Genomic DNA, 228,156 nt, shown 5'->3' on the forward strand with positions numbered 1-228,156 from the left:
GTGGAAAACAGTCCGTTCCTCAAAAAAGAAAACAATAGAATTACTATATGATCCAGCAATTCTACTCCTAAGTATATACTTAAAAGAATTGAAAGCAGGAATGCCAACAGATACTTGGATATCGATGTTCACAATAGCCAAAAGGTGGAAACAGCCAAAATGCCCATCAAGAGAGGAATGGATAAACAAAATGTGGTACCTCCATACAATGGAATATTACTCAGCCAAGAAGAGAAATGAAGTCCTGATGCATGCTTTAATATGGATGAACCTTGAAAACATTTATGCTGGGTGAAATAAGTCAGTCACAAAAGGACAGATATTATGGGATCCCACTTATAAGAAATATCCAGAATAGGTAAGAGTACAGATATCAAAGTTTATTAGTGGCTACAAGGGGCAGGAGGGAGGCAGGGGGAAAGGAGATTTAGTGCTTAGAGGGCACTGAGCTTCTGTTAAGAGTGACGAAAAAAATTGGAAACAGATAATGGTGATGGTTGGTGGACATGATAAACATAACTAATATCACTAAACTGTACATGTGATGAATGTTGAAATGGCAAATGCTTTGTTATATACAAATATTTACCAGATTTTTTTTTTTTAAAGGAGAAACTGAAAACAAAAAAATAGCCTAGGGTAAGAGGATAGAAACAAACAATAGAGGTAGGTGAAATTAGGACAGGAATTGGGGTGTCTTGAGGCAGCAATGGCAGGCTACTGGGACACAGTGGCTCTGTGGTCTTTGTCCCTCATGCGTTTGGGAGACGAAGCACTGGTGCCCCTCTACTCTGATATTTTCCAGTCTCCCAGAGGAATTTTCAACCTTTTTCCACATAGGGGAAATCCTGAGTAGGGGCTCAGTAAATATCTTCCTGGATCAATGCATAGGGAGTCTTACGTTGATTCGTTAGTTCAACACGTTTTATTCAATAAGCCCAGTGATAATTTTTAAATGTCTACAAATTCTTTGATAGTCCTCTCTTCAAAAGGTGGAGTCTAATTTCCCTCCCCTTAAGTATGACCTGTATCTAGTGGCTTGTTTTTCTAAAGAATACAATGTGTCCAATGTGCCTGAAAATATGATCCACCTGAGATCAGAGCATTAAAGGGATAGCAGTTTCCTCCTTGCTCTTTCTCTTGAGTCACCCTTTCTTGGGGAGGAATAAGCTGCCGTGTTGTAAGGACACTCACGTAGACATATGCAGAGGACCACGTGGCAGGGGCACTGTGGTTCAGTGGTAGAATTCTCACCTTCCATGCCAGAGACCCAGGCTCGATTCCCCACCCCTGAGAGTATCTCCCTGAGATACCCTTTGAACTTGGAACTGAAACCACTCCTGGTGGTCACATTTCATCCAAATACTAGATTGACTTATAAAATAAACAATATCACCCATGAGCACTGTGCTCCCTTAAATAATCAACTGTGTGAGACCAAAGGTCAACATTTACCCTAAAACAAAGAAGAGAAACTAAGGAGGGGCAGGGAAGCTAGATTAATGGAAACAGAATGGAAATAATGAAAATGTTGACACATTGTAGAAAATGTCACAGAAGAATTTGTATAAAAATTGGCAGCCCTGCATTTGTGAAGGTGCTTGGGAACTGGCCTGCCTGAGTTTGAAATCAGTTAAGAATCCTGCCCTCATTACCTAATGTACCCAAGTCTCCATTCCCGCCTCTATGAAATAAGGATGATGATAGAACTCAACACAAAAGGCTGCATGAGGCTAAAATGAAATTATTTAGCACAGTGCAAGAGCTCGAGGAAATGTTTTTTGTTATTATTAATAGTAACACCCTACTATGAATATTATGCCAACAACCACCTGTCAGTTAGTCCTACTGTGGTTGCTTGCATGTTGCTATATACTAGAAGCTATGCCACGAATATTTCAAATACCAGCAGGGTCATCCAGGGTGGACAAGTTTCACTGGAGGTTCCAGACTAAGATAGACTAGGAAGAAAGGCCCGGTGACCTACTTCCAAAAAATTAGTCAATTAAAACCTAATGGGTCACAACAAAATATTGTCTAATTCACATGCTTTGGACATGTCATCAGGAGGGATCAATCTCTAGGAGAGGACATCACATTTGGTGAAGTAGAGGGCCAGAGAGGGTAAGGGAGACCTTCAGTGGGATGGACTGGCACAACAGACACAATGATGGACTCAAACATGCTGGTGATCATGAGGATGATGTAGGGCAGGGCAATGTTTTGTTCTGTTGTAGAGTTGCCATGAGCAGTAATCAGCTCGATGGCAGCTATCTATCTACGAGTATCGTGAAGAATATTACTACTAGTTCCAGATATCATCAGAAATCTTTCTGTTTTCATTGCTGATTTATGTGTATATGGATCTTTCTTAACCTTCCCCATCACCACCTGCACCTCTACCACCCCTGCCCTGCCCACGACACAGTTCTTCGAGAGCAGGAACTAAGTCTCATTATTCACATTGCACACCCAGTGTCCAATGCAGTACCTGGCACATGGCAGTAAGTAAATAATGCTTGTGGAGTAAGTTAATAAATTCCAAGGGCAATTACCAAAATGTGCTTCTTAAAAAAAAAAATTTTTTTTTTCCTTCTTAGGGCAGAGAAATGTTGCTTGCAGGAATGGAGAAGGTCATCTGTTAGGGGCCACGGGAAGGTTGGTAAGTTTGAAGAGGAAGAGACTTGAGGCTTGCCCTGTGTTCAAGGCTGAGAGGTATGGGGACCCACTCTTAGATGAAGTCCTGCCAGATCATGAGCAAAGCAGCAGAGCAACCTGCCTGCACGGCGAGAAGCGATAAGCCCAGAGTGGGGTTCTGTTGTTTTTTTGCCCTTGCAGGAGAGCTCCCTTTACTGCTTGCAGAATGAGGCGGCAGTTGAAGACTAAGGCATATCTCTTGGTAAATGCTGAGGGCTACAAATTTCTATCACATCACTGAGCAGGAGGCAGAACTGGCTTCCTGATCCTGGTTCTGGTGACTGGTGATGATCTGGGGACACCAAAAACAAACCGGCCCCAAGCATAATATAGCAAAACCCAACAAATTACATGACATTTCAGACCCAGCAGGAGACAAAACACAGACCCTCAAAGAGGAAGTGATGTATTCGGCCTAGCCAAACAATGAAGTCAACACTTTGAAGGTGGAGAGAAAATCAAGTACAAAGGGACAGCTTAAATTCCTTCAGGGACCACGCAGGTTTGGTCTTCACAGGCTGCAGCCAGCAGCCTCCCCTGCCTTCCCTCTCAGACCTCTGACCCCCGTGGCAGACATGTACACGCTGCCCAGTAGCTGGGCTCAGGAATGGGCAAGGGAAATGAAATTCTCCTCCACTGGAAACAAAACCTGGTGCAAATGACATAACTTGATGTCCCTGTGGAAAAGCATAAAAGGAGAGGAGAGAGGATGTCACGAAGTGGCTAGTGGAAAGATGACCCCTGAGACCTTGAATGTCATTTATTCAGCTGGTGCTTCAGTGCTTCACCTGGAGTTGACTATAAAGATATAATCTTCCTGGTAATGATGCTTTGCAATGGACCTCTTAATCCCAGTTATCTCAAAGATACATAAACATTAATTAGGTGTTCCTAAAGCCTCTAGGGGAATTCCATTGCCATCCTTCATTTAACCGAGAAACTGAGGTACAAAGAACTGAAGGAAATTGTCTAAGGGATTACAGGGTTAGTCAGCGACCCCACCAGGAAGCCCAGGCTCCCCACTTCCTGGTTTCCTCGATAAATGTTAGAGTGCATTCCCTTCCTCCTGGAGAGGCTCTGTCCCCGAAATCCTCCAGGAGGAGAGAAGACTCAGAGACGTAGGTCATTCTGGGGTGGGGCCAGGTACCTGACAGCACGCACGCTGGTCAGTAGAGACCCTGAAGTTGCTTCCAAATGGGGGTTTCCCCGTGTTTCACCAGCCTTACTCAGCCTGGAAAATCACCGTATCCTCACGCCCAGTCTTCCTGCCCGTTAAATGAATGCCCTCCCCGCTCGCACATTCTTTATAAAGCAGCAGGCGCACAAATTAGCAGCGCGCTTTGTCCCGGAACTCCAGAACTGCGCGCCCGTGTGTGCCCTGCATTGTAAAATGCTGGCACGTGCTGCCGAAAAGAACTTGCCCCTGCTTAACGGTCACGAGAAAGTTTGTTTGGCGATCTGTCCCTCCAGAGGAAAAAAGGAGAAGAAAGAAAAGAAAAGGCTGTGAGCCGTTTTACTGCTTCCAAAGCCGAGTGGAAGTTTCACCAGCTTCAAGGAAAGCACACACAAACCAAACCCCCAACTGTTTGAGGACTTTACAGTTTTTGATGCATGGAGCAAAGGGCAACGGCGATTATTCTGGAGGTTATGTCATAGATGGTGTAACATTGCATACTGGCCACTGGGAGCTTATCAGCCATGCGCGCCTGTACTATTTTGAGACCCATCTGAGCTTGCTACCTGGGACATGTGTAGTGTTAACAAATCAACGCACAGCAGCAGAAGTTTAACCCAGTCAGGAACAACCAGCCAGAGCAAACTGTCTCTCCGCAGCTGAGTTCCTGATGGGAAGTCCTGCTTTTTCTTTAACGTGAAATTCAGAAGCACCCTGTAGACTCTGCCACGATAACCCAAATAAACCAACTAGGGAAAACACACCCATACCTTTTTACTTGGCTTTCTTTGTTATTCAGACAAGAGGACAAACAGTATTAAAAAGCGGAGCTCTTTGGAAAAGGCAAGGCTGAGAGCCGGCATCCCTAGCGGGCCCTGCGGGCCTCAGACATGCAAAGGCACCGTTGTCCTAGTCTTACCGGGACCCTGGTTTCTCTCTCCCAACATTGGCCGGCAGGCAATTCTCAGGGCCCAACTTCATGTTGTAGTTTTTAGCTACTTCCACAAAGTACGCAGCCTCTCTGACACAGTGCGGCTCAGCTGATCCAAGAGGCAGGACTCTGGTGTTCCTACTGCCCCCGCTTCAAACCAGCCTTCGGAGAGAAATGCATCTCCCTCAAGCCTTGCCCAGAGGCCAGCTGGAGGGTTTGCTACCAAGCACATCATCATATTTCCCTGCGGGGACTGCCACCCAACTTCCTCAGACCCCAAAACCACTGTTTCTGGCTTTGCTGAGACACCGCCCCTTCCTCCCAACTCCCGAATATATGTGGTTTCTTCTTATTTCTGTACCAAGCGAGTGGTGACGATTTACGCAGTGCATGGGAGATATTATGCAATATCAGACTAGCCCACAACCTACATTTGGTTTTTATTTTCCTAAAAAGAGAGGGAAGGGTTTATTTTTGGCAGAGGATCCTATTGGCTTTAAAGTATGGACGATTAGAAAGGCTTAATCTCCATCCATCTCGGAATGAGAGGTATAATTAGGACAATGAGCAGTCAAAGTCTTCAACTGATCTTAAAATTGTTTGGGGCCCTGCAAAGGGTATGAGAGGTGAGGGGGACTTCAGCAAGAAAGTACTCCAGAGGGACTGAGAAGTCAAACCAAGAAGATGCCCCCCCCCTTTATTTTTAAATTGTGCTTTAGGTGAAAGTTTACAGCTCATGTTAACTTCTCATACAAAAATTTATACACATATTGTTATGTGACCCTAGTTGCAATCCCTGTAATGTGACAGCACACTCACCCTTTCCACCCTGGGTTTCCCACGACCGTCCAACCAGCTCCTGTCCCTTTCTGCCTTCCTATTCTGCCTCTGGACAGCAGCCACCCATTTGGTATCACGTATCTGCTTGAACTAAGAAGCGCACTCTTCATGAGTATTATTTTGTTTTATAGTCCAGTCTAACCTTTATCTGAAGAGTGGGCTTCGCAAATGGTTTTGGTTCTGGGTTAACAAAGCATCCAGGGGCCATGCCTTCGAAGGTTCCTCCAGTCTCGGTCAGACCATTAAGTCTAGTCTTCTTATGTGACTTTGAATTCTGCACCCCACTTTTCTACTGCTCCATCAGGGACTCTCTGTTGTGTTCCCTGTCAGGGCAGTCACTGGTGGTAGCTGGGCACCATCTAGTTCTTCTGGTCTCAGGCTGATGGAGTCTCTGCTTTATGTGGCCCTTTCTGTCTCTTGGGCTCGTATTTTCCTTGTGTCTTTGGTGGTCTTCATTTTCCTTTGCTCCAGGTGGGTTGGGACCAATTGATGCATCTCACCTGGCCACTTTGCAAACTTTTAAGACCTCAGATGACACTCACCAAAGTGGGATGCAGAACATTTTCTTAATAAACTTTGTTACGCCAATTGACCTAGATGTCACCTGAAACTGTGGTCCCCAAACCCTAGGCCCTGTTACTCTGTCCCTCAAAGTGTTTGGTTATATTCAGGAAACTTCTTAGCTTTTGGTTTAGTCCAGTTGTGCTGACTTCCCCTGTATTGTGTGTTGTCCTTCCCTTCACCTAATTCTTGTTTTTTTTATCTAGTTAGCGAATTCCCCTCTCCCTCTCTCCTCACCCTCACAACCATCAAAGAATTTTTTTTCTGTGTTTAAACCTTTTCTTGAGTTCTTATAATAGTGGTCTCATACAATATTTGTCCTTTTGTGATTGACTAATTTCACTCAGCATAATGCCTTCTAGGCTCATCCATGTTATGACATGTTTCAAGGATTCATCATTGTTCTTTATTGTTGTGTAGTATTCCATTGTGTGAATATACTATAATTTGTTTATCCATTCATCTATTGATGGGCACCTTGGTTGTTTCTATCTTTTTGCTATTTTGAAGAGTGCTGGAAAGAACATGGATGTGCAAATATCTATTCATGTGAGGGCTCCAAAGAGTGGGATTGCTGGATCGTATGGTAGTTGTATTTCTAGCTTTTTAAGGAAGCATCAAATCAATTTCCAAAGTGGTTGTACCATTTTCCATTCCCACCAGCAGTGCATGAGTGTTCCAGTCTCTCTACAATCTCTCCAACACTTATTATTTTGTGTTTTTTGGATTAATGCTAGCCTTGTTGGGATGAGGTGGTATTTCATGGTAGTTTTGATTTGCATTCCTCAAATGGCTAATGATCGTAAGCATTTCTTCATTTTTTAACTGCCTGAATGTCTTCTTTGGTGAAGTACCTGTTCAGATCCTTTGCCCATTTTTAACTGGGTTATTGGTCTTTTTGTTGTTCAGGTTATGCAGTATCTTATAGATTTTAGAGGTTAGACCATGATTGCATATGTCATAGCCAAAAATTTTTTCCCAGTCTGTAGGTTGTGTTTTTACTCTTTTGGTGAAGTATTTTGATGAGCATAAGCGTTCGATTTTTAGGAGCTCCCAGTTATCTAGTTTCTCCTCTGGTATTTCTACATTGTTAGTTACGGTTTGTATTCTGTTTATGCTATGTATTAGGGCTCCTAGCATTGTCTCTATTTTTTCTTCCATGATCTTTATTGTTTTAGATTTTATATTTAGGTCTTTGATCCATTTTGAGTTAGTTTTTCTACATGGTGTGAGGTATGGGTCTTGTTTCATTTTTTTGCAAATGGATATCCAGTTATGCCAGCATCATTTGTTAAAAGGACTGTCATTTCCCCATTTAACAGACTTTGGATGCCCCATTTTTTGAGCCACCATCTGTGTCGAATCACAGGGTCTTTCAGTTTCCACATGTCATTTATTGGCTTACTAACTATTGTGTGCAATATCCTCTTAATTAACTTCTACTCAATTAATAAATAAATAATCCTCTTGTGTTCTACAGCAAAGTTAGGAACACATTTATCTCAAATATGATTTTCCTCTTCTTTGAGGTAGACCTAAGTATTTCCAAGTCACCCGCTTTTTGAGGACTATTTCTAGAAGTGAAAGCTAGAGAGGCCAGAATAATTAGGTTAAGTCACAACTAGCCCAGTGCCATCTGTGCATAGAATATGTGGATGATGGCTAAGCCACTTACTAACCTACTATTGTCTTGGAAGCGATGAAGGAAGAGTGACTAACGATGGATGTCCCAAGGAAACAGCTGCCATTATTTTGGTTTATAGCACTTTTTTCTTTTCCAATGACGAAAATAGGCTGGTGCCAAAAGCATAGACCTAAGAGCTAAGAGGAGACCCCACATAAGTGCAAACTCCTCTCTGAGCAGGCATGAGTCGTCTGCACTGGTTAAAGGCTTTAGAGTCACAGACCTGGGTTCAAATCCCAATTCTATCACTTATTGGCTGTATGACATTAGATAAGCTACTTAACCTCTTTAGGTTTCAAAATCCTCATCTGTAAAATGGAATAATAATGGTATTTGTCTCATTGGGTTGTTGTAAAGATTAACATAACCTGCCAAGCACAGAGTAAGTGACAAATGAAGGTTTGTTAATAAACAAGAATTCCACAAACTAATCCCACCTCCAATTAGGACCTGGAAGCTCAGCCCAGTTCAGCAATGATGCCATCTGCTTGCTTGTTTGCTGTAATAATCCAAGACTAAAGTCCCTAAGAGAAAAAAAAAAAAAAGATACCCTGCTCATGGGAAAAGGTATAATGAGCAAGTGGAGAGGTTTAGACAATAAAAATCCACTCTGTGATAACAGCATTCTGAGACATTCTCAATAACATTTGGGTTTCCGACAAGGACCACCCAATTTATAAGTTTCCATTACTGTAAAAAGCTTCAACAGAGATCTATACTGTGGGTAATTCAGGTCTGATAGTATGTCTAGATTGTGAAAACTTTTCTTGGCTTGAGGCACTAAAGTGGGTATATTAGGTAAGTATAGAGACGTGGCAAAGAAGGTATGCCTAGAACTTCCAGCTCTGACAGCCAAATAATAAAACAAATCTGATGAATGTGTAGAGTTATCCCTGGTACCATTTAATCTTTTATGTCATATATCAAACAGTAAGACCAAAAATATTATGACATGTAATACAGAATGAGGCTATACATAAAGAGAGGTTTACCAAATTGATGAAGAAAAGCCTCACCTGAAGTGTTGGTTCCCCTTTGCTTGCCCTCCCGCCCATTTACAACAGTACTTTCAGTACTCATTGATTTACATAATACATAAGAAGAAAGTGAAAATTTAAATTTAAAAAGGCGTTTAAATAAATTTGTGGTTTATTAATTAATGCCAAGCATACATTTGGACAGAGTACATTTATATGCCAATCACGTTATTATACAGTTTGCACAAAGTGCTTGACGCACATAAAGCATCACCGAGCCTTTGCAGTCCCTGAAGAGAACACTGACTTAGAGCAGAAACGTGATGCAAAACATGAAGGATGCTTAAAGCATCCTTAAAGTGTTTTCTGTAATTGAAATACGGTGAGATAAAATGTTGTTGTTGTTCAGTGTTGTCAAGTAGACCCCAACTCATGGATACCCCATGCACCAAAGAACAAAACCCCCATGAATGGCTGCAGATCAGACTGTTGTGATCCACAGAGTTTTCACTGGCTGATTTTTGGAAGTAGATAGCTAGGCTTTTCTTCCTAGCACATCTTAGTCTGGAAGCCCCGCTGAAACCTGTTCAGTATCACAGTACCAGACAAGCCTCCACTGACAGATGAGTGGGAGCTGTCCATGAGATACATTGGCAGTAAATCAAACCCAGGTCTCCTGCATGGAAAGCGAGAGTTCTACCACTGAACCACCACTGCCCCGTGAGATAAAAATACTTTCCATTAAACATCTGAGCACATGAAGTTAGTCTCATCTTGAAATTAATTTCATTTCTATGTGCTTGGAAATCTCACCATGTTACACTTTTTCAGCTCACCACAAAACAATAAGTATTGTCATTATAATGTCAGTGATCTTGGGTATAACCTCAGTGTTGTCTATGCCTTTAATTAACCACATTCATTGTGTTGTCTTGGTGACATTGTGATGGTTTCCAGATGCAGGTATATTTTATATGAATACTGTAGAAAGGGGGAAAAACCCAAAGTCACTCAAAATAGAATCAGAACCATAGCTACCACATGTGTTTTAAATATATTACACATACAATTAAGAATACAGTATTGTAAACCGGTTCTATATAAAAACAGTAACACGCCAATTCTTTTTAGCCACAAAGTGGCCCTAATAATACTATAGATTCTGTGATGATGTGGCTTTGGGATTGACTTAATACTCCATAGGAAGAATTTTAGCTGGCTGAATAAATAAAAGCACTCCCTTTCTATGTAACTAACATGAAGAGAAAAAAAATCCTCTTGTAAGGGAGAAGCAGCTCAGCATGGGCCTGGCCTTCAATATTCCTGGAAATTCTGTGGACTTTTACTACCATATATAAGTGCTAAGGAAATTTAATTCTCAAACAGGGCTTCAAGCATTATTCTGCAGGGAACACAACTGAAATCCTGTGCCTTCAACTCCAGACCTAAACTAATTAGGAGAGTGGGGAAAGATCTGTGTTGATGTGAATACAGTTATGTAAACTACAAGACGCTTGTTGTTGATAGTTGCCTTCAAGTTCGCTCTGACTCAAGGCAACCCCTTGTACAACAGAATGAAACACTGCCTGGTCCTGTGTCACCCTCAGGATTGCTGGTATGTTCGAGTCCATTGTTGCAATTATTGTGTCAATCCGTCTCACTGAGGGTCTTTCGTTTTCACTGACCCTCTATTTTACCAAACATGATGTCCTTTTCTAGTGATTATTCTCTCCTGGTGACGTGCCCAAAGTAAGCAAGTGAAAGTCTTGCCATCTTCTAAGGAACATTCTGAATGAAAATTAAAAAATTTCTAGAATCAAATGAGAAAGAAAACACAACAAAAGCAGTGCTCAGAAATCAATTCATAGCAACAAACGCACACATCAAAAGAGAAGAGCTAAAATCAATACCTTCGCCCTACAAATCTAACAAACAGAAAAGAACAGCAAAACAAGTCCATAGTCACCAGAAGAAAGGAAATAATAAATATCAGAACAGAAATAAATGAAACAGAAAAACAGTAGAAAGAATCAACAAGATTAGAAGTTGGTTCTTTAAAAGAATCAATAAAATCAACAAACCACTAGCCAAATTGACAAAGGAAAAGAGAAGATACAAATAACACAAATAAGAAATGCGATGTGTGCTATTATAACAGAATCAACTGTAATTAAAAGGATCATAACAATACTATGAAGAACTGTACTTTGACAAATTTGAAAACCTAGAAGAAATTGACAAATGTCTAGAAACACATTACCTACCTAAACTAACACAAACTGAAGTGGAAAATTTGAACAGACCCGTAAGAAAAGAAGAAATTAAAGAGGTCATAAACAAATTCCCAGCAACAACAAAAAAAAGCCCAGGCCCAGACGACTTCCCTGGAGAACGCTACCAAACATTCAGAGAAGAGCTGACACCAGTTCTACTTAAACAATTCCGTAACGTAGAAAATGATGGAATACTCCTGAATTTATTCTATGAACCCAGCATAACCCTGATACCAAAACCAGGCAAAGACAGCACTAAAAAACAAAATTATAGACCAATATCCCTTATGAATTAAGAAGCAAAAATTCTCAAGAAAATCCTAGCCAACAGAATCTAACAGCATATCAAAAAAATAATATACCACGAACAAGTGGGATTCACGCCAGGTAAGCAAGGATGGTTCAACATTAGAAAATCAATCAAAGTAATTCACCACATAAATAAAACAAAGGAAAAGAACCACATGATAATATCAATTGACATAGAAAAGGCATTTGATAAAGTCCAACACCCATTCCTGATAAAAGCTCTCAACAAAATTGGAATAGAAGGGAAATTCCTCAACATAATTAAGGGCATATGTATAAAACCAACAGCCAACATTATTCTCAATGGACAGAGACTAAAAGCATTCCCCTTGAGAATGGGAACGAGACAAGGATGCCCTTTATCACCACGCTTATTTAATATTGCACTAGAAGTTCTAGCTAGAGCAATAAGGCAGGAAAAGGAAATAAAAGGCATCCAAATTGGTAAGGAAGAAATAAAATTATCCCTATTTGCAGATGCTATTGATCCTATACATAGGAAATCCCAGAGATTCTTTAAGAAAGCCACTAGAACTAATAAAAGGATTCAGAAAAGTGGCAAGGTACAAGATAATATACAAAAATCAGTTGGGTTCCTCTACACTAACAATGAGAACTCCAAAAAGGAAATCAAGAAAACAATACTATTTACAAGCCCCCCCCAAAATAAAATACTTAGGAATAAATCTAACCAGGGATGTAAAAGATTTATACATGGAAAACTAGAAAACACTACTGCAAGAAACCAAAAGAGACCTACATAAATGGAAAAACACACCATGTTCATGGATTGGAAGAATTAACATTATAAAAATGTCAATACTACCAAAGCAATCTACAGATACAATGCAATCCTGATCTAAATCCCAATAATATTCTTAAATGAGATGGAAAACTAATCACCAACTTTATATGGATAGGAATGAGGCCCTGGATAAGCAAACCATTGCTGAAAAAGAACAACAAAGTAGGAGACCTCCCACTTCCCAATTTTAAAATCTACTATTCAGCCACGATAGTCAAAACAGCCTGGTACTGGTACAACAGACACCTAGACCAATGGAACAGAATTGAGAACCCAGAAATAAATCCATCCATTTACGGACGGTTGATCTTCGATTAAAGATCAAAACCCATTAAACGAGGAAGAGATACTCTCTTTAACAAATGGTGCTGGCAAAACTAAGTAACCATTTGCAGAAAAACGAAACAGGATCTCTACCTCGCACCATACACAAAAACTAACTCAAGACATATCAACAATCTAAATGTAAAATCTAAGACTATACAAGATAATGGAAGAAAAAATAGAGGTAAACCTAGTGGCACTACTTTAGAGCATAAATAGACTATCAAATGTAACTAAAAATGCAGATAGAAGACGATAAACTAGACAAGTGGCAGCTCCTAAAAACTGAATACTTATGTGCATCGAAAGACTTTGCCAATAGAGTAAAAAGAGAACCCGAAGACTGGGAAAAATTTTTTGCAATGACATATCTGATAAAGGACTAATCTCTAAAGTTATGGAAAACTTCAACAACTCAACAACAAAAAGACAAACAATCCAATTTTAAAAAAAATTGGCAAAGGACATGAACAGACACTTCACCAAAAAAGACATTTAGGTGGCCAAACAAATACATGAAGAGATGCTTGTGATCATTAGCCATTAAAACCATTAAAAAAAAAAAAAAAAAATTAGAGAGGTGCAAATCAAAACTACAATGAGATACCATCTTACCCTGGTAATAACAGCAATGATTTAAAACAGAAAACAAATGCTGGTGAAGTTGTGGGGAAATCAGAACTCGTACACTGCTGGTGGGACTATAAAATGGTACAACCACTGTGGAAAATGGTATGGTGCTTCCCTAAAAAGCTAGAAATACCATATGGTCCAGCAATCCCACTCCTAGGTATATATCCTAGAGAAATAAGAGTCATGATACAAATAGACATGTGCACACCCATGTTCACTACAGCACTGCTCACAAGTGCAGAAAGACAGAAACAACCTAAGTGCCCATCAGTGGATGAATGGATGAACAAACTGTGGTACACGCACACAATGGACTACTACACAACATTAAAGAATAACAATGGATCCACAAAACATCTCACGACGTGGGTGAACCTGGAGGTCATTATGCTGAGTGAAATAAGTCAATCGCAAAAGGGCAAATATTGCAGAAGACTACTATTATAAAAAGGCAGGGATGGGGATGGGCGGGGGGGGAGGGGAAACAAACAAACAAAAATCCACTGCTGTGGAGTGGATTCTGATTCATAACAACCCTACAGGACAGAGTAGAACTGCCCCATACAGTTTCCAAGGAGCGCCTGGTGGATTCGAACTGCCGACCTTTTGGTTAGCAGCCATTGCTCTTAACCACTATGCCACTGAGGAAAAGAAAATCACTAACTAGAGAGTAGAATTTCATGGTAACTACAAAGAAAGTTAACAAATCTATTCACCAAAATAAAGACGAAAATCATAAAGACTCAGTTAACACAAAATCAACAGCAATGAAAGAAATGAAAAGAAAATCCATAAACAATAAGAACTCAGCACAGAAAAGTACACACAACAAAGAAACCATCAACACAACAACCAAAAAAAGCACAACAAAATGACAGCAGTAAATTCATATCTATTGATAATCACACTGAATGTAAGTGGATTAAATGCACCAGTCAAGAGACAGAAGGTCGCAGAATGGAGGAAAAAACATGATCCGTTAATATGCTGCCTACAAGAGACACACCTTAAACACACAGGTAAAAATAAACTAAAAAGCAAAGAATGGAAAAAATGTCTCATGCAGACAATAATCAAAAAAGAAGTTAATAATCAAAAAAAGAGCAGCCATGGCAATATTAATCTCTGATAAAATAGATTCTAAGGCAAAACCAGCATAAGAGACAAGGAAGAGCATTATATAACAATTAAGCGGTCACTCCACCACGAGGACGTAACTATAATAAATATCTAAGCACCCAATGACAGAGCACCAAAATACATAAAACAAACTCTAACGGAATTGAAGAGAGAAGTAGACAACTCCACAAGACTAGTAGGACCCTTTAACACTCCACTTTCAATGAATGACGAAACAACTAGAAACTCAACAAAGATACAGAAGATCTAAACAACACAATCAACCAACTTGATCTCACAGACATATACAGAACATTCCACCCAACAACAGCACGATACACATCCTTTTCCAGCGCACATGGATCATTCTCCAGAATAGATCATACACTAGGCCACAAAGCGAGCCTCAATAAATGCAAGAACATCGAAATAATACAAAGCATCTCCTCTGATGACAAAGCTATAAAATTAAAAATCAATAACAGGGAGAACAAGGGGAAAAAATCAAATACACGAAAACTATCGAATAAGGCCCTGCATAAAAACCAGCGCATCAATTCTTCTTCTGTCTTCCTTTGTCACTGTTCAGCATTTGTATGCATATGAAGTGACAGAAGAGACCATGGCTTGGAACAGTTGTACCTTAGTCATCAAAGTGGTATTTTTGCCTTTTAAAACTGTAGTCTTATGCAGCAGATTTGCGAATGCAATGGAAGATGCTAGTCCATGCGAATGTCAGTAATTAATACCACTGGTATGCCCCTTCTTGGAAACCTTGGTGGCGCAGTGGTTTAGTGCTACGGCTGCTAACCAAAGGGCTGGCAGTTCAAATCTGCCAGGCGCTCCTTGGAAACTCTATGGGGCAGTTCTACTCTCTCCTATCGGAAACCCTGGTGGTGCAGTGGTTAGGTGCTACGGCTGCTAACCAAAGGGTCAGTAGTTTGAATCCATCAGGTGCTCCTTGGAAACTCTATGGGGCAGTTCTACTCTGTCCTATACGGTTGCTATGAGTCGGAACCGAATTGACGGCACTGGGTATGAGTCGGAATCAACTCGCCGGCACGGGGTTTGGTTTGGTTTTTTTTTGGTATGCCCCTTCTCAACCTCACCTCAACTGTTAGGGATAATAACTTTGATATTTCTGATATTTCAACATTATGACAGCATTTTCTTTTTGTGGGTAGGGGTGAGCAGCAGTAATAAAATTTTTATAGAAAAAAACTTAAATATGGAAATTTGCAAAGATACACAAAAGTAGAGATAATAGTATAATGAACTCTCCGGTACCTCTCACCCTTTTGTAGCATGTGGCCCATCGTATTTCATTTGTATTCTTCTATTCCTCAACCCACCCCCCCCCCAAAAAGCTTGCATATTTTAAGTAAACACCAGACATCATACCATTTCATGCAAATATTTCATATGTCTAAGACATGAGGTCTCCTTTTAAAAAAAACACAGTCACAATATCACTCATACTTAAACCAGTAATCATTCCTTAATATTCCTTCATATGTAGGCAATGTTCAAATTTCCCCAAATGTCCCACATTTATCTTTTATCAAATATGGCTTTAACTTTTAAGGATAGTAGCTATTTTTTGAGGAACTCACATAGCTTACAGTTCCTCTTTGAAATATTTCTTTAAATAAGTGCTTAGTCATAGGCATTTTATCTCTAGTCAACAATCACTCTAGGCTTTTATTGAGATGGACCTGCACCCTGTAAAACAGCAAAACAGTTTATTGAGGCTTTTTCTCACTATCTCTTAGACCACGTCAGTGCCTTATAGTGCAAAGAGCTGAAAGTCAGGACACCTGAGTCTAGTCTTAATTCCATCATTATATCACTATAAAACCTTGAGCAAATCCATTTTCATCTCTGTGTCTGTTTCTAGGCCTGTGGATTAGCCTGTGTAATCTCTAAGTTTCTTCCTGGCTCTTAAGGTTCAATGTGTTTGATTTTATTTTTAGTTAACTTCAAATAGTACACCTGCATGATGTTATTTGCAAAGATGAGAACACTTACTCCAGGAACAGAGCAGAATATCTGAAGTCACAGGGTCAGTGAAATCCTGACTCTGGTTCCCTTGGGTAAGTCACTAACCTTTCTAAGCCTCCAGGTCACCCTGTATGAAATTATTTATTTTACAGATCGATTTCTCCCACCAGACACAAACTTTTAGACAACCAGGATTTTCTCATATTCATCTCTTATCAGCCTAGTATAGTGTCCGGAGCCTATGGGTGAAATGAGCAAATGTATGTAAATGTGCATTAAATACTATTAAATAATGCAAACTATAATTATTTGTATTTGAAACATTCCAAGTAGAATATTTTATTCACTTTTAAAATCCTACTTTCCTCTAACCTAACCTATGATAACGGATGAATAATGGGCACTTTTTTCTTTCCTATGCCAAATTTTACCTCTTGGCAACATTTTGTAGGTCCTTTTCTTGCTTTTTCTGTTTTATTTTTCATTAGAAGTACACTTCCACGAACCCACCACTGCTCTTTAATATTCCATAACTATCTTTGGGGGAAATTTTTTGAAGTAACTTGGTTATGCAGGAGGCAGGGTAACAGCAACTGTATGGCTCAGATACATGAATTTTCTTATATAATAATAAATGTTCACTGGAGCCAGTCCCCTAAAGAAGATCCTGACTCAGTTTCCACCACAGCAGAATGTGAACCATGCTGCCTTTGAATATTTCCTGAAATAGTCATTCTCTCTTTTTAATGACATCTAAACTGTTCCACTGAATGATTCCCAACCACACTCGGATACCATTTCGAAGGGGGAACATTTCCCTTAACTGTGTTCAAATCTGGCATAACCCTAAAGCAGCATTTCCCAAAAGGAATACTAGTCCAAAACAATAATCCTCACAAACCCCAGTGGCTGAACAAGCACATTTAGGAACGTCTACGTATTATAACCTCTTCCTGGAGATTCACAAACACATGGAAGACGCTGAAAGGCCTTGCTGTAAATAATTTGTATATACAAGTTATTTGTTGTATAACACACAAATAGATTTGATTTAACTTGTTTAACTCAGCATTTCTCAAACTTCCTTATTTTATGAACCACTAAGAAAGAAAAACATTGCCAATTAAACTATGACTCAATGCTAAGGTCGCCATCAAATAAATACAAGGCATCAGAGACAGTAAAATTAAAAAATATGTGCGGCTTGGAATTGATGAAATGTGGAATATGGCCACAGAAACCTTTTTTAGAGTAACATCTACACCCTGAAGTCCTAATGCTCTTTAGAACAACACTCCCTGGAAAGCTTTGCTCTAGCCTGGATCTTTCACAATTGTCTCAGAGAAAGAGGGTGGAAGGTTATTTTTTCCTAGTAAGTAATAAAACCAATACTTTTTTAAATAATAATAATAATAAAAGGACCCATCACCCTTTTTTGGTGTGAAATATATTGGCCTTGTCCAATTAAAAGCTAATTTCCAGGTACACCTCAGAACATAACTGCCCAGCTATCCTCAACGGGCATGTGGTGCTCTTTAAATTAACACGGCATGTAATTAAACCATTAGACGGCTGACAGGCTTCTCTTGCAGGTAATTTGCTTTCTCTTGAAATAACCCCTTTGCATCTTAAGATTCCACACCCTGGAGTGACTCAACTTCATAACACCACCGTTTAAGTCTCCAGCACTTTACGGGCAATATACTTGGGTGTATAGGCTCTGTAACTCTAGTGAGTCAGATGCAGTGAGCTTTGGGGGAAGCTTGGAGGATTAGTAGATCTGCTTCCAGGGAACCCGCAAGGTTAATGGCGTGGGCTCTTCAAGCTCTTTGTGCATGAGTCCACGGGCCTAGCACCCGATTCCATCCTTCTTCCACCTTGCCGATCCGACTCCCCAGGATGTGAGAATGACTTTGGGGACATAGAGTCCAGCCAGGTTCTCCTGCCGGCGCACCCTCATAAAATTAGGCCTGGGTTTATTCTCTTAACATTTCTGAAAATCGGAACTAGACGGATCCATCTTCCTGGATGTTATCTCGGGGTTTTTCCAGGCTCTCCAGGCTGGTGGGACCGGCCAGGGCCTCGTGCAGTCCACTGGGCCAGGAAATGCCCGATGACCCGCGAGGCCGGGGTCACCCCTACAGTCGCTTCTGCCCCACACTCGGAACCATCTCCGCCCTCCAGCGGGGGTAGGTCTTACACAACTGGCCTCCTCCCCGGCCAGGTCCGGCCCCTCTCGCAGCCTCGGGGCCGGGAAGGAGTCCCCCGAGGGCAGCCGCGTGCAGGAGGGCGGGGAGGCCGTCGGAGCCCTCTTCCCGGCCCGGGTTGTGGGGCGGGAGGGGTGCAGCCGCCGGTGGCTCGGACAGAACAACTTGTGCGAACGCAGCCGCGCTTCCCTAGGGCGACGCATCCGCCCAGAGATGCTGGCAGCCTGGGAACGGCCCCGCGCGCGGCCCTCTCCTTATTTATCCACAGCAGTTTCCATGGCTCCGCCGCCATCCTCCCCGCCCCTTTCCTCGCGCTCAGCCCGGCTAGGGGGCCGCGAGGGGCGGGCAGGGCGCCCTGCCACACCCGAGCGCGTGGGGGCGCGCCCCCGCGCCTCTCCAGGCCTCCGGGCCCCCTCCCCGCGGCCGCAGGCGCCGGTCCTCCCCCAGCGCCGCCGAGCGCAGCCCCAGGCCCGGCCGGGATGGCGCGGGGGAGGGGCGGCGCCGCAAAGTTGCTGAGTTGCTCTGCACGTTCCGAAGTTGCAGCTGCGACGGCCGCCTCCCTCCCCCTTCCTGGACCCGGAGGCCCTGCACACACCCCCGCCGTCCGCGCCCCGCTACCTGCCCTCGCCCCTGAGCCCCGGCCCGCTGGTCGGCCCCGATTCAGCAGCATCCTACCCGGCGCCCCAGCCCGCGCGTCGCGGGCGAGCAGGACGAGCCCAGGTTTCCAGAGGCGCCGACTGGGGAGGGGGGCGGCGGGGTCCCTCCACCTAGTCGCCACCAGTCCCCCCGCCCCTCCCCGAGAAAAGCGGGGTGTGCAGGACTTGGCCGGGTCGCGGGTTGCATCCCCTCGCGGGGGGTGGGGGCTTCGCTGATGGGCGACTGAGGGGACTGAGGGCGCCAACAGGTGCTCACGAGTCCATGTGACGCGGAGGGGCCGCGCAGGACAGCTCCGGGGCGGGCGGGCCCGCCGCCCGTGCGCCCCGCCCGCCGCGGAGAAGGGGGTGCTGGCCCTCGCCGCAGGCCGGGAGGAGGAGGAGGAAGAGCAGGGGGAGGAGGGATGCGAAAGTGGGTCAGGAATGTAACTGGACGCTGCGCACCCCCCACACACGCCCCACACCCACTGTCTCCGGGCCAAGCGGCCAGCTCCAGCCTTGGAAAGCGAGTGGTTTTCTGTTGTGGTTCGCCGGCATTATCGGTGGACGGTTACCAGGGCATCCCGAGGGATGTGTTTCCCTGTGACCCTCTGGGAAGAAAAACTTAGTTGCCTCAGTAACCGAGTTTAGCTTGGATGCAGTGATGCGGCGAATGTTCTAGGTGAGCTTGGCCGCGGAGGAGGTCGCAGTTGTGCTAGGAGGTGGATTAACTTTTCTCATCACTGAATCCACACGTGAAAGGAAAGATAAGGTGGATTTTCCCTCTGGTTGCGTTTGTGTTTTACCATTTCAGAGAATATAAACATTTTGCTTTAGGGTTTGAGTCTTCCAAACGCAGGCCTGGGCTGCTATGAATTTACCAAAGTTCTTAACAAACGCTGACTTAGTTGGTACAAAGGTTTGAAGTTGATATCCTAGAGTTGGAAGGAGCAGGGGACAGTGACAGTTTTGTATTTGGGGAATGCCTGGACAGCAGGCATGAAAAGGCTTTTATTAAGAAGAAGAAGTCAGCCTTCCTCAAAGCAAAAGGGAGACTGGCTCAGTTCCCTCCTGAGTACAGTGGCACCGCACACCCTAAGCACGTGATTAGGAAAGGGCGGATTCGGGATTGAAAAGTGATGGGACTTGTGTTTGAATGCTGGTGAGACGAAGTAAAAACAAACAGAAGATGTGCCTGCAAAGGAAAAGCTTAGGCTTGTTGAGTTTGTAGCCAAAACTCTTGTTGAGCACCCTTCTTGGCTTTTGTCCTTTTTTCCTTCTGCCAGGGTTTCCACCAGGAAACCCTGGTGGTACAGTGGTTAGGAGCTATGGCTGCTAACCAAATGGTCAGCAGTTTGAATCCACCAGGCGCTCCTTGGAAACTATGGGGCAGTTCTACTCTGTCCTATAGGGTCACTATGAGTCGGAATCCACTTGATGGGAACGGGTGTGTGTGTGTTTCTTCGGCCTGGTTCTGGGCAGTGGAACCTGGTCCCAGGGTGCTGGGCAGGGCGGTCAAAACAAGGCTCCAAGAGCAGTGAAGCCACAAACTCAGGAGAAATGAACAACGGTTGTGGTTGTATTCAGAAGCAAAAATAAGTTTGCTGTCCTTAAAGACATCTTAAGGTTGTCTGAAAAACTGCTGTGGGAATTAAGGTAAATTTCTGTTTCCAAGGCACCCTGGATAAAGAAACCTAAATTAAGATGGCGTTTTCCTTTAAAAGTATATATTCCTAGGAGGTAAAAACTGATAAAGTGCAGTTTTATTAATTGAATCACGTTCCAAATATATAAAAGAGGTTATTTTGTTGTGAAAACTTCTTAAAGACCTAATCATCCCTTGGAGCCCTCGTGGTGCACCAGTTAAGAGCTCAGCTGCTAACCAAAAGGTCAGCAGTTTGAATCCACCAGGCACTCCCTGGAAGCCCTGTGAGGCAGTTCTCCTCTGTCCTAGAGGGTTGCTGTGAGTCTACTGGAAAGCAACAGATACAGACATTCCCAGTTCACGTTTTTTTGGCAACAATAGGCGGGCTCTGCAGAGTTGTCTCATTCATAAAATGGGAATAACAGTAATGCTTACTCTTCTGGGATAGTAGACAGGACCTTTTGACCTTACCTTCTAGATCCAGGATCCTCACTACAACTGTCAAGAGTCCCACTCCCTCCTCCGGCCCCTCCCCCTGTATCTCTCCCCCCCATTTTATGCCATTTGCATAAACTGTAATACAGCTATAGTTGGGAGTTGACAAACTCCTTGAGTTGAAGAGTGTTGCATTCTGAATGAAAATGGCAGAGTTATACACAAGTTTTCTGGAAACTTGAAAAAAAAATTAACACATTCATGGTCTTAGATTTTGTCACATTGCTGAGGAACATAGATTCCTTTTTTGTGAGATAATTTGACTTTAAAATTTTGGTTCAGACACAATCATTGCTGTGTAAATTAATTGAAATTTTAAGTAAAATGAAGTAGCAAACTTCCTTTTCTTTCCACAGCTTCTCCCCTCCCCTAAATCTCATCTCAGGATTAAATATTTAACTATAGAGTGATCTGCACTGTAGAGATAAATCAGGTTTATAAAGCAAATTAAGGAATGGATATCCATTTAGAAAGGATTAATAAAGTTTAAGTTCTTAAACTTGTCAAGTGTTTTTGTATATTTAAAATGTTTGACATGTAAAAATTTTTCAGCACTTTTCAAGAAACCATGTATGCGTAGCGAGTTTTCACATAGTTTGTTTTAGACAGTGCATTTGTAGCCATTTACTGGCACCCTGAAAATGTTTTTTGAATGAACGTGTGTTTTAAACATCGTAGCCACGTACTCTGTGTGCAGAGCCTTGCTGGAGCAGTGGTTAAGAGCTCAGCTGCTAACCAAAAGGTCAGCGGTTCAAATCCACCAGGCACTCCTTGGAAACCCTATGGGACAGTTCTTCTCTCCCTATAGGGTTGCTATGAGTTAGACTCAACTCTGTAGCAGTGGGTACTCTGTGTGCAGAAATGTGTTAAGCACTGTGGAAATTACAGTCAAATCTAATATGGTCTCTTTGAGGGGAGAACTAGATGAAAAGTGTAAGAAGTTTAATTGTTCAGGAGTTAAATAAAAACACAAGTAAAAATACGTGCTATATGCGTAAGAAAAGATGATGGATTTGTGTATAAGAGTTACAATGAGATAAGGAATGGAATAATGAGTTTTTTTTTTTTTTTTGGCTTTAATAAGGAGAAATTTATTTTCTCACAGTCTAGTAGGCTGGAAGTCCAAATTCAGGGTGTCAGCTCCAGGGGAAGGCTTTCTGTCTCTGTCAGCTCTGGAGGAAGGTCCTTGTCCTCAATCTTGCCCTGGACTAGGAGCTTCTCCACAAAGGAACCCCAGGTCCAAAGGATGCTCTCTGGTCAGAGCACTGTTTTCTTGGTGGTATGAGGTCTCTACTCTGTGCTTGCTTCCCTTTCCTTTTATCTCTTGAAAGATAAAAGGTGATGCAGGCCACACTCCAGGGAAACTTCCTTTACATTCTATCAGGAGTGTGACCTTAGTAAGGTGTTACAATCCCACCCTAATCCTCTTTAACATAAAATTAAAATCACAAAATGGACAACCATACAAAACTGGGAATCATGGCCTAACCAAGTTGATGTGTATTTTGGGAGGACACAATTAAATCCACGACAGTCATGCTGGAGGCTTTTCCTGATACGCATAGTTGCAGGGGCTGGTGAATCCAAGATCAGGAGGTCAGACAGCAGGGCTCTTGTTCATAGGCTGCAAAGACTGACAGATCCCAAGATTGGCAGGCAAGATGGCAGGTAAGAGATTTTTTAAAACATTTTTCCTTTTGCTTCTATTTATTCTCCAAAATATTAGCAACAAGCCTGTGTTGCTTCTATATAAGAATAAAAGGTGTGCTTTTTTTAGGGAGCTGTAGCCAGGCAGCCAACGTATGACTGACCATCAAGGACATTAAGTGTCCCAGGAACTCACAGGAGTGGTGAAGAGCAAAGGAGGCTGGGCCTCAAGGGCTCTCTGGAGTGTCAGGAACTGAGGTCAGCTCTGCAAGGGGTGAGAAAAGAAGGTGTGAGAAAAGGTGAAGGGGAAGGTTGTTGTAAGTTCTGGGAGGGTGGCTGTCAGGTGGCAGCCATCAGGAAGTGCCACAGAGGGAGTGAGTAGGATGCGAACTTAGGTCATCAGGGGTGTCCAGGGTTATTGTAGCTGGAGAGTGCACTGCATTCCTGGTGGTTGAAGTAATATAAGCGAAGAGGCAGGAATTATAGGGCACATTTGGGGACGTTGAGTAGGTGAGCTTTGGATCAAAATTGGTTATTTGAATGATGGGTTAGGGTCAGACCCATCAGGGACCATGAATGTCTGCAAAGATGTTAGGACGTTATCTGTAGGTAATGGGGAACAATGAAAGGGTTTCGAGCAGGGGAAAATGACTTGCCAAAGTTGAATTTGGGGAGGCACCTCAGAAGAAAGGCCTGGCAACCTACTTCTAAAAAATCAGCCATTGAAAACCCTAGAGAGCACAGTTCTACACTGACACACATGGGGTCGCCACGAGTCAGAGTTGACTTAATAGCAACTGGCTTAATGTTATAGATGAGATTGAAATAGTAATTTAGGGACCATGAGTGGCTATTGCAGAGACCCAAGAGGGTCTGGATCAGGGTCATATCAATGGGAGTTTGTTGGAAGGTAACGTTTTGTGAATTGTTTAAAAGAAAAATTGACAATATTTTATAGCGTTTATACAAGGAAAGCACGGACTTGAAGATCTAAGATGCCTGAGGTTTGAAGTCTAAATGATTTGTGAGGTCGGACTATTAAAAGATGGAACCTTGGTGGCACAGTGGTTTAAGTGCTTGGCTGCTAACTGAGAGGTCGCAGTTCGAACCCACGCTCCTCGGGAGAAAGATGTGGCAGTCTGCTTCTGTAAAGATTACAGCTTTGGAAACCCTATTGGGCAGTTCTACTCAGTCCTATTGGGTTGCTATGAGTCGAAATCGACTTGATGCCAATGGGTCTATTAAAAGAAAGGAGCCCTGCTAGCACAGTGCTTGGCTGCTAACCGAAAGGTTGGCAGTTCGAATCCCACCAGCCGTACCACAGGAGAAAGATGTGGCAGTCTGCTTCCGTAAAGATTACATCCTCGGAAACCCTATGGGACAGTTCTGTGTCCTGTATGGTCCCTGCAATTTGGAATTGACTCGAAGGCACACAGCAACAAGAGCAGCACTATTAACAGAAATCGGAACAGGCAGCCAGTCTTCAAGGAATGTTGAAAAGTTGATTTGAAAAACAGAATTTGAAGCTGTGATGGGCAGCTAGCTGTCCTTAGGTAGTGTGGGGAGATGGATGGGTTGGGGCTGGAGGCAGAGATGTGAACCATCTACACAGAGGTGATCTTTGGTCAGAGGTGGGAGCGAGTGCCTCATTTTGAACTTGGTGGCAAAGTAGTTGTAAGGAGCATTCACAATTAGAATTTGTCTTAAAATGTCATTTTCAAAATTCTTCCCCTTCTTCATAGAGCATAGACTAGTCATTCCTGGTGTTTTAGTTGGGGCAGAGTTGCTGAGTCAGCCCAGTTCTCACAAAAGTGCCTTAACCCAGTGGCTCCCTAACCTGGCTCATCAGATTAGGGGGCCCCACCCCATAGGCACTGAATCAGAATTTCCTGGGCTGGCAGTCCATATTTTTAATAAACTCTACAGTTTACTTTGGTATGGAGTCACTTTGGGGAACCAGTACCTTAGCCAATTTGTTGGGTACTCTAAGCCCTCTCTCCGAGGCCTCCCATATTTCGCATAGGGAGAGTGATAGAATTCTTCCTTTGCATATCAGGTTAAATTCAACCTGGCTTTTTTTTTTTTTCTTTAACTTTTGTATCTGATGGACAGTCGTGGATAGGCAGTGCTTGAAGTTGTTTTTATCCAAATGACTGCTGCTTTCCAAATTTAGCATTGGTTAGGAAGAGTGCCTGGATGTGTCAGGAGTCATCTGCCCTGCTAGGTGGGAAGGAGACTGGGGTTTAAAGAGCAGAGCGTGGTGCTAAGTGACTCAAACTCTGTATGCCAGAGCATATTGAGGGTGATGCAATTGCCTGGGCTCTGGGCAGACCACTTCCTGTACCTTTGGATACTCAGGCCCAGGGTGTGGTACTTGGCTGTGTTCTCGAGGGCAGACTATTTGTCCAATCCTCTTCAAAGGAGCTGAGTAGGTAAGGCAAGGCAAAGTCAGGTCCAACAACACACTCTTCTAGTTTGGAGAAAAGGGGATGGCCAGAAACTTGGGGTTGGATTTCTGAAAGGTGACAACTGTTAGCACCTTTTTCAAGGAGTAGCTTATCTATATATTTATGCCCCCTTCATCAGAACACACTGGCCTGTCCTGTTGAGTGGCAGCCATTCATTTTGTCACAGCCAACTTTTGATTAGCCTCCTGCCAATTATCTGGCTACAAATGATCATTTGCTCTTCTTTTCCCCTTCTTGTTTATAAACTTTAAAAAGACGAATTCACATGTCCGTATTATTACATGTCTCGTGGGCTAGAAGGCAGAAACTAATGTTTAAAATTGATGGTGGAGGCTGTGGCAGCAGCTTCTCCGCTCCCCTCTACACACCCATAATGAACCTAAACTGTCTATTTTTCTAGGTCTCTAACACTTGAAGGCAGGGGTAGGTTATTTTGTCATTGAGTCTCCCCCCGCCCTCCACCAAATAGTGGAAGGTGATAGAAGCTAGGATTCTCTGTTCATTTAGAATATAAGGGAATATTCTCAAAATGTCCGAAAATGAAACCCAGGCTATACGAAAAACTGTAAATTAAAGACAATGGTATTAAGTGCAAACACCTACAGCATTCATATTTTCTCCTGAGGGAAAGCAGACAGCTCTCTGTAGGACGGGCTTCCTGAGTATATGCTTTCATGATAGTTAATAGTGAAGTTAATCAGTCCAGAGGAGAAAGGCCATTTTTTGCTTGAAGTTTCTTTAACAGGCCAGAGAATCTTAAAGTTTTCTCGAAGCTGTGAGTATAAAATGCACTCGATCGAGTGTGAATTTACAGAATTTAATTTGCGCAATTTCCTAGAGTTTCTGGAGTTTGTTTTCCTGTGCTATATGAAAAAATTATTTTGATGCACACTGAGGGGTAGGGAATGTTCACTGCTGTTATCCTAGTTTTCCTAGTAAAACACATTATTATTTATGAAAATAATGTGTATCAACAGTCAAAAATTGTAAATTCCTTTTTTTTTTTTTTTTATCATGTAAACGATCCCCAAATCTATTCACAGTTCACTTTTTTTTTTTTGGTACATTAGAAAACTTATTTTCACAATCATTTTCTGTTTGCACTCAGTCATTCATAATACCCACAGAACAGGTTTGGAGGTAGTCAGTCCAACAGGATGTCAGCTACACTCCCATAGGGGTTGTGGGTTCCTGTTTGACCAAAGGAGAGGTTCCTTCACTTACCTGTCCTGGCTTTGGAATTCCATAGCTGACTTAACAACCTTCCATTAATAGTGCTGCTGAATTTGAGAAAACTTAAAGAGTAGTTCTGCCTTTATCTTATTTAAAACTGCCTTAGTAAACTTTCGCTTATCAGTCTTGAAAAGATGTGTTAAAACCTGTCTGGCAACTTTTATATCCACCACCACCCATTGCCCATCAAGTTGATTTCAACTCATAGTGACCCTATAGGACAGAGTAGAACTGCCCCATAGGGTTTCCAAGGCTGTAATCTTTATGGAAGCAGACTGCCCCATCCTTCTCCTGAGGAACCGTTGCAGGGTTCAAACCACTGACCTGTTGTTTAGCAGCCGAGTGCTTTAACCACTGTACCGCCAGGGCTCCTATATATATGTGGGTAATGTTCAGGGCCTTGAGAAAAGAGTTTTGAAAGAGTGTCAGTGTTGGAACTAAAATGAATGCTTTTAAGCAGGAATATCCATAGTACACATTTCTGTGTGTTTGGTAGGCTTCATTGTTTAAAGTCAGGATCTCATTATAGGACTTAATTGCGAATGGAAGCTTTCCCACCATGGAGCCACACCAGGCACAGGCCGTTCAGAGTTTCTCAAAGAACTCGGGGAGGGCGGTTGGATAGTTTATCCTGTGTGAATATTTGCAATCCTGCCCTTGCTCACCACCGCCCCCTCCCCCAATATTGTTTCCTGGTTTCTGTTGAGAAGCAGACTTTATGTAGATTTTGCGTGCTTTGTATCGTCATAATGTTGAAATACAGTATTTCAGATGAGCGCTCTCTCTGAAGGATTAATTTGGGAGTCAAAGAGTTATTTTGAGTAAGATACAGTCCCTGTAGTGATTTGAAGGGTGTGAATCCTCTCTTTTATGTTGCAGTTCCAGAATATGTCTGTCCTTCCCAGTGTAGGATAGTTGTGAGCTTTGACTGGATGGCCAATGAAATGGGCAGGTGAGTCATATTCCTTCACCACAATGATGGAAAATACAGGCAGCAGTGGTCCTGGAAGTCTCACATACCTTAACTTGAGCTTTAATTTTAAAGTTCTGCTCTTACATGTTACTAGAAAAATATACTAGCTTTTAAGATCCAACAATCTGGCAGTCCACACGAGCCTATTTTTTTGGTGAACCTCTGTGATAATGAAATTAGGGAACTTCGGTATGGCATGTTAGTACAGAAATACATTGTGCTCTAGCTGTGCCCCTTTGCTTTGTAATTCCTGCATTTAACAGGACCTTTTGCCTCCTGAAATGTCAGCTTAGCCCTCGAACTCATGTGTGTTTTACTTTGATTACCTTGGGGCTCAGCCAGCCTCCCATTTGACACTCTCGGCAGAGGCAGCCGAGGTGCTCCTTGATGTGGAGCTGTTAATCTTTTTATGATTTCCTGTCACTTTTCCCTAGAATTGATGCTCTTGAGCCTGGGGGCGGTGGGGGGGTTGTGACGAAAACAACTTTGAAAACAGCTTTGAAAAGGAGTATTTTAAGTTGGACTTGTGTTTTACCTGAGGCCATAAAACGAATGAAAACACAGTCTGTTTGTTAAGGCACCACACAAAGGCTCTGGCAACCACTGACCGAACGAGCAGGTTGTAGAGAACGCCTGTGTTCAGGTGGTTCAGCTCTCCAGCTCTGCGTGTGTGAGACAGGGCCAGAACGGAACAGGTGATGGGTATTTAGCATTTTGGGAAAGCAGTAGAAAGGGCTCCTCTTTCCTTTGGAATTAAAAATAAACATTCTTTTGAGTTGTAGGCATGACCAAAACTAAGGCCCTGCTACCACCTCAATACTCCTCCCCCACATCCACTTCACCGTTCCTGGTCTGGCTCCTGCATGCCTGAGGCCTCAGAAGCCAGAGAAGGAAGGAGAAGGGAGCGAGGTGCATTCAGCCATGGCAGCCTTCAGGGCAATCCACGGGAACGTGGGGAGAAAATAATAGAACCTCTGTTTGTATTTTTACTTTGTCCTTTGGCGTTGTCTATTTTTGCATATATTTTATAATGCAAAGTTGTTGTTTGTTGTTGTTGGGTGCTGTGGAGTCAATTCTGACTCACTCTGGCCCCATGTGACAGAGTAGAACTGCCCCATAGGGTTTTCTTGGCTGTAATCTTTATGGAAGCAGATTGCCAGGTCTTTCTCCTGCGGAGCTACTGGGTGGATTCCAGTGGTTAGCCTTTCAGTTACCAGGCAGGCACTTAACCGTTGCACCACCAGGGCTCCTTATAATGTATAGTAAACCTGTTGCCATCAAGTTGATTCTGACTCTTAGTGACCCTATAGGACAGAGTAGAACTGCCCCGTAGGGTTTCCAGGGAGCTCCTGGTGAATTCGAACTGCCGACCTTTTGGTTAGCAGCTCCTGACCACTACACCACCAGGGTTTCCATGATGTATAATAGTATTGTATAATTTATAAATAAAAATGTGCATAATCTTGGGTATATACCCAATGTTTTTTAAAGATGGGGTGATGCTCTTTTAAAAAGTTTGGAGACCTTTACTGTGACTCGTTACTATGAGCCATTTTATTCTCTAGAGCCTAACGTTAAAAAAAAAAAGCAGGAAACTATTGATGAAGATTCTTAAACTTTACCCAAGGGAACCTGATTTGGTCAAATACCGTGTGTTTACTGGAGCCTCCATATGAAGCTAACCACAGAGTCCCAAGGTTATCTTTTATGAAGTTTCCTTTTGGTAATTAAGAAAGTAAGTCTTCTTAGATGGATTTCTAGTTAGATTTGCCTTATGCTGACTCCAATTTTATGGTTAATAGTGTTATCTTAGTAAGATTTAGAAATAGTTTTTCATGCCGTTGTCACCTGTGCGAAGCTAGAAGGCATGGAATAAGTCTAAGGGGAGAGGCTTGGCTCTAAAGTAAATTATTATTATTACTATAAGAATGTCATTTATGAAACTTGTTTGATTATATAATTAGCTTTGGGAGAATAGAACTGACCTGTTTAATGAGCCCATAAGAGCATTTTATTTATTCTCAGTAAGGAGTCCCTGGGTGTCACAAATGTTTAAGAGCTTAACTACTAACTGAAAGTTTGGTAGTCCGAACTCATCAGAGGTGCCTTAGAAGAAAGGGGATCTGCATCCAAAAGATCATACCTTTGAAAACGTTATGGAGTACAGTTCCACCTGACATATGTGGGCTAACCACGAGGAAGAATTGACTTGATGGCAACAGGTTTTTCAGTTTTTGTAAAGAGCATTGTAGGCCTTGGGGGGTTGATTTTTTTCACGGTTTTGTTTTCCCGTTGTTCTGTTCTCTGAAAGTAAACTTCACGAAGTTACCCTAAAATGCCAGCTCCCATCAAGGGTGTGACATCACCTCCCTAGTACACCCTGGTATGTTTCTTGGAAAGTGTCCACACTGGCAGGCGTTTTCCAAATAAAACATTTGTTTCAGTAAACAAGTGTTTTATCCAGCAGCCCAAGCGGAGAATTTTAAAACCAGTATTTGTTTTGCCAGCAAACATTTTGTTTCAATCCTTGCAGCTAAACAAGTGGGTGAGATTTAAGTGGCTTCCTAGTAAAAACAAATGCAGAACCATTTTCAGAAACCTCCAGCAGGGCAGAAATCTATCTGCTGTCAGAGAGCGTGAGTTTACACATTTGGGGAAACAATTTGTAGTTTCTGTTTTAGTCCTATACTCAGGTACAGTCAGAGTAGAAAGTCTCAGGTTTGGGTAAGGACCCTTCATTCTTTTTTTAAGGCAAAATATGAAGAAATCTAAAATAACTATTAAATATAAAGTATTATTGTATATACTATCTTTACATTTTACAGCCTATTTTTAAAGTACAACTAAAAGATGATCATGGATGTATTTTCTCTGTTCTGAATTTCTTATTTCTCTCCGAATTTTTTTATGGTAATTCTTCTGATGTACAGTGTACCCCAAAAGTATGTCTTCTTTTAATTACCAGCCTTCATCTTTTAACTTTTATAAAAGGTGATAGTAAAGTCCAGTTTTGGTAAGCAGTTGTTGCTTTTATTTGGACTCCTTGTCGTAATTGATGCAGTGGGTTTTGGGTTTTGTCATAATTGAACAGATTCTTGTTGTCTTTGATGGGTTAGCTTCTGAAACATGTCTTTGAATTTGTAAATTTGAAAATTTGATTGTGCCGTGCTTTCCTTTTTGAACACTGAGCTTTGAACTGTACATGCAAAGATTGTTGAAATGGCAAATATTTTATTACCAATATATTTACCACAATAAAAAATACATACATGTTTTTAAAAAGTAGGCCTCTTTCCTATTTAGGACAACGGCATTGTAGTTTCTTAAAAGAGTAATCAGAGATTATGGATTAAAGCATACTTACAGAAGAGTATATAAAATAGATATATACAGTTTCAAGAATAATGAGCAAATGGACCCTCATGTAACCTCCACCCAGAGTAAGAAGTAAAGCGTTACCCTAGAACCTTCGAGAGCACCCCCGGCCTGCCCCTTTTCTTTCTATAGTGAGTTCAGGTATGTGTCCTTAAATGATATCATTTTGTTTTGCAAGCATTTGAACTGTATAAACAGAACTGTATCTATTATTATTGTTTCTTTTTTCAACAGTGTGATTGTGAGACTCAGCCATGTTGCTGCCTGTGGTGATGTTCTGTTCGTTTTGTTGTTGTTGTTGTTGTTTAGTATTCCTATGTATGGATGTACTACAAGTCTCCTGGTATATATGTGCAAAAGCTTCTCTAGGGTGTATCTGGGAAGTGGATTGTTGGGTCATAGGGTTTGTCTATGTTTAACTTTACGCTATAATTCCTAACTGCTTTCCAAAGTGGCTGTACCAGTTTGTACTCCCTCTAACGGTCTGTGAGGGCCCTGATTGTTCCCCATCTCACCAAAACTTGACACTGTCAGACTTTTTAATTTTTGCCAGTCTGAATATGAAATGATGTTTCGTTTAGGTTTTAATTTGCTATTCCCCAATTACTAGTAAGGTTTATTAGTCATTTGGATATCCTTTTGTTACGTGTTTATTCAGTGTTTCCCCAGTTTTCTATTGGATTTCTCACTGATTTGTTACTGATTGCCAGGAGGCCTTTATATGCTCTCCTGTGAGTATTTCGTGGATTATACGTGTTGCAAATATCTTCTCTCAATTTGTGATTTGTCTTTCTACTCTGTTTAGGTTTTTAACTGTAATATTGTCGAAATTATCAATCTTTTTGTTTAATACTTTTGTATCTTGTTTAAGACATTCCTCCCTGCCCCAGGTTCATGAAAATATTCTGTGTTCTTCTGTAGAAGCTTTCTAGTTTTGCCTTTTGTATTTTGGTCTTTTATTCTCCTGGAACTGATATTTGTGAAGGGTGTAAGGCAGGGATTATTTCATTTTTTGTTTAAATAGATATCTGGTTTTCCAGGCACTCGTTGAAATGGCTGTCTTTCCCATATAATCTGGACCCATCCCTGTGTCACAGATCAAGTGTCCATGTGTCCTCTGTCTGTTTCTCAGCTCTCTGTTCTGTTCCATTGCTCTGCTTGCCAATCCCTGCTACAACTGTTGTTGTTGTTGTTAGTTGCCAAGAAGTCTATTCTGATTCATGGCGACTCCACGTGTTCAGAGTAGAACTGCTCCATAGAATTTTCAAGGCTGTGACCTTTTGGAAGCAGATCACCAGGCCTGTCTTCTAAGGCACCGCTGGGCAGGTTCGAACTGCCAACCTTTCAGTTAGTAGTCAAGCGCTTAACCATTCCTGTCACCCAGGGACTCCAATCCAACCCTACACTGTAATTATTACAGCTTTAAAGTAAGTAGGGCATATTCATCCACCTGGTTCTTCAAGAATGTCTTGATGGTCTTGGATTTTTATCTTTCTTTTTTTCTTTTTGTCCTGGTGGCCTAGGGGGTAAGAGCTTGACCACTCATCAAAAGATTAGCAGTTCGAATCCACCAGCTGCTTCTTGGAAACCCCATCGGGTTGCTGTGAGTTGGAATTGTCTTGACAGCAGCAAGTATTTTTTTTTTAAATATATATTTGTGAGGAGCCCCAGTGGCGCAGTGATTAAGCACTCGGCTGGTATATATATATATTACCTCCCTTAGAACCTCAAAACTTGATGCTATCGTTAATTTTTTTTTAATTGTGGTACAAACGTATATAACAAAACCTTTGCCGATACCGTGATTTCTCTGTGTATAACTCAGTGACACTGATTACATTCTTCATGTTGTCCAGCCATGATCACTCTCCTTTTCCAGATGATTCCACCACCATTAACCTAAACTCTGTGCCCTCAACAGTAACCCCCCTTCCCCTCCCTCCCATCTCCAGTGATCACTGACAAGCTTGGTTTCTGTGTATTTGTTTATTTCATAGGAGTGGATCATACAGCATTTGTCCTTCTGTGTCTGCCTTATTTCACTCAACTTGATGTTTTCAAGGTTCATCCATGTGGTAGGATGTATCAGGACTTCATTTCTCTTTATGGTTGAATAATACTCCGTTGTGCAGTGTGCATTTTGTTGATCCATTCCTCTGTTAATGGACATTTCAGTTGTTTCCATCTTGTAAAAATGGCATGGGGCTGGCATATGACCTCTAATTTCATAATGGGGAAGGAGAATCAAAATCAACAGTCCAAGGCTGATTCCTAGGAAGTGAGGGTCAGGCATGCCTTCTCTCTCTGCCATCTTTATCAGTTCTGACACCAACCGTCCCTCCCATGGCCCTCTCTACTACTCTGCTGGGCTGGATAATTCGTTGCAATGGCCACATAGAACTCGCAGACCATACTCATGATTATGGGGTTTATCAGGGAAGTAACAGGTTACAGTTCATGCTCTGGAACACTCAAGGATACAGTTCTTCCATCAGGACAGCCTCTTCCCAGCTGTGCTCACAGGCATGCCTCTCCCTGGCGCTAGGCCTCTGCTAAGAGGCACTCAGCTTTCTCTCTCTGTGGGCCGGGAACCCCACAGTGCTGTCTTCTGCTGTTGGGTGTCTGCTGCCACTACTTCTTACTGTTTTCAGGGTTACAGCTCACTCTCTCATTCGCCTGCTTCCAGGAACTTCTCAACAAAGGGATCTCAGATCCAAAGAATCTGCTGGCTCCTGGCTGTTCTTCGTTGGTAGTAGGCTTTTGCCACCTCTGAGTTGGCTCATTTCAGGCCCAGCAAGATGGCAAAACTGACACATCCCTTTGGTGGGCCACAATTACCCTATCACTTGATGGGCAGTTACAAAACCACGGCTAGAAAGACCACACAAAAGTGATCCATCACAGTGCACACCTATTGGCTGCTGTGAAAAGTGCTGCCATAAAGATTGCTGTACAGGTTTTTGTTTGAGTTGCTGCTTTCAAGTCTTTCGGGCATGTATCTAGGATTTATAGATGCTATTTTTAAAGTACTTTTTGGGGGTGTGCAATGTCATTGTGTTTTTATTTAGTATGACTTGTGAGCTGGTTATGCTAATCCCAATTAACACTTATTAAGTAGTTGTGTTGCATTAGATACTGCTCAGAACAGGCAGGAAATATGGACATGTCTACCTGGGTGGTTGTCCATCGTGATCATGGCTCTGCTCTCAGGGTGTTAAACACTTTACCCATTTTGCATGGTTTCAAACCCATCCCCCAGAATAAGGTTTGTACCCCATTGACTTCCTGAGAGTTTTGACAGCATGGTTCATTTTATCGTGTGTATCAGGCTGCCTCAGCTCATTCTATCTTTTTAATTTATATGGCATAGTGGTTAAGAGCTTGGCTGCCAACCCAAAGATTGGCAGTTCAAATCCACCAGATGCTCCTTGGAAACCCTATGGGGCAGTTCTACTCTGTACCGTACGGTTGCTATGAGTCAGAATTGACTCAGTGGCAGTGAGTTTGGTTTTAGGTTTGGTATTAGGCTACCTCAGCTCGTTATTTCTTTTTAATTTATGAGATCATTGTACTTTAAGATTTACTACCCACAGTGTGCATGAGCCCCTTTGAAGTTTCATTTCAGGTTTCTTATTTTCCCTAAGTTCTGGACTGAAGGTGCTGGGCCCTTTGAGTTCCGTTATGACCACGTGTGGTAGGCGAGCTCTCTCTAGGTGAACATCTGCCTTGTACTTTTTCTACTTGTCACGTGTTTCACACGTCTCTCTGGAGTGAGGATTCTTTCCAAAAAGAAGGAAAGGAAAATTGTGTTCTCTGTGGGTTTGCCCTTCCTCGTCTCTCCCTCGGTTTCGGTTCTTCAGCTCTCACGTTGTCAGGGGCGCTCCTCCTCACATGGGCAGCGAAGACTAAAGCTGCGAGGCTCTTGATGGTTTTGCTTTGTATTGCAGGAGACAGAAACTCAAACTGAAACCAATGAAAAAACCAAAGTGTTCTTAATGGTTTTTACCCAAACCATAAATCCCTCTCTTGGAGGGAGAGGGGAATCACCCAGAACATGGCCCATGTCTTCAACGTGCAGCTCAGTAACAGCCTGCACCAGACTCACTCAGAAGTGCAGTTAGAATGCAGGTTCCTGGGCCCGACCTAGACACAGGTACCCTGGTGATACGACAGTCAGACAGGACTTGCTGACAGTGCAGGAGGTGATGGAGACTGGATTTTCGCTGATCACTACATGTCCCTTAATGGAACATTTCACGAGGGGTTTAAAATAATACAGCTGAACACTGTCGTATATCAGGTACGGCTGTAAGCACTTCACATGTAAACCAATGAGTAGGCTTCTGTTATTTGTTCCATTTTACAGGAGAGGAAACTGGGGCACAAAGAGGTTAAATAACTTGCCCAGAGTCAGCCGACTTGTACAGAATTGTCCTTTTCTTTGTCTCAAAGTAAAATCTGCCAAACGCTTTCTTGATGTTTGTTAATTATAAAATAAATGACTCTCCGGCAGAAATGGGCTCCATGGATCTACTTGGTTCTACTTGGATCAAAGCCATGCTTTATATTGTGCTGTGGCCTTATAAATTATTCATTCCTTTACCAGGTCCTTCCTGAACATCGGAGTCCCCATGGCTTGGAAATCCACAAAAGGGAGACATATGGTCCCTTCCCTGTAGGAAATTATAGTCCCTCAGACAAACTAGAAACTTCTTAGTGGATGCCTCTGCAGAGATGAGAGAGCTTCAGGGTGGGAAAACTACCGTCCATTGAGCTGTTACCTTGTACCAGGTTCTGTGCTAAGTGTTTTAAATACTTTTTTCCCATTTATTCCTCACAAGAATGCTCGTTGTTGTATTAATAATCCACTGAACAGGAAACTAAGGCTTCTTCGTGTGGTTGTGGTGCAAAGCTAATGCGAGCCTCTCTGTAGGACCTAGCTTCTATCCACCGTATTTTCTACTTTTGACTATGCAATCAAATGGAATTTTCTGTTTTCTAGAGGAGAGTTGCTTTCTCTCCATCTGATAGTGATCCACACAGCCTTGTTGCAAAGATCGCTCTGGGGTTTATAGATCTTGTCAATGGCTTACAAAGTCAGTCATCATTTTCTTGGCCTGCACGTTTTGACCCTGTTCCTGGTGCCCCAGGCCAGGTAAGGATCCTTCAGAGCTAACGTTATCATGGTCACGTTCATGGCCTGTAACGAGCTTGACAGTTGTGTGGGGGCTGGAGGTGGCCTGAACTGTTTTCTGAAGGAAGGCGTTCTATGTCTGGTATGGTGCCATAGTCGGGTGAGAATTCAATATAATACTTTTTGAACCACTTCCAAGTTGTAGGGTGTCAGGTTGTGAAGAAACTTTAGATATCGTCTAGCTCCATTTCTTTGTTTTACTGAAAAGGGAAGGAAAACCTACATGCATTGAATGACGTGTTCAAAATAACACAGCACGTTAGTGGAAGGACTAGAACCCAGCTCCTGGCACCCAGAGCAGTATCTCCCTTTCATCTGATTTCATGCTGCCACTGCATGAAGCTGATCAAGCTGAATCACGTCATGGATACGCCATAAGCCATTTCTCACTTCAAAATGATTCATACGGCAAGGCTGTCTTTTTTGAGGTCAACTTACCTTCCTAATGATGTATCGTTTAGGCTATTGATAATATTATTTTGCACTTCCCAGTATGGCATGATAAATGAAAGATATGCTCTCTTAAAATATTATCAAGCCTGCGTGAGAGCTTTAATGATCATCAAAGTAGAAGATCCGCTTCTGGATATTCCATTTGCTTATCCATGTTTTTCATGGAGAAAAAGAAAACCAAACAAAAATACGATAAAGCAAGAAGTATTACATATTGTTTTTATTATCATTTCAAAATCTGCTCTGGGCCTCCTCCTGTATTGTTGAGGCCTCAGCCACACAGGCATGAGACACAACGGTGACTTAGGCTATTCCTGTGGTCGAACGTCCTCGGAGAATGGGTGTGGAAGTGGGAGAGACCTAATATAGGATCCAGCCATTACATTTACTGTTTCACCCATTCATTACAAATAATCCTGTCAGTGTTGAATAGCTAAGGCAGCAATATCAGGGCCCATGCCTATAACGCATTACTCTGTCCCCATATTACTAATTTTTACACATTGATTTCAAACTGATATAGAAGAGCCCCATGGGTTTGGATTTTTTTTTATTCTAGTATAATATTCACATAGAAAAATGCACATAAATTCACAGCTCCTTGAATTTTCACAAAACGAACACACTCCCATGAGCTTTGGGGTCCCACAGACCTGGTTTTAAATTCTGACATTGCTATTTACCAGCTGTGTGACCTTGGACAAATGATGTAACCTTTTTGAGCCTCAGTTTCCTCATCTGCCAAATGGGGAAGAAATAATGGCCTACATGTCGTAAGTATTTGTGAGGAGGAAAAGGTGCTACATATCATTTACCTGGTATTTTTTTCTCTTTTCCTCTAATCCCAGGAGAGCTTCTGCAAATGAACATCCTTAAATTGTATTAAATGTGTGGTAGCTGTAATGTTTGCAATGTTAACAGCTCACATGTATCTAGAAATGGAGTTAATAGTATGGATTGTGGAAAATAAATGGCCAAAGAGTCCCCTACTTCTTACTTTTGCCACATTCACCTCAGAGGCTCTTCTGAGAAAGTTGAAGTAGGTTAAAGATTCTCCCCACTTTGTTGTTGTCCTGAGGTGCCCTCCAATTGGTTCCGACTTATAGCGACACTATGTACAACAGAACAAAACACTGTCTGGTCCCTGCGCCGTCTTCATAATCGCTGTTATGCGTAAGCCCACTGTTGCAGCCACTGTGTCAGTCCATCTCTTTGAGGGTCTTCCTCTTTGTCGCTGACCTTTTATTTTATCAAGCATGACGACCTTCTCCAGCGACTGATACCTCCTGATAACATGTCCAAAGTTATCACTTACTTATTCACAGACACCTTGCCTCATCTCCAAAAGAGATTGCAGAAATGCATATATTACAACAATATTTAAAATAAGTTTAAGTGGGAAAATTGGGACTAAAGTAGAAATGTAAATCTTGGGGTAAAGTTAGTACACAAAATAACCAATAACCAAAACCAAACCAGTCGCCATAGAGTCGTTTCTGGCTCATGGCGAGCCCCATGTGTGTCAGAGTAGCACTGTGCTCCATAGGGTTTTCAGTGGCTGATTTTTCACCAAGTAGATCACCAGGCCTTTAAAATGGGTGTTGTAAACTCCAGCTCATCTGCTAGATGTGGCTTTGAGTTTCCTAGCTCTCAAAGCAAAAGGGCAAACAATTAGTAATGAGATTCACAAGGCCCTCATAATATAAAAAAACAGACAAGGAGAAACTTTTTTTTTTTTTCTTGCACCAAGATGTCCTTTCCAGGGGATATCACAAAGAACATTAATGTAAAACAGTGAATTAAAATATCCCACTCATAAATAAAATGATCTGATTTTCAGTGCTGTATCTTGCTGTGAGACAGGTGACACACAGCCTTAAGTAAATGCAGTTCTGTAAATCACCATAAAATAGATTAAATTGTTCTCTCATTTATTAAGTGATACAAGGGAAATTAATAAGGCTAGTTATGTGAGCCAGAGTTGACAGCAGCTGGTACTGGTACTGCTTATGTGTAGCCTGCAGTAAATTTATTTATTAAGTTCTAAACCTACCAAGCAGTGGAGTGGTAAACAGGAATTCTATATTTGGGCTGGGGGGAAGAAAAGAATTTTTACTACCCTTCTGAAGAAGACTCCAAGGACAAAGTATGATTTTTAGGAGTGCTTGGGAAAAAGAGGCTACGGGACTCTGAGGAGGAGGGGCCTTTCAAGGTGTAAACTACAGTCTCAGAGATGTTGCAGACCTGTGCCATGAGGGACCCAAGGCTTTACTCTGGGGAAGGGAAAATATACCCTATTAAAAATTTAACAGATGATAGTTAGTACCTTCACAGGTATGGAAGTAGGACAAGGAGCTCCATTTTAGATGTGAGGGGTTTGAATTCCCCCCTGCATGGGAAGTTCTATTATCTATATGTGATACAGTGATCCTGGAAGTTAGTCACCATCTGGCTGGTTCCAGCCGAATGGGGGCATTCGCATAGAGGCAAATGATTGGAAATAAGAGTCAGTTTTGAATTTGAAGTTCAGATGTTTGTAAAATAAAACCAACCTTAGTTTTAACAGCAAATAGGCTTTTCACTGCCATCATTGGTAAAGCAGTGATTCTAAAGGTCTGGTTCCAGGACCCTTGGGAATCTCTGGTCCCCTTTCAAGGGGTCCATGAGGTCAAAACTATTTTCATAAAAATAGTAAGATATTATTTGCTTTTTTTACTCTCTTTCTCTCCGGACTTTGTCAGAGGACAGATGATGTATGACACTGTGACAGACTGAATGCAGGAGCAGATGCAAGAATCTGGTCCTCTTAGGCCAGATGTGGAAAGAGATTTACAGAGATGTAAAGCAGTGCCACCCTTCTCATTAAAATTTGTTCTGGAAAACATCTTCCATAAAAATACACTATTTATGTTAACACGTGCTAGGTTTGGAAACCCTGGTGGCACAGTGGTTAAGCGCTGCGTCTGCTAGCCAAGAGGTCGCCATTTCAAATCCGTCAAGCGCTCCTTGGAAACTCTGCCAGGCAGTTCTACTCTGTCCTATAGGGTCGACTGTGAGTCGGAGTCGACTTGACAGAAGTGGGTTTGGTTTTTTGGTTTTGGTGCTAGGTTTATTTTTGTTATTTTTAAATGAGGTAATACATTAAAAAAAAAACTTTTAAATTTAGTTTTAATTTCTAACATGGTGAATATCAGTAGATAGAACCTACATGAACAAGAGCTTATTGGGGTTGTCAGTAATTTTAAGCATAAAAAGGAGTTCTGAAACCAAAAAGTTTGAGAACCCCTGAGTTACAAGTGTTTTGGTACCTTACACTACTTGTGATACATAAAACAACTGTGGTTCCTAAGAAATGCTGATATATATCACTGATCTAAAACAGTGGACACATACGTACAAATACATATAATTGTTCAAAATAGTGTTAATATCTTTGTTTATTCATGTTTTCATACAACAAATAGTTATTTAGCACTGAGATTATGGCAGTTAATAAAACAGAGAAGGTCTCTGTCCCCATGGCACTTATATTCTTATAAAAGTGCATCTAGAAATCAGAGTTTTTAAGCATGTACAGTATATAAAAGATGAACAGATACAGTTGGTATTAGTGAACCTGGAACTGATGGAAAGCGACCCTCTGAGAGTGCTGAGCGCTCATTATTTAATTTGTTCAGCAATCCTATAGAAAACAGAATATTTTTATATAATTTATAGGTAAAGAAATAGAAACTCAGAGTTACATAATTTGTCCAAGTTGTTGGTTAATAAGCAGTACCAGCATGTGCGTGTTTTTATGGCATCCTTGCTTTAAAGCCAGATGCCATGGCATGAACTCCAACTTATGACAGCCCTATGTGTGTCAGAGTAGAACTGCATTTCCTAGGGTTTTCAATGGCTAATTTTTTGGAAGTAGATCACCAGGCCTTTCTTCTGAGATACCTCTGGCTGGACTCAATCCGCCAACCTTTTGAGTGCTTAACTGTTTGCACTACCCAGGGGGCTCCATCTTTGCTTCAGGTAGTCTACGTTTTAAAGGAAACAATAGACTGTGCCTTTAAGAATCCCCATATCCATTTTAGAGAAGGGGAAAGGCTATGCCATTCTCATCTACGGCAATGTCTCTTTTGGGTTATGTTCTTGAACGGGGCAGAGAGCACTGGGGAGGAAGCCTTCAAATCCAGGTTGGGACTCTTCCACCACAAAAGCACCAGTTGAATCTGACTGACATTATCTACAAAGGAAATTGCCTAAACTCTGAACACATGCAAGAGCGGGATGGAGATGGTGAGGAGCCTGATTCCCCAGGAGCAGCCTTCTACAGGGTCAGTAATGTGGTAGTAGACTCCAGTGCTATTTGCGGTTGAGTTGGCTTTGCCTCGTGGTGACCCTGTGTATAACAGAACTGAATGTCGTGCGTGGTTCTGTGCCGTCTTCGTGATTGTTGATATGTCTGAGTCCGTTTCTGGACCTGTAGCTGGTTTTAATTTGGTCTTGGAGCACCTTTGTATTCAATGTCAGTGAGTTTCAGCTGCTTGGGTCCCCTAGGAGCCACTTCTGAGCTGCCTAATGTACCACGGCTCAACCTCCTTTTGCCTTCTCAGAGAACTTTCTTCATCCTCCGCCAGAAAGACATTGGGATCTGTAGTCATGGCTGAGCGTGGTAACTGCCTACTGAATTGACCCCACCAGAAAATAGTCTAAAATCTGGGAACCTGCCCCTTCCAATCTTTTGGAAGTCTAAGGAACGGGAAATAAGTCTCTTTTAAATGGAGAGCTCACACATATACACACCTAAAAACAATCTTCGTTTCAGGATGGATAAGGGCCTCTGCTTGCCAGATTTTTGAATTATCCATTGACTCATACTATTCTGTGTTTTGAAACACCCATGATAAAAACCAAAAACCAAACTCGCCATTGAGTCGATTCCGACTCATAGCGACCCTGTGATAAGTAGCAAATGATGCATAAAGAGGTAGCTGTTAGTGGTAGAACACGCAGAAGAGAATGACGGTTTATCATGTATCTGAGTTCCAAAAGCTCCGTTTTACCGGTTTCCTCTGGATGGTTTCTCCTGTTGAAAAATGACTTCATATGCTCAGCTTGCCCACTAAGCCCTCTCACCATACGTATAGTGTTCTTCCCACATTCCTTTCCTTTCCTAGGGCGTCTCTTCATAGCTTTTAAATAGCCACAGCTGCCTCAGCTGCAGTATCTTGCCCAACTTATCAGCCCTCCTTAACCTTTGTCCTGTTAGCTCTGTGAAGCTTTGTCCCTTCAGCAGGGCAGGCAGAAAACAATCCGTCCAAGCTGGAGAACGGTTTTCCCCCTTTTGCCCCACAGTTATCCTTACCACTTGTGACTCTTTCGACCACGGTTTAAATAAGAACTTTTTTCCACCTCTTTCAAAGCTGTCGTCTTGGTTTGCACTTGGGGAAAAGAGGAATTGCAGTCTCAGTCAGGTATTTACAGCTCAGTCCGTTTTCAGCTGGCAGGGGGTAGTCGTGCCTTTGGTCTCCTTTTTCCATCTCTGAAGTTCTGTTGCGGCATCTCCCTTCAGCCTGGTATTGGGCAGCCCGTCTCCCTCCCCTCCTGGACGCACGCTGACAGGGAGGATGGCAGTCAGCAGACTGGGGCAGTTCGGAGTTGTCTGAACAAGGCTCCTGTCCACAAGACAAAGCAAGTTAGAGTTGTTTGTTTTAACCACAGCCCCTTTTAAGGGAGTCCGAATCATTATTTTAAATAGGGGCCAGGTCTGTGTGAGGGCTCCGTCATTGGTGTGATTTCTGAACTCTGGTAAACAGTACTGCAGTCACTTCACAGCCCTCGGCAGTGGTGGTAAAGCTCAGGGACTTTGGAGTGAGGCAGGACTTACTCTGAGTTTGGACCATTTACTTAACCTCTCTTCTGCAAAATGGGGATCATACCCCGAGCCTTGAAGGGTCCATTGCGAGGATTAAATTAGATAATACAGGCAAAGCACTTGGCTCAGAATTGAGTCAGGGCTCAGCAGCTATAACTTTTATTTTTATCCAACTTCATGACCCAAATTTGTTTATAGTGAAGTTTTTTGTTGCTCTAAAACCGAGTTTTATCAGTTACTGACATGTGTGTCAGAGAAGATCACCAGGCCTTTCTTCCAAGGCGCCTCTAGGTAGACTTGAACCTCCAACCTTTGGGTTAGCAGCAGAGCACCCATTAACCGTTTACACCACCCAGAGACTCCTACAGTTAGCATTACAGTATTTTAACACAAATAACATACCCCTTCTGTGTTTGTTTGCCAGCCGTGCCCTCCCCCCGTGAGGTACTTTCGTGAGAGCCATTATACCAATTTTTTTTTAACATGTTGCTGTAAAAAAAAAATTATAACGTGATTCTTGGGGGAGGGCGTGATTGGCAAAGGTGTGCCTTGTTTGCATAAAAATACAGTAATAAAGCCAACGAGACCATCTCTATATGCACCCTTAGCTGAAAGTCAAAGGGAAAGAGAGCAAGTGGTTCAGACAACTTGAGGTAAATTGGGAGCTCCTGGAGAGGAAGGCCAGAGGCAGGTGAAAGACAAGCTGGGGAGGCTGCTGGGGCGTTTGACAGCCTTGTGTGCTGGCTTTTAGGGCGTGTTCCCCTCTGTCCCTGACTTCTTTTACCACTGAACAGCCTGGAACTGGAGAGTTTGGGAGGATTACCAGAGGCTGTAACCACGCCCACCTCCTGATGACAGGGCTGGCACTGGAGATGTTAGTACCCAGCCGATTCTCACAGATGCTAGCACCCAGGGAACATTGTCAGATTTCAGGTCACGGAGGGACGCCTTAACTCTGGCAGTCAGGAGGCCTGAGTTCAAGTCCTAGCTTTGCCACTTTGAGTAGCTTTGAACCCTCACCAGATTGTCACCTCTCTGAATCCCAGTCTCCTCATCTGTAAAAGGAGACTCTTGGACCCTGAGATCCTTTGCAGGTTGACATTTATGGATTTGAGATCATCCCTCCAGGACGTCTCCTTAGAGGCAGTACCTGAGGTAAAAAAAAAAAAAAAAAAAAATTTTTTTTTTTTTTAATTACCAGCACCTCTCAAACCCTGACCATTTTTCCATATTTGTAGTTTTTGGCCTCTGTGATTCACAACTATGACCAAAGTTGCTCTAGCAACTTGGTTCCAGTTTCCATCCTGCTTGGCAGGCCGGGTGCACTCTGTGAGCCTGGCTCAGGCAGCTCTGCTCAGCCTTACCTCGGAACCTGGTGCCCTAACGCTGCACGCTGGTTTGAGAGCTTGAAACTCATTCTCGATGAATCTTTCACTTTCGGTGTGTTCTTCCTGAATGAGTCGTAACTTCCACTCTTCTCACTTGGCTCTGTGGTCTCAAGGGCCACATCTAACAGAACCGTCATGCTTTAGAAGAGAGGTGTTTCTTCAACATCTCTTTCACTATTAATCAAAAGGACTTTGGTTGAAATTAAATGCCTTACACATGACTCATTTAGGAGACTAGAGCTGTTTGTCAGAAAATGAAAGTGGCCGATAATCTTTTTTTTGTACGTTCAGATGTTGGCAACTCATTTAAACCTTCCTCCTTTTTTTCCACCCCAACCCCCCGTAACTTAGAAAAAATAAGCAAAGGCACCTGAATTTTGTCACCTTTTGTTTTTCCCTCCATTTGCCCAGAATAAAGATGTCATGTAACTTTTATGTTCCACCAGAACCAAAAAAACCAGACCTATTGCCATGGAGACAATTCAGACTCATAGGGACCCTATAGGACAAGGTAGAACTGGCCCATAGGGTTTCCAAATCTGTAAATCTTTACAGAAGCGGACTGCCACAGCATCCTCCTGCTGTGGAGCAGCTCTTGGGTTAGAACAGCAGACCCTCTCAGTTGGCAGTCGAGCGCTTTAACCACTGCGCCACCAGGGCTCCCTTTATGTTCCACACCTGTGCTGAACTCTAGGTAGGAGAAATAATTAGCTTCTTCCTTGAGAGGAGGGTAGTAACAGACTGCCTCTGACTATTCTCTTACAAATCCCACGGGTACTAAATAATAAAGCCTGTCTAGCTTCCTATCCACACCTCTTCTGACGTTCCTGTGAACAAGGGCTGCAAGTTGCTCGTTTTCTGCCCAGCTCGGGCGCTGACAGCTCCGGTAGGTGGCCAGAGAGACTTTAGAAGACTAGAGGCAGCTTCCCAGTGCTATTAGACCTGGTTTTAAAAGAAAAGGGTGCTTGTATCTTTGTAAGCAGACAGTGCTGGGAGTGGGGGGTTGAAACTTCAGGACCCCAACTTAGGGGCTAGTGACTTGTTTAGGCAAGTTACAGATGGACGTTTTTTACTATTGGTAAATTAAGTCCTCAAAATATTCCCTGACAGAGGAGCTCAGATGGTTGAAGCAACTACTCAGACTGGATCCCCGATTTGTGACAAACAAAGCATCATACTTGGTGACTGCACAGCAGAGCCCCTCAAGAGTTCTCTAAGGCACCGTGTAAGCCAGTCCCTAGGAGCTTCAGGGCTGAGTACTTGGCCCTTTGTAAATTACTTTTGTGAAAACTCCTAAACTGAGGAGGTGGTGATAAGGAAATGGCTGTGAGCTGCTTTATGACTCCAGGATTCTGTTTCCTGCCTTGTCCTGTGTTTGATTCCTGTCATAAGAAGCCTGAGAAGCAAATATGACCCTGATGTCAGATATTGCTGTAGCAAGTTGCCATCGAGTCTGCTCTGACTTGTGGCGACCCCTGTGTGCAGAGTAGAACTCCTCCATAGAGTTTTCAGGGCTGTGACCTTTTGAAACCAAATTGTTAGGCCTCTGCGTGGGTTCAAACCGCCAACCTTTCAGCTAGTAGTCGAGCGCTTAACAAGTGTTTGCACTACCCACAGATTCAATCACCTGGCACTGGCTACGGCTGAGCATACATCCCATTTACCCAACCACAGGTGTGGGCTGTCACTGGGATGTACTGGGTAGCATTTGGCATCTTCAAATAGAATATTCATCGGGTGGGACTGGAGCTTTCAGTGTCCATATGACCATGGGCTCTTTAACGTTGGTGTTTTGTGGCATGTGGTGCCAGGCTTCCCGGTGTGTTCATGGGTGGTGGAATAAGGAACCAGGAGAGGGGTCCTTAACTTTTATTGCTGCCTGGATAAAGCCCAGAGATCTACGGACGCACCCTGGTCTGCTCTAGCTAAGCTCCAAGACTCTTTTGGTAACTACAGATAGGAGACAGGAGCTCAAGATTTGCTCTTAGCTCCATCCTGGAGAAAAGAGGTCATAGCAGTGGGTTGGAATCTCTTAAGAAAGATCCTTCTCCCAAGTCCATGGGCAGGGTCAGGGACGCTTTATTTTGACAAGTACGAGTTCATTGGGAAGCTAACTCACTACTGACAAGTTTTGTTTTGTTTTGTTTTTTTAGTTTTTTCCATACCAGAAGAAAATTTTTTAAACTGCTTCTTAAGAACCACCCACATGCCACAAAAGCATTATTTATCCAGGGCAAATGGGAAAATGCAAGACCTATTTAACACATTTTTATGTTTTAAGTATGATTGCTTTTTAGATGATTTTGAAAGTTGTGCTACTCCCAGATTTCCAGTTTTATAAAATGCATTGGAATTCTGTAATACAAGCAGATAACATATAAACTTCAATATGTGTAAGAATAAGACATTCTTGGTAAAATAGAGGGAGAGTGAAAAAGAGGAAGACCCTCAGTGAGATGGACTGACACGGTGGCTGCAACAATGGGCTCAAATATAGGAACAATTGTGAGGATGGTGCAGGACCAGGCAGTGTTTCGTTCTGTTGTACACAGGGCTGCTATGAGTCAGAACTGACTGGACGGCACCTAACAACAGGAACAAGATTAGTAATATAATAAATTAATGTAATTACATAAAATTTGGAAAGCAGAAAAAATATGATACTTTCTCATCATCACTTTGATATTATTTCTCATTTTGGTAAATTTCCAGTTCTTTTTAAAAATATACATGTAATTGTAATAATATATATATATATAAAGTTCATATATAAAACTTGTGCTTTACTCAGTATCATAATACATCCTTTTGTGTTTCTGTATTCTCCATACACATCATTTTTAATTGCATAATGTGCATCTAATTCGCTCGTGTTTTTAGTGATGCTACTGTGGATGTGTTAATAAATAATCACCTTTTCTATCTGTAGAATTATTTTCCTAGGAGCCAAGAAGTGAAATTACTGGGTCAAAGTTTAGGAAAATTTTAAATCAGATAAATATTTACTTATTTTTCTTCTGTTTCTCTTATAATTTCATATTTTGCATTTAATTCTTTAGTCTGTCTGAAATATGTTTTAGTGTTTGGTGAACACTTGGTGAGAAGTTGTCATTTGGTATCAATTTTTTTGTTTCTCAAATTGTTCCAACTGTTTTACTAATCTCTCCTTTCTTCCCACTAATTTGAAATTCCATCTTTTTCACATACCAAATACTGCGGGTTTTCTGTTTGATTCCCCTGACCCATCTATTACTGCATTGGCACTATACGGTGGTACACAGCATATGTACAGTGTTTTTAATTGTTCCAGCTATATTACATGTTTAATGTCTGGAAGCACTTTTTCCCTGTTCTCCACACCCCCTTTTTTCAAAACTGCAGGTTTGTTTCTGTGTCTAACTAAAGTCTTGGATTACAACCTGATCAAGATTTAAAATTTTCTGACATTCCATACAGTGCAGTAGAAGGAACGTGGCTCAGGACTCAGAAAGACTTGGATTCATGATCCTGATTCCACCGCTTACTAGCTGTGTGACTTGGATGAATTACTTACTTTTGGTGGGCCTCAGGCTGGCTTTTGAAATAACCATATGAACATCCGTACTTGTTCCAAATTCGTTTGCAGTAATGGACCAGTGACTGATCATAGTGTCACTTAACACAGGTCTGTATCTTTCTATAAAATAAGGCCATTGCTTTAATGACTGTAGGAAACTTGTAACTCAGTATATTAGTAGGCTTCTCCAGAGAAAGAAAACCAAAAGGATATGTATTTATTATGTATACATAGAGAGAGATTGATTTTAAGGAATTGGCTCATGGGATTGTTGGGGCTGGCAACTCCAAAACCCATGGGCTAGGCAGCAGGCTGAGAGGCAGTATGTCTGTGTTACAGTCTGGAGGCAGAATTCCTTCTCTGAAGCCTCAGTTTTTCCTTATAATGCCTTCAACTGATTGGATAAGGCCCACCCACATTATCGAAGGTATCTGCTTTACTTAGAGTGGATTGATTGTAAATGTTAATCACATCTACAAAATGCCTTCACAGCAACTTCTGGACTAGTGTTTGACCAAACAGCTGGGCCCCATAGCCTAACCAAGTGGACATATAAAATTAACCATCACATTCAGTATTTTGGTTATAACTGTTTTATCTTATTGTCACCATAACCTAATTAATAACCTTAAGAAAGATTACGAGCAACATTATAAGTACCTTATACACGTAGACACATATATAAATCCACCTCTATAAACATACCCATAAATTAATAATTACCATGTAATTTTTTTTTTTTATGTAGCAGTTATGCAATAATGTCCTTGATGTGGCACTATTCTGTTTTATTTTTTAATGTAAGATTACCTGGGGATTTTGATGTATCCTTAATACTTTTTTGGATTAAGATATGTGTTGACTGAAAAATGCAAACATTAAACATCTCATTTTTAAGATATAAGAATTAAAGTTTATTGAGCAGCCACCGAAGGCCAGATGCCTTTTTTGAATGCTTGATGTGTGTAGCCTCTTTTACTCAGGACAGTGCCGCAGGTGGTCATTGCTTCTGTTTATAGGAACTGAAGTCTACAGGCATTACACATCTGGTATTAGTGATACAGCGGTAAGTGGCATCACCGGGACTAGACCCCAGGGCTGTCTCAGTTCCCAGCTGATGATCTTGCCACTGTCATCTGCCACTTCCAGGTGTATTTACAGTGCCCACTTTGATATAATTCAATTCCTGAGAAATTGGAGAAGAAAGAACTCTTCTTTTAGCTGAGACCTGAAACTTTGATTTCAGTTTAGGAATAAGACATGACATGATATATGAGGAAATACGAAGAAAAGAACTGATGCAGTTATAGTGTAAAGATAAGTCACAGAAAAGGGTGGACTTGCTCTGGAGAGAACCACGGGTTTTAAAAATGTGAATTACCTGTATGTCTGTGTGCCTAGCACATCCTCTAGGTAATTGCTTCAGGTATCCTTAACTTTGACAGAGATATTTATGACTTTGAAGATGGTCGCTTGATTTTTGTCCATATAAAAAACTATTACATGTTTATTCTAGAAAAATCAGAAAATACTGATAATGAGAAAGAAGATAAAATTCCTTATAACCCCACTGCTTGGAAATAACCACTCTTTAACATTGTGGTGTCTTTGTTTTCTGTCTTTTTATACTCATATGCAAGTATAGCTGTTTTTGTTTGTTTATGAAAATGGTATTATGCGTTTTCAGTCAGCTTTTTTCACTTAATTATATCATGAATGTTTTAAATGAAATTAAGTGTTCTTCTGTGGGATCATTTTAATAAATATAAAGTATTCATTTGATGGATGTTGATAGTAGCTAATTTCAGATTCTTGAACAACTAGGTTGCTTCTAATTGACTTTACTTTTTGGATGATCACAAATTATTTATCTGTTTTACCATCATATCACATAATACTGACTTATTCCTTAAGGACTTCTCATACCATTGCATCTCAGGTAAATACCTACACGTAGGAGCTTACATCCCTAAGCCCGAAGTCCTAGTTTATGGTTTTGATGAAATTGTTCTAGTTTACAGAATATTCCCTATACTTGGGCAAATAAACTTTAGGCTTCAAGGCATACACTGGTTTCGTTTTAAAAGGTTCAGCTGAGAAGGCAACTTGTAGTGTAGCTTTTAAAGCTTTTGTGACGTTTATTGTTCCAAACATGTAACACATCACTAGCCTGTGAGAGCCACTGCAGCAGGGGTCTTGTCTGCCTTGTTCACTGTGGTAGATAGAGCCTAGAACATCATCTTTGCTTATCAGTTCCTGGCTGAATGAATGAACGACAAACGCCAAGTTTCCTTAGTAACACAAAGACTTGTTTTTAATGTCTTAGTTTCTTAGTGCTGCTATTACAGAAATACAAGTAGGTGGCTTTAATGGAGGCTAGAAGTCTGAATTCAGGGTGCTGGCTCCAGGGGAAGGCTGTCTCTCTCTGCTCTTGGGGAAAATCCTTGTCTCAGCTTCTAGTAGCTGGCAACCCTTGGAGTTCCCTGGGTGGTAGACTGCTCTGCCTCTGTAGTCTTCAGATAGTGCTGGTCTGTCCCTTAGGTGTGTCTTCTGTGCCTCAGCTGATTTTTTACATCTCAGAAGTTACTGGTTTAAGACACACCCTACACCAATAATGGCCTCATTAGCATAACAAAGAAAAGTCAATTCCCAAATGGGATTACGTTCCTAGGAATAAAAAACAAACAAAAAAACCCAAACCCACTGCCCTGTAGTCAATTCTGATTCATACCAACCCTATATTCGTAGGAATAAAAAAAAAAAAAAAACCCAGTGCCGTGGGGGTTAGGATTTATAACACATATTTGGGGGGACACACTTCAATCCATAACAGTGCCCTTCTATAAACTTTAAAACATCTTATGGACACATACCACCATTAGTTACATTGCATCCTGAGGTGTACGTATTTCAGGCATAAATTGCCTGAAATTGTTAAGCCTGTTGCCTCAGAAGCCAGGAGCATTGGGTAAAATCATCCCAGTGCCCTGTTTTTCAATGTGAAATGACACACAGGCACTAGATATGACTTTATTTCTTGCCGAGAGAGAGTTTTCTGTCCAGTAAAATACACACATTTTTATTTTCAGTGTTTGCAAATAGTTTTTCCTGGGTAGCTGCTCACGTGATGTACCGCAACTTCTTCAGCCTGTTTAGAGTTGAAAACTCTGGTCTGATCCTTTGACCTGGGGACATGGGGACCTGTTGTGTGAGCAGGATGACTGGCAGGCAGCCAGGCAGTGTGGGTGGAGCCACTGGGAACCTGAGAGCACTGTTAGTGGCCCCCATGAGCGAGGTCCCTTTGGTCTTCTGAAACTGCAGACGTTTAACTTGGGTCTGTGCGTTTCTCAGCACAGTACACAGACGCACTACTGACACAAGTATTAATTTCACTTATTTGTACCCTGGTTCATGAATAAGGAGCCTCGTCCTACAGAGAAACAAATACTCAATTATAAGTCTCATCCAATGAGTAGAGGGATTTTTTTCCCTGATTTCTGTTGTCTTGTATGAACACAGAGGAGGAATACAGAGCCTCTCACTGTCTCCCAATGTTATACAATTTTAAAATCCTGTCAAGAAATAAACATGTCATGGAGACAAGGCTGGCATAGAGGTGTTAACCCCCCCTCCCCCCGAGGATTCTGAATATTTCTATCTTTGAAACAACTTTTATAGTTTAGAAGCATGGGAACAACTCATTAATCAAAAACCCAGCTGAGAATCAAGAAATAAGCCAAAGAGCAAGCAGAGATGCCAGTTGGTCCTCAGGCTTGTTTTAGTCACGTTTCTAACCATCTTGATTATCCAGTTTCCTAACCACTGCCTACTAGAAATGACCAATTAGAAAGGGAAGGGGAGGTTGCTATTGGCAGGCATGCCAAGTTTAGAAAGAAGTGGCAGAGGACAGCCAGATAGTGAGAGAGGAGAAAGAAAGAAAGCAGAGACAAAAACACAAGTTGGAAATGACCGGGAAGCCACATGGTGTGTCCACAGGTAGCTACTACACACTTCAAGGATGAGTAGTTTCTTGAAGACATGACCATTTTATAGCTCATTATAAATATTGTTCATAAAAAGTCATTGTATGATAGTCCAATATAATACTTGAAGTTTATGATAGTACCATTTTGTTCATATATTAACTTTCTGATTTTCAGAGAAGGAGAAAAAAGGGAGGCAGTGCATAATACATTTTAAAACAAATTTTTATCCGAAGCATCGACCATTTAAAGGGAAAAGCCCATTGTCACCAGAAGTAACGAACGCATCCCTTAAGTTATCAGGATAACTGAGGAAATAATGTATTTAGAGTAACAGAGCTTGTGTTAGGTGTGCTAGGAAGCCCGTCCCTACAACTTTCTACTTCCTCTGTGAGAGGGAGAGTTTAATTGGCAGCATTACTAAGAGGATTTTGAAATTCCAAATGACATCTCACAGTCTGCCTCCCAGCCTCTGCCGCCTCTAGGCAGACCCCTTCCTCCAGCCACTTCCTCTTTGCCCCAACCTTTCCAGTTCCTTCCCACTCCTCCTCCCCACCAGTTCCACCTCTGCACACTTCAAAACAGCCTTTCTAAGTAAGAACCTGTACTTCATAGTGCTGGGACACAGAAGTCATTAGCCCAGACAAATCCCTACCTTCAAGAGATTTCTCATCTAGTAAACCTCTTCCATTGAGGCTGTGGGACCCATAAACGCGTTGCCCTTGAGTTGATTCTGACTCATAGAGACCCTATAGGACAGAGTAGAACTGACCCATATGGTTTCCAAGGAGCGCCTGGTGGATTTGAACTGGCAGCCTTTTGATTAGTAGCTGTAGCTCTTAACCACTGCGGCACCAGTGTTTCAGTGGGACCCGTAGTTCTAAGAAACTCTAATCCTCAGCTTTTCTGGCAGCACTTCCTCTGCTTTTGAACCCTGTTGAACACCTGATTTCTCCTTAGAGAGAGCGCTTGCCTCAAAAGTCTTTGCTAAAGAAGACCAGGTCACCCAGGTCACAGGTGAGGAGATGGAGTCTGTGAGCATGTCCCTTCCATGCCTTGGGTCACTGTCCTCCCTCTGGTCCTTGTGTCTCTGATGTGAGTGCCATTTGTTTATGCCTGGTCTTCTACTTGTACCCCGGTCATTGCCTCACCTTCGCAATGGCCTAAACAACATCTTCCTTCACGTTTTCCCTCCCCACCCTACCCCTTCCTCATTTTTGGTAACAGTACCATCCATGCATAAGACCAGTCTCTGGTCTTCATCTTTTTTTCCATTTCCTCAACCCAGTGATTAGATTTCTGCTCCATTTCACAGGAATCGTTGGGTCTTTCTCCTCAGAGGTCTCTAGCCCTGCGCCTCTCTCCCTCAGCCCTCCTTTTCTCCCTCCCACTGTGCCTGACCCTCCCAGCACTGAACCTACTTTTTCTCCTCCTCTTCAGGTCCCTTGACCTCAGTTGCAGCCCCTGGGGTCCGTTTGAACCTAGTTACCTATTTCACTTCTGCCCCCACCACCTCCCAATGAAGCTGGACCCTGCTATTTCTGTGTCTGCCTTGCTCCTTTATATTTCCAACTGTCCACGATCCCACTGTATGTTTTCCCTCCTCTGTGGCTCTGTGGCACTTGGCAGGAAGGTAAAATGGAGCCGAATTTCTCCACCACCAGTTCCCCATGTCTTCTCCCTCTGAGCCTCAGCCTCACACTGCGCCCTGTGCTCCTGCCCTACCTTGTCCAAGGCCGTCAGATATCGACTCCCACAACTTGCGTTTTCCCACTAATACTTCCCAGTACAGTATGCTCCTCCTATGCTTTTTCCCTCCTCCCATCTTAGAATGCGAATTAGCCCTCCTGTTTCCCTGTCATGTGCACGCGGACGCACACACACACACATAGCCCTTCCTTCAAAAGTTATGTTCTCCTTCCTATATCTGTATCCTCTCCTTCCCTAGATCTACATTCCTTTCCTGTTGACCTAAACGTCCGGGTAGTTTAGCCATTCCAAGCCCCCTTCTTGGCTGGACTCATATTCCAAGAGATCATTTTTGAGACACTGCAGAGCAAGGTTTCTCAGTCTTGGCATTGTTGACACGGGACTGGATAACCCTTTGTTGTAGGGGGATGTCCAGTGCCTCGTAGGATCTTTAGCAGCATCCCTGGCTTCTACCTGAAAAATGTCAGTAGTACCCTCTTCCCCAACTTGTGACAACCCAAAAATATCTCTAGACATTGCCAAATGTCCCCTTGGAGGGGGGGAGGTGAGAATCACTCCAGTTTAGAGGTTGAGTGTGGGCCTGCTAACTCTTCTCTAAACTCTGTGCACTAGGCACTTTGGAATCCATAAAATATCCAGCTACAGCTTCAGAATTTATTCTGCACATGTGGAAAGTAATACTTGGAGAACAAAAAGAGGCTTGAGCCTTCTGTTTATGTGAAGGATGGGGTAATTAGCAATACTTAAAAAGTAAAAAGTGCATTCACTTATCTTTCCAATCAAGTCCTTGTTGAACAACACAGACAATAGCGGCCCTTCTGCAAAACACTGGTCAAGAGCCTCTTAACTGAGGTTAGTTAAGACAATCAAGTAGGCATTTTTTGAGTAAATGATTTAACTCTTAATGTGCTACCAGCGATGACGATGACACAGTAAGAGTATGGACTCTGAGGTCAGGCCACCTGGTTTATATCCCAGCTCCACCACTTACTGGCTATGTGCTGTTGCACTTGACTTAACCTCTGTGCTTCAGTTTCATCAGCTGTAAAATAGAGACGACTAAAAAAAAAAAAAAACGAAAAAAATAAAACCAGTTACTGTTGAGTCAGTTCTGACTCGTGGCAACCCCATGTTTCAGAGTAGGGTTTTCAGTGGCTGTGACCTTTTGGAAGTAGATCTCCAGGCCTTTCTTCCAAGGTACCTCTGTGTGGATTCAAACTGCCAACCTTTGGGTCAGTAGTGGAGCACTTAACTGTCTACGCCACCCAGGAACAATAGACCTGCCTAATCTGGAGTGTGGAGAGAATTAAATGAGATAATACGTGGAAGGTACTTAGAACAGTGCCTGGCACGTACTAAGTGCTCAGTAAATGCTAGCTGCTGCAATTGTTGCTGCTCTTGTTTTCTTTTCTTCCTTTTATCACCAGACTTCTCAACAGAGCAATGGCCTTCACTTCCATGTCTTCCAGACACTCTTTTAACCCCTTGGTACCTGGCCTCTGCCTTCCACACTCAAATCAGTTCATTTTCTCCGCTCTTACCCTCTTTTCAGCTCCTTGACTTAACTTCTCTGTATTTGACACTAGTGATCACCTTTTCCCTTGGAGCATCTACTTCCTCGGCTCCTTGGATGTTTTGCTTCTTCAGAAGAGCACTTGCTACTCTCTTGTTTTCATCCACCTCGTTTCAGGCATTTCCCTGGGCTCAGCCTTTAGCCTTTTGCTGTCCATTTTCTCTCTCTCTTAGATGTCTCTCTCCAGACCTTTTTCCTGGGTCCAAGCTTCTCTCATCTTCTCTGTGTCCCTCCACCCCCATGGCTCATAGCACTGTGAATAGGGCTGTTGTTCATCTAGTTACCTGGGTTTGTTTCCTAGGGCTGTCCTCACAAAGTGCCACACACTGGCTATCTTATAAGAAATTTATTATCTCACAGTTCTGGAGGTTAGTAGTCTGAATGAAATCAGGGTGTCAGCCATGTTGACTCCTCTTGAGGGCTCTAAGGGAGAATCTGCCCCACGTCTCTCTTCTGGCTTCTGGTGACAGCTGGCTGTCTATCACTCCAGCCTCTCCTCTGTCTTCACCTGGCTGTCTTCTTCCTGTATCTGTGTCTCTTCTCTTTTTATAGGGGCACCACTCAGATGGCATCAGGACCCACCCTACTCTAGTGTGAAAAAAAAAAAAACACCCCGTGTTAATTTAACCGATCACATCTTAAGAGACACTGTTTCCAAACCAGGTCACCTTCACAGGTACTGGGGTTAGAACTTCAATATATCTTTCCGAGGGACACAATTTAATCTGTGACATTTTCCAAGCCAAAAATCTGGGAATTATCCCTCTTTAACTCCCCCTCCTTCTCACCCCACAACCAGCTGGACCACATCCATTTCTTACATCTGGTCCCTCCTATCTAGCCTACTGCTTTTGCTTGAATTCTCACGCTGTCCCCGTCCCTGTTCCACTGCTGCAGTGGTTTCCCTGCCTTCTGTGTCACCACCCTGCCCCTTAGTCAGTGCTCCAGAGGGACTTTTTTCTTTCTCCCATATTCAGTTTGTCAGGTTCTGTGGATTCTGTGCTAATATGTCTCAAGTCAGTCCCCTCCACCTTGACTGCCAGTGCCCTACCAGTTCTTATTTCTTAGATGAACTATTCCATTCACTCCTAACTGGCCTCCCTGCCTCATGTCTTGTCTTCCAGACCACTCTCCACAGTACCACGGAGGTGACTCTTCTGTCTGCCCTCCTCAAGCCCTTCCATCACCTCACCACTTGGATAAAGGCCAAGTCATCTGTGAGGTACACAGGGCTCTTCACAGTCTGGCCCAGCAGCTGGCTCTCCTGGCCCGTCTCTGGCTACCTCCCCTCCTCCCTCAGCTCAAGCCACAGAGTGAGGTATTTGCAGTTCAGGAAGCTGGCCTTGTGGTTTTACGCCTCTGTACCCTTGTGCTCACGGCTCCCTCCATCTGGAATGCCCTGCCCCCTCCTATCTGCCCGGGGACACCTACACATCTTTGGGCTTCAGTGGAGTGTATCCTCATCCAGGCTACCACTTCATGTCCACATCCTTCTTCTGTGTGATTCCCCACAGGCCATAGCTATGTGTTCTGTTTCTTTCTACCTCAAGCTCGGGATCACCCACTGTGTCACCTTCCACTCAAATGGGCTGCCCACCTTGGCTTCTCGTTGTCATTATTCTCCCAGCCGCCCTAATACACGGACATCATCTTGGCCTTTACTCCTTCCCTGTCGATTCTCCACCCCCACCAGCAGCTATCCCATCTGTTCTTCCTGTGACATGGTCCCTGATCTTCTTCATTTCCTTTGCCCCCATCCTAGTTCAGGCCTTCAGAATTCTTTGTGCCCTAGCCTCAGCTTCTTTAACTTTGAGCCTCATTACCTGTATATTAGAGTATACATTATAATCCAGCCGCACTAGAATCCATACTGACCTCTGAACAGGTGGCATGATCTGCTATGATTATGCCTTTGTGTCTGACATTTTTATCCCAATTAATAAATTTCTAGCCATTCTTTTTGGCTCAACTCCAGTGCTTTCTTTTCCGTGGAGTGTTCACTGATTACTCTTATTAGAAGCGATTACTCTTCTTAAAACACCTAAATTCTGTACCTATTTTATGGTTATTATTATATGTTGATTTGCATGATTACTTGTGGATGCAGAGATTAGATTACAAACATTTATAAGGTGGGGATTATAAAGTACCCGCTTTCTGTCACATCTCCACTGTAGAACCTAGCATGTTACCATAAAACCCATAAACCCGTTGCCATCGAGTCGGAATATGTATGTATATACCTATGTGTGTAGGTCGGCTTTATTGAGATATAATTCACATACCACACCATTCACCCATTTAAAGTACATAATTCAGTGGTCTTTAGTATATTTAGAGTTGCACAACCATCACCACAATCAATTTTAGAACACGTTTTACACGCCAAAAAGGAACCCCATATCTGTTAGCAGTCAATCCCATTTTCCTCTATACCTTTAGCCCTAGGCAACCACAAATCTTCCTGTCTATGTTTATGTATTCTGGACATTTCATATAAATGGAATCATACAATACTGGCCTTTCATGACTGGCTTCTTTCACATAGTATAAAGTTTTCAAGGTTCATCCATATTGTAGCATGTTATACTTTATTCCTTTTTATAGCCAAATAATATTCCATTGTATGGATATACCACATTTTGTTGAGCCATTCATCAGTCAATGGACATTTGGGTTATTTCCATTTTTGGCTAGAATGAATAATGCAGCAGTGAACATTCATGTCTAAGGTTTTGTGTGGACATATGTTTTCATGGAATTGTTGGGTCGTAAGGTAACTCTGTTTAACATCTTGAGGACTATCAGACTGTTTTCCAAAGCGGATGCACCATTTACATTCCCACCAGCAGAGTATAAGAGTTCCACTTTCTCCACACCTTGCCAACATTTGCTATTATCTATCTTTTTGATTGTAGACATCCTAATGGATATGAAGTGGAATCTCATTGTGTGTGTGTGTTTTTAATTGTGGTAAAATATATGTAACAAAATATTTGCCACTTCAGCCATTTTCATGTATTGACATTAATTATGCCCACTGTGTTGTGTAACCATTACCACTGTTTCCAAATTTTACCATCACTCTTAACAGAAACTTCATTGTGGTTTTGATAGTACAACTCTTATTAACTATTAGATGTTCAATAATTTTTTGTGTTTGTGCTTTACGTGAAAGTTTACAGCTCAAGTTAGTTCCTAATTTAAAAATTTATACATATTGTTTTATGACATTGGTTGCATCCCCACAATATGACAGCACTCTCCCCTTTTCCACCCTGGGTTCTGTGTCTATTCGTCCAGTTTTCCTGTCCTTTCCTGCTTTCTTGTCTTGCTTTTGGGCAGGAGTTGCCCATTTGGTCTCATGTATTTGATTGAACTAAGAAGCACGTTCCTCATGTGTGCTATCATTTGTTTTGTAGGCCTGTCTAATCTTTGTCTGAAAAGTGAGCTTCAGGAGTGGTTTCAGTTCTGAGTTAGCGGAGTGTCCAGGGGCCATAGTCTCAGGGATTCCTCCAGTCTTTGTCAGACCAGTAAGTCTGGTCTTTTTTTGTGAATTTGAATTTTGTTCTACATTTTTCTCCCGCTCTGTCAGGGACTCTCTGTTGTGCTCCCTGTTAGAGCAGCAGGTGGTGGTAGCTGGGCACTATCTAGTTCCTTTAGTCCTTTTGATTAATATTTTCCTTGTGTCTTTGGTTTTCTTCATTCCCCTTTGCTCCAGATGGGATGGGACCAATAGATGTATCTTAAATGCTCGCTCACAGGCTTTTAAGATCCCTGACGCCACTCATTGAAGCAGGATGCAGAACATTTTTATGAACTGTGTTATGCCTAGATGTATCCTGAGACTATAGCCCCAGCCTAGTCCCCCAAGGTGTTTGGATGTGTCTAGGAAATTTCTATGCCTTTGCCGTGGTGAAGTTGTGCTGTCTTCCTATAATACGTCCTTCCTTTCACCCAAGTTGATTCTTGTCTACTGTCTAGTTAGTGAATTCCCCTTCCTGTCCCTCCGTACCCTCGTAATCATCAAAGAATGTTTTTTTCTGTGTGTAAACCTTTTTTTTAGTTATTATAATAGTGGTCTCATACGATATTTGTCCTTTTGTGATTGACTTATTTCACTCAGCATAATGCCTTCCAGATTCATCCATGTTGTGAGATGTTTTGAGGATTCATCGTTGTTCTTTATCATTGTGTAGTGTTCCATTGTATATACCAAAATTTGTTCATCCATTTATCTGTTGATGGGCACTTATGTTGTTTCCATCTTTTTGCTATTGTGAATAGTGCTGCAGTGAAGATACATGTGCGTATGTCTATTCGTGTGGTGGATCTTATTTCTCTAGGATGTATTCCTAGGACTGGGATTGCGGGATCATATGGTATTTCTATTTCTAGTTTAAGGAAGTACCATAGTTTTCCAAAGTGGTTGTACTATTTTACATTCCCACCAGCAATGAATAAAGAGTTCTAATCTCCCCGCAACCTCTCCAACATTTGTTATTTTCATTTTTTTGTTAGTGCCAGTATTGTCAGGTTGAGATGCTGTCTTATTGTAGTTTTGATTTGTCAATAATTATTTTCTGGATAAATGATGTTTATATGCAATATAAACAAGCAAGTCATTTGAACAGGTTTGGTTGACATCTAAGTGTATTCATTAGCTAGATATGAGGAAGACATGATTCAGTATCATTAGAATCCAATTTTTAAAGGTAACCTTGTCCCTAAGCTTTGGCACCAAAAAAAGTAACTTAATAAAACCACATTCTGTTTTTAGTTGACAATATTATCTAGGTGGCATAATAAAAAGGTGGTGATTTGTCATGAAATTCATGTAGCTTTGCATTTTTTAATGTATTTCATAGTATAAACTAAATTACAAGCAAAATTCCAGCTTTGATGTTGTTCCTACTCAAAATCTATCACCAAAAGGCTAACTAATGAAGCAGAGGTAGATCAAGGAAATAAAGTAACATTCCCCCACCAAGCCCTCCCATTGCCCCCTCACTGGTACAGTGACAACTTGGGCACGCAAGACACCAATTTCTATGGTGACTGTGTGTGAGACCTTCCCATTTCCTCCATGACAGGCCTGTCTTCAAAAAAGCATTTGATAATACACGAGGGAGGAAGGGCGGCTTAGAAAAATGTAACTGCTAAAGTTTGTCTGGGTAGAGTTTTCGTCAGCAAATAGTAGACCCTGGGAAACATAACAGGTTCTGAAAACTTAATTTTCGTGACTCTGGAAGTCAGAGAAACAGCCAGCTGAATCAGTCCCTCTTGGGCAGTGGCTTAGCCTACTTATCTCAAGTCTGAGGTAATGGTGGAACTGATTTTGATTGGTTCTAGAGAGTTCTATCTTGGTGAACATCCATACATTTAGTCCATCTTTGGACAGACACTTCTTTCTGCAGCCCTTAAAACCAGAGTCCTATTGAAGGCCCTTAATTAAAGGCCTACGATTTGGCTTACCACTTTGTATGGTGTGCAAGTGACCAGGAAAGCTCACATGGTGGAGCCAGAGTCAAAGTTCACGGTCAAAGGTCATGATGGAGAGTAGCCAGAGGCTTTGTTCATCTTACCTGACTAGTTTCAAACGCATAATTCTATAGTAGTATTACCTGCCGAGCCCTGACAATGGGCTTGGTTTTTTTTGTTCATTATCTGCAGCTACTTAAGAGGTACTTTTGTCCTTGGAATTGGGGGGCGGTATTTTTAACAACCATAATCCTTGTCTTAAGATGTTTCCAAAGGCCGAGAACAGGCCCCTTGCAAAGCCTCAGTGGACCAGTCCTAATAGTGGAAAACATGGAGGAAGCACTGCGAGGCCTGGTTTCTCTGGGCCCCGTGATAACTTCTGCAGTACAGCTCGGGTGAATCGTGGTGAACATGGAGTACTGCTCCGAGGGCCCCTGCTTTTCACAGCGTTGAAACAGGAGCCCTCTGAGAGAAGGAGATATTGCGTGTGGCTTCCCGATGCTTCGGAGGGCGACAGGGATGACACAGCATCAGCCGTTCCACCACGGGGTGGGGACATAAGGGCGGTCGGGCCTCCGCCATCCTCGGGGCGCAGGCAGCCCCCGCTCAGCATCATTTGTGGGGTGTGGGGAAGGTAGGGCGACCAACAAGTGTAGGACAGGGAGCTCAATGGGGCAGGAGCCCCCAGCGAAAGGGGCGAGGCCGGGGGAGGGAAGCCGCCTGAGTTGGGGGCGGAGTAAAGCTTGTTCTCTAATCTCCGGGCCCATCACCGACTCGCCCCACCTGGATGCGGAGAGCGAGGACCGCGTGGAGAGGCACGCGCGGGAGGGGCTCCCCCTCTCCAAATGTCTCCGACACTGAGAAGGGGTCGCAGAGCAGGGCACCCCGACTCTCACTTCGCCCCCCTTGTGCCTCCGGTGGCCTCGCCGCCTCTTCCCGTCTTCCGTTAAAATAATGAAACAAACCGTGGGCTGAAGTGATGAAAAGCCGGGGCGGGAGGCCCTCAGTGAGGGGTCGGGGAGGAAGGGGCGCGGTGGCGGGCTGAGGTGGCCGGCTAGCGAGCGCCGGGCTGATTGCGATCGCGCTCAGATGCGGTCGCCGCGACCCTTCCCCTCGGGCGGGTCCTCCCCTGGCCCGGGGCCCTCCCGGAGGAAGTGGGGCCACCCTGGGGCTGTGGTGGGGGTGGGGGGCGCCACCTCTTTCGGTTCTGGGATGCAAAGTACGACCACTCGGCCAAAATCGGGGTGGGGGAGGCGGGGGCCCGGCGGGTACCGCTCCCCCCCCCGCCCGGGCCGCCGCCGCCGCCGCTCAGTAACACGTCCCCAGGAGACTAGCAGGAGCAACACGTGATGTGTCTACTTATCAGGGTGAGCAAGGGAGAGCGAGGAGGCGAGCGTGCGGCAGGAGAGGGCCGGGGGCCGAGGCGGGGGGCCGGACCGCGGCTCGGGGCGCCGGGGGTCGCCAGCTGCGAGCCCACCTCCCTCCTGCGGGGAGCAGAGGAGGAGGGGAAGTGACTGCGGAGTTGATGAACTTTGCACATCCAGAAACGCCATTTTGATTCCTTTTCCGGAACAAGTTTGCATCTCTTCTCTCTCTCTCGCCCCGCAGCCCCCGGACGCCCCTCCATCATGCTCCGGAGCACACCGCCCTGGGCGGCCGTAAGTACGCGCTCCGGGTTTGGCTCGCTTTCGTCGGATCGCCGTGGAATGTCCGGGTCTGAGCGGGAGCGCCCTTTTCAAGAACTTTTGGGATGGGCAGGGTGCACTCTGCACAGCCGGTTGCACTTTTTAAACTCTGCCTTCCACGGGGCAAGGGGGCCCACGCGCGCTCCCCGCCGCGTCGCTTGCGCCTCGGGGCTGGCGGGGATGAGCGGGCCGCCTCTCCCCTCGGGCTGCCCGAGGGGCCGGCCGCCGCTCCTCCTCCTCCTCCCTCCCCTTCCTCTGCTCCTTTCCCCTTCCCGAGCTGCTGACTCGACCCGTCCGCTCCCGCGAGCGCCCGCCGCTGCTCGCAGGACCTGATGTGCATCCACACTTGCGCGTCGCAGCGCTGGGCCCCGGCCGGCTCCCAGCCGTCCCCGGCAGCAGCAAAGTTTATTTTTAACTAGCGCCGGCCAGAACTCGGATGGTGCGCGGACCGCGGGCCAGAGACATCTTCCCAGCGCCGCGCTCCATCTTCCGCCCTCCTCCCCCGACATCCCTCCCCCCCCTGTGGGAGGGGAAACTCTGCTCCTGCATACTTTCGAGTCACTCCCGGGGCCGCGAGCGCGGGGATGACGGCACCCGCTGCAAGGTAGCCGGGGCCGCGGGGCTCGTGGCGGACCGGCTGGGCTGCCCAGCAGCTCGGCTGGAGCATCGCCTGCGCATTCTCTCGGACTTAGTCTCGGCGCTCGGCGGGTACTCCGGCCCGCTGGCGGGGATGAGGTTTGGCCCCAGCTCCGGGGTGACTTGGGGGGGTGTCGGCCAGAGCCACATCGGGACGTATTGTTCGGTTGTCCTTGCCGCTGGCGTGGCGCGTACGTGTCTCGCCGGGAGCCCGGGGATGGGTGCGCGGCGGGGCGCTAGGGGTACCGCGGCGCCCGCGGCCGTCCCAGCCCGGGAGGGGCCGGAGCATCCGAGCGGGGCCGCGGGCCGCTGCGGGAGCTTGTGCAGAACTTTTGTCCGGCGCCCGCTGGACCAGTTCTCCGCGACTTCTGGCCTCAGGTCCTCCTCCATCCCGGCTGCGACGCGGGGCGGGGGCGGGCGGCAGGCGGCGGGCGGGGCCCAGACCCCCAGGCTCGGGCCGCCCCCAGCCTCCGCCCCGCTCGCGGTCTCTTAGGAAACTGCGACCTTAATGGTTGCTAAGGAGCAGGGGAGGTCCTTCCCCGGGCCGGCCCCCTCCCTGGGCAGCAGCGTTTTCCTGGATGGGGCTGGAGAGTCGCGTCGAGGATGTGGTGACTCGGCTCCCGGGCGCGGCGCGTGAGTACCGGGCGCGGGGCCGCGGGCCGGGTCACTCTGGACCGAGTGACTTTTTTCTCTAAGCGGGGGTGCGGCGCGCAGGGGCTCCGGGCGAGCGCCGGGCTGCGGCGGGTCGCGGGGCGTCGCCGAGAGCCCACTTTGTCGCCGGGCAGAGGAGGGTGGTGAGGGGCGCCGATGCCCCACGATCAGCGGCACTCGGGCCGCAGGAGGGGTGGTTGACAGGCGCCGCGTGCAGTTTCCTCCAGCGACTGGACACTGCGCGATGCATCCGTGATGGATTATAAAAGAGGAGGAAAGTAGTTTTCCTTGCTCAGCAGATTTGCCTTCCCTCGCTCCTTACTGGTTAGGAGATAGAACGTGAGCCCAGATCCGGACGAGCAGTTCACATTCCATTACGAAATTCTACACGGCTTCAGAGCCAGCCCAGCAAACATTCGGGCACTTTGGAGGGTTTTTTTTTTTTTTTTTTGATGTTGTTATTTTACTTTATTAGGGGTAGTAGTGGAGAGATAGAAGGGTGAATTATAAACATAAGTTTTAGGTATGCTGAAAAACCTGTCCGGGAATTTTCATAAATAGAGAAATTAACCTTCGTTGTTGCTCTAGAGTTCGGGTTTACGTTTAGCCCTTTATAAGCTAAGGGAAATAAAAGTTTGCCTCTTGGATAGGGATACTAGAAATAGCGTGATATTTCTGTCCTGAAGAGGAGACTCGAAATGGTTTCTGTAAAGGGTTAGTTGCTACTGTGCATCACTGTGTTTCTGAGATCTCTTTCTTTTAGCCAGGCAGTGGCCTGCGCCTGTGCAGCGAGTTTAATCTGGGAAAATTTTAACTGAAGTGAAAGGTGGAGAAAAGGGAACTGCAAATAATTATTTTTTTCACACCCGTTAAAAGCATCCTTTAGACTTGGTGCTTTTATAAGTAGTACTCAGGTATGGTTCTAAGACATGATTGGATCCGGAAGTCTAAAACTTCCTTTTTAAAACGTTGAGTTCTATGTTTTTTTCAAGAGTTCCACAGAACTTTTCAAGGGATGGGTTTGAGATTACTCTTCAAATAACTTATGCAAAGGTGGGCCACTAATTTTAGTTTAGTTTTTTTTTTTTTTAACCCCAACTCTTTGGAGGGAGCCTTCTGGGTACCCTCTGATGGGTCCTGCTTTGATGTGTTTTTGAGCTTTGGTCACACTGAAGAATTAAACATTTGAATGACTTTAATCAAGTTTTAAATGTGTGAAAAAAAAAAAAAAACCTTCCCCCTCTTTTACAAAAGAAAGGGAGAGACTCCTTTGATTATTTGTTTAGCTTTTGCTCCATTTTAGGTTGTTAATTGAACTTGTACTTTGTACTGTCTTATCATTCTTAAAATACTGCTAAACTGGTGGCATTTTAGGATGTTTTGCTTTAAAAGAGGATTTGCTGGAAAATGTGATAGTGTTAGGAAATGCTGCTAATGTTTGGTCTTGTATGGCATATCACCCCCTGGATTTTTCTAGATAGCATTTTATTTTTCATCAGAAATACAGAGCAGAAGCCCTTTGGCAGACAAGTGTTAGTTGTGTGATGGGGAATATGAGGCTGACTCAGCTGGCACAGGTGATACATTCATTCCTAACTATTTACATCACCCAGTGAGTGACCTTTTGATCGAAGGGTCTTTTATGTTAGATATCTTCAGGCTCACTCCTGAGACCTGATTTGCATCCAGTCCAGGTACAGACTGTTGAAGGAGGAAAATAAACCTAACCTTATCTGTCCTGCATTTATTTGATCCACAGCTGTTTATCAAACGTTACAAAAAAAAAAAAAAATTTTTTTTTTTACCTGCTGTACCCAGGCACTAGTTTAGAAGTCTTTTGCTTGCCATCATATGCTCACTTGTCAACATTATTTATTACTTTTCAATTAGGGAGATTTCCCAGTTACTGAAGTAAAAATTTTTGCATGGCATAGTTAGTATAGACTTAACTCCTACAAAAATTGGTGAAATGTGCTCTCTACAAACAAGTGAATCCTTTTGATGTTTCTATTCATTATCCTTCTGAAAAGTAGGTGGTGCTTCGAAGGTCATAGGATAAGGGTTGCTAAGCAGCTAAACAGAAGGATGCTAAAATTAACCAGAGCATTTTTGAAAGGGAGTCCTCGTCTGTTTTACATTATTTACTAGGTTTAATTAATTTTTGAATCCTCTGTGTCCTTTGACCTAAACAGGTAGGACATTAAGTTTGTTTTGTATGGGTTTTTTGTTACTATACTTAAATAATCACTTTTTTTTTTTGGTAAATGTCTTTAATTGAAGTTCAGTGCTGTCTGACCAGCAAATGGTGTCAAACGGCAGGTCTGGGCAGAGGTCTTACCAGTGTGTTTAGGTTGAACCTTTCCCAGGATGTGTATGTGTCACATCACCTTATTTCATGTATTAGTAACAGACTTTTTTGGGTCTGTTTTGGAAATTCTACATAGTCGTTAAAGGAATGTCTTACTTTTTTTCTTTTATTAAATAAGATTTGCATTGAAAAGGTAGAAAATGCAATGTAGTATACATAGGAAGTATGCAATACAGTCTGTCCTGATAAGGTGACAGTAGTTTTCGTCCCGGTTACTGAGTTTATCATTCCTTAGATGAGGTCTTGACAGGACTCCTCAGTTAATTCAGCCCGGCTCTTAGATATCCTTTCAAATTAATTATATTAGGTTTGGAGTATCTTTGGAAACACTGACCAAATGTTAGAGAAAAAAAAATGGTGATTTGTATTGTAATTCAGCTATAACTATGTTTAAAGGCATTGAAGTTTTTGGTGAGGTAAAATGGTTGAAATTTGAGTGGAGGCTAGGTTGGTAGCCCTGGTGTCTTGGTTGAAAGCAGGCCTACTGTTAGGTCAGATGTTGCCCTGCCTCAAGGTTATTTGTGTATATCTGACCTACTGAACAGGTAAAATTGAGTAATACCTTTTACATCCAAATATGATTAAGAAATTGGGTGGGCTCTTTTTTTCCAGGGGGAAGGTAGATATGTTTTCTTTTTTAAACATCTATTAAAGAGATTTTTTTCAGTAGAAATAGCTGTGACCCTCTTCCAAAAGCAGGGGTCAGATTTTGATTTCCAGGCTCTGGGGGGCCTCCCCATAAATCAGAGGTAAAAGTTGTACCATATGAAACACGGAGGGAGGCATGCGATGTGCTTTCTGAAATGCATCACTTATTTTTAATTTCCCCCACTCCCATGGAAGGCAGAATACAGAAAGGAGAGGCGTCTGTTTTCATTCTTAACTGAGGTAGGGGAATCAGGAGGGTGGGGAGTGAGGGAGACAGCCTTTTTTTCCGTCTATGTTGGCAGTCTGTCATCGACTGTGGCCTTGTCATTTTCTCTTGTCACTTAAGGAGAAAACCTGGAGTCACGTTCCTGGAGTAGTTGATGCTGATATGAGGTGAAGCAGAGTTAGCCTGCGATGGCTCTGGATGTTGGCGGAAGAAGGGGTGGAGTAAAGGGGGGGGGCAAGGGATCTGGAAGCAGCAACTGGCGCATCTTGTTTTTGATGGTACTTCAGGGTACAGGTTAGCCAGTCTGCCCATCATTAAAGGTGGCTGGCTGAATAGGTGCTTCAGACAAAAGAAGTGGGAGAGGGTGGAGACTGTTTGTTCAGTGTGATTCAAACAAGTAATGCTAAGAGAATTTGAAAGCCTGTGTAAAGTCACCAGGCTGGGTAGCTGAATGCTTCTACCTGGATTCACCCGAGGACCTTCAGACTCTGAGGGTGGGTGGTACTGACAGCGTGGAAAAAGCAGAATGAACCCCCCCCCGCCCCCGCCACCCGGCATTGTCCGAGGTGGAGAAAAAGTCTTGGAGGGGTAATGAGAAAAAGCTTTTCAGTGGCTCTGTTTGTTTTCCCTATAGGGTCACTATGTTGTGAGTTGACTTGATGGCATTGGCTTGATTTTTTGTCTGGTTTTGCTTGGTATTTCATCAGTTTTGCCCCCTTTTCAGAGACCGTGGGGGTAGGACTGTTATAAGAAAAAGTTTGTTACTTGGAGGCTGTAATTACGTCTAAAATTTTTTTTCTAAAGATGTACTTTGGATAAAGTTATTTTTGCACTGCTTCGGGGAAGACCTTTCACAAAGATTTTTATCTTCAGAGCAACACTCTGAGGGTTCGGTGAGTCTGTTAGCCCATTTTACAGATGTGCCAGGATCTACCCGGTGGTTGCTAATGAATCAAGCCTATGACCCAGAACTCCTGACTCCAGCCTAGCTCAGTAGATACTTGCGCTTTAAAGTGTCCGTGTGGCCTCAGAGGACTTAGCATCAAATACACAGCGTGTGTGTTTGAATGAGACCAGATCCTTTTCAAAATAATTCTGTGGTTGAATTTGAAGATGTCAGGTAATTAAAAAAAAAAATTTTTTTTTAAATTAAAAAAGAAATATTAGCCTGTGCCAGCATTTCTGTTGATGAATGCGATTATACATGTGTTTTTAGTAGGTTCTCTACCTCATGGGTTGTCGTAAGGATAAAATAAATGTTCCAGAAAGGAAAAAATCTATATATGGAAGAAAGTGGTATATTTTGAGCACAGGAAGCTTTGTGGGTATCCACTCTGGATTTCCTTCCCAGCGTTTTGCACAACTCCATTACCTTAGGCAGAATTTGCCTGGGAGGAGCTTATGTTCAAATTGGGGAAATGCGGCACTTTCTTGTTGCTCTCAGTGCTGGGAGGCAAAGAGAACTGGCAGATTCTTTTTAAGGAGGTTCACTTAGGTATGTAATTTAAGGACAGGCAGGTCACAAGCCTCAGACTTACCCTTTAAAGCAGTGGTTCTCCACCAGGTGACTTTGTCTCCCTGGGACATTTAGCAATGCCGGAAGGCACATTTTGCCTGTCACACCTGGGGGAGGGGTGCTACAGGCATCTGGTGGGTAGAGGCTAGGGATGCTAAACATCCTACAGAGCGCAGCACAGCTTCTCCCCGCAATGAAGGATTGTATGGTCCAAAATGTCAGTGGTACTAGGGCTGAGAAACCCTGCTTACAAGTACAGAAGACCTTTGTGGGTACAGGTAGCCTGGTGTGCTCCTTGTCTTGGATGTGATGCACGTGGAGATCTGGCATTTCATAAAGTAAGCTGTCCTTGCATGCCTGTCAGGGGCCGAGGCTGGCAAGGCCAGGGCTCCACAGACAATTTGGGGTTGGGAAAAACATCAGGTGGCATTAAACATATTTAAAAACCCAGCAGTAAAATGAAAGTCGTGGAACCCCTCTACATCTAAAATAAACTAGGTTGACTGGTGTTGTGAGGTTGAGTTGGTGGGATGGCTCAGCCTTCTGAACAACTTTAGGATGTAGGAAACTTGCTGTGGGTGCTGTCATGTGCCAGTTCACCCTCCTGGTTTAAGTTCTGTGGAGTTTACCTTTTTTTTTTTTTAAGTGTTTGAACTAGCCCTTACTTGCTTGACAGTTAATGTTTTGCACTTGTAGTTTCCCTTATTTTGTTTTCTCAAGTTTTTCAAAGTTCTTACTTAACTATTTGCCCTTTTTAAAAGGCAGTGTTTTGAGTCTGGTCTTCTGTCCCTATATGTCCTATTGGGGGTAGATGGCATACAGCTGGGTGGACCCTGCACCGTAGTTAGGAGTTTAGAAGGGGTAGAGAGAGAATGATGGGAAGGAGACAGTGATTACAATGGTCTTGAGATTCTTGAACTGCCAATATATGAAAAGGTGGTTGATTAAAAAAAAAAAAGATATGTAAACTTAAAACCCAGTTTCCTCAGACCAGAAGTGTCTCGTGTAGTGACAAGAGAGATCTTGACTGAAACCCTTGTCCTGGGTCTCTGACAGAGGTAGGAGGCAAAGAGTAAATCATGGAGCAGGAGAAGGAGACAGGAAGAGAGGGCAGTGGGAGGTCAAGAAAAGGAAGGGCAGTATGTAGGGAGAGGTAGTTGCCTCAAAATGGCACCTTCATGGATGAGCTCCAAGGACTGGGTGCTCCCACTTAGTGTAGAAAGGTGAAGGTTGCTTTTTTACATCGTAACACAGTGGACAACTGTAAGCTTCCTGCTCACATCCATACTGACCTCACTCAGAAGGCACATTTGCAGTCCCATACCTGGTCGTTAAGAGCCGAGTTCCTGCATCCCTGTGGAGTCAGGTACTTTTGCGCCCTCTACTATGACCTGTGGAAATGCTGGTGGCATAGTGGTTAAGTGCTACAGCTGCTAACCAAAAGGTCGGCAGTTCGAATCCACCAGGCGCTCCTTGAAAACCCTCTGGAGCAGCTCTACTCTGTCCTATAGGGCTGCTGTGAATCTGAATCGACTCAACAACGATGGGTACTATGACCTGTAAACCCACAACTCCCAGCTCTCTTTCTCTGTTGATAACTTCTCCTAAGCTCCAGCCTTTTGCCGTGAGGATCACCCTGCAAGTACCCGAAAGTTCACTTGTAAAAATGAAAGTCATCTCCCAGGCTTCTGAAAGTTGATCCGAAATGCCACCATCCATCCAGTCTTCGAAGCCAGAAACCTTGTTGCCACCCTTGACTTCGTGTTTCTCTCTCGGCCCTCAGGTTCAGTCAGTCTCCAAACCCTCCCAGAACCTCTCCCCACATCAGCTCCGACATTGAACCTTGCCGTCTCCCCGCCTTGCTATCACCCCTGACCCTAAGGCCCTCATATCACAAAAGCCTCCTCCATTAATTTCCTGTCACCAGTCTCTCCCTACTCCAGTTCATCCTTCGCTTTGCTGCCTCAGAAACTGAAGCTGCTCATGCTGTTTACTTGCTTAAAAACATCTCGACTCCCTGTTGTCTACGGGAGAAATCCTGGGCATACAACGACCTTTGTCCCTGCTTCTAAACTGTCTAGTCTCAGCTCTGGCCACTTTCTCTCTACACCACTGCCACAGTGAAAACTTTCTGACTGCCCTGCTTTTGCGTGGATTGTTGATTTTAGTTGTGTCTCTCGTTCCCTTCCCCCAGCAAACAACAGTTCTTACTGTTTGTTCAAGACCCATCTCCAGTACCAATCCTTCAAGGGAGGATTTGGAATAACTCACCCCATCCGTCCTGTCTGTCATCCTTTCATCTGTGTTCTGTCTTTCCACCTCCCCTGGAATAGAGCCTCTCATCCATATTTTTCATCTCCTGTATCTAGCACAACGCCGGCATAGCTGGTGCTCACGCCATCACGTCTGTTGATTGAATCAATTTTCTAATGCAAAAATGAGTGGCTTTGAGAAGGCACAGGTTATTTTTGGAGTGGAGCCATGTGTGATTTGGAAGCAGAGGCCTAAATCAAAAGAAATAAGAGAAGAAAACAGAAGTCAACACACGTTTATGCGCACCCATTATGCAGAGTTTTGGGGCTAGGTGCACACTGTTGGCGGAGAGGTGTTGAATTACAGAAATTTTAAAATACGACATTTGCTCAGCTTAATTTACTCAAAAATTACTGAGAAAAATCCCTGTTAATGCCTGGTTGCTCTGAAAGCCGTCACACCAGGACCTTTCCTAATTATAACCACTTTTCTTGGCTCTTGGTTTGAAGTTTACATTAAATAAGAGAGATGGGCACGCAGATCAAAGACCAAAACCATTTCAGAGCTCCAGTGTGTGGGCCCATTTTCTCTGCTTAGTTAAATTTTTATTTCATTAGTGGCATGAGTTAATAGGAGTGTTGGTCTGTGTATAATTTGACTTCTCTTTTTTTCCCGCTTTACTCCTTGGATTTAAAACAAAATACCAAACTCAAAACCTACAGGTTTAGAGCTTGCTTTATTTGTATACGTGGGCAACATAGGTACTTGACAAAAGTTGATCATAGATCATGTTTGTAAAAAGAATCATTTGCACTGTTTTCGGGGAGCTTCCTTTATGCTGAGACTTTATCTAACAAACAAGATCATCTTAAAATTTTTTTTTCACTTCCTTTTGATAGAGGTACGTGTATATGTAGCAATAGGGGTACTGGGAAGGGACTTGGGTAGCTGGAGGATGAAGTTTTGGGAGGATTTTCACATAGACCCATATGTACCTTCACGTTTTCAACCCTGTGAGTGCGTTTCCTTTTCAGACTAGTTTCCTTTTAAATTAACAACAACAACAAACTGGATGGTGGGAGGTCTTGGCACACTTTAACATGAAATGCTAGCTGAGGAAAAGTAACGTCACTAGCTTGAAATATTCTTTAATAAATGCTTACTTGTTATCTAGTGCATAGGTTCAAACCTGCCGGATATGTTTATATGATATTCTAACTTAGTTGTATTTCTAAGTACCTTATATATTTCCCCCCCGATGTGGAAAACCGATTTTTTAAAAGCCGTTTTCTCTTCTGCTTTAGTACTTTTAATTGTTGTTTTGGGGGGTAGTTATATAACTGATTAGTGAACATCTCAAATGGATTTCCCAATCTATATGTGTTTGATTAAGCTGTTCTACGTCAGATCTTAAACCAAGTATAATTTAAAGGAGACTTAATTTGCATGTTTCTGAATTTAATCTGTATTTCAATCATGAAAATAAGGTTTCTGAGAACTGTTTAAGAGTTTAGTAGGCTTCGTAACCCTCCTTTCTCTAAAATATTATATCAAGTGTGATTTGTTATCGATTCCGTCTCTAGTTTTCCACCACCAAATTTGCCCATCCCTGTGGTTTATTTTTTTTACCTTTACAGATATTTATTTATTGATTTTTACTTATTCAATGAACATATGAGTATCTCCTATGTGAGGGCACTGTGATAAGCACCAAAGGTGCTGATAATGGCCAAGATAAACAGTGCTAGTCCATAGAGTATATATTGCATTGGAAAAAACATGGTAAACAACCAGCTGGTTAGTTGTGTGTAGCTCAACTGTGGTAGCGCTACAAGTGAAGAGTGACGAGAACGTGTGAAATGAGGTTTGGCCTCTGTGTGTGAGGGGAGTGGAGGATGCTGGGAGTTAGGTCAAGGAAGGCATCTCCTATGGAAGTAACATTTGAGCTGATGTCTGAAGGATGGTGAAAGGAAGGAAGGAGAGCTTCAGAGAATAGCACGTACAAAGGTCCTGGGGTTGGAGGGGAGGGGTGTAGCTAAGGAAGCAGCGTGCATGAAGGTAGAGAAAGATGGAAGAAGTGAATGACACATGGTGAGATAGGTAGGGACGAGATCATGCTTCTTAAAAAAAAAAAACCCGCTGCTGTCGAGTTGATTCTGAGTCACAGCGACCTTATAGGACAGAACAGAACTTGCCTATAGAGTTTCCAGGGAGCATCTGGGGAATTCGGACTGCCGACCTTTTGGTTAGCAGCCTTAGCTCTTAACAACTACACCACCAGAGTTTCCAAGGTATTTGAAACTTTGTCTTATAACTCTGGGAAGCTGTGAAGTGTTTTAGGCCAAGGGGTAGCATGATGAGATTTTCATTTTTAAAGATTACTCCTGCTCAGAGTATAGACTAGGCTAGAAGGAGGCAGCTGTTACACGTTCTATTTGCAAGAAGTTAAAAGGCTATTTTTTGAAAACCAGAGGTGGCTTGGAGTATGGTGCCAGTAGAGATGGGGAGCCTGGATGGATTTGATAGAGACTTATGAGGTAAGAAGGACTTAGGGGAAGAGAGGGAGGCATAGGGATGACTCCTGGATCTCTGGCTTTTGTAGCTGGTTGGATGAATGGTGGTGTCTTTCTCTGAGATTGGGAACTCTGGATAAAGTAAGGCTTATAAGCAAGGTATGTTACCTAGCCTTAAAAGAGTTACATTTTTATGTTTTGAATTTTTCTACTTATATTATGTTTTAGTTGGTTGAATATTATATACCTGGCATAGATAAAGTATATTCTCACTTATATAAAAGTGAGAAACAGGTTATATTCTTACCTATGGAAAGAAATGAATGGCTTCTTCCTTCTCTCCCCTCCTCCCCTTTCCTTCCTTCCTGTAGATGACTTGAGCTTTTGAATGATTTTCATATGAGATGCACAACTAAATCTTAAGGGCTTTTAAATTTTGTTTGTTTTTATAATGCTTTATCTGTTCCACTTGTGAGTATAGGCTCAGGGCAAGAGCCTTTGGGTATGAACCAGGATAGGAATGTTCTCCGAATTGGCTATAGTTAGGAGTATCAGAAACCCTTTCTTGACCAGATATTCCAACCTATTTCTTAACTGGAACGACCAAAAGGACCTCACTGGTCATCTGACCCTCTTAATGTCTTAGAACTACATCAGTGTTTGCTTGACCAGTAATCTATGTGAAAACAAAGTCCATTCAGTAAACAGAAATGTGTCATGTCTCTGTCGTGTGTTGGATTCCATACTAGACTGGTGAGTACCAAATGGAAAGAGTAGCCCTTTCTGTGAGCAGTGGAGCTTGTCCCCACTGATTATCTAGCCCGTCTTTGAACAACTTTACCTTTGGTGATATGCAGATGACACAACCTTGCTTGCTGAAAGTGAAGAGGACTTGAAGCACTTACTGATGAAGATCAAAGGCCACAAACTTCAGTATGGATTATGCCTAAACATAAAGAAAACAAAAATCCTCACAACTGGACCAGTAAGCAACATCATGATAAATGGAGAAAAGATTGAAGTTGTCAAGGATTTCATTTTACTTGTATCCACAATCAATGCCTATGGAAGCAGCAATCAAGAAATCAAATGATGTATTGCGTTGGACAAGTCTGCTGCAAGAGACCTCCAGAAAGCAAAGATGTCACTTTGAGGACTAAGGTACACCTCACCTAAGCCATGGTATTTTCCGTTGTCCCATATGCATGCGAAAGCTAGACAATGAATGAGGAAGATCAAAGAAGAATTGATGCCTTTGAATTGTGATGTTGGCAAAGAATATTGCATATACCATGGACTGCCAGAAGAACAAACAAATCTGTCTTGGAAGAAGTACAGCCAGAGTGCTCCTTGGAATCAAAGATGGAGGGACTTTGTCTCTTGTACTTTGGACATACTATCAGGAGGGACCAGTCCCTGGAGAAGAACATCATGCTTGGTAAGTTGAGGGTCAGTAGGGTCAGTGAAAGAGAGGAAAACCCTCAATAAGATGGATTGACATCGGCTGCAACAGTGGGCTCAAACATAGCAATAATTGTGAGGATGGCGCAGGAGTGGGCAGTGTTTTGCTCTGTTGTGCTTAGGGTCACTTCTTATGAGCCAGAACTGACTCGAGGGCACCTGCTAGTATAACAGCAACCTCTGAAGGTGGCAGACTTACTACCCCCAGGATGCTCTTGGGTTTTTATTGTTTTAATTAACTTTTTTTCCATTACAAACAAAATCTTTGTGGAACAAGATAGAAAGTGACATGCTTTCTCCTGAGTTGATAAAGACTAGATTTTTTTTTTTTAGAAACTGTAGCTCAGGCATGTTGCCTTGTGCTTTATCCTACTAAGGGAAAACGTGTGGAATCTACTCTCAGAGCGTTCCATTAATGTTCTGGGCTACTTAACCACCCTCAGTTGCTTTCTGCTGTGTTAGAATTGGAAACCCTGGTGGCCTAGTAGTTAAGAGCTACGGCTGCTAACTAAAAGGTTGGCAGTTCAAATCCACCAGGTGCTTCTTGGAAACCCTACTGGGGCAGTTCTACTCTGTTCTATTAGGGTCATTATGAGGTGGAATCGACTCAATGACAATGGGTTTGGTTTTTTGGTTTTGGTGTTAGAATTACTGCTTTCCGAATGAGGATGTCTCCTCACTTGTCTGCAAACTCAACACCTTGTATATGAGTTGGGGACACCATAATTTAAGATGACCTCACAAGAAAGTCTTATCATAGCTCCTGGATTTAGGTAGTGCTTTCCCCTTAAATCATTCAGTGACTCATCATTGCATCTATGGTATCAGTCCTGACTGGTGTAAACCAGGACTTCCTCTTGGTCCCTAGACGCATTGGTCATTTGTCCTCATTGGGGAGAACATGAGTTTTCATCTCCTGCTTACTTGCATAGATGCTTCCACACCTGTCATCACAATTTATTCCAGCCCTGTATTTGAGACGATGAACTGGATAGAGGGAAAAAATTCAGGAAAGACCTTTTCTCCTTTTACTTTTTCTAATTGAAATCGCTTGGTGAGGAGATGCTGCGAAGAGAACTTTTAAAACCAAATTTAAGCATATTTTCCGAAAATTTAAATCTTAAGATACTAAGTAAGCTACTCGAATCCTTCACGTCGCTGTGATCCAAGCAGATATAAGTTGTTACAAACATTGTTATAAATATAATTTACTGAGAGTTGCTTTGTTCTGATTATCCAAAACTGGTGTCAATAATACCCTTAGTAACCAGTTTCTGGTGACAAATGTCTATAAGCTTACTTTTGGGTATACCATCCGTAGTTGGTTGTTTAGGCTGGTGCTAGAAAGTGGTGATGATGGACTCAATCTGTTGAGTATTTTTCCTTAAACGTTTGTGTATCTTGCACCACTCATAGTATCACTGCTTAACTGGTGGTGTTAAGTTCTCCAGGTCTTAGGGTATCGGAATGTCTTCATGTAACTATATTTTAGCTATGTTAGACCATCTGTGTTTTACGATTCAGAGAATGAAAGTTGCATTTTTAGCCTCTGAGGAGACTAATGAAATAAATTAATAAAATAAAGTAATAAATGCTTCGGAATTCTAGTGAGCTTTGTTCGGGTGAGTGCAAAGTGATATCAGTTAAGCCAGGTCATGTGATACTTAAAGGTGTCCATGATCTGTCCCCTTCTTTTTGTACCCAGAGCGCACAGCACTAAAAGAAGTGAAACTGTGGCATTGGACTACATGCGGTAGAAGTTTCCCTTTCCCTCAGAGGAGTGGGTCTTCTACCTTAGAATGAGCGAGCGCTGGGATACTTAGTCATGGGAAGACAGTCAGTGCTGAGAACAGGGATGGCTACCGCTAGTCTTGGTCTTTTGTTGTTGCTTTTATTTCTTTTCAAAAACATGCTGATGTAGATGTGGGTGAATAACGTGGCATGTGTGCTTAGAAGCTTGCTTTGTGTCTTTCTCACTCCATTCTGTACACAAGAAAATGGTGAATGGTCAGGTGTCCATTTTCTGGTGTCCTTAAAAAAGAGGGTATGGCAAGTGTTGGTGTGTTGAGTTAGCATTGGTCAAATTATTATATTTAAGACTGTGATTCAGAATGGCCCAGCAGATTGATTTCATTGCTGTCTTGATGGTGAATGGCATTTTGGATGGGCTCGTTTGGCTGGCTTGTCTTTGGGCACGAATCACAGTAGGACTCTCACAGTTGATGAGGGTTTTAGTTAGGAGTGTCAGAAATACTTTCATGACTGGATTTGCAACTTATTTCTTAATTGGAACCACTTAAAGGACCCGAGTGGTCATCTGACGGTCTTACAGTCTTAAAACTACATCAATATTCGGGAGTCTTTTGTGTACTCAGAAAATGGAAATACACAAAAATCTAGTCCTAAACGGCAGAAACTAGGTTGTAATTATTCATATTACAAAGAAATTTACCTAGGGCACATTTAAGTAAGTTCAGCAGGATAGCATTTGAGTTATAGAGCACCTTTGGAGAAAAACATCATTAGGCAAGGCCCGCCAGTATTTGCTTTAAATCAGATAAACTAGAAGTTAAATATTTCAGTTTCCCTTCTGTCCTTGCTAGACTTAATTCATGTGACTCAAGTCTGGCAAGTCAAAAATCTAAAAGTTTTTCCACCTTAATTTTCACCCTTTTTTGATTAGGCTTTTCAAGTAGGAAAAAACTCAGCATGGTAGAAGTAGGAGCAGCAGTTACAAGATCGTTCTTTGATTGAGCCCTGAACCATTGTCCTAGATTCTTTACGTGTGTCATCTTGGTCATTTCTCACAACTTTCTGATCCTATGATGTAGGTACAGCTATTATCTCCATTAGTCAGATGAGGAAATTGACACCCAGAGAGGCAACCAACTAGCAGGATTCAAACCAGTAAACTCTGACTCCAGAGCCTGTGCTTCCAACCACTCCCTCCCCTGAGAACATGATGTGTTCACCAAGTAACTATTCACTGAAAACCTGCCTTGTACAGAGCCCTCTGAGACACATCAGGGGGAAAGATGGGCGAGAAGGAATGTGTGACTAGGTTTCTGGCTTCCAGAAATGGTGACTAAAACATCCATGAAATAGCTTCTTTGACCTTGTATTTAGCCATCACTTCTGGGGAAGGTCAGAAGGGGAGGTCAGATGTCCTGGAGAAGAGAGGCTTGCAGGGGTAGCGTCATCACACTGAGAGAAGAGGTCAGCAAGACCCTAAAGAGAGCATTTGGAACCTGCGTGATGGGAGAGACCTGTTGAAAAGGTGGGGTTAAGTCCTCAGCAAATTCAGCTGGATGATGAAATTTTCACCAAGCTCCATTAGAAAGGTCAGAGCTTATGAACTCTTACTGGAAAGGAGGCTGGTCTTTCTCATGGTAGGGAGATGCCCTGGAAATGGAAGAGGGTGGGTCTTGGACTCTGGGCTTTTGCGGGTCGTCTCTGTGGTAGGTAGTTGGGGCTCTCCTGTCCCTTAAAGCCTTTGTTGTGGCCCAGTCCCCTTCTAACATCGATTGGTAAAAGACCTGGCGAGACTTCAGCTGCTTACTTTGGACATGTCATCAGGAAAGACCATTTGCTAGAAATGGACATCATTGTTTGTACAGGGTCAGTGAAAATGAGGGAGACCCTCAGTGAGATGGATTGATGCCTAGCCAAAACAATGGACTCACACATACCAACCCTCATGAAGATGGCACAGGACCGGGCAACATGTTGTACATGAGGTCGTCATGAGTTAGAACAACTAGACAGCAACCAACGACAGCAACAAAAGTGCCTGTGTTCTGCTTCGAAGTAGGAATCGTATGTTGGTCAGTTTTGAAGACACTTTCTGGAGACTGTAAGCTCTGTCAGCATTTAGGGGATCTAGTTTTGTTTTGGATTTCTGTGGCGCCAATGCCTTGAAAATAGGCCTGTTGTTATTTCTATTAAGATAGGTTATTTTTAACATATAAACTTGAGATTTTGCCTCAGTTGGTATGGGGGGATCAGGATTGATGATCTAAGAGGACCAATGACCTATGACAAGTGAAACCCAGGCAGCAGTTAAACATTGGATCTAATTTCTATCCCAATCCTCAGTTTTGTTTAAATTCAAGGGAGCTAGACTTAGGAGGTATTGTTTCTGCCTTTTAAAAAGTTGGAGCCTCATGGACTGACTGGAGGATGGATGAATTCAGGACATTCACCCAGAGGCACCTTGGGAGAAAGGCCTGGTGATTGACTTCCAAAAAATCAGCCATTGAGAATCCTGTGGAGCACAGTTCTACCCAGACACACATGGGGTTGCCATGAGTTAGCGTTGACTGGATGGGAGCTGTTTGTTTTTTTTACCTCAAAGAGTTCTGGGATGGGGTTGCCATTGTGCCTTGTCCCCACCACTTTTGGGAGAGTGGGGTCTGAAGCAAGTCATGAAGGGGTAGGTCTTGAATTGCAATGAGCACTTAGTTTTCTGCTTCCCGTTTCTTTCTGATGGGTCTCTGGGGAAGGGTGGTTTTGAAATTAGTAGCAAATAGAGAATTTCAGCCATTGTGCCACCAGCTCAATTATAACTGACCTATCTTCTCTGTTTAACCCGTTGCCGTCAAGTTGATCCCAACTCATAGCGACCCTATAGGACAGAATAGAACTGCCCCATAGGGTTTCCAGGGAGCAACTGGTGGATTCAAACTGATAACTTTTGGTTAGCAGCCGAGCTCTTAACCACTGCACCACCAGGGCTCCTCTTCTCTGTTTAGTACTGTTATTATTTTGGTCGCGTCAGCACAGTCGCTTCAGCAGAAGAATAGTGAAAAGGAATCTGGATTAGGAGGCCTGAATCCTGCATCCTTTTGTCTCACTTTTCAAGCACGCCAGCAGGAACTGTCCTTGACACCTGCAAGGAACCAGGCTCCAATTGGAATGCCAGGATGTGTACAACCTGGGCCCAACTCTAACACCAGTCCTCAGAGCAAGGAGACAGCATCTGCTAGACTGTAAGGACGTGCATAGGACCTGGGAGTGGGAAGTGGTTGGGAAAGGGGAAGTGAGGTCTTAAAATGTGAAGGGTTTGCCACGTGGAGAAGGGTGTGGGGAGAGGTAAAAACGACTTCTAGGCAAAAGAACAGTAACGACAGGCCCTGGAGTATGAAAGCATGAGGCTTATTTGGGGACAGGGTATGGCAAGAAGTCCAGTGCGACTAGAGCATAGGGCTTGGGGGAGATGTTGGGTGTCCAGTTGTGAGGAGTGTGGACATGTGACTCTTTTTAACAGCCTGGGTCTAGATTGTGTAGACAGTGGGGGCCGTCAGGTGCTTTTAAGCAGGACATGATGCAAGCGGCACTGTGCTACAGAAAGACAGCACTGCTAACCCTTTAGAAAAAGGAGGCCGGGAAGAGACAGTGTGCTCAGTGAAATGCAGAACGAACTTAGAATTTGGTACCATATTTAACAAAATAGTTTCTTCCGTTCCCCCGCCCAAGAGATTTTAAGCCCAGGACATGTGGGCTGCCTTCTGAAGAGTTGTTAAATGATCGTTGAAGGGTGGGGATATTTATCTCCAGCAAATAGACTTCAGTCCAACAATGTTTAAACTTCCTTCATTGTCTCATACTAATTGGTACTTATTTAAACTCATCATTTTTCAGAACTGTTTAGTGGACAGACTGTTTTCTTTTCCCTCAAAGATACTGAGGTGGACGCTGGGAGTCGACTTGAGGTGTACTTAGTAAAATGCGATTTATTCATTAGAATCGCCGTTTTGCTAGCTGGGAGTCATGTGGGTGGGCTAGGTGGGAACAGCAGAGGGCTAGCTTACTTACAGTATTGGATGAAGGCTCCTTGGGCTGAAGGCCTCTCTCTGGTGGTGATAGAATCCATTCATAAAGATGGCGCAGATGCTTACCTGAATAGCATTTGCACCCCATCCCTGTAACCTCCGCCTCATAGATGTTCCCACCCTGATCCTACCTCCCTCACTACAGATGAAGTCAGCCCTGAGAAGAAGAAGCACCCTGCCCAAGACTTACAAAACCTGGGTGCTTGGAAGGAAGTTGGGTAGCAGGCCCAAAAGACAATTGTTGTTAGCTGCTGTTGAGTCAGCTCCGACTCATGGCGACCCCACATAAACATAAGGAAACATTGCCTGGTCCTGTGCCATCTTCACAGTCATTGCGATGCTCAAGTCCATTGTTGCAGCTACTGTGTATCTTGAGTGCCTTCTAGTCTAGGGGCTCATTTTCCAGCACTATATCGGACAGTATTCTGTTGTGAGCCATAAGGTTTTTCATTGGCTAATTTTTGACAGTAAATTGCCAGGCCTTTCTTTCTAGTCTGTCTTAAAAAAAATTTTTTTTTTTTTTCTCCCTAGTCTGTCTTAGCCTGGAAGCTCCACTGAAACCTGTTCATCATGGGTGACCCTGCTTCCAGCATCACAGGAACACACAAACCACCACAGTACAACAAACTGACAGGCGGGTGGTAGAAAAGACAGGGGGTTATTAATTGTTGTAGAGCCATGATGCTGTCTTTTAGGTTTTCAGAAGCCTCTGGCCATTGGGGAGGTGATATTAAATTTTTTATAGGTCTGACTTTATAAATTTCAATGCCTGTACTCACTGACGAAGGGGGGGCCTATCTGTAAAAACTTGGGCATGGCTGAGAGGGTTGTGAAAACTGGACAGGCCCCCTGTAAATTTGGTAGGTTGGGCAGGATCTATACCTTAAAGTTAAAAATTTCATCACCTAAAATGGATTTATGTATTTTATGATTGCAACTGCCTACACCAGAAATCAAGACAATTTGTTGGCAGCCTTTTTTTGTGTAGTTTTGTTTTTTAGGTTGTGCTCTCATTTGAGCTAGAATCATGCCAGAGGAAGTGGGATGCTGGTAAACTGTAGCAGGGCTTTGTGTGGCCGGCAGGGGAGTCAGGGTGGGAAACGGGGCCTCTGGAAGTACTGCTGAGTGCATTCCTTTTGCCTCTGTGACCGGTCGGGGCACACTAGTCGGGAAAGCAAAGCACCGTAATGTTCAGGGCACCGTGCTGGGCGGTTGCTCGTTACTCCGTGTATGTAATCGGCAGCACCACCTTATGAGGTATAGGAATTACTCTCTCATTTTCAAAGACAGGAAACTGAGGCTGAGACGTGAACGCTTGTGAGTTCATACAGCTACCAGGAAGCTTTACAGCTCATCCTTTGTCATAGATAATCTGACCACCCCTGGAATCTGGAGAGTTCTTAACTGAGCAGCTCTGAGCTGCTTGACTCAGTTCATTTGCCTTGATTCTTCTCAACACTTTGCTTAGATTTGAGCGGAACATATTATTCGAATGCTTCAGAATTCATTTGAAATAACCTTAGTTGAGTAGCTACTACGTTTAAAAGGTCACTAGGTCTAGACGTGGTGGATCCTGGTGGGTCTTGCCTTTGGGCCATTTGCATTATGACCAGGATTTCCAGTGAGTGAGGATCCTGAGCTGAGTGCCCACAGCAAGGCCTAGGGAGCCTATAGGAGTCGTGCCCGCGCTTCCTGGAGGAGCTGACAGCCTAGTGGGAAAGTGCAGGGTTGGTTTGGAGTTTAGGGTGTAATTTGGTGTTGAGGATGGTGTACTAGAAGATGATAGGGTTGGAGGGTACGTGGGGCCAGGGCAGGGGGCCGAATTTGAACTTTCCTTCTGTAAAAAGGAGGGAGTTGCGTAAGAGCTTTTGAGCAGAGAAGGGACAGGTTGACCTGTTGGCCCTGGAGACAGCCTCAGAAGGGGACCTGCTCAAAAGGGAAGCCATGGCTGCATCTGCGCCGTCCGTGGCTGCAGTGGAGCACTTCAGTGTTTATTTCTGGCCTGAGGCAGGGAGCGCATCCCACGTCAGCTGGGACAGGATGGACTGAGCCACGCTCAGGAGCTCTGAATTGCCTTAAGCCACTGGAGTGATGTCTACATAGGGGGAAAACTTTATTTCTGTACATCCGTAGACTTGTTTGAAGACTGAATCACATACTCTGGCTGCTTAATATTTGACTTCTTAGTTACCAACTCCAGGTGAGCACCCCAAGAGGGTGATGTGTTTCAGGAAGGGTGTGACAGACCTGCCTTCAGCGTAGCCTCCACCATAGGTTTTGGTTGGGATCCCTTTTGCCTGGTTGCCCCTTTTGGGTGCTTGTTCACTTACACGACATATTGTGTTTACAGTGTTGGTACAGTATGTAGGCTATGTATTTAATATCACTGGTTTACTGAAGGCATTGTTTTCCATTAGGGACTCAAAAGCTTGCCCAGCACATCTTTGTCCTTGGATGTTGTGTATTGAGTCAGGAGAACATGTGGAGCCTGTGGGCTCACCTGGCTCACCTGCTCGAGGCCTCAGGTATTGGTAGCTGTGGGGCTTGAGCCCAGTCTCCCAACTCCCCCCGTCCTCACTCTCCATTTGTGAATCACGCTGGCTGGGTCGTTGGCTGTTGGTATTCCTGGTGGTGACAGATAAGCTGCCATTCTCTGCCCCAGCCCAAAAGGAGAGAAGGGCAACATTGGGTCTGGATGTATGACTTTGACTGATAATTCCTCCAAGTCATTTTTACCCTCCACAGCCAAAACCCTGCAAAGTAGAAACCTCCTTTCCATTCCTGTCCTGTGCTCTTTCAACCTTCTGATGAAGCCACATGTGCCTAGAAGAGAGGCAGGAGAGCCAGGGCTGACATAACCCACACACTTCAGCCATCACCCCGTGACTCAGATTCAGTGGTGTTGTCTTTTCACAACCACCACAAGCCCATTGGGGTCTCTGCTCAGCACCTGGTATTGAGAGCCTCTAACTCACTATGCTTATGCCTCCTCCTGTTTCAGATGCTAGCTGTGGGCCCCACTAGTGAAGGATGCCTTCCTTGCTCCCTCCCCATTCACTTTGGTTAACAGTAATTTTCAAAAGGCCGAGATGACCCCATCATGTGGCCACCATGTTAAGTGCTTTGTGTGCCTTGTCTCTGTTAGTCCACAGAGTGGGCCTGTCCAGTTGGTGTAACTATCCTTATTCTGCAGGTGTAAGAAAGATGGGATTTGGAGAGATCATCCTGATCAAGTCAGATACTCTTTATATGTAGGAGGCACTGGATCCCCACTTTCTGTACTTGATCTCATTGAATCCGTGCATCAACCTTTTGAGGTCATTGCTATCTCCATCTTACAGATGGGGAAGCTGAGATTCAGCGTTTCATTAACTTGCGCAAGGTCAGTCCAGCTAATAAGTCACAAAGCCAGAATTTGAACTCAGACCAGAGTACTCTAGTACAAGTGCTCCTAATCTTCTCTGGTTTGCTTTTGCTTGTTAAGTAATAATTTCTAGTTTGGGATGATGTAAGGTTGATGACCTTTACTGAATTTGTTTCTAATGCTTTTTGCATTTTAGGAGGGGGAAGAGAGAGAGCTAACATTCATCAGGCCCTCATTAAGTTTCAGGCACGTATTGTGTTCATCCCACCAGAGTGTGAGCTCCATGAGGGCTTGTTCTTTCTGTCTGTTTTGTTCCTGGTGCAGCCTAGGCATTTACAGTAGTGCCTGGCACATACCGGTGCTCAATAAATATTGGCTGAATGAATGAATGAGGCAGGGGTTATTTTACCCGTTTTACAGGTGGAGACAGATTAGTTGGGTAACTTGCCCGTAGGCACACACCGTGGTTGGAAACTGCTTTTGCTTTTCACACCACGGGTCCTTCTTTTTTTCTTTATTTTATTAAACAGACCTCCTTTATGCATAAATGGGGGTAATCAGATCTATGTCGTCATGGATTGTGGAGTATTATATAAATAACACTGTAAATACTTGGCCTGTGTCTGGCATCGTGTAAGCTTCTGATAGGTGGTGGTGTGTGTGCTGTGTTTGAAGCTTCTCTCCTGAATTTGCCTTCATTTTGGACAGGGTTGCCACACAGATGAGTAAAGCTGAAAATGTGCTAGCTACTGAAACTCTTAAAAAATGTTTTATCAATCTGACATTCCTATCTTTGCTCTGCTGTCTGTCGGGCGACACGTGTAGTAAAATGGGTGAAGTCAGTTTAACAGCACCCTGGGCAAGTGGACAAGTAGCTGCTCCGGGATTGGTTTGATGAAACGGTATTTGCATCTTCTCTGCTTACAATCCTGCACTCTCGCTCTGGGAGGAACTGCAGGGATCACACTCCAGCTATTTTTTTTTTTTTTTTTTTTTATTACACCCCCTTAATTGACAGGTGAGGAGAATGAGGCCCGGAGAGATGCAATGGGTGGGCTGGAAATGGAACCTCGTCTCCTGCGGTAGATGCTCTGAGGTATCAGGGCACACCTGCCCCATCCAGCCTGCATTTCTGTCCTCAGTGGGCTTGTCTGAGCGCTTCTCTAGAGCCACAGGTGTTACTGCTGATGCACTTATTGACAGGTGTTGTCAGTGTTCCACCAAGAGCCAGTCAGTCAAAACCACACTACTATCTAAACATTTTTCCTCATTAGAAAGTGTTCACATTCACTCTAGGTAATACCAGGGGGTATGAAGAAGATAGACGACCCATTATCCTGTCGCTCAGATTACAAAGGAAATATTCCTAAGTATTAAAAATTGTTCTTCCCGTTAGATGTTTGTTTTTTATTGTGCATATAATTCATGTTCATTGTAGAAAAACTGTTTAAGTGAACAAAAAGGAAAGAAATCCTAATAAAACAAAAAAGATTAGAAAATGAAATTATTTTCTCCCATGATTCAGAGATACACACACCATTGATAATGTACTATATATCCTGCTACATGGTCTTCTATGGGTATATACACATATATAAAAATGGCATTTATTGCATTTGCAGACAATAGAATACAAAAATCCCACTTTGCACTTGTCTTTAAGATAATTATGCCACATATATTAAAAATTTAATATGATAAATATTTTCTGACTATTAAATATTCTTTGACATGAAAATCACATTATTTTGATGTGGCATAATACTTTTTTTTTTTTTTTTAAATCATGGATTGGTGTTTAAGGGATTCTTCCTGGTTAAATGAACGACCTAGGATTAAAATTTCTACTGTACATGTTAAATACATAGTTAATCAGAAATTGATTTATTCTAAAGGGGAACATACTGAACAGACAATGTATTTTTTGGAAAGGGTATGATCTGTCATGCTATTACCTTGAACAGCTGAGAGTCACCGATTAAAAACAAATTGAGCAATTCAAAAAATCTAAAGGATCACATTCTCTTAAGAGGAAGATGTTTTACCTCTTACGTGGGACATTGTGCTGCAGAGATTCCAAACGGTACGATACTTACCTGTGGTTGTAGATTTATGCTTTAATCAATGTCATGTTATTTGGACATTTCTAGCACAGTTTTTCCCAATCTTTTCAGGTATAAGGCTGTCTTTTAATGTTAAAAAAAAATTTTAAGCCCATGCATGATTTTAATTATATTTTTAGAATCTGTTGGGGAAGCTGTATTGACAAAAAGTTCTTTTAAAATAACATTTTTAGTGGGCTGTATCTTTATGACAACAGCATCTTCATACATTTGTAAAATAGGGGTACAATATGGAAGATTGACTTGATGAGCATATGAATAAGTGTATCCCTTGAAATAACTCCCTAGAGGACCCCTGCCCCATAGGAAGACAGATACTAACAGATACTACAAATGAATAATTCTAAGGTCTAAGTCATGAAAGTAACTATTAAGTCAACTCTGAACTGCAAGTAGAATTCTTTAACTCCACGAGCTGTTGTGTAGGTGGAGAAGGGAAGGCAAACAGATCTGAAGTCCATTGTGTCACAAATCATGAAGATGCGTTTTGTTTCCTACCTGTTCATCTCCTGAACAGTGTCTAGAGCTGCCCTTAACATCACCTTGATCTCATCGTTTCAAAGGAAAGAATGTTAAGACAGATGAATTGAATCAGCCAGATTGTCAGAGATTTCAACATACCTCGTGACATGTCTCACTTGGCTCTCTTAATTAATCTAATATGACCTGTTAGAGAAAGAACTGGATGTGTTAGCCAGGAGACTAGCTTGATTATGGTTAATGAAAAGATAATAAAACCTTGTGCCTCAGTTTTTCCATCTGCAAAATGGGCAAAATATCTTCCCTTGATCATGGCCTTAGGGGGTGACATAATGACACCCTTATGCAGTATTTTCTTTCTTTTTAGTCAGTAAAAGCAAACAGAAAAACCTTTGTGAGGAAAGAAACTATTGTACTTTCATATAAAGGAAAAGTGCCATCACTCTAAGGGGAATTCTGAACATCCTGAAAGCTTTACAGCAAAGGAACAGCCAGAAGACCAGTCAGTGGAATGAGACCCCCTCAAAAACCTTATCTCCACTCCTTTCCTCTCTTTAAAATGAGGGTGCTAGTAACTTAGTTATTACTCAGCAGTGATGCTTCCCATGAAGGCTGTCCTTGGGTTCTGACAACAAAGTTCTTATACTGTTTAGCCCCCTTAAAATGGACAAGGGGCCTCATCTCTTGAGATTTCTTTTATTATCTGAATGAAATGCACCCCAGCGTTCCATCTTTTTTCTAGAAATCCGGGCTGGTAGTAGGTGTTCTGTTTAAGTTTTATGCAGTGTCTGTGTATTTTCAACATGTTTCATGTGATATTTGGCTTTGATGGGCTTTTCAGGAAGTCTTCAGCAGTGTCTTAGCAAAATGGGGTGCACAATAAGTACATATTAACTTAGAGCGAAGAGTGAGGTATGGGAATCCAGTACACCAAAAACACCCTGTTGTTTGGGTTTCTTACAAGTAATAAAACTGGCTTTTACAGAACAGGGAAAACTACTTTTATGAAGAGGTCGACATGTGACTGGAGAGGCAGCAGACCTGGGTAAAGGGCTCTGCTCTCTAGTACATGGAGTGTGGCTGTTGCCATCTGTGCAGTGGGACCCATACCACCTCTGACCACTGGTGCCCTCTGTGGTGAGGCCCCTGGGTACTAGGCCATCAAAGGCAACAGTTACTTTTGTTGGATACTGACCTCACAAAGGTTTCTGGGGAAAGAACCCTCCAAACATAACGTCAGGAATTCCAAAGCACTTTTACAATTCCGATTCCAGTAGAGGTTGGATTAGAAAGGGGACTCCGTCAGCACCCTCTCTTCTGCCTTTGTTTTGTAGATGTTAGTTATTATTATTTTTTTAATAGAAATGAGTTATCAGTTTTATCTTAAGGATTTGGGGTTTGCTTTGTTTTGAAAAATTATTTAATGAGGGCTTTTTTTTTTTTTTCAACTTCGGTAGCTTTCTTCAGGTCCCAATGACTAGGCAACATAGAGATATAGTAAATAAGCTCTTAGTAAGAGATATTATTTGAAGAGGGGGCCTATGAATACATAATAAATTTATGAATACGTAAGTGAAGTTTGCTCTGAATCTACCTTATTTTTTGAGCGGGAGAAAAGATGATTTTTAAGGCCTGTTCGTGCACAAAGTAGTGAGTAACAAGTCTCAAAAAGCCATTTAGATCTATCTATAAACAAAGCGTAAATATCTTTCTTCAAAATGAATTGAGTTCTGAACTTTGATGCTTTCAAGAGTGCTTTATTATCAGGTGGCTTGTAAGAGCATGTCGTTAATCAGATGTGTGTGTTTCCCTTAGAATTTCATTAAAAAGGTATGCATCAGTTCACATCCCCTACATGAGGGGGCAGCGAAAACAGAAACTTGATAGAAATATTGAGGAGGGGAAAAGATAAAGCCACCAGTGGCACCTGGGCCTCCTTTCACTTCCTTTCCCAGCCCGGCCCCCTTGAGGGGTTTTTGTGTTCTTCAAGAAGATGGAGGAAGCTGCTGCAGTTGGGGTGATCACTCCAGGTCTTAGGGTTTCACTGGATCTGTGAACAGAGCAGAGAGGAAGGGAGTGGCTCAGGACTGGAAGTTCCTTCTCCAAAGCCTTGCTGACTCTTCACAGTCCTATCCCGAGGCAGTCCTCATCTGGGAGGGGAAGCAAAGACTGTGCTCTCTGGGTTCATCCTGAGCCTTGCCCCGGGCCACCCAGGGAAGGACCTGTCTTCTGGAAAGCCTGCTGGGAGGGGAACAGGGAGTTGGGATTGGGGGGGCAGGCTGCTGTAGTTACTGCCATTGTTTGAGTACAGACTGAGCTATGGCTCAGAAGTTGTTTGTTTCTTGGCTTTTTTCTCCAGATTTTGACATTAAATGAATGCATTCAGTAGATTTGTGGTTTGCTAATATGGGCATAATATACATCTACATATTTGGGTGCTGAATATATATATATAGGCAAATAAAACCAAGAAGTTAGATGCTAAACTAGTTGTTGTTTTACTGATTAACTGAAACTAGCCTAACTGGCCGAACTGTTGGAGCCAAACTACTCCAGGTGGTAATTTTTGTTTGATCTACTAAAAAAGTTCCTGGGAAAGGTGAAGTGTTAAATCAAGGAGAGGAAGGCTAGTTCTCCATAAATTCTGTGTTGGCCCGCCCTCTGTGGTGCTGGAAGGGAAGGATGGGTGAACGAGTCACTTCACGGCCGCCTGACTCCTCCTCTTCCTCTCACTGCCTGGGGCTGCAGCTTCACTTTTCAGAGCATTGCTCTGCTGTAGGCCAGGGTTGTATGTTAAGAGTATTTTTCAGTATTATCACTTATCACTCTGAGACTTTCCTTGCATATTCAGGAGTAACTAGTGTAACCCTTTAGTTCTTTTCAGAAGCCCTCATCACTTACTTATGCCCAGTCAGGAAGATGAATAATGTTAACTGATTTACTGTCACTGCAAAAAAAGCATTAGTTAATTAGACTTTTATACCTCAGTCAGATGGCATTAGACACCCTTTGTGCACTTTAACTCAAGGATGTTAAAGACCTAAATCTTTGAGAAAAAAGAAGAGAAAGAAAAAGGACAGGCACTTTTCCAGTTTAAGCTGCATGTTGGTCCATGTTAATTAGGCATTTGTCCCCTAGGCTGGAGGTGATAGAAAGTGCCAGTTACTGTGGTATTTAACTGACAGCAGACTATCGTCCAAGTGATTGAGTTGGGCCCAGAATTTTCTCTTAATTGGTGGGAAGGAAAACTGGCACACACCCAGAATAAGGAAGAAACTTACATTTCACATTTAAAAATTGTATAGGATCTGGAGAGCACTTGTGTATTTTTCTTTTTTATTGGTTAAAATATACAGATTAAAAACTAACAACAGAGTCTCCTCCAAATCTTGAGCTACCCAAAATGATTAGCTTTGTAAGCCTTCAGTAAATGAAAGTTTAGTAGTAATTGTTATCCAAGGTCAAAAAGTTGTTCTTGTTATGCAAGGCTTTTATACATGTACTTGTCTGTCTATTTGACACTATTTTAAAAATGTTCTAGAAATTGACACTTAATTTTCCATCTTACAGTCAGATTTCTTTGTTGATACCAGAAATTCTAAAGTGGATTAAAGCATCAAACCGTATATACATTTTAAACCAATATATGGTGGCATACTAAAAGAAAAACGTTGTAATAGTTTCATGGGAGTAATTAGATGAAGTGTCCTTGTAAAAAAAAAAAAAAAAAGATTTAAGCAACTTCTTCCTAGTTGCTGGAGAAGGTAATCCTCAGTGGCAAGAGTGTAGTTTACTTTATTCATGAGGTATGTAAAACAATCCCAAAAATAATGAGAAGATTTTTTCAAACTCGGGGTAGCCTTATTTGACTTTAAATCTTACTCATTTTGTCTGTGGTTTCTAGCCAAGGGTTCACACTTGGGAGAACACATCATTTTTAGTACTGAACTACTTTTTCGTGCACTGAATGAATGCAATATGTTAACACTCCTGTATGGCCCAGAATTGCTTGGCTGCCCCTTGCCCTGCCTGCCTGGTACTGGCTGAAAAGGTACCATTGTTTGTTCTGCAAACACTGGGTGATGTTTGTTTCCAAGGTGACTGGTTCTATTGCTGCCCTTTAAGCTAGGGGGGATGGGGGAAGAGAGAAAGTTGGCTTTAAACACCTGAGAGCATCTTGTTCTGGATACAGTCTCTGTGTGTGTATGTGTGTAAGTTGAAATTTTCTTTTAACTGAGGTAATTGGAGAACAAAGGAATAGTGTAGAAATGGGAGGAAGAGACTATTAGTGAATTAAGAATATCAGTAAGTTTTGATATTTAACTCAATATGCTTAGAGTGAATACAATAAGAAAAGTTAGAATTAAAGATCTGATTAGACTGAAATTAACTGTGTTTACATTTGGAAAACTAAAGGGTTAAAGGAAGAAAATATTTTAGCTGATTACTGTTGAAATGTTGTATTTATTTTTGTATAAATTAGTTCCTCAAAAACCTATAAGCAGGTATTTAAATGAATAAATGTTTAAGAGTATAATTAAAATAGGTTATTGATCTGGTAGTTGGGTCTTCTATAAGAATTGTGAAAGAACATGAGATATAAACAGATTTGTTGCAGTTTTAAGTTCTGTGAAGAAAAGAAAGAAAAATCTGTTAAATAATTGAAGTATATTTGTGCCAAAACTTTTCTAAAAAGATAACAAAAATGCAGAAAAATAATAGCATCTTTTCATATTGGTGATGAATATTGACATTCATTAGACTGGAAATTTGTTATTTCATCAGTTAAAATTTTAGGTTCAAAAATAGGAAAAAAAAAATCTTTCTTGGTCTGGTCCTCCACCTCCCTCCCCTTTTTATTGGACATGGATGCTGTTAACAGAACTTTGCCTTTCGCTCCTATCGGGTTTAGTACAGTTCATGCGCAGGTTTCAGTAAACATTAACTACTTTTATCAGGGCTTGCAGTGTGCTGAATGGTTAGCAAAGAGTGTGTACTGCAAGGGACAGATGAAAATGAGAGATTCCAAGGTCATATGGATGGTAGAATTTTTAAAAATTATTGAGAATTTAGGGAAAAGACAACACGTTTCACGCTTTAGGATAAATATCCCCTCTTTGAAAATTATTGAGAATTTAGGTTAAAGACAACACGTTTCACACTTTAGGATAAATATCCCCTCTTTAGTTATGTGGGCCTAAGACAAGGCTACTTTGCCTAGCATTTTTATGTACTGAGGCTAAAACAGATTTGTTCAGATGCTCCATCTGAGTGGTGAGGAAAGTGATTTTAGAACATTGTTTTTTCTTTCCTATTTTTTTTTTCTATGTTCATTAAAAAGAAATAGATTTACTCAGGGCTGACTTCTAGGATGAAAAGTTCTCAATGTAACATTTAATTATGGTGATTCTGAAAGATCTTTTTCAATTTTTTAGGGATTTCCCTTTCTCCAGGATTACTGGGGATTGTCCTCTGATAATCAGTTTGATTTCCGGAGTTGGCACAATAAGTCATAAACCAAGTGGTAGAATGAAATATTGCTAAGTATAAACAAAATATAGGGTAAAACATGCGTGTTTCAAAAATCGTATTCTAAAACATTTGCCTCTATCTTAGAAAATAGTAATTTGTATTTATTTTTGACTTAAAATGACACGTAAGTTTTAAGGTTACTTAGAATAAAAATTATCCTCCACCTGCCCTTCCATGCAGCGTGTATCGTAGCACTAGGAGTTTGCCACTGGGCATCCTTTAAGTCCCTTAGCTGGACAGTCGTTTACAGGTCTGTTGAAACGATTATGGCAAACAAGTCTGCAGGTTTAGAGTTGTGAAGAGAAAACGAATGCCCTTTAGGATTTTGAAGCGTTGACTCGCCCCTGGAAGATGGACTTTCCTGTCCTCTTCTGGCCCAGGTTTGTAAGCGTTAGGAATGCGGGTGGTTGGATTGGTTAGGTTTAAATATAGCTCAGGGAGTGAAGTATTCAGTGGAAAGATCTGCTGGGCGCCGCCGGGCACCGTCCACCCCGTAGCTGTTCTTGGGGAGGTGAACCTGGGCAGGCAGGACCCTTCCCGAGGAGGAAGGAGAAGGCCAGCCCGCCACGGGCTCCATGCAGCGGACCCCGTGTAAAGCGAGCTCCACCTAAGGGAAACGAAAGTTTTCATACAACTACGCGCGGGAGCCGCCGTCTCGGGAAACTCGAGTTCGTTTCCCTTCTCCCAGGAGGGCGGCGAATGGCCGGCCGGGGTCTCTGGAACCGACCATCCGGCTCCGGCCGCCCGCCCTCTCTCGGCTCCCGCCTTGGGTGACACCTTGTGCAGGGAAGGAGCCCGTCAGTCAGGGCGGCGGGCGCCGATTGGCTCGCCGGGCGGCGGGGCGGGGCCTGTGGGCGGGGGTGGAGCCTGGCCCCTCGGACTTTGGCCCGCGGCTTCCTGCGGCGAGCGGCGCGGACCGGCGGGCGCGGGCGGGTGGCGAGGAGGCGGTGTTTGGAGCCAGCTTTCTGCTGTGAGGGAGCGTCTGCATCTCGCAGGAGACCTTGACGTGCTCGGCACCGCCACGGGCAGAGCTGCATCTGACTGCTGAAGTAACCATTTAATGAACAACCAAAGATCCTCAAAGAGCCCGTTAAAGGTTGAGGTTGTTAAAAAAAAAAAAAGAATTCCTCCCTAGGGGGTATGAGGAAATGTGGACGCTCTGAGGGAGTCGCTCTTTTTCTTTTTCTTTTTTTTTATAAATTTGCCCATTTAGTCTATGGTCTTTTTTTTTTTTTTTCAGACGTTTTGCGTAAGCATGAGCTACACCACATTTTGTACTTATTTCCCAGTATCGGTCTACTTTAAAACATTTTGTTTACCTGATGGCTGTTTTTAAATGAAAAGTTATTAATTAGAAAATTATCCACTAAGTGCCCCCCCTTTTTTTTTTAAGAGGAGGGGTGACAGAGATTACCAGCAGTTAATTTGGAACCGGAGGGAATAGGAATTTGTGTAGGAGAAAGTAGAGGGGAACCGCTGGTGTGTAATTAGACCAGGAAAATGTCAGCAATAGGTCTACTGAGCTGGAAGCCGGACAGCTTCTGCCACCGGCTGCTTCTGGCCCCTTCTGCAGAGTTATTAAGCAACGTTTTCCCCTTTCTAAAATGATTTGCCTTCTGAAGATGAAGCCAGAGGGGCGAAACAGCCTGTTTAACCCACAGCTGCTTCACGTGTTCAGTCCTCAGCTGGGAGTTCAGTCTGACTCATTTCACAGCCATGCTGGAGTTAGAACCCGGTGCCCCTGTCATTTTGCACCCTGCCTCTTCAGTCACCCCTCCTGAAAGTGGAGTGCCCCTGTCATCTCCCCATTTGGTGATCTACCTCAACAGTCTCTATGGCCAGAATCGGTTTGATAATAGTAATAACCTGTTCAGCTGTGATGCAGTTTCTTAGTGTTCAGTATTTAAAGGACCTAACCAGTGAGTACAGCAGATGCTTGTTTGGTAACGATCAGCGTTAGGACTGATGGCTAAAGGCCACCTGCCACGGCGGCACCTTGCTGAGTGTGATCTTTCTTCCTCCGAGACAGTCCGTGTGGTCAGGCTTCACCGCTGGGCAGGCCCACTCTGTGACTGAGACACCTGTGGATGTAGCACGTGGCTCCTGCTGCTCCACTCTGCAGCCATGTGACTGGCAAAACCACCCAGCAGCCAGCTTTCTGAACCAGGGGCACTACCATCTGCACCCGGAGGCTGTGCCCCTGCTCTGTGAGCAGGATATGAATGTAGAACAATTTCAGTGGCTTACATTGTACCACCTTTTTGACTTGTCTCATTTTCTATGTGCCTTATTTTTATGCCACTTCCCCCTGGGCTGAAGCATATAAAACGGTGATTCTTAACCAGGGAAAACTTTTCCACAATACACATGCCAGGGCCCCACCCCAGGAGATTCTGATTCAGTAGGTCTGGCTTAAGGCTAGGGCATGTCCATTTTGAAAAAGTTTCCCAGGTGATTCTAATAAATACCTCTAATCAGGCTTCGATAACTGTGTTATAAACAGGTTATTTTTACACATGTGTTTGAAACTTATGTTGAGATGAATGAATACATTTGAGCCACTGGGAATTTAAAAAAAAATATTTATTAAAGAGTTGTTGTGTACCGTCGAGTTGATTCTGACTCATAGTGGCCCTACAGGACCACTGTTCCACAGGATTTCCTAGTATGTAATCTTTACGAGAGCAGGTTGCCAGGTCTTCCACGGACTACTGGTGGGTTCAGACCCTTCAGTTAGCAGCTGAGCACTTAACCATTGGGCCACCAGGGCTCCATGCTGAAAGAGTTAGGAGATGGTAAATAAACCTAGAAATTCTCCTGTATGTTGCTTGCTTGTTGCAAACCTGAGTTTCCTATTAAATGAGGTGTCGTGGTACCTGTGCTAGCACCCTGACAGGCCGCCTGCCTGGTAGGTGTAAATGCCACTAATTAATTTTTTAAGAAGTTGGAGCTCTGACAGAATTACCAGGGATGCTGAGTAGCTGGTACCAGATGTTTCTTTTGTTAGGGACATGGAGAGTCAGTGTCACAGCAATAAGGCTGTGGATGTTAACCCCATGAACTGGGGCTATGGATTTTGGGGATGTTGAATATTTTCTTAAAACCAGAAAGGGTGAGGAAGGCTTCAGATTCTGGTTTCTACTCGGGCCTTTTCCCTCAAGAGGATCCTTGCAATACTGTATTGTCTTCTGTAGAGGTGTTTAGTCAGTTATCATTAGGCCCAGCTCTTGTTGGAAAAGGGTAAGTGGTACTCGGGGCCTCTTTATCTAGACCTCTAGCTCACCGTTTTGCCACAGCTGCAGTGACAGCCTGCCTTTCTAACTGAATTCAGTTCTCTCTCCACTCCTTTTTTGTGGAACAACAGGAAAGTCAGCCGCTCATCATTTCGTTTGCAGACTTTATAGCCTCTGAACAGCCTCTGGGTTTGCAGTTTATGAATGCACCATTTGTTGTTTTGAGCACAACTGTTAGATACAACTGGCGGGCCAGCCCACTCTGCCTGAGACCAGCGGGCATCACTGTGGCCTTTTTTTTTTTTAAACTTTTTTTGTGTGCATAGGCCTCATTTTTGCTTTAAATACCACCATTTTGTTTACATTAGAGTCTCTTTGACCCAGGTTACATTTTTCAAATGTAAGTTTTAGAAATAAAGACTTAATTTGCTTAAACTGTTAGTGTAGAGTTCTGAATAAATGCAAGTATTTTACTTTTTAAAGGAGGAGATTATTTTTGTTGCTTGATTTTGCCTGCGTGCCTTTTGATAACCTCAAACTGTGTGGCTTTGTGATTTTATTTTAAATTGGGTTGAAATGAGAAAGTTTTATTTTCCTTGGTCATTTTATTTCTTTTTAATCTTTGCATGCCATCTGTGTTGTCAAGTACTCTCTCCAGTTCTGAATTTAAGGGAAACGGTCAAAACCAAACTCTACAATGTGGCTTTCTAGAGTATTCGAATATCACCATTTGAATAACTTAAATTTATCATTCTTCTCTCCTTTTAAAACAAGGCCTTATCCAAAAGTGTTAGCATTGATGTTAAAATTTTCACTTCTGTTTTGTTTTTCTCACATGTATGTTCTGCTGCCCTGTAATTGTACATGTACATGCATATATTGACATTATTTCTTCTTTACATTATATTTAACTGTATTTTAGTTAAGAGAATGTATTAATATGTTTTTCTGGTGCACTTTCTGTATTCAGCTACTGAGTCTGTTAGTTCTGTTTTGGGGCCTTGTTTTGGCTACAGAGAGTAATTTCTGTTAAAAAAAAAAAACAGTAAACATCCTAGCATTCGAGCATCCTGGAGCTTCCAAAAAAACAAAACAGTTGTTTGCTGAAAATGAGGGAGCTTTCTGTAGTTGCAATTTAAAGTGGATATTTAAATTTCAAGGAATGTATTGATTTGTTGTTATTTCAGGCAGATTATAGAGACCTTTTGGGTTGCATTTGCGTTTTTGCTAAAATTGAGACAAACAAACATGTTGAAGGAAAAAATTATATAATCTCTTGTAAAATTCCTGCTTTCCTGTTCGTCACACCATGGGGGGAGTCTGTCTGAGAAGGATTTAAAAAAATCTACTACTACCTGAGAAGTCTTTGAGATAGCTGTAAAGGCTAAGCAGCTATAAACAAGACGCTAGGGGAACGTGAACTCACAAAGAGCAGTTTTCTCAACCCTGAAGTCGTCTTTGGCTTTTAGAGACATTTTATATATGTGGTACCTTGTATCAATGCTTTGGTTTTGAGTTGAACCTCACAGCTGAGCAAGTCTCGTTTTGGGAGTTTTCTCCTTTTTACCGTAGTTTCTTTACTGCTCTTCTCCTGTGATTGTTGCTTAAAAATGGCAACTGAAACATCATCACCAGGTATTTTCACCAGGTAGAAACTGTTTTTCCTGTGTCAAAACAACCCCTGTGGCTTAGCTGATGCTTCTGTTGCTAAGCAGGGAAATTTCTGGTCGGCAGGCTGTCCATTAACCCTGTAAATGCTAATGTCAAACAAAACAAAGCAAAACAACTTTATAACTTTCTGATATAGTACATTGTTCAAGTGCCTGAAAACTGGACCAAGGTAATGTTTTTCTTTCTGAAAAGACAAACCCCAACTTTGATTTGCTTGTTCTAGAGGTGGGGTGAGGAGAGTTAGAGAAGTTAGTAGCATCCAGGGAGATGACAGCCCCAGGCAGCTGATAGTAAAGGTCTCATGCCATATAGTAAAAATTATGGATTAGTCTCTTTGTGCCTTTTCTCCACAAGTCTGCCTTGGTACAGTTGTGGGGAAAAGGAGGAACAAGAGGGGCAGCTGCTTGCATCCATTTGCCAGAAAGGAGTTAACAGAACATACCGTAGAACAGGTTGGGCAAGACTGTTAAAGCCAGTGATGAAGCCTTTCTCCCCACGTCTCTCTGACTGCCCCCTCCCCCTCTGTCCCCCCCTCCTTTCCTCCTCCAGGACTTTAAAACATCTTCAGACTTCAGTGTCTGGCTTCCCCTCTTCTGTGCAGAACCCTTTACATTATGAAAACACTCCGTGGAGATGCGGAGCCTGTGCGAGGCAGGCCTCGGCCTGGCCAGCTGTTTCTCGAGAAATCGGTGGAGTGCTGGTGCGGGCCCTGGGTCCTGTAACATAGGCCCCATTCAGCAGAGACATTCTTCGGCGTGCATTTCTGCCTCTGTGGGACCGCTGTGGATGACCAGCGAGGGGGAAAGTGGGCGGTGGGGAGGGGAGGAGCCGATGGAGAAGGAAGTGTGTGTGCACGCAGCCTTGGAGGGCAGTGAGATGGAGTCACTGCAATTAAGAGTGCCAGTAAGTCATGAGACTTTTCTTCTTGAAGCATCTGCAGTTAGTTTTGACTTTGGGGATATCTTGTGGACATAAATGCAGCACAACCAGCTCTTTCAAAGCAAGTTCTGGTCTCGTATAAGTTCTGCATTGTTTGTGTCTAACCACTCCGTAAACATACCATATATAGTAATGCTTGGACTCGCTATAACACACATTGCGAGGGAATCTCTCTTGTGATGCACAGACCCTTTGGCGCTTAGAAACAGACTCACATAAGCTATTTCTGGTGTGTCCTGGCTTCTTTTCTTCCCTTTTTTGGGGTGGGAGGGGGTTCTTTTTCATTCCATCTTTACTCTGGGTGAAACATGTTTCTGATCCTCATTTGTCTGGCACTCTGAAAGCTAAAGGACTGTACTACCACGTGAGGCGAAACTGAATTCTCTTTGCGCATCTGTTTCAGAACACAAACCTTGTATTTCTTAGCATCTTGAACGTCGCACATGCTTTGTGTTTTATGGTTCCTGGTCTTCCACAGTTTGTTTTCAGAGCTCCTGTTAACTTTGTGAGGGCGAACTCTCCCCTGTACCGGGGACTGATCTGTGGCCAGTGTACCCGCTCCTGATTTCTCCACGGGTCCTCCCAGAGCTGTCCTATGTGTTTACACCGCCTCTCCCTGAGATTGCCAGCACACAGGATGCAGCTCTCTGCAGACTGATGGCAACCGTTTCCCACTTGGCAGAGCTGGGTCTGTGGAGGAGAGAGGAGGTGGTAATACGAAAGAAATGCAGTTGTTTTTTTCCCTTTGGAATACCTAGGATACAGCATTTCAGCTTGTTGGAGTGAACGGTGTGAGGCGTTTGTAGTTCAGAGAAGAAATGTCTTCCTTTTTTCTCCTCTTTTCCTTCCTCCTCCTTTTTCCCCGTACCCCTCCTCAAATAAAGGCTATTGCCCTTCCTCTCAGGCCACGTGTATAGATGACCCTTGAGGAAAAGGTGGTTTGCAGCACTGGAATATTTAGGTGTTATGTAAATAGATAAGGTGGGCACTTTGTCTTTGCCTTGTTTTCTTTCACTGGCCTCATCAGTGTGAGTTATATTTTACTGTGTGACAGTTAATTTTACCATCCTTCCCGTTTCCTAAGCTGATAAGCCCCTCTCTGTCTGCCCTGATCAAGCCTCTTTGTTTGAGAAGTTCCTAATGCTGTTGAAGAACAGAGTGACAGTTTTCTTATTTACTGAAGTCTCTGAAGCACATTCATAACGCTCTTTATCGTATCTTTTTTACAACTTTATTCGTTTAACTAAATAATTGAATTGTTCCAAGGAGTGCAAGTGACTGATAAGTTAAAGGCTTCCTCAAAAACGGCAATGAGGTCAGGGAGGAAAAAAAACTTAAAATTTTTAAGGCTATGTGTATTCATTTCAAACTATTAACAGCATTTGGTAGATGATATCAGAGTGAGACATTGGGCACTGCCCAGAATACCAATTACCAGTATGGAAGCAGCAAGTGATTAGCTAATACCCACCCAGGTGACTTAAAAGTAATACATCACTTAGGTGGAGGGTGCTTATTTGACACGGTAGGTCCAGAACATCCAGCTGATGTGCCTGTGAGTGAGAGAGAGCCATTGGGGTAGGGAGGTGGCGAATATAAAATAAAGCTTTCAAAAGCCCACATAGGTGTTGGGAGATCCTGATGCTAACAGTCCTGCCCTTCTTGATTCATGATAATCCTTTAGGCCCTCTCTTTACCACCACCTTGTCTCTCCCATTTTCCAGTCAACAGATTAGAACCAGAGTTGGGGCTGGGGTGGAGAAAAGCCATCAGAAGGGGATACCCTGGGAGCAGTAAGAAAGGGTGGCAGGTGATAAGTAAGAATTCAGAAAGTGCCCGTTACCATTGGGGAAATGGATAAGAGTTATAGTGGGTTTTTCTGTGTTACTTCTTACAATTGTATGTGAACCTACACTAACCTCAATAAAAGTTTTGATGAAAAAACATGGCCAACTGAGGCCATATGGTATAGGGGGAAAAGTCAACGAGGGATAGACAGTACAGTAGTTTCTGAAGGCAGCGTTGTATAACAGTTGTTCGTTATGATGACCCTTAGTCATCTTCCCCCAAAAGATTAATCATATATTGATTCACTGCACTCTGCTTAAGGAGATGGGGAAGTTTGGAATACACTTTGGAATGATTTATACCCAGGAGTTTTATATGGAAAATTATTTTGCTGAGATTTATAGAAGGAAATTACTCATTAACAGGGTCAAATGGAATTCACATAACATCGCCAGGTTGTTTGTCTGTGTTCCTCATGTGAATAATTCTTTTGCATTTATAACTAAAACCCAAAACCAAACCCATTGCTGTTGAGTCGATTATAAATATATAAAGTGTCATGAATTTTTAAAGGCAGATGATAAAGAAGACTCTTGGGTACCCAAGAGATCATAGGTAGCTTGGAAGATACAGTCTCTGTAGAAAAAGAATCCAAAATTTAACCACTCATAAAACTTAAGTATTTAAATCACGTTAACCTTAAACCAGCAAATGATCAACTTTAGAGCTGGAAAGGACTTTAGAGGTCCCTTGACCTCTATCTATGAGTCTTTGTTATGCTCAATGTTCTTCTGTAGTTCGAGTCTGAGCAAAGACTTGCTTGGAAATTCTCCTGATGGCTGGAAATAAATTGGGTCATTCGGGTTTCAAAAGCTCGGTACGGAGGGTCCCAGACCATACCTGTTAGTGCCCAGAATTGAACAAGGCATCAGCATGGCACTTTTGTCCAGGAGAGGGTAATCCTAACTTTGAAAAGTAACGTTTGCTCACTTGGCAGAGATTATTCTGTTTTTCAGGTTGTTTGCAAATTTTATTCTTTTCAGTAGCTCCATTTTACAACTGGAGATTTGGCGATGTTGCACCAAATCTCTTCCTCTCTCTCTTTCTCTCGCTCCATGGTTAAGTATTTATGGACGTGGAAATCCCCAGAATAGCTGATACATGCTGATGGTTCACAAGCATTTTGGGTTTTATCTGCTTTACTTAGAGAGTATTTATACATTTTAAACACTCATTTATCAATTTTCAATAGTATTAAAACTTGCTTAAAGTTCCTTTATGCACTTAGATTTGCTGTCACACATAGTTAACACATGAATGAGCTTGGCATAAGCCATTCTGTTCCTGAATCAAGTTGGGTTTTTTTGTTTCTTTTTTTAATAAAAGAAATTGTTCTCTTTGAAATGTAATTAATTTTGACATTCAGTCTTCTAGTAGCATGAAAACCATACCTCCTGATTGCCAGTGCTGATGATGGATTTATTCTCTTACGGGTAGATGATTGAGACACTGTCGAGGGAAGGAAATGTGTATGAATTGCATAAAAGAAATAGAAATTAGTTCTCTGAATGCTAGAAGCTCAGAGCAGATTGGAAAAGTAATAAAAACCATTACTTCCCAAGACCCAAGAAGCAAGTCGTAGGTCCGTGTCTCTGGGGTGGGGACAGCACATGGAGGCCTTGCTGGGGGGTGTGGCTGAGGTGGAAGGGCTTGGGCTCCCGCTCTCTGTGATAGCTGTGGACTGGCCCTGCAGCTGGCTGGAGGGATGTGCGGACATCTGCTGGCTGGGTGGGACCTTGAGAACAACTGTTGAGAGGTTGGGGGTGGTGGAGATAGAGGTGAAGGGAGGGAGACATGCAGACATGGATTTGAACAGTTGCTGGCTGCCTGGAGACCAGCCTCCACGAACCAGAGGCCCAGTGACCTCCTCTGGGCCTGGAGGCCGAGGGTGGAGGAGGAAGGGAAGGAGTGCTCCTTCACCTCATACTAGATGCCCCTTGAGCACTTGAAGGACATGACAGAAATTTGTTGGGCAGTTATTAGCATCTCGGCGCATAACATCCATTATTTATCTTAAAAGCTTTTTCCTCTTCATGTAATTCTTTTATTTAAATTCAGTGCTGTTGGCCTGCCTGAAACACTGACCAAAATTGCTTTCACTGGCTATAGTGTTATTTATAAGTGCATGTGTGTGGGGTGTGGGGGTGGGGGTGGGAGTTGAGACAGAAAGAATTTCAACAATTAATTTAAGGTTGTTGGAGGTTTGAAATGTTACTTGATTGCTGGTCTTAGCCAGGATGTCAGCAGTAGTCATGTGGTCTGTGAGCCAGGCCTCACTCAGGAGCAGCAAGCCCTGGCAGCCTCTGGGCTGAGAAGGAACCTCCAAGTGGGTGGGATGTGCTGATTTGGGAGTCACTTAGCCAAGGACTGGTTTTGGTCATACCCTTATGTCTCCATAAAGATTGCACAGCTCAGGGGCGTGACACAAGAGTGGCCCGAGATTTATCTGGGTATAAGTTGGTGGTACTTACAGAGTCCACAGTGGTGAGGCCAGAGGGGAACAGCTGAACTGATCAGGATGTTCAGGTCCTGTGACCCTGAGGAGAAGGTGGCCCAGCCAGGTTGGGACTAGGGAACACAGAGAATCATCCTGTTAAGCTCTTGAAAATAAATTAGTGACATGTGGACAATCGGTAGGAGTCTGAACGCACAAACCGCTTTGGACATGAGTAAATGAAAAGGGAATTTTGACTGCATAAGGCTTAAGATGTACAAATTCCCAGGAATTTACTTGTGGCTTGATTTTCTCTTATGGTCATGAATATGGGAGAAGTAAACTGAGGAAGTTAGATTGCAAAAATTATATGAAATTGCTTATATATGGCTTTCATTTTCTACACGTGTATTTTCCTCCCATGTTTCTCTTACAGATAAACCACAAGGACTCTGATTTGAAGATACGTTATGAGTGTTATAAGCTCCCAAATAGTAGGGAGTTCGTGGGCCTTATGAAAGAGTAGGAGCGAGACGTGGTGCTGAGTTCCCTTTAGCTTTGTGTTTATTGATAAACCTACTTATTATTTACTTGCAGATCATTCCCATTTTATCTAGTGTCATAAGAGAACATGCCACAGTGTTAATTCCTTAATGAAAAAGAAAGACGTAATCCCATTTTAAGGTACATGTGGAGGCTATTAGTCTCCCTAAAATCTAAATGTTATAAGTACGAGGTCATGTGACTTTCTCATAGCTCTTGAAAGACATGAAAAAGAGGGGAGGGAGCCACTTACCAAAAACGCAGCAGTTGCTAACCAACAGTTGCCATCAAGTCAGTTTTGACTCACGGCGACCGCCTGTGTGTTGGCACAGAATTGTGCTCCATAGGGTTTTCAGTGGCTGATTTTTTTTTGGAGTAGATCACCAGGCCTTTCTTCTGAGGTACCACTGGGTGGGACTGAACATCCAACCTTTCTGTTAGCAGCCAAGCGCATTAACCGTACCACTTGGGGATTCTAAAACAGTTGCTCAAAAGCGATAAGAATATTAGAGAAATTCAACTTTTAGCATTGGGGCCTTTATTGTTTTTAACTGTGGTTTTACAGCTGAGTTATGTGACCAAATGTATTACATGAGTGTTTACCTTTTTTTTTTTTTTTCCACATGGAAGTACCTAAAGAGATGGAATGTGACACACCCAGGGAATGAGCTGCTCAAGGAGCTGTGTGCTTGAGGGTGAGAGCAGCAGGGCCCCTTCCTCTCATCGCTCCTATTAGCCAGTGCTGAGTGGAGATCAGAGGGCCACTGAGCCTCTCAGTGGATGAGTGTAAAATGTGTCCGTGTGGATCTGCAAAGGAGTTGTTCTCTTGCTCTCTGTGGAAGAGCCAGGTAGAATTCCAGCGAGAAATTCTCCAACCTTTGGGATTAGTTGTTGGTCCCACTAGAAGTCCTCCTCATAGATAGCCCTCCACATAAGTGTTGTGTTGCTCTACAGACCAGGAAGGCCCTCTGTGATTCTATTCTGTTCTTTTATTCTCTCTTCCCAGCTCCCTTCTAATTGTGTGTATTTCTTAAATATTCTGATTAAGTTGTTGAGGTGTTCTGGATGGCTGTTTGTTTTAGCTGTGTGTGTGTCTGTGTCTGCATGGTGTTAACTTTTGGGAGAGGAGACCCGTTTATTATGTTTAATTCCGCATAGTCTGGTAGGTGGTATCCAGTGGACAGCAAACTTTTCCTAGGATAGCTAGAGACTATGTTTTTTGGTTTTTGTTTTTTAAGCAGCTTTGTGGCTAAGTGCTGATGTTTTTACCTTATAGAGATCCCCTTTCTCCCATTTGGGCAAAATACATTATCGATTCATAAACGATTGACTAAATAAAGTTGAAACCTTTTACTCCTGGCCTGCCCTGCAGGGGCGGGATTGGAGTCAGGATTCTAGTAATGGGGTCTGTATGCTCTGCTTCACGGGACTCTTGATCCGAATCTTTCAGTGTGTTTGTTTTTCACATTTTCAATATGTCTTAGCATACTTAGCTCAGTTTTAAGCCACTGTTACATAATTACGAGGGATTTTAACAGACCCCAAAATAGGTTAAAAAAAAATTATCTATTTCGGTGGATAAAGTAAATGAGAGTAGGGTAGAATTCCTTCTAGCTGATTTTGTTATAAAACACCTCATATCTGTGTTTACTAGCTTGGACCCACTCAGGCTGATCGTTCGAATGTCCTTTCAGTGATAGTAATGGGAACTGTTTTATTCAGGTTAAGCTAAGCTATGTTGAAGTATCACATAAACATTGACATCTCAGTGGTCAACCCATAAAATGTCATTACTTGTTCAGGTGAAACCTCTGTAGGTTTAGCAGCTCTCTAGTATGGTTAGTATAGCCCTCTTCCAAACAGTGACCCCAGGATCCAGGCAGCGTTTACCATAGAACTACCTCTTCCATTCTGCATGGCTTCCGGGGTGCCACAGTAAGGGGACAGAGATGGAGGGTCACAGGCCAGCTTTTAAAAGCTTCAGTCTGGAAGCAATGCTGGTCACCTTTGCTCACAGCCCATTGGCCGGAACTTCTAGTCACGCGGCCTGCCCGACTGCAGAGGTGCTAGGGAATATCTGTGAGCCCACAGATGTTCTCTGAGCAGGCAACGTCTTTGCCACAAGTGTTTTTGCCACCCTCCTTTCTCATTTCATCTCCTGTGGCTCAGATAAATCAACTAGAAAAGGCGTACGCCTGGGGCATAAAACATGACTTAGCTGTTCCATGGAGCAGTGCATCCATCACACAGTGCAGTGCAGCACCCAGACCAGCAGCAGCAGCAGCAGCAGCAGCAGCAGCAGCACCTGAAACCTTGTTAGAAATGCAAATTCTCAGGCCCCACCCCAGGCCTATGGAATCAGAAACCCTGGCAGTGGGGCCCAGCAATCCTTGTTTTAACAAGCCCTCCAGGTGCATGCTCAGGTTTGAGAACCACTGCTCCAGATGAATGGAATGTCTTTAGCACCCCTTGACCTGACGATGTGTGAGTTAACCCAGAAGAGCAGGTACCCACTTGCTAGTGTGTGTGAACAGTAAGCCTGGGTTAGCTGTGAACACATGCGTGATGATAGCAAGCACTTTGGTAGTTTGCACCGTGTCCCAGACAGTGTTTACATACTTAACTCACCTGTGTCTCACAATGAACAAATGAAGTAGGTATTATTATCATCTCCATCTTACAAATGAGGAAACTGAGGCACAGAGAGGTTAGTAAATGCCTAAGGGAATGCCCCTTACCACAGAGGGTAAGTGGTAAAGCCTGGACTTGAACCCAGGCGATGTAGTTCCAGAATCCATTCCTTAGCTTAATCCTCAATGCGATTCTGCCTAAGTGATTTCAGGGTGCTAATCCAGCAGGCCCTGTGGTAGCTCTTTACTTTTTCTTGAATAGAGACAGTATGTCAGAACTAGCAGGAAGTGCAGTGTGTCGGTGTCATTTCACATAAAACATGAAGCTCCCTCATCACGCGCTTCATTCGTTGGTGGTTTGTGTATGTGGTATGGGCTGCTGACACAGATTGGCCAATCCTTGAGACGCGTGGCCAGGGAGCAGTTGCCCAGTCATTTACAACTGAACAATAAATAGAACGAAGGAGGTAGTGGGAAGTGGTTTCTCAGAGGGAGGCAGTTCGTTTGTACCAGAAGAACATTTTCTTCGGTTAACGTGTGTGTAACTTTCAGGCTCTCCTGCCTCCTCGCCTTCCCTTTTGAGTCTTATCTGGTCTTTCATTTTCCGTGGTACCGTGTTCTCAGTCTCAGGGATGCATGGTTCCACGAGGTGGTCTGAAGAAGGTGTGTGTTGAGTCTCTACGAGCTGGACTTTCATCTTAGTAGGAGAAAACATGTTTTTCCTTCCAAGAAACTTGGTAAAAGGGTTGCTCTCCTCCCAGCGGGAATATTCAGATAGAATTAGGCTGCGTTTGACAACCTAACCTTTTGCATTTTGAACGGATTGAAAAGGACTTTCTAAATGACTTTGAGAACCACCTTTCAAGCAATTCTGTTTCACTGTGTCCGTTCACAATTTTAAATTATTAACTGCATTTTCTTTCTTCCAGGTGGGCCTGGTATTTGTTGTTTGGTTGCACTTTGCTGGCCCCATGCATTCCCTTGCTTCCTTTGTCTGTTCTGCTCAGCAGACTAGAACTGAAAATGCTCTCTGGCAGCTCTGCCCAGGACAGTACCAGCTTTGACTCTAGGTTAGGAGGTAGAGGATAAAGATAGAATCACCCCTTTCGGTTTTCATATTGGCTGGGAACAGCTGTGAAACTTTGTGTAGCTATGAACATGACATTTCATTCCAGAGTTGCTGAAATTTTTCATTTTCTGCAAGCCAGGGCTTAACCACAGGGTTTTCACACTCAGAGTCCAGAGTCTTCCTTTGAGAAGCAGTTAGCTTGTCTTGGATTTTCGTAGTTTAAGAGGGCAGAGATAGTCCAAAGGGTAGGGCTGGGGTGGGGGAGGGGCTGTTTGCATAAGTCGTTTTGAAGACCCAGCCACTTCATTTCCCTTCCTCACTTTAAATGATTTAATTTGCTTAGGTACTCTAACAGAAGTAGAGATAATTGAAGTAAGTTTTGAGTCAAATCTAAACAAAAGAAGAAAGAACTCACCTGAAAAAGAGCCCCCTAACTCACACTAACTGAATCATTTACCCAGGCCAGCCTAACCTGCGAAAAGAGCCGGGGAACGCAGCTGGGGGTGCGGAAGGGGTGGTTTGCACCCCTGGACTCCAGTGAGTTCCATACAGATAGCCCAGCGACATTCTGCATCAAGGCACCGCTGGGTTCGAATGGCCAAGTTCAGCCTGGAAGAGATTTTAAAGCCATTTTGGGTTGGCTTTTGGGAAATGTTTTCTCTTCTCATGTAGACTGAGTACCCAAAATATATGCTTATGGAATCTGCTTTTTTACTGTCTGGGCAAGCAGCACGTGAATCGGGCATCTGTATGTGCAGAGGAGAGTGGGGAGTAACAGGCTTGCCTCTGACAACAGGAATAAAAGATGCAGCTATTTGAGAGAACACGGTTTCCCCTCTTCCCTTTAACCAGCCGTCAGAAACAGGGTTGTACTCACTGTCAGGAGCAGGAGAGAGGAGGCCCACTCTTGTTCAGGAGCACCTGGAGAGCATGTGGTTCTGAATGCCTAAGCTAACTGACAGGGTTCCGTCTGTACACGGCACCAGTCCCTGGCCACTGGGGAGGTCTTTGTCCTTCTCTGACTTGCGCTGGGGTCCTGCGGTCCTTAAGCCATCAGTTCCCCTGTTCTCTTCTTCCCACTCAACAGCATATGGCCTCACTTCCTCTTTTCTTGAGATTTCTCATTGTTAGCTGCTGTCGAGTAGGCTCTGGGCTTATGGCAACCCTGTGCACAACGGAATACAACACTGCCTGGTCCCACGCCATCCCCATGCGTGACTGGTTGCAGATCAGACCATTTGATCCATAGGGTTTTCATTGGCTCATTTTTGGAAGTAGATGGCCAGGCTTTTCTTCTTACTTCATTTTAGTCTGGAAATTGTCTGAAACCTTTTTGTCATCATAGCAACCCACAAGCCTCTGCTGCGGACAGGTAGGATCTGCACATGAGGTGCATTGGCTGGAGTTGAATCCAGGTCTTCTGTATGAAAGGCAAGAATTCTACCACTGGGATTGTTACTAACCAAAAAACCAAACCCAACCCACTGCCGTCGAGTCGATTCCAACTCATAGCGACCCTATAGAACAGAGTAAAACTGCCCCGTGGAGTTTCCAAGGAGCGCCTGGCGGATTTGAACTGCCGACCTTTTGGTTAGCAGCCGTAGCACTTAACCACTACGCCACCAGGGTTTCCTGGGATTGTTACTACTCAGTCAGATATTCAAGTGCGTGCTGCGTGCCCAAGATTAAGGCCCTTCAACTTGAGCTTCCTCATGTACCCCTCTAATGTTCCTCTCTGTTCCCTTTCATCCTCCCAGGCTCAGGAGGAGGTTCGTGGCCACTTGTTGCTAATGCTTTCACTGTTCCAGACACCACGTTCTCCCCTCCTTTCACCTCATTTCTGCTATTCCTTCTGTCCTTTGGCTCTGTGTTCAGCCAGTATCTCTTCCTCACTATCTGTTTCTGTCTCTGTTCTTGTGCCCCTCTCCGTCTCTACCTCTCTCCCTCCCTTATCTCCCTTTCCAGACCCCTTTCCTTTTCACAGATGCCTTTTCTTTAGCCTTCCTGTATGTTCAGGTCTTCTTTTCAAAAGGATTCATAGACTTTGCTGCTCTACCTTCTAGTTACCATTTTTTAGCCTTCCTTTGTCTTTTTTTGGTGGCAGAGTGTTTCTCAGTATTTGTGCTTCCACTTGGTGTCCACCTGTCAAACCTTACCACCTGGGTTCTGCTTCTGTTGGAGTGAAGCTTTGCTCTCTCAGTGACGATATCCTTGCTGAGTTAAATAATTTTTCTCCATTTTTATTTCTTTTTGACGTCTTTTGGAGTTTTAATAATGTTCAATTCAACCGATATTAGATATATTTTTGCCCTGAGCAAAGCAATGGACTGGTTGCAATGGAAGATAGAAAGATGAATAAAACACGTGGTTCCTGACCTGTGGGAGTTAACATTCTAATGGGCAGGATATCCCCCCCCAACACACACGCACACGCACATGCACGCGTGCACACGAGATGCCCAGGGAAGCAAGAACCAGAAAATATTTCTCCGAAATAGTGGAGAATGAGCATCTTTACAGGCAGAGGAAGAAACGATCAGAGAGGGAATGATTACAGATATAAGGCTGGTGGACAGGAGATAGTGCTGGAGACTGTCCTGGAGGCTGTAGGAATGGGCCGGTAAGGTGGAGGGGGTGGTAAGAGAATGAGGAATAAGGTGCAGAGGCAAGGGAGCAGAAATAGGTAACAGATGAGGCAAGGCTGCCTGCCAAGAGGAGGGCAGGCCAGGCGCCATGACAGCTTGAGGGCGTGACTGTCTTTTCTGGAAACTTCTCTCCTTAACTCTGTCTTTCTTCCCCATTCCTTTACTCAGTAAATACCTATTGAATGCCTCTGTGTGCCTAGCCTATGAGGGTAAAATAATGAGAAATAGAGTCTCTACCTGGGTATTCCTATCTGGAGCTTCACCCCGGAGCTGGTCCCATGGCTACCTGCCTTTCCTCCTCTTCCTGTGACCTAAGGTGAGTGCTCCTCATGTTCCCTCCTTGACGTCCTCATCTCAGGCTAACAGCTCACCTGGATTCAGGTCTCAACTGTGTGTGGAGGGGTCCATCCAATACCCACTCTTCAGCCCCGCTTTCTCACCTGTATACTCATCCCACAGTACCTAGACATTCTCCCAGATTCACCTCGTTCTTCACTTCCAGTGTCTTTAAAAAGGAATTCAGCCCATCCCCCCTAACAATCTAAAACTTCTTGCCAGTTTCCATTCTCTTGCCCTAGGGATTCCAGCCTGTGGCCCTCGAGATGATTCCTTTCCTTCATCTGCTCTTTCCACCCCGTGTCCTGTCTGTCTTCAGGTCTTCGTTTCTTCTGGAAGGTGTTGAGGTTTACCTTTCCTTGTGTGTTCCCTTTGTTCCCGTCTCTAGTCAGGCCTCCCTCCCCTGAAGCCCCACACCATGTTCCAACAGGTTTTCTAAAGCTCTCTTACGTCATCTTTCTTCTGCCTCCACCAAGCACCCCTCCTGTCCCAGACCCGCTGCCCTTTCCCAGCCTCCATCTTCTGTAACAGAGCCCCCGCCCTGCAGCCCCCGGCTTCTCCCAGTCCTTTCTGGGTTCAGGACTCCTTCCAGCCTCTCTTCCACCTCAGATGCTCCTCCGCTTCCTGGACTCAGAATTAGTGTTCCATAGACAAGACAGCACTTAATTCTCATATCCTCTTGTGTTTTCTGCCTTTTTTCTCTCACCTGGGTGGTAAGCTGAAGGCAGACACTTCTACTTTTGCCTAGCTAGTCTTGTATTGGGTCAATAATTAACTAATTGCATTAGCTGAAAAAATGCATTTTTATCGTTATGAAATATTTGAGGGCCATTGGTAGTGTATTTCTCCCAAAATCTTTTGAGGGGAGATGTTAGGTCCTGTTTGTTTCTTTTTTCAGGTGGTTTATTTTTTAATTTCTGACAGCTTGAAGGTCAGAAAAACATTGGTCAGTTTTCACCTTCAAAGGACTGATGAAGAAACAAAGATTCAGCCAGCCCACCCCCCAAACGCCTTTTAATGAGTCACTTTCCCACTCTCCCTGGTTGAGACTGTCTTGAATTTTATAATTTATTTAATCCTGCCTTTTAACTTGTTCGTTTTGTCTGTGTATTGCAATCTGAGAACAACCGTTGAGTGCATAGGGGGACCGATGGTTTTAATTATTGCCTTCTGTTTAAAAGACTCACTGAGGAAATGCTTGTTACCTTTTGTTAATTGCAAAACAAACATCCTTCACGAGAGCACAGTCTATTCTGGGACCCCTTTGAGATTCCCCAGAATGGATAGGGCTTGGGCCATGTTTACGCCCATACGTGGAACTCTTACAGAAAACCTCCTCGGGGCCCTTGCAGAGTTTACGGTTTAGAGATGGTGACAGGATGTACAGATGTACAGAAAAACCCTGTTACTAAAAAGTGGCTTGAAGTCTGGGGCAAGCTGCTGAATGTAAGGAACTTGATATTTCAACATCAAACAGCCAAAGAATACTGGGGGAAGAATGCCATAGACCCGTTCTGACTAATATAATAGCCACCAGCCACCCGGGGCTAAATAAATTTAAATTGAAGGTAAAATTGATCACCTCAGTCACACTAGCCACATTGCAGGTGCTCAGTTGTCACCTGTGGCTAGTAGCTGCTGTATTGGGCAGTGTGGATAGAGAACAGTCCCACTATTCCAGAAAATTCTGTCAGCCAGTGCTGTGCTAGAGCGTACCAATACAATGTTTTATCTAGTCTCTAAAAAAAAAAAAAAAAAAAAAATTTTTTTTTTTTTTTTTAACATATTGGTTTCATATGGTAGGCTCTTTGAAAGAGGGAGGGCAGATATGGGTTTTTCTTTTGAGTTCAATTCTTGGTGAAGTTTTGTGTAGACTTGTGACCTTCTGTAAGCTGAGGTTGTTGGAGCACTTGCCATCACGTCAGCAGTTTATTGTGGTCCGTTGTCATTAGTGAGGTCCAGTTGGCAATGAATATGTGTGTCTGTACGGATAAGTGTTGTGTGTTAGGTTTTAACCACAAGCCTTTCATCTGCCACTGCTTGGGAGCCCTCCTTTCCCTGTTTTCCCGCCCCTTCTGGAGCTTCCCCTCTTCCCCTTTCCCCATCTGCTGCTTTCTGGCTCTGGACATTCTTAGGTTTTCTTATCTTTAGAACAAAACTCCTCTGTTAACCCTGCTCCCTGATAACCAGTCCCATCCTGCTATAGCCTCTCATACTGGTATTCTTCCCCTTCCTCTCAGCTAACTGCCTTGTCGCCCACCGCTGCCCGGCATCCTTTCTATCTCTCCCTCACCTCACCCCTCACTGCAGGTTGGCCTCTGTGTCCTTTCAGTTCTGCCTCAGTGATACGTGCCCATCCCTCCCTGACCTCATTTCTGTCTCTCAGACCAGTGTATAGCCTCCTACCTGGGTTGCGTGCCTCTAATCTCCTAAAACCATCAAATCCAGTTTTTAAAACTGCCAAAGCTTTTTAGAAATATGGATGTGATTATTTCATTCCATGGCTAAGAAAGGGGGGCCCTGTGGCCTACAGGATAAAGCTTCACCCCTCTAAGTGGAACTCTGACCTCCACATAACTTTGCCAGCCGCATTTTCTGCCATTTCCCGCACTCCTGTCCCTCCTTTCACACAGGCGGTGGTGTGGTCTGACGGGTCCCCAGGGTTTTGTTTTCACAGGCCAGAAAGTAACAAAACTTTTGCAGTTAGACACGGGCTTGCCATTTTTTTTTTCTTTTGCCAAGGAAGGGCATTAAAAAATAACCTCAACCATCTACTATCTTTATTTGATTTTAAATGGTGGCGTTTTAACCTAAATAATGAATTCAGTATTCTAAGAAACTGAATGAAGTGTCTGGTTTTTCTCATTTCACTGAAGAAGGATAAAAGCGCTGGCATATAGGAGCTAATGCTTTAGCCACACTGTTCTCCAGATGTGCCCTTTGGGTCTCTTTGCCATTCCCCATGCGTTTCCTTCTGGCTGGAATGCCGTTTCTTCCTACGTAGACATGAGCCGCAGCCTGTTTCCAAACTGAGGTTTGCTTTCACTCTCCTTCCTCACACTCCGAGCCTACCTCTGGTGTGCCCTGCAGCTCCAACATGCTTGGCTCAGGAACATCTTAAGCAACTAATTTTAACACCTTGCAGATAGCACAGGTTTTCCTGTGCATGCTAAGGCTTTGGCCTGGGCATATCTGAAAATGGTTACTGATGGGCCTGGAACTTAAATTGCAGGAAGCTGAGAAGACCAGTTTTTTTAATGACACATATGTTTGGTAGTAGAAGCCAGTGCGATGGTGAGTGTAAAGAAGTGAAACATTTTCAAGCCTGAGAACTTGGACAGGTTAATGTGTCCCTTTTTCTCTTTCTACGTCTAAAAAAAAAAAACTTAAGGGTGCATTTGCCTGATACGAGGTTGTGCAGAATATATGATTAGAACCAATAGCGTGGTGCTTCCAACATCTCCATGTAAGATAGGTGTAACTAGAATTATTTTGCATATCCATCTTGCAAATTCTAGTCTCTTTAGTGGGGTGAAAAAAAAGTCTTCACAATTAGTTTTTTTGTGGGGAGAGTCTTGAAAGCATTCTTACTTCAACTTAAGCAAAAAGATGTAAGTGAGCCTGAAAAAGAAGTTCTCTTTCTTAAAAGCATCAAGGAGTCCTTGGGTGGCACAAACCGTAAGCGCTAGGCTACCAAAAAGGTCATCCCTGTGAGCCCACCCAGAGATGCCTCAGAAGAAAGGCCTGGTGATCTTCCAAAAGGGCACCGTTATGAAAACCCTGTGGAGCACAATTCTGCTCCGAAACACATGGGATCTCCATGAGTCAAAATCAACTCGACAGTAACTGGTTTGGTTTTCTTGGGTGGTACAAACAGCTACTAACAGAAAGGTTGGAGGTTCAAACCCATCTAGAGGTTCTCAGAAGAAAGATCTGGCTCCAAAAAATCAGCCAATGAAAACCCTGTGAAGCACAGTTCTACTCTGACACACGCGGGGTCTCCAGGAGTTGAAATTATCTTGACAGCAAATGTTTTTTGTTTTGTTTTTACAAGAAATAAAAAGATGTTGGGTTTTTTTTTTTCTCTTACATGCTTGTCTTTCCTGCAAACAGTGTGTTCACTGTGGCCAGGTAACAGATTGTTATATAATCTGTTAGACCTTTTTTTCCCCCCTTTAGGAAAAATCTCTTTCAGATTGGGAGCGTGCCAAGATGCCCCTGGCCTTTAATGTAGTTTATGGGAAGATGTTTGTTATAATTTAAAATCTGTTAAGTAAGTGAGGCCATTCTCTTGGATTATATTTATTTTAACTTCTGCATTTTAGTTGTAGGGCCGGCAGAGCATGAGACGGGGTTTGTGTGAACGTGTATGTGCCTGGGTGCAGTGGACTGCATTTTCTTTCCAGAATTGTAATGAAGCATCTTAAGGCTTTGAGAAAGTTTCCTCGGGCATATTCAGCAAGTGTGGTAGATGCCGTTGTTTCGCAAGTTGTCTGTTTTCTTTGTCTGTACAGGTTGTTCCTAACTTCATGGCTGGGAGGAAGTTGGGGATGCTGAAGAGTGCTCACCTTGTGGCTGGTGGGGCTGAACCTGTTATCTGGCTCCTGTTCTCAGAACCCCGCCTCCCATTCCCCGCCCCCCAGGTCTGAGTGTCACCCTGTGGCTATAGGAGAGGAGTTGAAAAGAATGCAGGCTTCAGGATTTTGCTTGGGAAGGACTTAATTCTTCTGGTCTCTGCAGACCCTGTTCTATCTTGTCTGCTATCTAAAAACCAAACCTGTCGGCATCCAGTCGATGATTCCGATTCGTAGCGACCCTATATGACAGCGTTGAACTGCCCCATCCAAGGAGCGACTGGTGGTTTCCAACTGCCGACCTTTTGGTTAGGAACCAAGCTCTTAACCACTGTACCACCAGGGCTCTGCCTGTTATCTAGCCCCACACAAAAAAAAAAAGATCCTAAAAATACTGGCTCCATTTTGGAATATTGGTGTAGAAATTGATATTGTGGCCTGAATCTGTAACCTCGCTTCTAGAAGTCACTCATTTCCCTCCATTTTCTCATGGTCTTGTGCACCCTTATGCCCAGTCCCTGTCTCCAGTCTCCCATCCAGCCCTTTCACCTCTGAGGTTGTGAGGTGTTAAAGAACGTTCAGGCAAGGATGTTTTTCTGTGGTTGATTTTGGAAAGATTACGTATGCCCCAGAAAGGAACTCTGGGGGAATGTTTTGAACATCTAATTTGATCGTCATGTGGACCCATTGACCTCATGCATGCTGATGTGGTGCTGAGAAGATGGAACTCCTGTCCTTTAGTGGAAGGGAGTTAGGATCCTCTGTCCCCTGATGTATGAATCCCATTTGGTCGTCCCAGCCAGTAAGTGACATGCTCTGTCTGACAACCACCATCATGCACAAAAAAAGTAGGTTTCGCTATTCAGAGTCAGTAGATGCTCAGCAGGAAAGAAAGAAGGTGCATTCGAGACCCGACCTTATAAATGCACAGACACCTTATAAATGCACAGACAACGGCAACAGAAGCTTGTCAGGTGCAGAGTTAGGGCTGAGGGACGTCCAAAGCACCGTGGCTTGCCCTCCCGGTACAGATGAGAATACTAGTGAATTCTCGGCCTTTGGCTTGTGCATGGAGGTACATGCTGTACTGGTCTGAGTTTCAGTGGGTTAAGGAAGTTATTAAATGCTACTGAATCATTTTAATAGTAGTATAAACTCAGTTTAACTTGAGCTACTGTAACTGACTTCTGGGGTTTCTGGGATTTCTAAGGCTAATTCTTGTGTTTGTCACATATGGGGAGCAAATAGAGCCTGAAAGAGAAGTTTTCTTTCTGAAAAGCATCAAGCCTCTCCCACTTGGAGGCGCAGGGAGTGCTGGTAGGTTGGACTTCGAGACTTTTAAAGTTGGAACTGAAATGGATGCCGGGTAGGTGTTGCTCAGGCATTGTTCCAAGGTACTAGAGGCAAGTAATATTTTAAACAAGGCAAACAGCCCCTCTAGGCAAGCAGCAGGAAATCCAGCCCTTGGCTTCACGTTGTTGTGAGGTCAGCGGAAGATAAAAGTGTGGACTGTTGGAGGCGAGGCCCCTCCTATCGCTGGATGGCGAACTGTTAAGGGGAGATAAAGGGAAAGAGTAGGGATGTTCTTTTTGAACAAAAACATGAAGGTGCCTTTATCACATGCTCTGCAGTAAAATAAAGGGGTGAGCAAGAGATGGCTGAGTCGTAGGATACTTGAAGAGTGCTCTTTGAGAAGCAGGATTTGACTTCACAAATACACTGAAGTACTTTTGTGTCATGAGAACAGTGGTCCAGGTCGGTCCTTTTGCAACCAAGATAGTCCACTTGGTTAGGAATTTTTGCATTAGTTATTTCTTAAATTTAACAAGTGTTAACTTGGGTTTCCAAATGTTCGTGCTACCGAGATTTTCACTTTTTAGGCACGTGACCCCCAGGGACCTTGATGGAAGTGTTAGGCTGTCCTTGGGCTGAGCAGAAGGCCCCACACAGAGCCGGTATACGCTGTGTGGGCATCTGCAGGGCTGTCTTTAGGGGTGGTGAGTGCATGCCAGGCCTCTCATTGCCTTGGTTTCTCAGCAGTGTCTCCATCTCTTCTTAGGTTTACTTCTGAGGCCGGCTGAGCTATTGTGAAGGTGTGGCAGGGTTTTAAGGAAGGGACCTGTCCAACTGGTGTTTATCTCTCCTTTTTAGGCTTCCCTTCTTATTCTTTGTAACACTTGGGGAAAGCTTAAAGGTTTGCAAGGAGTCCCTGGTCTGCTGATAACTGAAAGACTAGAGGTTTGAGTCCACCCAGAGGCACCTGAGAAGCAAGGCCTGGGAATCTACTTCCGAAAAAATCAGCCACTGAAAATCCTATGGTGCACAGCTCTGTTTTGACATACATGGGGTTGCTGTGAGTCAGAGTTGACTCCGTGGCAACTGGTTTGGTTCATAGGTGGTTCGCAAAGAGGCTGTCTGTTTCCCCGAGTGGGATCTCGCAGGCTTATAAAGGGGGAACCCACGCTCAGGAGCCGGGGTATTTTCAGTGCTCTGGGTGAGCACAGCCAGACACAAATGAACACATGTGCTTTTCACTTATGGAGATTGTCTCTGAACCTACTGGCTTGGGGCCTCTGCTCCGTGTGGTGAAGCCCCAGCGCACTTAGACACCCCAGGGAGTGCAGTTGTGAGCTAATGACATTGCATTGGGGGCAGTGCAGCCAAGGAGGTCTGTGACTCCTTCAGCACTATGCTAATCCCCAGGACACTACCCCCCTTCTGAGGAGTGCCTCTGCTGTGAAAGCTCGTTAGTGTCCTTGGAGGGCAAGCACGGCCATTCTTGCCACTTCTGCTTCCAGCTGTCTGGACCAAGCCGGTAGACAACCGAGTCTGTAGACGGACACCAAGCAGTGTCCCATTCTGCCTGCAGTAGCTTTTCCTTTGCTCAATTTAAGAAAAACCATTTGCTCGCCAGTGTCTTGGGTTTGTTGGCTTGTGATAAACACTTACCAACCACTGTGTCTCAGGGTGTTTGTTTTTCTTCATATGTGCAGTGGTGAATCATTTTTTTTGTGGTAAAATAGGGAGAAAGGTCATCCACCACACCGCGTAGAGGGCCATTTATCCAGCTCCTGGCGGCTGGGCACAGTGAATCCTCAGGTTGTCATTTTCAGCTGATGGTTTGTCATGTCTGATCACCCACGTGACATGTTGACCACAGCTGGCCACTTTTCCAGTGGAGAGGGAAGATTTGACCTTCTCCTTCCATCACTTGGCAGGTCAGAGGAACGCTTTCTCAAAGCTGTTGGGGGAGAGCATTTTGAACAACCTTTTATCTTCACAGAGTAGTTTTAGTTTTATAAGGGGGCCAGCATCCTGAAACTGCCCTGAGTTATGGGAATTGGAACCCCAGCCCCTAGGTTAGCCACCTGCCCTGGGGTTGTTTCACTAGCAGGCAGCTTCCCAAGGGGAAAGTGGAGAATCTTGTTTCTGCTGTGGCCGACCCTTTACCCAAGCAGGAGCCTCGGGGCCTGTGACATAGTTGCAGGATATTGCCCAAAACTGTCTGCAAACTGCTCCTCAACTTTACCCCAGCTTCTTCCAGAAAGCTGCAAATGTGACTGGGGGTACTCATATCCACTTCTTAGGAGGTCACAGAACGATCCAGTTACTAAAGCTCCGCCTGGAAGTCTGAGGCAAGTTGCTGGGCGTAAGCTACACACATCCATATTCCAGAGTTAGGAGCAGAGAGGTGCTGGTGAATTTGGGGAAGGAAGAGCCACACTGGCGTGTGAGCCCGAAGTGCTCGCTTCTGTGATAAAGCAAATATGAAGAAGGATTTGTTGGAGTGGCAAACTGAAACCAGAGGAGTTTTATTTCCTGCTGGCCATGCAGCCTGGCGGGCGTGTCAGCAGCTGTTCTCATCGTTACTGGCAGCGGGATTGCATTCGTGATAAGACACATAATTTTTATATTTAATTTTTAAATTCAAGGGGCGGGGCGGATGTTTTTAATAGATGGCAAATCTGGGCCCCTGCCCTCAGCACATGGCCACTGTGGTCAGTGAGGCCGCGGTGTGGGTCAGGGAGCTGGGGGGCCAGCCTAGGTGCTCACTGGGAATGTTGGGAGGTGGACAGCCTAGAATGTGGATAGCCCATCATATCCCATCTGTGAAGCGTCCTGGTACATGCTCCTTTGGCTGATTTCTATACTGTAAGGTATGGAGCGTGGGTATTATTAGCTTAACTTTTCAGGTGAGGAAACCGAGGCTCTGAGAATTCAGTGGCTCCCTTGGTGGCAAGCTAGGCTTCCCGGCCAGGATTTAAGACTCCACTGTGGGTGCTCTCTAAGTTAAACCTTGCTGGGTCATTCTCCTGTGGGTGCTTCTGGATCTTACCGGATTGTAAAAAGGGGACTATCCTCGCAGAAGTGCAGGATCTGGGAGTCAGAAGTATTACCTTAACCTGGCCTCCTGCCTGCTGTAGGACTTAGGTTTTTTATTTTCTCGTGATAAAATATGTATAACAAAGCATTCGCCATCTTAACCATTCTTAAGCGTGTGATTCAGTGACATTAACTGCACTTAGCATGTTGTACAGCCGTCACCCCTGCCCACGTCCAGAAGTTTTTCATCGCCCCACACAGAAACTCAACACCCCTTAAGCAGTAAATCTCCACTCCCACCCGAGCACCTGGTAACTACCAATAAATTTTGGTCTCTATGCATTTGCCAGTTCTAGATACCAGATACCTCATAGAAGTGAGATAACACAGTGTTTGTCCTTCAGTGTCTGACTTAACATAACGCTGCGTAACATGTACAGAACGTTGTTTCTCTTATGGCTGAATCCTGTTTGGTTTATCCATTCGCCTGTTGATGGACACTTGGGTTGGTTCCACTTTTCGGCTACGGTGAATAATGCTGTTATGAAGATTGGTGTACAAGTCTCTGTTTGTATCCTTTCTCAGTTTTTTGTGCACACGTATGGGTATGTATGCATACATATACACATGCCTAGAGGTGGAATTGCTGGAGGACTTTCTTTTACAATATCAATTGCTAGTGGTTTTTTTAATGGTTGAGTACTCCCAGGAACAGCAGGCTCACTGCTGTATCAGGCATCAGTCCATTTGTGGACAGCATTAGCTGTTCAGAGTTCTAATATAAAGAACTATGGAGTCTCAGACATGCTTCCCATATCCTCTCCCATCTGTACCTAATTCCTGTCCCTGGTGGACGCTCCCTCCGCACACCTGCCCTTCTGACGTTGGCAGCTAGCTCTTCAGTGCCTTCAGTTCTTTCTCCTCAGTGGGCTGGGCATCTGCAGTTCCTTCAGCCATTTCTTGTTTCCCAGTCCTTTGGTTGGCTAGTCATCCTTCTCTGAATGGTTTTTTGTGACCCTCTTTGTGATGCAGTGGAAAGTACAAGAATTTTGGAGTCTGGGCTAGAATCCTGGCCCTGCCCCTGCCCCATAAGGCTTTATAAATATCCAGCAAATAATCATTACCTTAGAAGCTTTTAGGAAGGAGTAAACAGTATAATACATGTAAAGCCCCTCACACATCTTATGGCAGTCTGTCACAAATGTATGCCCCTAGTCACTCAGTCAGGAAGGGAGAGTCGTAGTTGGACAGACATGTGGACTAGACTTCTGCTACTTTGAGTTAAATTGTGCTATTACTTAGAGCAACATCCTTTTTTGATTTTTAAATTCCTCAGCTAAGGTATACCGTGGAGACCTCTCTCCACCCTTTCCTGTACCTGTGTCTGCCTGATAAGCCAGCAGAGCAGATCTTAGGGTTTGCTGGCCATGGGGCTCCCAAACTGAATCCCCTCCAGGTCTCTCCTGTTGGTGCATCTTGGGTCTTTCTTGCCCCCACACTGTAGGTGTAGGTGGGAGTGCATGCCCTCCCGCCTTTGCCTCCTCTGCCTGGTATGAGGGCTTCCATGTTTAGACACAGGTCACCTTGGTGGCTCCTTCCCCACCAGCTTCCTCGGACACAGTGCAGAACATACAGGCTTCTGGTAAGTTGGGCAAGAAGGTGATGAAATACCAGGTCTCGGTGGCCAGGCAGGAAAACAAGTTTAGGAAAGGACCAGCTTGCCCAGGAGGGAGCGGGCTTGGACTTTGCTCTCCCACAGCTGGTCGTCCCTGCCTCCCACAAGAGCTTGGGGCTTTGTAACAAATGGCTGCCAAGTGGCAGCTGTTTCTTAGCCTCGAGAATCTGGCAGTCATTAAATTCTGTCCGTGAGACATGCTCCCGGGAGAGGAGCCGTGCTCCCGGGAGAGGAGCCGTGCTCCCGGGAGAGGAGCCGTGCTCCCGGGAGAGGAGCCGTGCTCCCGGGAGAGGAGCCGTGCTCCCGGGAGAGGAGCCTCACGGAGTGGAGTAAACCTAGTCGTCTTCATTTACAGACAGAAAGGCTTCTAATCAGGACTTTGCCCCACTTCCTTCCTCTGAAGATGCACCCGGCAAGCCCAGAGGGCCAGGAAGGAGAGCGGTGTATCACAGGATGGCTTTATCTGGCACGGACCGAAGACCCTTCCATTCTGTAGCAGTTTGTATTCCAAATACTAAATTTAATCTCACTTGTTCAGATACATTTGGGAGCCCAGGCCTCTGTCTTGGAAGTTCAACAAATGCCTCTCTGCTGAAATTGTATTTACTCTGACAATTAAAATGTCCAAGTCATTTTTAAGAGGGAAACTGCCTACCAAATGGGACCGGTCACCACTTCCCTGAGCCACTCCTCACACCCCCACACTTTACCAAATATTAAAGAAACATTCCTTTTGAAAAGTGGCATCAGCAGCTTGTCCTTCCTGGTAAAGTGCTCTGGGGCTGAGGCCCCTGGGCCATCTGCAGTGTCATCAGAGCCTGGGAGCCACCCTGCCCTGGAGGGAAGATCTCCATGTTTCTCTCCATCCTCGGTCACACTAAGAGACAGGCTGCAGTAGATCAGGAGCCATTTTTAAGGCTGATGGGGAGCCTTTTGGTTGCTTTCCCTCCGGATTATCCTTTCTGAGTTCTTCCTTCCTTCCCCACTCCTGGTTACACAGTTCCTGTCCCTCAGGAGCCAGCGGGAGTGAAGACTTGAAGGAGGGTAGGGTGTCCAGGGCCCCCAGAAATCCTGGCTGAGCAGCCCAACTGTTCGATAGTACCCTCGAGGGAGCGTTCAGATGTGGCGAAAGCCTGTGGGTGGCTGAAGGGCCCGGCCTGAGAGCCACACGGAGGCCGGCCCAGGGCTTGGCTTCCTGTGAGCGCTGCAGGCCGGCCTCCCTTCTCCTGCTCACATCCGACTCCCCCTGTTCCTGAGGAAGCTAGAAATGGGCCTTGCTGCAGAGACAAGTCCCTTTCCCCCTCTTTTTTGAAACCAGAGTGAGCACTGGGTTTTCCTTTGGGTGTGTGGCTCACATAGCCACTCCTTCCAGGTCCTCCAAGGGAGGCCTTGATTCTGTGTCACATCTGCATAAAGGCTCCAAGGCTGGTTCTCTAGCTCAGATCAGAATCCCCTGGAGGCTGCACACCCTGCCCCGCCCTCTCTGAGGTGGGGCCCAAGAATTTGCATTTCTAACAACGGGTGGGGACCACGTGTGGAGAATCACAAAGTTGAAGGTTAAGTGGTGTTCAACTAACGAGAGGAGACTGGGTTTTCCTTCTTATTGTATTTGCGTAAGTTTTGATCTATGCAGTTCTGGTTTTTACTGGCCACTCTCCTCCCCAGCCCCACCACTTCCTGAGCACACACCTTGCTGGCCTGGAGTTTCCACCCCATGCCTTAGGCTTCTTCTTGCTCCAGTTGGGGCTGCAGCTCCTCTGCTGCAGAAGCTGCCAGGACACTGGTAGTTTTTGACCTCACGCTTCTCCTTGGGGGATCAGCTGGGCCAGGACTTGGCTGCTGGGGGTTTGGAGCAGGGCCTCGTGGGGACCTGGAGTCTCCCAGCCTGGCTGTTCATAGAGCACAGGGTTAGACCCCGAATTCCACCCATCCCTCCTCACAGCACGGACAGTGGCTCCAAACCACCATCATCCTATGTAAGAGCCTTTGCCAGCCTGAGGTGGGGTCCCGTCCTGCTTCCTGTTCAGAGAGGTGAAGATGGCCATGGTGGGAGGGCTCCTTTTTCCTTCCTAGAAACATGGGGAAATGGAAGGCCGAGGCTGAGCAGTCTGGAGGGCAGAGAGAACTCGGAGTAAGTTAGAAATCAGAGATTGTGACAGAGTGAGCACATCTGTTGCCTCAAGCCCTATGCCAGAATCACAGATTTTGCCCAAATGAAACTTACAGGGTTTAGAAACTGGATTCACTTTGCTCTACCATGGAACAGCCCTATGACCTTTGAGACAAGTTACCTAACCACCTCTGTGCCTTGGTTTCCCCATCTGGACAGTGGAGTTGTCCTCATAGGGTTGGTGTGAGGTTAAATGAGATAACGCGCTTAGCCTGTGCCACACGGTGCTGTAAAATCTCTAGCTACTGTGATTACTAGGACAGAGATAGAGGTAGAGTGGGCCCTGAACCCAGAGCCTTGGGTCAGTGGGAGTGGGGGAGGCTTCACATGGAAAGTGGCACGTGAGAGGTCGCGTGGGGTCTAACGTTCTGCGGAAGAGGGGCTGAGCAGAGACATTCGGGTTTGGATAATACATGGAGACTAGGGGAAGGGAGACCAGGAGGTAAGTTGGGGCCAGAGCATGGAGAGCCTTGAATGGTAGGTTCAAGGGTGACCGTTTCCTGTCATCTTGAGGGGAAGGAAGTGGGGGCTGTTTTGAAGGCAGAGCTCAGAAGAAAACCAAAGAGGGAGGCCTACATCAGTCTGGTGTCCTGAGTTGGTGCTTATACCTTCACCCCATGCTTTGCTGTCCTGAACAAGCGGTGCACCCCCATCTCTTCTCTGCAGCCCCTCCTCATCCACGGGAGGGGCTCCAGAAGTGGCTAGAGCAGCTCCCGGGGCCTAATTGCTGGGAAGCCCTACGGGACACTCCAAAGCTCGGTTTTACCAAAGCCTGTGCCAGCACGGGGTTGGGGGGGCGTGGGGGTGACTTTCACGGGCTGCCGCCCTATCCAGGGCAAAGACTGAACTGAAAGCCAAGAAACACATCAGCTTCCTGGAACTCGGCGCCATCATCACAGCTGTCTTAGCCTTCAGAGCACATGGGAGCAGCCTGGGGAGAAGAGACCTCTTCCCCCGAGGTTTATGGGCGGGGAGAGCAGCATGGCTGCAGCGGAGCATCAGATCTTCACCAATCTGTCCCCAGCCCAGCCTGCCTGAGCCTGTCCTTTGCTGCTTGTTCCCCTACGTAGTAACTCAAAGGCTGTTGGCCCATCCTGAGTCAGGCTGAACTGGTCGACTGTTATCAGTGGATCAACCATCCCAAGTATTTGGGGACATTTTCTCTGCTCAGCACTGTGGCCATCCTGGTTAAGTGTTGTAAAGCCCACTATTATATTGTCTGTGGGAACATTTTTTCCAGCCCTGTACCATCATCCTAGGCATATAAACTGACTCCATATTTCCTGGGGGCCTTAGGAAAGATTTCAGGTCTCACTTCAAGAATTCTTGGGTTTTTCAGAAGCTAGGACTCAGCCCTTTGTTTTCTACCATCCTGCCTTTTATCTTTCATCTCTCCATTGCTGTCTCCGGGATCTGGAGACGGGTCTCCTTAATCTTTTCTTTCTGGCTTTACATATCATTGTGCCTTATCTCCTCTGGGGCTGAGGGCTAACCCTCCCCCTACTCTTCATTTTCCCAGCTGGAACTCTGCCCTCTCCAGGTTATCCTTTTTCAGTTGGGTTTGGGAAGAGCTTGTGTAGGCAGATCAAGAAATGCGTCCTTGTCAGCACCCAGGAGACCCACCCCTTCATGCCTTCCACCCTGTGTCTTGTCACTCGCAGGATTCATCTTTGCTCATCACAGTGGAGGTGCGGGGTACCTGGAGGTTTCTTCTAAGAACCGTCTTGTAATTTTCCACTCTCCGAGTTTTGTGAAAGGTCCCTGGTTTGAGCTTGACTGCTGCTCTAAAAGTTGGCAGTTTGAATCCACTGGGGAAGAAAGTCCTGGCATTGGGCTTCCATAAAGATCACAGACCTGAAAAACCTATGGAATAGTTCTACTTTGTAATACTTTTGGTCGCTGTGAGTCGGAATCGACTTGACGGCAACAGGTTTGGTTTGGTTTGGTTTTGGGGTCCTGTGAACCTCTCAGGCATAGTGGAACCCAAAACAGAGTAGGTAACTCTAGTTACTTGGCTTAACAGAGTCGACTGAGACACTACAGAGTGTTCTTAATTGATGATGTATAGAGAGATTTACTTGGTCAGAGATCTTGAAAGTTTCTAGAAAATTCCATGGAGCAACTCTGCCATCTTCCTTCGCCACCCTGCCTCTCCAGACTTTTTCTTCCTAACAAAATTTGCTATTTTAAAATGAATAATAAAGGGAAGCTTTACTTGTTTTTTAATGGATATTTAGTTTCACCTCAGGCACCTTTAAGTGTGAATGGGTAGGGATGATCTAAAAGGAAATTTTGTTCATTTTGAGAACTATATGGGAATTTTAAGAAAACTGACTTGATTTATAGTTTAGAGGAGGGCGGGTTATATATCAAGTAAAACAAGGATTTTTATCATGGTGCCCTTAGATGGGTTAATGGGACCCCAACCCTCCTGGTACTGAGCGCAAAATGTTGGGTGTACGGTAGGGTGCATTTTTCTGTGGGAAGGTCTGTAGTTTTCATCATTCTCAAGGGTCTTGATCCAAGAAACATTGAGAACTATTGGAGTCCTAAGTGTGCTTGGAGTCTTAAAGGCTCCTTGCCCCACTTACAGGGGCACTATGAGTCAGAATTAACTGGACAGCAACAGGTTTGGTTTTGGTTTCTTGTCCCCTTTTAGGGGCTGTCTCTAGGGGGCACTCCTTGTCTCCTAATACTTTTAAAATCCAAAACACTTCTCAAAAGAGAAACACTCAGAGAAAAAGATGGAGAGTTTGAAGCACTCAGGTGTAAAAAGAGAAACTGGGGAGAATCATGGTATCAGACATGCTGGGGAGCTGCCTCTGATAGGAGGAGTTGGTAGTGTTTTTCTCACCCAGCAGCCCAGTCTAGCCTGGAGCTTGCCTGCTGCAGTTGCTCGGTAACTGTTTGTGGACCAAGTGAGTAATTCAGGATAACCACATGACCTGACTGGGGCAGGTCTTGTCTGCATGGTGGTTTGTTTTTCCTCTCCAGTTTTCTCCTGAGGAGCCCCTGTGGCACAGTGGTTAAGCTGTCGGCTACTAACTGAAAGGTTGGAGGTTTGAACCCACCAGCCGCTTTGTGGAAGAAGGATGCGGAAGTCTGCTTCCGTAAAGATTACAGCCTTGGAAACCCTATGGGACAGTTCTACTCTGTCCTATAGGGTCGCTATGAGTCAGAATCGACTTGACAGCAGTGGGTTAGGTTTGGTTTTAGTCTTCCAGTTTTAGACTCTTCAGCTTAGCTTAGGGATGCTGCAGTCAGAGACAAAGAGATGTGGCTGAATGTTTTTAGTTGCCATCGAGTTGGCTGCGACTCGTGGCACCCCATGTACAGTAGAACGAAATGTTGCCCAGTCCGTCCTGCGCCATCTTCATGATTGTTGGTATTTTATTGCAGCCACTGTGTATTCCGAGCACCTTCCACCCTAGGGGGCCTATCTTCCAGCACTGTATCCGACAGTGTTCTCTTGTGATCCACAGAGTTTTCATTTTCTGGTTTTTGGAAGTAGATCGCCAAGCTTTTCTTGCTCATCTGTCCACTGAAACCTGTCCACCATGGGTGACCCTGCTGGCATTTGATAGCTTCCAGCACCATAGCAACCTGCAGACCACCACAGTACAACTGACAGATGGGTGGCGGGCTGAGTGCTTTAGCCTTGGAGAATCCTACTTTCAGTCTCTAACTTTTTAGAGGGCTGTAGTTTTCTCTGGGTGTTTGATGCCCTTGATACCATAGAGGAGACCTTCTCAAACTCCTGAATGGCATGTGTCATTTAAAAGATGTTTTCTACATCTTCCCTACAGAGAGGGTGTGTTATGGAGACTTCCCCCATCCGTCAGGAAAACGTGTAACAATCTCTTCGTTACTTCAGAGGGACTGTTTATTTCTGATTTTTTTTTTTCTTTCTTCAGCTCTTTTCTTTTTTCCTTCCAATTTTGATAGCACTTTTCGTTATAAGCTGGTGGTCCATAGGCATCTACCTCTGAAGTGCTAAAAGTTGCACCTGAAGCCAGTAGTTCAAGCCATTCTCCAGTGGTACAAATGGTTAACATGCTCAGCTGCTAACCAAAAGGTTCGAGTTTTGAGTCCGCCCAGAGGTGCCTCAGGGAAAAGGCCTGGTGATCTACTGCTGAAAAATCAGCCATTGAATACCCTGTGGAGCACAGTTGTACACTGACACACATGGTGTTTCCATGAGTCAGAGTTGATTTGACGGCAGCTGGTCTGTTCAAGACTCGCTGGACTCCTGTCACCCTTGTTTGGATGCTATTTGAAGTCTGGGTGGAATATGAACTAGAAGCTTGTTGTGAGCACGGGCAGGAGGTGGGAAATACTCTGCTGCCTGTAATTTGTGTCCCTGGGTGGTTCCGATTACTAAGGTTGGTGGTTCAAAGCCACCCAGTGGTGTCACAGAAGAAAGGCCTGGCTATCTGCTTTCATAAAGAATATAGCCAAGAGAACCCTATGGAGCTCAGTTCTACTCTGTAACATAGAGGGTTGCCATGAGTTGGATTCGGCTTGAAAGCAACGGGCTTGGGTTTAATTATCCAAAGACAGGCTCATTTCTGGTCTTTTGCCCCTTTTAATGTTGTCTCTTCTTGTTCTCATAGGTTGCTCCACATCTGTGCTCCAGAGGTGGTGGCTTTGAGGTGTGACTCTGCCCACGTTTGGGCCCAGGCCGTGCCAGCTCCTCAGTAAGGAGGGCCGGCCTGATAAAACAAAGAAAACAGGTCAGTTGAACATTGTTGACTTTCCTCGAGTCACAATAACTGAATGTTGCGTCTCCCCATACCCACCCCCCCACCCTTCCTCTGTTCACTTTGAATTGCCCTCCCCTCCCCCCCTTTTCCAGAGCCTCCAGGAGCTTTGATGCAAAGCCATGTTGAAATTGCAATTGAATTGCCAGTTCTTCTTGATGTAATGGGGCTGTGGTGTGGGATAAGAAACCCCAGAAGGGTGCCGACTGTTGGCCTTGAAGGAAGCAACACTTCAGACACCCCATTTCTTTCTTCTCCCACTTCACGCCTCTCCCCACCCCAAACCCAGATTGTCTGTGTAAAAAACCAGCACCCAGGCCAGCCTGCATGGTGATTTCAACAAAGAGAATAATTTCTTTTCAGAGCTGTGGTGTGTGACCGTCATCTAGGTGCGTGGTCCTCCCTGAGTCCAGCTGGAGAGGGTCGAATTAGAAAGGGCCCGTGGTGCTTGTTTGGGTTATTCTTGGTGGGTGGGTGGGTGGGTGGGTGGGTGTGTGTGTGTGTTTTCACAGTGGTGGGCTGATGTATGGGATGGTGTCAGGGAGAGGAAGGGATACAGAGGGAGAGCGAGCGTATTAGGTCTGTAAATATCCGTAAAGAAAAATGTGCTTTGTCCGTGAACCTTAAACTGTTCAAATTCTGTTCAGATTCCCAGGGCAGAGTCCCTGATGTTGACAGTCCAAAGGTTTAAGTTTGTTAGTTTGGGTTATTGCTCTTATAACAATCCAGAGGGTGAGGGTAGGAAGAATAGACTCATTCTGGCCACCTTGCTTCTAATTAGTGTATTAAAAAAAAAAAAAAACAAACCCAGTGCTGTCGAGTCGATTCCGACTCATAGCGACCCTATAGGACAGAGTAGAACTGCCACATAGAGTTTCCAAGGAGCACCTGGCAGATTTGAACTGCTGACCCTTTGGTTAGCAGCCATAGCACTTAACCAGTATGCCACTAGGGTTTCCAGAATTAGTGTACAGACGATCCTTGATGCTGAGGTGAATTTTTTTCTTCTCCGTAGAACAGTGAACTGAGCCACACTGTGCTTACACTAGGCTCTTTCCCTTCTTCCCTGCTCCGTGAACCCAAAGAGAATGCCCAGATATAAGACACAAGAGCCAACTGGAGTAAAGTCTTGTAACAGCTCCGAGATGCTCGTTGTTAACTGCTTCTGAAGCAACTTCTCCTTTCTGTAACAGTGCGGCGGCCAGTCTCATTTTGTCAATTGCACTGTCAGATCAGAGATGAGAAGCTTTTCTATTAAAAAAAAAATTGCTACTTATTTACATGCAAAGTAGGAAAAGAGTAAGCGTAGGTGATCTTGGCGTCATCAGTTTGCAGCATCATGCTTTACACTTGATCTCAAAGAGGGAAATAAACTTAGCAAATGTCTTCCTGTTCAGATAGAATGGGAAACAGCAAGTTCGTATGGTGTGTCCCTTTTCCAGTTTGGATAAGCCCTTGGAACAGCCAGCCCCTCTGTTGGCGAGCTGTAGCTACTTGCCTGTTGTTGTTGTGTGCTGTAGAGTCAATTCTGACTCATTGCAAGCCTATGGGACAGGGTACAGCTGCCCCATAGGGTTTCCTAGGCTGTAATCTTTACAGAAGCAAATTGCCAAGTCTTTTCTCCCATGGAGCGGCTGGTGGGTTTGAACTGCTGACCTTTTCAGTTAGCAGCTGAGCGCTTTAACCATTGTGTCACCAGGGCTCCTTAGTGACTTCCTAGGCATTGACACTTAAGTAAATTGCAAGAATGTATTGCTAATGTTACCAGTGACTGAGAAAAATTCTTAACCTGCAGTGTGGCTCTGTGTAGTTACATTTTTTGTTATTTCCCTCCTCGCCATTTTCTTTCCCTACTGAGTGAGAGAATTAGAACATATATATAGACATACACACACATTCACATTGTTACCCTCCCCATAGCTGATTTTTCGGGGAGGTAGATCACCAGTTCTTTTCTTTCGAGGCACCTCTGGGTGGACTCGTAGAGTATATATTCAATACCTTACAATTTTACTTTTAGTCCAAAAGGTATGCATACTTACTTGTTTTCAGATTTGAGTACACTCTGCCATATTTTTTCTTTTGAATGTAGTGATAGACCAAAAGCAAGGTCATCTTCAGAGCCCTTAGTACCCCTTGGTGGAAGAGTCAGTTTTATTTTTACGGACATCACAATTACAGCATAGTCATTTTATAATTTGCTGAGGATTAAAAATTATGTATTTAAAAGAGTGAGATGAATTTGGTATTGAAAATATCCATTTATTTGAATCAGATAATTACATGCTAATCCACTGTAAGAATTTTAGGGAACTGCTGATCCGTTTGGTAGAAATCCATTAAGAAAGAAAAGCGGTGTGTGTACATGCACACGTGTGCCCGTGTGTATGTGTGTATCTCCCAGATAAACTTTCAAAGACAGTTAAGAGCAGGAAGTTTGGTACACAACTTTAAATAAGTTGAAACGTCTTCAGGCATGGGGAAGCTTAATGGAAGGCCAGCAGTTTGTTGTTGCTTTGATTCTGGCCATAGCCTTCCTCTCTCCATGGGGAAGGATGGTGGGGTAGGGTGAGTCAGTACTAAATTGTATGTTTCTGTCGTTAGTCCCTGTTCCTACCATTTGGAAAACCATTAGATTCAAAATGTCTGTTAACAAGGAAAGTACATTTTGTCTCTTGACAAGGAAAGCACTGTCCTTGAAGGTTCTCCTCTGGTAGGATTTTGAGGCTGCAGCTGATTGCATACAGCACTTAATAAAGTTCTAGCTCCGGACTTTCCCTGCTACACTGCTAGAAAGCTGAGCGTTCGTAGAGGCTCTGGGTGTAACTATTTGTCAGATCCTCGTTTGCATCCCCTGACATTTGAGGAGACACCACAGAAAATCATGTCCTTTCTCATGTCATTTCTAAGCATAAGCCCTTGCTTCACCAGCTGAGATAATGAGCTTGAATCTTTACAGCTGGTTTGGACTTTCAGGACTTAGAAACTCATACCTTGGGATAAGGGGATATGTGCCTTACTGGCAGGGTTTCAGCTCTAGACTATCTTCCCAGATAAAAGGAGGGAAATAGTTTGCCTGTAGACAGATTTCTGGCCATAGCTATAGCCATAGGACTTCTCCTTGCAAGGAATCCCTGAAGAAGGAAACTATGATGTGGCTGTGGCTCAGAGCTCTCCCTTCGGTCGTTCTGCTCATCTTTCCAGGCTTAAGTCTGACTCAATACCTTCTAGACTGTGGATTTCTTAACGACCTTGTTTTTGGTCAGTTTTAGGTAGAAGCACGAGGTGGGTCAGGTGGAATTTGAGAATCCTTAGGGTAGGGGAGGGCAGGAGGTACAGAATGAAAGACAATTCCGTGTATGTGTGTGTGAACATCAGAAAGTAAAATACCACAGAATCAGCTGTGGAGTGAGTGTGGCGGCACTGTAGGAGGCATCAGTTAAGGTTGAAAAACAACCATAGAATCTAGTTTTGGAAGAAACAGAAGATACAGAAACTGCCTTTCATTTGTGCTGTTTGTATTTCCGTGACTGTAGAGTCTGAGATTATGGCAAATGAGAGGGTTCAGTCTTTTCTTCACTAAAGTGACAAGACACTCACCAAACCTTTATACCTCTGCTTCCCTTCCAGGGCCAACCAGTGGCAGCAAGAGAAGAAAAGAGCAAGCAAGCGCAGACTCGTTTCCTGCTGCGTGGAGGACAGCTATAGCAGGGAAAATTCTGTAGTGTATCAGTTGGGGCAGAAAATGGAGGTAATTGGCAGTGGGGGGCAGGTTTTTCTTCTTCGCGTTTTCTCAACTCGTCCAGGTGTATTACTTATTTGTATTTTTAAAGTAACAGGCTTTCCTGTGTTGATTTGAAACTTGGCTGCAATTCTGATAGGGGTGATCTCTCAGTTGTCTTAGGTAATTTGAGCTCCCCCTTAAAATCACTGTATTGTGGCAGTAGGGTTAAGGGAATCCTCACCCTTAGTGTTTAGGTATGGGGCATTCATGTAGTAGTAAATGACTGTCCCTTCTTAGGAGGGTGCTGGCCAAATGGCAGCTCCCTGGGTTACCTAACTGTTGGTTCAGCCTTTCCCAGTTCTGCTCAGTAGAAGATTAGGAAAGGCAAAGAACCCTGCCTCAGATGACTTGTTGAGTCCTTTGGTGGCAGAAACTCAGAAAGAAGCAAGATCACCAGTTAGCCTCTGCTATGCCAGACCTTCATTTAATTGAAGGCTTGAATCATTACAGACATGAGTCCTGGTTTAAGCTGTAGAAAGCAGGCTTTAGGCTTTTTGACTTGACTTGCAGTAACCCAGGCCATTGTCACCTGGCCATTATCTCACCTGAACTTGACAGTGATCAATCACATCAGCAATTTCTGATTTTCAGTTCTACAACAGAGGCTTCTTAGAAGTTTAAACCCTTGTCCCAATGACGTCAAGCTCACCTGTTGGCTTGGAAGGTTCAGACTTATCATCCATCAACACCATGATGTCAGCCGTAATGAGTGTAGGGAAGATCGCTGAGAATGGCGGGAGCTCGCAGGTCAAGTGCCCCACAAAGCCCCCAGGACCAAACCGGATCGGCAGGAGGAACCAGGTAAGCTTTTGCAGACTCGGCCCTGAAGCCTGGTGGGTTTAGTCATTGAGAACATTGGAAGAAAGATGTTCCCTTGAGACCCAGCTTTCTAAGACAAAACCTTGGCTTTGTTTGGAATTAAATAGACATACCCAGAGGCCTTAATAACGTTTCCAGAACAAATTTTTCAGAGCTTGTGTCAGTTTCCTTTCATGGAGAAAATTTTCTTTGCTGTGGTATAAATGTTGGTGAAAGCACCCTTATTCTCTGCCTGTAATTTGATTTGAATGCGAGCTTTCTTCATGTGATGACCAAGACAGAGAACTCGACTTACTCTTTTGCAGTAATGTGGTTTGTTTCCTTATTCACACAACTGGTTAAAGGGATTTTCAAAGCCACTGCTTTGGGTTTTTTAGTGTCTTTAGATTAGGTAGCAAATAAGTAGTGTTTATACTGGGACTACTAGTCAGCCTTCCATCCTTGGAAGAACAGAATTTGGCTCCAGAGAATTCCAGTTAAGTTGCTGTTTAGTCCTCCTGAATTTTCTGGGGACGTTAGGTCAGGAGAAGCGGGAACGAGTAACTGGGCAGGGGTTGGGAGGCTGAATCACGTTATAAAAGTCTGCTTCCCCAAAGTCCATTGGGAAATAACATGAACCTTTTAATTAATGTACAGGTGGGCAGTTATAAAAAGCTGTTGGCACTATGCTCTACTGACAGGTTAAGGAGTAAGCGGGGCAGAGGGTGAAGAGATTCATTTCTTCTCTGAATCCGTACAATACGAGTTGACTGCTTAACTCCATGTTTCATTTCTTGTTTCTCTGAATTAATGGGGTTATACCAGACCCTCAGGGAGATGTTCTTCTGGGTTTATCTAGGTACCAGGGGTGGATAGGAAAGTAAACCTGTTGGATTTTGTGAATTGATCTTCTTTTTCATTAATAATCCTACCATGACTTTCCCTACGCAGAGATCTCTGAGCACATTTCTGATGCTTGTCTATAAATTCTTAGAAGTACACCATTAAGGCTTTGGATGCAGCACACCCTCCAGAAGAAGCGGCACCAGCTGACAGCCCCACCAGCTGTGTGTGAGAATGTCCGTCTCTTACCCCTTTCTCAAGGCCGAAGCTTGACAGTCACGTGATGCTTTAGGGTCACGGCATTGATCTCTTTTCTCTCTTTTTTCCTTTTTCTGCACATGCCTCTCTTCCTATGGGTACCTGAGAAAATACTCAGCCTGTGTGGCTGTGGCCTGAGCAAGAAGGAGAGCTAGCTCTGTGAAGAAAAGGTTTACTTCCACTCCCACATGATTGTCCGTCCATCCATCCATCCGTCCATCCGTCCATCCATCAATTCATTTAACAAAGTGTACCCAGTTCCTACTGCCAGTCAGGCCCTGGCCAGGAGCCCCGCATCTCGTGATGAATGAGACACCCAAGGTCGATGCCCACTTCTTGCTGCTCCACCAGGGAACTGTGGCGTGGGAGAGGTGGCCACTGCAGAGGCCAAGTTGGCGCAAGTCCAGGCTCTGGTCTGTAGCCAGTTGTTCAGAGATGGCAGTTACAGCCATTGCAGGAGCCCACCACACACACCTCACGTCCCACGTTAGTGGAGATTGACCTTGCCGTGGGGAGGAGCAGCTGGCGCAGGAGCTATGGGGCCATTGTCACCCACCTCCTCTTCTCGTTCACTGACTTGGCTTTTGAGAGGGAGGTCCAGGCCAGAGGTTGCACGGCATATTCAGTGAATTTTTAAAAAACAAAACCCAGTGGGAAGAGTGCCAGAAGAATGAAGCATCTCTCTTACCTGTGAGCTGGACGGGAAGGGTGGAAAGAGGGAGGAGCCTCGTCAGGGCTACCAAAGAGCTCCAGAACAGATTAGCCCTGGCGGATTCCTGACAAGGCTGCCAGATTGTTTCATTATGGGATGGTTAGTTATCACATTAGCTGCTAATTTTATCTGTCAGCTCAGGAAATGTGCTCCTTTCACCAGCAGGGCTGTCATAGCTGGATCTAACGTCCCCAGAGAGCCTCGGCAAGAGCCACAACACTCTCCTTTCTGTTGGGCTTGTTTTTGAAAATTAAGTCTGAGTCAACAGACCTCCTTCTCCCAAACCACCTTGGGCTTTGTCGCCCTGCCCTGTGTGCCAACCTCAGAGAAAGCTTGGTTCCAGTTAATGATAAACCCCAGAGTCAATACCAGCCAGCTCCAAGGTGAACTCAAATGGTTTTGTTTTTCTTTTTAGATTTGTCTCCTCAGGAGGCTAGCTGGCCACTTAACAGGCCTGACTTTGCAACGTTTACAAGCATGCTACTAGCAAATCTTTCTTATAAATATATATATATGTATGTATGTATATTATGTATGTATATGTATATTTGTGTGTGGGTCTAAACGTGTGTGCAAGTGGGTGCATATACACACACATGTGTCTATGCACAGTATATGTGTGTATTATATTTGTACACATCTATCTATATGGATAGGTGATGTCCTTGGGTGTTGCAACTGGTTAATATGCTCAGCTGCTAACCAAAAAAAGTTTGGAGGTTCAAGTCCACCCAGAGGTGTCTCAGAAGAAAGGCCTGGTGATATACTTCTGAAAAATCAGCTGTGGAAAACCCTATGGAGCACAGTTCTGCTCTGAAACATGTAGTGTCATCCTGAGTCGGAATCCACTCAACAGAAGCTGGTGTGCATGTGTGTCTGTGTGTGTGTGTGTCTGTGTGTGTGTACATATATATATATATATAAATTATTGATAGTAATTTTGCAAAAGTACCCCAGATTGAACTCAACCCTGATGTTTGGCCCAGCTGTGAAACACCCCTCGTTATCTGGCAGGTGTTCTTATCGTCTGATGATCCTGGGCCAGCTCTGTTCTGACTGTAGTTTTAGAACTGGGCTGAAAAGCTATGGTCCCCCCACCCCTGTACGCATACATTGTAACTATGGAAGGAGTGGAAGTTTATGGAGAACTAGATGACACTGGGAATCTTTTTGACCATCTCTGAGTGATCCACTTTTTAGAATTCACATCCTTAAAAGCATGTCAGTTTGAGAGTGAGAAGATGTTTAACGTGCCTCCTTCAGAGGCCCAGTTCCTCAAATTAGGAGATGATTTGTATTGCTTAACATGAGGCCGAGAGTCTGAAGAGGAGCGAGAGAGACCGCTTAGACGACACACACAGGCCTCCTGCATGCCCTCCCCCCATCTGCTCGGTCAGGCCATCCGTGTTCATAGTCTCCGGGTAACTTTGATTTCCATCATCGCTCATGAGCAACCACAAGGGTGTTTCCTGTCTGTGCCTCGCTGGGGCTTTGTCCTTCTTTCTTGGTCAGACTCGCATGGCACTGTGGTTTAAGGCGTGGGCTGTGGAGGCAGCTGCCTGAGTTTTAATCCATGTCTGCTACTTAGTAGTTCCCTGATGTGGGGCAAGTTGCATGCCTCTGTACCCCTGTTTCCTCATTCAGAAAATGGGATTTATAATGGTGCCTGTCTCTCAGCAATTGGGAAAAAACCAACATTTCTGTACATACAGAGTTTAGCACATAGTAAGTGCTCACTAAATGGCATTATTATTACTATTACTTGCAGGCAACACAAATGCGTTCAGGCTAGTTCAAGTATAAAGGGGTCTGCTGATGCACAACCTGGCCCTAAGGGTCTGGCTGAGGAGACAACTTTCCCTCCCTCCCACTCGGATAACCTGCCTTCCCACTTTGGTCAGCACTGACATGGTCCCGAACTGCTTTCTGGTGGCTTTGGCTTGCCACGGTGCTGAGTCCAACCCCTTCTGTACGTGAACTTTCAATTCAAGTGCTCATGATCACTTAACAAAGTTATTCCCAAACCTGGGCACATGTCAGGATCTCCTGGGCAGTTTGTGATTGTGACACAAATGGATTTCTGGGGTTCAGCACCCCCCACAATTCTGACTCACCATGTGGAGAGGTTGGTCTAGAAAGCCACATTTCACAGAGCTCCCCAGGGGGTTCTGCTGGCTTGTGGAAACCTACTTACCTGCTTTAATCTCTCGGCATCCCAGGTCTAAGTTCCTGGGACGGGTGTCGAATCCTTGATCCAGTTAGTTTTGAGGATGGAGATGAGGACAGGGACCTATAGTGCTTAGGGACTGTGGGGACGAGGAGGCAGCTCTCTGTGATTTATAAAGTGTTTGGGGGCATTCTGTTTGGAAGGAGGAGCTATAATGTGTGGTGAGTAAAGGAGGTTGCCCTTTTCTTTAAAAGGCTAAAATATATTGCTTTAAGGAAGCATAAAACGAGCCTCCTAAAAACTAGTGATGTATTAATAGAGCTGGCTCTTCTGTAACCATTTATAACGGCTGTCTTCCCCATCAAAGTTTGGACAGGTGCAGCATTCTTCCCTTCGAGCAGGGTCAGGCAGGTGCCAACAGGAGGTGAAGGGGCCATGTTGACACCCATTGGGTGCACGCTGGGCACGCTGGGTATGGAGGGCTTCTCACCATTGGTAGGGTGGCTTTGTCAGATGAGAGCTTCATGCCCTTCCATGTGTCCTGGGGGCCTCAGAAACCAGGCAGAAAATAGTGAGAGGAACCTGGATCAGACTTGAGAGACGTATTCCTTTTCCAGCTCTGCGGTGGCTTGAGTCTTAATGTGCAGCCATCACGTATTCATGACATGTTACTATCTACACTGAGTGACTGTGACAGTTAATTAAATGGTGTCAGTGTAACAAAAGCGCTACTGTTTATTGAGTGTTTACTCTGTACCAGGCACTGTTGTGGTGGTTTATGTGTGTTCATTGACTGCATCCCCACCACAGTGAGTGGGTGCTGTTATTGTTCCCATTTACCAACGAGGAAACTGAGGGCAGACTTGCCGAGCTCAGCGCAGCAGGCTCCAGAGCCCATGCCCCTGGCCATGTTGATAGAGCCTCTGAGACACAGGTGCTAATTCCAGAGATGAAACATACTGTTTGACTGTGACTTGAAATTCATTTTCCCTTCTAATACCCTTTTTATTTTTTCCCCCCTTTCTTTCTTTTAGGAAACAAAAGAGGAGAAGTCTTCCTATAACTGTCCCCTGTGTGAAAAGATTTGCACTACACAGCACCAGCTAACTATGCACATCCGTCAGGTTTGCCACCTTCTTTTGCATTTGTGCTTTCAATGGTTCTTAGCAGAGGGCAGGGGCCTTCATTTTAATTGGCTGTGTTTAATTTAGATTTAATGTTTGGGAAGTAAGTGCTGAATGATCATTCTTGTGTAATTGCTAGAGTCTCGGGTCAACAGAGTACCTTTTAAGATTTTTTAAGAACATCTAGTTAGTTGAATATTATTTACATACATGCGTGTATGCATGTATGTAGAAGCAAAGACTTTTCATTGTACAGGGCTTGTCAGTGTGAACAAACCCCCTTTCAGTATAATGAGATGGTAGATGTAGACCTCTCTGTTCATACTGGTGTGAATCTTAGTCCTGCAGCAGGGAGTTTACTCAGTTTGGAGTCTTTTTTGGTTTTCTCCTGTATTATGAGGCTTATTCTCCTCCCTCTCCTGTTATGGCAGACTTGTGAGAGCATTGATGAGTCTGGAACTATGAAGGACATGGTACTAACAATAAAATAGGAATGTGGGTTTAGATAGAAATACTCTCCTTCTTATTCTATTCCAGAGGCAAAACCCATCTAATATCTGCAGGTTTGGGTTCTCCTCTGACAGCACGGGTGGGCCATGGAGCTTGAAGAGGGGCTGTTGACTTGTAATATTTCACGTATCTGCTTCATAGCTGAGAATCCTTCTACTCATAGGAGTTAGTATCTGTAGTCAGTTCACCTATCTGTGTTTCATAGAAAGTCTTGCAAAGACCCCTGAGCCTTCTAGTAGAGGTATTTTCCAGACTGCAACATGGAGGTGGAAGAAGGTCATACCAAATAGTTATTTGCCTGTATTCCTGATAAATGTCGATGTTACAGACGATGTCTTCATCTCGTAGGGCCGCCATAACAGTACCACAAAGAGGGTGGCTTTAAAGAACCGACATTGTCTCCTGGTTCTGGAGGCTAGGAGTCTGAAATTAGGGCAATGGCAGGGCTGTGCTGTCTCTGTGTAGGGGGAGATGCTCCTTTGTTCTTTCAGTTTCTGACAGCCCTGAGCATTTCTTGGCATTCCTTGACTTGTAGATGATATCCTCACATAATGTCTTCTCTCCGTGTGCGACACTGTCTGTGTCTGTTCTCCCCTTTGTAAGACATCACTCAGAAGGGAATAGCAGTATGACTTACCTGAGGACATCTTCAACTAAAGTCCCTATTCCCCCAAATGAGATCACATTCACAGGTACAGGGGTTAGGACTTCAACATACCTTTTAAGGGGGCACGATTCTGTCCATAACAGAAGATACTTAAAACGGAAAAAAAAAAAAAAAGTAGCCAAGAAACCACACTGATTGTTTTAACCAGGCTCTGAATTTGCATTTGGTAGTAGCTGAGTGGCAACCCTCGTGGCGTAGAGGTTAAGTGCTACAGCTGCTAACCAAAGGGTCGGCAGTTCAAATCCACCAGGCACTCCTTGGAAACTCTATGAGGCAGTTCTACTCTGTCCTATAGGGTCGCTATGAGTCGGAATCGACTCTACGGCACTGGGTTTGGTGTTCCGGTTTGTAGTAGCTGAGCTTCCGGTCCTTCTTCTTAAGTCATCATTGAGATTCTTGCTTCCACCAGCACAACACGGACACTGGAGGAACAGACCATTCCTGCAGCATCTGTGGGAAGTCACTGAGCTCCGCCAGCTCCCTGGACCGCCACATGCTGGTGCACTCAGGAGAGCGGCCGTACAAGTGTACCGTGTGCGGCCAGTCCTTCACCACCAACGGAAACATGCACAGGTAGGTGACGGCTCCTTCACCTAGGGAGCTGGCTGGACCTGGAGGTAGGCAGAAAGCATAGTGGCCTGAGCTATTAAATGACTGGCCAAAAGGCACAGAGAATTCTTGAGTTGTGCTCACTGCATTGAACAGCCAGAAATGGGAATTGTTTACCTGTGTGCCCTGTCTCTAGGGTATTATGGACATCTGATCTTGGGAAACAAAGTGCTGAGCACAGTCTTTGGTTCTCACTAAGAATCTGTCCCACTCTGCCAATTGGAGTTTCTTGGTTTGGGTGCAGAGTAACCCTCAGCAGCCATATAACCCTGCTCGTTCAGAAATTCTGCCATATGCCTGCCAGATCACTCACAGTCCTTTTCCTTGCGAGAAATTTCTGGAGCCTTTTAATAAATGGCTTGGTCCTGGAGATTTGGTATAGGATTAGGGCAAGAGGAAGAAAAAGAATATCTGATAAATGTCAGGAAATGACTTCCTGAGAAAAGGGAGTTAGATTGCCCCTCAGAAGTGGGAGGAGAGCACACAGTGGTGGGCACGCACAGATATTGTGGGCAGACCAATGGGAAGTGTACTCTAGAGAAGCTTGCCTCTATTGTGAGGGGTTAGGACAGAAAGCCCTTTTTTAGATGCTTAACTTTTGTTTTCACAGACACTTTAGGAACATTGTTACTCTACGAAAAGAAATCAAGGAATTCAAAATTTCACCTTCCCAGAAAATCAGGCTATTTTTATTTCTTCATATGCTCTTGTTATTATCCTGCTTTCTCTTTAAAACTTGACTTTTTATGTATATTATTTTAAAATAAAACTTGATGTAACTATTGTTATATAATAGCTATATTTACCAAATATAATTGTTTTACTTTAGTTTTTATCAGCACACAGATTGTATTTTTGTGAGTGTATAGCAAAAATGAAAAATGGTCTGATTTAGTCCGCCTAGAAAACCATTTTATGAATACCAGTGGTCTGTACTGTGGGGCACACTGGTGTTGTGGTAATTTTATGGATTTTGGAATTAGGCACCTGAATTCAAATCTCAGCTCTGCCACTTGTAAATTTTTTGCTCTTGGGCAAGTTACTTAACCTCTTTGTGCCTCAGTTTCCTTACCTGTAAAATGATTATTAATAGTATTTACTGTAAGTATCTACTTCATCTGTGCTTGAGCACCTTGAGGACTAAAGTGCCCTGACCCAAGCCCTGGTGTTTTCAATCACCTCATATGCACGTGAAAGCCGGACAATGAATAATGAAGACCGAAGAAGAATCGATGCCTTTGAATGGTAGTCTTGGTAAAGAATATTGAATATACCATGGACTGCCAGAAGAACAAACAAATCTTTACTGGAAGAAGTGCAGCCAGAATGCTCCTTAGAAGCCAAGATGGAGAGACTTTGTCTTACATACCTTGGATGTGTTATCAGGAGGGACCAGTCCCTGGAGAAGGACATCATGCTTGGTAAAGTAGAGGGATCAGTGAAAAAGAGGAAGACCCTCAGTGAAATGGATTGACACAGTGGCTGCAGCAGTGGGCTCAAACGTAGCAACGATTGTGAGGATGGCGAAGGACCAGGCAGCGTTGCGTTCTGTTGTACATGGGGGTCACTGTGAGTTGGATCCGACTCCACAGCACCTAACAGCACTAACGATTTCACTGGATTAACGTGAGGATTAGGAGATAATGAGTTTAGCGCACGGTTCCCGGTACATGGTAAGCCCTCAGTAAATACTACCTTCTAGTATTATTATTTGCATTTCTAAGTAATGGTGCAATACTTTAAAGCCTATGGATTTCTCAGTCTAAACTCCTAGAAGGTATAATATGATTTCCTGAAAGGTATGAATATTTTTAAAGAATTTTTCTAAAATGTTTTGCCTTTTTTTTCTCCTCCATATAAATTTCAGTCCTGATGGGTCGTTCCCTTTACCTCTCTTCTCTTCCCCAGAGTGTTTTCTGGGTTCAGAAAGGAATTGAATAGTGTCACCGTTTCTTACTACATTTTACGTTTTAGCTTTTTGTTAGTCTCCTGTTTAGACCTGCCTTTTGTTTAGACCTCCTTTTCCTGCTCCCAAGCTCTACCCTCCTCTGCCCCTCCCCAAAATCCTTTTTCCTTTACGTATCTGCCCTTCTCAAAGTCTGGTCCTAGAGGTACTGCCTTTTCCTTCTTGGGTGGTTTCCCCACTTTCTTCTTCCAGCCACCTGCTCCACTGACATCACTCTGGGCCAACTCTGAGTGACAAGAGGGCAGGGAGGTATTGATGAGAAACACCCTTCTCGCGGCTGTGTAACCCTGACTACTTCCTGCTTATGGTCCCTGTGAAACCTCTCTGGCCTTAGGCCCAACCACCCCTGCTTGGGAAAGCTTCCATTGTGGCACAGTGTCTGTGATTGAACATAGAACATGTTAAACTCACCTATAAGGCAAAGTCACTGTCTTCTCCAGGGATGCCTCCGGGAATGCATTTTAAAAATAATCACAGCCAAAGTTGGGTTTTTAAAGCTGTGGCACACTGTGTGTTAGACACTCGGCTAAGCACTTTGCATTTATTTTGTTTTTTACATTTTTACTTAGATCTAATTCACGTACCACACGTTTCACCGTGTGGTATGGGAATTAGAGCACACAATTCAGTGGCATTTAATATATTCAGAATTGTGCAGCCATCACCGCAACCAATTGTAGAACATTTTCTTCGCCCAAAAAGAACCCCTGTGCCCATTAGCAGTCACTCCTCATTTACTGCCAGCCTTGTCCCTCAGCCCCTGGCAGACACTGATCTTTCTGTATAGATTTCCCTGTTCTGGACATTTCACATAAAGGGAATTACACAATATGTGGTCTTTTGTGGCCTGACTTCTTTCCCTTAGCATAATGTTTTCAACATTCATCCATGTGTAGCATGAACCAGTACGTCACTCCTTTTTACTGCTAAATAATACTCTATTGTATGGCTGTTTTGTGATTTATCACTCCTTAGTTGATGGAGAGAGATTTGGGTAGCTTCCACTTTTTGCTATTATGAATAATACTGCTGGGAACATTCATGTATGTATTTCTGTGTGGACATATGTTTTCATTTCTCTTGTGTGTATACTGAGATATAGATTTGCTTGGGTCATGTAGTAACTTCATGTTAACATTTTTGGGGAATTGCAAAAGTGTTTCCCATTTTACATTTCATCAGCAATGTACGAGGGTTCCAATTCCTCTACATCCTTGCCAACGCTTATTATCTGTGGTTTTGAGTATACCCATCCTAGTGGTTGTAAAGTGATATCTCATAGTACTTTTTTTTTGTTGTTGTTCTTTAAGTGAAAGTTTACAAATGAAGTCAGTCTCTCATACAAAAATTTATATACACCTTGCTGTATTCTCCTAATTGCTCTCCTCCTAGTGAGACAGCACACTCCTTCCCTCTACTCTGTCTTTTCGTGTCCATTCAGCCAGCTTCTGACCCCCTCTGCCCTCTCATCTCCCCTCCAGACAGGAGATGCCAACATAGTCTCCTGTGTCTACTTGATCCAAGAAGCTCACTCTTCACCAGTATCATTTTCTATCCCATTGTCTGGTCCAATCCCTGTCTCAAGAGTTGGCTTTGGGCATGGTTCCTGTCTTGGGCTAACAGAAGGTCTGGGGACCATGACCACTGGGGTCCTTCTAGTCTCAGACCATTAAGTCTGGTCTTTTTATGAGAATTTGGGGTCTGCATCCCACTGTTCTCTTGCTCCCTCGGGTTCTCTGTTGTGTTCCCTGTCAGAGCAGTTATCTGTTGTAGCCGGGCACCATCTAGTTCTTCTGGTCTCAGGATGATGTAGTCTCTGGTTTACGTGGCCCTTTCTGTCTCTTGGGCTCATAATTACCTTGTGTCTTTGGTGTTCTTCATTCTCCTTTGCTCCAGGTGGGTTGAGACCAATTGATGCATCTTAGATGGCCGCTTGCTAGCGTTTAAGACCCCAGACACCACTCTTCAAAGTGGGATGCAGAATGTTTTGTTAATAGATTTTATTATGCCAATTGACTTAGATGTCCCCTGAAACCATAGTCCCCAAACCCCTGCCCCTCCTAGCTGGCCTTTGAAGTGTTCAGTTTATTCAGGAAACTGCTTTGCTTTTGGTTTAGTCGAGTTGTGCTGACCTCTCCTGTATTGTGTGTTGTCTTTCCCTTCACCTAAAATAGTTTTTATATACTATCTAAATTAGTGAAAACCCCTCTCCCACCCTCCTTCCCCACTCTTGTAACCATCAAAGAATATTTTCTTCTCTGTTTAAACCATTTCTTGAGTTCTTATAATAGTCGTCTTATACAATATTTGTCCTTCTGCACCTAACTAATTTCACTCAGCAGAATGTCTTCCAGATTCCTCCATGTTATGAGATGATTCACAGTTTCGTCGTTGTTCTTTATCGATGCATAGTATTCCATTGTGTGAATATACCATAATTTATTTATCCATTCATCCGTTGATGGACACGTTGGTTGCATCCATCTTTTTTGCTGTTGTAAATAGTGCTGCAGTGAACATGGGTGTGCATATATCTGTTCGTGTAAAGGCACTTATTTCTCTAGGGTATATTGCAAGGAGTGGGATTGCTGGATTGTATGGTAGTTGTATTTCTAGCTTTTTAAGGAAGCGCCAAATCGATTTCCAAAGTGGTTGTACCATTTTACATTTGCACCAGCAGTGTGTAAGTGTTCCAGTCTCTCCACAACCTCTCCAACATTTATTATTTTGTTTTTTGGATTAATACCAGCCTTGCTGGAGTGAGATGGAATCTCATTGTGTTTTTGATTTGCATTTCTCTAATAGCTAATGACTGTGAGCATTTCCTCATGTATCTGTTAGCTTCCTGAATGTCTTCTTTAGTGAAGCGCCTGTTCATGTCTTTTGCCCGTTTTTTAATTGGGTTATTTGTCTTTTTGTAGTTGAGTTTTTACAGGATCATGTAGATTTTAGAGATCAGGCTGATTGGAAATGTCATAACTGAAAACTTTTTCCCCAGTCTGTAGGTAATCTTTTTACTGTTTTGGTGAAGTCTTTGGATGAGCACAGGTGTTTGATTTTTAGGAGCTCCCAGTTATCTAGTTTCTCTTCTGCATTGTTAGTAATGTTTTATATACTGTTTATGCCATGTACTGGGGCTCCTAGCATTGTCCTATTTTTTGTTCGATGATCTTTATCATTTTAGATTTTATATTTAGGTCTTTGATCCAGTTTGAGTTCATTTTTGTGCATGGTGTGAGGTATGGGTCTTGTCTCATTTTTTTGCAGATGGATATCCAGTTATGCCAGCCTCGTAGTACTTTTGACCTATCTTTTCCTGATGGCCAATGATGTTGAACTTCTTTTCATGTGCTTATTTGCCACTTGTACATCTTTGGGAAAGTATCTACTTAGACCTTCGCCTAATTTTTAGTTCAGTTATTTGTCTTTTTATTGTTGAGTTTTAAATTCTTTATTCTGGATGCAAGCTCTTTATCAGGTAGATGATTTGTGAATGTTTTCTCCCGTTGTGTGGATTGTCTTCTTTTTCTCAGTGGCATAATTTGCAACACAAAAGTTTTAAAATTTGATTTTTCTTTTGTCACTTCTGCTTTTGGTGTCATATATAAGAAGGCTTTGCCTAATCCAAGGTCACTTTGTATTTTCCCCTAAAAGTCATATAGTTTTAGCTCTTATGTTTATGTCTTTGACCCTCTTTGGGTGACTGTTTATCTGTGGTGTGAGGATGTGGTCCAGTTTCATTCGTTTGCAGGTGGGTGTCCAGTTGTTCCAGCACCATTTGTTGAAAAGACTATTCTCAACCCATTGAATTGTCTTGGTGCCCGTATCCAAAGTCAGCTGACCATAAATGTACGGACTAATTAATGGACCCTCAATTCTGTTCCACTGATGTGTATGTCTGTCCTTATGTCAGTGCCACTTTGTCTTTATTACGGCAGCTTTGTAGTAAATTTTGAGATTAGGATGTATGAGTCCTTCAACTTAGTTCTCTTTCAAGATTGTTTGAGCTATTCTGAGTTGATCGCATTTCCATATGAATTTTGGGATCAGCTTGTCAATTTCTGCAAAAAAAAAGGGGGTTTGCTAGGAATTGCATTGAATCTGTAGATCCATTTGTAGAGTATTGCCACCTTAACAATATTAAATCTTGTGGTCTATGGACATGGAATATCTTTCCATTTATTTAGCCTTCGTGGGTTTCTTTCAAAAGTATCTTAGAGTTTTCAGAGTACAAGTTTTATGTTGTTGTTAGTTGCCATTGAGTTGACTCCGACTCGTGGTGACCCCGTATGTACAGAGTTAAGCTGCTCCATATGGTTCTCAAGGCTGTGGCCTTTCATAAGCAAACCACTAGGCCAGTCCCCTGAGGGGTCTCTGAGTGGGTTCAAACCACTAACTTTTCAGCTAATAGTTGAGTGCTTAACTGTTTGCATCACCCACAATGGAATTGTTTTCTAATTTCAGTTTTGGATTGTTCATTGCTTATTGTTGTTGGTGTGCCATGGAATCGATGTTCAACCCCTAGTGCCCCCGTGTGACACAGTAGAAATGCTCATAGGGTTTTCTAGGCTGTAATCTTTATAGGAAAAGATTGCCAGGTCTTTCTCCTGCAGAGTCACTGGATGGGTTCAAACCACCAGTCTTTTGGTTAGCAGCCAAGTGCTTAACCATTGTTTGGCACCTTTGTTCTTTGCTGATCTTGTATCCTGCAACCTTCCTGAACTCGATTATTCGTTTGAATGGTTTTTTAGTGGATTCCTTAGGATTTTCTATAAACAAGATTATGTGACCTTCAAATAGTGATAATTGCTTTCCAATCTGGATGCATTTTATTTCATTTTCTTGCCTAAATGCCCTGGCTAGAACCTTCAGTACAGTGTCGAATAGAAGTGGGGAGAGCATATATCCTTGTCTTGTTCCTGACCTTAGAGGGAAAGCATCCATTTTTTCACCATTAAATATGTTAGATGCGGGTTTTTCATTGGTACTGTTTAACAGTTTGAGGAAGTTTTTTTTCTATTCCTAGTTTGTTGAGAGTGTTATTATAAAAGGATGTTGGATTTTTTTCAAACACTTTTCTGCAACAATTGTGTTGTCCTTTGTTCTATTAATATTGTGTGTTACATTTTCAGGTATTAAACCAGCCTTATATTATGGGAGAAACTCCACTTGGTCATGGTGTATAATCATTTTTATATGTTGAAGGATTTGATTTGCTAGTATTTTGTTAAAGGTTTTTTTACATCTGTTTTCATAAGAAATATTGGTCTGTAGTTTTCTTATGATTTCTTTGTCTGATTTTGGTTTCAGGGTAATACCTTGTAGAATGAGTTGAAAAGTTCCCTCTGTTTTTTTAATAAGGGTTTGTTTTTGCTCTCACCACGTCTATTCAACATTCTTTTAAATGTTTGGTAGAATTCACCAGTGAAGGCATCTGGGCTTGTTTTATTTGGGGTAAGTTTTAAAATTAGTAATCAATCTATTTGCTTAGTGTAGATCTATTCATATTTCCTATTTCATCTTGAGTCAGTTTGAGTAGGGTTTTTTTTTTCTTTCTTTCTTTCTAAGAATTTGTCCATTTCATGTAGATTATCTAATCAGTTGGCATGTAGATTTTCTTAGTGTTCCTTTATAATCTTTTTATTTCTGTTTACCTCTTTCATTCTTGATTTTAGTAATTTGAGTCTTTTTTGTCAGTCTAGCTAAAGTAAAGATTTACCAATTTGTTGATCTTTCTAAAGAACCAACTTTTGTTTTCATTGATTTTCTCTATTATTTTTCTCTTCTCTGTTAACTTCCACTCTAATCTTTAAGATATCCCTCCTTCTGCTTGTTTTAAGTTTCAGTTGCTTTTCTTTTTCCAGTGTCTTCATGTGGAAGAGTGGGTTATTGATTCGAGATCTTTTTTTTCACGCAGGTAGTTACAGCTATAAATTTCCCTCTAAGCACTGTTTTAGCTGCATCCCATAAGTTTTGGTATGTTATGTTTTCGTTTTCATTCATCACAAAGTATTTTATAATTTCGCTTGTCATTTTTTCTTTGACCCACTGGTTATTTAGGCATGTGTTGTTTAATCCCCACATATTTTTTTGAGTTTTTTTTTTTTTTAGTTATTGCTTTCTACTTTAATTGTAGTCAGAGAACTTGCTTGGTATTGCTTTCAATTCTTTTAAATGTATTGAGGCCTGTTTTATGGCCTAACACGTGGCTGATCCTGGAGAACGTTCTGTGTGCACTTAAGAAGAATGTGTATTCTACTGTTGTTGGGTGGAGTATTCTATAGGTGTTTGTTAGGTCTCGTTGGTTTATAGTGTTGTTCAAGTTTTCTGTATCAGTGTTGTTCTCCACTTACATTTATGTACTCTGCCATGTATGGTTTATATAATTATTATCCTGTTTTGCAGATGAGGAAACTTGCCCAAGATCAAAGTAACTCGCAGAACTGAGATTTTGAACATAGGCTGACTGGCTTTAGAGGCTGAAAGAAATAACTAATTTGGCTTTTGTGTCACTTTGCATATTAGAAAAATGCATGCTTTCACTCTGTCCCCACTCTGAGAACAATTCTATGTTGTCTGAGAGCTTTACTTTCAACACAAAACAACCTCAGACACTATACTAGCCTAGTCCACGCCATGTGGCGAGCATGAAATAGCTTTGAAGACAACCACTGTAACTTGAATTTTATTACTCCGTGTTGTTTGAGCATACATACATGGGCTAAAAAAATGACCTTGAGTGTTATAAAAGCACAGCTCCTGATGTTATCCTAAGATACATTTCTCATTTACAAATACTGTGTATTGGAGCTATTTGTAAATTATTGCCCGTAACGCCTTAGTGATGTGTGCGTGTGCTCCTTTTTAGTTTTGCACTCATGGTTTTTACTTTGAGGAAGCTTGGTTCAAAGGGGAGGACTAAGTTGGAGACTGAGTTCTAGTTCTAATTCAGCAAAACTGTAGGGAAGTCTCAACTCTGGAGACTCTCGTTGAAAACTTGGACTCAAATAAATGGCCCAAGGGGAACCCTTGTGAAAGGATTCTGAAGGTTTACAGTGCTCTCTGGAACTATCCAGGAGCACTGGTGGTTCAGTGGTTAAGCGCTTGACTGCTTACCAAAAGGTCAGCAGCTCGAATTCACCAGCTGCTTCTTAGAAACCCTGTGGGGCAGTTCTACTCTGTCATGTAGGGTCACTATGAGTCAGAATCGACTCGACGGCAACATGTTTGGTTTGGTTTTTGGTGGAACTATCCAGGTGGGGATGTTTCCGAGTTTGTATTATTAGAGCTAAACCTACCTCGTGGGGACATTGTGAGGATTAATGAGCTAGTACTTGCAAGCACTTAGAAGGTGGTGGTTGATGTTAGTGGCTCCATGCCCAACGGAACTGGACCATTGTGATCCACAGGGTTTTCACTGGCTGCTTTTCGGAAGTAGATCATTAGGCCTTTCTTCCTAGCCTGTCCTAGTCTGGAAGCTCTGCTAAAACCTGTTCAGCATCATAGCAACACCTGTGTCTCCACTGCACATGAGGTACATTGGCCGAGAGTCAAACCCAGGTCTCCCTCATGGTAGGCGAGAATTCGATCATTGAACCATCACTGCCTTAGGGTAAACTAAAAAAAAAAAAAATGCTTGTTAAACAGAGATTATAAGTTAGTAGTCGTTAGTAATAATGATGACATTATTATAGGTGCCATAGAAGGAAGGTATACTGGATAAACATTCCTGTAATGCCAGAAAATAAGTTCAGAGGGTTTTGTTATTTTTGTTTTGCCTTCTGCTATACTGTATCTGTAGTTTAAATACCAGAAGTTTATTTGGAATACTAGAGGTTACCACATCATATTCGTTTATATTTATTTTGTCTTCTCTGCAGAGAATGGGTTAGAAGAAGATTTGGCTTTTGGTAATCAGTCACAGTAAAGTCGTTACCGCTTTGATTTGTTGGCAAAACTGTACTTTTGAAAAAAAATTGTAAAAAATAATCACAAAAATGTACCAAAGCATGGAGTTAGATTTATTTGCCCGGTGGATCGGTCTAGACCCTGAGACTCAGTGGCAAGCTACGATCTTCCCCAAGCTCATACCAGGGGCCAGAGCTGCCCTGGTACCTGTGTGCAGGAATTAAAAAGAATCTTCAGAACCTAGGTTTTGAATTGCTATATACCTGGTTGATTTTCAAAGCACGGAAGGATGTGAGTCGGCTGTGAGAGTTGGCTGCTTGAGACCAGAGTTCTTTTTCCTATTTCCCACCCGCCACCACCGCTGGTGCTCCCCGAGGTCAGTGGGTACCATCTGGAGCTGAAGCAGAGCCCAGAGCTCACTGAGGCGCAGCTGGCTCTGAAGCCTGGTGCTGAACTGGCGCACAGTGAGCCTGCAGCCCCCGTGGCACAGCTGGCTGTGAAGCCTGGTGCTGAGCCGACACCCAACGAACCTGCGGTCCCCGCAACCACAGCCGACACCCAGGGTATGTGCAGCCTGTCCTGTTTGTAACCCACACCTTGGCCTCTCCTGCTTGCGTGCCAGTCTCATCGGACGGAGCTGTGTTCGCTGACTTGGGTTCTCCCCGGCTCTGCCGTGACTCCCTGTGACGTGAGTTTCTCTGTCTATGTCTGTGAAGGCTTCATTTCCCTAGGCGGCTCTAGAACACGGTCTCGTTCATTACACCCACCCTCCCCTCTGTGTTATTCTCATATCGCCTGTCACGAAGGTCATCTGTGCATGTGTGTGTACACGTGTGTGTGTGCACACCTTTTTAGAGATAAGCCTGGCCTCCCAGGGTCTGCTGTAGACCAGTGACTTGTAGAAGGCAGACCCGGGCTCCCCACCCCCTATTTCTGTTGCTGCTGCACCCCAAGGGCCTCCAAACATCTCCCAACACAGATTCCAAGGACCAGTGCTTTTTGGGTTTCAGGTTAGGTTATTCTTAGCTGACATTGAGGTACTCGTTAGAGCCTCCCGCTTTATGGAGCAGCTCATTCTGTTTCCTTCAGCCACTAGTCATTTTGTGAATATAGGTTAGCTGTCCTCATTTATGAAGCCCTGGTGGCACAGTGCTTAAGAGCTATGGCTGCTAACCAAAAGGTGGACAGTTTGCTCCTTGGAAATCCTATGGGGCAGTTCTACTCTGTCCTATAGGGTCGTTATGAGTCAGAATTGACTTGATGGCAACAGGTTTGGTTTTTGGTTCTTATTTATAAGACTTGTCGGTCTTCTTTGTAGTGTTTCCTTTATCTTAGTTTCATGAGAGGACCCTTGGCACATAATGAAATCAGTAGAGTGAAAAAACTAAGTAAATTAATAAATATTAGTGAGAAAAACTTCACAGAAAGAGCTGGCACATTGAATCATGTTCTGTGCAGACCTGTGGACAGTTGGTTTGTAGCACTGATAAAGCACATCATTTACTATAACTGTAGTAAGGAAATTTAAATGGTATTTTTTAAAAAAGGAATTATGTCTGATAAGTAGGAGATGAGAGTGATGCTAACGGCCACACCTTTTGAGAAGGGTCAGAAGGGAGAGCGTCTCAATTTGTTACCATATCTGGCACCATTTTGATAGTTACCACCTTCCTGTGTGTGGATTCTCGTATTTTTGAAGTTTGGAGATCCTTCATCCCAAACCTTTCTAACCACAGCTTAGTTCCTGAGCAGAATAATAGGCTGCCATCAAGTGCAAAACACGGATCATGGAAACATCACAGGGCTCCAGCTTTTCGTTTCCCAGAACTCTTTATCAGTTGCTCCCACGTTGAAAATTGGGATTGAGTGGTGCTTGTCTTCCAAAACAAACTTGGGAAACTGAGCCAGAGCACGCCCTCTGGGAGGGCTTGATATAGGAAAAAGGGCATAGAGCTTTGCAGTTTGGAACACTTTCCAGAAAGTGCTGGAATGAAGAGCTACCAAGAAGCAATAATGGAAAGAGAGGATTGAAATGGACCTCTTTTGGAATAAATCCAGTGTCTGAAATGGGTATTTTTCTTTTGCAGATCATAATTGCCTTGGGAAAAGAGGAAGTTAATTTCCACTGGTTCTGCGTTTTACAAACTAAAGTTTTAAGCAAACGTGAAGAGTTGTGGCATATGTGTTGTATTTAAGGACCTGCTGCTGGCGGTGACATGCTGTCGTGACTCTCTGCTCCGTTTATTCTCTGAGGAGCAGGGGAGAGGGCATTGTCATCTCAGCTGTACCATTGGAGGGCTGAAGATGAAGGGAAACCCTTCAAACGTCATCTAGTGATTTTATTGTTGGCGCTCTTTCTAACTGCCATGGGCATGGTTTTCTCTGTTGCTAAGTATAGGAGATAGATCCTGAGGAAGCCGCAGGATAACGAATAGTTTTCAGGAACAGGGACTTATGTGTTCCCATTATGCTTGGGGAATATATTAGCTGCCCAGAAATGTGACCTAGCCCATGACAGAGTGGGGCCGTGGAGGCTCAGGATTTAGCACACGGACTCTCAGATGCTCAGGCTGAGCCAGCCTTGGCATGTGTAGCCTGATTGGGTATGTCTGCGACAGGTGTCAACAGCCCACGACAGGACTCTTGGCGGGCAGGGCCAGAGAGAGGACAGTGTCTCAGAGGAAGGGAACAGTCACTTCTCTACCCCCCACGCCCATCAAGAGGAAGCGCCCTGTGGACCTCTGCTTGGTCACATTGCGCTTCTGAGGACACCCTGTGAGACGTTCTGGAATTTGCTGTTTCAGGGTGGAGGCGACCACTCAGAGGCGCGGTCAGTCCCATCTTGAAACAAGTCGTTAATTATCAGGTACCAGTCCCCGTTGACATGTCCTCCAAGGGAAGGTATCAGGCCCCATCCACAAGGGAAGAAGTTATCTTTATGATAAAAATCTGCGGAACACCCTATGCAGGACTGTTTGACAGTTGTTTCCCTTGAGATATTTCTATAAAAGACAAGAAGAAAATGCTTATACAACAACATTTCGGTTAAAAATCTAGTGTTAAATAGGTAGCCTGGTGGTACAGTGGTTAGGTGCTCAGCTGGTAACTGAAAGGTCAGCGGTTTGAAGCCACCAGCCACTCTGTGGGAGAAAGATGTGACAGTCTGCTCCTGTAAAGATTTCAGCCTTGGAAGCTCTGTAGGCGGCAGTTCTACCCTGTCCCGTAGGATCACTATGAGTCAAAATCGGTTTGAGGGCAATGGTTTGGGTTTGGTTTGGTTTTTAGTATCAAGTGTCTTTTCCCCTTTGTTTCATTTTGATGAGAAGACAAATCAGAAGAAAATACAGCTCAGGGGTGCTCAGACATCTCAACTGTGTAACTCCATCTGTTCTTAGTTGCTGTGGCGTCAGCTCCGACTCCTGGTGACCTTAAGTACAACAGAACGAAACGTCGCCTGATCCTGCGCCATCTTTGTGATCATTGGTGTGCTTGAGTCCATTGTGGCCACTGTATTTTGAATGCCTTCCAACCTAGGAGCTCATCTTCCAGCACTACATTGGAGAATATTCTGTGCTCCATAGGGTTTTTCATTGGCTAATTTTTGAAAGTAGATCACCAGGCCTTTCTTCCTAGTCTGTCTTAGTCTGGAAGCTCTGCTGAAACCTGTCCACCGTGGGTGACCCTGCTGGTATGTGAAATACCGGTGGTATACCTTCCAGCATCACAGCGACACGCAAGCCCAGCACAGTACCGCAGACTTGACAGACGAGTGGTGGTGACTCCACCTAGATCATAAATGTTGTGACTGCACATACAGCTCTCTACAAAGATGGTTGAGGAGGTCGTTTAAATGATTTTTTATGGTACATACACAGAACATGGCCACATGAACTATGCTGGACATAACCCGTTGCTGTCAGGTTGATTCTGACACATGGCGACCCCATGTGTTAAAGAGTAAAACTGCTCCCTAGGGTTTTCTTGGCTGTAATCTTTATGGAAGCAGATTGCCAGGCCTTCCTTCCTTGGCACTACTGGGTGGGTTCAAAGTGCCATCCTTTAGGTTAGTAGTCAAGCACAAACTGTTTATACCACCCGGGGATTTGTGCTGGATGTAAGACCCTTATATATGTTGGGTATTCCGTGAATATTTGCTAGTTTTATGATGGCGGTACTTGGGTATCAATGTAATATTTTTAGTGTATTTAGTACTCTGTATACTGAAATAAGGAGCTCTGTGGTCCAGTGGTTAGAGCTAGGCCACTAACCTAAGGTCAGCAGTTCACATCCACCAGCCGCTCCTTGGAAACACTCTGGGGCAGTTCTTCTCTGTCCTGTAGGGTTGCTGTGATTTGGAATCGACTCAACAGCAATGGGTTTTTTTAGGTACTGAAATAAGCAAGCAGTAATCTTTATTAGAAGCTATACTTCTGCTATAGTTTATGAAGTGTTTCTTTAACAGGGGTTCAAACTCTCGTTTTTAATCAGAGGAGAAAAATTGTAATCACTGCTCTCAATATTCAGGCACTCTCTTGAGAATCCACGTCACTGAGAGGCTCATGATTTTCCCCCGGAAAGAAAAATTTTGAAATTTCAATCACAACAAAATGTTAGAGTTACAGGTTTTCTCCAATAGCATTGTTAAGCTTTTGCCAAATAATTTCCTATTTAATTATATCTAAAAGCTTTGGTTCTTTTTTTACATCTCATTGGCTGACATTGAAACTTGTCAGCTTGTTATCTTAACTTTGATAGCAGCTTAAATAAAGGCAGCGTCTTGTGGGATGCTTCTGAGTCTGTAGTAGCTCTGTCTTCCTTTCTGGCTGGAGTTGACAAAGGATGCTCCATAGAGCAGTGGGAAGAGCCCCGCTTTCTGCATCTTCGGTGGGGCTGACATTTTACTCACAAAGTTTGTGGTGAGAATTTAGTGATATACCCAAGCCTCGGATTCACACGAGGTGCCATACAAATTTTAGTTCCCTTCCTTTCCCTTCTCCCTTAAGAAATTAAACCCACAAAACCAAGAAAATAGACTCTGTGCCTTAAGGACGTGGTGTACTGAGGCATATGTCACAGCTACTCTATAAAACACCGTATGGAACTCTCAGAACCAAAGTCCATACGGTGTTTTATAGAGCAGCTGTGACATACGCCTCAGTTTGCTTTTCTGAGTTGTGCAGATTCTCATGGTTACTTTTTAAATTTGTTTTATTGTGATAAAAATGTATATAACAAAACATTTGCCATTTCAACTTTTTTTACACGTACAGTCCAGTATCATTACTTACATTCCTCTTGCGGTGCAGACATCACCACTACCCTTTTCCACAGAGCTCTACCACCGTCAGCAGAAACTCAGTACCCTCTAGGCAGAGACTCCCCCTTTCACCCACCCTGCTAACTGCTAATGAGCTTTGGTTTCTATACATTTCTCTACTCTAGATATTTCATATTAGTGGGATCATACACTGTTTGTTCTCCTGGGATGACTTATTTCACTTACCATGTTTTCAAGGTTCATCCACGTGGCAACATGTATCAGAACTTCATTTCTTCTTGTGGCTAAGTTATATTCCATTGTATGTATGGACCACATGTTGCTTCTCCATTCATCTGTTGATAGACATTTAGATTGTTTCCACTTTTTGGCTATTGTGAATAGTGCTGCAATTTTAATGCCTCATTATTATTTGAATACTTTTTATTTTTCTTTTTTGTCTTGCTGGTTCTGTGGGCGTTTTTATTTTTTGCATGTGAATTTGCATTTATGCTCTCATATGAGGTTCTGTAGTCCTTTTTCAGAATTCTTAGTTTGCATCTAGAAACCCGCAAATAGTAGAAAGCTACCACTCTTCTCTGAGCAAAAGGGTAAGTAAGAGTGATTTGTCACAATCTGGTATTTCAAATAAGAATAAAGTATAAGAAACTATCAAAGCTCAAAAGTCGATGGATTTTAATTATTCGATAGTCCCTTTTGCTTTGTGTTTTTTCTTCTTTTCTAATACCCTTTAACAATCAGCATGGCTTATTTTGTTTTTTCCAAAGAATGTTTGGAAAATGTACTTGCGACTGCTGCTTTCTTTTTAATTTGAATTTCTCTCTTAAGGACCGGTTAAAGTTCATTTATGCCAAAGAAGGAGTTCACATCTAGAACTGCCACAGCCCTTTTTCTTCTGTCACTGTTCCTCAGGTTTATGTTCTGGTTCATAATTAAGTACTTTCTTATCATTTGGCCTGTTGGACGCTAACGTTTATAACTTAGGTGTTCTTCCGTGGTTTTTTTTGGAGGCGGTGTTTGCTAGTTTGTTTTTGGAGAACACCCAGATGCAAAAGAAATTGTCTCTTTATTTGAAGTATTTCAGAAGCTCAGTTCTACCAGGTAAAACTGGTGAGTGGCATCAAAATCTGGAGCATTCATGCTTGCCCACACTTGAACAGCCAGGCAATTGTGAGAGTTAGAAATGAGGTCACGGACGGGAAGGGAAGGTATGTGTCTGCTGGGGGTAGGATGAGGCAGAGAGCGCAGGCCCCACTCCGAGCACCGTCCACCCTGTTTTCTCCCGCTGTTCCAGTGTCTGATGACCCGAGGTTCTGAGCAGATCCTGAATGTGTGTCCAGTTCAGTTTTAGGAGAGGAACAAAGCAAAGAGGAGGGACAAGAACCTGACTTCCAGTGTTAGATCGCACACCCAAACCCTGCAGGATACTGGCTCCATCTCTCCCCACCCCCCGCTCCCCCCTCCCCGCACATGGCGGGCTTTATAACGTGCATTTTTCCACCTTTGTTTAAATATCCAACCTGTCCAACCTGTTTGGGCTGAGCAAGCTGGTGCTAGCAAACATCTAAACGTACCCACTCACTGTCAGCTTTTTCCTGATTTGCTAAGGAAGGTGATTAGCAGCAGAATCTGCTTCCCCCACTCCCTATTAATGAGTGAACGAGAAGCATGTGGATTTATGGCGTTGGATCTCCACCTGACCCCCTGTCACGCTTGCGCCGTGGGCCTCTCTCCTGGTTCTTTCCGAGCTCCAGGATCCTTACTGGAGAGTTGTTGGCCTTTGGTGCAGAGAGACTTTTGTTTCTTTAAGCCGAAGATCCAGTTGCATAATGGATTCATTGGCATGTTGGCCCTTAGTTCTTATTCTTCATGCTTATATAACATCACTCACTCAGGAGGAGTCGGACTGTGGCTCCAGCATTATAGGCAGGAAAACCGAGGTCTGAGATGTATGGGATTTGGCCAGGATCTTAAGCACGTCACCAATCGTCATCCATCCGTCCTGCCAGCTCCTGCCTTTCCCTCTCAGTTCCTGTTGATAGAGCAGAGTGCTGCTCCTCCCTTGCATCAGATCATGCTGACTGTACCTGTCACCTCTGGCTGTACCTGTCACCTCTGGCTGTACCTGTCATCTCTGGAAGCGGGCATTGGTGGTTCAATGGTAGGAGTCTCACCTTTCATGTGGGAGACCTGGGTTTGATTCCCGGTCAGTGCACCTCATGTGCAGCCACCACCTGCCTGTCAGTGGAGACTTGGGTGTCGCTATGATGATTCTATGATGATGAACAGGTTTCAGCAGAGCTTCCAGACTAAGATGGACTAGGAAGAAAGGTCTGGTGATCTACTTCTGAAAATCAACCAAAGAAAACCCGGTGGACCTTAGTGGTCCAATCTGGAACCAATCGCGGGGCTGGCTCAGGGATGGGCAGTGTTTCAGTCTTTTGTGCACGGGGTCACCATGTGTCAGAGCCGACTTGAAGGCAGCTAACATCATCTCTGGAGCCCTGGCGGTGCAGTGGTTAAGAGCTATGGCTGCTGACCAAAAAGCTGGCAGTCCGAATCTACCAGGCGCTCCTTGGAAACCCTGCAGGGCAGCTCTCCTCTGTCCTGTGGGTCACTGTGAGTTGGAATTGACTCTGTGCCAACGGGCTTGGTTTGTTTTTTGGAACTTTGTTTCCGAAAAGCAGAGCTCCTGTGGGCATCGTGCTCATCCCATAGACCAATGTACTCCTAGGGAAGGGACTATGTTGCCAAGTTGGTTTTGGCAGGTGAGACTTCTCTCTCAAGTCGGGACAACCTGATCTGGTCTCCTTCCTTCTCAGTTATTGTTCACTGGCCCATAAGTAATAGACAGTGGTGTCCCCAAAATGGTGGAGATTTCTTCCCCGCAGTCCCTCATTGTGCATTCCATCTTCCTCTTTGACGTCTTGAATGGTGCCCTAAGCATGTCTTGTTTCTCTTTTGGAAAAGGCTAAACAGTAGCAAACATAGACTTAGCACCACCTCGTTGTGAAGATATGTCACCTCTTCCTCCTCTGCAAAAAGAAGAATGTGAATGTCTAAGTTCTGCAGTCCTTAAGAAACCTAAAGTTAACTCCCCTGCAGGCTGACCTGAGAATTGGTCTTGGTGACGTGAATGCTTCCTTTCTACCAGGAAACATGTAAGTTTTAGGGTAGGCTTGTCTATGTTATTTCCGTCATTGCCATGATGTCTTAGTCATCTAGTGCTGCTATAACAGAAATACCACAAGTGGATGACTTTAACAAACAGAAGGTTATTCTCACAGTCTAGTAGGCTGGAAGTCTGAATTCAGGGTGCCAGCTCCAGGGGAAGGGTTTCTGTCTCTGTTAGCTCTGGAGGAAGGTCCTTGTCATCAGTTTTCCCTTGGTCTGGGAGCATCTCAGCACAGGAACCTCAGGTCCAAAGGACGTGCTCTGCTCCCAGCGCTGCTTTTGTGGTGGTATGAGGTACCCATGTCTCTCTGTTCACTTCTCTTTATATTTCAAAAGTGATTGGCTGAAGACACAATCCAATCTTGTAGATTGAGTCCTGCCTCATTAACATAACTGCCACTAATCCCACGTCATCAACATCATAGAGATAGGATTTACAACACATAGGAAAATCACATCAGATGACAAAATGGTGGATAATCACTCAATACTGGGAATCGTGGCCTAGCCAAGTTGACAGATATTTTTGGGGGACACAATTCAATCCATGACATATGGAAAGGTGTTCTCTGTGATGGAGTGGTGATTCCTTCTCTCAGAGGTGATAACTCTGGGTGTTGAGCGCACTTTGGCAACGTCAGCTTCAATTGGGTCTCTACCACCTCTGACCATAGATACAGGGGTCCCTCCTGGGATAGGGCCAGCTGTGAGTATGGGATTTGGAACTTGGGCTCTGTGGCAAAGTTGAAAAAATAGAGGAATTTTAGCCTGGGCATGGGGCGATTACAACATGGCAGCTTCCCTGTAATACTCAAGCATTTCCCTATTGGGAAAACAGTAACCTCATACATATTGTTTCTCTGGATTAGGGCAGGAAGGCAGATCTCAGCTCAGCCCAAGTGATCAGGCTTTTTGGGTGAGAGAGAAGTCAACTCATCCAACCTCTGCGGTTCTTGTTTTTTTTTTAAGGTCCTGTCATTTTATGTGGAAATACGTACTACGAGTCTTTGTGGATATTTATAAACAGGTACCAAACAGCCTGATAATGTATGAGAATGTTGTAACAAATGAAAAATTATTTTAGGAAAACAAGGGCAGGCAAAAATAGAAGTACAAGAAAGTTTAGGGCATGCTGATTCAAAACATGGTGGTTAGGAATGGTGTCTAGAATTCAGATTTTTAAGAGGTTGTTATTTATCAACATGGGTTGACTCTCTGCTCCCCCGCCACTGTGTTTGAAAGTTAGAAGAGTCAGAAGGAGCTTTAGAATCAGCAGTGAAGGGCCGTCTGTTTTCTAAAAAAAAACCGCTTGCCGTTGAGTCAATTCCAACTCATGGCAACTGCATGTTTTTCATAGTGGAACTGTACTCCATAGGATTTTCAATGGCTGATTTTTTAGAAGCAGAGCACCAGGCCTTTCTTCTGCCTTTGTGTAAACTCGAACTTCCAACCTTTCGGTTAGCAGCTGAACACGTTAACGGTTCTTACCACTAAGGACTCCGTTTTCTAAATAGGAAGTCAGTAACTAGAGAATGTTGTACCTCAACTCTGCTCTAAAGTCAGTAGCTTCTAGTACCTCTGTGGAGGAAGGAAAAGGGGATGCAGCAACCCAGAGGTTTTCCTTCTCCTGCCTGAAGGGTCGCTGGGAGATACGGGGCATTGAAGAAAAATAATTCTGTAGGCATCACAGTCCCAGCTCAGTCATCAGTGGGGAAGTGTTTGTACCAAGACTTTTAACCAGAACCCGGAAAAGTTTTACCCAGGACCAGGGTGGAAAATGGACCGCCTTTTTCAAACTCCGCAAAGGCCCCTGGAGACGGGGGAGGGTAGGAGGAAGAGCGGAAACAGTGGTCCAGCCAGAACTGTAGCCCCTAGGGCTAGAGAGGAGATCTGTGAGCTGAAGGGCAGCAGAGATAGAGAGGCACCCGAAAGCAGTTGTTAATGAGCAACGTGAAACTGACCCCCCAGTACATCCTACTTTGAATTAAGGTTCCTTTAACTTTTGATAAGGAGTCCCTGGGTGGCACAAATGGTAAAGTGCTCGCTACTGACTGAAAGACTGGCAATTTAAGTCTCCTCAGAGGCCCCTCAGAAGAAAGGCCTGATGATCTACTTCTGAAAAACCAGCAATTGAAAACCCTGTGGAGCACAATTGTACTCTGAAACACATAGGGTGGCCATGAGTCAGAATCGACTTGACAGCAATTGGTGATGGTTTTGGTAGCTTTCAGGAAAACGTAGATGTGTCCTGACGGAGAGCCAGCAGAGTGCTCCCCTACCCTATGGAGGACAGCGGTTCTCTGCTCCCTGGACGTGTCTCCCTGACACCTCGGGAAGAGGCATTTGTGGAGGAAACTGCTGCGTTGGATGTGGTCTTCAGAAACCCTTCCTTCATCTTTTGCCCTTGAGCAGAGTTCGTATGAGTAAACTTGAGTGTTAGGACTCAAGTGCACAGCTTCGCTTTGCCAGTCACGTTTGTCATATTCACCTGTCAGGGAAGATGGCATCTTGTTAGCCCATGGTGGAGTGTCTGCCCAGTGGCACCCCCAGAGCCCTGGGAGCAGACTGGTGAGAGCATTCCCACAGAGACCTGCAGACAGCGGGAAACGCCTTCCTGAGGTTTGCAGCCCCACGGTAGGCTGACTTCTAGACTTTTTTGAGAGTGCTGGCTCTTGGGTCAGCCCAGCTGCTACGCCATCATCAACCCTCCCCACACTCCCTGGCACAGCTGGCGTGACCAGCCTCCTGGATAAACATGACTGAACTAGAACAACACCCGAATTACTAGAAGGTGCTTTTGAGCACATAGGTGGGGCCACCCTGGGAATGGATGCGTTGCCAGCCACCTCAGCCCCTCTTCACCTCAGCCTTCCTCCCCATCCCCCAGCTGATCACTCTGGACTTCACTGAAATTGCCATCTCCCCACCCTCAAACTTCTCTCCTAAACGTTTGTTAAGAAAACATAGGCCGGCTCTTTCTGGATACTTGCTTTTCTTTGGCCAATTATGTAGGTTGTCAGTGTTTCTTCTTTTCATCTTACTCCCTCTTTGGTTATCACAAGGCTTTGTTGGAAAAGAAATGCGAACACCAGGTAGAGATGGGGACATGTTAGCAGGCAGGTTGCAAAAGCCTGTTGGAAGCTGTCGACTGCAGTCCTGCAGGTCCCGAAGCAGTGCTGAGTGCCACTGTATAGCCTGTGTCCTGTGCACTGAAAGCATGGCCCTCCTTATTGCGATGCCACCTGCTCAGGGAATCAGATGGTGCACCTCCTCGTGAGGAAAGCCTGTGCAGAAATTAAGATTTAAAGTTAGCACGTCCTGGAAGAGTCTGGTTCCCACCTGACCTGTAACCTTCAGATGTTAGTCAGGTAGATAAGACCTTGAAGATTTCAGGCCAGCCAGGAGGATAGCTGCTACTGGTTACTTGCTGGTTTGGGTCTCAGTTAATTTTTTTTTTAATTTCCCAAAGGATATTGTCCCCAAATTAATTTTAATAATGTAAAGTTTCCCAACTTGTTTCGTTATGGAAACTGACGAGTGACCACTGGTATGTTGAGAGATGGGTCCAGGAGAGGTTTAGTGGTTGCACTGGAAAAATGTTGTCATCCTGGTCAGCCAGTTACCCCAGTCCACGTACAGCGCAAAGATTTGAAGAATTTCACTGTGCTCCAGTGTTCCCAGACTTGAGCGGGCATCAGTCTCCCCCAGAGGGCTTGTGAGAACAAAGATTGCTGGTCCCACCCTGGAGTCTCCGAACCTGCAGGTCTCAGGTGGGACCTGAGAATTTGCAGTTGAAACCGGCTCCCAGGGAATGCTAATGGTGCTGGTCCAAAGAGTAGTTTGAAAATCAGGGCTCTCGGAGAGTGGGCAGCATTATATCCATTGCACAGGTGGGGACACGGAAGCTGAGGTATCCGGAGTAACTGTGGAGTTTCCACAGTTGCCCAGTTACAGAACCAGGACGACGATGGTGGCGGTGTTAGTTGTCGTCGGGTCTGACCCCCAACTCATGGCGGCCTCATGCACAGTAGAAAGAAATGCTGCCCAATCCTATGCCATCGGGACTTGTGGGTCAAGCTGTTAAGATCCATAGGGTTTTCACTGGCTGATTTTTGGAAGTAGACTGCCAGGCCTTTCTTCCTAAGAACCAGTTTACAACGTCTCAAAAGGTTCATGGCTCCAAGACTCCTGTAAAGCCAGCCGAAAACTGCATTGCTGTTCCATGATTTCTGTCTGTCTACTACAGACTGTCTTCCAGATTTGCTTTTCAACCTACCCCAGTTTCCCTGCTTGCTTCTCAGAGCAAGCCAGTGTTTGAATGGTTAAGAACTTCCCAAATGTAAATGTCAGCAAAAAGTTCCTTACTTGGAACTAGAAATGAGGATGGTCAGGGAGGTAGGGAAGGGTGTGTTCGAGGAATTTTTTTTTTTTTTTTTTTTTTCTCCTCTGAATTCCTAGACTGCTTATTCAGTGTTGTCCAGGGTAAATTTGGTTTACCTCTGATAAATTCAGTGTTGTCTTGATAGCCCAACCCTGGGTAAAGTGGATCTTCTCAAATTTTAGAATAGAAATGATTAAATTTCCAGGAAGAAAACTTGAAATTGAAAATCAACTTTCACCCCAAAATTCAAAGTAGTCTCCTATCAGTGCTAAAAAAGTACTCAGATTTAGATTTCTAGTAATACCTTCCTAGTTTTAAGAAAATGTGTAATGTTCATCACTGTGAAAGCCCCTCGAGTGTTATAAACGAGGGAAAGACTTCTTCACTCAACTGGTAAAGGAGTTCTGATAAAATTCCTCCTTTAGACCACGATGTGGCAGGATTTCCACTGTTGAAGTGTCACGCCTCAAAAGAAAAAGTCAAGAATTCTGTGCAAAAGCAGAAGCGTCATTTGGCTTCACGTTAACTCCCGTCTGCTGTGACTGCAGTATTGTTTTGTCCAGTGCGAACGCAGGCGAACTGCAGTAAGGAAAGAATTGGTACGTCATCTCAGTTTGCATTGTTGGAGTGTTTTTGGATAAAGACCCTTCGGAATAGCCCTACTTAGTTTTCTGCATTAAATCCTAGTAAGAAAACTGTAAGGTGTCTGGGAAGTTGAGTCCATTTGTTGTGGTGATACCCTGTAACAGATTTTCTCTAGTCCTTGGTTCATTTATTTAGTCATTTGGCAAGTGTGTATTGACCACCTGCTGTGTGCCAACAGGGGCTAGTGCAGAGGACCAGGGAGACAGGATTCCTGCTGTAATGGAACCTAAATTAGATGACGGTGAAGAAACAAGCAAATACACGGACGAGATACTTTAGTTACTGCTGTGTGCCTTGAAGAAATTAAGACAGGGTTTTTTTTTTTTTTTCTTTAATGGGCTTGAGAGCACCTGCATCGTGCGGTATGGGGCCTCAGGGAAGGCCTCTAGAGAGGCGGTGCTTGAGCTAAACCTTGTGTGGTGGGGGGCCAGCAGTCATGGGGTGATCTGGGGCAGAGAGGCAGCAAGGGCACTGACTCTAACACAGCCAAGAGTTTGATGAGTTTGAGAAGCCTAAACAAAACTTGTTAGTGGCCATCGTATGGCTCTGACTCACAGCTACGCTACATACGACAGAACAAACCATTGCCCGGTCCTGCACCATCTTCATAGTCGTTGGTATGCTTAAGTCCATTATTGTGGCCACTGTGTAGTTTGAGTGCCGTCCAACCTAGGGGGCTCATCTTCCAGCACTGCAGTGGACGATATTCTGTTGTGATCCGTGAAGTTTTCATTGGGTGGTTTTCAGAAGTACAGTCTTCCTAGTCTCTCTTAGTCTGTAAACTCTGCTGAAGCCTGTCCTCCATGAGTGACCCTGCTGGTATTTGAAATACTGGTGGCCTAGCTTCCAGCATCACAGCAACATGCAAGCCACCACAGTACGACAAAGTGACAGACAACGGTAGAGTTTGCAAATATCCTTCATGAAATGTTGGAGCCATAACAGAACACCAGTTTGTATGTGGGCTGGGAGCAAAGGGCTCAAGGCTGGGGCTACCACCTCCAGCGGTCATATAAATGGAGCCTGGGTTTTCTCATGCGAGTTTGTATCACATTAAACTCCCAGTTCCTGCCGAGGTTGTTGTCACCTGAAATCCTCATTACTTCTTCATTCAAGTTGCTGTTCAGCCATGTCTTCTCCATCCAGCAGTTAATTTCTTTTCACTTTCCCGACTACAGGGATTAGAAAGTCTGACAATATGCAATATTGGCGTGGTACAGAAAACTGGTGCTTTCACCCATAGCTGGCAGGAGTGAAAATTTGTAGCAGTCTTTCTGGAAGGCAGCTGAATGCCTGATCGGGCAACATTTAGTTCTCTTGTGCCTTAAGTCGCCATGAGTCGGAGCTGACTCGACAGCAACTAACAACATAACATTTACAAACTGGAGAGTGTTTCAAGGCTAGGAGTGACCAGTATCATTCAACAAACTTGAGAGCAAAATGTTCAGGGGGGCTGGAGCGGTTTGATTTTGGGGAGGAAGAACTCAGGAGAAGTGCAGTAGTAATCTTGGACTGTTTGAAGAGCTGCCATGTGGAAAGAAAGTAGACTGATCGTGTATTGCCCCTGAGGATAGATAGACATTTGAAGGAAGAATGGAATTTTTGACTCAATATAGGGAAGATGGTTTTAACAATTAAAGCTGATGAAAATGGAGAACTCCTTGTATTCAGAGTATTTGAACAGAACTAAAGGACAATCCCTCAGTATGCCATGGAGGGGATTTCCATGCTGAGTCGGGGGTTGGTTAGCTTCTCAGGTTGCTTCCGCGTCTGAGGCACATTGTAATTTATTGATTCTGTGGTACACAAAAGTTAGATGAATTTTCCCTTGCAATAAAACCCAAGAGAAAAGCAAACCTGAACCTTCTAAAGAAGAGAAATATAGTTGTCTGCCCCCAACCCCTTTTCTATTTTGGCCACACTCAGAGGCGAAGGAGCCATCATTGGCCCATTCTGGTGCCTGGCCCACTTCCTGTGAGCATTTGGGGAGGAAATGTGGCCACTTCTGCTGTTGGAGGCCGGGGAGAAGAGAAGGGGCCAAGACAGGGGAGGCACCGAATCACAGATCACCCCAGCTTCAGAAATGGCTGTACTTCCCAGGCTCTGGCTGTTCAGTTGTTGACTGAATTGAGTTCTTCAGTGAGCTTGCTTCTGTTGCTTACCACGTGGCTGAATGGATTTGTCCCTCCTGTGTTTTAACCAACACCCAGAGGTTTAGTCCTAGACTAGAGCACTGCTTATCCTTAGAACCTGGAGCTCCAGCTGGGCTCAGTCAGGGAACTGGAGCAGGTTGACACATTCAGCAACTTTGTACTCGACAACAAAGCCCATTAGATTGCTTTGACCTCATTTTTTTTTTTCTCTCTCTCTAGCAGCAGTGCAGTCCCAAGGCAACCCAAGTTCCTCAGACAGGACAGAGGCTCTAGTCCTTGTGCAGGACTAGACATCCGAACTGTTCTATGCCCCTGACCTGCAGGCTCCTCCCCACCTTTGTTTTCCTACTGAAATTTGGGTAGACTTTGGTGGCCAACTGGTCAACCTCAGGGCGCAGTCACTCACATAGGGCAGAGGGGAAGTGTTCAGGGTCAGGTGGATGCCCCAAGATCCCAGCATGTGATTCAGAATGGAGCCCACTGACTTGGCCGGTGGAGTGGTTTGGTGTAGGGCAAAGAGCCGACAGACCTGGGTTCTTTCTAGGCTGTGTTACCTATTAGTTGTGAAGCCTGGGCAGGCCAGCCTCCGGGTCTCCATCGCCTCATCTGCAAAATGAAAAGCCGTCTGTGTGAAGTACCCAATCCATACACTCCCTCAGTGCTGTTCCCTCTCCCTGTTCCTCCCCCACTTGGGGAAACAGCTTCTCTCAAATCCCAAGAACTAAATCATAAAAGCAACATTTTGTATTTTTGTAAATATTTGTATCATATAATTGAAAAGATGTAGCTTGAAATGTACTAGTGAATTGTTTACAAATATCAGTCTCTAATTTCTAATACTCTCATAGATTCTCATAGCCACATGTTCATCTGCACAAATGAAGTTATGAGAATGGTGTTAATTTTTTAGATTAATTCTAATTTATTGAAAGGGCGGGTTTCATTTTAATGTGGCTGATAATTTTGATACTAATTTATAGCCCTTAATATTATCATGAAGCCCTGATGGTACAGTGGTTAAGCACTCAGCTTCTAACCAAAAGATTGCTAGTTCAAATCTACTAGCTGCTCCTTGGATACTCTATGGGGCAGTTATACTCTGTCCTATAGGGTCTCCATGAGTTGGAGCCTGGGTGGCGCAGGTATTTTGTAATGGGCTGCTAACTCAAAGCTGACCATTCGAACCCACCCAGCAGCTCCATAGAAGGCCTGGTGAACTGCTTCCATAAAGATTACAGCCAAGAAAACCCAATGGAACAGCTGTACTCTGGAACACGTGGGGTCACCGTGAGTCTGGGACCAGCTTGATAGCAGCTAACAACAGATACCATACTTTCTCAATTTTTGAATTTTTTTTTTTTTAATAACATTTCTAAGACTGGGTTGTACCATATAATACATTTCTAAAACTCACCACCTTTTCTGTTTTTCTTCCAAAAGCTGACATTCAGTGAAGGTCTGTCTTAGGTAACAGTCATCTTGGAAGGGAGGAAGTACTTAGAACAAGCCTGTTTGTTTCTGTCAACTTTCTCGAGCCTTACATGACCAAGAACTAAGCAATAAAGCACCCTTCCCTAATAATCTACGCAAGGAATTGTTTGGACGTAGACAATGATGGTTGTCTGTGATTACTTTGCACTTCTTCCCACTGGATCTTCCAGCTCAAGTACCCTGGTTCCCCTTGAGAGGACCAAGGCTCAGCCTGGGCCTCATTTCCTGACTCCCATGTCCTCAGAGGTTCGGGCACACCTGTAGCAGTTCTAGCTGGACTGGTTATAGGGCTGTTGTTTAGGTAGGGGGGTAGTATTGGAGGGGTCATTAATGTGGGGACCCATCTACCTTCTAGACTTTGTAGAAGCAGAACAAAAGAGGTGGTGTGGTAGTCTCCAGCACCTTATATCCACAAAGTCATAGAAAAGTCGAGTCCCAAATATCGTAGGGGTCATGTGTGGGAAAGGTGTTACTGTAGCCATCTCATTAAAGGATTGTCCTGAGCAGCAGAGGCATGTTGCTGCCCATGGTTCACAAGCATTTTCATTCTCGGCTCATCTCCCGGGTCCTCTGAAGAAGGCACAGTAAAAAGTGAGCTGAACTTCCTTCTGTGAACAAAAGTGTGGCAGGGTGGGTTATGAAGACAGCTCTTGTTTCCCTTTCCCAAGAAATTTGCAAGTGTGACAGTCGTATGAAATGGGTGTATATGAAAAGCTTCAGCTCCATCTGGTAGAGTTGACTGAGAATCTGATGACGATGGTGGTGATGGTGATTGTCTTAGGAACGCTAAACCATTTAGACATCACAAAGTCAGGACATCGAGACTGACGATCTTTTTGTAATGTCCTTCTTTCTTTTCCTGTATATCTTGGGACTTGTTTTTAGAATGTTTGTTTTAGGACTTGATAAAGTCATTTAAATCAGGCCACTCACAAAACTGTCTTTTTAGAACAGGTGTATGCACACTATGTGTAGACTTTCTTACTCTATGTATATTCATAGTCCTATAGATACCAGAGTTGCAGCATTTAATTTACTCATTACATTGTAGGCTACTTTCAGGATCTGTAAATCCGCCTCATACTGCAAACAGAATGAAAAGACTTTCAGGACATCTCTCTGTCAGCACTTCTCAAATGTGACCCCAAATTTAACTCCAGTGGTGGACAAGAGAGAACACACACCAGAAGATGGGGGTGAATTCTGGAGCAAACACAGACCTTTGCTTGGTTTATGAACTAGGAGAACAGCTTTGGTCCTGGGAATTCTATATTCTGTGGAATTATGCTATACAATTTTTTTTTTTTTTTAAATATTATGTTTTGCCAGAGTCAGTAGAACAAATGGGTCGTCAGATGGTTTGGTTTCATCTCATTAACGCCAGTTAAGTTTATAAATATCTGTCAACAGACAGCAGAGCGTTGAGCAACATTTTTGGATAGTACTTACAAGAGCTTTAGGAGAGATTCAAGGAGATTGCGATGTTTTAAAAGAGAGAAGAAACTGTGAATTACAGTTCTCTGTCTCTTAACTGGGTTAAGGAAAATTCAGTGCCAGTGCCTGAATCTAAAATATAAAAAATGTGAAAGATAAATAGATGAACTACTTAAGAGATTTTCGTTAAAACACATTGTGTGTGTGTGTATGCCTGTTCTTTTCAGACATATGAAGATTCACGAGAAGGACCCCAACGGTGCCACATCTGCAGCCCCTCCGTCCCCTCTAAAGCGCAGGCGGCTGGCCTCCAAGAGGAAGCTGAGTCACGATGCTGAGTCTGAGAAGGAAGACCCCTCGCCTGCTAAAAAGGTTCTGTCTGCTCCCAGCACCAGCAAGCCTCGTCACGAGACTTTTGGCAGAATTACCTCTAATCTGTATTTTCATAGTTTGGGGACTTGGCAAAAGTCCACCCTAAGCTTTTAACCTACTTTCCCATACTGTTCTGTGAAATGTCCATGGAAAAAGAGTACCAGTGTGTGCTTCCTCTTTGAGTTACCTCCCTGAGCCCAGTGATGAAGTGAAGAGCTTTTTAAAATTTTCCATGCCTTTTAAGTTGCTTCTTGGACTAGAATGTAAGCTTCGTAAGAGTTAGGAACTCTTTTGCCCTCACTCTTGTACCCCCAATGCCGAGCACATAGTAAACACCAGTTGTCATTGAGTCGACACTGACTCCTGGCCACCCCGTGTGTGTCAGAGTAGAACTGTGTTCCATAGGGTTTTCAATGGCTGATTTTTCAAAAGTAGATGACCAGGCCCTTCTTCCGAGGCACCTCTGCGTGGACTCAAACCGCCAACCTTTCAGTTACCAGCTGAGCACGTTAACCGTTTGCACGGCACATAGTAGGTGCTCCGTAAATCTTTGCTGAACGGGTGAGGGGGTTGAAGGGTGGATGGTCGATAGTGTTCAATGAGTATTTGTTATGTGAATGAGTGACTGGTCGGTAGTGTTCTTAACACCAAGGGGTGAGAAGCACCCTTTCCTTTCTGGTAATGTCTGGACTTAGTGTTGATTTCACTTCTGAAGCAAACCCACGTGGGAGGCCTCCCTGTGACTTTATCTTTTCTTTTCCCTAAGATGGTAGAAGATGGGCAGTCAGGTGACTTGGAGAAGAAGGCTGATGAAGTTTTTCATTGCCCAGTGTGTTTCAAGGAGTTTGTTTGCAAGTATGGGCTGGAGACCCACATGGAGACCCATTCAGACAACCCTCTAAGGTAGGAGAATTCCTGCTTCTTCTGGCTCATGTGTGATATATTCTTATTTTCCATTTCTCTAAACTGGAAATGATCTAACTTTTATATGATGGCATTAAACCAAAAACCAGTTACTGTTGAGTCGATTCTGATTCATGGCAATCCCGTGTGTGTCAAAGTAGAATCATACTCCATTGGATTTTCAGTAGCTAGTTTTTGAGAAGTAGATTGCCAGACCTTTCTTCCAAGGAGCCTCTGGGTGGACTTGAACTGTCAGCCTTTCAGTTAGCAGCTGAACGCATTAATCATTTGCACCACCCAGGGACTCCTACAGTGAGTCATGGTGGTTTGGTGGTGGAATTCTTACCTTCCATGCGGGAGACTCAGGTTCGATTCCTGGTCCGCACACCGCATGTGCAGCCACTGCCTGTCTGTCAGTGAAGGCATGCGTGTTGCTGATGCTGAGCAGGTTTCAGCAGAGCTTCCAGACCAGGACTAGGAAGGAAGTCCTAGTGATCTACTTCCAAGAATGAGCCAGTGAAAACCCTGTGGATCACGATGGTTTAGTCTGCAGCCAACTCTGAGGATGGTGCAGGACCAGGCAGCGTTTCATTCCGTCGTACATGGGGTCACCGTGTGTTGGGGACTGACTCCATGGCAGCTGACAGTACTGACAATGTGAACTGATCAAGAGAGGAAGGTCTTGTTCTGACCAGGGCCCCAATAAGTGGTCCTGGAGCGAATGGGAGAGAAATGCAGAACAAAACTCAGATTCCTAAAACAGGCCAGACTTATTGGACCAGCAGAGATTAGATGAACCCCTGAGACTACTGCTCTGAGATACTGTTTGAATTTGGAGCTCAACCCACTCCCAGAGGTGACCTTTCAGCCAAATGACAGATTGGCCCATAAAATAAATACTATCACCTGTGACTCTTATGCTCCTCCAAATTATCATCTAGATGAAACCAAATGGTTGACATTTACCCTACACCAAAGGTGAGAAGGCTAGCAGGGACAGGGACGCTAGATTAATGGAAACAGAACAACCAAAATGGAAATAACAAGAATGCTGATACGTTGTGAAGAATATAACCAATGTCACTGAACAATACGTACAGAAATTGTTAAATGAGAACCTAATTTCCTATGTAAACTTCCACCAAAAACACATATTTTTTTAAAGCAAATAAATGAACATTTATATATTTTAAGTTAAAATTAAAAAATTGAAACAAAAAAAACAAGAGAGGAAGGTCCTATTTAAGCCAATGACATTAGTAAGGCGTTAAGAATAGTGTACGGTGGGAGCCTGAGAAGTGTCAGAGAGGCGGCTGTGTTCTCAGGGCATTGTTAGGCAGTCCACTCTGCTTGCGCTTGGCCCTGTGAGGTACCTGAATAGATCGCCAGTGGGCCCTGTGTGCTGCAGGTTCCCTGTCACAAGTGCTTTTGTATAGCAGTCAGGTTTTCTTCCCATAGCTGTGTGTGAGGGTGTGGTAAGGGCTGCCTGTCCCACACCAGGCACAGTGCTGGCACATGGTAAATGTGCTCGTGAGTGTTTGAACTGAGCTGGACTGGGAGCAGAGAGACCTCAGAACACTTAGAGGGAAAAGAGACATCCAGTGGTCTCAGTGCAGCAGTGGTAGCTGGTTGGCTTACCGCTCCAGGTTCCGCGTCCAGTCTGTTCTGGTTCCAGCTGCTGACCCTAGCCTCACCAGGCAGAAGACAAAGATGCCAATAACTATTTTCCAGCCCAGTTTAGGGAATCTCATCATTATTTCTCTACCTTCTCCTAGAACTTTTTCATCAGGCAAAAAGTTCTGTGTTCTTAATGAACAGATGGATTTAGAGCCTTTTCTTAGGGAATTGCTACTTGTTAAAATGTTACTACCATACTTTTAAAGAGTTGAGAAGAACGAAGAACGTCTGAGAGACTTCAAAGTAGCATACCGTGAAAGTCACAGCTTAGGGCTCATTAAAGAGCAGAGGTGAGTATATGTATGTAGTTGTAGCTTTGTGTTTTAGAAGGCAGCTTGGGAGTGTAAGAATTTGGGCATCTGTTGGCCTGAATCACCAGATTTCATTCCTCAGGACGTGTGTTTAGTTGTGACTTAGGCGTAAGAAGGCCTGAGCAAACTGAAGACTTTTTTGTTGGTGGAGGGAAGCCTAGTTGTATAGTAATTCAAAACCATGTCACATATCCTCAATCACATTAGCTTGACATTCTTCAATTAGGGAAGCAATTTATGAAGAGTCTAAACCACCGAGTGAGTGAAGTGCTATAAAGTGTCTTTATGTAACTCCCTAGTCTCAGGAAATTGCACCATGTGCTGGTTGTCAGGACACCAGGGTCCTAATAGTTCTCTAGGCAGAGGACCTGAGCAAGCAGAGGCGACACTCCAGATGAGCCTCACATGGGGAACTGTGGGCAGAGGCAGGGACAGCCCATGGGACCCCAACTCCTTTCCATACAGCGCCGTCACCCAGAATGGTAGGCACACCCCTTGTCTCTCTCCTTCACCAGGTATTTTATCTCATTTGTTACTTTATTTTGTGATCAGAAGTCATCCTAGGAATGACCCACTTGCCCCCTTCTAAAGAATCCTTTTTTCACAGGAAAAACCTGGCTGTCATGAGAGATTTCTGGGCAGCTCCAGCCTGCAGAGCACAGTGCATAACAGTGATAGGAGAGGTGTGTCCTCCGTAATGCTGGTTTGGTCAAGGGTGTGGTTTCTCCTGGGCCTTCCTGACCGGAGCCCTGCTCCAGGGAAAGGTGATGCAATAAAGTGCTCAGCTATTAACTGAAAGGTTGGCAGTTTGAGTCTACCCAGAGGTTCCTCAGAAGAAAAGCCTGGTAGTCTACTTGGGGGAAAATCTGTGGAGCACAGGTCTACTGTGACACACATAGGGTCACCATGATTCAGAGTCTGCTGGAAGGGAGAGGCAGGGGTTTCCTAATCTGAGAGGAGGAAGGTAGGAACGCATCTGGACGCTGTCTCCCATGCACACGCAGAGCAGCCCCAGCGGATAAGTAATTCACTGCAGTGGGTTTGTGATGTTGAACCTCAAGCTCTGCCTGTCCTGCTAACAGGGTAGAGCATTGTTGTTACCTAGTCAATAATAACACCCTTTGTTTGGTCAGGGATGAATGGAGAAGTTTTGTAGCCTTTCCGGGAGCCAACTCCTCTGGGCAGCCATTCATTCCCGTGACCTCCCTGGACACCCCGAGTGCCCGGCGGTGCCACGTATAGAAGCAGGTCACCTCACGGGTGGGATGGGATGGAAGGCCATCCATCCACCCTGCTTTGTCTAGTAACCCTAGCTGGGTGGGGTGGGGCTTAGGCCTGGAGACCAAAAGGAGCTGATTACAGAACAGAGTTAATTCCTCTTTCCCCTAACTGCCCACATAATACCCTGCTTTAAGAGGATGCCTTGGGGGCAGGCAGGAGCCAGGAGGACCTAACCAGGCAGTGAACTATGACAGAAGCTGGTCGGGAGAGAGAGACTGCTAACCCAGAGCTAAAATAGGCACCAACTCCATTTTCAAACCCCAGAAGGCATCAGAACCATGGAGGGATGCTACCAGCTCAGACAGAAAGTTTATAACTCAAAACAGCTGTTGGTTTCTCGCTCTCCTCCCCTACCCTACTCCCCAAGTTGGCAAGGTGCCCATTGTGCCTTCGTGAAAGCGCTGGGAGCCCAAACTCATCAAAATGCCGAGTCGATTTTCCTCCACTTCCCGTGTGTTTCACATGAACCAAGTGTTCGTGTAGAACCAAAAGGAAGACCCGGAGCCACTTGTAACCATTCTGGCCCTCGGTGTTGATTATGGCTGGTGCCCAGCCATGACCAGCAATAAATCCTCATCCTGTCCAGCACCCCCAGCAGAGAGAAGAGAAGGCAGCAAGGAGAGAGACCAGAGCTTGCTGGGAGCTGGCATTTGGAATCTGAGGCTAGCGGACAAAGTGTTCAGGGAGCAAGGGGATGGAAAGAGGACACCCCTGTGTGAGGATGCTGCATGGTGTTGGATATCTTGCTCGGTTATAAGAATAGAACAGAGTGACAGTTTGTAGCTTCTGTGAAGAAGTTAGATGGGAGGGAAGTCCAGGTCATCGGTGCCCAATGGAAATAGAATGTGAGCCACACGTATTATTTTAAAAAGAAACAGGTGACATTAATAATAATTTATTGACTGTATCAGTATACCCCCAAGTAGAATTTCAACATGTCAATATAAAAATTACTAATGGTATATTTTATATTCTTCTGCTAAGTCTGAGAATCGGAGTGTGTGTAAGAATTACAGGACATCTCAATTCAAACCAGTCACATTACGAGTGCTCATAGCCACCCGGTGCAGGCCTAGGACAAGCCCACCCATGGCTGGGAGAGCCCAGCTGTGAAACAGGAGGTGCCTGGCCTCCTGTTGGAAAGACTTGCCTCAGGCTGACCTAGCGGTGGGTCAGAAGATGGCCTGGGGGCTGACCCCTGAGGTCTCCCTGTGTCTCTGTGGCTGCTGCTGAGGGTGGCATTTGGCAAAAGTAGATTTTTCAGAAGTAAAGTGAATTTTGGTATAATTTTAAATGGCTTCTTGATTAAAGGAGGTCAGGTAAATAATTTTTAAAATCATTCCAGTCAAGATGTATTCAGCAGATCATTGGGTGCTTATTGTGTGTTGGGCACTTTACCAGACTTGAGAACAGTGTTCAAGACAGGCCCCCCCTCAGGGAGCTACAGGCTAGTCAGAAAACAGAGGGAAAGAGGTAAATTCAGGGTGGGAGAGTAGACCTTTGTCCTCTTGTCCAGGGAGAGAGAGCTTGTTATCTGGTCGGGGTAAAACTTTTCTTGTGGTGTTTTGCCTCAGATGGTGTAGCACTTCCCTGTGCTTCCCCTGGATTGAGACCTTCCTCAAACTCTTGATCTTGGTTGTCTCTGAGGGGCTTTAAAGCGATGTCCTAAATCTAGCTCAGGATTAGCATGCGGGGAACCCCAGGGAGGCTCTGACAGGCACACAGGCCTGGGGGAGGGCATTGTCTCAGGAGGGTCTGAGAGCAGTCCCCCAGGTTGGAGGTGCCTTGACCATCTCTTCAGGATTCTCCAGCGTTCCGAGGAACGTTCAGTGCCCTTCACTGCTACCCGCCCCCCACACACACACCCATCACCTGCAGAGACCTAGGACCGATGAACGTGGCATCGGTCCCACACGTGTTAAATGCTGTCCTAAAAATTGAAAAAATGTGTCACACAGTATCCTCCAGCCTCTTGTATTTGTGAGTCCTGGGGGCTGAGGGGGGAGGGGAAGGTATGGACATTGGAGGTGTCCTCTACGCTGCCCAAGGGCAAGGACTGGCTGGCCCGGGCTCTGCACACGCCCCGCGTCAGCCCTCTGACAAGTCAGCCCAGCTTTTTGCCCAGCATTTCAGTCCAGGCTGGTTTGGTTGAACAGCCTGAGGAGGGTGGTGGGACTCAGTGTACAGCCTGGGTGGATTCCTGTGCTCCGGGGAGGGGCGGCGCCGCCTGCCCGAGAAGCCAGGGAGCTGTCACTGTGCCCTCGCTGTTTCTCCCAGCAACTGGGAGAGATTAGTGCAGCTGTTTGATGTCAGTTCTCAGGCCTGGGATGGGTAAGGGAGAGGGCTGGGGGAGGGGAGGAATGTCTGAGCCCGGGTGGGGCTCCCTGCAGGAGAAGCTGTTTGCTCTCACTCCTCCTTGCCTCTGGAGACAGAGAAGGAAAAAAGGAAGCGTGAAATCCCTTTTAAAAAGGAATGTCAGTCTCTACATTAAAAAACTGTAAGGAGCAAGAAATTAAGTGTCCCCAGGAAGTGGCCAGGGCATGCTGCAGCTGTGTCCCAAGGTGGGGGCATTTTCTGAGGACAGGGCAGGGAGCCTGGGCCAGAGCTTTAGGAAGTGCTCTCAGTGCAGCCACCTTCTGTTCAGGCTTTAAGAACATGACCTGGTGCTTGGAGGAGTGGGGGTATCTGCAAATAAGTGTCCTCCCGACTTCTTGGCCCTAAGCCATCCCAGACCTGGCTCCTGGTATCTCCTAGGCCTCAGGCGAGTTGAGGTTTTCTTATCTGCAGAGTAGACTTTAGGACTGTTGTGAGGATTAAGAAATCCCTGGGTGGGCTCTTGGATACTAACCAAAAGGTTGGTCTTGGAACCCACCCAGAGATGCCTCAGAAGAAAGGCCTGGCAGTCTGCTTCCAAAAGGTCACAGCCGCTGACACACAACCCTGTGGAGCAGCTCTGCTCTGACATACACACAGTCGCCATGAGTGGTGAGGATTGAGGAAGAAAATCCACAGACTGATACCACAATCCTTGGACTATAATAAATAGCACGTGAACAGTTACTTCCAGTGCTGCTGTTTAGAAAGTGTGTCTTTTTTTTAAAGTTTGAAAGCTTCCAATATTTACAGTTCTGGTTTTGTGCCACTGCTGGAGTGTCCCATTCCAGTGAAGTTGAGAAGGAGTCAAATTCCAGGATTTCCCTGCAGGAACAGAGGAACTATCAAAACTATCAGCTGGACAGAAAACATGAAAGCAATTTGTCCTTTATTCCTTATTGTTATTTTAAAGAGTCTACTTTTGCTTTTATAAAGGTTGGGAAACTGAGCAGCTATTTAAATTTGGTTTGAGTCCTACCTACCAGATTTTATAATCCAGCTGCATTGAAAGCCAGGTGTTTAGACACTTTAAGGGACCCGGCACCTTGAAATGAGTACAGCTGCACGATATTTTCCTTACATTGTTGGCGGAACCTGAGTCTAAAGAAAGGAGTTTCCTGAAGTTCGAAATTTGCCAGTTTACCCAGCAGTCTTTCAAAAATCTACCCAATATGGTAAACAGAATTTAACCCTGTCTGGATGATGGGGGTGGGGTCCTGTCTCCTCCCTAACTGCCAAGATAATAGACTCAGTAGAATTACATACAAGTAAAAGTTAAGAGGCCAAAGTAAGCACCTGAATGGCTTATCTCTGACTGTTCTTAAGCCTTTTTGTTGACTTCAGGATTTTCATCTTGCTCTGGAGAGTTAAGGTCACCAGGTGAATAAGATATTTATTCTATAGCAAGCACTGGGGGAAGCTAATCCCCAAATTGTTTAGCTGCTATTTAAAAAAAAAAAAAAAAAATCCACTTCTGCAGCCTTGTGTTCCATTTTTGGATGTGACTTGCTAATAAATCTACCTTAGGTTTGACTCTAGTCTGGGGTCTGTGCACGCCCCCCTCCTGTTTTGGGCCCCTCTTATAGGTTCCAGCTAAATAGTTACAGGTTCAGTCTTTGAGGGCTGATTCCTTTAATGGCAGTAGTTATTCCTGATTAGTAATGGTTAGCCCTACTGTAAGGAGCCCTGGTGGCACAGTGGTCAAGTGCTGCTGCTAACTGAGAGGTCCGTGATTTGAACCCACCAGCTGCTCCATGGGAGAAAGATGTGGCAACCTGCTTGCATAGAGATTACAGCCTTGGAAACCCTATGGGGCAGTTCTGCTCTGTCCTTTAGAGTCACCATGAGTTGAAATCAGCTTGACGGCACTGGATTTTTTTTTTATTGGCGCCCTACTGTGAGCCATCAAAAGTAGAAAAACAAACTAGTTGCTGTCAAGTGGACTCCAACTCATGGCAACACCATGTATGTCAGAGCAGAGCTGTGTTGTGTAGGGTTTTCAGTGGCTGTGACCTTTCAGAAGTAGATTGCCAGGCCTTTCTTCCCTCGCACCTCTGGGTAGATTCCAAAAGGTTAGTATCCGAGTGCTTAACCGTTTGCGACACCCAGGGACCCCCTGGATCTACTTAGGGCCGGCATCGTCACTCTTTCCCCACACAGGGTGGCTGTACTAACACGTTCATCACACTACGTTTTTACCCCAGCCCAGAGTTATTCTGCTTTCTTTTTTTAAAATTTAACAAAAGCAAGAGATGTAGTGTTGTCTCACATGGCCAAGCGCATTTGTTGTCAAAAGAACGGATACCTGGTGCCCTGCCTAATGAGGTGTGCTGTGTGACATGTCAGTTTTCAATTCAATAACTTTTTTTTTTTTAACTTTTCTTTTGTTGTAAAGACTATTAGTAGATTTGAGTAGAACATTATTCTGTTGCATTCGAGTCCTTTGAGAATTGTGAAGTACAATTGTTAGTTGCCGTCAAATCAGCTCGGATTCACGTAGACCCCATGCACAGCCAAACAAAACATTACCTGGTCCTGTTCCATCATCATGATCATTGGTATGTTGAAGTCCATTGTTGTGGCCACTGTGTATTTTGAGTGCCTTCCAACCTAGGGGACTCGTCTTCCAGTACTGTATCAGACAGTATTCTCTTGTGATCCACGGGGTTTTCACTGGCTGATTTTTGGAAGGAGATCACCAGGCCTTTCTTCCTAGTCTTAGTCTGGAAGCTCTGCTGAAACCTGTCCACCATGGGTGACCCTGCTGGTGTTTGAAATACCAGTGGTATAACTCTCAGCATCACAGCAACACACAGGCCACCACAGTATGACAGACTAACAGATGCCTATTTAACGGGAGTCTTTCCTGACCTGTGGGAGCTGGTTCCATCTAGGCCATGGGTCCCCAGGGGACTTGGGATCAGGGTGTGGTTAGAGCTGGCTAATAGACCATATTAGCATCTCGTTCTTTTTGGCCCTGAAAAAGTCCCAGCTGATGTGCTGTGGGATTCTGTTTGGTTGATTTCAGTTTTATTTGTTGGAGGAAAAGGGACAGAGTATAGAGTGCAGAACTCATGCTTACTGTGACAGCGCCTGCCTGCACACTGTCCACTCTGTAAGCACGTGTGGATGCTCCCCTAGCCCCCAGTTGCCGTGGCCCTCATACTGCCATCTGTTCTTTTCCAACTGGTGGCCACCTTGAAACTCAGCTGACCTACCCTGCATGCTGCTGTGAGGCCCCCCGACCTGCTTGCACTGCCTGGGACCCCCACCCCACCCTCCTATCTGTGCTTCACACCATCCAGCACCCCTTCAATGGCATCACAAGTGGTGCTAAGAGGAGATGAAGTGCGGCAGTGGCTTTCCCTTCTCTGCCATTACCCAGACCCCGGCTCCGTACCCAGACCCACCCATCCCTAGCGACATGGGCTAGAGCTCTTGTACCCACTCACAGGCTCCTTCACCATGGGACAGCCTGTGGGAGGCAGGACCCCAGAGTGTGGGAGCTGGGATGTGATAAAAATCTATTCCTGGCATTCTAAATTTAAATTTCATATTCTCTTATACAGACATTTGCTAGACTGCAGATACTTAAGGTGAAACAGGCTCTTGAAGACTGCTTGTGAGTACAGAAACACTGAGGAAATAGTTTGGAGTTCACATAGCTGAGTGGAGTCCCTGGGTGGTGCAAGCGGTTAACATGCTCGGCTGCTGATGGAAAGGCTGGGGGTTGGAGTCTACTAGAGGCACCTCAGAAGAAAGGTCTAGCAATCCATTCCTGAAAAATCAGCCGTTGGAAACCCTACGAGCACAGTTCTGCTCTGACACACGTGGGGGCTCCATGAGCTGGAGTCAACTCAGCAGTGACTGGCTTAGTAGTTGAGCAGCCCTTTTGCCCCGTAAGTTGGGGTTGTGCTGGATGTCCGTCCTCATCATCCCTGTGGCTCAGATGTAATCTCACCTTTCCTGAAACTGTCCCGCGGAGCTCTTTCCTGAGAGTAAGCTATTCCAGTAGAGAATGGGGCTCTGTTAGCTTCCTAAAACGCTACGAACAGATACACTTTCCCCCAAATCCACTTTCATTTGGAAAAGTTGCCCTCAGATTCCAACAGATGACCCTCCCTGTTGCCAGGAAGTCAAGAAGGGCGGCCGCTCAGGTCTGTAGAATTTCCCTTTAGCACATTGTTAGGATCACTTGCAAAGTGACATAGTCTTACAACCCTGCCTCTCTGGCAACTCTTAAGTACAGTTTTACCGCATCTCATTATTTTGCAATGGTGCCCTTCGCTGTTTCTGGTCCCGTGGAGATGTCCCACACGGTGGCATGAGTGGAGTCCTATGTCTGTGCAACTTAACTGTTTGCACCTTAATGAAGACTGACATGCCAGCGGGAGGCCTGTGAGAAGCCTGAGAGCGGAGCCTGCCGCTGCCTCTGCAGGCTTGTCCCCACAGTCACAATGACCCCATTGTCCTTGAAGAGCTGCTGTGAAACAAGGCTGCAGGCTTGTTGAACTGGAGTGCCTGGGGCTGATAAAGGCCTATCGGCATGTTTGTGGGTGGTGGCTTTGCACACTGGTCCTATTTAAGTCTATCAGGTGCTGAGTGTGAGAGGGAGGGGGACAGTGTTGGCTGGCATTTCTCTCCTCCCCCTTCACGAGCCTTGCAGTATGCTTCTGGCTTCAGAGTAGATTTTCCTCCTGTACCACTTTTGAGCAGCTTGTTTGTGGGACAGCTACCACCACCACCACCTGGCGCCAAGGGAGCGCTAACTCATGGCAGCCGCATGTGTGTCAGTGTGCTCCATAGGCCTTTCAATGGCTCGGACTTTCCAGAAGTAGATCACCAGGTCTTTCTTCTGGGGCACCTCTGGGTAGACTCAAACTGCCAACCTCTGGGTTAGCACCTGAGCATGCTAACCATTTGTACCACCCAGGGACTGCTGTGGGGTGACATTTTCTATCTGTCCAGAATTGAGATAGGAACACCCTAGTGGAAAAAAAGACCTCTTTAAAGTGTTAAAAAGTGAAGGTGTCACTTTTGGGACTAAGGTGCACCTAATCCAAGCCATGATATTTTCAGTTGCCTCATATGCATGCAAAAGCTGGACAATGAATAAGGAAGACCAAAGAAGAGTTGATGCCTTTGAATTATGGCGTTGGCAAAGAATATCGAACATAATGTGGACTGCCAGAAAAAGGAACAAATCTGTCATGGAAGAAGTATGGCCAGAATGCTCCTTAGAAACCAGAATGGCAAAACTTCATCTCACACACTTTAGACATGTTATCAGGAGGGACCAGTCTCTGGAGAAGGACATCATGCTTGGTAAAGTCAGAGCGTCAGTGAAAAAGAGAAAGACCCTCAATGAGCGGTTTGACACGGTGTCTGCAACAGTGGGCTCAAACGCAGCAGTGATTGTGAGGATGGCATGGGACTGGGCCGTGTTTTGTCCTGTTGTACTTAGGGTTGCTGTGAGTTGGAACCAACTCGACATAACAACAGCAGTTGAGAAGGGTGGATCTAGAATTTTCTTAGAGGTGATTAGAAGGTTCTGGAGCTTGGGTGCAGGTGGAGATTTTTTGCACTTCTCTTCATAAGCTGTGGTTCTTAGAGGGGCAGGCGGCTGATGGGGAAGTGCAAAGTAGGTGTATAGGAAAGGGGGTGCCCAGGAAGGACCCCCATTTCTCTCTTTAAGCCTCAAGAGTCAACAGAGAAGTAGTTAAGATTGTTTTTGTTCTGGAGTTACAGGTTGAAGTTCAGTGGAAAGAGGGAACACATTCTTTTGAAATTAAAATTCAGTTTTTCCTGCATTTTCATGTACTTGATAAAATGGCCAAGAAATGAGTTCTTCCTGATATATGTTTTCTTTTTTTTTAACTAACAAGATAAAATGGTTACAGTTGGAATAGCACCTTGTGGTTTTCAAAGCATCTTGCTGTCTGTTATTCGCAGTGACTCCTAAGATCTTCAAAGATCTGTCCTGAGAATACAGGCTTAGAGTAGGACGGGGCAGAGGATACCAAGATGTGGGGGAAATCTCACAGGCTTGTAGCTTAAGGTGTTTCTAGATTCTAGAGTCTCAATTAATCCTCACTGGAGTGTTTTCCAAATTGCCTAATTGTGAGAGTCACCTGGTGTGCTTGTTTATGTACAGGTTCCCATCCTCTGCTTACTCTGATTTTAGAATATCTGGAGTGGGACCCGGGAATCTGCCTTTCTTTCAGGGCCACAAAGCCCAGACCTGTTGCTGTCAAGTCAATTCCGACTCATAGCAACCCTATAGGGCAGAGCAGAACTGCCCCATAGGGTTTCCAGGGAGTGGCTGGTAAATTTGAACTGCTGACCTTTGGTAGCAGCCGAGCTCTTAACCACCGTGCCAGGAGGGATCCATGCTTCACTAGAGGATCCTTATCTCTAATGTATTGGAGAAACAGTAACTGTCATGTATTGAATTATATCCCCTCCCAAAATGTGTGTATCAGTTTGGCTGAGCCAGGATTCCCAGTATTGTGTGGTTGTCCTCCATTTTGTGATTGTAATTTTACGTTAAAGGGGATTAGGGTGGGATTGTAAAACCCTTACTAAAGTCACACCCCTGACCCAGTGTAAAGGGAATTTCCCTGGGGTGTGGTCTGCACCACCTTTTATCTTACAAGAAATAAAAAGAAAGGGAAGCAAGCAGAGAGTTGGGGACCTCATACCACCAAGAAAGAACTGGGAGCAGAGCGCATCCTTTGGACCTGGGGTTCCTGCGCAGAGAAGCTTTTAGTCCAGGGGAAGATTGACGAAAAGGACTTTTTCTAGAGCCAACCGAGAGAGAAAGCCTTCCCCTGGACTTTGGCCCTTTAGCCTACTTTACTGTGAAGAAATACGTTTCTCTTTGTTAAAGCCATCCACTTGCGGTATTCCTGTTCTAGCAGCACTAGATGACTAAGACAGTAACCAATGAAGTAGGGGTGTGGTCCTTTTACAGAGCAGGCCATGGAAACACTGATGAGAGCCTGAATCTGAACATCCCCCCATTCCCCGTGTCTCTGCTCCCAGCGTCCACTACAGCCCTCCCACTGCTCCAGAGCTGCCTTCCCCCAGGGATTCAGAGCTGGTGGTCAGGTCCCAATAGTTCTGTCCTGCAGGACATGCTGTCCCTGGGTGGTACAAACAGTTGACACACTCAGCTGCTAACTGAAAGGTTAGAGGTTCGAGTCAACTAAGAGGCACCTTGGAAGAAAGGTCTGGTGATCTGCTTCTGAAAAATCAGCCATTGAAAACCCTGTAGAGCACAGTTCTACTGTGACACACATGTGGTTGCATGAGTCAGGTGGTCTGTGGGAAGCTGTGCTCTAGATGCCAGAAGCAGAGGGGTTTGAAGGTGAATAAAAGGATGGAAAAAAAAAAATTTTTTTTTTTTTAGAGGATGGAAGGGGAGGTAGACACGAAGCCATTAGTGATAGAAACTCAGTGCTATTAAAAATGCATTGTTGCAATAGAACCAAGCCAGACCCACTGCTGTCGAGTCAATGCCAACTCATAGCGACCCTGTAGGACAGAGTAGAGCTGCTCTATAGGGTTCCCAAAGCTGTAAATCTTTATGGAAGCAGGCTGCCCATCTTTCTCCCACGGAGTAGCTGGTGGGCTTGAACTGCTTACTTTTGGATAGGAGCCAAGCTCTTTAACCACTGTGCCACCAGGACTCCTCTGTTACAGTAAAGGTACCAAAACCAAAAACCCAAACCCGTTCCATCGAGTCGATTCCGATTCATAGTGACCCTATAGGACAGAGTAGAACTGAGTAGAGTACGTTGAGGCACTCTCCATTCCCTGTATAACACTTTCATGTTGGTGCCCTCACACTGAGTACACCTAGATGATAGGCTGGGCACTGGTACCATGGTCTCAGGTGTGGAGGAGGCATTCATGAAGGTCTCTGGGACGCAGGGAAAAAAAATAAGAGAGCTTTTGTATCATCCTTTTAAAATTTTCTGGTTTTATATTTTATAGTATGCTTAAATTGTGTCCACATACATAAACACATTTAAAAATAAACACCCATTGCCATTGTCAGTTCTGACTCATGGCAACCCCATGTGTAACAGTAGAACTGCTCCATAGGCTTTCCTTGGCTGTGTTCTTTATGGCAACAGATCGCCAGGACTTCTTCCATGGTGCTTCTGGGTGGGTTCGAACTGCCAACCTTTAGATCAGCAGATAAGTGCAAACTGTACCACTGAGGGATTGTAAATACCTACACATATAAATATGTGTGCATACACATACATGTATACGTTCAACACACCTTTACACAAAATTATATGCATGCATAACTATATACGTATACACACATGCATAGCTATACACATATATACATATGCACACATTTCTCTGTTAATAAACAACAAGTCTGTGTGGAATAAATGTTCAAGTTTTTTTTTTTTTTTACTGATAAGGGGTTGCCCACTTCAAAAAGTTGGAGACTGTTTCGCAGGCCCTCCTCCTCCCTTCTGCTGGTAACTGGCGTGCTTACCGAGAGTCAGTATATTTTCTTCCCAAGCCTGCGTATGTCAGCAATACTAACCATCATTTGCAATAATTATTAAATTTTATATAAGCCAATGAAATGTTGTCTTAAAAATGAGTAGTGTCTGTGGAAACTAAGTTGGAAAGACTTGTTTACAGCCCAAATTGGACAGTATTTAGGGTGGGCAAGAATACTGTGAAGAGTTGCAAGAAATAATCATAAAAATCTAGGACTCAGCCTTAGCTTGGTCTGCAGAAATCCAAGTTCTTGCTCTACTGTAACTAGAAATCAGAGATGATGCGTTCTGAGTGTGATTTATGCAGAAAAGACCACACAAAAGTTCAGTCAGAGGAACCCGACTCAAAGGAAAATCCTCTATGCCGCATGTATGTATTCTAAGCTAAATCACATATTTCAGGTGTTTCTGAATTATTGTGAGCCCTACCTTTAACTGACTTTGATTAACTGACCAGTTCCCAGCCTGTCTGCAAAGCGTACGCCTGGCTGTCTGCACAGGAGAGGTGTTCCAGGGACATGTACTCGACCGGTCACATTGCTTCTTTGTGTGTATGTGTCAATGGAACTTTATCTGGTACATTGTAGACACTTGGGTTTGCTTGGGTGAACAAGAGACAAATCAATGACGTCTTTCCACTTACTCCCTTGATGTTCTATTATGAGGTCCAGCTTTGTCTACCTCAGTTTATAGTCAGATATGTGGAGTGGTATTGTGGGATGGTGAAATGATTACTCAGAATGTCCTCACCCTGTCTTTGTCCCTTAATACATTGAAAGCCCAGGTCTGTAATACTTTAGAACATTTCTAATCCACAACCAATCGTGGTGGGGGTGCAGGACCCAGTAGCATTCCTTCTGTTGTGCACGGGGTCGCCATGATCGAAGTCGGCTCAAGAGTAACAACAGAACACTTCAGAGAATCCATGCGTCTACTGACTTTTTTAAAAATAATATTCAACTGAGTTTTTGGTGAAAGTTTACACAGCAAGTTGGGTTCCCTTTTGACAGTTTCCACATAAATTGTTCAGTGACGTTAGTTACATTTATCACAGCGTGTCAGCATTCTCTTTAATTGTATTCAGTTTCGTCCGTCTCTAGTACTCTGGTTTCCCTGCCTCCTTATTTTCTCATCTTTGCTTTTGAGAAATTGTCAACCTTTTGCTCTCATACTGATGGTTTTTAAGTAGGGCACCAATCTTACGGGTAATATCCTTTATTTTGTGTGTGTGCCACTCTGCTGTTTTGCCAAAAGGTGATCTCAGGAGATAGGCACAGGTCTAGGTTTAAAGAGTATCAGGGCGATAGTCTCAGGGAGCCTCTCTTCTCTACTGCTCCAGTTTGTCTTTTTTTTTTTAATAAGAATTTGAGTCCAGTCACATTGTTTCTTGCTAAAGCCACTATCTCCCTGGGTTGTTAGAGTGACGTGAGCTTAGGTGTCTGTTGCAATGTCCCAGCATCCAGGATACTACCCAAACTAGTGAAAATTAATGTAAAGTACTCTGCAGATATTTCACACAGAGTATATACCAAAACCAACCAAAGTTGATTCTGACTCATAGCGACCCCAGAGGCTCTTCAAGGCTGTACATCTTCACAGAAGCAGACTGCCACATCTTTCTCCCGTGGAGCCAGTGGTGGCCTGGCACCACCAACCTTTCAGTTGAGCAGTCAGTTGTTTTAACCACTGTGCTACCAGGGCTCCTTACAGAGTGTATAGTAAATGCTAATTGTTATTTCAGGAAGAATGGGGTATTGTTGACTTCTGTTGAAAAATGCCCATAAGACCTTCTGAGTGACAGGTTTCTACTCTCTTCACACTCGTTTTCCCTTTTTCTCACTTTTCAGGCAAGGCACAGCCCAGCTTTCCTTTCCCCAGCTCTCTGATCCTCACCTTAGTTCACAGTTCTGACAGGACAGGGGAGGGATGGTCACTCTGATGACGTGAGGATTGCCAGGGACCAGGGCCGGGGAGAGGGAGGAGGTGTGTGGACAGGGCTGTAAGAACTTCAGCCCTTACGGTGTTTTGTTGTTGTTACTGTTAGCTGCCGCCCAGTCTGCCCCAGCTCATGGCAACCAGTGCACAGTGGAACAAAACACTACCAGGCCCTGTGCCATCCCGTGATGGGTCACAGATCAGACCGTTGTGATCTATAGGCTGATTTTCAGAAGTTGATCACCAGGCTTTTCCTCCTCATCTGTCTTAGTCTAGAAACTCCACTGAAACCTGTTCAGCATCGTAGCAACACACAAGCCCCCATTGACAGGTGGGTGGTGGCTACACATGAGGTGCATTAGCTGGGAATCAAACCCAGGCCTCCCACATGGAAGGCGAGAATTCTACCACTGAACCACCTCCACCCTCCTTGAGGTGCTCTGGGTTATCTGATCCACCCCTTACCCAAAGTTTTTATCCTAGTTGGTGAGCTAAGCAGAGTTCCCTAAAAGGAGTTAGAATGGATTGTGGGCACTGGTATTCTAAATTTAATTGGATGATGACAGGAATTTTGACAAGGAGATGCTAACAGTGGAGATAGATGGGTTGATACACAGCAGGACAGCACTGTGCTATGTCCTGCCCTGAAGAGACCAGGAAAGTCGTGGTGAGCGTTCCTGGCACCTATTGCTTTCAGCGCATAATGAAAACAAGCTCAGTGACTTCACGGGTGATGTCTTTATCTCTTGATTTCCAGAGAATTCCAAAGCAAAAAAGTTTCCATTAAGGTTTATGCAGCACAAACTTAGGCAGGTGACTTTGGACCTCCGTGCTTCAGGTTCTGTATCTGTGAAACAATAGTGCTAGTTACCTATGGTGGAGGGTTTCATGGGGTCAGATGCGTCTATACAGGTAAATACTAGGGATGATACTGAGCACACAGCAAGCTCTCAGTAGCTGGTTCATGAGTCCAGGTAAAGCCAATAGAACTTTCCGTGATGACAAGAATATTCTGTATCTACGCTGCCTGGCACGCTTTCGAGCCCTTGAAACCAGGCTAGTGTGACAGGAATTTTAATTCATTTAAATTTAATAGCCACATGTGGCTCATGGCTGCTATGCTCAGTGCAGGTCTAGAGCTATCATAATTATGTCGCTTTTTAACAGAGTTCTCAGAGCCCCTGGGGAGTGTCAGTGGTTAATATACTTGGCTGCTAACAGGAAGGTTGGCAGATTGAGTCCACCCAGAGGCTCCTCAGAAGAAAGCCTGGCGATCTACTTCCCAAAATCAGCCATCAAAAACCCTATGGAGTCCAGTTCTACTCTGTCACACGTGGGGTCATCCTGAGTTGGAATTAACTCAACAGCAGCTGGTTTAATGTGGTTCTCAGTAAAGTCATACAGAAAGACCCTGGTATCGCAAGTGGTGACAGCATTATAAACGATGTGTGTTATGGGTCTGATAACAACATTTCAGGTGTAGAAGGTAGCATATAAAGTGAAGCATAGTGATCTTTAAATGGACTGCCATTTGCAAGAGTCTCTCAAGGAGGAGAGACAGCCTTATGGTAGGTGTGGGCAGGAGTATGACTAGAAGTCCATCAGTCCTGGTCTCAGTTGTCTTTGCATCTCACTGGCTATGTGACCTCGGTCATCTCATTTAACAGTTTGAGCCTCAGCGTTTTCATCTGTAGCATGGGAGTCATGCTGCTGTCTGCCTGCCTGCCAGGACTGGCGTGTAGGCTGCAGAGGGCCTTACGGCTCGTCCATGTTTGATAAATGGAAGTTCCTATGACTTTCCAGATAAGGATGGTGGTAATGTCAGGATTCCATACTTAGGCACTATCACTTGCTACTAATTCAGTTGGAGAATTTAATTATCATTTTACCCTCTTCTGATACTGGAGACGCTGACCTGATTGCTGTAGATGTTGGTACTTGTATGCCTTTTTGACTTTTAACCGTTTAAACTAATTAGGCTCCATTGGGCTGAGGGTGGGGGAAGACAAACAATCACCGTGTGTTGTGTGGCTTGGGCAAGAACAGGACGGTCTGCAGCAGGGGCTTCCAGTTCTCGTCCCTTCACGTGCAAACGCACACTTTGGACATTCAGGCCATATTTACATATTACGCTTTCGGCAAAGATTTTGTATCCAGAAGTTGGTAAGATATCATTTTTTATTTTAAAAGGAAAGAGGTGAGTTTTTTGGTACTGACCATGAGCAAACTGGCTTCTGGGTGTTCTACCATCCTTATTTTTCTCAGTTGAAAATAAAGTGACAAAGTCTAATGAAGCTCTGGCTTAGGTACCGCCTTCTGTCTTGTCTCTTTCCTCTCCTAGATGTGACATTTGCTGTGTCACCTTTCGAACACATCGAGGATTGCTACGCCACAACGCATTTGTCCACAAGCAGCTGCCAAGAGACGCAATGGGGAGGCCGTTCATACAGAACAACCCTTTAATTTCCGCGGGCTTCCATGACTTGGGGTTCACTGACTTCTCCTGTCGGAAGTTTCCCCGCATTTCTCAGGTATTCTGAGCCCTCGACAAGTCCCCCCATCCACACCCTTGCGCTGAACTTTCTCTCCCCAAGGGCTTCTTTTCCTTAAAAGGTCCGCTCTGTTTTGTGTTTTCTCTTTCAATTCCACTTTGCCCTTCCAGCCTTCATTTGGTCATTGGGTTCAGAGGGGAGGGTGGTTTTTTATTTTGTGTTGAATCTCACGTCAGTGTGAGTGTGAGTCTGGATCACCAAAGCTTTTTGCACATGTTTGGGGAATTTGGATTTAAATTTGTAAATTGTTCACCACGATTACCCCAGCCCTATCTTAGCTTGAATTTGTCATTTTTAAATCCTTTCCTTAATACCTGCATTCAAAAAAACCAACAAAAACAAAAAAGACCATTACTGTCAAGTCATTTCCAACTCACCACAGCCTCATGTGTTACAGAGTAGAGAGAGCTGCTCCATAGAATTTTCTCGACTGTAATCTTCACAGAAGCAGTTGGCCAGGCCTTCCTTCCTTGGTGCTTCTGTGTGCTTTTGAACTGCCAGTCTTTCAGCTAGTAGCTGAGTGTAACCATTTGCATCACCCAGGGACCTTAATATTTGTATTACAGCTAGATATTTCCAGCACTGTAGTTTCTATTAAAAATGATTCAGGTCATCATTGACCTGAACAAGAAGAGAGCTGTGTTTGTTCTCTGTTTATAAGGCAACTGCTAAAGCTGCTTTGAAGCAAAAGGTATCGATAGTAAATTCCCAGCACCTGGAAGGCTCCCAGGTGCCCCTTCCTGGGCACTTCTCTCTCCACGACCACAGAGGTCTCTGTCCATCTGATCTCTGTCACCATCAGTTAGTTTTGCAAGGTACTCATTTTTGAAAAGAAAGTTGATTCCACCTCCATGCAGTTGTTACCTAGCTGTGGTGCGGTGCTTCCTTGGAGAGAGTCCCTGGGAATCGATATTATTCGTCAAACAAATGTGATTTTTTTTTTTAGTTGTGGTAAAAATACCTAGAACAAAACATTTGCCAATCCAGCCTTTTTTACGCGTACAGTTTGGTGACATTGATTACTTTCTCTGTGTTGCACATCCATCGCCACTGCCTGCTTCCACGTTTTTCCCTCACCCTTAACAGAAACTCGTGTCGCCTAAGCAGTAACTCCCGTCCTCATCCTGCCTGCCCTGGTGCCCACTCATCAGCTTTGGTTTCTGTATACTTCCCTGTGCTAGATTTCATTTAGTGGCATCATAAAATGTCCTTTGTGGCTGACTTACGGAGCCCTGGTGGCGTGGTGGTTAAGAGCTACGGTAAGCTATGGCTGCTAACCAAAAGGTCAGCAGTTCGAATGCACTGGCCGCTCCTTGAAAACTCTATGGAGCAGTTCTACTCTGTCCTATAGGGTCGCTGAGTTGGAATTGACAGCAACAGGTTTGGTTTTTGTTTTAACTCAGCGTAACCAAATGTGATTTTTTAAATGTAGCCTTACGTACTCCATCCAGAGGTCAGCAAGCAGGGGTTATGAGAGAGGTTGGATGCTGGGAAAGTGGTGAGATACTTTCTGCACCTCGGTTTCATGATTTTTAACATTCTCCTTTACCCCGGGGTCTGGTGCAGGCCTGGTGTGAAGCAAACCTGCGGCGGTGTATCAGCGAACAACACCGCTTCGTCTGCGAGACCTGCGACAAGGCATTCCCCATGTCCTCCTCACTTGCCCTGCACCGGCAGATCCATGGCGCCGGAGACCCGGGGCAGGAGAAGCCACAGGCTGACCCCCTGGCTGGGGATGTACTCGACCAGAAGGTCTTCCTGGCCTTGCTGGGCCTGCAGCACACCAAAGATGCGAAGCCCAGCCACGCCGAGGAGCCGCCGCTGAACGACAACCAAGCCATCCAGCTCGAGACACTCAGGTGCCAGCTACCTCAGGAGCCCGCCTGCACCAGTCTGCTGAGTCTGTCCCCGTTTGAGGCCACCTCCCTGGGTGGCCCACTCGCTGTCCTCCCAGCCACCAAGGAGAGCATGAAGCATCTGTCCCTGCAGCCCTTCCAGAGGGGTTTCATCATCCAGCCCGACAGCAGTATTGTGGTCAAGCCCATCTCCAGTGAGTCAGCCATCGAGCTGGCCGACATCCAGCAGATCCTGAAGATGGCCTCTTCAGCACCCCCCCAGATCAGTCTTCCATCACTTTCCAAGGCCCCAGCCACCCCCATGCAGGCCATCTTCAAGCACATGCCCCCACTGAAGCCAAAGCCCCTGGTCACGCCACGCACGGTGGTGGCCACCTCCACGCCCCCGCCCCTCGTCAGTGCCCAGCAGGCCTCCCCGGGCTGCATCAGTCCCAGCCTACCCCCTCCGCCACTCAAGCTGCTCAAGGGCTCGGTGGAGGCCACCTCCAATGCCCACCTGCAGTCCAAGTCCGGGGCCCAGTCCAACGCCTCCACGCAGCTCTTCCTGCAGCCTCGGGCAGAGCTGCTAGGCCAGCCTGAGATGAAGACGCAGCTGGAGCAGGACAGCATCATCGAGGCGCTGCTGCCCCTGAGCATGGAGGCCAAGATCAAGCAGGAGATCACAGAAGGTGACCTCAAGGCCCTCATGGCAGGGCCTGCCGGCAAGAAGACGCCTGCCATGCGCAAGGTCCTGTACCCCTGCCGCTTCTGCAACCAGGTGTTCGCCTTCTCAGGGGTGCTGCGCGCCCACGTGCGCTCCCACCTAGGCATCTCCCCATACCAGTGCAACATCTGCGACTATATCGCCGCCGACAAGGCCGCCCTCATCCGCCACCTGCGCACGCACAGCGGGGAGCGGCCCTACATCTGCAAGATCTGCCACTACCCCTTCACCGTGAAGGCCAACTGTGAGCGGCACCTGCGCAAGAAGCACCTCAAGGCCACCCGCAAGGACATCGAGAAGAACATCGAGTACGTGACCAGCAGCGCCGCCGAGATGGTGGATGCCTTCTGCACCCCGGACACGGTGTGCCGGCTCTGCGGCGAGGACCTGAAGCACTACCGGGCGCTGCGTATCCACATGCGGGCCCACTGTGGCCGCAGCCTGGGCGGCTGCCAGAAGGCCCGCAAGCCGTTCGAGTGCAAGGAGTGCAGCTCGGCCTTCACGGCCAAGCGCAACTGCGTCCACCACATCCTGAAGCAGCACCTGCACGTGCCCGAGCACGAGATCGAGAGCTACGTCCTGGCCGCCGACGGCGCCGGGGGCCCTGCTGACGGGCCGGCCACAGAGGCCGCCGGCACGGCGGAGGAGGGCAGCGGCGGTGCCTCGGCGGACCGGAAGCCCATCGCAGCCTTCCTGGAGGCCCAGAACGGCTTCCTGCACGGAGGCCCTGCCGCAGCCCCCCACGTCTCCGTCAAGCTGGAGCCCACCAGCAGCTTTGCGGCAGACTTCAACGAGCCCCTTGACTTCTCCCAGAAAGGCCTGGCCCTGGTCCACGTGAAGCAGGAGGGCGCTGCCTCCTTCCTTGGCCCCTCTGCCCTGGCGCCCTACGACTGCTCCATGGAGCCCATTGACCTCTCCATCCCCAAGAATCCCAGGAGAGGAGACAAGGACACGGCTGCTCCTGGTGAGGCCGGGAAGCCTGAGCAGGAGCCCCAAGACAGTGAGCAGCCCCTGGCCTGCCCGCCCCCATGCCCCACCCTGCCAGGGGTGTTTGGGCCCAGTGGGAGCCTGGACAAGCCCGCAACCCCAGGGCTGGCCGCCTCGACAGCACCCCTCCGGGAGGCCCCCACTCAGGCCCTGCAGGGCCCCCTGCAGCTTGCTGTCCCCATCTACTCTTCAGCCCTCGTGAATAGCTCACCCCTCCTGGGCAACCCCACCCTCCTCAGCGGCCCAGCCCTGCTGCGGCCGCTGCGCCCCAAGCCACCCCTGCTCTTGCCAAAGCCCCCTGTGACAGAGGAACTGCCTCCGCTGGCCTCCATTGCCCAGATCATCTCCTCCGTGTCCTCAGCCCCCACGCTGCTGAAGACCAAGGGGGCCGAGCCAGGGCCTGCCAGCGCCAGCATCGGCCCCGCAGTCCCTGAGACCGGGGGGGGCACCATACCCAAAGCTGCCCCCACCCCCACTGACACCACCAGCCTACACGAGTCCGGGGACCCGCCCCCGACAGCCACCAGCCCTGAGGCCACCTCTCCCACCGAGCAGGGGCCAGCTGGCACATCTAAGAAGAGGGGCCGGAAGAAAGGTGCGAGGAGCCGGCCCAGGGTCAGCGGTGGCAGCAATGTGGACCTGGACTCCAGTGGGGAGTTTGCCAGCATTGAGAAGATGCTGGCCACCACTGACACCAACAAGTTCAGTCCGTTCCTGCAGAGTGCCGAGGACGACGTGCAGGAGGAGGGGGCCACAGCCTCGGCTGATCCCCATGGGCCCAGCGACGAGGAGCAGGCCAGCCCCCCTGAGGACAAGGGGCTGAGGGCCAGGCGGAACTCCTACGCCAACTGCCTGCAGAAGATCAGCTGCCCCCACTGCCCCCGGGTCTTTCCATGGGCCAGCTCCCTGCAGAGACACATGCTCACACACACAGGTAAGAGGCCGCTTCCCAGCAGGGCACCACACAGTGGGGGCGGGAGACTCGGCGGTGGGGGGCCTTTTCCCACAGCCTGTCCCCATCTTCTCTCTGCCTGGTCTCAGAAGCAGAGGGCTTGCCTGGCGATGCTCTGATGGTCCCTGTGTACTCTTAGTAACCAGAATGACCATTTTGACCAGGTCGTTGACCAGAATGGCCTTCTGTCCTGTGTCTGAGCCCTCCATGGACAACTGTTGTTGCAGTGAGATGTTCAGGTGTGTTAGTGAAAGTGAGCATAGGCTGGGCAGAATCCCTCGCTTCCATTGGCCCTGTGCTCTCTCCCCAGAAGGGCTGAGCCCAGGCAGCAGCCAGGAGGAGGAGGGGACTTTACGTTAATGTGATGGAGCATAATGGGCTCTGGGCTGCTCACTGAGGCAGCCGCACTTTCTCGCTCCTTATGGAAACCGGGGGCAGATGGTGTTGGGGCTTTATTGAATTATATTTATGCAGAAATTGTCAGCTGCTCCAGGGATAAATAATAGTCTAAGCACCGGGCTTAAACAGCCAGAGAGATAGCCCACAGGTGGAAACGCTCTCAGGAGGCTCTGAGAAGCCCAGGGGAGACTCTCTCCACTGAATGAGGTAGAACAGTGTAAGGAAGGTCCTGGGCTGTCCTTGGGAGCAGGAATGTGCCCAGAGGAGACTGGAAGGGAAGAGCCCCTGTTGAGTCGTGGGTAGGAGGGTTGGGGGTTTCCCAAAGTTGCACCAGCCATAGGATTGCTCTGTGGATGCCAGCCTTCCTTGCTAGTGGGGTGGGGCCTGGAACCCAGGAATCAAGTGGTAGAAGGCAGGATCGAGTCAGCAGTGCCAGTCAACAGAGAGATCCTTTAACTGGAGTCAGAGTTTCTAGATTCATGAAGCATAGGCTGTGTTTGCAGGCCGCCGTTCTCCTTCCTGTTGAAATCACTTGAACCTAAGAGAGTAGAATAGTAATTTTAATGATAGGAAGACAGGGTTCAAAGAGAAGGTGCCCCACACAGCGGTCTCGTCTTCTTCCCTTTTGGGTGACATCTGTGTGTCCCAGCAGAGCGTCTGTGGAGAAGTTAGTATTTCTGCAGATGGCCCGGATCTAATTATCAGCCTGGCTCTTGCCCTCCGTCACCACTCTCCTCGCTCCCTGCTGAAGCCAGCCTCCCTGTCCACCCATCTTCAGCTCAGCCCTGGGTCCCCATCCACCCGTCTTCAGCTCGGCCCCGGATCCCCGTCCACCCGTCTTCAACTCAGCCCTGGGCTGGGCAGATGGTGCGCGCAGGTCCCTTGGATGGGGGCGTTTATCCTTGGACATTCTCCTGACCATCCCTAAGCCAAGGGAGTGGCCAGTGTTTCCTCTCGAGAGCTGTGCCCATGTCTTTGCTGATGCCCCGTGTAAGTTCCTACACACAAACCAGCCGTTGTGATTGTCTGGCGTTTGAATGCTAAAATGTCATGGTCAGTTTAAAATTTGGCAGGGTTGGAAACAGAGCAAGGAGGAAGGAGGTTTGCTGAGGAAGGCAGTGATACTGTGGGGTAGGGTGGACGTAAGTATGGAGACACTGCGTCGTCTCCTTCAAAGTCATGGTAACGTAAGAGACGTGTCGGCTTGGGCCCAGCTCACATATGTTCTTGTGCCTGGGACTGTGGGCCTTGACCTAGACAAGGGGAGCATTCAGGGTTGGCAGAGAAGCCTTTTAGAGCTAGTCTGTGAGGGTGATGTTGTCCCCATTTTGCCAGGAAGAAGTTGAGGCTTGCAGAGGCTAAGTCACTTGCCCAAGTCCTATGGGGAATAAGAGGTGGAACTAGAAGTCAAAGGCAGAACCAAGTTCTCTGCAGCTGTGCCCGTGGTCAGGGTGCATGTGGCCTGCGGAGCCTCTGTCAAGGTATAGAGAGAGTCCTGTCATCTTTTCACCTAGGTCCTGACACATCCTGCATGCAACAGACTTGGAAGTGGTTTGAGATGCGCGTAAAACACAGATCTAAAGGAGAATATTAAAGACCTAATACTGACATTTCTGTTAATTACAGGCCTAGAAACCGTGTAAGGGTTTGCACCCACGAGGCTGTGTACACTTGCTCTGTGTGTTTGGATGTCACTGCTTTCGTTCCAAGAACAATCTCACTGACATCTTTGTTAAATCTTGTTATAAAGCACTTAGTCCCTGGGTGGTGCAAACAGATAATGCACTCAGCAGCTAACCAAAAGGTTGGCAGCTTGAGTCCACCCAGTGGCACCTAGGAAGAAAGGTGATCTTCCAAAAAATCAGCCACTGAAAACCCAGTGGAGCACAGTTCTACTCTGAAACACATGGGGTCACCACGAGTCAGTGTCAGCTCGTCACCAACTACTACAAAGCACTTGGCGATGTTTGGTTCTGTGTTAAGACATTTTCATTCATCAAGCGTTAGGGCTGGAAGGAACCCAGGAAATCAGCTAATCCAGTCCGCTCTGCACAGACCTACCATTTTCCTGGTGGAACGTTCTGCTGTTGGAGAATCTCAGAGCTGAGTTTTCCTCCCACCTAATTCTCTGTGAGAGATGCTGCCTACAGAATCTTTGAAAGAAGACTTAAGGTGTTCAAAACCAAATCGTTGCCACAGAGTGATTCCAATTTGTGGCAACCCCATGTGTTACAGAGTAGAACTGCTCCATAGGGTTTTCTTGGCTGTAATCTTTACGGAAGCAAATAGCCAGGTGTCACTGGGTGGGTTTGAACCTCCAACCTTGAGGTTAGTAGTTGAGCACAAACCGTGTGCCCCACCCAGGGGCCATAGGCGTACGTTTTAAGAGGACATAAATTAAACATTGACTTTGAATCTGCCCTGTCAACAAAGGTGTCATATAGGGAAGAGGAGGTATTTTTAATTGTAGTATTAAAGTCTAGCTGGGTTTTGGCCAGGTTCAGATTGCACTGAAGTTAGAAGTCTGCATCTTGAGAGGGGCCTTCTCCTGGCCTCTCGGCCAGTGCAAGGACTCATTGTGACGTCTGTGCTTTGTCTCACAGACGTGCTGTCCCCATACCCACCCCCAGAACAGGTAGCGGTAGGTAGACCAGGTGTTAAGCAGGATTCACCAGCTTGCTGAGGGCCTGGAGTAGACAGCGGCAGCCATCTCTGAGGCTCAGGTTCCAGGAATTGTGTTTAAATGAGGAAGCTGGCGGTCTGTGTCATTTTCATATCCCCAGCTGCTCTCTGCTCACACAGCTGAATTTCCTCCTTCCATTCCCTGCCTGCACCGCCTCCTCACCCATGGCTTCCTGTCAAGCAGGAACAGTTCCTGGTTCCTCACCTCTTTGCCTGAACCGTGTCAACACTTCAGGAGAGAGCCCTGCACTGTTCTTTCTCCCCCTCCTCAGCACCTCATGGGTTTGTAAGGGCACGGGTGGAGAAGAGAGTGCCAGAGAACAGGGCCAGTGCCTCTCAGCCTCTGCTCTTTGCTTCCTCCTTCCCCTTCCTCCTCTTCACAAGATGAAGTGTTTGGGACTGTGATGGCGGAGATTGCCAGTTGCCACATCCTGGGCTCCCCAGCCTCCCTCAGGTTTCTCACAGTTTTATTCCCTTCTCTTTGCCAGCTTGGGGTTCTCTCCACCCACCAAGCATCAGAGTGAAAATCAGTAAGATTTCCAAATGTTGGTGTGGAAAGCACTTCTGGTACCACTTGTACTTGGCCACTGTCACGCAGGCCCACGCATGCGCCTCTCCCAGGCACAGAAAGAGCCGACCGCAAGGGGGGACGATGGAGAGAGAGAGGTCTGAGGGGCGGAAGCCGCCTCATCTCATTTTTAGAAGGCACCTGTAAGGTTTGCCTCTGTAATGTTGACCCACTCTTCTTACCCTGATTCTCCTTGGAAAATGAGCAAAACTTTAAAAATGCGGTCACTCCTGTTTTTCTGATCGTCTGATGGGGAGCTCATTACCTAATCATCAGACTTGTGTGTGTGTGTGTACGCTCTTCATCTTTTATTATGGTAAAAATGTGTATAACAAAATTTACCATTTTAACCACTTCTGGATGTACAGTTCAGTGGCGTTAAGTGCGTTTAGTGTTAGGCAACCATCACCACTATCTGTTTCGAGATCTTTTCCATCACCCCAAATAGAAACTCAGTGCCCCTTAGACAGTAACTCTTGTTCTCACCTCCAGCTCCTGGTGATCTGTAATCTACTTCCTGTCTATCCATTTGCCTATTCTAGGTATTTCATACAGTATTTGTCCTGTTGTATATTTTGCTGAGCATAGAGTCTTCAGGGTTCACCAAGCTTATTCCTACTATTCACTTTCTGACCCAGTGCCTGCCAGATGGTACAGCTGAGTATAAAACTCTGTCTTCATTTTTTGTCTGTTCTGTGAGAGTCAGAATTGGCTGGCTGGTGCTTTTAATGTCCCCAGTGGGGCAGGTCATAGGTTTTTGGAGCAAAGGTACTGTGGTTGCAGGTACTTTTAAAAACACCCCTGCCAAGGCAGGAGTTGGTGGCAGTCATCAAATAAATAAAATTATTTGTTTCTTTACATATAGTTTAGCCATCGACAAGGTTTTTTTTAAGCCTGTAATGTTATAAAATACAAAAAGGCTAATGTGTTCCTACGTACTGGGAACCCAGTGAGCACAATACTAGCTACAGAACAAGGCCTGCACGGTGACATGGGGACTTTTAATGACTCTGTGTTAGCTGTTGCTTTGGGGACCTCCATAACTGATACATTGTGTGGCTGTCGTTGAATTGTTTTCTGAATTTAGCATTATTAATCTTCCTCATAGGGCCCTGGAGGCAAAACAACTAAGCACTTGGCTGCTAACAAAGGTTGGTGGTTTGAACCCACCCAGCAGCTTCGCAGAAAACAGACCTGGCGATCTGCTCCCATAAAGATTCCAAACCAAAACCTGTTGCCGTTGTGTCGATTCTGACTCATAGCGACCCTATAGATTAGAGCTTAGGAAACCCTGTGGGGTAGTTCTGCTCTGTCACGTGGGGTCACTAGGAGTCCGAACCAACTCAGCGGCACCTAATCACAGCAGTCTTCATTATGGAACATCAGTCTGTCCAGACCAACTGTAAAAGCAAAGCACTTAGCAGTGTGAAAATTACCGGGAAACTGTGTAATCCATGGAAGCGGGGAAGCAGTCACTTTCTTTGAAATCAAGAATCCTCTCTACCTGACTCTGTCCCTCTCTATCTTGCGTTACATGAAGAAGTTCTGATGTTGCCTTTTGAGGATAAACTGTTAAAAGGAAAAGCATTTTTTTCTTACTTAAACTGGGGCCAAATGGTCATTAAATATTGGGTACAATTTTTAGTGGAAAGCCGGAATTTGAAGGTTGCACAGTAAAGGTTAAAATCCTTGACTGCTAGCTTTCATGCAGAAGCGTGATGATTTTTTTAAATTCACGCTAAATTTTTAAATTACAGAAATTTAAAGAAATAATTATAGCAGAAAGCCCCTACTGAGCTTTGTGAAAGAAAACCTGGCGGGGTGGGGTGGGGTGGGTTCTCAGGCGCCAGGGTGCTTTAGCGTCTGTCAGGTAGCTTCTTCAAAGTCCTGGTGCCAGACGCCCCTTGTGGTTCCCTGAGTCTCTGCTCGCTGCTTGTTCCTGACATCCGTATTTTTAAAAAAGCCCCACTGATGACTGGGGAGTAAACGCCCCTTTCTTTTAAGACTTGATGGCAGGACTTGGCGGTGCTGTTGGTTGTTCGGGGTGCTGTGTTGCACGCTGATTGCACTCTGTGAATGACGCCCACTGGACTTGTGCAGTGTGCTTACTCCTGCCCCCAGAAAATAACGCGGCCCCTCGGCTAACTCGGGCAAGAGGCCAGCTCTGTCCCCTGGCGAGGGCTCTCTGGCTCCTGCCTGCAGGGCAGTCCACACGACTCTAAGGTAAGGCTGATGTATGTTTGAAGGGAGCCACGCTGCAGCACTTGGCCGCCAGCCTTTGATGAGGGCGATGCCAAGGTTGCCATATGGAAGCACAGGGCTGCAGTGTGAAAGTCCTGTGTGTTATTAATATACCAAACCTTTCTCCTGCAGAATCAGAAAGGAGAACCTTAGAATCCAGTGATGGGTTGGGGAGGGAGAGAAGAATCTGGTGACACAGTAAACAGTAACCCACCACCTTCTCTCCTGAAGCCCCCAGTCTCTAGCGTCCACCCCCTTCCTTCCTCTCCACACTCTAACCCCCTCTGCCCTTACCCTTTCCTCTCCCTCGTGCCCATCCAGGTAGACAAATTGAAGGGGAGTCTTGCATTCTGAAACATCACGTTATAGTACAGAAAGAATCCAAATAAGAAAGGAGCATAAACAAAACAAGCCAGAGAAAGGGGAGGGGAGAGGGGAGGGATCGTTTCCTCTGGGTTTGCCCCATTTGTAGAGTTGGGAGGACAGTAAGAGAATGGGGTGGGCAAGGCCAGGGCAGGACTTGGACCCCGTTGGTTCCCAGAGGAGTGCTTGTGAGCTAGTGCAGCCCCGGATCTTCACTGGTGACTTAGTTACTACCCAGCAGGAGCTCAGTGCAAGGGAACAAAGAACCTTTAATGCTGCGAGGAGCGCTCCTCCTCCAGACTGGGTAGGACCACAGTAACCTAGGGCAGGTGTCACTGGCAGATGAGTCAGGCCTCAGCAGCCCTGGGAAGTCGGAGCTCACAGCTTCTAGTGGGTGTGTGGAGTGACCAGAGCCACCCAGCCCCTGGGGAGCCAGAGCTCAGCTCCCCCGGCTGCCTGACTTCTCCCAAGGGGAATGATACCCAGGAGCTAAATATTCCTCCCAGAGGGCGGAGTTCTCAAAATTGTTAATAAGCATCTTTTACTTTTGATACAGTATAGGTGTTTTTTAGCCAGGCTCCAAAATCCCTTCACTTGTACTTGCATTCTCTGTTGTCGTTATTTACATCTTTAATTGTAATGCCATTGTATGTCATTTGTATAAACATGTATGTCTCAGTTTCATTGTTAAATTTCTTTCAGTACTTTGAGGACAGAAACTCATTCCGTTCCACTCAGGATAAGGAAAATGATCACTTTAGTCATCGGTGTTCTCAGTATTTTTTTTTAATGTAATTTGTTTATTTTCTTATAAGGAAGGGGCGGGGGAGGGAACAAATGTCGATAATCCCAGGAAAGTAAATCAAAAGCAACTTTTACTTTTCATTTCATTAGAAAGCCAGATAAATATATATTTTTTTCCTGTTCAGGTCAGAAGCCCTTCCCTTGTCAAAAATGCGATGCCTTCTTTTCTACCAAATCTAACTGTGAACGTCACCAGTTACGCAAACACGGAGTTACCAACTGTTCCCTGAGAAGAAACGGGCTTTTCCCCCAGTCCAGAGAGAGAGATGGTGGAGCTCATGATAGCACAGGTAGTGCCTCCAGGTTGTGGAGAATGGAGAGAGAGGGAGAGAGACGAGGGCCCTTGGTGTGCTGAGAGTTACAGAAATCTCCCCTGTCCAGGTCGCGGTGGGCGAGGTTTCCAACGTCTGGGTCGGATTTAGAATCCAGAAAGGTGGACCCTGCTGGGGATTGGAGTGTGACCCCAGGTCAGGTCTGCCGAGACATCACAGCAGGACTGACTGTTTAGCCAGAATCCCAGGGGGTTCAGGACTCAGCGCTGGTACCCCTGAGACTGTGTCCTACGTGCCAGGGCCGCGTTGCCTCCCCCCCAGCAGGCGCCTTTGTGTGTGGTTTGGGCACCTCTGGGAGGTGGGGGTGAGGGAGGGCTTGATTTCAGCTAATTGGTATGAACACATCTAAATGTATATGAAACGTGAAAGGCTTGGGGTTTTGGTTTTTCAACCCCGCCATGAAGAGCAGGGGCGGGCTCCCGTGGATCTCAGCATGTTGCTTGTCAGAATCTCGGAATCACAGTAGATGGGCCCCCACAGGCCGAGTGATGCTGAGGGGAAAGGCAAGGGGCCGTTTTCAGGAACTCTCTCCCCAGTCAGTATGGGACTGCCCCAGTGTTTGCAAGAGCACCCTGCATGTCCTTTCCGTAATCACACCTCTGCCTGGCCTGCATCGGGTATTACTCTGATATGCTGGTTTGTGCTTCTTCCTCCAGCCCCCTGCAGAGCAATTAACAGCTGCCCAGACTTCTGCCACCTTTTTTGCTCCTTTTAACTTCCAAACATTCCACCATCTCCAACTGCTGGCGTTCTCCGCCCCCATCCCACCCCCAAAACACCAAAACAGAATAGGCAGCTGCAGGTTACGTAGACATGACACCTTGGCTCTTGGTTAGTAACAGGATTACAGGCAAATCCTACAAACCCTCCCGGTTCCCCATTGCTCGGGAGCCTAGGAGAGCCCCATGACTGTATCCTGTGGCTTCTTCCTCGACTGGGGTGGGGGTGGGGTGCTGTGTTGGTCTGGGAGGTGCCGCAGGCGGGGCGGTGGCGGGGGTGGTCAGTGTGGACTGGAGCTGCGGCATTGGGGTGTGCCGTCTCACACATGGGGGATTCCAGCCTACCCCCCAGACACCTTGCCCTTATCTTGGGATGGGGGCTGGGGCATCTCCATGGGTAGCATTTCCAGGTCCCTTGTAGGAGAAAAGTGGCAGCTTGGTAGTGCATGGTTAATTGCTTGACTGTAAACTGAAAAGTGGTTTGAACCCACTAGCCAGTCTATGGAAGAAAGATGTGGCAGTCCGCTTGTGTAAAGATTACAGCTTGGAAATCCTGTGGGGCAGTTCTACTCTGTCCTGTAGGGTCGCTATGAATCGGAATTGACTAAACAGCAGTGGGTTTGGGTTTTTTGGTTATAGCTCTAAAACTAAGGGCAGTGGTGGCTCAGTGGTCGAATTCTCACCTTCCACGCAGAGACCTGGTTTGAGTTCCGGCCAGTGCACCTCATATGTAGCCACCACCTGTCTGTCAGTGGAGGCTTGTGTGTTGCTATGATGCTGAACAAGTTTCAGTGGAGCTTCCAGACTAAGACAAACTAGGAAGAAAGGCCTGGTGATCTACTTCCAAAAGTCAGCCATTGAAAGCCCAGTGGGCACAGTGGTTCAATCCAAAACCAAATAATGTGGATGGCGTCCGACCAGGCAGTGTCCTATGCGTGAGGGTTGTCATGAGTCAGGGGCCAACTCGAAGGCAGCTAACAAGAACAAGAGTCTAAAATTATAAAAATTGTAGTTGGATTTGCTCTCATGACCCCCTCCTCCAGCTTCCATTTCCACATACTTTGCCAGGCATTCTTGAGTAAAGCAAGTGGTAGATGAAGACTGACAGACCCTGCCGTGTCCTGGTTCCCTGGGAGCCAGGAATCACTGGATTCGTCTGCTGCCCGATGTACAGGGAGCCCACAGTGAGCTTCAGAGCACACACCAGGGGCAGACGATCGGTCGATCGCTGTTGGTGTTCAGTAGTCGCCAGTACCTTACCTGTTGGCCCATAGTGCTTTACCCATAGCACTTCTGAAGGCAGGAAAGCCACTGGTCACTGAGATGTTTGAAGGCAGCGTGGTTTCCCATGTCTGGAAAAATCTTAAAAATGTAATGGCCCTGTGTTGGCTGCATATTTTGCATTCACCATCCTGATCATACAGAAAGAACATAAAAACTTCTGCCACCATCTGCCTGGGCACCTCTACAGAAGCCTGTAGACACAGAGTTAAGTCGGAACCCAGAGCCTTAGCTTCAGTGCCGGACCAGGTTCGACCCTGTGGAGTATTTAGCTCTGCAGCTACAAGTTTTGTTTCTCCAAATCCAGCCCAAGCCCTTCCCTACCTCCACTCTTCCCTGGAAGTTGTATAGGTTTTCTTTAAGGGACACAACTTCTGGAAAAGAAAATTCACTAAAAGTTGTAATGCAAAACCAACAGAGAGAAAATACATGTTTAGTTAACTGTGTAACAATCCATGGTAAGACGAGGACTAAGATTTCAGAGGCAGAGAGGGAGGAGACCAGGAGGCTGCCTTCAGTGACTTCCAGGAAGCTTTTAGGACCAGGTGAGCATAATGGGGGCTGGAGCCTTCACAGGGGCTCCCTCCCTTGAAGTTAATAGTGAGCCTCTGGGGGAAGACCATTAAGAAGCAAAGGCAGGAAATGACCAAGGAGCTTCTTGCAGGGTTTTCTAGCTTTGTACGTTTAGGTTACATTTTCTTAAAATCCCTCAGCATATGTTGCAGAGCGGGAGTCTGCCATTTTTAGTCACACAAAGGGCCTCCCCAAATCTGGAACCTAGATTTACCCCTAAGAAATGCTGCAGTGGGGGGAATGCTAGCTAGTGGGACGTACTGAATATTAAGAGGTAAACTGGAGCTCCTAACTCCTCTCATGTGGGCGGAGAGTGCAGTGGGCCATTCTGTCCTCGTACCAGCATCGTGTGGCAGTGGGCACGTACATTGTGGACTTCTAGAATCAATAGAAAGTCTGTCAACACTGTCCCCTACCAGCCTGGGAGCCCCCCTCCAGCGTGGATGGTGCTGCAGGAGATGCCCCCGGCACCAGGGCAAAGCACAGGCAGAACACACCCACTCCGTGCGCCGCCATTGCCCAGTCAGATCCATGATTTCAACTGGTGGGTTGTCAGGTTGATTTCTAGGAAGCAATAGCTCTTCTGCTGGGATGACTGGGAACATCTCCCCTTCCCTGAAGGAGCAGCTGCAGGTTGTTATCGACAAGGCTGTCAGGATTTGTATTGAGGGTGGAGACCAAAATAGGACCTGGCATTACATGTTGGATATTCTTGATATGTGAAGAGGTTCAGGCTATTGTTCAAGAAACTCACCAATCAGCTGGAGTTGCTTAAAATGTGAAGGGCAGGGGCTACCCTGCTCAAACACTCCCCCTAGCGGAAGTTGGGTAGAGTGTAACCAAGCTTCCTTTTATTCCCCAGAGGACGTTAAGTAAGAGAGTGAAGGCACCATTTTCTATACAAGACTGAGTTGAAGGAGTTTCTGGTGACTCCTCTGCTGAGAAAAAGTTAATAATTAAGAGAGACAGCCGAGAATATACTGAGACAGAGCGAAAGACACCAGAGATTACGCCTTTTTTTCCCTTTTTAACGTAACTGCCCACAGAGTCAGCGCGTAAGAGACTGAGCATTCTGTGTCTTTATTATCAGAGCTGATAACCAGAATTCATTCAATAGATGTTCTGTACTGAAATGACTCGAGAAAGCATCTCGTCTTTCCTCAGAGCATGCCCTAGACGTTGGTGTGTATTTCTCAAGATAAACTATTCCCTAAGCTTTTGGATAATTTCCAAAAATTGCTTCTTTTCAAAAGTTTTACATTCACACCACAGTTACTTGCTTCCTAGCATATATCTATGCATAAAAAAACAAACACTTCCAGGTACACGAAACATCTTTAACATAGTAAGGCAATAATGTTTTGATGCACATCGCAAAGTAGCACCCGTTTATTCTTACAAACCAGGGTATGTACCTTGAATTTTTAATATAATAGGCTTTACAGGGGTTGGGTCATAACTCAGGACCCAGAAACTGCCTGTAAAGATAAATTAAATGAAATAAAGTATGGGGAGGATTCCTGGTGGCGCGTTGCTTAAGAGCTCAGCTGCTGACCCAGAAGGTCAGCACTTTGAATCCACCAACCGCTCCTTGGAAACCCCGTGGGGGCAGTTCTACTCTGTCCTGTAGTGTCACTATGAGTCAGAATCGACTCCACGGCAACAGTTTTGTTTTTTTTGTGTGAAATGAAGTACGTGGAAGTGCTGTGCAAACGGCTGTTGGTAAGCCGGCAAGCGCCCACACAGGCAGTGAAGAGTAGGTGCTGGTCCCTTCAGTCCACGGGGTGGGGGGAACTAACTCCTTTACCCTACCCTGTGACCCACTTGATGGCAGATAACCAAGTGTGTGAAGCTGAGGAAGAACAGTGAATATGGGTTGACATTTTGGTCCAGCTTTAGTTGAAAAAGTGGGACCCAGTTTCAACGTAGTGATCCTTTGCTGGCCGAGACCTTAATTGCAGACCTGAGACACTGAGAAATTTGTATCTCATGTTTGTGCCCTGACTCAATGCACTGAGTCAGCCTGATTATCGGCAGAATTAACTGGCCTCTGGATCTACAGCCAAAGAGCAGGCGCCAGCAAGCTTCACCTTCATAGTCCTAGAACCAGAACTTTTAAAAGGCATTAAGTTCTCATTCACCTTAATAAGAAGCACAGTGTGTGCCCGACAGTACCGTCACCTGTTTGGTGTGGCTTATGTTTCATACTGCCATCCCTTCAGGAGGTCGCTACAAACTGGGGGGAGTGGACAGAGACACAGCCAAGGGACGTGAATCAAAGTCTGCAGGATCCCCCATCTCCCCGCACCCTCCCACCCTCCACAGCCTCCTGTACTTCTCTGGGTGCTCCGACTGTACCTGGCATAGATGGGGGACCTTCTCTTTGACATGCATCTACTGTCACTGGGTACTAACCACAGCCAGGGAAGGCACAGGTGTGCACGAGTCTCCTTTTGCTTCTGAATTCTCTACGTGGAGGTTAGGCAGGTGTGTGTACCATATACACAGGACATTTGCTGTGCAATTCTCATCAGACGCTGTGTTTTGGACTGTTGCGGGGGGGTGGTGTGTGTTGCATGTTTGAGTAATCTCTTTGCACTGGAAAAATAACTTTTACACCTTGGCTTCCTCCTCCTCCATAGTGCTGTGAGTCTCTGGAATGCAGCCAGCTCTGCTCCCTCTAAGCTCCCTCTCTGCACTGCCCTGGGCCACTCACCTTCTTGGGTAGTGGGGGTCAGGGTGGGCAGCTCATGGGTGGCAGGGCAGGACTTTTGAGGCACAGTCAGCCCTGTACACCCAACCTACATATAAGTGGAGGCCGTTCCTGCCTTTCTTAGATCTCCCAAATTCACCTTGGTCCTTCACGGGGTGGAAGGAGTAGCAAGAATTTGGGACAAGAGAGATCCTTTGGGATATGGGCCGCTGGGGGTGGGTTCATCTGGAAGGGGGCTTTTCGGTAGGTGTCCCATCTCAGGCCCTTCTCCCTCTGTGCTTGCTCACAGATAGCCAGTCAGACACAGAGACATCGGCGGCAGGAAGTGAGGTGCTGGACCTGACCTCACGAGAGAAGGAGCAGCAGGCACCAGAGGGGGCCCCTGAGCCTGGCCCGGTTGAAGAAGACCCCCCTGCAGAGGAGGGCAGGGAAGGAACGACCTCCCCTGCCAATGGGGAGGAGAAGGCAGAGGAGGAGGATGGGGAGCAAGGCGAGACCCGAGCCGCAGAGGAGAGAGACGAGGAGGCTGAGGGCCTAGAGGAGGACACCGTCAGCAACAAGAGCCTGGATCTCAACCTTGCCAGCAAGTTGATGGACTTCAAGCTGGCTGAGGGTGCCACGGGCGGCGGGGGCTCCCCCCAGCAGGAGCTGAAGCACGCCTGCAACGTCTGTGGAAAGAACTTCAAGTTCCTGGGAACCCTGAGCCGCCACAAGAAGGTCCACAGCCGTGAGGAGCAGAAGGAGGGAGGCAGGCATGGAGGGGCTGAGGGGCCACCTCCCACCCCTGCAGCCAGTCCTGCCCCTGAGCCCGAGGAGATGCCTGCAGGCCCTGCAGCTGTGGAGCCGGGTGCTGGGGAAGCCTTGGCAGAGAAGCCACAGGAGGAGGTGGAGGGCATCTCCGAGGGGGAGGGCATGGCTGAGAAGAAGGCCTCGGAGAAGAGCGACGATGACAAGAAGCCAAAGACAGAGTCCCTGAAGAGCGTGGCCAGCAAGGCCGACAAGAGGAAGAAGGTGTGCAGTGTGTGTAACAAGAGGTTTTGGTCACTGCAGGACCTGACTCGGCACATGAGGTCACACACAGGTAAGGGGCCGGATGAGCCGTGGCATGGGGACGGGCTAACGTATGCCCTCGCCACAGGGCACAAGACACCCCAGAGAGGGGGCGCCTGCTCACAGGAGCTGAGCTCTGCCCTGCCTCTCTCAGGCTGCCATGCTCAGACAAGGATCAGACCCCTAGGAGCCTTCGTGAGTAGTGGTAGAGACAGGACCACAGACAGAGTGTACTTGGAACAGCACCTGTGCCCTTCTCGCCTGGGTGAGATGGATTTCACCAGCTGTCGTAGTCATTGGGCACATGCAGGCTTCCTGCTAGCAGCGCTCTCAGGAGCACTGTAGACTAAATAGACCTGTGGCTTTCTGAGCCCCCTTCTCCCCATCTGTGGAATACGGGTAGGTGGCTGCCCCAGCTGTCTCACAGGAGGGCAGGAGTAACCACAGGCACTTTGTGTATTGGGCATTGGGGCCTGGGGAGAAGTTGTGGGATTTGGCCTGGGCAGCAGCAGCAGTGCCCCAGACCTCTGCTGGGAAGCCCTCATGTTGCCATCAGTCAGCAGTGAGAGAGGAAGCTTGCTGCAGACCTGCAGCATCATAGGGACTTTTACCTTTGCTTCAGCCAGGCTGCCGAGACTGTACCAGGACCCTCACCTGGCTGCCATGCCAGCACAGGGGACAGGGTGTCCTGGGTGAGCACTAGCCTTGTTCCTCCTGGAGCCCACCACCTAGGAGGTGGGGTCAGACCCAAAGCAGAGCGACCTTGATGCACAAATGAAGCTACACGACACAAACATCCTTCCTCTGCCACAGGAGCCGCAGGCCTGCTCACTCGGTCTCTCTTCCATTCCCCCAGTGATGCGTCCCCACAACATGGACCCTCATCTGCACACTCATGCCCACTTACACCTACACTCACACACCTGCATTCACACACATGCTTGCCCCTGCACTCGTGCTCACCCCAGTGCTCACACACACACACACACTCAGGCTCACCCAGTGCTCACACACACACTCAGGCTCACCCCAGTGCTCACACACACACTCAGGCTCACCTAGTGCTCACACAGTCTCACTCCAGTGCGCACACACACACTCAGGCTCACCCAGTGCTCACACACACACACTCAGGCTCACACACGCTCACCCAGCCTGTACACATTCAGCCTGGCCCAGGCCATGGCCCTTAGGGAGATTAGCAGGCCTGTGGTGTTTGGTTCTGACAAGAGGGATATTCTTGGGATCCCGACAAGTGTTGTCCTCAGCTGCTCAGTGTTTTGAGCAGGAGGGAAGCCACAGCTGCTCTGTGTCATAGTTCAGGGTGTGCCTCTGCCCTGACTGGGGCAGGGCCGCTATCCTGCCATCCTGCTGCCCTATGAGAGGGCCCTCCTGTCGCATCCCAGGCCCTGACCCAAGCCAGCCTGGATCGCCTGAGGCTTCTACTTTTACATCCTTGATCAGAATATAAAATCACAGGCTGGGAGGCTACTGGGAGAGAGAACGTGCCCCTTTGATGTCTGCTCCCCAGGTGGCCAGTTCAGACAGATAGGGGTTCCCCAGGTAGGAGGGAGGCCTAGGCCCCCCACCAGGTCCCCATGCGCCTTGGCTCACTCGTCAGCCTTACGGATACTGCCTTTCTGTCCCATCGCTGCAGGGGAAAGGCCGTACAAGTGCCAGACCTGTGAGCGCACCTTCACACTGAAGCACAGCCTGGTCCGCCATCAGCGCATCCACCAGAAGGCCCGGCACCACGGGAAGGACGGTGACCAGGACGAGAAGGGTGAGGAGGACAGTGAGAATGAGTCCACCCACAGTGGCAACAATCCCATCTCAGAGAGTGAGGCTGAGGCCACGCTGACCACCAGCAACCACATGGCCATCACACGGAGCCGCAAGGAGAGCTTGGCCAAGGAGGCCAGTCGCAAGGAAGAGAAGGCGGCAGGTCGGACGGCTGCTGCCTGCCAGGCTGACTCCAGCAAGAGTGCACCCAGGGCCACCCCTGGGGCCGGCCTCAAGGAGCAGGCGTCTCAGGGTATGGCTGACCAGGAGGCCCCGGCGGCCGAGGTGCAGGACCTGCTGGAGCTGCCTGGGAGGAGGCCAGCCCAGCCCATCCTGGCTGCTGCCGAGGGCTCCACTCAGCTCCTGGGCATGGAATGAAGCGTGTCCTTTCCCCCCGTGCACAGAGCCAGCAGAGCAAAGCGCCCCAACTCTGCACTCTCGAGGCTTCATCAGCGCCCTTCCGCGGATGGAGAGCGTGAGCATGCACGCGAGAGCCGAGCAAGAGCGAGGCAGACGCGCCTCCGTGCCATAGCCTTGTGGCCCCACCAGCACCACACAACACACAGACAGATCCAGTGCCTTAACTACTTTACCCCAGACCCTTTGGTATCAGAGTTTTTGTTTTGTTTTTCCAAAATGACTTAAAAAAAAAAAAAGGCAAAACAAATCTTTTAATGAATTATTTGGAGAGGACTTTTTCATTTAAGCATTAATGTTACTTTTCGTATTCGTGTGTGTGAGCTTGTTCTTGTGAATCTGTGATAGTACTGTTTGTTCTGTGAGCAGGAAACAGAAGAAAAAAGATGCCCGTGGATACAATAACTGGAATAAAATGATGTGAATTTCATGTAAATTACCAGAGGAAATATGGATAAAATGCTAATTTCTCAAATAGACCTTTTTTTTTTTCCTGTTTGCTACATGGTAGAGCTGAATCTTGTCCCTGGTGTTAAAGGAGGTGGCTGATGAAAGTTTCCGGTTTGGTTCAAGCCCAAACCAGGCAAGATTCCAGCCTCCACCACACGCTGTTCCCACTCCCGCAGCAGCAGAGACGGTCGTAACTGTCTCGAGACATTGGTTCTTGCCTTACAGAGAAGAGTTACCCTGGCAACGTAACCTATGGAAATATTGTGCACAGCTGTCATAGATTTTATTCCCCCCTTTCAATATATGTATTATTAATATTATTGTTATTATTATATTATTATTTGTAATTCATCAGTCTGCGAGTCTCTGCATTCAGCAGAAACAAATGGGCAATATTTGTCCCGTGAGCCCGGTGTCGCCGCCGGGGCCCCGCTTTTGTGTCTGGCCACAGCGGGGCCGGCACCCTTGTGGTAGCTCTTCTACTGTACTTAGACCAGCCTTCTTCCACAACTGGAGAACCCATGGGAAGCAGTGAGTGTCCTCTGGAACCACAGGGGAGTGTGTCCCCCCCAAAAGCATGCACGGCGCACGGGGACCGCTCGAGACGCCAGGTAGTGGTGAGCAAGGTCTTCTCAGTCTTCCTGTTAAACGCAGCCCCAGCCTTACCCCGCTGCGTCACTGCCATTTGGAAAGCAAGGAAATACTACTACTGGTAATAAAGCTACACATGCGAGGTTAAGAAAAAAAATAGATGTGTAATTACCTTCCTTGAGTTCAGGGTTGGTGCTTGAAGATGAAACTTGCTGTTTGTAGTTTCTTAAATAGCCTGGGCGCCCCTGGGTGCAAAAAGGCAGGCTTTTTCCCCGTGAGCACCCTGTGCCGGCACTAGAATTCCCTGGCTGCAGCCACCAGCAGTGGAAAGAGAGATTCTACTGTAGCTGAGCTCCTGTTCAGCATCTGCCCTCTGCGAGACCTCCGGGACGCCCGGCAGTCGAGCTGCCCATGGCTCCCTGTACTGTCCGCCACTTGAACCCTCTTGCCTCACCCTGCAGGAGGAGCCCCTTCCCAGGGCCCTGCCCTTGGTGTCCCCTGTGCCCCTCCTGTGCTTACTCTGCCCTCGTGCACATGGAGATGCACAGACCTGTGTTTCTCCACTTCCTCCCCTGTCTCTGGTGGCTGCAACCCAACTGCCCGACGCCGACGGAAGACAGAAGACGCATGCATGCTCTTGAGAGAATGGCGAGTGATACTGTTGCAGATGACAGGAAGAAGGCTGAGGTATCTATGACTTCTAACTGTTTGAGGGATGTATGAACCAGCTTAAAAATGAGATTTTATTGAGTCTAGGTGAATGCAAATCAGAACCAATGCCTAACTTTACTGTGTGGTCTACTTGTGAACACCAGTTCATACAGCCCTTGATTTTTTTTTTTATTACTATTGTTGTTGTTATTATTTGGGGTTTCTTGTGTTTTTGTTCTTCTTTTGCAACTCCCCACACTAAAACTTGCAATATTGTGCGGGAGAAGCCGTGACTAAACTCTACGCTGCGGTGAGATGTAGGGTGAGGAGCTCCCAGCAATGTAGCCGGGACTGCAGCTGGCAATAATCACTATTGATTTAAAGCTTTATTTAGCCTTTATCTATACCCTCATAGTCGATAAGGTCTTGCCACATTTTATTAGTGAGGTTGAGAAATGTATTATTTGTTTGTTGTTGCCCCACCGCCCCAATATTAAACTGTGAAATTTGTGATTTCTTTAAACTCTGGGTGAATCATAGCTTAGTTTGCATGTCAGCTAATTTGTTTCTATACATTTTGTTTGATTCTCTTTTTCCTTCTCTCAGGGCTTTTACAAAAAAATATATATATATGGATCTTCTGAAAAGTTTTTTGAGGTGCAAGTTTTTCTCTTTGTTTTTCTCATTGATTAAGAACATAATGCTGAGATTCAATCACTACATTAAACACGTGACTGTGAAAGCGAAACAAAGTGCCCCCAAATGGCTGTTTTCCAGATCGCTCTGGGGAAGCTACGCGACAGTCAGATGCCAGTTTCAGAAAGATCTCCTGACCCTCTGCTGGTCTCTCTCCTCTCTTCCCTTTCTTCCAGAAGGAAGTTAATCCTAGTGATTTCAGCCCACGCATTAAACAGGAAACAATAATAAATGTGTAGAATCCATATTTTTCTAAAGGGAACTGAAAAACTGCTGCTACATGTAATGTACAAAACTGGTTTATGCCACATGAACAGAGAATCACACGTTTGGTTTTGGTACTTTTGTTCCTCTTTGTGTTCGATTGTATAGTACTTCCCAAATTCAGAATGAAAGAAAAACTGTTCTGTATCAAACCATCTAAGCAATAAAATGGTGTATTTTAAAAATTGCAGCTTGCCCGTCACATGGTTGTCCTGTGATTTGCTGTAATACTGTTGTTTTGCCCCATCCCAGGCTTGCAGCCCGTTCACTGACAGGTAATCTGTGTGACCTGCTGGCTGACAGGTAGTCTTATGTTAACCTACCGGCTTACAGGTAGTCTGTTGCCTGCCGGCTGACAAGTAGTCTGTGTTACCTGCTGGCTGACAGGTAGTGTGAGTTAACCTACCGGCTGACAGGTAGTCTGTGTTAACCTGCTGGCTGACAGTCTGTGTTACCTGCTGGCTGACAGGTAGTCTGTGTGACCTGCTGGCTGACAGGTAGTCTGTGTGACCTGCTGGCTCAGGTAGTCTGTGTGACCTGGCTGACAGGTAGTCTGTGTGACCTGCTGGCTGACAGGTAGTCTGTGTGACCTGCTGGCTGACAGGTAGTCTGTGTGACCTGCTGGCTGACAGGTAGTCTGTGTGACCTGCTGGCTGACAGGTAGTCTGTGTGACCTGCTGGCTGACAGGTAGTCTGTGTTACCTACTGGCCAACAAGATAGTCTGTGTTGACCTGCTGGCCAAGAGGTAGTCAGTGTTACCTCCTGGCTGACAGCTAATCTGTGTTACTGCTGGCTGGTAGATTAACTGTTAGACGTTACTGGGGGAATAGCCAGGCCCATTTCTACCAGCACAGGCAGCTGGAGTGGCTCGGGAACCTGGGCAGAATCCTATTTAAGCAAGCCTCTTGCACTTGGCTGCCTCTGCAGCGACTGCCTGGAACAGAGTGGAAAGTTACCAAAGTACATGACCATTGTCGGAGCCTTGGAACGGGAAACTTTGCGGAGCTTGCAATACAGGGCTGGTCTCTTCCAAGGCCAGCGGAGCGGGACCTGAGGGCATGAGGGGCCAAGGTGGGTTGTGGTAATTCTCAGTCCGTTTTTAGCAATGGCGGAAGCTGAGCGTTATCTGCAAACAACTCCTAAGAAGTCCACTTTGCCTTTTCCTCCTCCCCAACCAGTTAGAAGAGATTGGGTTACTCAGATGGCAGTGGGGGCTTGACAGGGCAGTGACCCTCCCCCCAGGCAGGAGGAGGAGGGCAGGGAGGTGGCAAGTCCCCTGTTCAGGGGAATCTGTTCCTTGTAAAGCAATGAATGGACAAAGCCCTGTGTCCCCTGAATAGGGAATGGTTCTCAAAGAGCAGCACTGGAAAAAGTTGGTCTCAGGGGAGGGGATAATGCTTAAAATGTGATGATTGTACAGTGCCTCCAGAGTCAGGTTACAGCAAGGGGAGAGCATTGGTGTCCTGGCCAGAAGCCTTCCCAGGCTGCTCTGTTGGGGCCCACTGTCTGCTCCTCCCCAGCCCCAACCAGCTGCCATTGAGGTGACACCAGCTCATGGTGACCCCGTGTGTGTCACAATAGAACTATGCCTCATAGGGTTTTCAGTGGCTGATTTTTCAGAAGTAGATTGCCAGGCTTTTCTTCTGAGGAACCTCTGGGTGGACTCAAACATCCAAACTCTGTTAGCAGCCACAAAGATATTAACTGTTTGTACTACCCAGGGGCTTCTTCCCAACCTCAGGAGACTGGTTTCGATGAGATACCAATGAGGGGTCCTGATGTATTGAATAAGATATCCAAGAAATTCAGAGATGATTGTAATTAAACAAGCACCTCAGAAGAGACCAGACCTCAAGTCTCCTGTCACCAGCCAAATGGATGGTACCGTTTTCCTGACTGGAACTTGTGTCTGATCAATGGAGAGCAAGAGACAGCCCCTTTGGGGGTGGTGACAGGAAAGACACGGGGTCCAAACTCTCTACACTCCCTCCAACCAACCCAAAGCACAGGCCCCTAGGCCAGGGTATCTTGGGAGGTGTCGAGGCCATGAAAGATGGAATTCATAAAAAAAGTGCTACCTGTTATATTAAACAAGTCAGATGGGGAGCCAGTGCAGACCTAGCTGCCATGTGGTAGATCAGAGGAGCCTTGGATGTATAAACTGCCCCAGGACCATGGTTCTGTGCAGACTCTCACCCTGAGGGCGTCCATTCCCTCCGCCCCAGGCCCAGCCAGGCTTATGCTCCAGCTCCCACCTGACAGGCACCTTTGTGCTGGGTCCCATGCTGGCTGGGCCTGGGGACAGAGCCTCTGGGTGGTGGGCAGGCCTTGGCTCTGCACAGATGATAGAGAAGTCCAGCTCTTGGGTTGTGTCCAGTTGTCCTGGAACAGGGAGCCTGGCACATGCAGAGTGGACTTTTTTTTTGCAGGATTTATTTTGAAGCTCCAAAAGTTTTTTTTTTTTTTTTTTTTATGAGCCTCATCATTAAAACTAATCATTTATAGTTGCACAACACAGTGAATGTAATTAATGTCACTGAATCATACATGTAAAAAATGACTTGGATGGCAAATGTTACGTATGTATTTTACCACAATTAAATTTTAAAAGAAAAATCTGAACAACAACAAAATGGCAAGCATTAAAATCTAAATAAAGTTTAACTTGTCTTCAAGAAAGAACAAAAAGAGAAAAAAGGAAGAATCTGTTTCTTAGCTAAAAGTCTGGTTTGGGTTTTCTCTTGTCATGCAATCAACAAAGCACAGCTAAGCCCAGGTAACCCTCCTATTGGAGCAAGATGCGAATGGTTAACAGGCTTGGCTGCTGCTAACTGGAAGGTTGTAGATACGAGTCCACCCACATGCACCTTGGAGGAAAGGCCTGGTGGTCTGCTTCCAAAAAATCAGCCACTGAAAACCCTCTGGAGCACAGTTCACCTCTGAAGCACATGGGGTCACCATGAGGTGGGTAGGTGAACTTCCTTCAGACCCTCCATGTTTACTTTTCCCATTAGGAGATCAGAAAAACAAAGCGATTACATTTTAAACTCAGCTTTACTTTCGTAGTTCTCAAACTGTAGGTCTTGCCACATTTTATTAGTGATGGAATTGAGCTTGTGGGGTGTTTTAGTTGTCCATTTCCTCCCAGGGTCCAGTTAACCCCGATCGTCTATTTATTCAGCACAACGTTTCCTGGGCCTCTCCTGTGTGCCAGGTGCTGCCTGGGCACCAAGGCCATAGCGCTGAACAAACAGATGACTTCCTTCCCCGTGGAACTTGGAGTCCAGAAGTGGTAGGCAGACAGCAAACAGAAGACGTGAGCAAAATACAGAACGTGTCCTGGTCAGCGCCAAGGAGAAAAGTAAAGCCAGGGGTGGGGACAGCGTGCAGCGTGGCCAGGAGAACCAGAGACCCTGCAGCAAGCAGTAGGAGTGCCCCATGGGTTTCTGGGAACGACAGCCATGAGAGAGGGCCCGCGAGTGGGGTCATCCCGGCAACTTAGCGACCCAGCGTGTCTGGAGTGGACAGGGGACAGGCAGGGCGGGGTGGAGGGGACCGTGTCGCAGTCACCCAGGGAGGGATGGCTGTGGCAGGGGCAGAGTGACAAAAGGTGGAGAGAGAAGGTTGGACTTCGGGGACGTTCTCAAGGAAAGCCAGCAGGGTGTGACCAATAAGGCCCTTTGGGGATCACCCAGAACACTGACTCAGAGCTCAGCTGGGACTTCGGGTGTTCGGAATTATCTTTGAAAAGAAGGCACTTTTCTGAAAAATAACCTTGGTGTAGAGGCTGTGTTGCCAAGGTGGCAGCTGCTTAAAAATAAATTATGCGCATAGAGTCCTCAAGCCTTTCCCTCTGCCCCCAGCAGCTCGCCACCTCTTGGAAGTGGCTACTGACGTCCGTGATCCCTGCAGACAGGCTCTCCCTATGCATCTGTGGCGGGTCACAGAGAAACACCAACCTCCCTCTCCCCTCGGTGGGGTCTGTGCCTACCCACCAGCTCATCCTTACTCAGGGCCCACCTGAGCCAGTCCTGCCTGCCTGCTCTCCAGCAGACGACGTGCCCGCAGAGGCTGCGGGAAGAGCTGTGGTGGCTGGCAGTGGGACCCCTCCCTGAGAATTACTGTGGGAGGGAGCAAAAAGGCAGAGCCCCGACACCTGGTCCTTGACTAGGACGGTCCTCGAGAGAGCTAAAGCGTCGGGACTTCAGGGTGCCTGAACAAGAGCAGCTTCGACGAGTCTAATGGCCACCAAGTGGCCCTGCCTTTTTTTTTTATGTAATTGTGGTAAAATATATATGACGAAGCATGTGCCATTTTAACCCTTTAAGTGTACGGTTCAGTGACGTAATTTACATTCACCATCATGCAGCCATCACCACTATTAATTTCCAGCTTCCCAAACAGAAACCCCCTAAGCAGTTACTCCCTTCCCCTCCCCATCCCTGGTCACCACTAAGCACCTTTTGTCTGCATGCATTTGCCTGCTCTAGACCTGCCCTTCATCTTTGTTGGCTGTTCCCCAGGGTGGTGAAGTGCGGTACAGACTGACATTAAACTCTGATTCTAACGTATCGATTGCCTCTTCATGCTGATAACTCCCATATAAGTTATGTGATTTGACCCTCACAGTAGTCCTGAAGTAAAGGTCATCAGTTCACTGATTTAATGATGATAAACTGAGACGCAGGAAACTCCTGACCTGCCAAAGGAAACATAGCTACTATGTGGTGATGCTGGGCTAGACCTGGAGCTACGTGACTCCAAGACCAGTGCTCTTTTACCCAAGAGGCAGCAGTCACCACCTCTGGGCTTTGAGCTAAACTGAGGCCCAAGCAAAGCTATTGGGTCTGTCGTTTAGGCACTGCCTGCCTCCTCCCCCACCACCAACCTTCAGGAAATAACTTTAAGGTATAGCTATCACCACTGGTCTGAAGTTAGAACATCCCCATATTTGAAAGGAGAACTTCAATTGAGAAGCATGCATTGAAGGATGTGCCCTCGTGGGAACTTGTCCAGTTGGCAGCTTCTTGGAGGCTTACCACCGCTGGGTAAAGGGACTCCAAGCCTTTAGGCCATGGTCCACCCCACCCATCAGTCAGTGCCCCCACCCCTATTAGAGAGGTGCGGTAGGGAAACAGCCAGAGCGGGGTCTCAGGAAACCAACTGCAGCATTCAAGTCTCGGGTCTGGTGATGGTCTTGGTTCAGTGCCTCAATTTCCCCATCCATAAGGAGGGATAATAACAGCACCTACCTCAGAATCATGAGCATTAGATGAGGTGATATGCACAAGGTGCTCTGAACAGCACCAGCCACAGAACTGGCACGACCTGAGTGTCAGAGGTGCCATGACGGCAGTCTCTGCAGAGCCGTCCCTGTAGGAACGCTGCCTCCAGTGCCCTGCCAGCCAAGTGTGCAGGGCTCCCACTAGAAACATTCGTTCAACAGGTGGTGGGGATGGGCTCACGTGCAGATGGGTTCATGAAAGCGGGAAGGGGCTCATGGGGTATCACCTTCTCCTCCCCCACAAGACATCTTCAAGGAAAGACTATTGAAACTGTTTGGGTGGGCTTTTTTTTTTTTTTGGTTTAAAGACAATGCCAGCCTGGTTGGCTCACACCAGAACCAGAGAGCCCCTGCTGGACAGAAGGGACAAGCAGGGACTTGAAGGTTACCAGGTCGGGGAAAACAAAAAAGACCCATTGCCGTCTAGTGATTCTGATTCATAGTGACCCTATAGGACAGAGTAGAACTGTCCCATAGGGTTCCCAAGGTTGTAATCTTTATGGAAGCAGATTGCCATATCTTTCTCCACAGAGCAGCAGCTGGTGGGTTTGAACCACTGACCTTTCAGTTGGCAGCCCAGTGCTTTAACCACTGCACTGCCAGGCCTTCTTTAGGTCAAGGAAGAAGCTCTCCAAAGGGAAGGCCCATACCCCTGACTAGCTCCCAGGCAGCACACTAGATCCACTAGAAAACAAACCAAACCAAACTAGTTGCCTTTGAGTCGATTCCAACTCATAGCAACCCTATAGGTCAGAGTTGAACCTCCCCACAGAGTTTCCAAGGAGCTCTTGAAAACTGATAGATTCGAACTGCCAACCTTTTGGTTAGCAGCCAAGCTCTTAACCACAGTGCTACCTGGGTTCCAGATCCCCTACAGGGCCCAAAATGCCACAGGTATTTTCCCCAGCCCCTTACCTGGCATGGGGGAGAGAAAGGAGGAAGAAGGAGCCCTGAAGACAAGCCCCCTGGGCCCAACCTGCTCTGCATTTCCCTCTCAGGCTGGGGAAGGGTGGGATTCCAGCAGACACAGCCAGCCCAACAGCACCCTGCAAGGGAGGAGGGTACCAGAGAGCAGGCCCCTGCCTCTTCAGTCACGCCTTCCACTCAACACTGGCTTCATTGTATCCATGAGGATTCACTCCATTTGGACCTTGATCCTAATTACACTCCTTGCCCTGGGAGGTGTTGGGAGGGGACGCACTTTGAGCTCTCACACTTTCTCCATGCCAGGCGGTCATCTTAGGAAGGGTCCTCACCAGAGCCTGCTCCCTGCAGAGAAGTCTCCACGAAGGCATGGGGATGGGAAGGGCTGCCCAGCACAGACCTTACACCCCTGGGTGCAGACTAGCCCCTGCTCACTCAGCATGCTGTGCAGGGCAGCAACCTGGAGCCTGATAGATACGCAAGGTCCCCAGCCAACCTGCAGTTACTTTGACAAGATCCCAGGGGTTTCAGAGTGTCAAAGAGCCAGAACACATACTCCGTCAAAGTAAAAACAAGGCGATTTATTGGAGGCCAAGAGATAGCTCAAACCAGGAAAAATGATCAGCTCACAAAGTGAAACTGGAATGCTCCAAAGAATTGCAGAGGTACAGGCATATTTACATAGTAAAATGAGGAATTTACAATATAATTTTTCTGACTGGTTTTCAAGCATTTCAGGAAGTAAGAGATGGGACAACTCAGACTGGGGATCTTAATATGATTGGTTTGAAACATACACATGTTCTTTTAGATACCAGGAGTATGTGACAAAAAAAGGGGGAGGCTCAGAGGGTGGTGCCAAACAATCGCAAGGACATTCCTAAGAACATTCTGTTAAAATAGTATCTTTAGCAAACATCTCCTGAGTGTTGCTAATGCAGGGGATTTTTGATAAACTACCTGCATCAAGACACCTTCAAAACTGCACTTTTGACACCCTTTCTTTAGCTTAACTACAGAGAATAACAATTCCTGAGTCACATGAGAAAATTTTGTTCAGCAGGATACAGTGGAAAGTTACAAAGGTCAGTAGCTGCATTCTTAAAGAGAAATCAAGCTCATAGTAAAAAAAAAAAAAAAAAAAATGGAGTCTGGACCCAGACCCCGGTCAGTCATTTTATTAGGGTCAAGTGCCTCAATTTTGGGACTGTAATACATTCCCTCCTTTTGATCAAGGATTTCTATGGAAATTTGCTGATCACAATTGTAAGAGTGCCTTCTTCTGCATGGGCTTACTTGCTTTCCTTATGAAAGATTTTTAATTAATGATTACCTTTGTTGGATGGCTGCCTATTTTCTAACAGGGTTTTAAGACCCCAGATGGTATCCTGGAGAGGTAGCTGGGCCCCATTATTTTGACTTAGCCATGCCAAAGAGTTCTACTGCTGCGATCTGTAATTTAGCAGTTTTATGGAGCAAAGTCACATTAGAGGAACAGCTTGACCATTTCAAATTACTAATCTAGGGTGTGGGGTCCCTCTGTCTTGTCACAGATGTGGATTTCATCTGTGGACATAATTCTTTCCATGGGCATGAAATTAGTTCTTTGAGTTAAAACATTGGAAATAACTTTCATACAGCTATTGATTATTCCAATAATAATTACAATAACAATAAACACCATTAACCGATTTAACAATATGGATCTAATCCAGGATCCTATTCTGGAAAGTAACCAACTAAAAATATCTAGAAAGGGGGAGCTATGCATAGGAGGTACTTGAAGCCAGGTAACCTTTTTTTTTTAACCTTTTGGTGGATTTGTCTGATGTCATGTTCTACTTCTCCAGATGAATTTATCCAAGTACAATGGAAGTATTAGCAACAGTACATACTCTTCCTTGCTGGGCTAAAATAAAGTCAAGGATAATTCTATGGTCTAATACAAATTTGGCAAGAGAGATTAAGAATTTTTGTTAAGTTCTATGCTATCAGCTCATGTGTTATTTGTAACACAGTAGCAGCCAAACTGAAAATACATTTCTCAAGTTCAGGGATACCAACAAGGGGAAAAAGATCTCAAAGGAACACCCAACCATTATGGAATTTTCATTAGATTCTATAGCATAATCTCTTCTATGTTGGGTTAGAATGTCTAGTCCATTGGTCCAATGCAAACTCTCATTATAAGAAAAAAATATCAGAGTGGAGGTTTAATGGGACTCCAAGAGTTTCCAGGGTGCATTGGCCACTTATGCTCCAAATAGCTAAGCAAGGCAAAGCCCAAGAGAAAGATATAATACCATATTTTCTCAAATAGGCTGTTTCTCCACATAAAAAAAATACATACCCAGGGGGTGCACAATTTACTCCTACTCCTGTCTGGCCATTTGGGAAAGGAATAGTCTGATTTGCTTCTTTAAGCCATCTTTCGGTAAGGGAGTCATTGTAAATGGACAGTTCTCCTAATTCTGATTGCTTTCTAAGATGAGGGCAAATTGGAGATTTTTGATTGCTTGCATTGCCAAAGTCTACTAGGGATGTATAATATCTTATCAGTAAAAGGAATGGAGTGTCCATTGGCATAAGTAATCTTAGAACCTGTCCAGACATGAGTGAGATAAAAGCAAGACCCTAAAGGATAAGTATGGGAGCCAGGTGGTTGCCATAGTTTAACATGAATGCCTTGTTTAGCAATGGCACTGATATTGACAGTGGCACTGGGTATGAGACTGTAGTTAAAAATGGGTAATACTAGTGGATTAGAATTGTCATGTCCAGATTTTGGAATCTGATGGCAAATCCAGCAATCTGTCAGATTACCTGCACTAGCTACTGATTGGGCTAATCTAACAAAAAGCACTTTCATGCCATGCATTAGGTGGTTTCATGATACAAAGTAAGAGAGTACTTAAGAAAATCTTCACAGTGTAAGAATACAAACAAAAGTACTATAATAGGGCATATATCATAAAAATAATGGCTATGATAAAACAAATTTCTCCTTCAATTAATTGCATAAGAAAAAGAGGATGTTAAAGCTGGGGGTGACACTAACAGTGTGTAGTACAGCAGTTAACATAGGAATAGCAATGAGTATGAAACAAACAGCAAACATATCAATAGCCTACATATATGTTTTCATTAGGGGTAATATAAGCCTAGCAACAGTAATCCAAAAATAATAAAAGGAAAGATATTAAAATGCAGCAAAACACTATAGCAATAGCGTGCATGAGAACAAATTTCTACCAATTGATGAACGCAAACTGGCAAAATAAGGCTACCTCAAGGGTGTTAAGTATCAAAGTCCAGCAATTTCAAGAGCTTGTGTTAGGTAGAGTCGATATGGTGTCTTGTTCTGTGGTCTTGGGAGAGCTATCTGCCTCCGGTGTTGTCAGCTTCTGGCCATCTGGGTGTTTAAATTTCAGCTTTAGTTCTTCTGTGGTTTCAACAGTCCAAGGGGAATCAATGGTGGCATTCTTTAACTGAGATAGGTGTATCCAAGGTTTGATGCCCTGTAATTTGGCAACACAAGGACCGAAAGGGGCCCTTCCAACAAGGTTCAAGAGAATCTTTTAATTGATGCCTCTTCCAACAAACATAATCTCCAAATAAAATGGAAGGCAATTTAGACATGTCTGAATTTTGATTATCAAAATCTTCCTTTATCAGTGAAGCATTTTCTTTGGACTATTCAATTAAAGCTTGGCAATATTTTAACAAACTGTCTTGAATCAAATTAGAATCAGTCCAAGCTGACTAATAAGGGAGGACCACAGGTTGTCCAGTGATGATCTCATGTGGAGTCAATTTATGAGCCCCAAATGATGTAGATCTTAAATTTTAAAAGTCAAGAAGGAGCACTTGGACCCAAGACAAATGTAAAGAAGCTGAAAGCTTGGCCAGCTGGTTCTTTATAATGCCATAACAGACAAGTGTGGGAGCCAAAGTATTTGTTCATATAAGCAGCTGGAATGCCAGAAGGTGGCTCTGCCAAATCTTTGGACATAGTATTCCCATTGCAACGGTTAAGGCTGTGTCAACTTGGCTGGGCCACGATTCTCAGTGGTTCGGCAGTTATGTAATAATGTAGTTTGGCAGTTATTTAATGATGTAGTCATTCTCCATGATGTGATCTGATATAATTAACCAATCAGTTGTAAGGGAAGTTTCCTTGGAGGTATGGCCTTCATCCAATATATATATGTGGATGTTCTGGCAAAGTTCACTCTCTTGCTCTGGATCCTGCATCCAGCTTGTCATCATCTGGCCTTCGGTCCTTGGAACTTGAGCCTGCCGTATTGCCTGCTGATCTTGGGATTCGTTGGCTTTCACAGCCTGTGAGCCAGCAGCCTACCGTTTTACCTCCCAATCTTGGATTCATTAGCCTCCACAATCCATGAGCCAATGGCCTGCCATCTGACCTGCTGATCTTGGATTTGTCAACCCTGGTAGCTACATGAGTCAGGAGAAGCCTCCAGCCTGATACCTGACCTACAAACTTGGGACTTGCCAGCCATTACAACTATCTGAGTCATTTCCTTGAGGTAAATATATATATCCTTCACTGGTTTTGCTTCTCTAAAGAACCCAGCTAAAATACTCATTTTAGTAAAACAGTAAACTGCACTGCCAGCAAACCTGAAATGTGCACTGGACCATAATGTGCACTGCACCTTTAATGCACACTTGAATTCTAAATGTGCACTTTAATAGGAGGTAAAAGAAGGAATCCAAACCTAATGGGCTTGATTCTCCAAGATCTGCTAAAATCCTAACAGGGATTCATCACAAGATGGGCTGGTGTATCACTTTTACTAATGTGCCTTTTGGTGTGCAAGCGTTTGCTTGTGGCTGGCAGGCAACCTAATGCTGTGGCCAGCATTGCATCTGGTTTATTGTAACAGAGGAGAGTTTAACCATTTAGTGGGGAGCCCACTAATGGCCAGCAACCACCCTATTGGCTTTTAAGAGGTTGACCTGTGCCTGTATTTTGTTTGGTGCCTTATTAGACCTGGGAGAATCATGGCAATAGTCCTATCAGGCTTCATTTAAGAAGAAAAAAGGTAAGTCCAAACTTCATGAGCTGAAACTTCTAGCTTTCCCTGTGATCAGATTGGAGTCTTACCAGGGATTTGCCACTACGTATCAGCCTTGCCAAACCTAATTTGGCAATGAACTCCTCAAAAAAATGTTCAGAGAGTGAACTGAAAATGAAAGTATACAGTACAGCAGGAAAGAAAGACAGCAATAAATCCCTAGGAACTCAACACAAACAGAGTGGAATTTAATTGGAGAGGCTACTCATCTGTCTGCAGTCCCCCAAAATCCATTTAAGCAGAGAGTTCTAGGGGCTTGAACTGGAGCAGGGCCCAGTTCCTTGATCCTCTGGAGGCCACCACTGGTGGTGCGCCTTCAAATCCCACTTCTGACACCACAAAATGTCAAAGAGCCAGAACACATGCTGTGTCAAAGTAAAAACAAAGAGATTTTTTGTAGGCCAAGAAACAGTTCAAACCGGAGAAAACATTCAGTTCACAAAGGGAAACTGGAATGCTCCAAAGAATTACAGAGGCACAGGCATATTTATACAGAAAAATCAGGAATTTACAATACAATTTTTCTGATTGGTTTTTAAGTATTTAGGGAAGTAAGAGGTGGGACAACTCAGAGTGGCGATCTTAATATGATTGGTTTGAAACATGTGTGCTTCTCAGAGAGATACATAGCATAACTGTAGGAGTACGTGACTGAAAAAAAAGATTCTCAGGGTGGTGCAAAACAATCACAGGACATTCCTTTCCTGAGAACTTTCTGTTAAAATAGTATCTTTAGCAAACATCTTCTGAGAGTTGCTGGTGTAGGGGATTTTCAATAGCCGCCTGTATCGAGACCCCTCAAAAATGCTCTTTCAACGTCCTTTCTGAGCTTAACTACAGAGAAAAACATTTCCTGAGTCACATGAGAAAATCTTCTTTAGGAGGATACGGTGGAAAGTTACAAAGGTCAGCAGCTGCATCCTTAACTCTTTGGTGACCCAATTATTTTCTGCTTTGAATTTTTGTTGATACCATGTGTTTTCATGAATGGAAGCAAGCTGAATCATTGAGTGTGTCTGGAGTTTTGGTAGGTAGTATGAATTTATTTTTCTTGCTCCCTCCCCCAAGCCTACCCTAAGTGTTTAGTGATACATATGCAGTACCACTAATTATACTCCAGAGACCCAGCTGGAGTCTATTGGTACCTATGTGTAACAAATAAAAAATTTCTATTTTTCCTACCAAAAATTCAGACACTTCTTACAATACCCTATAAAAACAGTAATTTGCAGGACACGCCCATTCCTCAGTTTCAAACAGTCATGAATGCCCTTGCCTTGTGGAAATACGCACTGTCATTTGTACAGCAGCTTCTCAACGAACCCCAGAGGCTGAAAAAGTCAAGGTCACTGTATGTACCGCCAGACATGAAAGGGTTAAAACAGAAATCAAGGTCTTAATTAAAAAAAAAAAAAATGAAGTCTAGACCCAGACCCTGGTCAGTCATTTTATTAGGGTCAAGCGCCTCAATTTTAGGGCTCGCGTACAAAAGGCGCATTCAAGTTTCAGACGCTTTGGCCTAGAGCACAAAGCTTGATTCTGTAGTCTCCTCTCCAGAGGGAAAATCCTCTCAGGAGAAGGGGGCAAAGCCCAGGGAAGTTTCTAGAGCCACAGATCAGGCCCTGCTAGGGGGTGCCCTCCACAGAGCACCTCCTCTGGCCCACCACCAGTCAACTGCAGCCTAATGCACAAATCTTCTCAAATTTGTGTTTGAACTTTCTGTCTTTTTACCATACTTATTAATTCCAAAGACTCCTTACAAGCATTTTCCTTGAAGGGGCCAAGTAGAGAGAGGGACGCCCTGGCATGCCCTCACCAGTGCCAGCTGCCTTTGCTTCTCAGACCTGAGACGGCTTGCCAGCCTTTTTCACTACCAACTCCTGCCTGAGGGAGGCCAGGAGCTGGGGAGGATCACTGTGCTTATTTTAAACTTCAAATTGAAGGTTGCCCTTTAACAACAACGAAAACAGCCCCCTCTGACTCCAGGCTGCCAAACCCAGCGTCTAAATAAGAAACAAGTGGTCACTCCTTTCCCGTTTTACTTTTAGGGGAAGGAAGGCCACAGCCAAATGTGGAAGTGATAGCCCTGGCGCGGGCTGCTGTTCACTTGGCTCCAGCCTCGCCTGGCTGCCCCAGGATGAATTAATGCACACCGGGGGTGCCTGGTTCTTCCAGGCAAAGGGAGCCAGTGCTTTGTTGCAGCTGTTCTCTGGCCCCACCTTCCTCAAGGGTTGAGGTACAGCACTTCCATGGGAAATTTAAACAAAAAGCGAGTCCCTGCATGGTCAAAACAGTTAGGAATTGTCTGCTAAAAGAAAGGTTGGAGGTTCAAGTTCATCCAGAGGCATTTTGGAAGAAAGGCCTGGCAATCTACTTTTGGTGAAAAATCAGCCATTGAAAACCCTATGGAACCCAGTTCTACTCTGACACACATGGGGTCCCCATGAATGGGAACTGACTCAATGGCAACTTTTTTTTTTTTTTAAATAAAAAGCATATCTACTCAGTTTAAGAAAATTTAGGAGCTACAGGAAAATATAAAGAAAAAAATTAGGCATTGCACTTCCAGGACACTGTATTTATTTTTAATATAGCTGTTCTCGTTAGGCCCAACTTTTCCCTTCCTCATTCTTGGATGTGTTTACGTAGCACTTTGTTCATTGCAGAGAGTTTTCCTGTGGTTTGTTTCTTGTCTTTGCTGGACTCCAGTGAGCTGGGAAGAAAAAAATTCTTATCCCTCCAGAGCAGGGAGGAGGGCTAAAAGGATTTTCCCAGGTCAGTCAGCTAATGAGTGGCCTTATTAGGATGAAATTGCTCACCGGAAAAATTATTAAAACCAAAGGCCCAGAATGTGGATACTGTGGAGTGTCCAAAATTGTGCGTATCATCCCACTGAAAGGACAATTACTAAAACTAGCAGACATGGCTTCTGTAAAATGTAGATGCAGATGTGATTTGGAGTCTCTCCATATATTCCCAAGGTCACTTAGTGAATCTCCAACTGTCCCAGTTCTTTTTTGCTGTATAACACATGACACCAAAACTTAGGTCATGATTCGGCAACTTGGGCAGGTCTCTAAGGGACAGCTTGTCTCTGTTCCACGTGGCATCTGCTGCGGCAGAACATCCAAGACCCTTTCTTCACTCTCCTATCAGGTACCTCAGTGTGGCCTGTGGAAAACCCACCCACACATCCACCTACTAAAAAAGAATTGCCTGCACGTGACCCAGCAATCCCAATCCTAGATATATATCCAAAAGAACTGAAAGCAGGGAACACAAACAGAAACCTGTACGCCAATGTTCATTGCAGCACTATTCACAATAGTCAAAAGGTTGGAAATAACCTAGATGCCCACCAACAGATGAATGAATAAACAAAATGTACCTTATACATACAATGGAATATTACTCTCATAAAGAGAAATGAAGTCCAGATGCATGCCATAACATGGATGAACCTTGAAAACATTATGCTGGGTGAAATAAAAATAAAAAAACCAAACCCATTGCCGTTGAGTCGATTCCAACTCATAGTGACCCTAAAGGACAGAGTAGAACTGCCCCATAGGGTTTCAAAGGAGCGCCTAGAGGATTCGAACTGCTGACCTTTTGGTTAGCAGCTGTAGCTCTTAACCACTACACCACCAGGGTTTCCCAAGTGAAATAAGTCAGTCACAAAAGGACAAATGTTGTATGATCCCACTCATATGAAACAGGCAAATATATAGAGGCCAAAGCTTATCACTGGTTACCAGGGGTAGGAGGGAAGGGGCAAGGCGGACTTGTTGCTCAAGGGTTATTGAGTTTCTGTTAACGTGGTAGAATAATTTGGAAAAAGATAATGGTAATGGTTGTACAACATGGTGAACATAATCAGTGTCACTGAATTATACATACGAAAACTTATGAATTGGGAAATGTTAAATATATTTTTACCACAATAAAAAAAATAATTGCCTGGGTTTCTTGTTAAAAATTCAATTTCACACCTACTGATTCAGAATCTCAGAGGTGAGGCCCAGCCATGTACATTTTTAGCAAATTCCCAGGGAATTCTGAACTCCAGGAAAGTTTGAAAACCACTGCCCCTCCAGTTGCACCTCAGGCTAACCCTAAGGCAAAACTGTCTGCAAACGCTCACCTCAGGGCCACTGTTTTGCCTGGGATAATGTCTGTGAAGAATATTGAATATACCATGGAGTGCCAAAAGAATGAACAAATCTGTCTTGGAAAAAGCACAACGAGAATGCTCTTTAGAAGCAAGGATGGCAAGACTGCATCTTACATATGTTGAACATGTTGTCAGGAGGGATCAGTCCCTGGAGAAGGGCATCATGCTTGGCAAAGTACAGGGTCAGCGGAAAAGAGGAAGACCCTCAAAGAGGTCGATTGACACAGTGGCTGCAACAATGAGCTCAAGCATAACAAGGATTGTAAGGATGGCGCAGGACTGGGCAGTGTTTCTTTCTGTTGTGCATGGGGGTCACTATGAGTCAGAACCGACTCAGTAGCACGTAACAACAATGTCTGTGAGGTCTAGGAAATGTGCCAGAACCTTCCTTTAAGCCCTACTTTCTGGCCTCTTTCCCAACCACTCAACTACCTGTATCTTACAGCGGGCCCCACCACACCCTGGGAACATGGCCTACCCTACAAGGTGGGTGAGACCTTGGCACAGCATTATGGAAGCTGAGTCCTTTACCTGACTTGTCTTCCTGGAACTCTGGGCCACTCTGTCTTCTTATGTCTGTTTGTCTGTTTGCCAGGACTGGCTACATAATTTGTGGGACTCAGGGCAAAATGAAAATGTGAGCCCCTTGTTCAAAAGGCAGGGATATTGACTCCCAGCTCGACAGCATAAAGAGCTATGCGGGGCTGCTTCCCCGGGAAGCCAGTGTAGGTTATAAAAAAATGAAAACACCATTTAAAGCCTCCGGAGATTGTCCTAAAGGAATTCAGCAAATGGAAAAACACCTATTAAAAAAAACCTACTAACATTTGGTAACATGACAACTGAGAGACTCTGGTATTTGAACCCTCCCTCATTCCTCCCAGCTCAGTAAGGCAGACTCCACTGCCGACTGTTGCACCAAGAACACAGGGCTCCGTCTCCCCCAGCTCCAAGCCAGAGGGCTTCCTTCAGGGAGGAGCAGGACTTCAGTGTGTCTCATCCTGCCCCTAACTACCTGTTGCTGAGACTGATTTCTGGGCAAGTGTGGTCATAAGGTGGGGGCTCCCATCTTTCACTCAGCCCCCACTCATGGTAAGGAGTCTCTAAGTTGGATGTGGTGTGCTGAGAACACTGGGGCCCTGATCACCATGCCCTGATCACCCTTTCCTTGTAAGGCAGCAGTTCCACTGGTGTCTACCCCCTCCACCAAGCATTCAGCTCCTAAAGTGGGGGTGTCACACAGAGAGAAATGTGCCATTGTCCCCACTGTACCAACTCCACAGCTCTGGCTCAGAGATTTTACCTGGGGGGAGAAGTAGGCTGTAACATAAACCAAAAACCAAACCCGTTGCTGTCAAATTGATTATGACTCTATAGGACAGAGTAGTACTGCTTCATAGGTTTTCCAGCTTGCAGCTGGTGGATTTGAACTGCTGGTCTTTTGATTAGCAGCCAATCTCTTAACCACTGCGCCACTAGGACTCCATGCCATAATGTAGATAGCTTTTAATCTCTTTCCAAAGGAACTGACTTCATTTTCAACAGAGCACGGAGAAGTTTAAGGTTAAGGGTGCTCTCAAAAACAGTGGAGATTGTGGTGAAAGGCAATTGGGAGGAGATTGGTATATTCATTGAACATATGTTGGCTAGTTTGGTGGAGATAACCTGGTAAGGAGGCATCTGGGAAGAGTCCTCCTAGGGTGAGAACAAACATCAAAAACTGACCTCTGGAACTGTTTCTTCAAAGGAACCTGAATTTCACTGGATTAGTCTGTAGAACAATTTATGCCCCAGAGCATTGCCCAAAACAATACAGCAATTAGCCAATAATTAGTACAATTTAACAGCTGGGTGTGGTCAGGAAAAGAGACAAAGAGATCCCTGTCCAAGACCACTGTCATCCGAGGGTGATAGTGGGCACACACCCAAGACTGTGTCCCAGAGGAGCAACATCAGAGGCTTAACACTATTGAGGTAGGGTGGGAAGTGGTGCCAGCGGCACTATTGAGGTAGGGTGGGAAGTAGACTTCACTAAAATAATCCAGCCAGTCACTAAAGAAGTAAATAACGACTACAAGCCCCAAGGAAGGGGCTGGTGGTGGGGGTGGGGGGGGTGGGTGTAGTCAATACTCAGAGTTGTTAAAATTTCTGGTTTCCAACACAGAAATTACAAGAAATGCAAAGAAACAGAACAATATGACCCATACTCCAGAAAAAAGAAAAAAGCAGACAACAGAAACTATCTGAGAGTGCCCAGATGTTGGGTTTAATAGAAATAGAGTTTAAATTAACCATTACAAATATGTTCAAAGAACTAAAGAAAACTATGATTAAAGAAGTAAACAGAGGTATGATGACAATACCTCATCAAACAGAGAATATCAACTTTTTTTTAAAGAAAACTATGATTAAAGAAGTAAACAGAGGTATGATGACAATATCTCATCAAACAGAGAATATCAATAAAGAGATTAAAATTATTAAAAAGAATCAAATGGAAATTCTGGAGTTGATAAGTACAATGACTGAAATGAAAAATGTACCAAAGGGATTCCTCAGTAGATTTGACCTGGCAAAAAGAAAGGATTAGTAAACTTGAAGATAGAACAACAGAGATTATGTGGTCTGAAGAAGAGAGAGAGAAAACAATGAGCAAAGTCTTAGAAAATTATTAAGCACACCAACATACATGGAATAAGAGTACCAGGAGAGGAAAGTAAAAGGAGCAGGAAAAATATTCAATGAAATAATTCCTGAAAACTTCCCAAATTTATTGAGAAAAATAATCTACACATTCAGAAAACGCAATAAACTCCATGTAGGATACACACAAAGAGATCTTCAAGCAGACACATCATGGTAAAAATGCTGAAAGTCAAAGAAAAGGAGAACATCTTGAAAGCAGCGAGAGAAAAATGACTCATCACAACTGAACCCCAATAGGACTAATAACTGGTGTCTCAGTGGAAACAATGGAAGCCAGAATGCAGTGGGATAACATGTTCAAAGTGCTCAAATTAAAAAAAAACTGTCAACCAAGAATCCTATGCCCAGCAGTTATCTTTTAAAAATGAAGGTGAAATAAAGACATTCCCAGAAAAACAAGAACTGCAAGAATCCACTGTCAGCAGATCCACCCTAAAATAAATACTAAAGGATATTCTTCAGGCTGAAAGTAAGTGATCCAAGAGGTTAATTTTAATCCACACAAAAAAGTCAAGAGCACCAGTAAAGGTAATATATTTAATATATATAATATAAATAATATAAAAGAGAATATAAATTTATATTTTTTCCTTTCTTCTGTTAACTGATTTAAAAAGCAGTTGTATAAAATAACATATATATAATGTATTGTTGAGTCTACAACATATTGAAGTGTAATATACTTGCCAATAACAACACAAAGGAGGTGG

The 228,156-nt window shown here is 45.0% G+C and overlaps 1 protein-coding gene and 1 long non-coding RNA gene across 10 annotated transcripts; one reads left to right on the forward strand and one right to left on the reverse strand.

The window, feature by feature from the left end:
• The first annotated feature begins 19,105 nt into the window (after positions 1-19,105).
• Positions 19,106-209,445, forward strand: RREB1 (ras responsive element binding protein 1). Of its 9 annotated transcripts, XR_007517197.1 has the most exons (14): positions 61,579-61,865; positions 126,198-126,317; positions 129,975-130,095; positions 130,720-130,929; positions 135,941-136,030; positions 137,617-137,780; positions 166,474-166,618; positions 167,385-167,521; positions 185,971-186,160; positions 187,748-190,661; positions 197,862-198,026; positions 203,644-204,435; positions 206,062-208,331; positions 208,902-209,445. XR_007517197.1 is itself a non-coding variant. In XM_049883027.1 (13 exons), the coding sequence occupies exons 4-13, from the start codon at positions 130,762-130,764 to the stop codon at positions 206,562-206,564; spliced, it is 5,268 nt and encodes a 1,755-aa protein (XP_049738984.1). In that variant the 5' UTR covers positions 19,106-19,255; positions 126,198-126,317; positions 129,975-130,095; positions 130,720-130,761; the 3' UTR covers positions 206,565-209,445. The 9 variants fall into 9 exon arrangements, 8 of the variants coding, with proteins under 8 accessions (XP_049738984.1, XP_049738957.1, XP_049739012.1 ...); XM_049883027.1 differs by lacking the exon at positions 61,579-61,865 and adding an exon at positions 19,106-19,255 and having other exon boundaries at positions 206,062-209,445; XM_049883000.1 differs by having other exon boundaries at positions 206,062-209,445.
• On the reverse strand, positions 97,573-102,502 carry LOC126075442 (uncharacterized). The gene is made up of 3 exons (XR_007517210.1): positions 102,416-102,502; positions 101,657-101,753; positions 97,573-98,027 (listed from the first exon to the last, which is right to left on the reverse strand). It is a non-coding gene; the product is annotated as an uncharacterized LOC126075442 (long non-coding RNA).
• Positions 209,446-228,156: the final 18,711 nt, after the last annotated feature.

The sequence above is a fragment of the Elephas maximus genome, chromosome 1 (genome assembly GCF_024166365.1).
Source record: "Elephas maximus indicus isolate mEleMax1 chromosome 1, mEleMax1 primary haplotype, whole genome shotgun sequence".
In the NCBI taxonomy this organism is placed as follows: Eukaryota; Metazoa; Chordata; class Mammalia; order Proboscidea; family Elephantidae; genus Elephas; species Elephas maximus.

Bases quoted from the DNA above. Each gene is read 5' to 3' on its own strand.
- RREB1 (XM_049883027.1), top strand. From the start codon at position 130,762: ATGACGTCAAGCTCACCTGTTGGCTTGGAAGGTTCAGACTTATCATCC. The intron at 166,619-167,384 runs GTTCTGTCTGCT...CTTTTCCCTAAG, and splicing joins ACCCCTCGCCTGCTAAAAAG to ATGGTAGAAGATGGGCAGTC. The intron at 190,662-197,861 runs GTAAGAGGCCGC...TTTCCTGTTCAG, and splicing joins ACACATGCTCACACACACAG to GTCAGAAGCCCTTCCCTTGT.